Raw genomic sequence first — 288,358 nt, 5'->3', positions numbered from 1 at the left:
TACCTTTCTGAGTCTCCAACTCTTTATATATTAAGTGAGGACAATGATGCTGCCTTCACAGGGCTACTGTATGGGATACATGAGGTAAAATATGTACAGTGCTTGGCATAACCATGGCCCTTTTCTACTTCTGGGGGGTGGTGGTGAGGAAGAAGAGACCCTTATATATAATTGATTTTGAGATACCTCTCCAAGTCCTACTATGACCAGACTTTTTCTCTGAAATGTATCAACACCAGCTTCCTCTTTTATTTACTTGTTTGGTGTTGTGTTTCTTACATAAAAGGTCAAAAACATCTTCAAGGAAAAGGGAAGATGGCTGCCGACGGGAAGGCAGACTGCAAGATAGTGTGTGAGTGAGAGAACAAAGGGAGAGTGTGTGGTCACACGGGGAGTGTTTGTTGGTGAGTTGAGGGACAGCTATACTCCAGGAGACTGTGGGGGACGGCTGGACAGGGTTCCCCTGACCAGGCAGCCCCTACTGCTGCTGGGTTCCCTCCCAGAGTGACCAGCTCTGACACGGAGACCGCGCCATCTTGAAGGGGAAAGTGGATTTTATTGAAAGCCTGAAAACCTATAACTATGGCACCCAGCGAACAGCTGCGAACCCGAGAACACCAGTTCCCAAGTGGCATGAGTACGTGGATTCAGAGGAGCTCTGCACCCCCTCATGGAAAGGAGAGAGAGAACTACATAACAAGACACACGGAGAAGAGAGATCATGGGGAGACAAAGAAACAGCCCGCATATGAAAGAAAAGCAGGCATCACCAGAAAAGGAAGTAAATGAAATTGAGGCAAGCAACCTGTCAGAGAAAGAATTCAGAGAAATGGTTATTAGGTGGATGAAAAGAATGGAAGACAAATTCAACAATATGTGTAAGAACCAAGTGGAAATGAAGAAGAACCAAGAAGAAATGAAAAATGACATCGCTGCTATAAAGAACTCAATAGAAAGCATCAACAGTAGACTAGAAGAAGCAGAGGACCGCATCAGTGAGCTAGAAGACAAGGTAGGGAAAAATACCCAAGTAGAGCAGCTTCTAGAAAAAAAAAATTAAAAGGCAGGAGGAGAGCCTAAGGGGACTTAGGGACAACATGGAACAAAACAACATCCGCATAATAGGGGTGCCAGAAGGAGAGGAAACTGAGCAAGGAATAGAACACCTGTTTGAAGAAATAATGATAGAAAAGTTCCCTGATACAGGGAAGAACAAATCTACACAAATCCAAGAAGCTCTCAGAGTCCCAAACAAAATGAACCCCAAAAGACCGATGCCAAGGCACATTATAATTAAATTGGCAAACACCAACGACATAGTAAGAATCTTAAAAGGGGCCAGAGAGAGACAGAATGTTGCCTACAAAGGATCCCCCATCAGACTAGCGACTGATTTCTCAAAGGAAACACATCAGGCCAGAAGGGAATGGAATGAAATATACAAAGTCATGCAAAGGAAGGGTCTGAATCCAAGAATACTGTACCCAGCAAGGCTATCAATCAAAATTGAAGGTGAGCCGAAACCGGTCTGGCTCAGTGGATAGAGCGTCGGCCTGCGGACTGAAAGGTCCCAGGTTCGATTCCGGTCAAGGGCATGTACCTTGGTTGCGGGCACATCCCCAGTAGGGGGTGTGCAAGAGGCAGCTGATTGATGTCTCTCTATCATCGATGTTTCTAACTCTCTATCCCTCTCTCTTCCTCTCTGTAAAAAATCAATAAAATATATTAAAAAAAAATTGAAGGTGAAATCAGGAGCTTCACAGTCATAAAAGGACTAAGGGAGTTTATTACCACCAAACCAGCAATGCAAAAAATGCTAAAGGGTCTGCTGTAAAAAGAAGAAATAGGAAGCAAAGAAGGAACACAGGGGTAAAGAATAAAAATGGCGACAAACAAGTACCTATCAATAATCACTTTAAATGTAAATGTATTAAATGCCCCAATCAAAAGACATAGGGTAACTGATTGGATAAGAAAACATGACCCATATATCTGCTGTCTACAGGAAACCCACCTCAGAAATAAAGACACACAAAGACTGATGGTGAAGGGATGGATAAAGATTTTTCAGGCGAATGGAAATGAAAAAAAAAAAAAAAAGCTGGGGTAGTGGGTCGTGCCAGCACAGCCAAGGGTTCAGCGAGCCTGAGCGGGGGCAACGAAGGATGGAGAAATGATAGACAAAGAGAAAAAGCTGGGTCTAGGTGGATCTTATGTGCCTTGCTGAGGCCACAGAACAGATCCAGACTGCAAAGCTGAGGCTTTATTTATAATCAGGGACAAATAAGGTAATCTACAATATTGTAAGTTTCACTTGTTTTGGCAGCACTTGCTGCCCCTCCCACAGCCCACTAGCTACCCAGGAAAGATCTAGGGAGCAGTTACAAGATTAAGCTTAATTATGCTTAGAGGACTGTGCCCTCCAAGCTGGGACTTGTTTGTGACTTTGCCAGCAGGTCAGTCCGAGGCTTAACCCTATAACAGCTTCCTACATCTCACCCTTTCTTTTAAATTTAAGCTATTAATAATGGAAGTAAAATTTAAACATCAAGAACAAATTTCCGACTATTAAAACATTAACAAAACAATGCCAATGCAAAACCCAATAACAAAACAATGCCAATGCAAAATCTACACATGGCTATTAATAAAACAATGCCAATGCAATACAACAATAATTCCAATGCAACACAACAATAATGAATGCAACACAACAATAAAGAAATCAAACTACAGTAACATTTTCCTACTAAATGAAAGTTTCTTTTGCTGATTTACTCAAGAGTCCTCAGACTTGGCTTCGAAAGAATTTGCAGAAGACTGGCAGCTAACCAATGCTAGCATGGCCAGAAACATGGTTGAAGGAGTAGCTTCTACTTTCTGCTTTTCTGCCATCTGCTGGGCCTCAGTTGTTAACTTCTTCAGCTGACCCCATGTTGTCACCTCGGTCTCTTGCGTAGCCTTTGTCATCTTCCCTTTCCATTTTGCTGTCATCGGGGCAACTTTCAGTCTTTTGAACGATGGGACAAGGAGCTTCTTTGGGTCCATTGTGGTGACGCACGTAATAATCTGGCACCCAAATTGGGTGCACTGCTCCTTCTGGAAAGATATAAACACAACCTCTTCCCCACATCATTATTGAATCTGGTCCAAACCACTATCCAGTTTGTGCATCCTTCCATCAGGCTAACCCCGTGGAGGCTATTGTACAGGAGGCCTGATGCCTTTTGGCTGCTGTACGACCTTCTGCATCGCAATTCAAAAATTTAAATTATAAAGAACATGACTGAGTTTGTTTTGAGGTGACACATAACATCCATCTCCCCCTTTCTGTTTTAGTAATACCTTAGTTGGGGAATGAGCCAAATATAGCCATTCAACAACTCCAGGAGCTTGCCAAATGACCCCAGTGGGTGTATGTGTCGTAGGAAAAATTAAAACCTGTAAGGGAAGGGAGTAATCAATTCTAGTAAGTTGTGCTGAACTTAAAGCATCCTCAACTTTATGTAAGGCTGTCTTGGCTTCCTCTGTCAAGCAGCATGGGGATGATGGAGATGAATCTCCCCTTAGTATATGAAATAAAGGGCTTAAGTTAGCAGTGGTTAATTTTAAAGCAGGTCGAACCCAGTTAATATCTCCTAATAATTAAAGTGTCAGTCCGAATTTGAATTTTCTGAGGTTTTATTGTTTTTCCCTCAATAATGCTGCCAAGATAAGAAAAAGGAAATGTCCTTTGAACCTTTTCGGGTGCTATGCATAATCCAGCACAATGCAGAGAATCCTGCATTATAAGAGATATTTAGTTACTGCATTTTTCCCTTCTTAGAGGAAAAAACCTTCATAACATTTAAAATATATTTATTAATTTTTATTTGATAAGGCTTTCCATGCATTTTCAAGTATATTAAGAGTCTCATGCTCTACCGACTGAGCTAGCCGGGCATGGTCAATTTCAAGTATATTAGATCTGTTAAATTTAAAAGGATTTCCTTTAAGAAGAGAGAATAAATTTCTTGTATTACTCTGGGCCCTTGGAGCTTTCCAAGAATCATCTCTGTTAAAGCTTTGAAATTTTAACATGGGAAAAAACCATTGTTAACGAAAAAAACCATTGAAACCTGTAAAGAATTTTAGTGAGTTTATTTGAGGCAAACTGTCGACATATGCCGGGAAGCAGAATCTCAATGAACTGAGATAATGCTCCCAAGAATGGTGGGTTACATCTGTATTTATACATTGCCATCAAAGGAGGGACATAGGTGGGCTACATGAAATTCATTGGATAAAGTCAAACGGTGGGAAACCCCTGGGATTGGACAAAAAGTAAAATGATGGACACATACTTAGGTGGGTACAGGAACAATTAACATGATAATGAAGGAATTTGAGGCATCTGTCCTGGCGCCTACCACATTTGGTTGTGCCCCAGGGGCTCCAGCAAAAGAAGGAAGTTACAAGTTACCCAGACATCTCACAGATATGTTATCTTAGAGGCAAAAAGGCAAATGGGCTCAGTAAAGAAGATCCAAGTTGATCTTTGTCAGGGAAGATAGCAGCCTAGGAATGACTGCCCACCATAACCTGTTTGTAGTTAAATATTTAATTTTCAGACCATCTTTTGTGGTTATCCTAGGTCTCTGAGTTTTTAAGACCGCCACACAGGCCTCCCCTGAGCTTGTCAGGTTAGCAGGTGGCTTCTTTCGTTCACACCATCAAATATATATATCTATATATGATAATACCTTTTATAATTATCTTAAAATATCAATTAGATTTTATTTATTTATTTATTTATTTTTACATTTTTTTATTGAGGTATTATATGTGTACATATCTTACCATTACCCCCCCCACCCCACACCCACACATGCCCTCGCCCCCCAGAGTTTTGCGTCCATTGTTTATGCTTATATGCATGCATACAAGTCCTTCGTTTGATTTCTTATCTCCCCCCCTCTCCCTAACTTTCCCCCTGTAATTTGAAAGTCTGTTTGTTGCTTTACTGTCTCTGTATCTATCCTTTTGTTCATCAGTTTATAGTGTTCTTTATTATCCATAAATGAGTGAGATCATGTGGTATTTTTCTTTCATTGACTGGCTTATTTCACTTAGTATAATATTCTCCAATTCCATCCAGGTTGCTGCAAATGATGAGAATTCCTTCTTTTTTATGGCAGCATAGTATTCCATTGTGTAGATGTACCACAGTTTTCTGATCCAGTCATCTGCTGACGGGCACCTAGGCTGTTTCCAAATCTTAGCTATTGTAAATTGTGCTGCTATGAACATAGGGGTGCATATATCCTTTCTGATTGGTGTTTCTAGTTTCTTCGGATATATTCCCAGGAGTGGGATTACTGGGTCAAATGGGAGTTCCATTTTCAGTTTTTTGAGGAAACTCCATACTGTTCTCTACAGTGGCTGGACCAGTCTGCATTCCCACCAGCAGTGCACGAGGGTTCCTTTTTCTCCGCATCCTCGCCAACACTTGTCGTTTGTTGATTTGTTGATGATAGCCATTCTGACAGGTGTGAGATGGTACCTCATTGTTGTTTTGATTTGCATCTCTCAGATAATAAGTGACTTTGAGCATGTTTTCATGTGTCTCTTGGCCTTCCTTCTGTCTTCTTTTAAAAATATTCTGTTTAGGTCCGTTGCCTATTTTTTTATTGGATCATTTATCTTCCTTTTATTAAGTTGCATAAGCTGCCTGTAGATGTTGGAGATTAAACCTTTGTCAGTGCTAGCATTTGCAAATATGTTCTCCCATGCAGTGGGCTTTCTTGTTGTTTTGTTGATGGTTTCTTTTGCTGTAAAAAAGCTTTTTATTTTGATGTAGTCCCATTTGTTGGGACTGGGAGTGGTGAGAGTGGGCATCCTTGTCTTGTTCCTGTTCTTAGGGGAAATGGTTTTAGTTTTTGCCCATTGAGTATGATGTTTGCTGTGGGTTTATCATATATAGCTTTTATTATGTTGAGGTATGATCCTTCTATTCCCACCTTGTTGAGAGTTTTTATCAAGAAAGGGTGTTGGATTTTGTCAAATGCTTTTTCTGCATCTATTGATATGACTATGTGATTTTTATCTCTCAATTTGTTTATGTGATGTATCACATTTATTGATTTGTGGATATTGCACCATCCTTGCATTCCTGGGATAAATCCTACTTGGTCATGATGTATGATCTTTCTGATGTATTGCTGGAGCCGATTTGCTAGGATTTTGTTGAGGATTTTGGCATCTATGTTCATGAGGGATATTGGTCTGTAATTCTCTTTCATTGTGTTGTCTTTATCTGGTTTTTGTATTAGGGTGATGCTGGCTTCATAGAAGGAGCCTGGAAGTGTTCCTTCCTCATGAATTTTTTGGAATAGTCTGAGGAGGATAGGTTTTAGTTCTTCCTTGAAAGTTTGGTAAAACTCTCCTGTGAAGCCGTCTGGCCCCGGGCTTTTGTTTGCCGGAAGCTTTTTGATGACTGCTTCAATTTCTTCCATAGTTACTGGCCTGTTGAGCTGTTTAGATTCTTCCTGATTGAGTTTTGGAAGGTTGTATTTGTCTAGGAATATGTCCATTTCCTCCAGGTTGTCCAGTTTGTTGGAATAGAGTTGTTCGTAGTATTTTGTAACAATCCTTTGTATTTCATCAGGGTCTGTTGTTATTTCACCTCTTTCATTTCTGATTTTGTTTATTTGGGTCCTCTCTCTTTGCTTCTTGGTGAGCCTGGCTAGAGGTTCATCAATCTTGTTTATCCTTTCAAAGAACCAGCTCTTGGTTTTGTTGATCTTTTGTATTGTTTCTTTGGTCTCTATGTCGTTTATCTCCGCTCTGATCTTTATTATTTCTTTCCTTCTGCTTACACTGGGCTTTTCTTGTTGCTCTCTCTCTAACTCTTTGAGTTGTTTGGTTAGGTCATTTATTACCATTGTTTCTTGTTTTTTGCAGTAGGCTTGTAGAGCTATGAACTTCCCTCTCAGGACTGCTTTCGCTGTGTCCCATAGATTTTGGATTGTTGTGTTTTCATTGTCATTTGTTGCCATGATGTTTTTTATTTCTTCCTTGATGTCTTTGGTAACCCAGTCATGGTTTAATAGCATGCTATTTAGTCTCCATGTGTTTGATTTCTTTGGGTTGTTTTTATTGTAGTTGATTTCCAGTTTTATGCCACTGTGATCTGAGAAGAAACTTGATATGATTTCTATCTTCTTGAATTTGGAGAGACTTTGCCTATGTCCTAACATATGGTCTAAAAATATCAATTAGATTTTAAACTAGTTTTTGCATAGAAAAATTTTGGTTGGGATCACAGGATTAATCCTCTTTTTAATTAGACCAATAATAAGCAACTCATTTTGAATTCCTAATTATTAGAGAAAACACAACATTTTGTGTTCTCAAAAAAAAAATAAGTTCTTATACTTTAGGTATTTAATTACCACAACTATATAATTTCTCCTAATTTAATTTGCACTTTGAACTTTTAAAGCTGGCAAGTCAAGTATATTTAGCATTTCCTAGATGAATAACACTTTATATTTTTAAGAATAAAAAGTAGCAAGCCTGCAAGTATTTAAATGCAAAGATTGTCCTTAAAGAATGGCTACTGGTGGGAAACTGATTTCAAAGGTTCTTTAAAACCTTTTGCACTCGGATGTCGAGTGTGACTCGACACAGTTAGCATTAGAATAAAGGAATCGAGAAAAAAGCAAGCGAGCGCAAAGGGTTAAGAGTTTGCCACCACGGGGGAGAAAAAACTTTTAGGTTACTGAAACAGGTTTTTTGGCCCCAGCCGCTTGACTCTTCAAAACCAAGATTTTTCTGCTGGGGAAGTCAAGAAGCAAAACTGTAGCCATTCAAATGCAAATTAACACATTCTTCAAGGATAGCTGCTGGCAGGAAACTGGTTTACCTGTATGCTGGGGGAAGGGCAACTACCCTTCTTCCTCCATTAACAAAGGGTGTAGCCAGTTACCTGGGCTATTTAGAATTTTTATAATTAATACATTATTTATCTATATTTCAACAATTTTTTGAGATTCAAATCCAATTCCAATTATTTTAAGGCATTTACTTTGGATAAATTCTATAACAGAGAATTTACTGGTTTTCTTGAAGTTAACCTTTTAACAAGGTTCATTAGTAATTTGAAAACTACTCTTTATTATGGAAATGCAAATACTGTTGCTGGAATTAGCTTGGATTTCTTTGGAGAAGACTTTTTTTGCCGTTTTCCTTAGGAAAGAAAAAAAAAACCAGTTCTGGGTTTTTCATTTTCTATAGCTTTTAGCTTTTGCAGAGAGATTCCAGCTTAAGACAATCTAAATGTCCAAAATCAGACCATGTGCACATTCTGTCTTACAGCTAGGTTCTCTCCCCATAAGCACAGAAATTCCAGACACATTTCTAAATTTTTAAGACTTTTTCATGGCGAAAAAGGAAATTTTAAATTAGCCTACTGAGAGAGTGGGCTTCCATATTGGATCGCCCCATGTTTCCTTTCCCCCACATCCTGCTTACTTTGGGGGAAGTTTCAGCAACAGATATTAATTTTTTTCTTTCTTTTTTGCTTTCCAAAGTAATAACTAATCACCCAATTTGGCCAATATTTGCATTTCCCTGCCACATTTCTCCACTCCCCTTCTGGAGTGGGCTCTAGGCAGTTCCGAATCAGGGACCGCAGACTGAAAGCAGAGGCAGGTATTTCCTCTGGACCTTCAGCTATATAACGATTGCAAGTTGTTTTCCTACCTTCTCCCATGCCTCTATATTTAAAACCATGGGCAGGTTTTCCAAAAAATTGAAAAGCTGTTCATACCTCAAGAACAGCCCCTTGCTTGGAGCATAGCCTTAAGCATGGATATGCATACATTCTTTCCCTGCAATCCTGAATTTCCCATGTTTTTACACCTAGTCTAGTACAGTTACCCCTTCCTTACTTACTGCGTGTGCACGCCTTAAGGGGCTCCTTTCGCCTGACAATTGAAGTTCCCTCACACTCAGGTCCGCATTGAGTGCCACTTGGGCTGAACTCAGTCCCACGTTGGGCGCCACTTGGGCAGCGCCAGAACAGCCAAGGGTTCGGCAGGCCTGAGCGGGAGCGACGAAGGATGGAGAAATGATAGACAAAGAGAAAAAGCTGGGTCTAGGTGGATCTTATGTGCCTTGCTGAGGCCACAGAACAGATCCAGACTGCAAAGCTGAGGCTTTATTTATAATCAGGGACAAACAAGGTAATATACAATGTTGTTGTAAGTTTCACTTGTTTTGGCAGCACTTGCTGCCCCTCCCACAGCCCACTAGCTACCCAGGAAAGATCTAGGGAGCAGTTACAAGATTAAGCTTAATTATGCTTAGAGGACTGTGCCCTCCAAGCTGGGACTTGTTTGTGACTTTGCCAGCAGGTCAGTCCGAGGCTTAACCCTATAACCACTTCCTACAAGGTAGCAATACTTATATCTGACAAATTAGATCTCAGAGTGAAGGACATAAAAAGAGATAAGGAAGGCCACTTCATAATACTAAAGGGAGCAATCCAATAAGAAAAAATAACTCTGGTAAACCTATACACACCCAATACAGGAGCACCCAAATACATAAAAAAACTCCTGGAGGATATCAAGGGAGAGATTGACAGCAATACAATCATAGTAGGGGACTTTAATACCCCACTATCACCATTGGACAAATCCTCTAAACAAAAAATCAGCAAAGAAACATCAATCCTAAATGACTCACTAGACCAGATGGAATTAATTGACATCTTCAGAACATTTCACACCAAAGCCACAGAATATACATTCTTCTCAAGTGCACATGAGACATTTTCAAAGTTAGACCATATATTGGGTCACAGACAAAGTCTCTTCAAATTCAAGAAGATAGAAATCATATCAATCATCTTCTCAGATCACAATGGCATAAAACTGGAAATCAACTACAATAAAAACAATCCAAAAAAATCAAACACATGGAGACTAAATAGCATGCTATTAAACAATGACTGGGTTACCAGAGAGATCAAAGAAGAAATAAAAAACATCATGGCAACAAACGACAATGAAAACACAACAATCCAAAATCTATGGGACACAGCGAAAGCAGTCTTGAGAGGGAAGTTCATAGCTCTACAAGCCTACTGCAGAAAACTAGAAACAATGGTAATAAATTACCTAACCCTACAACTCAAAGAGTTAGAAAGAGAGCAACAAGAAAAGCCCAGTGTAAGCAGAAGGAAGGAAATAATAAAGATCAGAGTGGAGATAAATGACATAGAGATAAAAAAAAATCAAAAACAAAAATAATACAAAAGATCAACAAAACCAAGAGCTGGTTCTTTGAAAGCATAAACAAGACTGATGAACCTCTAACCAGGCTCACCAAGAAGCAAAGAGAGAGGACCCAAATAAACAAAATTAGAAATGAAAGAGGAGAAATAACAACAGACCCCACAGAAATACAAAGGATTGTTAAAACATAATATGAACAACTCTATTCCAACAAACTGGACAATCTAGAGGGAATGGACATATTCCTAGAAAAATACAACCTTCCCAACCTCAATCAGGAAGAATCTAAACATCTCTATAGGCCAATAACTATGGAAGAAATTGAAGCAGTCATCAAAAAGCTTCTAGCAAACAAAAGCCTGGGGCCAGACAGCTTCAAAGGGGAGTTTTACCAAACATTCAAGGAAGAACTAAAACCTATCCTCCTCAGACTATTCCAAAAAATTCAAGAGGAAGGAACACTTCCAAGTTCATTCTATGAAGCCAGCATCACCCTAATACAAAAACCAGATAAAGACAACACAATAAAAGAGAATTATAGGCCAATATCCCTCGTGAACATAGATGCCAAAATCCTCAACAAAATTCTAGCAAATCGGATCCAGTAGTACACAGGAAAGATCATACACCATACCTAAGTAGGATTTATCCCAGGAATGCAAGGATGGTACAATATCTGCAAATCAATAAACGTGATACATCACATAAACAAATTGAGAGATAAAAATCACATAGTCATATCAATTGATGCAGAAAAAGCATTTAACAAAATCCAACACCATTTCTTAATAAAAACTCTCAGCAGGGTTGGAATAGAAGGATCATACCTCAACATAATAAAAGCCATATATGACAAACCCACAGCCAACATCATACTTAATGGGCAAAAACTAAAACCATTTCCCCTAAGAACAGGAACAAGACAGGGATGCCCACTCTCACCACTCCTGTTCAACATAGTACTGGAAGTATTAGCCATTGCGTTTACACAAGAAGAAGAAATAAAAGGCATCCAAATTGGAAAAGAAGAAGTAAAACTTTCCTTATTTGCGGATGACATGATATTGTACATAGAAAACCCTAAAGACTCCATCAAAAAACTGTTAGACTTAATAAATTAATTTGGCAATGTATCAGGATACAAAATTAATGCCAAGAAATCTATGGCATTTCTATACACCAATAGTGAATTTACAGAAAGAGAGACTATAAAAGCAATACCATTTACCATCGCACCAAAAAAATTAAGATACTTAGGAATAAACTTGAGGAAGTAAAAGACCTATACGTGGAAATCTACAGGACACTGAAAAAAGAGGTAAAGGAAGACATAAACAGATGGAAGAACATACCATGTTCATGAATTGGTAGAATCAACATCATTAAAATGTCCATACTACCCAAAGCAATCTATAGATTCAATGCACTCCCCATTAAAATACCAACGGCATATTTCACAGGCCTACAAAGAACTCTCCAAAAATTCATCTGGAATAAAAAAAGACCCCAAATAGCCACAGCAATCCTGAGAAAGAAGAACAAAGTAGGTGGGATCTCAATACCAGATTTCAAGCTGTATTACAAAGCCACTGTTCTCAAAACAGCCTGGTACTGGCACAAGAACAGACATATAGACCAATGGAATAGAATAGAGAATCCAAATATCGACCCAAACCACTATGCTCAATTAATATTTGACAAAGGAGGCATGAACATACAATGGAGTCAAGACAGTCTCTTCAATAAATGGTGTTGGGAAAATTGGACAGATACATGCAAAGAAATGAATCTAGACCACCAACTTACACCATACACAAAAATAAACCCAAAATGGATAAAGGACTTAAACGTAAGACAGGAAACCATAAAAATACTAGAGGAATCCACAGGCAGCAAAATCTCAGACATATGCCGAAGCAATTCCTTCACCGATACCGCTCCTAGGGCAATAGAAACTAAAGACAAAATAAACAAATGGGACTACATCAAAATTAAAAGCTTTTGCACAGCAAAAGAAACCATCAACAAAACAAGAAAGCCCACCACTGTATGGGAGAACATATTTGTCAATTCATCACCGATAAGGGTTTAATCTCCTACATTTACAGGGAACAACATTTACAGGGAACTCATACAACTTAAAAATACTCAAAGTCACTAATTATCCAAGAGATGCAAATCACAACGACAATGCAGTACCATCTCACACCTGTCAGAATGGCTATCATCAACAAATCAACAAATGACAAGTGCTGGCGAGGATGCGGAGAAAAAGGAACCCTCGTGCACTGCTGGTGGGAATGCAGACTGGTGCAGCCACTGTGGAGAACAGTATGGAGTTTCCTCCAAAAACTAATATTGGAACTCCCATTTGACCCATTAATCTCACTTCTAGGAATATATCCCAAGTAACTAGAAACACCAATCAGAAAGGATATATGCACCCCTATGTTTATAGCAGCACAATTCACCATAGCTAAGATTTGGAAACAGCCTAAATGCCCATCAGCAGATGAGTGGATTAGAAAACTATGGTCCATCTACACAATGGAATACTACGCTGTTATAAAAAAGAAGGAATTCTTACCATTTGCAGTAGCATGGATGGACCTGGAGAGCATTATGTTAAGTGAAATAAGCCAGGCAATAAAAGAAAAATACCACAGGATCTCACTCATTTATGGAAAATAAAGAATATTATAACCTGATGATCAAAAAGATAGATACAGAGGCAGTAAAGCATCGACCAGACTGTCAAATTAATGCGGGAAGGCTGGAGAGTGTTGGGGAGCGGGGGAAAGAGATCAACCAAAGGACTTGTATGCATGCATATAAGCACAACCAATGGATACAAGACACTGAGGGGGTCGGATGAGGGAATGTAACAGGAGGTAGGGGAGGCTGGGGGAAGGTCAATGGGGGGAAAAAAGGAGATATATGTACTACTATATGTAATACTTTAGACCAGTGGTTCTCAACCTTTCTAATGCCGCGACCCTTTAATACAGTTCCTCATGTTGTCGTGAACCCCAACCATAAAATTATTTTCATTGCTACTTCATAACTGTAATTTTGCTACTGTTATGCATAGTATGTAAATATCTGTTTTCCCATTGTCTTAGGTTCTACAGCAGCGGTTCTCAACCTGTGGGTCGAGACCTACAGGTTAAGAACCGCTAGCAGGGTTGCGTAAGACCATCGGAAAACACAGATATTTACATTACGATGCATAACATTAGCAAAATTACAGTTATGAAGTAGCAACAAAAATAATTTAATGGTTGGGGGTCACCACAACATGAGGAACTGTATTAAAGGGTCGAGGCATTAGAAAGGTTGAGAACCACTCCTTAAACAATAAAAAAGAAATCCCCAAATGCCACTATGAATTGCCACAGAAGAGATGCAGTAATAATAGTTATTGGATACTCATCATTTATCAGGGAGGATTCCAAGGTGCTTTTAGTTAGTTAGTAAAAATTTTCTTAAAATGTATTTTTATTGATTTCAGAGAGGAAGGGAGAAGGAGGGAGAGATAGAAACATCAATGATGAGAGAGAATCATTGATCAGTTGCCTCCTGCACGCCCCCATTGGGGATCAAGCCCGCAACCCAGGCACGTGCCCCGACTGAAAATTGAACCACGACCACCTGGTTCTCAGGTCAATGCTCAACCACTGAGCCACACCGACCAGGGGCAAGGTACTTGTTATGTATAACCTCGTTTAACCCTCATAATAACTTAAGGAGGTGGGTAATGTGGTAGGCAACGAAATGGAGGCACAAAGAGTTTTGACTACTTGTCTGCTAGTAGTTCAGTAAATCCCTATCACAGTGATTCTTGACCTGGGTTCCTGGCTTTAGATGGTCTGTGAGCTCCCTGAAAAGTATATGCAAATCTTGTCTGCCAAGTCGTTTTTAAGGGGCTTAGAAAATTCCTTAGATTTTCAAAGAGGTCCATGGTGTCCAAATGGTTAAAATGACCGCCCTAGAAGAGCTTCCCAAGGACAGTGGCTAGGGTCAAAAAAAGGGGTAGGGCATACACCAGTGTGTGTGGGTGCATGGGGGTGGTGGGGGGGAGAGGGGACGGTGACGGGGGAAGGGGAGCGGGAGGGTGACTCAGCACTGGGAATTCTGGGAAGTTTCTTGAGTGAGGGGAAGTCCTCTTCATGAAGGCTGAGAGAAACATGGGATGATCAGGGATGGGGTTGAGAAAGAGAGGGTGAATTCTCTTTGCTTGCTAGCCCTCATCCTTCCACAAGGTGAAGGGTAACTGCTTCCTCTCTATGATTTCCTCGTGTGTGTGTGTGTGTGTGTGTGTGTGTGTGTGTGTGTGTGTGTGTAGGACATGTGCAACATTGGTCTAAGGAGAGGAAAGTTGGAAAGGTTGACAGAGATTGGAAAAGACCTGTGTACCATTTTTCCAGGGAAACTGACAGCCTCCCAGTATGCTTCAGCTCTTCCCCCTCCTTTGGTTTCCTATCCGTTTTGTTCTCTCAAATCCCCCACCCTCTGGTCCCCAGGATCTGCCCCCAGGTCTCTGCAGATGTGCTCAGTCCCTTGCTGACTCCGCATTTATTCAGTTTCGTCTAACTTTTGTTGAGCGCCTAATGGGTGCTGGACAGAAATTCCCCGTGAATGCTCCAGTGCGTCCCATGGCCTCCTGAGGTTTTCCGTTTTGATGACAGCATTTGGATTCTTAGACTTCCTGAGAGTTGGAGTCAGCAGGACTCACTGAACTCATCTTGATTCTCCTCCCTCGTTATAAAGTGAAGGGAATGGAGGCTTTGGGGAATCTCCTATTGTCAGACAATGTAAGAAATGCAGGTGAAAATGGAGAATGAAGCAGCACGTTGCAGTGTCATCTCCCTCAACATTCATGTGTCTGTTAGAAGCTAGGCATGGCCAGGTGCTAGAACTATAAACACGATGAGATTCAGTCCCTGCTTTCCGGAGGCTAAGAGTCAACAGCGTTCTAGTGTTTAGCCCATTCAGGCACAGGCCACGTTGCTTCACTAAAATGAAACTCTTGTGACAGGCTTAAGCTGGAGCTTCTGGTTTTGTCATTTATCTTCCCCCAAAACAATGATCACTGAGACACTTTGTAGCCCTTGGGGAAAGGTGTTCAAGAGGTTTGGGCCCAGCTCCCGGAATGCTCTCCAGCAGGCCAGGGGGCTGTGGACTGGTTAGGTCTATGATCTATGGCTGTACTTCCCGGAGGACACAGACCACTGATGCTTACTGCAGGGCTCCACCAGGCCTCAACGGGAGGGCGTTGCCAAAAGAGGTCCAATGTAACCCACCCTCAAAGCCCCTCAGAGCCTCTGCCAGGCCCACGGCCCTCTTTTCATGAGGGGGGTGGGTCTGGTCCATTCCTGTGGAGGTGAGCAGGGCCTAGGCTCAATCAGGGGGGCCATGAGGAAGCTGCCCCACTTCCAGCTTCTTCCCACTCTTCAGTCCAATCCCTAATCACTACTCCTGCTGCCCTGAGGTCTGTGGTTTAAAAACCTTTATGTCTTTGAATCTTGCGGAGAGATTTCCATGAAGCTGGATGAACTGTGAGCCCAGGGGAGACGGAGGAGAGGGCCTCCTGTGCAAGTGAGAGGGGAGGGTGGCATTGACTGGGGCTCAGGGTCAGTGCTGCAGTTGGGGAGGGACAGCCTTCGGCCCCCTCAAAGCCTGTACATGGAATTCTCAGAGCTCTTGCAGGATCATAGTTCCCTGTTGATGCAGATTGTGTCAAGGTCAGTGACCTGAGGTCAACCACAGACTTGTTCACCACGTTTCCGCACACCTGGTATTTCAGGTCTTTTTTACCCAACCTGTGTCTCCAAATATTAGCCACATTTATAGTTTTGTCTTTTGTTCAACGTGTGTGTGTGTTTTTCTCTCTCCTCTCTATTCTTCATTATCTCTCTGTGTCTCTCTCTTTCCCTCATTGATAGTTGTTGAGTGCAAACTGTGGAAGCTGTCCAGAAATCTGAAAATGTTGGTGAATATTTACAATGTCTGCGAGGAGAACATTGATGTGTGAAAACCCAGGCCTATTCTGCACTTCACCCACCTGAGATTTCAGGTCTGCTTTACCCACCAAAGTGTTCTTAGATGTTCACTGTTTCTAATATTTTTTTCATTTATACAAAGTGGTTTTGTTCCTCTCTTCCTCTTCACTCTACATTCTCTCTCTGTCTGTGTCTCTCTTTCCCTCATGGGGACAGCATTAATGTGTGAAAACTCAAACATGGCTCTCTGTGATCCACACTGTGGACTCACTAGATTTCCTCAACATCTGTCCTGTCTCATCAAATCTCCTCAACCAGGCAGGGGGCTGGGCACTAGGAATAAACCAGGAGGAAGGCTGACTCTGTCACCACAGTTTACAGGGTCTGCACTGCCCCAAACCCTGCAGACAGCATGTAGTTATCTGTTATGTGTTCTACCCGCTCCCATGTCGCCTCCTCCTACTGTCCTCACTCAGTTGGAAGGTGAATTGGAACCACAGCTGTGTCCTCACTGCACGGTCTCAGCACAGTCTTCCTCTCTCCCCTCTGTGTGCCCAGGACTCTGGGGCCTGGTGAATAATGCTGGCATCTCTGTGCCCACGGCACCCAATGAGTGGCTGACCAAACAAGACTCTGTGAAGATACTCGACATAAACATGTTGGGGGTGATCGAGGTGACCCTGAGTCCGCTGCCCCTGGTGAGGAAGGCACCGGACCATGTGGGTGTCTTGGGCACTGGAGTGTTTCGGGTGGGGGCTACCGCATCTCTAAGCACGGCGTCGAGGCCTTCTCGGACTCCCTCAGGTATTGGGCTGAGACAGAGGCCCTCCCTTGGTTCTTCTGCTTCTGTGCTTCCGGGGAGCCTTTTCCAAGGGGGTGATTTCACACAGCCTCAGAGGCTCTTCCTTCCAGATCCTTCTCTCTTGCTTTATGCCAGGCATTTTCATTGGGAAGCACCTTTTTTTTTTTTTTAATCATCACTTGAGGATATGTTTTTATTGATTTAGAGAGAGAAAGAAGGATTGAGAGAGAGAGAGAGAGAGGGGGGGGGGAGGGAGAGAGAAACATTGATTGGTTGCTTCTCATACACACCCTGACGGGGGATCGAACCCACAATCTTTTGGTGTATGGGGTGACACTCCAACCCACTCAGCCACCTGGCTAGGACTGGAAGCACCTTTTGTTGTTGCTGTTCGAGATATTAGTTTGGGCCCCACACAATTAGTTTGATTCAACCTGTCCCTGCCCACAGTCAGAAAGCATCTGAGGCAGAATTGGAACTGATCTGACCCCACTGCACAGCCCATGCGCGTACATAACTGCTATGGGAATTGGGTTCCAGGGGCCCTGTTGTCAGTGAAGCCCCAGGGAAGCACTTTATTCAGGGGTCTTCCTCATCACATCAGCAGTAGAGACTGCACTGGCTACAGGGCTGAGCATGGTGGTGGTGGGTGGGGCAGCGGGTGGAGGTGGAAGCTGAGACCACAGGCAGAGAGAACTTCTTACAGGTGAGATGGCCTGTCGGTTGACCTGGGTGGGAGACAAGAGGGAGGGCATTCAGGAATATGGAAAAGATAAAATGAGCACAGCCATGATCCAACAGCCTCGGGGGCCAACTCAGCTAGATCTTGGCTGGAAGGGTGTGTCTCAACAGGGATCCTGAGAAAAGACACCAAAACTAGTTATTGATTTGTCTTGAAAACATGGATTTCCACTGACTATATTTGCCTTAAAGTTGAAAACTTTATTGAGGCCCAGGTAGTGAAACTGTGGCCTTTGGGAGCAGTGAGGTGTGGGTAGATGAGAGGAAGAGTCAGGGGCTTTAAGGGTGGTTAATGAATGGATGGAATGACCTGGGTAGGGATTTGAAGAGGGAAGTGAAATCCCTTCCTTGCTTCCAGAGAGCTGAGGGGCTAATGTCTCCTCTCCAGGATTTGTCCCGAAATCTGGAGTCACAGGATGAGGTATAAGGATGGACAAACAAGTCCTGAGGCCCTGGCAGGACCCAACACTTCTCTGGATGCCTCAGGTCTCTTCTCCACCTCCCATCAGCCTCTGTGGACAGACAAAGGGTGAAAAGCACAGCCACCAGCCTGATCCATCGGCCGCAGGAGCCAGCTGTAGAGTATCTGTCCCCTCGTGTAGAGTCCTGTGATCCCCCATCTTCTGTCACTACACCATGTTCCCATGCCCAGATCCCATCCTGAACTTTTCTAGTGGAGGAGAGTAGAATCACCCCTGGATCCCAGACTTTTGATTTCTGAAACCTTTATTGAGCACCCACTGTGTTCTGGGCAGGAGTTCCCTTTATTCCGCAGTGCTTACTGGGGCCCCGACCCTTTGCCTCCAGGGTTCTGACAATGTTCTGAGAATGGACTAAACAGCGAGTGGGCATTTGCACATCGTGAAAGATATTTATAGGCTGAGTACACATTGGAGTTGGGGAGTACTTGCCAGGTGTCTTAGTTTTCTTCCTTTAGTTTAAAACCATGAATATGGTGCTTTCAGGGGAACCTCATGTTGTAGAACTATCTCTCTGTTCTTCGCGATACAGAGAGGGAGGTGGGATATTGCAGGGCTATTCAGTCTCCAACCTTAGTGAGAGCTTGGTGTGAGACGTGAGACTGCTGAGGACACAGAGATGACCGTGAGGATCCTCAAGGATCTCTACATTCTTCAAAGCTCTGGTGTCAGCTGACTCAAGATCAATGCATGTCTCCCACTCAAAGGCCAGGCAAGAACTTCATGCTTAATCTGAAGTCTCCGGATTTGCACAATATTCTTTACACACACACATAGCCAGGCATACCAAACAAACTGAAATGAAATAAAGAATCGTTGATTTACATAATACCTTGGCCTTACAAGTGTATGTTCACAAGGTTTGGATTCACCCCAAAGAGTGCTCTCCAGAGTGTCAGAGAACTGTGGGGTTATAAACCCATGGCCCTCCATGCTAGGCTCTACCTGGGGCAGAGCTGCATCCAGATGGGTCCAGCGGACTGTGTCTCAAGGGGGCCAACCCTGAAGGTGGAACAACAACAAAGAAATCCAATGCAAACCAGCCCACATCTTCACCCCAGACTCTCCAAAAAGTCCCATCCCTCCTCCTTCTAGGCTCTGTCGTTGGGGAGGGAGCCAGGTCCAGTGTGATGAACCCGTCAGGGGCTGGGACCCACGCTATGAGACAGCCCCAAGGACACTGCCCTCACTCCTTCCTTTTGCTGCCCTGGACCTTTATGAAGAGCGCGGGCTCAATGACTTTCCACCAGTAACTCCAATCCCCTCCAGTGCCAGACCTTCACACCTAAAGGCAGGGGTGCATCTCAAAATGTTTGGATCCACACTTCAGGCAGTGGGGCTGCATACCTATAAAATTGGAAGCCAGCTTGCACAACTAACCCTCACTCCATACCCTTTCCAGAGCCCCTTTTCATTTACCATGCAATCCCCTCTTTAGAAACCCATACAAGTAACAGAAGGAGGATGTTTTGCTTTTGACTGAAGTCTCTGCTAAGACCCTCTGGAGCCACCAGGGGGCGCGTGTCTCTCTTCCAGCTCTCAGGTTACAAAAGCAGTGCTGCCCTTGAGACTGGCCAAGCTGCCCTGCCCTTGCACTTCCTGTTAAGATCTACTGCAGACACTCACTGCCATGAGACTCAGTCTCTGGGACGCTTCTGAAGGATTGCTCGTTCTAGCCCCTGTAGCTCCCAGGTGAGTGAGTGTCATCCAGATTCCGTTTCTCTCTTATTGCTCTCTCCCGAACTTCCTGTGATTGTTCCCAACTGGATGGACTCTGAAGCTCCTGGCAATCCCCAAGCAGTTATATAACTTTTAGGATTCACAAAAGTGAAGCACCGCTCACGTGGGCTGGGAGATTTCTCTGCCTCTAGCCCTTGAGACTTTGTGGTTGAAGGAATGTGGTCACTAAGGAACGAAATCTCCAGTTGCTTCCAAGAAACAGCAAATTTTCCCCTTAGCAGGATTTGCATGCCCCTTGGCTCCCTGAGGGCTCCTTCCTCCCTCCTTGCTTTCCTCCTTCTCTATCTTGGGAAAGTTTTGTAGCCGGGTGCTGGCCGTCACCCCAGGAAGCAGGGACAGGCTGGTTTCTGCAGGGCCAGCAGGTGCCATTCTGCTGCCGCCTCCCAACATGAGGGACAAACACTCTCAGATCCACACAGTAGCTCTCTGCAGACAAGAGTTACAGCTGAAGGCTGAGTCTGCCCCTGTCTCTCTCTTCTGCTTGCTGCCATATGTCCAGGCATTTCTTTAAGGAAACCTCTCCCCTCTCCCAGTGCATCTACTCTTCCCTGCTTCCCAGTCAGAACTGAGAAACTGGACAGTGAGGGAGGCCCCAGAGCTTGAAACTGGCTTCTTCTGTCCCTGTCCCATACTTCAGTTCCATTCCACCTGCTGTTCCGCCAACTTTTATGAAATGGTTTCCTCATCTCACCCTGAAGCCCCTCGGGGACAGCTGGTCTGGGCTCCAGGGTCTAGTCCTTTTTTTAGTCTCCCGAGGGGGCAGATGTCTCCACCTCCCTATCATCCCCCTCATACAAAGTGGACGGAGGCCTTTGTGGTTACTGGGGTTACAGCCTCCCTGATGGTGAAGTTAAGGACCCAGACTTGGTCCCTGTTAAGCGGATCCTTTCTATCTTTGGAGTCTGGGTCTGGGTCTGGATTCTGCCCGTGTGGCCAGCAGGGGAGAGCCTCAGCATGGGGCAGAGGGCCAGGGATGGGGACAAGGCGTCTTCATGGAGTGAGGGGGTAGCTGTTAGGCCTTCTTCCCACAGGCCCTTCCTTTCCACCATCCCAGGTGCTGGGAGAAGTTTCCCTAGTGTGGCCGTCCCATTCCCTTCTTCTCCTGTTTGCCTCTGAGGTAGTCAGACACCCTCCTGTCTCCAGAGCACCTTTCTGTCCCTGAGAGTTTCTGCATCAGCAGGGAACACGATACCCCTTTCCCTCTCTTTCTAACCCAAAACTTAGTTTTCTAAGCAGAGCTTAGTTTTCTTAGGAGTGAATTCTGTGCTGAGCCAAGTGAGAACCTCAGGGGCTCTGCCCGCTGCCAAGGTCACACGGTAGGTGGAACTGAGCTGGATATTGAACTCACGTGTGTCTTGATTCAAAGTGCGTCCTCTTTGTGAAACTCTCCAGTTAACCGTGGTCGGCGAACTGTGGCTCACGAGCTACATGTGGCTCTTTGGCCCCTTGAGTGTGGCTCTTCCACAACATACCACGGCCTGGGCGAGTCTATTTTGAAGAAGTGGCGTTAGAAGAAGTTTACGTTTAAAAAAATTGGCTCTCAAAAGAAATTTCAGTTGTTGTACTGTTGGTTGATATTTGACTAGGTTGACTAATGTGTTTGCTGACCACTGTTCCAGTAGATCAGGGGGGCAAGGTTCCAGACATGAGCAGAAAAAAGGGAAGAAGACAGTTCTGGACCATGAGACCGTGATCATAGGGGGCTCCAATTTAGGGCAGGTTGATGGGGTAAAGAAGAGAGGAGGGAAAGAGGGAGGAGTGGGAGAACCCAGATCAGGTGGCTGGGAAAACTATCCTCAGGTCAAGGGATTTCCTGAGCAATGCAATGTCATCTATTAGAAATGGTGTAAGTGTACCAAAGATCTACAAAATGGGGCACGGATCAATCATTCGCACTAAACAAACAAACAAATACTCACTAAACCAGATGAACAGAAAAGACTTGAGGACTCCATGTCAGAGTGCCTGGAGACTGGTATGCTAACTTACACCCTGTGTTCTTAGATCCTCCTGACTGAACACTGGCCACCTTCTCATTTCACCCTTGCCTACCGCCTGTCCCTGCAAAGCCATGTGGCTGTACCTGGCAGTCCTCGTGGGCCTGTACTACCTTCTGCGCTGGTACCGGGAGAGGCAGGTGGTGAGCCACCTCCGGGACAAGTATGTCTTCATCACGGGCTGTGACTCGGGCTTCGGGAACCTGCTGGCCAGGCAGCTGGACCTCCGAGGCTTGAGGGTGCTGGCTGCATGTCTGACAGAAAAGGGGGCCGAGCAGCTGAGGGTCAAGACGTCAGACAGGCTAGAGACGGTGATCCTGGATGTCACCAGCACAGAGAGCATCGCTGCGGCCACCCAGTGGGTGAAGGAGCGCACGGGGGACAGAGGTATCACCCAGGTTTCTCAAATCTGTTCCTTCTCTCCTGTCAAGAGAAGACCCCTTGCTACCTGGGGAAGATTCCCAACGTGTTTTCTAGGACTTGAGATCCTACTAGCTTTCTTCACCTCACCCAGCATACCAGCTGAGCCTCTTCTCAGTCCACTGCCCTAGCCTCTGACTTTGGAGCTCTGTAGGTTGAGGAGAGGTTGTGCTGATGAAACTGGTCCCTGCAGAATTCCTGTCTCTGTCTCTGAATTTCTAGATGCTGAGTGCCCCGGGGAGATCAGGGCCCACTTTCTGGAGGAGGGATGGAGAAGGGGGCACTAGCCTGAAGCTTAAATGGGTGGCTGGGGGGCAGCGCTGGAGCTGGGCTCCTGTTCTCAGCACATTAACATGTTCTTGTTGGTGAGTCATAATCGTCCAATCAGGGAGTTGATGTCACCCATTTTCAGGTGACAACACTGAGATTTCAGGAGGGTCAGAAAGGGAAGTCAGAAATCTAATGAGTGTTCATGTCCTCTCTCTCTCTTTTACTGCAATTGTGCCTGTCATGTTAAGGGGGAAGAAAAAAGACAGTGATCTCATTTATCTAAGAAATGTAAAACACGAACAATGGAGAAAATATGGAAAGCACAGGGATAGAGAAAACTCACCATAATTTCACAACCTAGAAATAATGCTGTTAACATTTTGACATATGTTATATTTTGTCCATAGTTTGTATCATATTCTGTGCATTAATAGAAGATGAGGAATTATACAACATAATGAAATTTCTTCAAAAACATTAATTAAAAATTTTAAAAAATCAATTACAGTTGACATTATATTAGTTTCAGGCGTACAGCACAGTGGTCAGACATTTATCTGACTTATAAAGTGATCCCCCAATAAATCTAGTATCTACCTTGTACCACATGTAATTATTACAATAATATTGACTTATTCTCTATGCTGTACTTTACTCTCAGTGACTATTTCATAACTGCCCTTTGTACTTCTTTTTTTTTCTTTTAATCTTTATTGTTGACAGTATTACATAGGTCCTCCTCTGTCCCCCATGAATCTCTTCAGGCCTGCTCCTGGGCCCCCTTTACCCTAACCCCAGATCCTCACCACCCTATTGTCTGTGTCCACATGTTATGCATATATGCATACAAGTTCATTGGTTGATTACTTCCCATCCACCCTCCCTGCCTTTGTACTTCTTAATCCCTTCACGTTTTTCACCTAATCCCCCACTCCACTCCCACCTGGAAATCATCAATTTGTTTTCTGTATGTATGAGTTTGTTTCTGTCTTGCTTGTTCATTTAGATTCCACATATAAGTGAAATCATATGGTATTTGTTTTTCTCTGACTTATTTCACTTAGCTTATATAATACCCTCTAGTTCCATCCATGTTGTCAAAACTGGCAAGATTTCATTCTTGTTTTTATGGCTGAGTAATATTTGTACTACTCCTTTATCCAGTTGTCTATTGAAGGCCACTTACGTTGCTTCCATAACTTGGCTACTGTGAATAATGCTGCAATGAACATAGGGGTGCATATATCTTTTCCAATTAGTCATATGGATTTTTCTTTGTTTTACGAAATACCCATCGTGGGATTGCTGGGTTATATGGTAGTTCTATTTTTAATTTTTTGAGGAACCTCCATACTGATTTTCTTAGTTCGTACACCAATTTGCAGTTCCACCAACAGTGCACAATGTTTCCTTTTTCTTCACATCCTTGCCAACATTTGTTGTTTGTTGATTCTTAAAATATGTTTTTATTGATTTCAGAGATGAAGAGAGAGAGAGATAGAAACATCAATGATCAGAGAAAATAATTGATAAGCTGCCTCCTGCATGCCCCGCAATGGGGATCAAGCCCACAACCTGGGCATGTGCCATGACCGGGAATTGAACCATGACCTCCTGTTCATAGGTTGACGATCAACCTCTGAGCCCCCCTTCTTTCCTCCTGCTGGGCTGTTTGTTGATTTTTTGATGATAGCTATTCTGACTGATGTGAGGTGATATTTCACTTTGGTTTTAATTTGTATTTTTCTGATAATTAGTGATATTGATGATCTCTTCATATGTCTATTGGCCAGCTTTATGTTCTCTTTGGAGAAATATCTATCAGGTCCTCTGCCCATTTTTTAATCAGATTGTTTATCTTTTTGGTGTTAAGATGAATTTCTTATATGTTTTGGATATTAACCCCTTACAGGATATATCATTGGCAAATATCTTCTCCCATTCTGTAGGTTGTCTTTTCATTTCATTTATGCTGTGCAAAAACTTTTCAGTTTGATGTAGTCCCATTTTTTTTTCTTTTGTTTCCCTTCCCTGAGAAGACATATCCAAAAAATATTTTGAAGACCTGTGTCTAAGAGTTTACTGTCTATGTTTTTCTTCTAGGAGTTTTATGGTTTTGAGTCTGATATTTAAATCTTTAATTCATTTATTTTTTGTATTGGGTGTAAGAAAGTAGTCTAGTTTAATTTTTGAGTATGTCTTTGTTCAGATTTTCCAATACCATTTATTGAAGAGACCGTCTTTATCCTATTGTATATTCTTGCTTCTTTTGTCATAGATCGCTTGGCCGATGGGTGTGGGTTTATTTCATTGCTCTCTATTCTATTCCATTGATCTATATGTCTGTTTTTATATCAGTACCATGCTTTTAAAAAAATTGAATTTATTGGGGTGACATTGGTTAATAAAATTATGTAAGTTTCAGATGTACAATTCTATAGTACATCATCTGTAAATTGTATTGTGTGTTTACCACTCCAGTCAAGTCTTCTTCCATCACCAATTATCCCCTCTTTACTCTCTTCTACCTCCTGCATTTCCCCTTCCTCCTGGCAATCACCATGCTGTTGTCTGTGTCCATGAGTCTTTCTTCTTTTTTTTCTTTGCTTAATCCCATCCCCTTCTCACCCAGCTCTCAACCCCCTCCTCTCTGACACCTACTATGTTCTTTTGATTATTATAGTCTTGTAGTATTGTTTGTTATCAGATAGCGTGTTACTTCCAAAATTGTTCTTCTTTCTCACGATTGCTTTGGCTAGTCAGAGCCTTTTGTGGTTCCATATTAGTTTTAGTACTATTTTTAGTTCCGTAAAAAATGCCAATGGTATTTTGATAGGGATTGCATTGAATCTATAGATTGATTTCAATAGTATGGACATTTTGAAGGATTGCATTGAATTTATAGGTTGATTTTGGTAGTACAGACATTTTAACAAGGGTAATTATTACTATACACTAGAGGCCCAGTGCACGAAATTCGTGCACTGGGGGAGGGGGTGTCCTTCAGCCCAACCTGCACCCTCTCCAATCGGGGATCCCTCGGGGGATGTCTGACTGCCTGTTTAGGCCCGATGGGATCGGGCCTAAACAGGCAGTCAGACATCCCTTTCACAATCCGGAACTGCTGGCTCCCAACTGCTTGCCTGCCTGCCTAATTGCCCCTAACCGCTTCTGCCTGCAAACCTGATCACCTCCTAACCACTCCCCTGCAAGCCTGATTGATGCCTAACTGTTCCCCTGCCAGCTCGATCATCCCCAACTGCTCTCCCCTGACAACCCGGTCACCCCCAAATGCCCTCCCCTGCATATTCCCTCTTTATTAGATAGGGTTTTTTTCTTTATCATATTGGACAGCCCTAATTGGTTTGGCTCAGTGGATGGAGCATCGGCCTGCAGACTCAAGGGTCCCAGGTTCGATTCTGGTCAAGGACATGTACCTTGGTTAGGGGCACATACCCAGTTGGGAGTGTGCAGGAGGCAGCTGATCAATGTCTCTCTCTCATAGATGTTTCTAGCTCTCTAGCCCTTTCCCTTCCTCTCGTAAAAAATCAAGAAAATATATGTAACAAAAAAAGGAACATTTAAGACTTCTCCATATCTGCCTGGCTGGTGTGACTCAGTGGTTGAGACCACAGGCTACCGCCACTGGGAGGGGGATCGTGCCATGGGGGTGCGCGCCCCTCGCAGGCTTAGACTCAGCCCAGGCTATGGCCGCTAGGAGGGGGATCGCGTGGGGGTGCATGCCCCTCGCATGCTGAGACCCCAGCCCAGGCTAAGGCTGTTGGGGTGCATGCCCATCACTGGCTTAGACTCAGCCCAGGCTACAGCCTCTGGGAGGGGGATCGCTCCGTGGGGGTGCGCGCCCCTCGCACTCTGAGACCCCACCCCAGGCTAAGGACGTTGGGGTGCACGCCCCTCACTGGCTTAGACTCAGCCCAGGCTATGGCCGCTGGGAGGGGGATCACGCTGTTGGGATTTATGGCCTTCATAGGATTAGACTCAGCCCAGGCTAAGGCCGCTGGGAGGGAGATCGTGCCCCTTGCAGGCTGAGACCCCAGCCCAGGCTAAGGCCGCTGGGAGGGGGATCGCGCCATGGGGGTACGCACCTCTGCAGGCTTAGACTCAGCCCAGGCTATGGCCGCTGGGAGGGGGATCCTGCCATTGGGGTGCAGTGCCCCTCGCAGGCTGAGACCACAGCCCAGGCTGCCAAAGCTGGGCCGGAATCGTGGTGTGGGGGCACAGGCGCATCCGAGCTGGACAACCTGCGCTGCCAAGGCTGGGTGGACTGGGGGACTCTGGCAGGAATGAGAGGACTGGGTGCCGCCATCTTGTGGCCATGGGCGCCGCCATTTTGTTGCGGAGTGATGGTTAATTTGCATATTACTGTTTTATTATATAGGACTAGGGGCCCAGTGCACAAATTTGTGCACCTTTAAAGGAACTGTGGGCCACAAGGCTGCAGTGGGCACAGGGGTGGGTCTCGGCCCATCCTCTGTGCCCCTGCCTGGCCCCTCCCGCCATGGCCCCCAATTCTCTGTCTGCTGGCAGCCCCACTCCTGCTGGCAGCCCCATTCCCACTGCCGCTGCTCCCACTTGCTGACGGCGCAGGCCCTGCTCACACCCGCTGACGGTGCGGAGCAATTGGGGCCAGTGTCAGCAGCAGGTGTGAGTGGGCCGGCACTGTCAGCAGGTGTGAGTGGCGGCTGCTGCCCGATCACCCCTCAGGAGCAGGAGGAGGTGGAGAAGCTCTCAGGGGCGATCGGGGCTGGCAGCCACCACTTGCAACTGCTGACAGTGCAAGCGATCAGGACCAGCACCGGGTGCTGGCAGTAGGTGCGAGTGGCGGCTCTGGTGCTGGCTGCAGGTGCAAGCAGGGCCATCACCAGCAGCGGGTGCGAGTGGCAGCTGCCGGCCCCGATTGCCCCTCAGGAGCAGGGGGGGGGGTGGAGAAGCCCTGAGGAGCGACCCGGGGCTGGCAGCCACCGCTCGCACCCATTGATAGTGCTGAACGATCGGGGTTGGTGCCGGGCGCTGGCAGCATGTGTGAGCGCCTGGCAGGACTGCAGCGCATGGGAGCAAAGAATTTTCAGTAACTACCAGAGACTCGTCCCGATGATAGCGACCAGCATCCCACCTTGCTCTGGCGCCCCCACTCACCTGATCCACCATCCTGCCACGGCTGATGCCCACCATGTTCTGCGCTCTGCCACTTGCTGCCGACGCCTGCCATGTTCCACACGCACCCCCTGGTGGTCAGCGCATGTCATAGTGACCAGTTGTTCAGTTTTTCGGTTATTCCGCCATTCGGTCTATTTGCATATTAGGGTTTTATATATATAGATTAGCATGGTATATGCTTCTATTTATTTGTATCTTCCTCAATTTCTTTCTTCAATAGCTTATAATTTTCTGAGTAAAGGTCTTTTACTTCTTTGATTAAATTGATTCCTAGGTTTTGGGTGTGTTTCATAAAAATGAAATTTTAAATGAGATAGTTTTCTTAATTTCCTTTTCTGATGGTTCATTATTGGTATATAAAAATGCAACTGAACCCTGGCCTTGTGGCTCAGTTGAGTGAAGCATCATCCCATGAACAAGGTTTCAGGTTCAATTCCTAGTCCGGGCAGGTATGGAAGGCAACCAATCAATGTTCAACCAATCAATGTTCTCTCTCACATTTCTCTCTCTCCCTCTCTCTCTCTGTCTTTAAAATCAATAAGCAGCCCTGGCTGGTTTGGCTCAGTGGATAGAGCATTGGCCTGCAGACTGAAGGTTCTGGGTTCGACTCCAATCAAGGGCACAGGCCCGGGTTGCAGGCTCGATCCCCATTAAGGCGTGTGCAGGAGGCAGTTCATCAATGATTCTCTCTCATCATTGATGTTTCTATCTCTCTCTCTCCCTCTCCCTTCCTCTCTGAAACCAATAAAAATATATTTAAAATAAAATAAAATCAATAAGCATATACTCGGGTGAGGATTTTGAAAACATGCAACCAATTTCTGAATATTAGTTTTTTATCATGCTATTTTACTGAATTCATCTATCAGTTCTAATAGTTTCTTTGTGGACTCTTTAAAGTTCTCTCTATATAATATCATGTCATATGCACCCTTTCTAATTGGATGCCTTTTACTTCTTTTCTTGTCTGATTGCTGTGGCTAGGACTTCCAAAACTGTGTTGAATAGAAGTGGTGAAAGTGGACACTCTTGTTTTGTTCCTGATCTTAACACATTGCGGACCAGTAGTTTTATTGCTAGCTTTACCCAGTGGCCAGATAAATTTCTATTGAACGAGTAAAAACAAGTTTTATATAAATGTTAAAGGCATGCTTTAAAATTAAATACCCATTGCATTTTGAAGTTATTTATTACATGTTCTTACAAGCTAATATCTTTTTAAAGTATGATAGTTTGTAAAACACTGTGTAATATGCAAAGGAACTAAACAAAGCTGGCAAATGTAACGCGTTTCTCTTCTCTTACCATTACTTTTGTATACTTTGCAAACTTTGGTAGGATATTTCTTTTTATCAGAAGATGGAATTTGCACAGGGATGTGCTGCTTCATGTTGCCTGATAATCTTTGTGGATGATCTTTCTGAGGAGTTCTCCTACTTCTAACACTTGATGGATTAGTATTGCTAAATTCTGGATCTGCTCATTTATCTACTTGGGATGAGATCCACTCTGTTGCTACAGTTAAAAGAAAGTCTTTATATCTTACTTGGCTTTCTGGATTGAGCGCTTGATAAATCCTGAATGACTTGAATAGTCCACAATTAATCAGGGAAAGCACTACTTTCTTCACCCATTTTATTGTTTTTCTATGGATACTATATGTTGAAAGATATTGGTTAGCAAGATCAACACCTTGCATACAGTTATTATACTGCACAATGGAAACTGGCTTCTTTATTTCCTCTCCAGTATGCCGATTTGTCTTTTCTTTTTTACAAAAGGAAGCATCATGGATAGTTGAAATAATTCGAACTTCTCTTTTATCCTTCCAAATCAATAATAAAATGTCACCTTTTCTTCGGGAGGCTATTTCACCTCTTTTAAGCGTAGATGCTTCATCTTTCAAACATTTTGGCAAGCCTCTATTTGTTTGCATTGTTCCTCAAACTCTTGTTTTATGTAGTAATAAAGTTTCTGCAATTGAAATGCTATTCTAAGAGTTATCTTGATGTATGTGATGCCCCAATTCCAGATATGGCCGAAGTAGTGATAGAATAGAGTCATTCAATTTTTTTTCCTTCACCTGTGTAAATTTCCATATTGCAAATACACCCAGTCTTGCTCTCACATATCATTCTTACAGGTAAACCATGTTTAATAAATGTAGCTAAGTTGTAACTTTGAAATAGAAGACATCCCCTCCAGGGATCATGCCTTCGTGTAATGATAATTCTTGCTTAGGTTTATATATTGTTTGAAACTTACGAATAAAGTGGTCGAGTACAGGTTGAATTTTAAATAGCCTGGATGAAGATTTAGTCATGTTTGCATTGTCATTGAAATGCCAATAAGTCCAGATTTGTTGAAAACTGTTTTGACTCATCTTCTGAGGAAATATTAGAACAGCTAGAACTGGATTTGTAGACCAATATTCTTTCCAAGTATTCTTTCGAGTATGCCCCATTAGCACTATAAGTCCTAAAACATTTTTCATATCTGTTGGAGTAACAGGAGACCACTTTATTGTTTTCAAAATTTTGTGCTTTCCTAAATTTTGGTTATAATATATGCTTGATTGATACAAAAATATTTCAAACAGATAGTTGTCAAAAATCATGTTGGTGACTTCAATGATGTTCTTAGAATCAGACAGTATATCTGAAACCCCAGAATTACCTTCAAATTTTTCCAAATTACGTTGAAAGTCCTCTTTTGACCAATCATTATCTTGGCAACCAAGACGCAAATTACACTCAAAATCATGTGTGGAATTGTTCGAAATTTCAGGTTCAGAATCACTTGAAATTACTATTTTTTGCCTTTTTGAAAAAAATAACCATATCACTGCCACTGTCAAAGCTTTCATTACTTTCACTTGGAATATCTGATAAATTGTCAGCAAATATATCCAGAATTTTATCATGTTCTTCATCACTATCCATGGTTACTGAGCACTTTAAAAATATCAAATTGATATAAAAAAGTTATTTTTATTACTAACGACAACAGACTAATTATTTTAGTTCCTTTTGTAATTTTTAACTTCATCGAATGCATTTTCCATTACTGTCTTTCTCTAAATGACAACAATGAAAATCTGAGAATTCTTGTGATTGGCCATAAGGCTTAACAAAACAATCGAGAATTCTCGTGATCTGTCCGCAATGTGTTACGGAAAACAAAATGATGTAACATTTATAAAGAAGTATCTTATGATATGATATGGAATTGTTTCCTATATTTTATTCAACATAAATGATGTCTTGGGAAACTTTTTTTTTACCCAAATCTCTATAACTATGTGCATCGATTTGGTTCTTAGAAGGGAAATACATGGTAGAAAAATATGACCCCTATAGGGCAGAGTATGGCTGAGCAGACCAGGGACTCCACTCTGGGTCAATATTTACAGATTCCCATCACCAGCCCTTGCCTGTGTCCTACTGATCCCCGCTCCTGCTGTCGAGGTTGGTGGTTGGTAAATTTTAAATCCTCAGGACTATCTTTGCTCTTGCAGAGAGGTTTCCATGAAGCTGGGTAAATGATCAGCCAGGGGGCTGCGGTGGGGGTGGAGGAGAGTGGCCTATTGTGCAAGTGGGAGGAGCGGGTAGCATTGTGTGGGGCTGATGGTGAAGTCTGAGCCTGAGTGGGGGAGAGGCAGCCTTGGGCCCCCTCAAAGCCTGTCCTTGGAATTCTCAGAGCTCTTGCAGGATCATAGTTCACTGTTGATGCAGATTGTGTCAAGGTCAGTGACCTGAGGTCAACCACAGACTTGTTCACCACGTTTCCTCACACCTGGGATTTCAGGTATTTTTACCCAAGCTGTGTCCCCAAATATTAGCCATACTTAATACTTTTGTCTTTTGTTCAATGTGTGTGTGTTTTCTCTCTCCCTCCATTCTTCATTACCTCTTTGTGGTTGTCTCTCTCTTTCCCTCATTGATAGTTGTTGAGTGCTCACTATGAAAGCTGTCCAGAAATCTGAAAATGTGGGTGAATATTTACAATGTCTGCGAGGAGAACATTGATGTGTGAAAACCCAGGCCTATTCTCCACTTCACCCACCTGAGATTTCAGGTCTGCTTTACCCACCAAAGTGTTCTTAGGTGTTCACTGTCTCTAATATTTTTGTCATTTATACAAAGTGGTTTTGTTCCTCTCTTCCTCCTCATTTTTCATTCTCTCTCTGTCTGTGTCTCTCTCTTTCCCTCATGGGGACAGCATTGATGTGTGAAAACTCCAACATGGCTCTGTGTGATCCCCACTGTGGACTCACTAGATTTCCTCAGCATCTGTCCTGTCTCATCAAATCTCCTCTGCCAGGCAGGGGGCTGGGCACTAGGAATAAACCAGGAGGAAGGCTGACTCTGTCACCACAGCTTACAGGGTCTGCACTGCCCCAAACCCTGCAGACAGCATGTAGTTATCTGTTATGTGTTCTACCCGCTCCCCATGTCGCCTCCTCCTACTGTCCTCACTCAGTTGGAAGGTGAATTGGAACCACAGCTGTGTCCTCACTGCACGGTCTCAGCACAGTCTTCCTCTATCCCCTCTGTGTGCCCAGGACTCTGGGGCCTGGTGAATAATGCTGGCATCTCTGTGCCCACGGCACCCAATGAGTGGCTGACCAAACAAGACTTCGTAAAGATACTCAACGTGAACCTGTTGGGGGTGATCGAGGTGACCCTGAGTCTGCTGCCCCTGGTGAGGAAGGCAAAGGGCCGAGTGGTCAATGTCTCCAGCGTCTTCGGTCGTGTAGCCTTCATTGGTGGGGGCTACTGCATCTCTAAGTACGGCGTCGAGGCCTTCTCGGACTCCCTCAGGTATTGGACTGGGACAGAGGCCCTCCCTTGGGTCTTCTGCTTCTGTGCTTCTGGGGGAGCCTTTTCCAAGGGGTTGATTTCACACAGCCTCAGAGGCTCTTCCTTCCAGATCCTTCTCTCTTGCTTTTTGCCAGGCATTCATTGGAAACACTTTTTTATCTTCTGGAGATCTGGATGGGCCTCAGGGCAATGGAGTTGATTCAACCTGTCCCTGCCCACAGTCAGAAAGCATCTGAGGCAGAATTGGAAGTGATCTGACTCCACTGCACAGCCCATGCATGTACTTAACTGCTATGGGAATTGGGTTCCAGGGGCCCTGTTGTCAGTGAAGCCTCAGGGAAGCACTTTATTCAGGGAGCTTCCTCATCACATCAGCATTAGAGACTCCACTGGCTACAGGGTTGAGGATTGCTGTGATGTGGGGTAGTTGAGACCATTGGCAGAGAGAGCTCCTTAAGGACAGATGGCCTGGAGGTTGACCTGGGTGGGAAAGAAGAGGGAGGGGTTTGAGGAGCATGGGAAAGATAAAACAGGCACAGGCCAGGCTTTATTGCATGTGACAGAAATACAAGGGCATAGAATTTAAGTGGTGCCTTTCAGCAGAATGGGTAGGATTTAGAGTTATAAGCAAATGTATGTAAATACTTGTAAAAATACTCAAACTCTGTGGAGAGACAATACTATCATCATAAATTTTCTCCTCCTGTCTGCTGCACTTCACAACTCCTCACACTTTTGAGCTTAATCTACTGTAATCTTATGTTGGTGTTTTATTGGGTTGGGTTTTTTCCAGGTGTTGTTTTCTTTTATGAGACCTCTGAAGTCTTTGCCTCTCTGTCGGTTTGCCTTGCAGGAGGGATCTCTCCCACTTTGGGGTGAAAGTGGCTATCATTGAGCCCGGTTTCTTCAAGACTTTTGTGACCAGTACTCCGGTGATTTTTAGGAACTTCCAAGAGGCATGGCATAAGGCCAGCCCAGAGGTCAAGGAGGCCTATGGGGAGAGGTTTCTGGCATACAGTGAGTGAGCCTTGTGGTCCATGGGGATAGAAGCAGACCATTGTCCTGAAGTCTAGATTCATAGTTAGTCCCACCTTAGTCTCAGGTCCAACCTCTGTGCTCTGTCTCACCCACAAACAGGGGACCTTTAATTCTATCCCCGTGGCCCCATGTTGTCAACTAGTAACCCAAGGAAAGGATCCAGGCTTGTTAGACGTGGCACCACCATCTTATGTGAACTTCTCATGTTGTTGAGGAGGAAACTAAAGCCAGAGAGAAAAGACACCCGTAACCTCCTGGTTAACAAGTATAAGAGCAGCTGGCTTTCAGGCACTTAGATTTCTAGTGTCTGTGGAGACCTTCAGTTGTGTGTTGCACACATTCCTAGGAATAAAGCCAGAGGTGGATTAGAGCGAAACAGTTGTGCCTGGGGGAGGCGGGAGGCACCCACTAAGGAGTTTAGGTGGATTCAATGTAGGGGACCAGCAAGTCTAGAAACTCATTCTGTAAGTTGATCTTAATGGGTGGAGGTGGGAATACATCTGCATCCTTTCTCATTCTTAACAGGCCTGAAAGCAATTGGATTGTTGGATATAATATGCACACAGGATCTGTCCTTGGTGACAAATTGCATGGAACATGCTCTGACCTCCTGCCATCCCCGCACCCGATACGCACCTGGCTGGGATGCCAAGCTCATCTACCTTCCCATGAGCTACATGCCCACCTTCCTGGTGGATGCCGTGGTCAACTGGAGTAACCCAATACCTTCTAAGGCCATGTGACCCAAGATTGTCGTGCATAGTAGGGGGAATTCGGTACTGTGAGGAAGGGGATGCATCTGTAGAGAGAACTATGGTGCATTTTTGTTCACATTCTCAAATACTGTTATTAAAGTAAAATTAAGTAATTGATTCAAAGAATATACATTTCTTTAAAGCCAGGGAAGGTTTCTGTGCAGGACAGGGACTAATGTTGCAGAACCTTGTTCTTTCCAATATTCCTAATACTCTGCTAGCCCCTTCACCATTCACAATTAACAACTAGCTAATTATCTTCATAATTATCTAGTTATTAATATAAGAAAGGAAGCAAACAGGAATCAAATAATAAGCTTAGTAATCAAACATTAAGCTGAATAAACTGGGAAGCTGAAGCAGATATCAGGACAGCATTCCAATAAGTTTGCAGGGAAGCTATAGCATAAACAGACTCATTCACACACTTCAGGGGACTGCCAAGGAGGAGACTTAATCCCCAAAACTGACAGGAAAATCACCCCGAGGTGCTGCCCTGCCCGCCCACACTGGATTCCCAGAGGAAGGAGGAGGGGAAATTTCTCTGCTGGGCATGTGAGCAGTAGAAACCACATGATGTAACAGAACATTTGGACATGCGTAATAAAAGTTGTTAGCACAGGAGGGAGGTGTTTCCTTTTGGGCATGCTCAGTGAGAGCCAGGGTCATGCCAGAGGGGCAGAGCCTAGCCTGGGAAAAACTGGGAAGGTGATCAGATTGGATAGAGGGTGTGGAGCCCCAGTGAGTCCAGGAAAGGGCTTGGTTGGGAGGAGTGCTTCCCCCTCTCTACAACCCCCCCCCCCCACACACACACACGCAAGCCTGGAAGAATCAGAAAGTTGGTTGGATGGACTGAATGACACCTTGTTCTTTACTATGACCTAAGAAAATATGGAGAATTAACAGCCCTGTGACTGTTGCTTCTAGACCAGTAGTTCTCAACCTTTTTAATGCCATGACCCTTTAATACAGTTCCTCATGTTGTGGTGACCCCCAACCATAAAATTATTTTCGTTGCTACTTCATAACTATAATTTTGCTACTGTTATGAATTGTAATGTGAATATCTGATATGCAGGATGTCTTAGGCGACCCCTGTGAAAGGGTCGTTCGACCCCCAAAGGGGTTGCGACCCACAGGTTGAGAACCACTGTTCTAGACCCTGCCCGCCCTCTATGTCCCTGAGGGTGTACTTGTCTTAACCTTTTGCACTCGGATGTCGAGTGTGACTCGACACAGTTAGCATAGGTAGCAGCTCGTATGTTGAGCCACACTCGACATGTAGTTTCACCGCGGGGGGGGGGGGGGGAGGGGGAAAGGGGAATTTTTGTCTATTTTTCCAGTATCTTTTCTTGTTTTCATTAGCATGAAAGGACAAGTAAAATGTAAATGCCGTCTCAACTGATGCCAACACCTAAGCTTATCTTTTGCATAGGCAGCAATCTTTATTTTTTAAAGCGAAGTTCTTTATTAGAATGGAAATTAAATCCATGGTTACTGGGAAAGCTGTGAAAAACAGGACAGATTAAATGAGGTCATGAAGCAACTACACGTGACAGATATGGTCAGCATTATGAAACACTATACACTTAACACATGCAATTTTCTCATCACAGCTGTTAAAATAATGGTTCAATACAAATGTATGTTCACCTATTTCGGAACAACAGGTTTGGCAACTCTATATTCAATCTCCATACTTATGCCCTCTGGGCGAGAGTCTCACCTCAGTGACAGAAAATGCAACAATAAAGAACTTTCACCCAAACCCACTGGAACGCTGGCTGGGTCACAAAAGCCACAATCCTGGACTAAAGACAGCCTTTGTCTTCATCTTTTTTTGCTGCCAGAGCATCAGTGGCTCTGATGGGAACATCTGAGAAGCTACAGGAAGTCACAAACCTCTTCATTATAATCAATGACAATGACCGCTCCACAGAAGATAAACATGCCTGGAGTCCCTCAGATCTGTGCACACACCGCTCCTGTAGTCTTTTTTTTTTTTTAAATTTCTTTATTGATTAAGGTGTCACATATTTGTCCTCATCCCCCCATTCCCATCCCACACCCCTCCCCACGGATGCCCCCATCCCCCTGTTGTCCTTAACCATTGGTTAGGCTTGTATGCATGCACACAAGTCCTTTGGTTGATCTCTCCCCACTGCCCCCACCCTCCCCTACCCTCCCTCTGAGGCCCGACAGTCCGATCGATGCCTTCTTGTTTCTGGGTCTGTTCTTGTTCATCAGTCTATGTTGTTCATCATTTCCCCTAGATGAGTGAGATCATGTGTTACTAGAAATATACTTATAAGAACCGAATGTGAGATGAGCAATAATAGTTATGCTGACAGGCAAATGAATCAGTCTGTAGTGAGTTTCTTTCTGGACCAACAGATTTTTTGAGACCCAATATCAATGTCCACCAGTTCCTTATGTGTACATGTCGGCACTGACCCCTCAGTTCTGGATGGTGGACAAATGGTGGTAATGCAGGTCCGACTCCCTCTGGTTTGGTCTCGCCTGGACCCAGGGTCGCGGCCTGACCCGGACCCGGGACCCAGCATCACCTGGGCCCCAGGGCACATGGCCTCACCCGGACCCAGGGGCACGTGGCCTCAGCCGGACCCAGGTGCGCGCGGCCTCACCAGGACCCGGGATCCAGCCTCACCCGGACCCAGGGGTGCGCAGCCTCACCCGGACCCGGGGGCGCGCGGCCTCACCCGGACCTGGGAGCGTGCGGCCTCACCCAGGCCCAGGACCCAGCCTCACCCGGACCCAGGGGTGCGTGGCCTCTCCCAGACCCAGGGGCGCAGCAATCTTGAGTAGGAGGGTCCAAGGCATGAGTCGTGGCATCATGCCTTTTTGAGCTAGCATCATCTTTCCTTGGTAAAGAACCTTCCTTATCTTTTCATCTCCTAGGTTTGTTTAGGTTTCTATTAGCATATCACAGATGTTGTCATGACACAGGGTTTAGTTGGATGATTGGTTTGCCCCCTAGCAGTCACACGTTCTGAGTGAATTTCCCCTCCTCAGGATGGATAAGTTTTCCAAAGAGATAGAAAGCAGCGATGTTGAATTTTACTTCGAAAACGAAGAAAAAAGTGAAAAATGTAATAGTGACGAAAGTGAGTTCTCTGAGGATGCGATTGGAGATGATGAACAAATCCCTGGTCCTAGTGGAACTATAGAAAGGAAAAAGTCCCTTGCTTTGCCCAAAGATCTGGCTGAAAGTACTGACAGTGACAGTGACATTGAATTCATAAAAGCAAAACGAAGATGCACAATTGTTTATTCGAGTGAGAGTGATGGAGATATAGGTGATATCATTGAGAAATCGGGTATAAGATCCAGTGAAAGTTACGTTTCTAGGGGAAAACAGGAAAAAGAAAAGTGGACAACTACATCTGTGAATGACAAAGAGCCTAGCAGAATCCCTTTCTCCACTGGTCAGTTACATGTTGGACCTCAAGTTCCTTCTGGATGTGCCACACCAATAGACTTTTTTCAGTTGTTTTTTACTGAGACGTTGATAAAAAATATAACGGATGAGACAAATGAGTATGCTAGGCATAAAATTAGCCAGAAAGAACTATCCCAGCGATCCACTTGAAATAATTGGAAAGATGTGATGATAGAGGAAATGAAGGCTTTTCTTGGTGTAATACTAAATATGGGTGTATTGAATCACCCCAACTTGCAGAGTTATTGGTCCATGGATTTTGAGTCTCATATACCATTTTTTCGATCTGTTTTCAAAAGAGAAAGGCTCTTGCAAATATTTTGGATGTTACACTTGAAAAATGACCAAAAGTCAAGTAAAGATTTGAGAACAAGAACCGAGAAGGTAAACTGTTTCTTATCATACCTTGAAATGAAATTTAGGGAGAGATTCTGTCCTGGAAGAGAGATTGTTGTTGATGAGGCTGTTGTTGGTTTCAAGGGAAAGATACACTTCATCACATATAATCCTAAGAGCCAACAAAATGTGGTATTCGTTTATATGTCCTCTCAGATTCAAAATGTGGTTACGTACATTCATTTGTCCCTTATTATGGAGGAATAACATCTGAAACGTTGGTGAGACCTGATCTCCCTTTTACTAGCAGAATAGTTTTAGAGCTTCATGAAAGATTGAAGAACTCAGTACCTGGTTCTCAAGGTTATCATTTCTTCACTGACAGTTATTACACTAATGTCACTCTTGCAAAGGAATTGTTCAAGGAAAAAACACACTTGACAGGGACAATAATGCCCAATAGGAAAGATAATCCACCTGTTATCAAACATCCAAAGCTAATGAAAGGAGAGATAGTGGCTTTCAGGGATGAAAATGTAATGCTTCTTGCGTGGAAAGACAACAGGATAGTCACAATGCTCAGTACATGGGACACTTCAGAGACTGAGTCTATGGAAAGGAGAGTGCGTGGTGGTGGGAAGGAAATAGTTCTCAAACCCAAGGTCGTGACCAACTATACAAAGTTTATGGGGGGTGTTGATATAGCTGATCACTACACAGGCACATACTGTTTTATAAGGAAGACTCTAAAATGGTGGCGTAAATTGTTTTTCTGGGGGCTTGAGGTCAGTGTTGTAAATTCCTATATATTGTACAAAGAATGCCAAAAAAGAAAAAATGAAAAACTGATAACGCATGTGAAATTTATTAGGAAACTAGTACATGATCTTGTTGGAGAATTCAGAAATGGTACACTAACTTCCAGGGGTAGATTATTATCCACTAACTTAGCGCAACGTTTAGATGGAAAGCTCCATATAATCACACCTCACCCTAACAAAAAACACAAAGATTGTGTTGTTTGTTCTAACAGAAAAATCAAAGGAGGAAGAAGAGAGATGATTTATATTTGCGAAACATGTGAATGTAAACCAGGTCTTCATGTGGGTGAATGTTGCAAAAAATATCACACCATAAAAAATTATAGAGATTAAAATTACTATTTGAATGTATCAATAATTTGAAATATAAAAAATCCAAGTAAATAAGTTTGTATGAAAAGAAACTCCAGTTTTTTATTCTACTGCTGCGCTTTGTAAAATCTGGGGTATTTAAAAAATTAAATCCTGAGTAGAATAGAGGAATCGAGAAAAAAGCAAGCGAGTACAAAGGGTTAATGCTCTTAACCCCAAATAAAATCTTGCCATCACCTGCCAGGGCCAGCCTGCCAGGTTGAACTGGGCTGAGGTAGGGAGGTGGGATTTGAGAAAAGAAAGAAAGACAGGACAGCGGGATCGGGAGGTCTACGAGTCTTTGAGAGGCTGTAGCGTGTTTATTAACTCTGTAATGCCTTTATACACAAAACACTGAATAGGAGGTCTGTGAAGAGGAATGTACTCTTTGTTCCTCTTAATCTCTAAGGGAGAGATAGAGTAGAAGGACACATTCTCGGTACAGTAAATCAGGCAGATTCTCAGTAAATAGTTACAGACTTCTTGGCAAGCCATGAAAGGGTTGCTCTCATTCTACTGATAACCGCCATCCAAACAAGTCTGGGAAAACTGTGTGGGTAGGGGGCCAGCATTGCTAGCCCCTTCAGGTGCAAGGACCGTGCCAGCTTACACCCTGTCTCCAACAGATCCCCCTTTTTTGTTTTTAGGCTATTACTAATAAAAGTAAAATTTAAATATTAATAATAAAGCTCTAATATTAAAACAATTGCAAACAATGCCAATTCAAAATTAAATTATATACATGTTATCATTTTCAAAACTTGAATGTCAAGAGCAAAACTCTGGCTATTAAATAATAACAAAACAATAAGAAAGAATTCAAAACTATGGACATGTTAACATTTTTAGCTACTAAATGAAAGAAAGTCTCTTGTGCTGCTGGTGTATATTTACTTAGGGTCCTTGGACTTGGCTGTGCAAGACTTTGCAGAAGACTGGCAGCTAACAGATGCTAGCATGAGTAGGAACATGGTTGAAGAAGTAGCTTCAACTTCTTGTTTTTCTATAATCTGCTGCACTTGAGTCGTTAACTTCTTTAAATGACTCTATGTTGGCACCTCAGTCCCTTGCGTAGCTTTTAGTTTTCTTCTTCTTCCGCTTTGCTGTCATTAGGGTAGTACTTAGTCCTTTTTGAGTGAAGGGACACAGGAGCTTGTCTGAGTCCATTGTGGTGATACACGTAACGCTCTGGTACCTGAATTGGCTGCGTTGCTCCTTCTGAAAAGATATAAAACACAACCTCTTCCCCACATTATTACTGGATCTGATATAACTCTTTTCTGATTTATGTTTCCTTCCACCTAGCTGACTCGGTGGAGGCTATTGTACAGGAGGCCTGATACCTTTCACCTGCTGTATGATCCTCTGTATCACAATTCAAAAATTTTTAAAGTCTAAAAAGCTTGACTGAGCTTCTCTTGAGGTGACACATAACAACTGTCTCCCCTTTTTGTTTTTTAGTAAATGATTTTAAGAGTATGATTGGTTCTTTCTACAATTGAGTGACATTTATTTTGCCAGATTCGATTAGGTTTAAGTTTTCGGGGATTTACCCCTAAGGTTGGTATAGGAAGGTGGATAATATACTGAGGACATTGCTTTTAATAAAATGTGGAAATTGCCGTTCTTAAATAATATTTTAAAGGCTGAAAATTAAATGAAAAATTCTTCTAAATTAGTGTGCCCTATAGTAGCTGTTTTAATAATTTTTGTTATACTTACTATATAAGTACTATTACTATAGGTTGATGGGCTCCGTAGTAAAATCTGTTAAGGCTATCTGTAAAAATGGTTAATGCCTGAGGTATAATATTTCTTTTAATGTGGTAGTTAATACTATTCCCTGCATAAGAAATAAAGTAAGCCTTTAAGCTAGGGGTCCCGGTAGAACACAAATATTAAACATGTTGACTTTTATGTAGAAGGGTGTGTACACATGATCTGGAAGTACGTATACCAACCTTCCTTGCTCTTGGTCCTGGGCAACCTGTAGTAATGTACAGCTGCTGACTGCTAGCATGGCAAAGCGTCTTTACTATATTTATTTCTGGACTATGTTACCTTTGTTCTTGTGGGCCACTGCCCACTTTGTGGCTGGAACAGTTCTACTAGGTCCTCTCTGGGATCCGTTGTTATAGGAATCTACATGGTCTTGGAGTTTTCTGGAAATATAAATATATTCTTGACCAAAGGTTAATGAAGAAATATTTTCTGTAAATTAGAGTTAGGATCCTTTTGATTTTTGTCTAAATGATTTTCCTTTGGCTTATTTTGATACTATAAGATTTTATGGGTTTTGTGTTATTAGTATTATAAATGAAAATTAATATTTGAGTAAAAATTTTAAAGTAATTAAGGCTTGATATAATTTACTTATAGGATATTTCTTTTAAGATATTCATTGTATGTTAAGTAATTTTACTATGAGATGAACTATCAATAAAGTTTTGTTAATACTTTAGGAATAGTTTTTTGTTTAGTATAATTAAGTTTTATGAATACTTACTTATTTTAATTAGCTAATTTAAATTAATCTGAAATAAAGCTTAATTTATTTATTAACTTTACTTGTCCTAGATTATGGACAACAAATGACATTAAGTTTCTGCTATTAATCTTTAATTTTATATAAAACTTATTAGAGAGGAAAAATATAAATTATTTACCTTAGTTTAAAGGGCTAAATATATAGGCTTTTAATTATAATTCCTATAATATTTGAAGGAAACCTCCTTATTTCGTTCTAGAAATAATTTGTAGGCTATAGAGAGTTTTATTTAAGAATCTTTGTCTTTCTTTTTACAATAGGTAACCTGTAGGGCTGTAGTTTGAAGGTTAAACCTATATGCGACTAGTTAGCTACATTATAAGTACTTTTATAGTAAGGCTGACTACTAATTTACTTTTAAATGTAATATTTTAATAACAATGTTAGTTTATCCTGTAAATATTAATGGAAAGGATTATTTGTATCCCTGAGAAAGCCCTGAGCATTCCTGGTGTTAGGCTGGATTTAGATATAGGGCAGCTGTTGTTAGCCATGTCTCTGTTATCTGGGTCCCTATCTGAGCTGGGCCAAGTCTCTGTCTGTTACCTGGGTCCCAATCTGAGCTGGGCATGGGAAGCGCGAAGCAGCCATGGGGCAGGAGACCTCCCTCAGAAGGGGCGAGGGTTTAAGCCCCTCTAATGTTGGGGGGGGGGTGAGGATCTGTGCCCCACCTCTGTTGACCCCCAAGTTCTCTCCTGATGGCCCCTCTGTGACTGTGCCTGTCTTAGGTTGTTCCTTCCCTGAGGAATCTTACCCGTCTCTGGCTAACCAGCCATTCTCTGGGGCCAAGCAGGGTGATGTGAGGTTCAGTTCTGTCTCCTTGATAGCCTATGGCCCCGTGGCCTCCACACCTAGCACCTGCCTTGGGATCCCCTCGCCTGCTGGCGGGGCCCTGGCATTGATCACATATCTTGGGGAACCCAGGTTTCTTCTCCAGGGAGGGCCCAGCTCACACCATTGGACGAGAGACAGATCTATGGTACCAGCCACCATGAAGCTTCAACCTCAGCATGAATAGAGAGCTCAGGTAACAGCTGCGGGCAATTGGATTGTGAGAAGAGGTTCCCTCTTGGCAAAAAGGGTAAGAAGGGCCAATATAGAATGCTCAAGTGCCTTCCCAGTGCCTTAATTCCTTTCATGTCCTTTTTAAAATTGCTGCCAAACATTCAAAGAATTAGTTTGTAAGTTTGTTTGGGATAAATGTACAATATGCTGTTGTAAAATATAAAAAATGATAATGATATTGTAGAATAGTATTATGTAAGGATATTCTTTGCTCTAGGTATGGCAATTTAAACTGTCTGTTAATTTCTTTTTGTATAGACAAGGTCTTAGTAACTTTCTTAGGATACTTAATTAAATTGCTTACAAAGATATTGGCTTTTCTTTAAGCTGAAAACCTTGAATATAATTTAATAAGCTAATATATTTAAGTAATTAAAGTAGGTATCTTTATTTAAAATAAAGTAAATTTACGTCTGATTTTATAAACCACAAATGTTGCCCCGCCTCTAGCTTAATGTAGGAGGCTACATAAAGTTAGGTAGTAAATGGTGGCTTCTAATCTGTTCCTAGATTTTATTTGGATTTAATTATTTAAACATTAGTTTCTTATGTAACTTAATTTATATGAGATCTTGATTATATTTTAAAAGGCTAATTTATAAAGTAACTTAAGTAAGTATCTTTAATTAAAAAGTAAAGAAACTTATTTAGTAAAACTTATGGGTCTGATACTTTATTGGTCTGATTTAAAAGTATGGCTTTTGTCCTTTTAGAAATTCTACTGCTGTTGAACAATTTGGCTATATTTAAGAAATATATTGTTTTTGCCCTTCTCATAGGTGAAAACCTTTATAATATTTAATATATATGTATAAGTAAAATATATTAACTTTTATTTGATAAAGCTTTCTATGCGATTTCAAGTATTACTCGGTTTAATTAAAAATATATTTCTTTTAAGAGAGAACAGACCTTTGAAGATTTTGGGGCCCAATGAAATGTTCAAAAGTCACTCTCAGTCTTGAAATAACTTGGAAAGATTAAATATATATATATGTGTATATTTATATATATGCTTTAAAAATTATATACCTAAATTATCTTAAAGAATATCAATTATATTTAAACTGGATTATAGAATTAATCCTCTTTTTAAAATCAGACCAATAACTAATATATTTTGAATTCCTAATTATTAGAGAAAACGTAATATTTTATTTTCTTAAAAATACATTTTTATATTTTAGGTAATATAATTACTATATTGATATAATTTCTCTTAATTTAATCTGTACTTTGAACTTTTAAAGCTGGTAAGTCAAATATTTTTAGTAGGTTTTAGATTAATAACACTTTATATTTCTAAGAAAAATACAAGACATAATCAATTAATAGATTTAATTTTGTCTTCTAGATTTTTTATGAGGCAAATTTAGATTAATATTTTAGTATATATATATGTTTTTTATTTTAAAATATCTAGATAGTCAATAAACTTTTATTATGACATAATTAATGCAGACTTTTAAAATTTTAAGCTGCCAAATCTTTCTTTCTTAAAGATGGTAAAACAGGTTTGGTTTATTTAAATGTAAATTACTATATTCCTTAAGATGGCTACTGGCAGGAAACTATATTACCTGTCTGCTGTGGGGAGGGCATCTACCCCTTCCTCTATTAACAAAGGGCGTAGCCAGTTACTTGGGCTACTTAGATCTTTATAATTAATATATTTTAACAATTTCTGAGATTAAAACCAATTCTAATTATTTTAAAGCATTTATTTTGGATAAATTCTATAACAGAGACAAATTTACTTATATTCTTGAAGGCTTTAAAAGTTAACTTTTTAATAAGGTTTATTAGCATTTTAAAAACTACTCTTTATTATGGAAATATGAATCTTGTTGCTGGAACCAGCTTGAATTTCTTTCCTTTAGATTAAATTCGCTATTTTTTTTTCTTTCCTTTTTTCTTAGGAAAAAACTAGTCTTGGGTTTTTCATTTCTGTAGCCCTTGTAAAGAGTTAAGTCTAGTTCAAGACCTATCTAATATCCGAAATCGGACCGTGTGCACATTTGCCTTATACTAGCTTTCTCTTTACACGTGTACAGATATCCCAGACGCATTTCTAAATTTTTAAAACCTTTTCATGGCGAGAAAGAAAACTTTTAATTTGTATACTAGGAGAATGGGCGTCCATATTGGATCATCACGTGTCTCTCCCTTCCCCCACATCCTGCTTACTTCAGGGGAAGCATCAGCAACAGATCTGGCCGAATTTCTTTTCATGCTTAAAAGATAGACAGATCTCAAAATTTTTCTTTCTTTTTTGCTTTCTGAAGTAATAACTCACACCCAATTTGGCCAAGATTTGCATTTCCCTGCTAGTTCTCTTATAATTTTTAAACAAGGTATTAAGTAATCTTATTGCAAGTAATCTTATTGTGGGAGAGCAGATAGCCCTGCCCTCTTCTGCCACTCCTGAATCTCTCTGCATCAGAGGCGGCTTCAGCAGTGGAGTTTCAGTTATTACAGATTTTAAATTCCATACATACACTAAGATTCTAATTTGAACAAGAAACAACATTATGTTGTGATCACATAGACTTCAACATTTGCCTCTAAAGGGCATTTTCTCTGAACTCTACTTCTCCCATGCTTTACTCCCGACTATCAATAAATTGCTCCTCCCTTACCTTATCGAGTGCACTCTTTATCCGGAGGAGATCCTCACCGTCTGATTCCCAAGTCCTCAGGTCCCTGTTTGGGTGCCAATTTGCTAGGGCCAGCCTGACAGGTTGAACTGGGCTGAGGTAGGGAGGTGGGATTTGAGAAAAGAAAGACAGGACAGCGGGATCGGGAGGTCTACGAGTCTTCGAGAGGCTGTAGCGTGTTTATTAACTGCGTAATGCCTTTTATAACAAAACACTGAATAGGAGGTCTGTAAAGAGGAATGTACTCTTTGTTCCTCTTAATCTCTAAGGGAGAGATAGAGTAGAAGGACACATTCTCGGTACAGTAAATCAGGCAGATTCTCAGTAAATAGTTACAGACTTCTTGGCAAGCCATGAAAGGGTTGCTCTCATTCTACTGATAACCGCCATCCAAACAAGTCTGGGAAAACTGTGTGGGTAGGGGGCCAGCCTTGCTAGCCCCTTCAGGTGCAAGGACCGTGTCAGCTTACACCCTGTATCCAACAATCAACTTTATGTATTTACTAGAGGCCCGATGCACGACATTCATGCAGGGGCTCGGCCCTCACAGCCCCGGCTTTGTTCGGAAGGTCGTCTGGAAGGATGTCCGGTCTAATTAGCATATTACACTTTTATTATTATAGATTTTTTCTATCACATTTAACCTTCTCCACATGTATGCCTTTTGAAATTCTTTTCTCTCAACAGCACAAATGAACCTGTTTTCAGCAGTAACACCTGCACCTGCCAATGAGGTCTATGGGTCTGTTTTACAATCCTTGCAGTGTCTGCCCCTTGTCTCTTCCAGAGAAGTTTCCTGCAAGCTGAGTTGGCTTGGGACTTGGGAGGATGGGGCAAGGATGGCCTTTGGGAGGGTGAGAGGAGACAGTGAACCTTCCTGGAGCCAAGGGTGCAGTCTATACTAGGTGTGGCAGGAGGCCTCCTCACCTTTTCCCAGAGCCTGCCCTGAGCATTCACTCCAGGGTGGACTTTGGAATTTCTTGGCATAGAAGGTGAACTTGACTTTTTGTGCAGATATTGCCTTGGGATTGAAGCAGGGTGTTTCAAAGCTAGTCTCTTGATGTTCAATGCAGGCCTGTCTCTATTTAACCCTAGTCCCGGGATTTTAAGTGTATCTTTCCCAACCAGGGTGTGGAAAGTAATTAAATTATTCATGGTTTTTCTTTTTCTCATTCTCCGCCCCCCAACCCCTGGCACGGTTTCCTTTCTCTTCTCTAGTTTTCCCTTCATTACTGTCTCTTACCCATTTCTCTCTACCTGTCTATATGTCTCTCCTATAAGATAGTGTTGAATACTACTTTATCTCAGACTCTGTCCATGCACTTAACAAAGATGGGCTTATTGCCTATTGTGTGCCAGGCATGAGGAGCAGAAAAATGAGAAGGACCATCCGTGCCATTTAGGAGCTAAACACGTTTGCAAACTCTGACTCCCTGTAACCAGCACATTCCTGTTTGCTCTCATACACTCTTTTTCCTTATAGCATGCATCACACTGTTGTTGACTTAATAAAATTACCTTAATTGGAACCACACATGTGATCTCACTACAGGGTGACAGCACAGTGTTGCTCTCTTACTCCCACTGTGCCCAAGACTCTGGGGCCTGGTGAATAATGGGCATGTCTGTGCCCACGGCACCCAATGAATGACTGACCAAACAAGACTTCATAACAATGCTCAGTGTGAACCTGTTGGGGGTGATCCAGGTGACCCTGAGTCTGCTACCCCTGGTGACATCGGCAAGGGGCAGTGCGGTCAACGTCTCCAGCATCTTGGGTGTGTGTCCGTGTATGGTGGGCGTACTGCATCTCCAATACAGTGTTGAGGTCTTCTCTGATTCCTTCAGGTTTTGGGCTGGGACAGGGGCCCTCCCTCAGTCCTCCCGCTTCTGTGCTTCTGGGGAGGACTTTTCCAGGGAGTTCATTTCACACAGCTTCAGAGGCTTTTCCTTCCAGATTCCACTCTCTTGCTTTGTGCCAGACATTCATTAGGAAGCACTTTTTTATCTTTTGGAGATCAAGATGGGCCTCAGGTCTATAAAATTTGATTTAACCTAACCCTGTCCTGGAGGAGGGCCCACAGTGACTAAAGCAGAATTGGAACCTAAACAACTTGGCTGCAGAGTCCATGTCCTTAACCCCTAGGACAGTCAGTGCAGGGAGACTTGGAGCTGGGGGTAGAGCATTTGACTCAACTCTACAGATACTTCTGGGCACATCTGTGAGTGCACAATTAACGTCTGAGGATAACAAGGCTTGTCCCCTGGCCTAAAATGTCTGACAGCCGAGAAAGGGACAAGAGATACAGAAATGGTATGGCCATCACTTGTGATGGTTGTGACCATGTTAGCCATGGTGGCGTGGTAGCCAGTGGAATGGGGGAGGGTCCTGGAGAGGGGTCTGAGCTGAGGACTGAAGAATTGAACTTGGAAACCTGGCAACGTAGGGTGGAAGGCTTCCTGGATGTGGGAAGTAAGGGTGAATAATGATTGACTGCCTCTGCTGTGGGGTCCTCCAGGGATAAACATCTAGGCCTGGCCTGGCAGGAAAGATGCTGGAAAGATGGGCTCATGAGGGTGTGGCCCTGGACAGGCCATGGACTTTCATGCTGTTGGTGGCAGCACAACCCCATGGAAAATATTAAATCAGGGGAGCTACTTTGTCAGATCAGCCTCTAGAGAATCCACTGGCTGGAGGATAGAGATTGGCTCTGAATGTGGGGAAGCTGAGACCATAGGCAGAGAGACCACAGATTGCCATGGAGTTGACAAGAGCAGGAGATGACTGAGGAGTATGGAGGAGATTGATAGAATTTAAGGAGAAAGAGGAGGAGACAGCTTTTAAGCAGTGCTTTGCAAAGAATAGGTAGGATTTATATATTATTATTTTTAAAAAATATTTTTTTCTTGATTTCAGAGAGGAAGGGAGATGGAGAAAGAGAAAGAAACATCAATGATGAGAGAGAATCATTGATCAACTGCCTCCTGATGCCGCACACTGAGGATTGAGCTCTAAAGCCAGGCATGTTCCCTAACCAGGAATCCAATTGTGACTTCCTGGTTCATAGGTCAACTCTCAACCACTGAGCCAAGCTAGCTGGGCTCAGTCACATTACTGTGTAGCCATCACCACCAAACATTTCTGTGGGAAGGGATATTTTTAATTTTGCAGTTTTCTCTTCCTTTTTAAAATTGATTTTTGAGACAGGAAGGGAGGGAGAGAGAGATAGAAACATCAATCGGTTGCCTCCCAAACATACCTGACCTGGGATCAAACCCACAACCTAGGTATGTGTGCTGAGCAGGAATCGAACAGGCCACCTTTTGGTGCTGTGGATGTTGCTCCAACCAACTGAGCCACACTGGCTCGGGCAATTTTGCAGTTTTCTTAAAGCCTCCTTTAGAAAGACCTTTTCTCTTCTCACAACACTTTGACACTAAGTGTAGGGTTCCTTCCCCCCCCCCCCCCCCAATACCAACCAATTTTCCAACTCTCCAAACACCAACTGGGTATCCTATAATTTAATTCAATTCTGACACCAACCACCTGAAGCCATTGTCAGACCCCAAAGGTGCAAGGGCTCAGTCCCCAAGATTGTCCTCACTTTAGGGGCCAGTCGCAAGCAGTTGATCCCCAGGGTATCCATATTTCTGTCTAACATGGCTCCAAAGTCAGGGGTTCTTGAAAACCCCCCTCAGTTTCAATAATTTGCTGGAATGGCTCACAGAGCTCAGGAAAATGTTTACTTACCTTTACCAGTTTATAATGAAGGGCACAGATGAACAGCCAGATAAAGTCCTGGGGAGGGGGGAGGTCAGGAAGGTTCATGAGCCTCTGTCCCCATGGAACTGGAGTGTACCACACCCTAACTGTGGATGTGTTCACCAACCCAGAAGATCTCTGAACCTCAGAGTTTATGGAGCATTCCTCACAGAGGCATGATTGATTTTTAATTTAATCTCCAGCCCATTTCTCCCTGTAGGATGGGGAGTGAGGTTGAAAGATCCAGCTTCTAATCAAGGCTTGCTCTCTCTGCTGGCCAGCCCCATCCCGAAGCTGTCCAGGATCCCACAAGAGTCACCTCATTAAAAGAGGAGACGCTCCTATTACCCAGGAGCAGAGGGCAGAGATCAATGATTTGTCATGATGAGCTATGAGAATATAAAATGTGGTTTAGCCCTAGCTGGTTTGGTTAAGTGGATGGAGCATTGGCCTGTGGACCAAAGGTCCCGGATTTGATTCCTGCCAATGGCACGTAGTACCTCAGTTGTAGGATCCTACTTGGCCTGGGCCCTGGTTAGGGCACATGCAGGAGGCAACCAATTAATGTGTTTCTCTCACATCAACGTTTCTCTCTGTTTCTCCCTCTCTCTTCCAGTTTCTCTAAGAATCAATGAAAAAATATCCTTGAATAAGGATTAAAAATAAATAAGAAATAAATAAATAAAATGTGGTTTACCTCAACTTTTCAGGCAGTTCCCCCCCCCTTCTCTCTCTCTCTCTCTCTCTCTCTCTCTCTCTCTCTCTCTCTTACTCATCTCAGTTTCTAGCCTGGGGATATATCTTTTCAGTAAGGAGCCTTAAGAGAACCTTTGCTTCCTTCTCCATGCCTTTGAGACATACAGATGGAGACTCCACTGGACCAAGCCCCCTAGTTCTGGTCTCTGTTCTCTCCACATGGACCACACATTTTGACCCTTGGCCATTTCTATTCCTCTGCAGCCTGCATTTTAGTGGCTGGTGTCTCCTGTGCTCCTGAATCTTCCACTCGGTATGGCAATATCACCCACCCCCACCCCCCGCAGCCTCACCTCCACCTGCTCTCCAGCCCCCTCCCCTCACATGGCCCGGTGTGTATGTGCAGCCGCAGGAGGTGATGGTGGTCCCTCCTGGCAGGAGCACAGGGCAATCTGCTCTCTCACGAAGAAATAAGTGACAGCTCTGCAGTTTCATGTGGGTGTTTATTTTTGGAGGGAGGAGGTGGGCAGTTGAGAAGAGAGAGACTGGACGGAAGGATAACAGGGAGGGGCAGGATCCCAGGCTCCTTCCCAATCTCGGCAAAAGAAGTGAGGGGCAAACAGCTTTGCTGCAAGCAACAGGAGCGACAGCAGTGAAACAATTCCCGGAAACGTACTCTTTCTTCTTCCTTCTCACACCCTCCCTCTTTTGTTTTTCAAAAAATGTAACAAGACATTATAATCAACAATCTGAAGGAAGGAAGGTACCAGGGAGGAATTATTGTAAGTCACAGATAAAGGCAGGCAGCTTCCCAGGGTCAGAGGGGCCAAGGGCTTGAGGCTGGACTCTGGAGGAAGGGGCAAAGCAGGCTGTCCCAGGAACCACCCCCCAATGCTGTGGCCTTTGTGGCCTAGGACCCTACTTTGTGTGGCAAGGGCAGGTGGATAGTGAACAGGTCAAGGCTGAGGAGTTTGCCAACAATTGCACTCTCATGCCCAGCCTGAGCTTCCAGAAGGCCACCGACTGCAGAAGCAAAATCTGGCTACAGAAGTTGCTTTGCCCTCTGGCCTCAGCTTCCCCCTGTGAGGGAGGCATCTGTATCTGCCCAGCAGCACCAGATAAGGGGCTCCCCAGGCTCCCCAAAGAAGGATGTGGCCCAGGGACCCTGTCCTTGGCACGGCTCAGCCCTTTCCTGCTCACTCATACTTTTATGGAGACACGGTGGAGGGAGCACTTGTTTGGGGACTGGACTTGGCTCTGACACCTTGTTCCACCATGTAGTAGCTGTGTGATTTTAGGCAAGTCACTTTACCTTTCTGAGTCTCCAACTCTTTATATGTTAAGTGAGGACAATGATGCTGCCTTCACAGGGCTACTGTATGGGATAAATCAGGTAAAATATGTAAAGTGCTTGGCATAAGCATGGCCCTTTTCTACTTCTGGGGTGGTGGTGGTGAGGAAGAAGAGACCCTTATGTGGAATTGATTTTGAGATACCTCTCCCAAGTCCTACTATGACCAGACTTTTTCTTTGAAATGGATCAACACCAGCTTCCTCTTTTATTCAGTTGTTTGGTGTTGTGTTTCTTACATAGAAGGTCGAAAACACCCACAAGGAGAAGAGAAGATGGCTGCCGACGGGAAGGCAGACTGCAAGATAGTGTGTGAGTGAGAGAACAAAGGGACAGTGTGTGGTCGCATGGGGTGTGTTTGTTGGTGAGTTGAGGGACAATTATACTCCAGGAGACTGTAGGGGAAGGCCGGACAGGGTTCCCCTGACCGGGCAGCCCCCACTGATGCAGGGTTATCTTCCGGAGTGACCAGCTCTGACACGGAGAGGGCGCTATCTTGAATGGGAAAGTGGATGTTATTGGAAGCCTGAAAACCTATAACTATGGCACCCAGCGAACAGCTGCGAACCCGAGGACACTGGTTCCCAAGTGGCGCGAGCACACAGACTCAGAGGAGCTCTGCACCCCCTCACAGAAAGGAGAGAGAGAACTGTATAAACAGACACCTGGAGAAGACAGATCATGGGGAGACAAAGAAACAGCCCGCATATGAAAGAAAAGCAGGCATCACCAGAAAAGGAAGTAAACGAAATGGAGGCAAGCAACCTGTCAGAAAAAAAATTCAGAGAAATGGTCATAAGTGGATTAAGAGAATGGAAAACAAATTCAATAATATGTGTAAGAAGCAAGAGGAAATGAAGAAGAACCAAGAAGAAATGAAAAATGGCATTGCTGCTATAAAGAACTCAATAGAAAGCATCAACAGTAGACTAGAAGAAGCAGGGGACCGCTTCAGTGAGCTAGAAGACAAGGTAGGGAAAAATACCCAAGTAGAGCAGCTTCTAGAAAAAAAACACACATTAAAAATTAGGAGGAGAGCCTAAGGGAACTTTGGGACAACATGGAACAAAACAAGATCCGCATGATAGGGGTGCCAGAAGGAGAGGAAGCTGAGCAAGGAATAGAAAACCTGTTTGAAGAAATAATGACAGAAAACTTCCCTGATATAGGGAAGAAAAATCCCACACAAATCCAAGAAGGTCACAGAGTCCCAAACAAAATGAACCCCAAGAGACCGATGCCAAGGCACATTATAATTATACTGGCAAACAGCAACGACAAAGTAAGAATCTTAAAAGTGACCAGATAGAGACAGAATGTTACATACAAAGGATCCCCCATCAGACTAGAGACAGATTTCTCAACAGAAACACATAAGGCCAGAAGGGAATGAAATGAAATATACAAAGTCATGCAAAGGAAGGGTCTGAATCCAAGAATACTGTACCCAGCAAGGCTATCAATCAAAATTGAGGGTGAAATCAGGAGCTTCACAGACATAAAAGGACTAAGGGAGTTTATTACCACCAAACCAGCAATGCAAGAAATGCTAAAAGGTCTGCTGTAAAAAGAAGAAATAGGAAGCAAAGAAGGAACACAGGGGTAAAGAATAAAAATGGCGACAAACAAGTACCTATCAATAATAACTTTAAATGTAAATGGATTAAATGCCCCAATCAAAAGACATAGGGTAACTGATTGGATAAGAAAACATGATCCATATATCTGCTGTCTACAAGAAACCCACCTCAGAAATAAAGACGCACACAGACTGATGGTGAAGGGATGGAAAAAGTTTTTTCAGGCAAATGGAAATGAAAAAAAAAAAAAGCTGGGGTAGCAATACTTATATCTGACAAATTAGATCTCAAAGTGAAGGAGAGAACAAGAGATAAGGAAGGCCACTTCATAATACTAAAGGGAGCGATCCAACAAGAAGATATAACTCTGGTAAATATATACACACCCAATACAAGAGCACCCAAATACATAAAAACCTCTTGGAGGATATCAAGGGAGAGATTGACAGCAATACAATCATAGTAGGGGACTTTAATACCCCATTATCACCATTGGACAAATCCTCTAAACAAAAAAATCAGCAAAAAAAACATCAATCCTAAATGACTCACTAGACCAGATGGAATTAATTGACATCTTCAGAACATTTCACCCCAACGCCACAGAATATACAATTTCTCAAGTGCACATGGGTCATTTTCAAAGTTAGACCATATATTGGGTCACAGGCAAAGTCTCTTCAAATTCAAGAATATAAAAATCATATCAATCATCTTCTCAGATCACAATGGCATAAAACTGGAAATCAACTACAATAAAAACAATCCAAAAAAATCAAACACATGGAGACTAAATAGCATGCTATCAAACAATGACTGGGTTACCAGAGAGGTCAAAGAAGAAATAAAAATCATCATGGCAACAAACGACAATGAAAACACAACAATCCAAAATCTATGGGACACAGTGAAAGCAGTCTTGAGAGGGAAGTTCATAGCTCTACAAGCCGACTGCAAAAAACAAGAAACAATGGTAATAAATTACCTAGCCCTACAACTCAAAGAGTTAGAAAGAGAGTAACAAGAAAAGCCCAGTGTAAGCAGAAGGAAGGAAATAATAAAGATCAGAGCGGAGATAAACGACATAGAGACAAAACAACAACAACAACAACAAAAAAAATACAAAAGATCAACAAAACCAAGAGCTGGTTCTTTGAAAGGATAAACAAGATTGATGAACCTCTAGCCAGGCTCACTAAGAAGCAAAGAGAGAGGACCCAAATAAACAAAATCAGATATGAAAGAGGAGAAATAACAACAGACCCCACAGAAATACAAAGGATTGTAAAAAAAATACTATGAACAACTCTATTCCAACAAACTGGACAACCTAGAGGGAATGGACATATTCCTAGAAAAATATAACCTTCTAAAACTCAATCAGGAAGAATCTACACATCTCAATAGGCCAATAACTATGGAAGAATTTGAAGCAGTCATCAAAAAGCTTCCAGCAAACGAAAGCCCGGGCCAGATAGCTTCACAGGGGAGTTTTACCAAACATTCAAGGGAGAACTAAAACCTATCCTCCTCAGAGTATTCAAAAAAATTCAAGAGGAAGGAACACTTCCAAGCTCATTCTATGAAACCGTCATCACCCTAATACCAAAACCAGATAAAGACAACACAATGAAAGAGAATTATAGGCCAATATCCCTTGTGAACATAGATGCCAAAATCCTCAACAAAATTCTAGGAAATTGGATCCAGCAGTACATCAGAAAGATCATACACCATGACCAAGTAGGATTTATCCCAGGGATGCAAGGATGGTACATAAAACGCAAATCAATAAACCTGATACATCACATAAACAAATTGAGAGATAAAAACCACACACTCATATCAACCGATGCAGAAAAAACATTTGACAAAATCCAACACTGTTTCTTAATAAAAACTCTCAGCTAGGTTGGAATAGAAGGATCATACCTCAACATAATAAAAGCCATATATGACAAACCCACAGCCAACATCATACTCAATGGGCAACAACTAAAACCATTTCCGCTAAGAACAGGAACAAGATAGGGATGCCCACTCTCACCACTCCTGTTCAACATAGTACTGGAAGTATGAGCCATTGCGATCAGACAAGAAAAAGAAATAAAAGGCATCCAAATTGGAAAAGAAGAAGTAAAACTGTCCTCATTTGCAGATGACATGATACTGTACATGAAAAACCCTAAAGACTCCATCAAAAAACTATTAGACTTAATAAATGAATTCGGCAATGTATCAGGATACAAAATTAATGCCAAGAAATCTATGGCACTTCTATACACCAATAGTGAACTTACAGAAAGAGAGACTAAAAAAGCAATCCCATTTGCCATTGCACCAAAAAAAGTAAGATACTTAGGAATAAACTTAAGTAAGGAGGTAAAAGACCTATACGTGGAAATCTACAGGACACTGAAAAAAGAGGTAAAGGAAGACATAAACAGATGGAAGAACATACCATGTTCATGGATTGCTAGAATCAACATCATTAAAATGTCCATACTACCCAAAGCAATCTATAGATTCAATGCACTCCCCATTAAAATACCAACGGCATATTTCACAGTCCTAGAAAGAACTCTCCAAAAATTCATCTGGAATAAAAAAAGACCCCAAATAGCCACAGCAATCCTGAGAAAGAAGAACAAAGTAGGTGGGATCTCAATACCAGATTTCAAGCTGTATTACAAAGCCACTGTTCTCAAAACAGCCTGGTACTGGCACAAGAACAGACATATAGACCAATGGAATAGAATAGAGAATCCAAATATCGACCCAAACCACTATGCTCAATTAATATTTGACAAAGGAGGCATGAACATACAATGGAGTCAAGACAGTCTCTTCAATAAATGGTGTTGGGAAAATTGGACAGATACATGCAAAGAAATGAAACTAGACCACCAACTTACACCATACACAAAAATAAACTCAAAATGGATAAAGGACTTAAACGTAAGACAGGAAACCATAAAAATACTAGAGGAATCCACAGGCAGCAAAATCTCAGACATATGCCGAAGCAATTTCTTCACCGATACCGCTCCTAGGGCAATGGAAACTAAAGAGAAAATAAACAAATGGGACTACATCAAAATAAAAAGCCTTTGCACAGCAAAAGAATCCATCAACAAAACAACAAGAAAGCCCACTGTATGGGAGAACATATTTGCCAATGTCATCACCGATAAGCGTTTAATCTCCAACATTTACAGGGAAGTCATACAACTTAATGAAAGGAGGATAAATGATCCAATAAAAAAAAATGGGCAACAGACCTAAATAGAAACTTTTCGAAAGAAGATAGAAGGAAGGCCAAGAGACATATGAAAACATGATCAAAGTCACTAATTATTTGAGAGATGCAAATCAAAATGACAATGCGCTACCACCTCACACCTGTCAGAATGGCTATCATCAACAAATCAACAAATCACAAGTGCTGGCGAGGATGTGGAGAAAAAGGAACCCTCGTGCACTGCTGGTGGGAATGCAGACTGGTCCAGCCACTGTGGAGAACAGTATGGAGTTTCTTCAAAAAACTAAAAATGGACTCCCATTTGACCCAGTAATCCCACTTTTAGGAATATATCCCAAGAAACCAGAAACACCAATCAGAAAGGATATATGCACCCCTATGTTCATAGCAGCACAATTCATCATAGCTAAGATTTGGAAACAGCCTAAATGCCCATCAGCAGATGAGTGGATTAGAAAACTATGGTCCATCTACACAATGGAATACTACGCTGCTATAAAAAGAAGGAATTCTTACCATTCGCAGCAGCATGGATGGATCTGGAGAGCATTATGTTAAGTGAAATAAGCCAGGCAATGAAGGAAAAATACCACATGATCTCACTCATTTATGGAAAATAAAGAATATTATAACCTGATGATCAAAAAGATAGATACAGAGGCAGTAAAGCATCGACCAGACTGTCAAATTAATGCGGGAAGGCTGGAGAGTGTTGGGGAGCGGGGGAAAGAGATCAACCAAAGGACTTGTATGCATGCATATAAGCACAACCAATGGATACAAGACACTGAGGGGGTCGGATGAGGGAATGTAACAGGAGGTAGGGGAGGCTGGGGGAAGGTCAATGGGGGGAAAAAAGGAGATATATGTACTACTATATGTAATACTTTAGACCAGTGGTTCTCAACCTTTCTAATGCCGCGACCCTTTAATACAGTTCCTCATGTTGTGGTGACCCCCAACGATAAAATTATTTTCGTTGCTACTTCATAACTGTAATTTTGCTATTGTTATGAATCGTAATGTAAATATCTGTGTTTACTGATGGTCTTAGGCTCTACAGCAGCGGTTCTCAACCTGTGAGTCTGCTAGTAGGGTCGCCTAAGACCATCGGAAAACACAGATATTTACATTACGATTCATAACAGTAGCAAAATTACAGTTATGAAGTAGCAACGAAAATAATTTTATCGTTGGGGGTCACCACAACATGAGGAACTGTATTTAAGGGTGACATCATTAGAAAGGTTAAGAACCACTGCTTAAACAATAAAAAAGAAATCCCCAAATGCCACTATGAATTGCCACAGAGGAGATGCAATAATAATAGCTATTGGATACTCACCATTCACCAGGGAGGATTCCAATGTGCTTTTATTTAGTTAGTTAGTTAGTTAAAAAAATTTTAAAATATATTTTTACCAATTTCAGAGAGGAAGGGAGAAGGAGGGAGAGATAGAAACATCAATGATGAGAGAGAATCGTTGATCAGCTGCCTCCTGCATGCCCCACATTGGGGATCAAGCCCACAACCCAGGCAGGTGCTCCAACTGAAAATTGAACCACAACCACCTGGTTCCTAGGTCGATGCTCAACCACTGAGCCACACCGGCCAGGGGCAAGGTACTTGTTATGTATCACCTCGTTTAACCCTCATAATAATTTAAGGAGGTGGGTACTGTGGTAGGCAACGAAAAAGAGGCACAGAGAGTTTTAACTACTTGTCTGCTAGTAGTTCAGTAAATCCCTATCACAGTGATTCTTGACCTGGGTTCCTGGCTTTAGATGGTCTGTGAGCTCCCTGAAAAGTATATACAAATCTTGTCTGCCAAGTCTTTTTTATGGGGCTTAGAACCTTCCTTAGATTTTCAAAGAGGTCCATGGTGTCCAAAAGGTTAAAATGACCTCCCTAGAAGAGCTTCTCAAGGACAGTGGCTAGGATAAAAAAAAAAGGGGGGGGGGGTAGGGCATACACCCGTGTGTGTGTGGGGTGCGTGTGTGTGTGTGTCTGTGTGTGACTCAGCACTGGGAATTCTGGGAAGTTTCTTGAGTGAGGGGAAGTCCTCTTCACGAAGGCTGAGAGAAACATGGGATGATCCAGGGAGGGGGTTGAGAAAGAGAGGGTGAATTCTCTTTGCTTGCTAGCCCTCATCCTTCTACAAGATGAAGGGCAACTGCTTCCTCTCTATGACTTCCCCAAGTGTGTGTGTGTGTGTGTGTGTGTGTGTGTGTAGGACATGTGCAACATTGGTCTAAGGAGAGGAAAGTTGGAAAGATTGACAGAGACTGGGAAGGCCCTGGGTACCATTATCCCAAGGGAACTGACAGCCTCCCAGTATGCCTCAGCTCTTCCTCCTCCTTTGGTTTCCTATCCGTTTTGTTCTCTCAAATCCCCCACCCTCTGGTCCCCAGCACCTGCGCCCAGGTCTCTGTAGATGTGCTCAGTCCCTTGCTGACTCCGCATTTATTCAGTTTCGACTAACTTTTGTTGAGCGCCTAATGGGTGCTGGACAGAAATTCCCCTTGAATGGTCCAGTGCTTCACAAGGCCTCCTGAGGTTTTCCGTTTTGATGACAGCATTTGGATTCTTAGACTTCCTGAGAGTTGGAGTCAGCAGGACTCACTGAACTCATCTTGATTCTCCTTCCTCGTTATAAAGTGAAGGGAATGGAGGCTTTGGGGAATCTCCTATTGTCAGACAATGTAAGAAATGCAGGTGAAAATGGAGAATGAAGCAGCACGTTGCAGTGTCATCTCTCTCAACATTCATGTGTCTGTTAGATGCTAGGCATGGCCAGGTGCTGGAACTATAAACACGATGAGACTCAGTCCCTGCCTTCCAGAGGCTTAGAGTCAACAGCGTTCTAGTGTTTAGCCCATTCAGGCACAGGCCACGTTGCTTCTTTAAAATGAAACCATTGTGACAGGCTTAACCTGGAGCTTCTGGTTTTGTCATTTCTCTTCCCCCAAAACAATGATCACTGAGCCACTTTGTAGTCCTTGGGGAAAGGTGTTCAAGAGGTTTGGGCCCAGCTCCCGGAATCCTCTCCAGCAGGCCAGGGGGCTGTGGCCTGGTTAGGTCTATGATCTATGGCTGTACTTCCCGGAGGACACAGACCACTGATGCTTACTGCAGGGCTCCACCAGGCCTCAACGGGAGGGCGTTGCCAAAAGAGGTCCAATGTAACCCACCCTCAAAGCCCCTCAGAGCCTCTGCCAGCCCCACGGCCCTCTTTTCATGAGGGGGGTGGGTCTGGTCCATTCCTGTGGAGGTGAGCAGGGCCTAGGCTCAATCAGGGGGGCCATGAGGAAGCTGCCCCACTTCCAGCTTCTTCCCACTCTTCAGTCCACCCCCTAATCACTATTCCTGCTGCCCTGAGGTCTGTGGTTTAAAAACCTTTATGTCTTTGAATCTCGCGGAGAGATTTCCATGAAGCTGGATGAACTGTGAGCCCAGGGGAGATGGAGGAGAGGGCCTCCTGTGCAAGTGAGAGGGGAGGGTGGCATTGACTGGGGCTCAGGGTCAGTGCTGCAGTTGGGGAAGGACAGCCTTGGGCTCTCAAAGCCTGTCTATGGAATTCTCAGAGCTCTTGCAGGATCATAGTTCAATGTTGATGCAGATTGTGTCAAGGTCAGTGACCTGAGGTCAACCACAGACTTGTTCACCACGCTTCCTCACACCTGGGATTTCAGTTCTGCTTTACTCAACCTGTGTCCCCAAATATTAGCCACATTTATACTTTTGTCTTTTGTTCAATGTGTGTGTGTGTGTGTTTTTCTTTCTCCCCTCCATTCTTCAATACCTCTCTGTCTGTGTCTCTCTCTTTCCCTCATTGATAGTTGTTGTGTGCTCACTATGGAAGCTGTCCAGAAATCTGAAAATGTGGGTGAATATTTACAATTTCTGTGGGAAAAACATTGATCTGTGAAAACCCAGGCCTATTCTCCACTTAACCCACCTGAGATTTCAGGTCTGTTTTACTCAACCAAAGTTTTCTTAGGTGTTCACTGTCTCTTATCTTTTTCTCATTTATACAAAGTGGTTTTGTTCCTCTCTTCCTCCTCATTCTTCATTCTCTCTCAGTCTGTGTCTCTCTCTTTCCCTCATGGGGACAGCATTGATGTGTGAAAACTCCAACATGGCTCTGTTTAATCCACACTGTGGAATCACTAGATTTCCTCAGCCTTAGTCCTGTCTCATCAAATCTCCTCTACCAGGCAGAGAGGCTGGGCACTAGGAATAAACCAGGAGGAAGGCTGACTCTGTCACCACAGCTTACAGGGTCTGCACTGCCCCAAACCCTGCAGACAGCATGTAGTTATCTGTTATGTGTTCTACCCGCTCCCCATGTCGCCTCCTCCTACTGTCCTCACTCAGTTGGAAGGTGAATTGGAACCACAGCTGTGTCCTCACTGCACGGTCTCAGCACAGTCTTCCTCTCTCCCCTCTGTGTGCCCAGGACTCTGGGGCCTGGTGAATAATGCTGGCATCTCTGTGCCCACGGCACCCAATGAGTGGCTGACCAAACAAGACTTTGTAAAGATACTCAACGTGAACCTGTTGGGGGTGATCGAGGTGACCCTGAGTCCACTGCCCCTGGTGAGGAAGGCACCGGACCATGTGGGTGTCTTGGGCAGTGGAGAGTTTCGGGTGGGGGCTACCGCATCTCTAAGCACGGTGTCGAGGCCTTCTCAGCCTCCCTCAGGTATTGGACTGGGACAGAGGCTCTCCCTTGGGTCTTCTGCTTCTGTGCTTCCGGGAGAGCCTTTTCCAAGGGGTTAATTTCACACAGCCTCAGAGGCTTTCTCCTCCAGATCCTTCTCTCTTGCTTTATGCCAGGCATTTTCATTGGGAAGCACCTTTTTTTTTAATCATCACCTGAGGATATGTTTTTATTGATTTAGAGAGAGAAAGAAGGATTGAGAGAGAGAGAGAGAGAGAGAGAGAGAGAGAAACATTGATTGGTTGCTTCTCATACACACCCTGACGGGGGATGGAACCCACAATCTTTTGGTGTATGGGGTGACACTCCAACCCACTGAGCCACTTGGCTAGGACTGGAAGCACCTTTTTGTTGTTGCTGTTCTAGATATTAGTTTGGGCCCCACACAATTAGTTTGATTCACACTGTCCCTGCGCACAGTCAGAAAGCAACTGAGGCAGAATTGGAACAGATCTGACTCCACTGGACAGCCCATGCGCGTACATAACTGCTATGGGAATTGGGTTCCAGGGGCCCTGTTGTCAGTGAAGCCCCAGGGAAGCACTTTATTCGGGGAGCTTCCTCATCATATCAGCAGTTGAGACTGCACTGGCTACAGGGTTGAGCATGGTGGGGCGGGGGGGGGCGGGGGGGGCGGGGGGCGGGGGCGGGTGGAGGTGGAAGCTGAGACCACAGGTAGAGAAAGCTCCTTATACGTCAGATGGCCTGGAGGTTGACCTGGGTGGAAGACAAGAGGGACGGGATTCAGGAATACAGGAAAGATAAAACGGACACAGTGTGGACCCATCAGCCTCAGTGGTCAACTCAGCTAGATCTGGCTGGAAGGCTGTGTCTCAACAGGGATCCTGAGGAAGGACACCAAAACCAGTTATTGATTTGTCTTGAAAACATGGATTTCCACTGATTATATTTGCCTTAAACTTGAAAACTTTATTGAGGCCCAGGTAGTAAAACTGTGACCTTCAGGAGCAGTGGGGTGTGGGTAAATGAGAGGAAGAATCAGGGGCTTTAAGGGTGGTTAATGGATGGATGGAATGACCTGGGTAGGGATTTGAAGAGGGAAGTGAAATCCCTTCCTTGCTTCCAGAGAGCTGAGGGGCTAATGTCTCCTCTCCAGGATTTGTCATGAAATCTGGAGTCACAGGATGAGGTATAAGGATGGACAAACAAGTCCTGAGGCCCTGGCTTCTCTGGATGCCTCAGGTCTCTTCTCCACCTCCCATCAGCCTCTGTAGACAGACAAAGGGTGAAAAGCACAGCCACCAGCCTGATCCATCGGCCGCAGGAGCCAGCTGTATCTGTCCCCTCGTGTAGAGTCCTGTGACCCCCATCTTCTGTCACTACACCATGTTCCCATGCCCAGATCCCATCCTGAACTTTTCTAGTGGAGGAGAGTAGAATCACCTCTGGATCCCAGACTTTTGTTTTCTGAAACCTTTATTGAGCACCCACTGTGTTCTGGGCAGGAGTTCCCTTTATTCCGCAGTGCTTACTGGGGCCCCGACTCTTTGCCTCCATGCTTATGACAATGTTCTGAGAATGGACTAAACAGAGAGTGGGCATTTGCACATCGTGAAAAATAGTCATGGGCTGAGTACAAAGTGGAGATGGGGAGTACTTGCCAGGTGTCTTAGTTTTCTTCCTTTGCTTTAAAACCATGAATATGGTGCTTTCAGGGGAACCTCATGTTGTAGAACTATCTCTCTGTTCTTCCCGATACAGAGAGGGAGGTGGGATGTTGCAGGGCTATTCAGTCTCAAACCTTAGTGAGAGCTTGGTGTGAGACTGAGACTGTTGAGGACACAGAGATGACTGCGAGGATCCTCTAGGATCTCTACATTCTTCAAAGCTCTGGTGTCAGCTGACTCAAGATCAATGCATGTCTCCCACTCAAATGCCAGGCAAGAACTTCATGCTTAATCTGAAGTCTCCGGATTTGCACAATATTCTTTACACACACACATAGCCAGGCACACCAAACAAACTGAAATGAAATAAAGAATCGTTGATTTACATAATACCTTGGCCTTACAAGTGTATGTTCACAAGGTTTGGATTCACCCCAAAGAGTGCTCTCCAGAGTGTCAGAGAACTGTGGGGTTATAAACCCATGGCCCTCCATGCTAGGCTCTACCTGGGGCAGAGCTGCATCCAGATGGGTCCAGTGGACTGTGTCTCAAGGGGGCCATCCCTGAAGGTGGAACAACAACAAAGAAATCCAATGCAAACCAGCCCACATCTTCATCCCAGATTCTCCAAAAAGTCCCATCCCTCCTCCTTCTAGGCTCCATCGTTGGGGAGGGAGCCAGGTCCAGTGTGATGAACCCGTCAGGGGCTGGGACCCATGCAATGAGACAGCCCCAAGGACACTGCCCTCACTCCTTCCTTTTGCTGCCCTGGACCTTTATGAGGAGCGCGGGCTCAATGACTTTCCACAGGTAACTCTCATCCCCTCCAGTGCCAGACCTTCACACCTAAAGGCAGGGGTGCATCTCAAAATTTTTGGATCCACACTCCAGGCAGTGGGGCAGCATGCCTATAAAATTGGAAGCCAGCTTGCACAACTAACCCTCACTCCATACCCTTTCCAGAGCCCCTTTTCATTTACCATGCAATCCCCTCTTTAGAGACCCATACAAGTACTAGGAGGAGGATGTTTTGCTTTTGACAGAAGTCTCCGCTAAGACTCGGTGGAGCCACCAGGGGGCGCGTGTCTCTGTTCCAGCTCTCCCATTGCTCAAGTGGTGGTGCCCTGGAGCCTGGCCAAGCTGCTGGGCCCTTGCATTTCCTGTTAAAGGTCTACTGCAGACACTCACTGCCATGAGACTGTGTCTTAGAGATGATTCTGAAGAATTGCTTGTTCTAGCCCCTGTAGCTCCCAGGTGAGTGAGTGTCATCCAGATTCTGTTTCTCTCTTACTGCTCTCTCCCGAACTTCCTGAGATTGTTCCCAACTGGATGGACTCTGAAGCTCCTGGCAATCCCCAAGCAGTTATATAGCTTTTAGGATTCACAAAAGTGAAGTACCGCTCATGTGGGCTGGGAGATTTCTCTGCCTCTAGCCCTTGATACTTTGTGGTTGAAAGAATGTGATCACTAAGGAACCAAAATCTCCAGTTGCTTCCAAGAAACCAGAATTTCTCCTTAGGAGGATTTGCATGCCCGTTGGCTCCCTGAGGGCTCCTTCCTCCCTTCTTGCTTTCCTCCTTCTCTATCTTGGGAAAGTTTTGTAGCCAGGTGCTGGCCGTCACCCCAGGAAGCAGGGACAGGCTGGTTTCTGCAGGGCCAGCAGGTGCCATCCTGCTGCCGCCTCCCAACATGAGGGACAAACACTCTCAGATCCACACAAGAGTTACAGCTGAAGGCTGGGTCTGCCCCTGTCTGTCTCTTCTGCTTGCTGCCATATGTCCAGGCATTTCTTTAAGGAAACCTCTCCCCTCTCCCAGTGCCTCTACTCTTCCCTGCTTACCAGTCAGAACTGTGAAACTGTGGACAGTGAGGGAGGCCCCAGAGCTTGAAACTGGCGTCTTCTGTCCCTGTCCCACGCTGCAGCTCTGTTCCCCCCACTGGTTCGCCCCCTTTTATGAAATGGTTTCCTCATCTCACCCTGAAGCCCCTCGGGGACAGCTGGTCTGGGCTCCAGGGTCTAGTCCTTTCTTTAGTCTCCCGAGGGGGCAGATGTCTCCACCTCCCCATCTTCCCCCTCATACAAAGTGGACGGAGGCCTTTGTGGTTACTGGGGGTTACAGCCTCCCTGATGGTGAAGTTAAGGACCCAGACGTGGTCCCTGTTAAGCGGATCCTTTCTACCTTTAGAGTCTGGGTCTGGGTCTGGATTCTGCACGTGTGGCTGGCAGGGGAGAGCCTCAGCATGGGCCAGAGGGCCAGGGCTGAGGACAAGGCGTCTTCATGGAGTGAGGGGGTAGCTGTTAGGCCTTCTTCCCACAGGCTCTTCCTTTCCACCCTCCCAGGGGCCTGGAGAAGTTTCCCCGAGTATGGCCGCCCCAGTCCCTTCTTCTCCTGTTTTCCTCTGAGGTAGTCAGACACCCTCCTGTCTCCAGAGCACCTTTCTGTCCCTGAGAGTTTCTGCATCAGCAGGGGACAGGATACCCCTTTCCCTCTCTTTCTAACCCAAAACTTAGTTTTCTAAGCAGAGCTTAGTTTTCTTAGGAGTGAATTCTGTGCTGAGCCAAATGAGAACTTCAGGGGCTCCGCCCGCTGCCAAGGTCACAGGGTAGTTGGAGCAGAGCTGGATATTGAACTCAAGTTTGTCTTGATTCAAACTGCGTCCTCTTTGTTAAACTCTCCAGTTAACCGTGGTCGGCAAACTGTGGCTCGTGAGCTACATGCGGCAATTTGGCCCCTTTGGTGTGGCTCTTCCACAAAATACCAGGGCCTGGACGAGTCTATTTTGAGGAAGTGGCGTTAGCAGAAGTTTACGTTTAAAAAATTTGGCTCTCAAAAGAAATTTCAGTCGTTGTACTGTTGATTGTTATTTGACTAGGTTGACTAATGAGTTTGCTGACCACTGTTCCAGTAGATCAGGGGGGCAAGGTTCCAGACATGAGCAGAAAAAAGGGAAGAAGACAGGTCTGGACCATGAGACCGTGATCATAGGGGGCTCCAATTTAGGGAAGGTTGATGGGGAAAAGAAGAGAGGAGGGAAAGAGGGAGGAGTGAGAGAACCCAGATCAGGTGGCTGGGAAAACTATCCTCAGGTCAAGGGATTTCCTGAGCAATGCAATGTCATCTATTAGAAATGGTGTAAGTGTACCAAAGATCTACAAAATGGGGCACGAATCAATCATACGCACTAAACAAACAAACACTCACTAAACCAGATGAACAGAAAAGACTTGAGGACTCCATGTCATAGTGCCTGGAGGCTGGTATGCTAACTTACACCCTGTGTTCTTAGATCCTCCTGACTGAACACTGGCCACGTTCTCATTTCACCCTTGCCTACCGCCTGTCCCTGCAAAGCCATGTGGCTGTACCTGGCAGTCCTCGTGGGCCTGTACTACCTTCTGCGCTGGTACCGGGAGAGGCAGGTGGTGAGCCACCTCCGGGACAAGTATGTCTTCATCACGGGCTGTGACTCGGGCTTCGGGAACCTGCTGGCCAGGCATCTGGACCTCCGAGGCTTGAGGGTGCTGGCTGCATGTCTGACAGAAAAGGGGGCCGAGCAGCTGAGGGTCACGGCGTCAGACAGACTGGAGACGGTGATCCTGGATGTGACCAGCACAGAGAGCATTGCTGCGGCCACCCAGTGGGTGAAGGAGCGCACGGGGGACAGAGGTATCACCCAGGTTTCTCAAGTCTGTTCCTTCTCTCCCGTCAAGAGAAGACCCCCTGCTACCTGGGGAAGATTCCCAACGTGTTTTCTAGGACTTGAGATCCTACTAGCTTTCTTCACCTCACCCAGCATACCAGCTGAGCCTCTTCTCAGTCCACTGCCCTAGCCTCTGACTTTGGAGCTCTGTAGTTTGGGAGAGGTTGTGCTGATAACTGGTCCCTGCAGAATTCCTGTCTCTGTCTCTGAATTTCTAGATGCTGAGTGCCCCGGGGAGATCAGGGCCCACTTTCTGGAGGAGAGGTGGAGAAGGGGGCAGGAGCCTGAAGCTTTAAATGGGTGGCTGGGGGGCAGCTCTGGAGCTGGGCTCTTGTTCTCAGCACATTAACATGTTCTTGTTGGTGAGTCATAATCGTCCAGTCAGGGAGTTGATGTCACCCATTTTCAGGTGACAACACTGAGATTTCAGGAGGGTCAGAAAGGGAAGTCAGAAATCTAATGAGTGTTTGTGTCCTCTCTCTCTCTTTTACTGCAATTGTGCCTGTCATGTTAAGGGGGAAGAAAAAAGACAGTGATCTCATTTATCTAAGAAATGTAAAACACCATCAATGCAGAAAATATGGAAAGCACAGGGATAGAGAAAACTCACCATAATTTCACAACCTAGAAATAATGCTGTTAACATTTTGACATATATTATATTTTGTCCATAGTTTGTATCCTTTTCTGTGCATTAATAGAAGATGAGCAATTATACAACATAATGAAATTTCTTCAAAAACATTAATTAAAATATTTTAAAAAATCAATTACAGTTGACATTATATTAGTTTCAGGCGTACAGCACAGTGGTCAGTCATTTATCTGACTTATAAAGTGATCCCCCAATAAATCTAGTATCCACCTTGTACCACACGTAATTATTACAATAATACTGACCTATTCTCTATGCTGTACTTTACTCTCAGTGACTATTTCATAACTGCCCTTTGTACTTTTTTTTTCTTTTAATCATTATTGTTGAAAGTATTACATAGGTCCTCCTCTGTCCCCCAGGAATCTCTCCAGCCTGCTCCTGCCCCCCCCCCCTTTACCCTAACCCCAGATCCTCACCACCCCATTGTCTGTGTCCACGGGTTATGCATATATGCATACAAGTTCATTTGATTTCTTCCCACCCACCCTTCCCTGCCTTTGTACTTCTTAATCCCTTCACCATTTTCACCCCATCCCCCACGCCCCTCCCACCTAGCAATTTATCTATTTGTTTATCTGTAAGTTTGTTTCTGTCTTGATTGTTCATTTAGATTCCACATATAAGTGAAACCATATGGTATTTGTTTTTCTCTATTTGACTTATTTCACTTAGCTTATATAATACCTTCTAGGTCCATCCATGTTGTCAAAACTGGTAAGATTTCATTCTTTTTTTATAGCTGAGTAATATTTGTACTACTTCTTTATCCAGTTGTCTATTGAAGGCCACTTATGTTGCTTCCATAACTTGGCTACTGTAAATAATGCTGTAATGGACATAGGGGTGCATATATCTTTTCCAATTAGTGTTTTGGATTTTTTTTGAAGAAATACCCATCGTGGGATTGCTGGGTTACATGGTAGTTCTATGTTTAATTTTTGAGGAACCTCCATACTGTTTTTCATAGTGGGTACACCAATTTGCATTTCCACCAACAGTGCACAGTGTTTCCTTTTTCTTCACATCCTTGCCAACATTTGTTGTTTGTTGATTCTTAATATATATATATATATTTTTATTTCAGAGATGAAGGGAGAGGGAGAGATAGAAACATCAATGATCAGAGAAAATCATTGATAAGCTGCCTCCTGCATGCCCCCCAATGGGGATCAAGCCCACAACCTGCGCATGTGCCCTGAGTGGGAATCGAACTATGACCTCCTGTTCATAGGTTGACGATCAACCTCTGAGCTCCTTTCTTTCCTCCTGCTGGGCTGTTTGTTGATTTTTTGATGATAGCTATTCTGACAGATGTGAGGTGATATTTCACTTTGGTTTTAATTTGTATTTTTCTGATAATTAGTGATGTTGATGAAATTTTCATATGTCTATTGGCCAGCTTTATGTCCTCTTTGGAGAAATATCTATCAGGTCCTCTGCCCATTTTTTAATCAGATTGTTTGTCTTTTTGGTGTTAAGATGAATTTCTTATATGTTTTGGATATTAACCCCTTACAGGATATATCATTGGCGAATATCTTCTCCCATTCTGTAGGTTGTCTTTTCGTTTCATTTATGGTTTTCTTTGCTGTGCAAAAACTTTTTATTTTGATGTAGTCCCATTTGTTTACTCTTTTCTTTTGTTTCCCTTCCCCGAGAAGACATATCCAAAAAATATTTCGAAGACCAGTTTCTAAGAGTTTACTGTCTATGTTTTTCTTCTAGGAGTTTTATGGTTTGAGTCTGATTTAATTTAAATCCTTAATTCATTTATTCTTGTATTGGGTGTAAGAAAGTAGTCTATTTTAATTTTTGAGCATGTGTTTGTTCAGATTTTCCAGTACTATTTATTGTAGAGACCGACTTTATCCCATTGTATATTCTTTTTTTTAATAATAAATCTTTATTGTTCAGATTATTGCAGGTGTTCCTCTTTTTTTCCCTCTCATAGCTCCCCTCCACCTGATTCCCCACCCCACCCCATGCCCTTACCCCCCGCCACTGTCTTCATCCATAGGTGTAAGATTTTTGTCCAGTCTCTTCCTGCACCCTTCAGACCCTCTTCCCCCTGAGAATTGTCCATCCCCTCCCTTTCTATGTCCCTGATTCTATTATATTCACCAATCCATTCTGTTCTTCAGATTTTTTATTCACTTTATTTTTAGATTCACTTGTTGGTAGGTATGTATTTGATGTCTTTTTGTTGTTCATCATTTTTACCTTTACCTTTTTTTTCTTCTTCCTCTTCTTAAAGAATACCCTTCAGCATTTCATGTAATCCTGGTTTGGTGGTGATGAACTCCTTTAGCTTTTTCTTATCTGTGAAGCTCTTCGTCTGACCTTCAATTCTGAATGATAGCTTTGCTGGGTAGCGTAATCTTGGTTGTAGGTTCTTGCTGTTCATCACTTTGAATATTTCTTGCCACTCCCATCTGGCCTGCGTAGTTTCTGTTGAGAAATCAGCTGACAGTCGTATGGGTACTCCCTTGTAGGTAACTAACCGTTTTTCTCTTGCTGCTTTCAAGATTCTCTCTTTGTCTTTTGCCCTTGGCATTTTAATTATGATGTGTCTTGGTGTGGTCCTCTTTGGATTCCTCTTGTTTTGGGTTCTGTGTGCTTCCTGAACTTGTAAGTTTATTTCTTTCACCAGGTGGGGAAAGTTTTCTGTCATTATTTCTTCAAATAGGTTTTCAGTATCTTGCTCTCTCTCTTCTTCTGGCACCCCAAAAATTCGGATGTTGGTACGCTTAAAGCCATCCCAGAGGCTCCTTACGTTATCCTCACACTTTTGGATTCTTCTTTCTTTCCGCCTCTCTGGTTGGGTATTTTTTGCTTCCTCATATTCCAGGTCTTTGGTTTGACTCTTCGGGTATGGTGATCTACAGTTGAGTTTCTGTATATTCTTTATTTCAGACAGTGTATGCTTAATTTCTGACTGGTCCTTTTCCATTTTTTTTTTGGTATTCTCATTAAGGTCCTTGAAGTTCTCTTCAAGTTTCTCAGCGGTTTTTAGAAGATTCTTGAGTAACCTTATAAATGTGGTTCTGAAAACTGTGTTGTCCAGTAGTTTAATTTCCTCCATCTCTCCTATTCGTGACATGCTTCGGTGTTTTCACATTTTGGCTGCCTCCCTGTGTTGATGGAGTGGCTTTGTGTGGTCAGTGACCTATAGGGGCCGGTAGCTCAGCTTCCCCAATCACCCTAGGTGGTCACTTTTGGTACACCCCTTTGTGGGCTGAGTGGAAAGTCTTGGTGTAGTTAAGCCTTGATTGCTGTTGGTACCCTGGGAGGAATTGACCTCCAGGCCAATTGGCTGTGAGGACCCGCTGTGTCTATAATGGAAGCACTGCTGCGCTGGAGACACGCTTGTGGTACAGGGCTTGTTTCAGTGGGGCTTTGGTGCTCACTCAGTCTGCCTCCCGAATGTGTCACTTATGGATGTGAGGAGTTGAAATCTGGTGTCTCACACTGACCTCTAGGTATACTGGCTTCTGGCTCTCCAATGGGGTGCAGTTCAGCTGCTGTCTGAGGCCACCCTGCAGGAGCTACAGCGAGAACTGCTGTCCTCTCCTCCCTGCTTGTAGCTTGGAGGCTTTGGAGCTGTCTGTACCGGGTTGCAAGTTTACTAGTTTAAACTGCAATAGAGAAGTCCATTCATATGCAAAAGCCGCTGCTAGGAGCTTGGGTGTGTTTGTAGATTGTGCGGGGTGGAGTCTCAGGGCGTCACTAGGCTAGGGCGTGGCCAACAGCAATGGCTGGCAGTGAGCCGCCTCCAACCGCGTCCCCACAACTGCGTCCCCGCTCCGCAGCCAACAATTGTACCTCCACGCAGCTCTGCTAATAAGCCACCCTCACTCTCCAACCCGCTGGCAGACAGCTCAGTTTCTCCCCAGAAACTGGATTTCAGAGAGATTGGGGGCTTGTCTCTCTTCGGATTGAAGAAAGCAATGCCCGCCTCCAGCTGGGCTCCGCCGCCAGTTCGTATTGCGCGTGCACTCCCCTGTACCTCAGTTTTTCAGCGTTTGCTCCCTGATTGCGCCCGTCTATTTCGGTCTAGTTGTAGAGGTTCCGCTCAGCCAGCTTTCCGGTTGTTCTGGGTGATAGACGTTCTATCTTTTAGTTGTAGTTTTGGAAATTGTTGTGGTCTGCAGCAGCCCAGATGTTTATCTACGCCGCCATCTTGGATCTCTTTCCTCCCATTGTATATTCTTGCCTCCTTTGTCATAGATTGCTTGGCCGATGGGTGTGGGTTCATTTCATGGCTCTCTATTCTATTCCATTGATCTATGTGTCTGTTTTTATGTCAGCACCATGCTTTTTAAAAAATTGAATTTATTGGGGTGACATTGGTTAATAAAATTATGTAAGTTTCAGATATGCAATTCTACAGTACATCATCTGTATATTGTATTGTGTGTTTACCACTCCAAGTCAAGTCTTCTTCCATCACCAATTATCCCCTCCTTACTTCTTCTACCTCCTGCATTTCCCCTTCCTCCTGGCAATCACCACGCTGTTGTCTGTGTCCATGAGTCAGTGGGGCTTTGGTGCTCACTCAGTCTGCCTCCCGAATGTGTCACTTATGGATGTGAGGAGTTGTTTTCTTGTTTTTTTTTTCTTTGCTTAATCCCTTCACCATCTCACCCAGCTTCCAACCCCCGCCTCTCTGACACCTATTATGTTCTTTTGATTATTATAGTCCTGTAGTATGGTTTGTTATCAGATAACGTGTTACTTCCAAAATTGTTCTTCTTTCTCATGATTGCTTTGGCTAGTCAGGGCCTTTTGTGGTTCCATATAAGTTTTAGTACTATTTTTAGTTCTGTGAAAAATGCCAATAGTATTTTGATAGGGATTGCGTTGAATTTATAGATTGATTTTGGTAGTACGGACATTTTAACAAGGGTAATTATTACTATACATTAGCATGGTATATGCTTCTATTTATTTGTATCTTACTCAAATTCTTTCTTCAATAGCGTATAATTTTCTGAGTACAGGTCTTTTACTTCTTTGATTAAATTGATTCCTAGGTTTTTGGTGTGTTTTTAAAAAATGAAATTTTAAATGAGATTGTTTTCTTAATTTCCCTTTCTGATGTTTCATTATTGGTACATAAAAATGCAACCGAACCCTGGCCTTGTGGCTCAGTTGAGTGAAGCATCATCCCATGCACAAGAAGGTTTCAGGTTCAATCCCTACCTGGGCAGATATGGAAGGCAACCAATCAATGTTCAACCAATCAATGTTCTCTATCACATTTCTCTCTCTCTCTCTCTCTCTCTCTCTCTCTCTCTCTCTCTCTCCCTGTCTTTAAAATCCATAAGCAGCCCTGGCTGGTTTGGCTCAGTGGATAGAGCATTGGCATGCAGACTGAAGGTTTCTGGGTTCGATTCCAATCAAGGGCACATGCCGGGCTTTTGGGCTCGATCCCCAGTAAGGCGTGTGCAGAAGGCAGTCCATCAATGATTCTCTCTCATCATTGATGTTTCTAGCTCTCTCTCTCCCTCTCCATTCCTCTCTGAAACCAATGAAAATATATTTAAAATAAAATCAAATCAATAAGCACATACTCAGGTGAGGATTTTGAAAACATGCAACCAATTTCTGAATATTAGTTTTTTATCATGCTACTTTTACTGAATTCATTAATCAGTTCTAATAGTTTCTTTGTGGACTCTTTAAAGTTCTCTCTATATAATATCATGTCATATGCACCTTTTCTAATTGGATGCCTTTTACTTCTTTTCTTGTCTGATTGCTGTGGCTAGGACTTCCAAAACTGTGTTGAATAGAAGTGGTGAAAGTGGACACCCTTGTTTTGTTCCTGATCTTAACACATTGCGGACCAGTAGTTTTATTGCTAGCTTTACCCAGTGGCCAGATAAATTTCTATTGAACTAGTACAAAACAGTTTTACATAAATGTTAAAGGCACGCTTTAAAATTAAATACCCATTGCATTTTGAAGTTATTTATTACATGTTCTTACAAGCTAATATCTTTTTAAAGTATGATAGTTTGTAAAACACTGTGTAATATGAAAAGGAACTAAACAAACCTGGCAAATGTAACGCGTTTCTCTTCTCTTACCATTACTTTTGCATACTTTGCAAACTTTGGTAGGATATTTCTTATTATCTGAAGATGGAATTTGCACACGGATGTGCTGCTTCATGTTGCCTGACAATCTTTATGGGTGATCTTTCTGAGGAGCTCTCGTACTTCTAACATCTGATGGATTAGGATTGCTAAATTCTGGATCTGCACATTTATCTACTTGGGATGAGATCCACTCTGTTGCTACAGTTAAAAGAAAGTCTTTATATCTTACTTGGCTTTCTGGATTGAGCACTTGATAAATCCTGAATGACTTGAATAGTCCACAATTAACCAGGTAAAGCACTACTTTCTTCGTCCATTTTATTGTTTTTCTATGGATACTATATGTTGAAAGATATTGGTCAGCAAGATCAACACCTTGCATACAGTTATTATACTGCACAATAGAAACTGGCTTCTTTATTTCCTCTCCAGTATGCCGATTTGTCTTTTCTGTTTTACAAGAGGAAGCATCATGGATAGTTGAAATAATTCGAACTTCTCTTTTATCCTTCCAAATCAATAATACAATGTCACCTTTACTTTGGAAGGCTATTTCACCTCATTTAAGCGTAGATGCTTGTGCCCTGTTCATCTTTCAAACATTTTGGCAAGCCTCTATTTGTTCGAATTGTTCCACAAACTCTTGTTTTATGTAGTAACTAGTGGCCCAGTGCAAGAAATTTGTGCACGGGTGTGTGTGTCCCTCAGCCCAGCGTGCACCCTCTCCAATCTGGGACCCCTTGAGGGATGTCCGACTGCCCTCTCACAATTCAGGACTGCTGGCTCCCAACTGCTCACTTGCCTGCCTTCCTGATTGCCCATAACTGCTTCTGCCTGGTCACCTCCTAACCACTTCCCTGCTAGCCTGATTGATGCCTAACTACTCCCCTGCCAGCCTGTTTGCCCCTAACTGCCCTCCCCTGCAGGCCTGGCCCACCCAACTGCCCTTCCCTGCAGGCCCAGTCTCCCCCAACTTCCCTCCTCTCCAAGCCTGGTCATCACTAACTGCCCTCCCCTGCGGGCTTGATCACCCCCAACTGCCCTCCCTTGTAGGTCTGGTCCCTCACAACTGCCCTCCCCTGCTGGCCATCTTGTGGTGCCCATCTTGTGTCCACATTGGGGCAGTCATCTTTGACCACATGGAGGCAGCCACCTTGTGTGTTGGAGTGACAGTTAATTTGCATATCATTCTTTTATTAGATAGGTTTCTGCAATTGAAACGCTATTGTAACAGTTATCCTGATGTATGTGATGTCCCAGTTCCAGATACGGCTGAAGTAGTGACAGTATAGAGTCGTTCAATTTTTTTCCTTCACCTGTGTAAATTTCCATATTGCAAATATACCCAGTTTTGCTCTCACATAGCATTCTTACAGGTAAACCATGTTTAATAATTGTAGCTGGGTTGTAAGTTTGAAATAGAAGACATCCCCTCCAGGGATCATGCCTTCGTATAATGATAATTCTCGCATAGGTTTATATATTGTTTGAAACCTACGAATAAAATGGTGGAGAACAGATTGAATTTTAAATAGCCTGGATGAAGATTTAGTCATGTTTGCATTGTCGTTGAAATGCCAATAAGTCCAGATTTGTTGAAAACTATTTCGACTCATCATCTGAGGAAACATTGGAACAGCTAGAACTGGATTTGTAGTCCAATATTCTTTCCAAGTATTCTTTCGAGTATGCCCTATTAGCACTGTAAGTCCTAAAATTTTTTTCATATCTGTTGGAGTACAGGAGACCACTTTATTGCTTTCAAAATTTTGTGCTTTCCTAAATTTTGGTTTTAATATATTTTTGATTGATATCAAAATGGTTCAAACAGATCGTCATCAAAAATGAAGTTGGTGACTTCAATGATGTTCTTAGAAGCAGACAGCATAACTGTAACCCCAGAATTACCTTCAATATTTTCCAAATTAGGTTGAAAGTCCTCTTTTGACCAATCATTATCTCGGCAACCAAGATGCAAATTACACTCAAAATCATGTGTGGAATTGTTCAAATTTTCAGGTTCAGAATCACTTGAAATTTCTATTTTTCACCTTTTTGAAGGAATACCCATATCACTGCCACTGTCAAAGCTTTCATCACTTTCACTTGGACTATCTGATAAATTGTCAGCAAATATATCCAGAATTTTATCATGTTCTTCATCACTATCCATGGTTACTGAGCACTTTAAAAATATCAATTTGATATAAAAAGTTATTTTTATTACTAATGACAACAGACTAATTACTTTTAATTCCTTTTGTAATTTTTAACTTCAGCGAACACATTTTCCATTACAGTCTTTCTCTAAATGACAACAATGAAAATCTGAGAATTCTTGTGATTGGCCAAAAGCCTTAGAACAGAAAAATGAGAATTCTCCTGATCCGTCCACAATGTGTTATGGAAAACTGTCCCTTATTTTTTGGTCATTTATACAAAGTGGTTTTGTTCCTCTCTTCCTCTTCATTCTTCATTCTCTCTCTGTCTGTGTCTCTCTCTTTCCCTCATGGGAACAACACTGATATGTGAAAACTCAAACATGGCTCTCTGTGATCCACACTGTGGACTCACTAGATTTCCTCAGCATCAGTCCCGTCTCATCAAATCTCCTCTAACAGGCAGGGGGCTGGGCACTAGGAATAAACCAGGAGGAAGGCTGACTCTGTCACCACAGCTTACAGGGTCTGCACTGCCCCAAACCCTGCAGACAGCATGTAGTTATCTGTTATCTGTTCTACCCGCTCCCCATGTCGCCTCCTCCTCCTGTCCTCACTCAGTTGAAAGGTGAATTGGAACCACAGCTGTGTCCTCACTGCACGGTCTCAGCACAGTCTTCCTCTCTCCCCTCTGTGTGCCCAGGACTCTGGGGCCTGGTGAATAATGCTGGCATCTCTGTGCCCACGGCACCCAATGAGTGGCTGACCAAACAAGACTTCGTAAAGATACTCAACGTGAACCTGTTGGGGGTAATCGAGGTGACCCTGAGTCTGCTGCCCCTGGTGAGGAAGGCAAAGGGCCGAGTCGTCAATGTCTCCAGCGTCTTCGGACGTGTAGCCTTGATTAGTGGGGGCTACTGCATCTCTAAGTACGGCGTTGAGGCCTTCTCGGACTCCCTCAGGTATTGGACTGGGACAGAGGCCATCCCTTGGGTCTTCTGCTTCTGTGCTTCTGGGGGAGCCTTTTCCAAGGGGTTGATTTCACACAGCCTCAGAGGCTTTTCCTTCCAGATCCTTCTCTCTTGCTTTTTGCCAGGCATTCATTGGGAAACACTTTTTTATCTTCTGGAGGTCTGGATGGGCCTCAGGGCAATGGAGTTGATTCAACCTGTCCCTGCCCACAGTCAGAAAGCATCTGAGGCAGAACTGGAACTGATCTGACTCCACTGCACAGCCCATGCGTGTACATAACTGCTATGGGAATTGGGTTCCAGGGGCCCTGTTGGCAGTGAAGCCCCAGGGAAGGACTTTATTCAGGGATCTTCCTCATCACATCAGCAGTAGAGACTGCACTGGCTTCAGGGCTGAGGATGGCTGTGATGGAGGCAGGGAGGTGCAGCGGGGTGAGACAGCAGGCGAAGAGAGCTCCTTAGAGGACCTGTGACCTGAGGGTTGACCTGGGTGGGAAAGAAGAGGGAGGGGTTTGAGGAGCATGGGAAAGATAAAACAGGCACAGCCAATTTTTTATTGCATGTGACAGAAATACAAGGGCATAGAATTTAAGTGGTGCCTTTCAGCAGAATTGGTAGGATTTAGTTATAAGCAAATGTATGTAAATACTTGCAAAAGTACTCAAACTCTGTAGAGAGGCAATACTATCATCATAAATTTTCTCCTCCTGTCTGCTGCACTTCACAACTCCCCACACTTTTGAGCTTAATCTACTGTAATCTTATATTGGTGTTTTATTGGGTTGGGTTTTTTCCAGGTGTTGTTTTCTTTTATGAGACCTCTGAAGTCTTTGCCTCTCTGTCGGTTTGCCTTGCAGGAGGGAGCTCTCCCACTTTGGGGTGAAAGTGACTATCATTGAGCCCGGATACTTCAAGACTTTTGTGACCAGTACTCCGGTGCTTTCTAGGAACTTCCAAGAGGCATGGCATAAGGCCAACCCAGAGGTCAAGGAGGCCTATGGGGAGAGGTTTCTGGCATACCGTGAGTGAGCCTTGTGGTTCATGGGGATAGAAGCAGACCATTGTCCTGTAGTCTAGACTCATAGTTAGTACCACCTTAGTTTCAGGTCCAACCTCTGTGCTCTGTCTCACCAACAAACAGGAGACCTTTAATTCTATCTCCGTGGTCCCATGTTGTCAACTGGTAACCCAAAAAAAGGATCCAGGCTTGTTAGATGTGGCACCACTGTCTTATGTGAACTTCTCATGTTGTTGAGGATGAAACTAAAGCCAGAGAGAAAAGACACCCGTGACCTCCTGGTTAGCAAGTATAAGAGCAGCTGGCTTTCAGGCACTTAGATTTCTAGTGTCTGTGGAGACCTTCAGTTGTGTGTTGCACACATTCCTAGGAATAACGCCAGAGGTGGATTAGAGCGAAGCAGTTGTGCCTGGGGGAGGAGGGAGGCACCCACTAAGGAGTTTAGGTGGATTCAATGTAGGGGACCAGCAAGTCTAGAAACTCATTCTGTAAGCTGATCTTAATGGGTGGAGGTGGGAATACATCTGCATCCTTTCTCATTCTTAACAGGCCTGAAAACAACTCGATTGTTGCATAAAATATGCACACAGGATCTGTCCTTGGTGACGAACTGCATGGAACATGCTCTGACCTCCTGCCATCCCCGCACCAGATACTCACCTGGCTGGGATGCCAAGCTCATCTACCTTCCCATGAGCTACATGCCCACCTTCCTGGTGGATGCCGTGGTCAACTGGAGTAACCCAATACCTTCTAAGGCCATGTGACCCAAGATTGTCGTGCATAGTAGGGGGAATTGGGTACTGTGTGAGGGAGGGGATTCATCTGTAGAGAGAACTATGGTGCATTTTTGTTCACATTCTCAAATGCTGTTATTAAAGTAAAATTAAATAATTGATTCAAAGAATATATATTTCTTTAAAGCCAGGGAAGGTTTCTGTGCAGGACAGGGACTAATGTTGCAGAACCTTGTTCTTTCCAATATTCCTAATACTCTGCCAGCCCCTTCACCATCCACAATTCACCAAAAACCCTGTGTTATCCTCATAATTAGCTAGTTATTAATATAAGAAAGGAAGCAAACGGGAATCAAATAATAAGCTTAGTAATCAAACATTAAGCTGAATAAACTGGGAAGCTGAAGCAGATATCAGGACAGCATTCCAATGAGTTGGCAAGGAAGCTATAGCATAAACAGACTCATTCACACACTCCAGGGGACTGCCATGGAGGAGACTTAATCCCCAAAGCTCACAGGAAAATCACCCCGAGGTGCTGCCCTGCCCACCCACACTGGATTCCCAGAGGAAGGAGGAGGGGAAATTCCTCTGCTGGGCACATGAGCAGTAGAAACCAGATGATGTAACAGAACTTTTGGACATGCACAATAAAAGTTGTTCGCACAGGAGGGAGGTGTTTCCTTTTGGGCATGCTCAGTGAGAGCCAGGGTGATGCCAGATGGGCAGAGCCTAGCCTGGGAAAAACTGGGAAGGTGATCAGATTGGATAGAAGGTGTGGAACCCCAGTGGGTCCAGAAAAGGGCTTGGTTGGGAGGAGCGTCTCCCCCCCCCCCCCCCCCCACACACACACACAAACCAGGAAGAATCAGAAAGTTGGTTGGATGGACTGAATGACACCTTGTTCTTTACTATGACCCAAGAAAATATGGAGAATTAACAGCCCTGTCACTGTTGCTTCTAGACCAGTGGTTCTCAACCTTCTTAATGTCATCAGTCTTTATTACAGTTCCTCATGTTGTGGTGACCTCAACCATAAAATTATTTTCGTTGCTACTTCATAACTATAATTTTGCTACTGTTATGAATTGTAATGTGAATATCTGATATGCAGGATGTCTTAGGCGACCCCTGGGAAAGGGTCATTCGACCCCCAAAGGGATTGCGACTCCCAGGTTGAGAACCACTGTTCTAGGCCCTGCCCGCCCTCTATGTCCCTGAAGGCTTACTAGTCTTAATGCTCTTAACCTCAAATAAAATCTTGCCATCACATTTATGTATTTACTAGAGGCCCGATGCACGAAATTTGTGCAAGTGGCTTGACCCTCACAGCCCCGGCTTTGTCCAGAAGGTCTTCCAGAAGGATGTCCGGTCTAATTAGCATATTACACTTTTATTATTATAGATTTTTCCCATCACATTTAACCTTCTCCACATGTGTGCCTTTTGAAATTCTTTTCTCTCAACAGCACAAATGAACCTGTTTTCACCAGTAACACCTGCACCTGCCAATGAGGTCTATGGGTCTGTTTTACAATCCTTGCAGTGTCTGCCCCCTGTCTCTTCCAGAGAAGTTTCCTGCAAGCTGAGTGGACTTGGGACTTGGGAGGATGGGGCAAGGATGGCCTTTGGAGGGTGAGAGGAGACAGTGACACTTCCTGGAGCCAAGGGTGCAGTCTGCACTAGGTGTGGCAAGAGGCCTCCTCACCTGTTCCCAGAGTCTGCCCTGAGCATTCACTCCAGCGTGAACTTTGGAATTTCCTGGCATAGAAGGTGACCTTGACTTCCTGAGTAGCTATTGCCTTGGGATTGAGGCAGGGTGTTTCAAAGCTAGTCTCTTGATGTTCAATGCAGGCCTGTCTATTTAACCCTAGTCCTGGGATTTTAAGTGTATCTTTCCCAACCAGGGTGTGGAAAGTAATTATTCATGGTTTTTCTTTTTCTCATACCCCTCATCCACTGGGTTCCTTTCTCTTCTCTGGTTTTTCCTTCATTACTGTCTCTTACCCATTTCTCTATACCTGTCTATATGTCTCTCCTATAAGATAGTGTTGAATACTACTTTATCTCAGACTCTGTCCATGCATTTAACAAAGATGGGCTTATTGCCTATGTGTGCCAGGCACTGAGGAGCAGAAAAATGAGAAGGACCACCCCTGCCATTTAGTAGCTAAACTCGTTTGCAAACTCTGACTGCCTGTAACCAGCACATTCCTGTTTCCTCTCCTACACTCTTTTTCCTTATAGCATGCATCACACTGTTGTTGACTTAATAAAATTACCTTAATTGGAACCACACATGTGTTCTCACTACAGGGTCACAACACAGTGTTGCTCTCTTACTCCCACTGTGCCCAGGACTCTGGGGCCTGGTGAATAATTGGCATTGTCTGTGCCCACGGCACCCAACGAATGACTGACCAAACAAGACTTCATAACAATGCTCAGTGTGAACCTGTTGGGGGTGATCCAGGTGACCCTGAGTCTGCAACCCCTGGTGACATCGGCAAGGGGCAGTGCGGTCAACGTCTCCAGCATCTTGGGTGTGTGTCCGTGTATGATGGGCGTACTGCATCTCCAATACAGTGTTGAGGTCTTCTCTGATTCCTTCAGGTTTTGGGCTGGGACAGGGGCCCTCCCTCAGTCCTCCTGCTTCTGTGCTTCTGGGGAGGACTTTTCCAGGGAGTTCATTTCACACAGCTTCAGAGGTTTTTCCTTCCAGATTCCTCTCTCTTGCTTTGTGCCAGACATTCGTTAGGAAGCAATTTTTTATCTTTTGGGGATCAGGATGGGCCTCAGGTCTATAAAATTTGATTTAACCTAACCCTGTCCTGGAGGAGGGCCCACAGTGACTAAGGCAGAATTGGAACCTGAATAACTTGGCTGCAGAATCCATGTCCTTAACCCCTAGGATAGTCAGTTCAGGGAGTCTTGGAGCTGGGGGTAGAGCATTTGACTGAACTCTACAGATACTTCTGGGCACATCTGTGAGTCACAATTAACGTCTGAGGATAACAAGGCTTGTCCCCTGGCCTAAAATGTCTGACAGCCGAGAAAGGGACAAGAGATACAGAAATGGTATGGCCATCACTTGTGATGGTTGTGACCATGTTAGCCATGGTGGCGTGGTAGCCAGTGGAATGGGGGAGGGTCCTGGAGAGGGGTCTGAGCTGAGGAATGAAGAACTGAACTTGGAAACCTGGCAACGTAGGGTGGAAGGCTTCCTGGCTGTGGGAAGTAAGGGTGAGTAATGATTGACTGCCTCTGCTGTGGGGTTTTCCAGGGATAAACATCTAGGCCTGGCCTGGCAGGAAGGATGCTGGAAAGGTGGGCTCATGAGGGTGTGGCCCTGGACAGGCCATGGACTTTCATGCTGTTGGTGGCAACACAACCCCATGGAAAATATTAAATCAGGGGAGCTACTTTGTCAGATCAGCCTCTAGAGAACTCCCGGGCTGGAGGATAGAGAATGGCTCTGAATGTGGGGAAGCTGAGACCATAGGCAGAGAGAGATGCACCTTAGAGGACTGCTTGCTAGGGAGTTGACAAGAGCAGGAGATGACTGAGGAGTATGGAGGAGACTGATAGAATTTAAGGAGAAAGAGGAGGAGACAGCTTTTAAGCAGTGCTTTGCAACATAATAGGTAGGATTTATTTATTTATTTATTATTATTATTAATTTTATTTAATAAATCTTTATTGTTCAGATTATTACAATTGTTCCTCCCTCCCCCCCATAGCTCCCCTACACCCGGTTCCCATCCCACCCTCTGTCCCTACCCTCCCGACAGTCCTCATCCATAGTTGTACGATTTTTGTCCAGTCTCTTCCTGCACCCCCACACCTCTGTCCCTCCAAGAATTGTCAGTCCACTCCCTTTCTATCTCCTGATTCTATTATATTCACCAGTTTATTCTGTTCCTCAGATTTTTATTCACTTGATTTTTAGATTCACTTGTTGGTAGGTATGTATTTGTTGTTCATAATTTTTATCTTTACCTTTTTCTTCTTCCTCTTCTTAAAGAATACCTTTCAGCATTTCATATAATACTGGTTTGGTGGTGATGAACTCCTTTAGATTTTTCTCATCCGTGAAGCTCTTTATCTGACCTTCAATTCTGAATGATAGCTTTGCTATGTAGAGTAGTCTTGGTTGTAGGTTCTTGCTATTCATCACTTTGAATATTTCTTGCCACTCTTGTCTGGCCTGCATAGTTTCTGTTGAGAAATCAGCTGACAATTGTATGGCTGCTCCCTTGTAGGTAATTAACTGTTTTTCTCTTGCTGCTTTTAATATTCTCTCTTTGTCTTTTTCCCTTGGCATTTTAATTATGATGTGTCTTGGTGTGGTCCTCTTTGGATTCCTTTTTTTTGTGGGTTCTGTGCGTTTCCTGGACTTGTAAGTCTATTTCTTTCACCAGGTGGGGAAAGTTTTCTGTCATTATTTCTTCAAATAGGTTTTCAGTATCTTGCACTCTCTCTTCTTCTGGCACCCCCATAATTTGGATGTTTGTACACTTGAAGTTGTCCCAGAGGATCCTTACACTATCTTCATATTTTTGGATTCTTTTTTCTTTTTGCTTTTCCAGTTGAGAGTTTTTTGCTTCTTTGTATTTCAAATCTTTGACTTGATTCTTGTGATCCTCTAGTCTTCTGTTGGATCTCTGTATATTATTTTTTATTTCAGTAAGTGTATCCTTAATTTCTAGTTGGTCCTTTTTCATTTCCTCAAGGGTATTACTAAATTTATCGGCCTTTTTAGGAAATTCTTGAAAAACCTTATAACCGTGGTTTTGAACTCTATATCCAGTTGTTTGCTTTCCTCCATTTCTTTCATTTGTGACCTGTTTCTTTGTCTCTGCATTTTGGCTGCTTCTCTGAGTTGATAGAGTGGCTTTGTCTGCTAGGTGTCTTATAGGGCCCAGTAGCTCAGCCTCCCCAGTCACCTATGGTGGACACTCTTAGTGCACCCCTTTGTGGGCTGTGTGCACAGTCTTGTTGTAGTTAAGCCTTGATTGTTGTTATTATCACTGGGAGGAATTGATCTCCAGGCCAATTGGCTGTGAGGATCAGCAGTGTCTACGCTGGGAGAACTTCTGTGCTGGAGACACCCTTATGAGACAAGACTTGCAGAAGCCTCTGTGCTCAGCTTGGATGGGGTGGAGTCTCGGGGCAGAGCAGACAGCTATGGTTTTCTGTCAGCCCCACCCTAAAAGTCCCCTGGGTGTCAGTGTTTCACGGTAATTGCTGCAAGCACCTCTGAGAGAAAGCAGTACTCAAGTTTCGCCCACTGCCAGACAGTCCATTTTCTCCCCGAATGAGTCTGGGTCCCCTGGGTCTCGCCCGGAACTGGATTTCAGCACAGTCAGAAGCTTTTGTCTCCCGCCCGCTTGAGAAAGCCAGCTGCATACTCAGTTGCCCATCCTCTCTGCACGCCTCGGTTCCTCTGCCTTCGGCAGTTCCTCTGAGTCTCAGTGTGCTTTTCTCTTTCCTTCTAGTTGTAGAATTTCCACTCAGCCAGCCTTCCTGTAGTTCTGGATGATGTCCATTTTCTCTCTTAGTTGTAGTTTTGAAATTGTTGTGCAAGGCAGCAGTTTAGGTGTTTACCTATGCTGCCATCTTGGTTTCCTCTTCTATTATTATTTTTTAAAAATATTTTTTTATTGATTTCAGAGAGGAAGGGAGAGGGAGAGAGAGAAAGAAACATCAATGATGAGAAAGAATCATTGGTCCACTGCCTCCTGCATGCCTCACACTGGGGATTGAGGTCGCAACCCAGGCATGTGCCCTGAACAGGAATCCAACTGTGACCTCCTGGTTCATAGGTCAACTGTCAACCACTGAGCCATACTAGCTGGGCGCTATCACATTATTTGTAACCATCACCACCAACCATTTCTGTGGAAAGGGGTATTTTTAATTTTGCAGTTTTCTCTTCCTTTTTAAAATTGATTTTGAGACAGGAAGGGGGGGAGAGAGCGAGCGAGAGAGAGAGAGAGAGAGAGAGAGAGACATCAATCAGTTGCCTCCCAAACATGCCTGACCTGGGATCAAACCCACAACCTAGGTATGTGTGCTGACCAGGAATCGAACACGCCACCTTTTGTGTTGTGGATGTTGCTCCAACCAACTGAGCCACACTGGCTCGAGCAATTTTGCAGTTTTCTTAAAGCCTCCTTTAGAAAGACTGTTTCTCTTCTCACAACACTTAGACATTAAGTGCAGGGTTTTTCCCTGCCGGCGTTCTTTTCCCAGCCTTACTGAGGGTTCAGCATTCTGGAGAAAGGGGCTGCATGTAGATGGTTAAAGAGTCCGGAGACGAAAGATCATTTTGAAAGTCATTGGGGGTCAGAGGAGCTTCATCTGAAGGAAGCTAAAGACTCTTTCCTTGTCTAGGACCCTGTGCTTTTATTATAACACAATTTGTCCCAAGGCAAGGTGGAAATATACACTTCAAAGGGTAAGGTATAAAAGGGTACAGAAACATTGTCAGTTTGGAAAATTGCCTACAGCTGTTCAAGTGTTTGGCCAACAAAGGCAATAAAATGCGTTGAGCTGTGTGGCAGTAAACAATCCTATTCAGGTTTGAGGGAAATGCTGCTTAGCCCTTTCCAAACGGTAAACTACATATGTGGTGCACCCTTGTTGAGCCCCCCAAGTCCTATCAACCTTTGGACAGAACTCTAGTAATTATTACATGCTGGAATTGGTTTCCGGCATTTCCCCCCATACCAACCAATTTTCCAAATCTCCAAACACCAACTGGGTATCCTATAATTTAATTCAATGCTGACACCAAACACCTGGAGCGAGTGTCAGACTCCACAAGTGCAAGGGCTCAGTCCCGAAGATTGTCCTCACTTTAGGGGCCATTCGCAAGCAGTTGATCCCCAGGGTATCCATATTTCTGTCCAACATGGCTCCAAAGTCAGGGGTTCTTGAAAACCCCCCTCAGTTTCAATAATTTGCTGGAATGGCTCACAGAGCTCAGGGAAATGTTTACTTACCTTTACCAGTTTATAATGAAGGGCACAGATGAACAGCCAGATAAAGTCCACTGGGGGAGGGGAGGTCAGGAAGGAACCTGAGCCTCTGTACCCATGGAGCTGGGGTGGACAACACCCTAACTGTGGATGTGTTCACCAACCCAGTAGATATCTGAACCTCAGAGGTTATGGAGCCTTCCTCACAGAGGCATATTTGATTATTAATTTAATATCCAGCTCACTCTCTCCCTGTAGGATGGGGAGTGAGGCTGAAAGATCCAGCTTCTAATCAAGGCCTGCTCTTTCTGCTGGCCAGCCCCATCCTGAAGCTGTCCAGGATTCCACAAGAGTCACCTCATTACAAGAAGAGATGCTCCTATTACCCAGGGGCTGGGGGCAGAGATCAATAAATTTGTCATGATGAGCTATGAGAATATAAAATGTGGTTTAGCCCTAGCTGGTTTGGTTCAGTGGATAGCCTGTGGAGTGAAGGGTCCCGGATTTGATTCCTGCCAATGGCACGTAGTACCTCAGTTGTAGGATCCTCCTGGGCCCAGGCCCTGGTAAGGGCGTGTGCAAGAGGCAACCAATGGATGAGTTTCTCTCACATCAATGTTTCTCTCTGTTTCTCCCTCTCTCATCCAGTTTCTCTAAGAATCAATGGAAAAATATCCCCAGATAGGGATTAAAAAATAAATTAAAAATAAATAAATAAAATGTGGTTTACTTCAACTTTTTAGGCAGTTCCTTCTTCTTCTTCTTCTTCTTCTTCTTCTTCTTCTTCTTCTTCTTCTTCTTCTTCTTCTTCTCTTTCTCTCTCTCTCTCTCTCTCTCTCTCTCTCTCTCTCTCTCTCTCTTTGTCTCTCTCTTTGTCTCTCTCTCTCTCTTTCTCCTTTCTCTCTCATCTCAGTTTCTAGCCTGGGGATATATCTTTTCAGTAAGGAGCCTTATGAGAATCTTTGCTTCCTTCTCCATGCCTTCAAGACATACAGATGGAGACTCCACTGGACCAAGCCCCCTAGTTATGGTGTCTGTTCTCTCCATATGGACCACACATTTTGACCCATGGCCATTTCTGTTCCTCTACAGCATGCATTTTGTTTTTTTGTGTTTTTTTTTAAAATATATTTTATTGATTTTTTACAGAGAGGAAGAGAGAGGGATAGAGAGTTAGAAACATCGATGAGAGAGAAACATCGATCAGCTGCCTCTTGCACACCCCCTACTGGGGATGTGCCCTCAACCAAGGTATATGCCCTTGACCGGAATCGAACCTGGGACCCTTGAATCTGCAGGCCGACGCTCTACCCACTGAGCCAAATCGGTTTCGGCTACAGCATGCATTTTAGTGGCTGGTGTCTCCTGTGCTCCTGAATCTTCCACTCAGTATGGCGATAGCACCCAACCCGCCCTCCCGCAGCCTCACCTCCACCTGCTCTCCAGCCCCCACCCCTCACATGGCCCGGTGTGTATGTGCAGCCGCAGGAGGTGATGCTGGTCCCTCCTGGCAGGAGCACAGGACAATCTGCTCTCTCAGGAAGAAATAAGTGACAGCTCTGCAGTTTCATGTGGGTGTTTATTTTTAGAGGGAGGAGGTGGGCAGCTGAGAAGAGAGAGACTGGAAGGAAGGGTAAGAGGGCGGGGCAGGAGCCCAGGCTCCTTCCCAATCTGGGCAAAAGAAGTGGGGGGCAAACAGCTTTGCTGCAAGCAACAGGAGCGACAGCAGTGAAACAATTCCCGGAAACGTACTCTTTCTTCGTCCTTCTCACACCCTCCCTTTTTTGTTTTTCAAAAAATGTAACAAGACATTATCATCAACAATCTGAAGGAAGGAAGGTACCAGGGAGGAATTATTGTAAGTCACTGATAAAGGCAGGCAGCTTCCCAGGGACGGAGCGGCCAAGGGTTGTGTCTGGACCCTGGAGGAAGGGGCAAAGCGGGCTGTCCCAGGAACCCGCCCCCCAACTCTGTGGCCTTTGTGGCCTAGGACCCTACTTTGTGTGGCAAGAGCAGCTGGGTAGGGAACAGGTCAAGGCTGAGGCATTTGGAAACAATTGCACTCTCATGCCCAGCCTGAGCTTCCAGAAGGCCACCGAGTGCAGAGGCTAAATCTGACTACAGAAGTTTCTTTGCCCACTGGCCTAAGCTTCCCCCTACGAGGGAGGCAGCCATATCTGTTGAGCAGCACCAGATAAGGGGTTGCCCGGGCTCCCCAAAGAAGAATGTAGCCCAGGGACCCTGTCCGTGGCATGGCTCAGCCCATTCCTGCTCACTCATGCTTTTATGGAGACATGGTGGAGCTAACACTCGTTTGGGGACTGGACTTGGCTGTGACACCTTGTTCCACCACATATTAGCTGTGTGACGTCAGGCAAGTTAGTTTACCTTTCTGAGTCTCCAACTCTTTATATGTAAAGTGAAGACAATGATGCTGCCTTCACAGGGCTACTGTATGGGATACATGAGGTAAAATATGTAAAGTGCTTGGCATAAGCATGGCCCTTTTCTACTTCTGGGGTGGTGGTGGTGAGGAAGAAGAGACCCTTATGTGGAATTTATATTGAGATACCTCTCCCAAGTCCTACTATGACCAGCCTTTTCCTCTGAAATGGATCAACACCAGATTCCTCTTTTATCTAGTTGTTTGGTGTTGTGTTTCTTACATAGTAGGTCAAAAACATCCCAAGGAGAAGAGAAGATGGCTGCCGACAGGAAGGCAGACTGCAAGATAGTGTGTGAGTGAGAGAACAAAGGGAGAATATGTGGTCGCACAGGCAATGTTTGTTGGTGAGTTGAGGGCCAGCTATACTCCAGCAGACTGTTGGGGATGAACAGACAGTGTTCCCTGACTGGGCAGCCCCCACTGCTGCGGGGCTCCCTTCCGGAGTGACCAGCTCTGACATGGATACCACGCCATCTTGAAGGGGAAAGTGGATGTTATTGAAAGCCTGAAAACCTACAACTACGGCACCCAGCGAACAGCTGTGAACCTGAGGACAACGGTTCCCAAGTGGCGCGAGCACACGGATTCAGAGGAGCTCTGCACCCCCTCACAGAAAGGGGAGAGAGAACTACATGACCAGACACCCGGAGAAGACAGATCATGGGGAGACAAAGAAACAGCCCGCATATGAAAGAAAAGCAGGCATCACCAGAAAAGGAAGTAAACGAAATGGAGGCAAGCAACCTGTCAGAAAAAGAATTCAGAGAAATAGTCATAAGGTGCCTGAAAAGAATGGAAGACAAATTCAACAATATGTGTAAGAACCAAGAGGAAATGAAGAAGCACCAAGAAGAAATTAAAAATGACATCGCTGCAGTAAAGATCTCAATAGAAAGCATCAACAGTAGACGAGAAGAAGCAGAGGACCATATTAGTAAGCCAGAAGACAAGATGGAAAAAAATACCCAAGTAGAGAGACCATGGGGAGACAAAGAAACAGCCCGCATATGAACGAAAAGCAGGCATCACCAGAAAAGGAAGTAAACGAATTTCTAGAAAAAAATTAAAAATCAGGAAGAGAGCCTAAAGGAACTTTGGGACAACATGGAACAAAACAACATCCGCATAATAAGGGTGACAGAAAGAGAGGAAACTGAGCAAGGAATAGAAAACCTGTTTGAGGAAATAATGACAGAAAACTTTCCTGTTCTAGGGAAGAAAATACCCACACAAATCCAAGAAGGTCACAGAGTCCCAAACAAAATGAACCCAAAAAGACCGATGCCAAGGCACATTATAATTAAACGGGCAAACACCAAAGACAAAGCAAGAATCTTAAAAGCGGCCAAAGATAGACAGAAAGTTACCTACAAAGGAACCCCCATCAGACTAGCAACTGATTTCTCAGCAGAAACACATCAGGCCAGAAGGGAATGGAATGAAATATACAAAGTCATCCAAAGGAAGGGTCTGAATCCAAGAATACTGTACCCAGCAAGGCTATCAATCAAAATTGAGGGTGAAATCAGGAGCTTCGCAGACAAAAAAGGACTAAGGAAGTTTATTACCACCAAACAAGCAATGCAAGAAATGCTAAAGGGTCTGCTGTAAAAAGAAGAAATGGGAAGCGAAGAAGGAACACAGGAGTAAAGAATAAAAATGGCAACAAACAAGTACCTATCCATAATAACTTTAAATGTAAATGTATTAAATGCCCCAATCAAAAGACATAGGGTAACTGATTGGATAAGAAAACATGACCCATATATCTGCTGTCTACAGGAAACCCACCTCAGAAAAAAAGACGCACACAGACTGATGGTATAGGGATGGAAAAAGGTTTTTCACGTGAATGGAAATGAAAAAAACCTGCGGTAGCAATACTTATATCTGACAAATTAGATCTCAAAGTGAAGGACAGAACAAGAGATAAGGAAGGCCACTTCATAATACTAAAGGGAGCAATCTATCAAGAAGAAATAACTCTGCTAAACCTATATGCATCCAACACCGGAACACACAAATACATAAAACAATTCCTGGAGGATTTCAAGGGAGAGATTGACAGCAATACAATCATAGTAGGGGACTTTAATACCCCACTATCACCATTGGATAAATCCTCTAAACAAAAAATCAGCAAAGAAACATCAATCCTAAATGACTCATTAGACCAGATGGAATTAATTGACATATTCAGAACATTTCACCCCAAAGCCACAGAATATACATTCTTCTCAAGTGCACGTGGGTCATTTTCAAAGATAGACCATATGCTGGAACACAGGCAAAGTCTCTTCAAATTCAAGAAGATAGAACTCATATCAAGCATCTTCTCAGATCACAATGGCATAAAACTGGAAATCAACTACAATAAAAACAATCCCAAAAAATCAAACACATGGAGACTAAATAGCATCTATTAAACAAGGACTGGGTTACCAGAGAGATCAAAGAAGAAATAAAAAACATCATGGCAACAAACGACAATGAAAACACAACAATCCAAAATTTATGGGACACAGCGAAAGCAGTCTTGAGAGGGAAGTTCATAGTTCTATAAGCTTACTGCAAAAAACAAGAAACAATGGTAATAAATTACCTAACCCTATAACTCAAAGAGTTAGAAAGAGAGCAACAAGAAAAGCCCAGTGTAAGTATAAATACACAGGGGTATCCACCCAGCTTCCCTTTTGTATGACACAAAATCAAAACAATGCCCCTTGGTGTGTACAATTAAAGAGAGGTTTCTGGCTTGTGTGGGCACCAAGAAAGGGTATCACTACTATCACTACTTGCCCGCAGTAGAGGTGCAGAAAATGTAACTAAGACCTATACAAAAAGAAATAGATAGCCAGTTTGAAAGGGAATTGCCATGGACTAGAACAAAGAATATCCTTACATGATATTATTCTACACTGTCATTAAAATTTTTCCCAGATTTGGATTACCCCCATTACTTATAATAGTTCCTCGCACCCTTGGGGATAAAAAAAAAAAATCATCTGTTTGGTGCTTGGAGACAAACGTAACACATCTCTAGATATTTTAGAATTACAACAGCATATTATACAATTATCCCAAACAAACTTACAAACTAGTTCTTTGAATGTCTGGCAGCAATTTAAAAAGGACATGAAAGGTTTTAATCCCTTCCACTGTGTAGAGGGCCCCCTGGGAAGGCACCTGAGCATTCTAAATTGGCCCCTCTTGGCCTTTTGGCCAAGAGGGACCTGCTTCTTACAATCCAATTGTCCACAGCTGTTGCCTGAGCTTCTGTTCATGCCAAGATTGAAACCTTGTGATGGCTGGTACCATGGATCTGTCTCTCGCCCAGTGGGGTAAGCTGGGCCTCCTTGGAGAAGAAACCTGGGTTCCACAAGATATGTGATCAGTCCTGGGACCCTGCTAGCAGGCGAGGGGATCCCAAGGCAGGTGCTGGGCGTGGAGGCCATGGAGGCATAGGTGACCAAGGAGACAGAATTAAACCTCACATCACCCTGCTTGGCCGTGGAAGAGGGCTGGTTAGCCAGAGACGGGTAAAATTCCTCAGGGAAGGAACAACCTAAGACAGGCACAGTCGCATAGGAACCATCAGGAGAGAACTTGGGGGTCCACAGAGGTGGGGCACAGACTTCCCCCCCCCAAGTTTGCAGGGGCCTGAACCCTCACCCCTGCTGAAGGAGATCTCCTGCCCCATGGCTGCTCAGCTTCACATGCCCAGCTCAAATCAGGGCCCAGGTAACAGAGACTTGGCCGACAGCAGATGCCCTCTCACTGCAACAAGACTGGATGGAGATGTCTTGCACCCATGATCCGGGGAACTGGGGTCTATGATATCTAAATCTAGCCTAGTACCAGGAATGCGCAGGGCCTACTCAAGAAGGCAAATAATCCTCTCCACTAATATTTACAGGGTAAAACACGATGGTTGTTAGAGTATTAAATTTGACAGTAAAATAGTAGTCAAGTTTTCAGACTAATTTAAATTGGCCAATCAAAATAAGCGAATGCTCTAGAAAAATCAATTGTACTGGACAAAAAAGCTGTTCCTAAAGGGTTAACTAAAATTTTTATTGGTAGTTCATCTCATGGTAAAATTGCGTAACATATAATGAACCTAAAGCAGTCACATTTTAGTGCAGAAAAGTAAAATTTAAAAGCTATCAAGATTACAGCATAAAATTTCCAAAAGCCTCCCAATATTTAAACCAAAAAAGGGGGGATAGTAGAAGAATATCATGTAAGGAAAAATATCCTGTAAATAAATTACATCTAGAAAAAAATTTTTTAAAAAAATATTTTATTGATTTTTTACAGAGAGGAAGGGAGAGAGATAGACAGTTAGAAACATCGATGAGAGAGAAACATTGATCAGCTGCCTCCTGCACACCCCCTACTGGGGATGTGCCCACAACCAAGGTACATGCCTTTGACCGGAATCGAACCTAGGACCCTTCAGTCCGCAGGCCGATGCTCTATCCACTGAGCCAAACCAGTCAGGGCTACATCTAGAAAATTTTTACTTTAGAAAATTAACTTTCATTTGTAATTCTAGCAGCAAGACACCCAGGTAAAATATACATGGCATCATAACAAGCCAAAGGAAAATCGTTTGGGCAAAAAAATGAAAAAGGATTGCAAGTCAAATTTATAGAAAATATTCCTTTATTAACTTTTGATCGAGAATATGTTTGTATATTTTCAGAAAACAACTCCGAGACTATGTGGATTCCTGCAACAGAGAGGAATTGACAGGAGTGCTCCAGCCATGAAAACAGAAGAGAAACAGTCCAGAGATGGAAGATGCTGACGACGCCTTGCCATACTAGCAGTCAGCAGCTGTGCGTCACTGCAGGTTGCCCAGGACCAAACCAGAGAGGGTCGGACCTGCATTACCACCATTTGTCCACCATCCAGAACTGGAATATCATTGCTGTTATGTACACATAAACAACTGTTGGACATAGAAATCGGGACTCAAAAGAACTGTTGGCCCAGAAAGAAACTCACTATGCCTCTCAGCATAACCATTATTGCTTGTCTCATTTTTGGTTCCTATATGTGTATTCCTAGTATCACATGAGCTCACTCATCTAGGGGAAATGATGAACAACATAGACTGAAGAACAAGAACAGCATTTATCAGACTGTCAGACCTCAGAGGGAAAGTAGGGGAAGGTGGGGACAAGGGAGATAGATCAACCAAAGGACTTGTTTGCTTTCATATGAGCCTAACCAGTGATCACGGACAACAGGGGGATGGGGGCATGCGTGTGGGGGGGGTTTGGGACAGAGTTCCCTGGACCAGGCAGCCCCCACTGTGGCTGAGTTCCCTCTCAGAGCGACCGGCTCAGATGTGGAAACCGCGCCATATTGAAGGGGTATGTGGATCTTATGGGAAGCTTGAAAAGTTGCAACTGTGGCGACCACCAAACAGCTGCGAGCCCCAGAACACCGGTCGCCAATTGGCGCAAACACGCGGTTTCAGAGGAGGTCTACACTCCACCATGGAAAGGTCAGATTTCGCCTGGGATAAGGCGAGAGAGAACTACATAACCAGACACCTGGAGAAGAGAGACCATGGGGAGACAAAGAAACAGCCCTCATAGGAAAGAAAAGCAGGCATCATCAGAAAAGGAAGTAAACGAAATAGAGGTTAACAACATGTCAGAGAAAGAACTCAGAGAAATGGTCATAAGGTGGCTGAAAAGAATGGAAGACAAATTCGACAATATGAGTAAGAACCAAAAGGAAATGAAGAAGAACCAAGAAGAAATGAAAAATGACATCACTGCTGTAAAGAACTCAATAGAGAGCATCAAGAGTAGACTAGAAGAAGCAGAGGACAGCATCAGTGAGCTAGAAGACACGGTAGGAAAAAATACCCAATTAGAGCAGCTTCTAGAAAAAAATTAAAAAGCAGTAGAAGAGCATCAGGGAATTGTGGGACAACAAGAAACAAAACAACATCCACATAACAGAGGTTCCAGAAGGAGAGGGAACTGAGCAAGGAATAGAAAACCTGTTTGAAGAAATAATGACAGAAAAATTCCCAGGGATGCAAGGATGGTACAATATCTGCAAATCAATAAACGGGATACATCACATAAACAAACTGAGAGCCAAAAATCACATAGTCATATCAATTGATGCAGAAAAAACATTTGACAAAATCCAACACCCTTTCTTAATAAAAACTCCCTGCAAGGTGAAAAGGATCACACCTCAACATAATAAAAGCCATACATGATAAACCCACGGCCAACATCATACTTAATGGGCAAAAACTAAAACCATTTCCCCTAAGAACAAGAACAAGACAGGGGTGCCCACTCTCACCACTCCTGTTCAACATAGTACTGGAAGTATTAGCCATTGTGATTAGACAAGAAGAAGAAATAAAAGGCATCCAAATTGGAAAAGAAGAAGTAAAGCTGTCCTTATTTGCAGATGACATGATATTGTACATAAAAAAACCGAAAGACTCCATCAAAAAACTAATAGACTTAATAAATGAATTTGGCAATGTAGCAGGATACAAAATTAATGCCAAGAAATCTATGGCCTTTCTACACACCAATAGTGAACTTACAAAAAGAGAGAATAAAAAGCAATCCCATTTACCATCGCACCAAAAAATTAAGATACCTAGGAATAAACTTAACCAAGGAGGTAAAAGACCTATATGCAGAAAACTACAGGACACTGAAAAAATAGATAGAGGAAGATGTAAATAGATGGAAGAACATACCATGTTCATGGATGGGTAGAATCAACATCATTAAAATGTTCATACTACCCAAAGCAATCTATAGATTTAATGCACTCCCCATTAAAATACCAATAACATATTTCACATACCTAGAAAGAACTCTCCCAAAATTCATCTGGAATAAAAAAAGACCCCAAATAGCTGCAGCAATCCGGATAAAGAAGAATAACGTAGGAGGGATCTCAATACCAGATTTCAAGTTGTATTACAAAGCCACTGTTCTCAAAACAGCCTGGTACTGGCACAAGAACAGACATATAGACCAATGGAATAGAATAGAGAACCCAGATATCAACCCAAATCACTATGCTCAATTAATATTTGACAAAGAAGAAATGGACATACAATGGAGTCAAGACAGTCACTTCAATAAATGGTGTTGGGAAAATTGGACAGATACATGCAAAAAAATGAAACTAGATCACCAACGTACACCATACACAAAAATAAACTCAAAATGGATACAGGACTTAAACATAAGATGGGAAACCATAAAAATACTAGAGGAATACACAGGCAGCAAAATCTCAGACATATGCCAAAAGAACTTCACTGATACTGCCCCTAGGGTAATGGAAACTAAAGAGAAAATAAACAAATGGGACTACATCAAAATTAAAAGCTTTTTCACAGCAAAGGAAACTATCAACAAAACAACAAGAAATCCCACTGTATTGGAGAACATATTTGCAAATGTTATCAGTGATAAATGTTTAATCTCCAACATCTACAGGCAACTTATACAATTTAATGAAAGGAAGATAAATGATCCAATAAAAAAATGGGCAACGGACCTAAATAGAAACTTTTCGAAAGAAGACAGAAAGAAGGCCAAGAGTCACATAAAAACATGCTCAAAGTCACTAATTATCCAAGAGATGCAAATCAAAATGACAATGTGGTACAATCTCACACCTGTCAGAATGGCTATCATCAACAAATCAACAAATGACAGGTGCTGGCGAGGATGTGGAGAAAAAGGAACCCTTGTACCCTGCTGGTAGGAATGCAGACTGGTGCAGTCACTGTGGAGAACAGTATAGAGTTTCCTCAAAAAACTAAAAATGGACTCCCATTTGACCCAGTAATCCCACTTCTAGGAATATATCCCAAGAAACTAGAAACATCAAACAGAAAGGATATATGCACCCCTATGTTCATAGCAGCACAATTTATAATAGCTAAGATTTGGAAACAACCTAGGTGCCCGTCAGCAGATGACGGGATCAGAAAACTATGGTACATCTACACAATGGAATACTATGCTGCCATAAAAAAGAAGGAATTCTTACCAATTGCAGCAGCATGGATGGATCTGGAAAGCATTATGTTAAGTGAAATAAGCCAGGCAATGAAATGAAAATACCACATGATCTCACTCATTTATGGAAAATAAAGAACATTATAACCTGATGTACTAAAAGATAGATACAGAGGCAGTAAAGCATAGAACAGACTGTCAAATTAAAGCGGGAAGGCTGGGGAATGTTGGGGAGAGGGGGGAAAGAGATCAACCAAAGCACTTGTATGAATGCATATAAGCACAACCAATGGACACAAGACACTGAGGGGGGGTGGGATGAGGGCATGCAACAGGGGGTAGGGGAGGCTGGGGGACGGTAAATGGGGGAAAAAAGGAGATATATGTACTACTATATGTAATACTTTAAACAATAAAAAAGATCCCCAAATGCCACTATGAATTGCCACAGAAGAGATGCAGTAATAATAGCTATTGGATACTCACCATTCACCAGGGAGGATTCTAATGTGCTTTTATTTAGTTAGTTAGGTAAACACTTTTTTAGAATATATTTTTATTGATTTCAGAGAGGAAGGGAGAAGGAGGGAGAGATAGAAACATCAATGATGAGAGAGAATCATTGATCAGCTGCCTCCTGCACGCCACACATTGGGGATCAAGCCCACAACCAAGGCAGGGGCCCCGACTGGGAATTGAATTTGGACCACCTGGTTCCCAGGTCGATGCTCAACCACTGAGCCACGCCAACCAGGGGCAAGGTACTTGTTATGTATCACCTCGTTTAATCCTCATAATAACTTAACGAGGTGGGTACTGTGGTAGGCAATGAAACGGAGGCACAGAGAGGTTTGACTACTTGTCTGCTAGTAGATCAGTAAATCCCTATCACAGTGATTCTTGACCTGGATTCCTGGCTTTAGATGGTCTGTGAGCTCCCTGAAAAGTATATACAAATCTTGTCTGCCAAGTCGTTTTAATGGGGCTTAGAACCTTCCTTAGATTTTCAAATAGGTCCATGGTGTCCAAATGGTTAAATGACCGCCCTAGAAGAGCTTCTCAAGGACAGGGGCTAGGATCAAAAAAAGGGAGGTAGGGCATACGCCTGTGTGTGTGTGCGTGCCCAGGGTGAGGGGTGTGTGACTCAGCACTGGGAATTCTGGGAAATTTCTTGAGTGAGGGGAAGTCCTCTTCAGGAAGGCTGAGAGAAACATGGGATGATCCAGGGAGGGGGTTTAGAAAGAGAGGGTGAATTCTCTTTGCTTGCTAGCCCTCATCCTTCCACAAGGTGAAGGGCAACTTCTTCCTCTCTATGACTTCCCCAAGAGTGTGTGTGTGTGTGTGTGTGTGTGTGTGTGTGTGTGTGTGTACGACATGTTCAATATTTGTCTAAGGATAGGAAACTTGGAAAGATGGACACAGACTGGAGAGGCCATGGGCACCATTTTCCCAGGGAAACTGACAGCCTCCCAGTATGCCTAAGCTCTTCCTCCTCCTTTGGTTTCCTATCCGTTTTTGTTCTCTCAAATCCCCCACCCTCTGGTCCCCAGCACCTGCCCCCAGGTCTCTGCAGATGTGCTCAGTCCCTTGCTGACTCCGCATTTATTCAGTTTCGACTAACTTTTGTTGAGTGCCTAATGGGTGCTGAACAGAAATTCCCTGTGAATGCTCCAGTGCTTCCCAAGGCCTCCTGAGGTTTTCCGTTTTGATGACAGCATTTGGATTCTTAGACTTCCTGAGAGTTGGAGTCAGCAGGACTCACTGAACTCATCTTGATTCTCCTTCCTCGTTATAAAGTGAAGGGAATGGAGGCTTTGGGGAATCTCCTATTGTCAGACAATGTAAGAAATGCAGGTGAAAATGGAGAATGAAGCAGCACGTTGCAGTGTCATCTCCCTCAACATTCATGTGTCTGTTAGAAGCTAGGCATGGCCAGGTGCTGGAACTATAAACACAATGAGACTCAGTCCCTGGCTTCCAGAGGCTTAGAGTCAACAGCGTTCTAGTGTTTAGCCCATTCAGGCACAGGCCACGTTGCTTCTTTAAAATGAAACCATTGTGACAGGCTTAACCTGGAGCTTCTGGTTTTGTCATTTCTCTTCCTCCAAAACAATGATCATCGAGCCACTTTGTAGCCCTTGGGGAAAGGTGTTCAAGAGGTTTGGGCCCAGCTCCCGGAATCCTCTCCAGCAGGCCTGGGGGCTGTGGACTGGTTAGGTCTATGATCTATGGCTGTACTTCCCGGAGGACACAGACCACTGATGCTTACTGCAGGGCTCCACCACGCCTCAACGGGAGGGCGTTGCCAAAAGAGGTCCAATGTAACCCACCCTCAAAGCCCCTCAGAGCCTCTGCCAGCCCCACGGCCCTCTTTTCATGAGGGGGGTGGGTCTGGTCCATTCCTGTGGATGTGAGCAGGGCCTAGGCTCAACCAGGGGGGCCATGAGGAAGCTGCCCCACTTCCAGCTTCTTCCCACTCTTTAATCCACCCCCTAATCCCTACTCCTGCTGCCCTGAGGTCTGTGATTTAAAAACCTTTATGTCTTTGAATCTTGCGGAGAGAGTTCCATGAAACTGGATGAACTGTGAGCCCAGGGGAGTCAGGGGAGTTGGAGGAGAGGGCCTCCTGTGCAAGTGAGAGGGGAGGGTGGCACTGACTGGGGCTCAGGGTCAGTGCTGCAGTTAGGGAGGGACAGCCTTGGGCTCTCAAAGCCTGTCCATGGAATTCTCAGAGCTCTTGCAGGATCGTAGTTCACTTTTGCTGCAGATTGTGTCAAGGTCAGTGACATGAGGTCAACCACAGACTTATTCATCATGTTTCCTCAAACCTGGGATTTCAGGTCTGCTTTATCCAAGCTCTGTTCCCAAATATTAGCCATATTTTATACTTTTGTCTTTTGTTCAATGTGTGTGTGTTTCTCTCTCCCCTCCATTCTTCATTATCTCTTTGTGGTTGTTTCTCTCTTTCCTTCATTGATAGTTGTTGAGTGCTCACTATGGGAGCTGTCCAGAAAACTGAAAATGTGGGTGAATATTTACAATGTCTGCAAGGAGAACATTGATGTGTGACAACCCAGGCCTATTCTCCACTTCACCCACCTGAGATTTCAGGTCTGCTTTATCCACCAAAGTGTTCTTAGGTGTTCACTGTCTCTTATCTTTATGTCATTTATACAAAGTGGTTTTGTTCCTCTCTTCCTCCTCATTCTTCTTTTTCTCTCTGTCTGTGTGTCTCTCTCTTTCCTTCATGGGGACAGCATTGATGTGTGAAAAGTCAAACATGGCTCTCTGTGATCCACACTGTGGACTCACTAGATTTCCTCAACATCTGTCCTGTCTCATCAAATCTCCTCTACCAGGCAGGGGGCTGGGCACTAGGAATAAACCAGGAGGAAGGCTGACTCTGTCACCACAGCTTACAGGGTCTGCACTGCCCCAAACCCTGCAGAAAACATGTAGTTATCTGTTATGTGTTCTACCCGTTCCCCATGTCACCTCCTCCTCCTGTCCTCACTGAGTTGGAAGGTGAATTGGAACCACAGCTGTGTCCTCACTGCACGGTCTCAGCACAGTCTTCCTCTCTCCCCTCTGTGTGCCCAGGACTCTGGGGCCTGGTGAATAATGCTGGCATCTCTGTGCCCACGGCACCCAATGAGTGGCTAACCAAACAAGACTCTGTGAAGATACTCAACGTGAACCTGTTGGGGGTGATCGAGGTGACCCTGAGTCCGCTGCCCCGGGTGAGGAAGGCACCGGACCATGTGGGTGTCTTGGGCAGTGGAGAGTTTCGGGTGGGGGCTACCGCATCTCTAAGCACGGCGTCGAGGCCTTCTTAGACTCCCTCAGGTATTGGACTGGGACAGAGGCCCTCCCTTGGGTCTTCTGCTTCTGTGCTTCTGGGGGAGCCTTTGCCAAGGGGCTGATTTCACACAGCCTCAGAGGCTCTTCCTTCCAGATCCTTCTCTCTTGCTTTATGCCAGGCATTTTCATTGGGAAGCACTTTTTTTTTTAATCCTTGCCTGAGGATATGTTTTCATTGATTTAGAGAGAAAGAGAGAGGAAGAAGGAGGTAGGGAGAGAGAGAGAGAGAGAGAGAGAGAGAGAGAGAGAGAGAGAGAGAGAGAGAAACATTGATTGGTTGCATCTCATACACACCCTGACGGGGGATCGAACCCACAATCTTTTGGTGTATGGGATGACACTCCAACCCACTGAGCCGCCTGGCTGGGACTGGAAGCACCTTTTTGTTGTTGCTGTTCTAGATATTAGTTTGGGCCCCACACAATTAGTTTGATTCAACCTGTCTCTGCGCACAGTCAGAAAGCATCTGAGGCAGAATTGGAACTGATCTGACTCCACTGCACATCCCATGCGCGTACATAACTGCTATGGGAATTGGGTTCCAGGGGCCCTGTTGTCAGTGAAGCCCCAGGGAAGCACTTTATTCAGGGAGCTTCCTCATCACATCAGCAGTAGAGACTGCACTGGCTACAGGGCTGAGGATGGCTGTGATGGGGGTTGGGGGGTCGGGGGAAGCTGAGACTGCAGGCAGAGAGAACTCCTTACAGGACAGATGGCCTGGAGGTTGACCTGGGTGGGAGACAAGAGGGAGGGCATTCAGGAATACGGGAAAGATAAAATGGGCACAGCCATGATCCACCAGCCTCAGGGGCCAACTCAGCTAGATCTTGGCTGGAAGGCTGTGTCTCAACAGGGATCCTGAGAAAGGACACCAAAACCAGTTATTGATTTGTCTTGAAAACATGGATTTCCACTGATTATATTTGCCTTAAACTTGAAAACTTTATTGAGGCCCAGGTAGTGAAACTGTGGCCTTCAGGAGCAGTGGGGTGTGGGTAGATGAGAGGAAGAGTCAGGGGCTTTAAGGGCGGTTAATGGATGGATGGAATGACCTGGGTAGGGATTTGAAGAGGGAAGTGAAATCCCTTCCTTGCTTCCAGAGAGCTGAGGGGTTAATGTCTCCTCTCCAGGATTTGTCCTGAAATCTGGAGTCACAGGATGAGGTATAAGGATGGACAAACAAGTCCTGAGGCCCTGGCAGGACCCAACACTTCTCTGGATGCCTCAGGTCTCTTCTCCACCTCCCATCAGCCTCTGTGGACAGACAAAGGGTGAAAAGCACAGCCACCAGCCTGCTCCATCGGCCGCAAGAGCCAGCTGTGTCTGTCCCCTCGTGTAGAGTCCTGTGATCCCCCATCTTCTGTCACTACACCATGTTCCCATGCCCAGATCCCATCCTGAACTTTTCTAGTGGAGGAGAGTAGAATCACCTCTGGATCCCAGACTTTCATTTTCTGAAATCTTTATTGAGCACCCGCTGTGTTCTGGGCAGGAGTGCCCTTAATTCCGCAGTGCCTACTGAGGGCCCCGACTCTTTGCCTCCAGGATTCTGACAATGTTCTGAGAATGGACTAAACAGAGAGCAGGCATTTGCACATCGTGAAAGGTTTTTATGGGCTGAGTACAAATGGGAGTTAGGTAATACTTGCCAGGTGTCTTAGTTTTCTTCCTTTGCTTTAAAACCATGAATATGGTGCTTTCAGGGGAACCTCATGCTGTAGAACTATCTCTCTGTTCTTCGCGATACAGAGAGGGAGGTGGGATGTTGCAGGGCTATTCAGTCTCCAACCTTAGTGAGAGCTTGGTATGAGACGTGAGACTGCTGGGGACACAGAGATGACTGCGAGGATCCTCTAGGATCTCTGCATTCTTCAAACCTCTGGTGTCAGCTGACTCAAGGTCAATGCATGTCTCCCACTCAAAGGCCAAGCAAGAACTTCATGCTTAATCTGAAGTCTCCGGATTTGCACAATATTCTTTACACACACACATAGCCAGGCACACCAAACAAACTGAAATGAAATAAAGAATCGTTGATTTACATAATACCTTGGCCTTACAAGTGTATGTTCACAAGGTTTGGATTCACCCCAAAGAGTGCTCTCCAGAGTGTCAGAGAATTGTAGGGTTATAAACCCATGGCCCTCCATTCTAGGCTCTACCTGGGGCAGAGCTGCATCCAGATGGGTCCAGTGGCCCCAAATGTGGACTGTGACTCAAGGGGGCCAACCCTGAAGGTGGAACAACAACAAAGAAATCCAATGCAAACCAGCCCACATCTTCACCCCAGACTCTCCAAAAAGTCCCATCCCTCCTCCTTCTAGGCTCCATCGTTGGGGAGGGAGCCAGGTCCAGTGTGATGAACCCGTCAGGGGTGGGACCCATGCAATGAGACAGCCCCAAGGACACTGCCCTCACTCCTTCCTTTTGCTGCCCTGGACCTTTATGAGGAGCGCGGGCTCAATGACTTTCCACCAGTAACTCCCATCCCCTCCAGTGCCAGACCTTCACACCTAAAGGCAGGGGTGCATCTCAAAATGTTTGGATCCACACTTCAGGCAGTGGGGCTGCATACCTATAAAATTGGAAGCCAGCTTGCACAACTGACCCTCACTCCATACCCTTTCCAGAGCCCCTTTTCATTTACCATGCAATCCCCTCTTTAGAGACCCATACAAGTAACAGAAGGAGCATGTTTTTTTTCTTTGGACAGAAGTCTCTGCTAAGACTCGGTGGAGCCACCAGGAGGCGCGTGTCTCTGTTCCAGCTCTCAGGTTGCAAAAGCAGTGCTGCCCTGGAGACTGGCCAAGCTGCCGTGCCCTTGCACTTCCTGTTAAGATCTACTGCAAAGACTCACTGCCATGAGACTCAGTCTCTGGGACGCTTCTGAAGGATTGCTCGTTCTAGCCCCTGTAGCTCCCAGGTGAGTGAGTGTCATCCAGATTCCGTTTCTCTCTTACTGCTCTCTCCCGAACTTCCTGTGATTGTTCCCAACTGGATGGACTCTGAAGCTCCTGGCAATCCCCAAGCAGTTATATAGCTTTTAGGATTCACCCGAGTGAAGCACCGATCAGGTGGGCTGGGAGATTTCTCTGCCTCTAGCCCTTGAGACTTTGTGGTTGAAGGAATGTGGTCACTAAGGAACGAAATCTCCAGTTGCTTCCAAGAAACACCAAATTTTCCCCTTAGCAGGATTTGCATGCCCCTTGGCTCCCTGAGGGCTCCTTCCTCCCTCCTTGCTCTCCTCCTTCTCTATCTTGGGAAAGTTTTGTAGCGGGTGCTGGCCGTCACCCCGGGAAGCAGGGACAGGCTGGTTTCTGCAGGGCCAGCAGGTGCCATCCTGCTGCCGCCTCCCAACATGAGGGACAAACACTCTCAGATCCACACAGTAGCTCTCTGCAGACAAGAGTTACAGCTGAAGGCTGGGTCTGCCCCTGTCTGTCTCTTCTGCTTGCTGCCATATGTCCAGGCATTTCTTTAAGGAAACCTCTCCCCTCTCCCAGTGCCTCTACTCTTGCCTGCTTACCAGTCAGAACTGTGAAACTGTGGACAGTGAGGGAGGCCCCAGAGCTTGAAAGTGGCATCTTCTGTCCTTGTCCACCCGCTGGTCTGCCCCCTTTTATGAAATGGTTTCCTCATCTCACCCTGAAGCCCCTCGGGGACAGCTGGTCTGGGCTCCAGGGTCTAGTCCTTTCTTTAGTCTCCCGAGGGGGCAGATGTCTCCACCTCCCTATCATCCCCCTCATACAAAGTGGACGGAGGCCTTTGTGGTTACTGGGGGTTACAGCCTCCCTGATGGTGAAGTTAAGGATCCAGACGTGGTCCCTGTTAAGCGGATCCTTTCTACCTTTAGAGTCTGGGTCTGGGTCTGGATTCTGCCCGTGTGGCTGGCAGGGGAGAGCCTCAGCATGGCCCAGAGGGCCAGGGATGGGGACAAGGCGTCTTCATGGAGTGAGGGGGTAGCTGTTAGGCCTTCTTCCCACAGGCCCTTCCTTTCCACCCTCCAAGGTGCCGGGAGAAATGTCACTGAGTGTGGCTGCCCCATTCCCTTATTGTCCTGTTTGCCTCTGAGGTAGTCAGACACCCTCCCATCTCCAGAGCACCTTTCTGCCCCTGAGAGTTTTGCATCAGCAGGGAACAGGATACCCCTTTCCCTCTCTTTCTAGCCCAAAACTTAGTTTTCTAAGCAGAGCTTAGTTTTCTTAGGAGTGAATTCTGTGCTGAGCCAAGTGAGAACCTCAGGGGCTCCGCCCGCTGCCAAGGTCACACGGTAGGTGGAGCTGAGCTGGATATTGAACTCAAGTTTGTCTTGATTCAAAGTGTGTCCTCTTTGTGAAACGCTCCAGTAGATCAGGGCAGAAAGGTTCCAGACTTCAGCAGGAAAAGGGGAAGAAGACAGGTCTGGACCATGAGACCGTGATCATAGGGGGCTCCAATTTAGGGCAGGTTGATGGGGAAAAGAAGAGAGGAGGGAAGGAGGGAGGAGTGGGAAAACCCAGATCAGGTGGCTGGGAAAACTATCCTCAGGTCAAGGGATTTCCTGAGCAATGCAATGTCATCTATTAGAAATGCTGTAAGTGTACCAAAGATCTACAAAATGGGGCACGAATCAATCATATGCACTAAACAAACAAACACTCACTAAACCAGATGAACAGAAAAGAATTGAGGACTCCATGTCATAGTGCCTGGAGGCTGGTATGCTAACTTACACCCTGTGTTCGTAGATCCTCCTGACTGAACACTGGCCACGTTCTCATTTCACCCTTGCCTACCGCCTGTCCCTGCAAAGCCATGTGGCTGTACCTGGCAGTCCTCGTGGGCCTGTACTACCTTCTGCGCTGGTACCGGGAGAGGCAGGTGGTGAGCCACCTCCGGGACAAGTATGTCTTCATCACGGGCTGTGACTCGGGCTTCGGGAACCTGCTGGCCAGGCATCTGGACCTCCGAGGCTTGAGGGTGCTGGCTGCATGTCTGACAGAAAAGGGGGCCGAGCAGCTGAGGGTCACGGCGTCAGACAGGCTGGAGACGGTTATCCTGGATGTCACCAGCACAGAGAGCATTGCTGCGGCCACCCAGTGGGTGAAGGAGCGCACGGGGGACAGAGGTATCACCCAGGTTTCTCAAGTCTGTTCCTTCTCTCCCGTCAAGAGAAGACCCCCTGCTACCTGGGGAAGATTCCCAACGCGTTTTCTAGGACTTGAGATCCTACTAGCTTTCTTCACCTCACCCAGCATACCAGCTGAGCCTCTTCTCAGTCCACTGCCCTAGCCTCTGACTTTGGAGCTCTGTAGTTTGGGAGAGGTTGTGTTGATGAGAACTGGTCCCTGCAGAATTCCTGTCTCTGTCTCTGAATTTCTAGATGCTGAGTGCCCCGGGGAGATCAGGGCCCACTTTCTGGAAGAGGGGTGGAGAAGGGGGCACTAGCCTGAAGCTTAAATGGGTGGCTGGGGGGCAGCGCTGGAACTGGGCTCCTGTTCTCAGCACATTAACATGTTCTTGTTGGTGAGTCATAATCGTCCAATCAGGGAGTTGATGTCACCCATTTTCAGGTGACAACACTGAGATTTCAGGAGGGTCAGAAAGGGAAGTCAGAAATCTAATGAGTGTTCGTGTCCTCTCTCTCTCTTTTACTACAATTGTGCCTGTCATGTTAAGGGGGAAGAAAAAAGACAGTGATCTCATTTATCTAAGAAATGTAAAACACCATCAATGTAGAAAATATGGAAAGCACAGGGATAGAGAAAACTCACCATAATTTCACAACCTAGAAATAATGCTGTTAACATTTTGACATATATTATATTTTGTCCATAGTTTGTATCCTTTTCTGTGCATTAATAGAAGATGAGCAATTATACAACATAATGAAATTTCTTCAAAAACATTAATTAAAAATTTTTTTAAGTCAATTACAGTTGACATTATATTAGTTTCAGGCGTACAGCACAGTGGTCAGACATTTATCTGACTTATAAAGTGATCCCCCAATAAATCTAGTATCCACCTTGTACCACACGTAATTATTACAATAATACTGACCTATTCTCTATGCTGTACTTTACTCTCAGTGACTATTTCATAACTGCCCTTTGTACTTTTTTTTTCTTTTAATAATTATTGTTGAAAGTATTACATAGGTCCTCCTCTGTCCCCCAGGAATCTCTCCAGCCTGCTCCTGGCCCCCCCTTTACCCTAACCCCAGATCCTCACCACCCCATTGTCTGTGTCCACGGGTTATGCATATATGCATACAAGTTCATTGGTTGATTTCTTCCCATCCACCCTCCCCTGCCTTTGTACTTCTTAATCCCTTCACCATTTTCACCCCATCTCTTACTCCCCTCCCACCTGGCAATTATCTATTTGTTTTTTGTATCTATGAGTTTGTTTCTGTCTTGCTTGTTCATTTAGATTCCACATATAAGTGAAATCATATGGTATTTGTTTTTCTCTGACTTATTTCACTTAGCTTATATAATACCCTCTAGTTCCATCCATGTTGTCAAAACTGGCAAGATTTCATTCTTTTTTTATGGCTGAGTAATATTTGTACTACTTCTTTATCCAGTTGTCTATTCAAGGCTACTTATGTTGCTTCCATAACTTGGCTACTGTAAATAATGCTGCAATGAACATAGGGGTGCATATATCTTCTCCAATTAGTGATATGGATTTTTCTTTTTTTTACGAAATACCCATTGGGGGATTGCTGGGTTACATGGTATTTCTATTTTTAATTTTTTGAGGAACCTCCATACTGTTTTTCATAGTCGGTACAGCAATTTGCAATTCCACCAACAGTGCACAATATTTCCTTTTTCTTCACATCCTTGCCAACATTTGTTGTTTATTGATTCTTAAAATATATTTTTATTGATTTCAGAGATGAAGAGAGAGAGAGATAGAAACATCAATCATCAGAGAAAATCATTGATAAGCTGCCTCCTGCACGAGCCCCAATGGGGATCAAGCCCACAACCTGCCCATGTGCCCTGACTGAGAATTGAACCATGACCTCCTGGTTCATAGGTCGACGATCAACCTCTGAGCCCCCCTTCTTTCCTCCTGCTGGGCTGTTTGTTGATTTTTTGATGATAGCTATTCTGACAGATGTGAGGTGATATTTCACTTTGGTTTTCATTTGTATTTTTCTGATAATTAGTGATGTTGATGATCTTTTCATATGTCTATTGGCCAGCTTTATGTCCTCTTTGGAGAAATATCTATCAGGTCCTCTGCCCATTTTTTAATCAGATTGTTTGTCTTTTTGGTGTTAAGATGAATTTCTTATATGTTTTGGATATTAACCCCTTACAGGATATATCATTGGCAAACATCTTCTCCCATTCTGTAGGTTGTTTTTTCCTTTCATTTATGCTGTGCAAAAATTTTTTAGTTTGATGTGGTCCCATTTGTTTATTTTTTTCTTTGTTTCCCTTCCCTGAGAAGACATATCCAAAAAATATTTCGAAGACCAGTGTCTAAGAGTTTACTGTCTATGTTTTTCTTCTAGGAGTTTTATGGTTTTGAGTCTGATATTTAAATCTTTAATTCATTTATTTTTGAATTGGGTGTAAGAAAGAAGTCTATTTTAATTTTTGAGCATGTGTTTGTTCAGATTTTCCAATATCATTTATTGAAGAGACCATCTTTATCCCATTGTATATTCTTGCTTCCTTTGTCATAGATTGCTTGGCCGATGGGTGTGCGTTTATTTCATTGCTCTCTATTCTATTCCATTGATCTATGTGTCTGTTTTTATGTCAGTACCATGCTTTTTAAAAAAATGAATTTATTGGGGTGACATTGGTTAATAAAATTATGTAAGTTTCAGATATACAATTCTACAGTACATCATCTGTATATTGTATTGTATGTTTACCACTCCAAGTCAAGTCTTCTTCCATCACCAATTAACCCCTCTTTACTCTCTTCTACCTCCTGCATTTCCCCTTCCTCCGGGCAATCACCATGCTGTTGTCTGTGTCCATGAGTCTTTCTTCTTTTTTTTCTTTGCTTAATCCCTTCACCTTCTCACCCAGCTCCCAACCCCCTCCACTCTGACACCTACTATGTTCTTTTGATTATTATAGTCCTGTGTTATTGTTTGTTATCAGATAGCGTGACACTTCCAAAATTGTTCTTCTTTCTCACGATTGCTTTGGCTAGTCAGGGCCTTTTGTGGTTCCATATAAGTTTTGGTACTATTTTTAGTTCTGTGAAAAATGCCAATGGTATTTTGATAGGGACTGCATTGAATCTATAGATTGATTTCAATAGTATGGACATGTTGAAAGATTGCATTGAATTTATAGGTTGATTTTGGTTGTACAGACATTTTAACAAGGGTAATTATTACTATACATTAGCATGGTATATGCTTCTATTTATTTGTATCTTCCTCAATTTCTTTCTTCAATAGCTTATAATTTCTGAGTACAGGTCTTTTACTTCTTTGATTAAATTGATTTCTATGTTTTTGGTTTGTTTTTTAAAGATGAAATTTTAAATGAGATTGTTTTCTTAATTTCCCTTTCTGATGGTTCATTATTGGTATATAAAAATGCAACCAAACCCTGGCCTTGTGGTTCAGTTGAGTGGTGCATCGTCCCATGAACAAGAAGATTTCAGGTTCAATCCCTAGTCCAGGGCAGGTATGGAAACCAATCAATGTTCTCTCTCACATTTCTCCCTCTCCCTCTCCCTCTCCCTCTCCCTCTCCCTCTCCCTCTCCCTCTCCCTCTCCCTCTCCCTCTCCCTCTCCCTCTCCCTCTCCCTCTCCCTCTCCCTCTCCCTCTCCCTCTCCCTCTCCCTCTCCTTAAAATCAATAAGCAGCCCCGGCTGGTTTCGCTCAGTGGATAGAGCATTGGCCTTGAGACTGAAGGGTCCCAGGTTTGATTCTGGTCAAGGGCACATGAACGGGTTGCAGGCTCGATCCCCAGTAAGGGGCGTGCAGGAGGCAGTCCAGCAATGATTCTCTCTCATCACTGATGTTTCTATCTCTCTCTCTCTCCCTCTCCCTTCCTCTCGGAAACCAATAAAAATATATTTAAAATAAAATACAATCATTAAGCATATACTCGGGTGAGGATTTTGAAAACATGCAACCAATTTCTGAATATAAGTTTTTTATCATGCTACTTTTATTGAATTCATTTATCAGTTCTAATAGTTTCTTTGTGGACTCTTTAAAGTTCTGTCTATGTAATATCATGTCATATGCATCCTTTCTAATTGGATGCCTTTTACTTCTTTTCTTGTCTGATTGCTGTGGCTAGGACTTCCAAAACTGTGTTGAACAGAAGTGGTGAAAGTGGACACCCTTGTTTTGTTCCTGATCTTAACACATTGCGGACCAGTAGTTTTATTGCTAGCTTTACCCAGTGGCCAGATAAATTTCTATTGAACTAGTACAAAACAGTTTTACATAAATGTTGAAGGCACGCTTTACAATTAAATACCCATTGCATTTTGAAGTTATTTATTACATGTTCTTGCAAGCTAATATCTTTTTAAAGTATGATAGTTTGTAAAACACTGTGTAATATGAAAAGGAACTAAACAAACCTGGCAAATGTAACGCGTTTCTCTTCTCTTACCATTACTTTTGTATACTTTGCAAACTTTGGTAGGATATTTCTTTTTATCTGAAGATGGAATTTGCACAGGGATGTGCTGCTTCATGTTGCCTGATCATCTTTGTGGATGATCTTTCTGAGCAGCTCTCCTACTTCTAACACCTGATGGATCAGGATTGCTAAATTCTGGATCTGCTCATTTTTCTACTTTGGATGAGATCCACTCTGTTGCTATAGTTAAAAGAAAGTCTTTGTATCTTACTTGGCTTTCTGGATTGAGCGCTTGATAAATCCTGAATGACTTGAATAGTCCACAATTAACCAGGGAAAGCACTACTTTCTTCACCCATTTTATTGTTTTTCTATGGATACTATATGTTGAAAGATATTGGTCAGCAAGATCAACACCTTGCATATAGTTATTATACTGCACAATGGAAACTGGCTTCTTTATTTCCTCTCCAGTATGCCGATTTGTCTTTTCTGTTTTACAAGAGGAAGCATCATGGATAGTTGAAATAATTTGAACTTCTCTTTTATCCTTCCAAATCAATAATAAAATGTCACCTTTTCTTGAGAAAGCTAATTCACCTCTTTTAAGCATAGATGCTTCATCTTTCAAACATTCTGGCAAGCCTCTATTTGTTCAAATTGTTTCTCAAACTCTTGTTTTATGTAGTAATAAAGTTTCTACAATTGAAATGCTATTGTAAGAGTTATCTTGATGTATGTGATGTCCCAATTCCAGATACGGCCGAAGTAGTGACAGAATAGAGTCATTCAATTTTTTTCCTTCACCTGTGTAAATTTCCACATTGCAAATATGCCCAGTCTTGCTCTCACATAGCATTCTTACAGGTAAACCATGTTTAATAATTGTAGCTGGGTTGTAAGTTCGAAATAGAAGATGTCCCCTCCAGGGATCATGCCTTCGTGTAATGATAATTCTTGCTTAGGTTTATATATTGTTTGAAACTTACGAATAAAGTGGTTGAGTACAGGTTGAATTTTAAATAGCCTGGCTGAAGATTCAGTCATGTTTGCATTGTCATTGAAATGCCAATAAGTCCAGATTTGTTGAAAACTGTTTCGACTCATCGTCTGAGGAAACATTGGAACAGCTAGAACTGGATTTGTAGTCCAATATTCTTTCCAAGTATTCTTTCGAGTATGCCCTATTAGCACTGTAAGTCCTAAAATTTTTTTCATATCTGTTGGAGTACAGGAGACCACTTTATTGCTTTCAAAATTTTGTGCTTTCCTAAATTTTGGTTATAATATATTTTTGATTGATATCAAAATGGTTCAAACAGATCGTCATCAAAAATGAAGTTGGTGACTTCAATGATGTTCTTAGAAGCAGACAGCATAACTGTAACCCCAGAATTACCTTCAATATTTTCCAAATTAGGTTGAAAGTCCTCTTTTGACCAATCATTATCTCGGCAACCAAGACGCAAATTACACTCAAAATCATGTGTGGAATTGTTCAAATTTTCAGGTTCAGAATCACTTGAAATTTCTATTTTTCACCTTTTTGAAGGAATACCCATATCACTGCCACTGTCAAAGCTTTCACCACTTTCACTTGGACTATCTGATAAATTGTCAGCAAATATATCCAGAATTTTATCATGTTCTTCATCACTATCCATGGTTACTGAGCACTTTAAAAATATCAATCCTATCTAATAAAAGAGTAATATACAGATTGATCATCACTGCAACACACAATATAGCTGCCCCCATGTGGTCAAAAATCTTGCCCCCATGTGGACACAAGATGGCCACTGCAAGATGGCCAGCAGGAGAGGGCAGTTGGGAGACACCCGGCCTGCAAGGGAGGGCAGTTGTGAGGGACCAGGCTTGCAAGGGAGGGCAGTTGGAGGTGATCAACCCTGCAGGAGAGGGCAGTTAGGGGTGACCAGGCTGGCAGAGGAGGGAAGTTGGGGGCAAACAGGCTGGCAGGGGAGCAGTTAAGCATCAACCAGGCTGGCAGCGGAGTGGTTAGGGGGTGATCAGGCTGGCAGGCAGAAGCGGTTAGGGGCAATCAGGAAGGCAGGCAGGCAAGCAGTTGGGAGCCAGCAGTCCGGGATTGTGAGAGGGATGTCCGACTGCCCGTTTAGGCCCGATCCCACCAGGATCGGGCCTAAACGGGCAGTCGGACATCCCTCCAGGAATCCCAGATTGAAGAGGGTACAGGCTGGGCTGAGGGACAACCCCCCACCGTGCACGAATTTCATGCACCGGGCTTCTAGTTTGATATAAAAAGTTATTTTTATTACTAACGACAACAGACTAATTACTTTTAATTCCTTTCGTAATTTTTAACTTCAGCGAATGCATTTTCCATTACAGTCTTTCTCTAAATGACAACAATGAAAATCTGAGAATTCTTGTGATTGGCCATGAGCCTTAGAACAAAAAAAATGAGAATTCTCCTGATCCGTCCGCAATGTGTTATGGAAAACTGTCCCTTATTTTTTGGTCATTTATACAAAGTGGTTTTGTTCCTCTCTTCCTCTTTATTCTTCATTCTCTCTCAGTCTGTGTCTCTCTCTTTCCCTCATGGGGACAGCCTTGATGTGTGAAAACTCAAACATGGCTCTCTGTGATCCACACTGTGGATTCACTAGATTTCCTCAGCATCAGTCCCGTCTCATCAAATCTCCTCTGCCAGGCAGGGGTCTGGGCCCTAGGAATAAACCAGGAGGAAGGCTGACTCTGTCACCACAGCTTACAGGGTCTGCACTGCCCCAAACCCTGCAGACAGCATGTAGTTATCTGTTATGTGTTCTACCTGCTCCCCATGTCGCCTCCTCCTACTGTCCTCACTGAGTTGGAAGGTGAATTGGAACCACAGCTGTGTCCTCACTGCACGGTCTCAGCACAGTCTTCCTCTCTCCCCTCTGTGTGCCCAGGACTCTGGGGCCTGGTGAATAATGCTGGCATCTCTGTGCCCACGGCACCCAATGAGTGGCTGACCAAACAAGACTTCGTAAAGATACTCAACGTGAACCTGTTGGGCGTGATCGAGGTGACCCTGAGTCTGCTGCCCCTGGTGAGGAAGGCAAAGGGCCGAGTGGTCAATGTCTCCAGCGTCTTCGGTCGTGTAGCCTTCATTGGTGGGGGCTACTGCATCTCTAAGTTCGGTGTAGAGGCCTTCTCGGATTCCCTCAGGTATTGGGCTGGGACAGAGGCCCTCCCTTGGGTCTTCTGCTTCTGTGCTTCTGGGGAGTCTTTTCCAAGGGGTTGATTTCACACAGCCTCAGAGGCTCTTCCTTCCAGATCCTTCTCTCTTGCTTTTTGCCAGACATTCATTGGGAAACACTTTTTTATCTTCTGGAGGTCTGGATGGGCCTCAGGGCAATGGAGTTGATTCAACCTGTCCCTGCCCACAGTCAGAAAGCATCTGAGGCAGAATTGGAACTTATCTTGCTCCACTGCACAGCCCATGCGTGTACATAACTACTATGGGAATTGGGTTCCAGGGGCCCTGTTGGCAGTGAAGCTCCAGGGAAACACTTTATTCAGGGAGCTTCCTCATCACATCAGAAGTAGAGACTGCACTGGCTACAGGGCTGAGGATGGCTGTGATGAAGGCGGGCGGGGGGGGGGGGGGGGGCGGTGAGACCGCAGGCAGAGACAGCTCCTTAAAGGACAGGGGTTGACCTTGGTGGGAAAGAAGAGGGAGGGGTTTGAGGAGCATGGGAAATATAAAACAGGCACAGCCAATTTTTTATTGCATGTGACAGAAATATAAGGGGATAGAATTTAAGTGGTGCCTTTCGGCAGAATTGGTAGGATTTAGAGTTCTAAGCAAATGTATGTAAATACTTGCAAAAATACTCAAACTCTGTAGACAGGCAATACTATCATAAATTTTCTCCTCCTGTCTGCTGCACTTCACAACTCCCCACACTTTTGAGCTTAATCTACTGTAATCTTATGTTGGTGTTTTATTGGGTTGGGTTTTTCCAGGTGTTGTTTTCTTTTATGAGACCTCTGAAGTCTTTGCCTCTCTGTCGGTTTGCCTTGCAGGAGGGAGCTCTCCCACTTTGGGGTGAAAGTGGCTATCATTGAGCCCGGTTTCTTCAAGACTTTTGTGACCAGTACTCCGGTGATTTCTAGGAACTTCCAAGAGGCCTGGGATAAGGCCAGCCCAGAGGTCAAGGAAGCCTATGGGGAGAGGTTTCTGGCATACCGTGAGTGAGCCTTGTGGTTCATGAGGATACAAGCAGACCATTGTCCTGTAGTCTAGACTCATAGTTAGTCCCACCTTAGTCTCAGGTCCAACCTCTGTGCTCTGTCTCACCCACAAACAGGGGACCTTTAATTCTATCTCCATGGTCCCATGTTGTCAACTGGTAACCCAAAAAAAGGATCCAGGCTTGTTAGACGTGGCACCACCATCTTATGTGAACTTCTCATGTTGTTGAGGATGAAACTAAAGCCAGAGAGAAAAGACACCCGTGACCTCCTGGTGAACAAGTATAAGAGCAGCTGGCTTTCAGGCGCTTAGATTCTGGTGTCTGTGGAGACCTTCAGTTGTGTGTTGCACACATTCCTAGGAATAAAGCCAGAGGTAGATTAGAGCGAAACAGTTGTACCTGGGGGAGGAGGGAGGCACCCACTAAGGAGTTTAGGTGGATTCAATGTAGGGGACCAGGAAGTCTAGAAACTCATTCTGTAAGTTGATCTTAATGGTTGGAGTTGGGAATACATCTGCATCCTTTCTCATTCTGGACAGGCCTGAAAGCAATCGGGTCGTTGGATAAAATGTGCACACAGGATCTGTCCTTGGTGACGAACTGCATGGAACATGCTCTGACCTCCTGCCATCCCCGCACCCGATACGCACCTGGCTGGGATGCCAAGCTCATCTACCTTCCCATGAGCTACATGCCCACCTTCCTGGTGGATGCCGTGGTCAACTGGAGTAACCCAAGACCTACTAAGGCCATGTGACCCAAGATTGTGGTGCATAGTAGGGGGAATTGGGTACTGTGTGAGGGAGGGGATACATCTGTAGAGAGAACTATGGTGCATTTTTGTTCACATTCTCAAATACTGTTATTAAAGTAAAATTAAATAATTGATTCAAAGAATATACATTTCTTTAAAGCCAGGGAAGGTTTCTGTGCAGGACAGGGACTAATGTTGCAGAACCTTGTTCTTTCCAATATTCCTAAGGTCAACCTCTGCCAGCCTCTTCACCATCCACAATTCACTGAAAATCCTGTGTTAGCCTCATAATTAGCTAGTTATTAATATAAGAAAGGAAGCAAACGGGAATCAAATAATAAGCTTAGTGATCAAACATTAAGCTGAATAAACTGGGAAGCTGAAGCAGATATCAGGACAGCATTCCAATGAGTTTGCAGGGAAGCTATAGCATAAACAGACTCATTCACACACTCCAGGGGACTGCCATGGAGGAGACTTAATCCCCAAACTGACAGGAAAATCACCCTGAGGTGCTGCCCTGCCCGCCCACACTGGATTCCCAGAGGAAGGAGGAGGGGAAATTCCTCTGCTGAGCAGTAGAAACCAGATGATGTAACAGAACATTTGGACATGCACAATAAAAGTTGTTCGCACAGGAGGGAGGTGTTTCCTTTTGGGCATGCTCAGTGAGAGCCAGGGTGATGCCAGAGGGGCAGAACCTAGCCTGGGAAAAACTGGGAAGGTGATCAGATTGGATAGAGGGCATAGAGCCCCAGTGGGTCCAGGAAAGGGCTTGATTGGGAGGAGCGCCTCCCCTCCTACCCCACACACACACAAGCCAGGAAGAATCAGAAAGTTGGTTGGATGGACTGAATGACACCTTGTTCTTTACTATGAACCAAGAAAATATGGAGAATTAACAGCCCTGTGACTGTTGCTTCTAGACCAGTGGTTCTCAACCTTCCTAATGCTGTGACCCTTTAATACAGTTCCTCATGTTGTGGTGACCTCAACCATAAAATTATTTTCGTTGCTACTTCATAACTATTATTTCCTACTGTTATGAATCGTAATGTAAATATCTGATATGCAGGATGTCTTAGGCGACCTCTGTGAAAGGGTCGTTTGACTCCCAAAGGGGTTGCGACCCACAGGTTGAGAACCACTGTTCTAGACCCTGCCCGCCCTCTATGTCCCTGAGGGTGTACTAGTCTTAATGCTCTTAACCTCAAATAAAATCTTGCCATCACATTTATGTAATTACTAGAGGCCCAATGCACGACATTCATGCAAGGGGCCTGGCCCTCTCAGCCCCGGCTTTGTCCAGAAGGATTTCTGGAAGGATGTCCGGTCTAATTAGCATATTACACTTTTATTATTATAGATTTTTTCCATCACATTTAACCTTCTCCACATGTGTGCCTTTTGAAATTCTTTTCTCTCAACAGCACAAATGAACCTGTTTTCACCAGTAACACCTGCACCTGCCAATGAGGTCTATGGGTCTGTTTTACAATCCTTGCAATGTCTGCCCCCTGTCTCTTCCAGAGAAGTTTTCTGCAAGCTGAGTTGGCTTGGGACTTGGGAGGATGGGGCAAGGATGGCCTTTGGAGGGTGAGAGGAGACAGTGAACCTTCCTGGAGCCAAGGGTGCAGTCTGCACTAGGTGTGGCAGGAGGCCTCCTCACCTGTTCCCAGAGTCTGCCCTGAGCATTCACTCCAGGGTGAACTTTGGAATTTTCTGGCATAGAAAGTGAACTTGACTTTTTGAGCAGATAATGCCTTGGGATTGAGGCAGGGTGTTTCAATGCTAGTCTCTTGATGTTCAATGCAGGCCTATCTCTATTTAACCCTAGTCCTGGGATTTTAAGTGTATCTTTCCCAACCAGGGTGTGGAAAGTAATTAAATTATTCATGGTTTTTCTTTTTCTCACTCTCAGCCCCACCCCACCCCCACCCCCACCCCCACCTGGTTTCCTTTCTCTTCTCTAGTTTTCCCTTCATTGCTGTCTCTTACCCATTTCTCTCTACCTGTCTATATGTCTCTCCTATAAGATAGTGTTGAATACTACTTTATCTCAGACTCTGTCCATGCACTTAACAAAGATGGGCTTATTGCCTATGTGTGCCAGGCACTGAGGAGCAGAAAAATGAGAAGGACCATCCCTGCCATTTAGGAGCTAAACACAATTGCAAACTCTGACTCCCTGTAACCAGCACATTCCTGTTTCCTCTCCTACACTCTTTTTTCTTATAGCAACAACACTGTTGTTGACTTAATAAAATAAACATAATTGGAACCACACATGTGTTCTCACTACAGGATCACAACACAGTGTTGCTCTCTTACTCCCACTGTGCCCAGGACTCTGGGGCCTGGTGAATAATTGGCATGTCTGTGCCCACGGCACCCAATGAATGAATAACCAAACAAGACTTCATAACAATGCTCAGTGTGAACCTGTTGGGGGTGATCCAGGTGACCCTGAGTCTGCTACCCCTGGTGACATAGGCAAGGGGCAGTGCGGTCAACGTCTCCAGCATCTTGGGTGTGTGTCCGTGTATGGTCGGGGTACTGCATCTCCAATACAGTGTTGAGGTCTTCTCTGATTCCTTCAGGTTTTGGGCTGGGACAGGGGCCCTCCCTCAGTCCTCCTGCTTCTGTGCTTCTGGGGAGGACTTTTCCAGGGAATTCATTTCACACAGCTTCAGAGGTTTTCCTTCCAGATTCCTCTCTCTTGCTTTGTGCCAGATATTCATTAGGAAGCAATTTTTTATCTTTTGGGGATCAGGATGGGCCTCAGGTCTATAAAATTTGATTTAACCTAACCCTGTCCTGGAGGAGGGCCCACAGTGACTAAGGCAGAATTGGAACCTGAATAACTTGGCTGCAGAATCCATGTCCTTAACCCCTAGGATAGTCAGTTCAGGGTGTCTTGGAGCTGGGGTAGAGCATTTGACTCAACTCTACAGATACTTCTGGGCACATCTGTCAGTGCACAGTTAACGTCTGAGGATAACAAGGCTTGTCCCCTGGCCTAAAATGTCTGACAGCCGAGAAAGGGACAAGAGATACAGAAATGGTATGGCCATCGCTTGTGATGGTTGTGACCATGTTAGCCATGGTGGCGTGGTAGCCAGTGGAATAGGGGAGGGTCCTGGAGAGGGGTCTGAGCTGAGGAATGAAGAGCTGAACTTGGAAACCTGGCAACGTAGGATGGAAGGCTTCCTGGCTGTGGGAAGTAAGGTGAGTAATGATTGACTGCCTCTGCTGTGGGGTCCTCCAGGGATAATCATCTAGGCCTGGCCTGGCAGGAAGGATGCTGGAAAGGTGGGCTCATGAGGGTGTTGCCCTGGACAGGCCATGGACTTTCATGCTGTTGGTGGCAACACAACCCCATGGAAAATATTAAATCAGGGGAGCTACTTTGTCAGATCAGCCTCTAGAGAACCCACTGGCTGGAGGATAGAGATTGGCTCTGAATGTGGGGAAGCTGAGGCCATAGGCAGAGAGAGATGCACCTTAGAGGACAGCTTGGCATGGAGTTGACAAGAGCAGGAGATGACTGAGGAGTATGGAGGAGATTGATAGAGTTTAAGGAGAACGAGGAGGAGACAGTGTTTAAGCAGTGCTTTGCAACAGAATAGGTAGGATTTATATATTATTTTTTAAAAAATATTTTTTATTGATTTCAGAGAGGGAGACGTAGAGAGAGAAAGAAACAGCAATGATGAGAGAGAATCATTGATCAACTGCCTCCTGATGCCCCACACTGGGGATTGAGCTCAAAACCCAGGCATGTGCCCTGACCAGGAATCCAATTGTGACTTCCTGGTTCATAGGTCAACTCTCAACCACTGTGCCACGCTAGCTGGGCTCAGTCACATTATTGTGTAACCATCACCACCAACCATTTCTGTGTGAAGGGATATTTTTAATTTTGCAGTTTTCTCTTCCTTTTTAAAATTGATTTTTGAGACAGGAAGGGAGGGAGAGAGAGAAACATCAATCGGTTGCCTCCCAAACATGCCTGACCTGGATTAAACCCACAACCTAGGTATGTGTGCTGACCAGGAATCGAACAGGCCACTTTTTGTGTTGTGGATGTTGCTCCAACCAAATGAGCCACACTGGCTCGGGCAATTTTGCAGTTTTCTTAAAGCCTCCTTAAGAAAGACCATTTCTCTTCTCACAACACTTTGACACTAAGTGTAGGGTTCCTCCCCCCCCCCCCCCCCCCCCCCCGCATACCAACCAATTTTCCAACTCTCCAAACACCAACTGGGTATCCTATAATTTAATTCAATTCTGACACCAAACACCTGGAGCCAGTGTCAGACCCCACAGGTGCAAGGGCTCAGTCCCGAAGATTGTCCTCACTTTAGGGGCCAGTCGCAAGCAGTTGATCCCCAGGGTATCCATATTTCTGTCCAACATGGCTCCAAAGTCAGGGGTTCTTGAAAAACCCCCTCAGTTTCAATAATTTGCTGGAATGGCTCACAGAGCTCAGGGAAATGTTTACTTACCTTTACCAGTTTATAATGAAGGGCACAGATGAACAGCCAGATAAATTCCGGGGGGGGGGGGGGGGAGGTGAGGTCAGGAAGGTTCATGAGCCTCTGTCCCCATGGAGCTGGGGTGCACCACACCCCAACTGTGGATGTGTTCACCAACCCAGAAGATCTCTGAACCTCAGAGTTTATTCAGCCTTCCTCACAGAGGCATGTTGATTATTAATGTAATCTCCAGCCAACTCTCTCCCTGTAGGATGGGGAGTGAGGCTGAAAGATCCAGCTTCTAATCAAAGCCTGCTCTTTCTGCTGGCCAGCTCCATCCCGAAGCTTTCCAGGATCCCAGAAGAGTCACCTCATTACAAGAGGAGATACTCCTATTACCCAGGAGCTGAGTGTAGAGATCAATAAATTTGTCATGATCAGCTATGAGAATATAAAATGTGGTTTAGTCCTAGCTGGTTTGGTTCAGTGGAGTGACCAGCTCTGACACAGAGACCGCGCTATCTTGAAGGGGAAAGTGGATGTTATCGGAAGCCTGAACATCTACAACTACGGTACCCAGCGAACAGCTGCAAACCCGAGGACACTGTTTCCCAAGTGATGTGAGTACGCGTATTCAGAGGAGCTCTGCACCACCTCACGGAAAGGAGAGAGAGAACTACATAACAAGACACTTGGAGAACACAGATCATGGGGAGACAAAGAAACAGCCCGCATATGAAAGAAAAGCAGGCATCACCAGAAAAGGAAGTAAACGAAATGGAGGCAAGCAACCTGTCAGAAAAAGAATTCAGAGAAATGGTCATAAAGTGGATGAAGAGAATGGAAAACAAATTCAATAATATGTGTAAGAACCAAGAGGAAATGAAGAACCAAGAAGAAATGAAAAATGGCATCGCTGCTATAAAGAACTCAATAGAAAGCATCAACAGTAGACTAGAAGAAGCAGAGGGCCGCATCAGTGAGCTAGAAGACAAGGTAGGGAAAAATACCCAAGTAGAGTAGCTTCTAGAAAAAAAATTAAAAATCAGGAGGAGAGCCTAAGGGAACTTTGGGACAACACGGAACAAAACAAGATCCGCATGATAGGGGTGCCAGAAGGAAAGGAAACTGAGCAAGGAATAGAAAACCTGTTTGAGGAAATAATGACAGAAAACTTTCCTGTTCTAGGGAAGAAAATACCCACACAAATCCAAGAAGGTCACAGAGTCCCAAACAAAATGAACCCAAAAAGATCGATGCCAAGGCATATTATAATTAAATTGGCAAACACCAACGACAAAGTAAGAATCTTAAAAGCAGCCAGAGAGAGACAGAAAGTTAACTACAAAGGATCTCCCATCTGACTAGCGACTGATTTCTCAACAGAAACACATCAGGTCAGAAGGGAATAGAATGAAATATACAAAGTCATCCAAAGGAAGGGTCTGAATCTAAGAATACTGTACCCAGCAAGGCTATCATTCAAAATTGAAGGTGGAATCAGGAGCTTCACAGACATAAAAGGACTAAGGGAGTTTATTACCACCAAACCAGCAATGCAAGAAATGCTAAAGGGTCTGCTGTAAAAAGAAGAAATAGGAAGCAAAGAAGGAACACAGGGGTAAAGAATAAAAGTGGCAACAAACAAGTACCTATCAATAATAACTTTAACCCTTAGCACTCGGATGTCGAGTGTGACTCGACACAGTTAGCAGTAGAATAAAAGAATCGAAAAAAGCAAGCGAGTGCAAAGGGTTAATGTAAATGGATTAAATGCCCCAACCAAAAGACATAGGGTAACTGATTGGATAAGAAAACATGACCCGTATATCTGCTGTTACAAGAAACCCACCTCAGAAATAAAGACGCACACAGACTGGTGGTGAAGGGATAAAAAAAGGTTTTTCAGGCAAATGGAAATGAAAAAAAAAAAAAAAAGCTGGGGTAGCAATACTTATATCTGACAAATTAGATCTCAAAGTGAAGGACATAACAAGAGATAAGGAAGGCCACTTCATAATACTAAAGGGAGCAATCCAACAAGAAGAAATAACTCTGGTAAACATATACACACCCAATACAGGAGCACCCAAATACATAAAAACCTCTTGGAGGATATCAAGGGAGAGATTGACAGCAATACAATCATAGTAGGGGACTTTAATACCCCACTATCACCATTGGACAAATCCTCTAAACAAAAAATCAGCAAAGAAACATTAATCCTAAATGATTCACTAGACTAGATGGAATTAATTGATATCTTCAGAACATTTCACCCCAAAGCCACAGAATATACATTCTTCTCAAGTGCACATGAGACATTTTCAAAGTTAGACCATATATTGGATCACAGGCAATATCTCTTCAAATTCAAGAAGATAGAAATCATATCAAGAATCTTCTCAGATCACAGTGGCATAAAACTGGAAATCAACTACAATAAAAACAATCAAAAAATATCAAACACATGGAGACTAAATAGCATGCTATTAAACAATGACTGGGTTACCAGAGAGATCAAAGAAGAAATAAAAAACATCATGGCAACAAACGACAATGAAAACACAACAATCCAAAATCTATGGGACACAATGAAAGCAGTCTTGAGAGGGAAGTTCATAGCTCTACAAGCCTACTGCAAAAAAAACAAGAAAAATGGTAATAAATTACCTAGCCCTACAACTCAAAGAGTTAGAAAGAGAGCAACAAGAAAAGCCCAGTGTAAGCAGAAGGAAGAAAATAATAAAGATCAGAGTGGAGATAAATGACATAGAGACAAAAAAACAACAACACAGAACAAAAGATCAACAAAACCAAGAGCTGGTTCTTTGAAACAATAAACAAGATTGAGGAACATCCCGGCCGAGACCAAACCAGAGGGAGTCGGACCTGCATTACCACCATTTGTCCACCATCCAGAGCTGAGGGGTCAGTGCCGACATGTACTCATAAGGAACTGGTGGACATTGATATTGGGTCTCAAAAGAACTGTTGGACCAGAAAGAAACTCACTACAGACTGATTCATTTGCCTGTCAGCATAACTATTATTGCTCGTCGCACATTCAATTCTTATAAGTATATCTCTAGTGACACATGATTTCGCTCATCTAGGGGAAATGATGAACAACATAGACTGATGAACAAGAACAGAACCAGAAACAAGGAGGCATCGATCGGACTATTGAGCCTCAGAGGGAGGATAGGGGAGGGTGAGGGGAGGGGGGAGAGATCAACCAAAGGTCTTGTGTGCATGCATATGAGCCTAACCAATGCTTAAGTTCAACAGAGGGTTGGGGCATCCATGGGGAGGGGTGTGGGATGGGAATGGGGGGATGAGGACAAATATGTGACACCTTAATCAATAAAGAAATTTAAAAAAAAAGATAGATACAGAGGCAGTAAAGCATCAAACAGTCTGTCAAATTACAGCAGGAAGGTTAGGGAGAGGTGGGGAAGATAAGAGATCAATCAAAGGACTTGTATGCATGCATATAAACATAACCAATGGACGCAAAACTCTGGGGGGTGAGGGCATATATGGGAGTGGGGTGGGGGGGGGGCAATGGTAAGATATGTACACATATAATACCTTAATAAAAAAAATTGAAAAAAAAAAGATTGAGGAACATCTAGCCAGGCTCACTAAGAAGCAAAGAGAGAGGACCCAAATAAACAAAATCAGATATGAAAAAGGAGAAATAACAATAGACCCCAGAAATACAAAGGATTGTTAAAAAATACTATGAACAACTCTATTCCAACAAACTGGACAACCTAGAGGGAATGGACATATTCCTAGAAAAATATAACCTTCCAAAACTCAATCAGGAAGAATCTAAACATCTCAATAGGCCGATAACTATGGAAGAAATTGAAGTAGTCATCAAAAAGCTTCCAGCAAACTAAAGCCCGGGGCCAGACAGCTTCACAGGGGCGTTTTACCAAACATTCAAGGAAGAACTAAAACCTATCCTCCTCAAACTATTCCAAAAAATTTAAGAGAAAGGAACACTTCCAAGCTCATTGTATGAAGCCAGCATCACACTAATACCAAAACCAGATAAACACAACACAATGAAAGAGAATTACAGGCCAATATCCCTCATGAACATAGATGCCAAAATCCTCAACAAAATTCTAGCAAATCGGATCTAGCAGTACATCACAAAGATCATACACCATGACAAGTAGGATTTATCCCAGGGATGCAAGGATGGTACAATATCCGCAAATCAATAAACCTGATACATCACATAAACAAATTGAGAGATAAAAATCACATAGTCATATCAATTGATGCAGAAAAAGCATTTGACAAAATCCAACACCGTTTCTTAATAAAAACTCTCAGCAAGGTTGGAATAGAAGGATCATACCTCAACATAATAAAAGCCATATATGATAAACCCACAGCCAACATCATACTCAATGGGCAAAACTAAAACCATTTCCCCAAAGAACAGGAGTAAGACAGGGATGCCAACTCTCACCACTCCTGTTTAACATAGTACTGGAAGTATTAGCCATTGCGATCAGACAAGAAGAAGAAATAAAAGGCATCCAAATTGGAAAAGAAGAAGTAAAACTGTCCTTATTTGCAGATGACATGATACTGTACATAAAAAACCCTAATGACTCCACAAAAAAACTACTAGACTTAATAAATGAATTTGGCAATGTAGCAGGATACAAAATTAATGCCAAGAAATCTATGGCATTTCTATACACCAATAGTGAACTTACAGAAAGAGAGACTAAAAAGCAATCCCATTTGCCATTGCACCAAAAAAAGTAAGATACCTAGGAATAAACTTAAGTAAGGAGGTAAAAGACCTATACGCGGAAAAGTACAGGACACTGAAAAAAGAGATAGAGGCAGAAATAAATAGATGGAAGCACATACCATGTTCATGGATGGGTAGAATCAACATCATTAAAATGTCCATACTACCCAAAGCAATCTATAGATTCAATGCACTCCCCATTAAAATACCAATGGCATATTTCACAGTCCTAGAAAGAACTCTCCAAAAATTCATCTGGAATAAAAAAGACCCCAAATAGCCACAGCAATCCTGAGAAAGAAGAACAAAGTAGGTAGGATCTCAATACCAGAATTCAAGCTGTATTACAAAGCCACTGATCTCAAAACAGCCTGGTACTGGCACAAGAACAGACATATAGACCAATGGAATAGAATAGCGAACCCAGATATCGACCCAAACCACTATGCTCAATTAATATTTGACAAAGGAGGCATGAACATACAATGGAGTCAAGACAGTCTCTTCAATAAATGGTGTTGGGAAAATTGGACAGATACATGCAAGAAAATGAAACTAGATCACCAACTTACACCATACACAAAAATAAACTCAAAATGGATACAGGACTTAAACATAAGATGGGAAACCATAAAAATACTAGAGGAATCCACAGGCAGCAAAATCTCAGACATATGCCGAAGCAAATTCTTCACTGATACCGCTCCTAGGGCAATGGAAACTAAAGAGAAAATAAACAAATGGGACTACATCAACATAAAAAGCTTTTGCACAGCAAAAGAAACCATCAACAAAATAACAAGAAAGCCCACTGTATGGGAGAACATATTTGCCAATGTCATCACTGATAAGCGTTTAATCTCCAACATTTACAGGGAACTCATACAACTTAATAAAAGGAAGACAAATGATGCAATAAAAAAATGGGCAACAGACCTAAATAGAAACTTTTCGAAAGAAGACAGAAGGAAGGCCAAGAGACATATGAAAACATGCTCAAAGTCACTAATTATTTGAGAGATGCAAATCAAAATGACAATGCGGTACCATCTCACACCTGTCAGAATGGCTATCATCAACAAATCAACAAATGACAAGTGCTGGCGAGGATGTGGAGAAAAAGGATCCCTCGTGCACTGCTGGTGGGAATGCAGACTGGTGCAGCCACTGTGGAGAACAGTATGGAGTTTCTTCAAAAAACTAAAAATGGACTCCCATTTGACCCAGTAATCCCACTTCTAGGAATATATCCCAAGAAACTAGAAACACCAATCAGAAAGGATATATACACCCCTATGTTCATAGCAGCACAATTCACCATAGCTAAGATTTGGAAACAGCCTAAATGCCCACCAGCAGATGAGTGGATTCGAAAATATGGTCCATCTACACAATGGAATACTACGCTGCTATAAAAACAACAACAACCAGGAATTCTTACCCTTTGCAGCAGCATGGATGGATCTGGAGAGCATTATGTTGAGTGAAATAAGCCAGGCAATGAAAGAAAAATACCACATGATCTCACTCATTTATGGAAAATAAAGAACATTATAACCTGATGTACAAAAAGATAGATACAGAGGCAGTAAAGCACCGAACAGACTGTCAAATTAAAGGTGGAAGTCTGGGGAGTGTTGGGGAGAGGGGGAAAGAGATCAAACAAAGCACTTGTATACATGCATATAAGCACAACCAATGGACACAAGACACTGGGGGGGGTGGGATGAGGGCATGCGACAGGGGGTAGGGGAGGCTGGGGGAAAGTCAATGGGGGGAAAAAAGGAGATATATGTACTACTATATGTAATACTTTAAACCAGTGGTTCTCAACCTTTCTAATGCCGCGACCCTTTAATACAGTTCCTCATGTTTTGGTGACCCCCAACCATAAAATTATTTTCATTGCTACTTCATAACTGTAATTTTACTGTTGTTATGAATCGTAATGTAAATATCTGTATTTTCCGATGGTCTTAGGCTCTACAGCAGCGGTTCTCAACCTGTGAGTCCGCTAGCAGGGTCGTCTAAGACCATCAGAAAACACAGATATTTACATTACAATTCATAGCAGTAGCAAAATTACAGTCATGAAGTAGCAACGAAAATAATTTTATGGTTGGGGGTCACCACAACATGAGGAACTGTATTAAAGGGTCGCGGCATTAGAAAGGTTGACAACCACTGCTTTAAACAATGAAAAAGAAATTCGCAAATGCAACTATGAATTGCCACAGAAGAGATGCAGTAATAATAGCTATTGGATACTCACCATTCACCAGGGAGGATTCCAATGTGCTTTTATTTAGCTAGTTAGTTAAAAAAATTTTATATATTTTTTTATTGATTTCAGAGAGGAAGGGAGGATGGAGAGATAGAAACATTAATGATGAGAGAGAATCATTGATCAGCTGCCTCATGCACGCCCCACATTGAGGATCAAACCTGCAACCCAGGCAGGTGCCCCGACTGGGAATTGAACCACAACCACCTGGTTGCAGGTCGATACTCAACCACTGAGCCACACCGGCCAGAGGCAAGGTACTTGTTATGTATCACCTCATTTAACCCTCATAATAACTTAACGAGGTGTGTACTGTGGTAGGCGACGAAATAGAGGCACAGAGAGGTTTGACTACTTGTCTGCTAGTAGATCTGTAAATCCTTATCACAGTGATTCTTGACCTGGGTTCCTGGCTTTAGATGGTCTGTGAGCTCCCTGAAAAGTATATACAAATCTTATCTGCCAAGTCGTTTTTATGGGGCTTAGAACCCTCCTTAGATTTTCAAAGAGGTCCATGGTGTCCAAAAGGTTAAAATGACCTCCCTAGAAGAGCGTCTCAAGGACAGTGGCTAGGATTAAAAAAAAAAAAAAAGGTGGTAGGGCATACACCTGTGTGTGTGGGGCGGGGTGTGTGTGTGTGTCTGTGTGACTCAGCACTGGGAATTCTGGGATGTTTCTTGAGTGAGGGGAAGTCCTCTTCACGAAGGCTGAGAGAAACATGGGATGATCCAGGGAGGGGGTTGAGAAAGAGAGGGTGAATTCTCTTTGCTTGCTAGCCCTCATCCTTCCACAAGGTGAAGGGCAACTGCTTCCTCTCTATGACTTCCCCAAGTGTGTGTGTGTGTGTGTGTGTGTGTGTGTGTGTGTGTGTGTGTAGGACATATGCAACATTTGTCTAAGGAGAGGAAACTTGAAAAGATGGACAGAGACTGGAAAGGCCCTGGGTACCATTTTCCCAGGGAAACAGACAGCCTCCCAGTATGCTTCAGCTCTTCCCCCTCCTTTGGTTTCCTATCCGTTTTGTTCTCTCAAATCCCCCACCCTCTGGTCCCCAGCACCTGCCCCCAGGTCTCTGCAGATGTGCTCAGTCCCTTGCTGACTCCGCATTTATTCAGTTTCGACTAACTTTTGTAGAGCGCCTAATGGGTGCTGGACAGAAATTCCCCGTGAATGCTCCAGTGCGTCCCAAGGCCTCCTGGGGTTTTCCGTTTTGATGACAGCATTTGGATTCTTAGACTTCCTGAGAGTTGGAGTCAGCAGGACTCACTGAACTCATCTTGATTCTCCTCCCTCGTTATAAAGTGAAGGGAACGGAGGCTTTGGGGAATCTCCTATTGTCAGACAATGTAAGAAATGCAGGTGAAAATGGAGAATGAAGCAGGATGTTGCAGTGTCATCTCCCTCAACATTCATGTGTCTGTTAGATACTAGGCATGGCCAGGTGCTAGAACTATAAACACGATGAGATTCAGTCCCTGCCTTCCGGAGGCTTAGAGTCAATGTTCTAGTGTTTAGCCCATTCAGGCACAGGCCACGTTGCTTCACTAAAATGAAACCATTGTGACAGGCTTAACCTGGAGCTTCTGGTTTTGTCATTTCTCTTCCCCCAAAACAATGATCACTGAGACACTTTGTAGCCCTTGGGGAAAGGTGTTCAAGAGGTTTGGGCCCAGCTCCCGGAATGCTCTCCAGCAGGCCAGGGGGCTGTGGCCTGGTTAGGTCTATGATCTATGGCTGTACTTCCCGGAGGACACGAACCACTGATGCTTACTGCAGGGCTCCACCAGGCCTCAACGGGAGGGCGTTGCCAAAAGAGGTCCAGTGTAACCCACCCTCAAAGCCCCTCAGAGCCTCTGCCAGCCCCACTGCCCTCTTTTCATGAGGGGGGTGGGTCTGGTCCATTCCTGTGGAGGTGAGCAGGGCCTAGGCTCAATCAGGGGGGCCATGAGCAAGCTGCCCCACTTCCAGCTTCATCCCACTCTTCAATCCACCTCCTAATCCCTACTCCTGCTGCCCTGAGGTCTGTTGTTTAAAAACCTTTATGTCTTTGAATCTTGCGGAGAGATTTCCATGAAACTGGATGAACTGTGAGCCCAGGAGAGCCGGAGGAGAGGGCCTCCTGTGCAAGGGAGAGGGGAGGGTGGCATTGACTGGGGCTCAGGGTCTGTGCTGCAGTTGGGGAAGGACAGCCTTGGGCCCCCTCATTGCCTGTCCATGGTTTTCTCAGAGCTCTTGCAGGATCGTAGTTCCCTGTTGCTGCAGATTGTGTCAAGGTCAGTGACCTGAGGTCAACCACAGACTTGTTCACCACGTTTCCTCACACCTGGGATTTCAGGTCTCCTTTACCCAACCTGTGTCCCCAAATATTAGCCATATTTATACTTTTGTCTTATGTTCAATGTGTGTGTGTGTGTTTTTCTTTCTCCCCTCCATTCTTCATTATCTCTCTGTCTGTGTCTCTCTCTTTCCCTCATTGATAGTTGTTGAGTGCTCACTATGGGAGCTGTCCAGAAAACTGAAAATGTGGGTGAATATTTACAATTTCTGTGGGAAGAACATTGATCTGTGCAAACCCAGGCCTATTCTCCACTTCACCCACCTGAGATTTCAGGTCTGTTTTACTCAACCAAAGTTTTCTTAGGTGTTCACTGTCTCTTATCTTTTTCTCATTTATACAAAGTGGTTTTGTTCCTCTCTTCCTCCTCATTCTTCATTCTCTCTCAGTCTGTGTCTCTCTCTTTCCCTAATGGGGACAGCATTGATGTGTGAAAACTCAAACATGGCTCTGTGTGATCCACACTGTGGACTCACTAGATTTCCTCAGCATCTGTCCTGTCTCATCAAATCTCCTCTGCCAGGCAGGGGGCTGGGCACTAGGAATAAACCAGGAGGAAGGCTGACTCTGTCACCACAGTTTACAGGGTCTGCACTGCCCCAAACCCTGCAGACAGCATGTAGTTATCTGTTATGTGTTCTACCTGCTCCCCATGTCACCTCCTCCTCCTGTCCTCACTCAGTTGGAAGGTGAATTGGAACCACAGCTGTGTCCTCACTGCACGGTCTCAGCACAGTCTTCCTCTCTCCCCTCTGTGTGCCCAGGACTCTGGGGCCTGGTGAATAATGCTGGCATCTCTGTGCCCACGGCACCCAATGAGTGGCTGACCAAACATGACTCTGTGAAGATACTCAACGTGAACCTGTTGGGGGTGATCGAGGTGACCCTGAGTCTGCTGCCCCGGGTAAGGAAGGCTCTGGACCATGTGGGTGTCTTGGGCAGTGGAGTGTTTCGGGTGGGGGCTACCGCATCTCTAAGCACGGTGTCGAGGCCTTCTCGGACTCCCTCAGGTATTGGACTGGGACAGAGGCCCTCCCTTGGTTCTTCTGCTTCTGTGCTTCCGGGGAGCCTTTTCCAAGGGGGTGATTTCACACAGCCTCAGAGGCTTTCTCCTCCAGATCCTTCTCTCTTGCTTTATGCCAGGCATTTTCATTGGGAAGCACCTTTTTTTTTTTTTTAATCATCACCTGAGGATATGTTTTTATTGATTTAGAGGGAGAAAGAAGGATTGAGATAGAGAGAGAGGGTGGGGGGGAGAGAGAAACATTGATTGGTTGCTTCTCATACACACCCTGACGGGGGATCGAACCCACAATCTTTTGGTGTATGGGGTGACACTCCAACCCACTGAGCCACCTGGCTAGGACTGGAAGCACCTTTTTGTTGTTGCTGTTCTAGATATTAGTTTGGGCCCCACACAATTAGTTTGATTCAACCTGTCCCTGTGCACAGTCCGAAAGCAACTGAGGCAGAATTGGAACTGATCTGACCCCACTGCACAGCTGATGCGCATACATAACTGCTATGGAAATTGGGTTCCAGGGGCCTGCAACGGGAGGGCGTTGCCAAAAGAGGAAGCCCCAGGGAAGCACTTTATTCAGGGAGCTTCCTCATCACATCAGCAGTAGAGACTGCACTGGCTACAGGGCTGAGCATGGGGGTGGGGAGCGGGCTGGGAGCTGAGACCACAGGCAGAGAGAGCACCTTACAGGTGAGATGGCCTGTCGGTTGACCTGGGTGGGAGAGAAGAGGGAGGGGTTCAGGAATACAGGAAAGATAAAACGGACACAGCCTGGACCCATCAGCCTCAGTGGCCAACTCAGCTAGATCTTGGCTGGAAGGCTGTGTCTCAACAGGGATCCTGAGAAAGGACACCAAAACCAGTTATTGATTTGTCTTGAAAACATGGATTTCCACTGATTATATTTGCCTTAAACTTGAAAACTTTATTGAGGCCCAGGTAGTGAAACTGTGACCTTCGGGAGCAGTGGGGTGTGGGTAGATGAGAGGAAGAATCAGGGGCTTTAAGGATGGTTAATAGATGGATGGAATGACCTGGGTAGGGATTTGAAGAGGAAAGTGAGATCCCTTCCTTCCTTCCAGAGAGCTGAGGGGCTAATGTCTCCTCTCCAGGATTTGTCATGAAATCTGGAGTCACAGGATGAGGTATAAGGATGGACAAACAAGTCCTGAGGCCCTGGCAGGACCCAGCACTTCTCTGGATGCCTCAGGTCTCTTCTCCACCTCCCATCAGCCTCTGTGGACAGACAAAGGGTGAAAAGCACAGCCACCAGCCTGATCCATCGGCCGCAGGAGCCAGCTGTAGAGTATCTGTCCCCTCGTGTAGAGTCCTGTGACCCCCATCTTCTGTCACTACACCATGTTCCCATGCCCAGATCCCATCCTGAACTTTTCTAGTGGAGGAGAGTAGAATCACCTCTGGATCCCAGACTTTCGTTTTCTGAAACCTTTATTGAGCACCCGCTGTGTTCTGGGCAGGAGTTCCCTTAATTCCGTAGTGCTTACTGGGGCCCCGACTCTTTGCCTCCAGGGTTCTGACAATGTTCTGAGAATGGACTAAACAGAGAGTGGGCATTTGCACATCGTGAAAGATATTTATAGGCTGAGTACAAATGGGAGTTGGGGAGTACTTGCCAGGTGTCTTAGCTTTCTTCCTTTGGTTTAAAATCATGAATATGGTGCTTTCAGGGGAACCTCATGCTGTAGAACTATCTCTCTGTTCTTCGCGATACAGAGAGGGAGGTGGGATGTTGCAGGGCTATTCAGTCTCCAACCTTAGTGAGAGCTTGGTGTGAGACGTGAGACTGCTGAGGACACAGAGATGACTGCGAGGATCCTCAAGGATCTCTGCATTCTTTGAAGCTCTGGTGTCAGCTGACTCAAGGTTAATGCATGTCTCCCACTCAAATGCCAGGCAAGAACTTCATGCTTAATCTGAAGTCTCTGGATTTGCACAATATTCTTTACACACAAACATAGCCAGGCATACCAAACAAACTGAAATGAAATAAGAATAGTTGATTTACATAATACCTTGGCCTTACAAGTGTATGTTCACAAGCTTTGGATTCACCCCAAAGAGTGCTCTCCAGAGTGTCAGAGAACTGTGGGGTTATAAACCCATGGCCCTCCATTCTAGGCTCTACCTGGGGCAGAGCTGCATCCAGATGGGTCCAGTGGCCCCAAATGTGGACTGTGACTTAAGGGGGCCAAACCTGAAGATGGAACAACAACAAAGAAATCCAATGCAAACCAGCCCACATCTTCACCCCTACTCTCCAAGAAGTCCCATCCCTCCTCCTTCTAGACTCCATTGTTGGGGAGGGAGCCAGGTCCAGTGCGATGAACCCGTCAGGGGTTGGGACCCATGCAATGAGACAGCCCCAAGGACACTGCCCTCACTCCTTCCTTTTGCTGCCCTGGACCTTTATGAGGAGCGCGGGCTCAATGACTTTCCACCAGTAACTCTCATCCCCTCCAGTGCCAGACCTTCACACCTAAAGGCAGGGGTGCATCTCAAAATGTTTGGATCCACACTCCAGGCAGTGGGGCAGCATACCTATAAAATTGGAAGCCAGCTTGCACAACTGACCCTCACTCCATACCCTTTCCAGAGCCCCTTTTCATTTACCATGCAATCCCCTCTTTAGAGACCCATACAAGTAATAGGAGGAGGATGTTTTTCTTTGGACAGAAGTCTCCGCTAAGACTCGGTGGAGCCACCAGGGGGCGCGTGTCTCTGTTCCAGCTCTCCCATTGCTCAAGTGGTGGTGCCCTGGAGCCTGACCAAGCTTTGAGGGGCCCTTGCACTTCCTGTTAAAGGTCTACTGCAGACACTCACTGCCATGAGACTCAGTCTCTGGGACGCTTCTGAAGGATTGCTCATTCTAGCCCCTGTAGCTCCCAGGTGAGTAGATGTCATCCAGATTCCGTTTCTCTCTTACTGCTCTCTCCTGAACTTCCTGTGATTGTTCCCAACTGGATGGACTCTGAAGCTCCTGGCAATACCCAAGCAGTTATATAGCTTTTAGGATTCACCAGAATGAAGCACCGATCAGGTGGGCTGGGAGATTTCTCTGCCTCTAGCCCTTGAGACTTTGTGGTTGAAGGAATGTGGTCACAAAGGAACGAAATCTCCAGTTGCTTCCAAGAAACAGCAAATTTTCCCCTTAGGAGGGTTTGCATGCCCCTTGGCTCCCTGAGGGCTCCTTCCTCCCTCCTTGCTTTCCTCCTTCTCTATCCTGGGAAAGTTTTGTAGCGGGTGCTGGCCGTCACCCCAGGAAGCAGGACCAGGCTGGTTTCTGCAGGGCCAGCAGGTGCCATCCTGCTGCCGCCTCCCAACATGAGGGACAAACACTCTCAGATCCACACAGTACCTCTCTGCAGACAAGAGTTACAGCTGAAGGCTGAGTCTGCCCCTGTCTGTCTCTTCTGCTTGCTGCCATATGTCCAGGCATTTCTTTAAGGAAACCTCTCTCCTCTCCCAGTGCCTCTACTCTTCCCTGCTTACCAGTCAGAACTGTGAAACTGGACAGTGAGGGAGGCCCCAGAGCTTGAAACTGGCGTCTTCTGTTCCTGTCCCACGCTGCAGATCCGTTCCCCCCACTGGCTCACCCCCTTTTATGAAATGGTTTCCTCATCTCACCCTGAAGCCCCTCGGGGACAGCCTGTCTGGGCTCCAGGGTCTAGTCCTTTCTTTAGTCTCCCGAGGGGGCAGATGTCTCCACCTCCCCATCTTCCCCCTCATACAAAGTGGACGGAGGCCTTTGTGGTTACTGGGGTTACAGCATCCCTGATGGTGAAGTTAAGGATCCAGACGTGGTCCCTGTTAAGCGGATCCTTTCTACCTTTGGAGTCTGGGTCTGGGTCTGGATTCTGCACGTGTGGCCAGCAGGGGAGAGTCTCAGCATGGGGCAGAGGGCCAGGGATGGGGACAAGGCGTCTTCATGGGGTGAGGGGGTAGCTGTTAGGCCTTCTTCCCACAGGCCCTTCCTTTCCACCATCCCAGGTGCCGGGAGAAGTTTCCCTGAGTGTGGCCGTCCCATTCCCTTCTTCTCCTGTTTGCCTCTGAGGTAAGTCAGACACCCTCCCGTCTCCAGAGAACCTTTGTGCCCCTGATAGTTTCTGCATCAGCAGGGGACAGGATACCCCTTTCCCTCTCTTTCTAATCCAAAACTTAGTTTTCTAAGCAGAGCTTAGTTTTCTTAGGAGTGAATTCTGTGCTGAGCCAAGTGAGAACCTCAGGGGCTCCGCCCGCTGCCAAGGTCACACGGTAGGTGGAGCTGAGCTGGATATTGAACTCACGTGTGTCTTGATTCAAAGTGCGTCCTCTTTGTGAAACTCTCCAGTTAACCGTGGTCGGCGAACTGTGGCTCGTGAGCTACATGCGGCAATTTGGCCCTTGGGTGTGGCTCTTTCACAAAATACCAGGGCCTGGATGAGTCTATTTTGAGGAAGTGGCGTTAGCAGAAGTTTACGTTTAAAAAATTTGGCTCTCAAAAGAAATTTCAGTCGTTGTACTGTTGATTGTTATTTGACTAGGTTGACTAATGAGTTTGCTGACCACTGTTCCAGTAGATCAGGGGGGCAAGGTTCCAGACATGAGCAGAAAAAAGGGAAGAAGACAGTTCTGGACCATGAGACCATGACCATAGGGGGCTCCTATTTAGGGCAGGTTGATGGGGAAAAGAAGAGAGGAGGGAAGGAGGGAGGAGTGGGAGAACTCAGATCAGGTGGCTGGGAAAACTATCCTCAGGTCAAGGGATTTCCTGAGCAATGCAATGTCATCTATTAGAAATGGTGTAAGTGTACCAAAGATCTACAAAATGGGGCACGGATCAATCATTCGCACTAAACAAACAAACAAATACTCACTAAACCAGATGAACAGAAAAGACTTGAGGACTCCATGTCAGAGTGCCTGGAGACTGGTATGCTAACTTACACCCTGTGTTCTTAGATCCTCCGGACTGAACACGGGCCACGTTCTCATTTCTCCCTTGCCTACCGCCTGTCCCTCAAAGCCATGTGGCTGTACCTGACAGTCCTCGTGGGCCTGTACTACCTTCTGCGCTGGTACCGGGAGAGGCAGGTGGTGAGCCACCTCCGGGACAAGTATGTCTTCATCACGGGCTGTGACTCGGGCTTCGGGAACCTGCTGGCCAGGCAGCTGGACCTCCGAGGCTTGAGGGTGCTGGCTGCATGTCTGACAGAAAAGGGGGCCGAGCAGCTGAGGGTCAAGGCGTCAGACAGGCTGGAGACAGTGATCCTGGATGTGACCAGCACAGAGAGCATCGCTGCGGCCACCCAGTGGGTGAAGGAGCGCACGGGGGACAGAGGTATCACCCAGGTTTCTCAAGTCTGTTCCTTCTCTCCTGTCAAGAGAAGACCCCTTGCTACCTGGGGAAGATTCCCAACGTGTTTTCTAGGACTTGAGATCCTACTAGCTTTCTTCACCTCACCCAGCATACCAGCTGAGCCTCTTCTCAGTCCACTGCCCTAGCCTCTGACTTTGGAGCTCTGTAGTTTGGGAGAGGTTGTGTTGATGAGAATTGGTCCCTGCAGAATTCCTGTCTCTGTCTCTGAATTTCTAGATGCTGAGTGCCCCGGGGAGATCAGGGCCCACTTTCTGGAGGAGGGGTGGAGAAGGGGGCAGGAGCCTGAAGCTTAAATGGGTGGCTGGGGGGCAGCGCTGGAACTGGGCTCCTGTTCTCAGCACATTAACATGTTCTTGTTGGTGAGTCATAATCGTCCAATCAGGGAGTTGATGTCACCCATTTTCAGGTGACAACACTGAGATTTCAGGAGGGTCAGAAAGGGAAGTCAGAAATCTAATGAGTGTTCGTGTCCTCTCTCTCTTTTACTGCAATTGTGCCTATCATGTTAAGGGGGAAGAAAAAAGACAGTGATCTCATTTATCTAAGAAATGTAAAATACCATCAATGTAGGAAATTTGGAAAGCACAGGGATAGAGAAAACTCACCATAATTTCACAACCTAGAAATAATGCTGTTAACATTTTGACAAATATTATATTTTGTCCATAGTTTGTATCCTATTCTATGCATTAATAGAAGATGAGCAATTATACAACATAATGAAATTTCTTCAAAAACATTAATTAAAAATTTTTAAAAATCAATTACAGTTGACATTATATTAGTTTCAGGCGTACAGCACAGTGGTCAGACATTTATCTGACTTATAAAGTGATTCCCCAATAAATCTAGTATCCACCTTGTACCACACGTAATTATTACAATAATACTGACCTATTTTCTATGCTGTACTTTACTCTCAGTGACTATTTCATAACTGCCCTTTGTACTTCTTTTTTTTTCTTTTAATCTTTATTGTTGAAAGTATTACATAGGTCCTCCTCTGTCCCCCAGGAATCTCTCCAGCCTGCTCTTGGCCCCCCCTTTACCCTAACCCCAGATCCTCACCACCCCATTGTCTGTGTCCATAGGTTATGCATATATGCATACAAGTTCATTGGTTGATTTCTTCCCATCCACCCTCCCCTGCCTTTGTACTTCTTAATCTCTTCACCTTTTTCACCCAATCCCCCATGCCCCTCCCACCTGGCAATCATCAATTTGTTGTCTGTATGTATGAGTTTGTTTCTGTCTTCCTTGTTCATTTAGATTCCACATATAAGTGAAATCATATGGTATTTGTTTTTCTCTGACTTATTTCACTTAGCTTATATAATACCCTCTAGGTCCATCCATGTTGTCAAAACTGGTAAGATTTCATTCTTTTTTTATGGCTGAGTAATATTTGTACTACTCCTTTATCCAGTTGTCTATTGATGGCCACTTACGTTGCTTCCATAAATTGGCTAATGTAAATAATGCTGCAATGAACATAGGGGTGCATATATCTTTTCCAATAAGTGTTTTGGATTTCTTTCTTTTGGAAGAAATACCCATCGGGTGATTGCTGGGTTACATGGTAGTTCTATTTTTATTTTTTTGAGGAACCTCCATACTGGTTTTTGGTGTTTTTTTTAATATAGAATGAGGACTAGGAAATGCCTCCATCTTTTTTTTTTTTTAATATATTTTATTGATTTTTTTTTACAGAGAGGAAGGGAGAAGGATAGAGAGTTAGAAACATCGATGAGAGAGAAACATCGATCAGCTGCCTCCTGCACACCCCCTACTGGGAATGTGCCTGCAACCAAGGTACACACCCTTGACCGGAATCAAACCTGGGACCTTTCAGTCCGCAGGCCGACGCTCTATCCACTGAGCCAAACCGGTTTCGGCCTCCATACTGTTTTTCATAGTGGGTACACCAATTTGCAATTCCACCAACAGTGCACAATGTTTCCTTTTTCTTCACATCCTTGCCAACATTTGTTGTTTATTGATTCTTAAAATATATTTTTATTGATTTCAGAGATAAAGGGAGAGGGAGAGATAGAAACATCAATGATCAGAGAAAATCTTTGATAAGCTGCCTCCTGCATGCCCCCCAATGGGGATCAAGCCCACAACCTGGGCATGTTCCATGACAGGGAATCGAACCATGACCTCCTGGTTCATAGGTCAATGATCAACCTCTGAGCTCCCCTTCTTTCCTCCTGCTGGGCTGTTTGTTGATTTTTTGATGATAGCTATTCTGACCGATGTGAGGTGATATTTCACTTTGGTTTTCATTTGTATTTTTCTGATAATTAGTGATGTTGATGATCTTTTCATATGTCTATTGGCCAGCTTTATGCCCCCTTTGGAGAAATATCTATCAGGTCCTCTGCCCATTTTTTAATCAGATTGTTTGTCTTTTTGGTGTTAAGATGAATTTCTTATATGTTTTGGATATTAACCCCTTACAGGATATATCATTGGCAAATATCTTCTCCCATTCTGTAGGTTGTCTTTTCGTTTCATTTATGGTTTTCTTTGCTGTGCAAAAACTTTTTATTTTGATGTAGTCCCATTTGTTTATTTTTTTTCTTTTGTTTCCTTCCCCGAGAAGACATATCCAAAAATATTCCAAGACCAGTGTCAAAGAGTTTACTGTCTATGTTTTTCTTCTAGGAGTTTATGGTTTTGAGTCTGACATTTAAATCTTTAATTCATTTATTCTTGTATTGGGTGTAAGAAAGTAGTCTAGTTTAATTTTTGAGCATGTGTTTGTTCAGATTTTCCAATACCATTTATTGAAGAGACCGTGTTTATCCCATTGTATATTCTTGCCTCCTTTGTCATAGATTGCTTGGCCGATGGGTGTGCGTTTATTTCATTGCTCTCTATTCTATTCCATTGATCTATGTGTCTGTTTTTATGTCAGTACCATGCTTTTTAAAAAATTGAATTTATTGGGGTGACATTGGTTAATAAAATTATGTAAGTTTCAGATATACAATTCTACAGTACATCATCTGTATATTGTATTGTGTGTTTACCACTCCAAGTCAAGTCTTCTTCCATCACCAATTATCCCCTCTTTACTCTCTTCTACCTCCTGCATTTCCCCTTCCTCCTGGCAATCACCATACTGTTGTCTGTGTCCATGAGTCTTTCTTCTTTTTTTTTCTTTGCTTAATCCCATCACCTTCTCAGCCAGCTCCCAACCCCCTCCTCTCTGACACCTACTATGTTCTTTTGATTATTATAGTCCTGTAGTATGGTTTGTTATCAAATAGCGTGACACTTCCAAAATTGTTCTTCTTTCTCACGATTGCTTTGGCTAGTCAGGGCCTTTTGTGGTTCCATATAAGTTTTGGTACTATTTTTAGTTCTGTGAAAAATGCCAATGGTATTTTGATAGGGTCTGCATTGATTCTATAGATTGATTTCAATAGTATGGACATGTTGAAAGATTGCATTGAATTTATAGGTTGATTTTGGTTGTACAGACATTTTAACAAGGGTAATTATTACTATACATTAGCATGGTATATGCTTCTATTTATTTGTATCTTCCTGAATTTCTTTCTTCAATAGCTAATAATTTTCTGAGTACAGGTCTTTTGCTTCTTTGATTAAATTGATTCCTATGTTTTTGGTGTGTTTTTTAAAGATGAAATTTTAAATGAGATTGTTTTCTTAATTTCCCTTTCTGATGGTTCATTATTGGTATATAAAAATGCAACCAACCCCTGGCCTTGTGGCTCAGTCGAGTGGAGCATCGTCCCATGAACAAGAAGATTTCAGGTTCATTCCCTAGTCCGAGCAGGTATGGAAGGCAACCAATCAATGTTCTCTCTCACGTTTCTCCCTCTCCCTCTCCCTCTCCCTCTCCCTCTCTTTAAAATCAATAAGCAGCCCCCGCTGGTTTCGCTCAGTGGATAGAGCATTGGCCTTGAGACTGAAGGGTCCCAGGTTTGATTCTGGTCAAGGACACATGCCCGGGTTGCGGGCTCGATCCCCAATAAGGGGTGTGCAGGAGGCAGTCCAGCAATGATTCTCTCTTATCACTGATGTTTCTATCTCTCTCCCTCTCCCTTCCTCTCGGAAACCAATAAAAATATATTTAAAATAAAATATAATCAATAAGCATATACTCGGGTGAGGATTTTAAAAACATGCAACCAATTTCTGAATATTTGTTTTTTATCATGCTACTTTTACTGAATTCATTTATCAGTTCTAATAGTTTCTTTGTGGACTCTTTAAAGTTCTCTCTATATAATATCATGTCATGTGCACCCTTTCTAATTGGATGCTTTTTATTTCTTTTCTTGTCTGATTGCTGTGGCTAGGACTTCCAAAACTGTGTTGAATAGAAGTGGTGAAAGTGGACACCCTTGTTTTGTTCCTGATCTTAACACATTGCGGACCAGTAGTTTTATTGCTAGCTTTACGCAGTGGCCAGATAAATTTCTATTGAACTAGTACAAAACAGTTTTGCATAAATGTTAAAGCACGCTTTAAAATTAAATACCCATTGCATTTTGAAGTTATTTATTACAAGTTCTTACAAGCTAATATCTTTTAAAAGTATGATAGTTTGTAAAACACTGTAATATGAAAATGAACTAAACAAAGCTGGCAAATGTAACGGTTTCTCTTCTCTTACCATTACTTTTGCAAACTTTGGTAGGATATTTCTTTTTATCTGAAGATGGAATTTGCACAGGGATGTGCTGCTTCATGTTGCCTGATCATCTTTGTGGGTGATCTTTCTGAGGAGCTCTCCTACTTCTAACACCTGATGGATTAGGATTGCTAAATTCTGGATTTGCTCATTTATCTACTTGGGATGAGATCCACTCTGTTGCTACAGTTAAAAGAAAGTCTTTGTATCTTACTTGACTTTCTGGATTGAGTGCTTGATAAATCCTGAATGAATTGAAGAGTACACAATTAATCAGGTAAAGCACTACTTTCTTCTTTTTTTTTTAAATATACCTTTATTGATTTCAGAGAGGAAGGGAGAGGGAAAGAGAGATAGAAACATCAATGATGAGAGAGAATCATTGATTGGTTGCCTCCTGCATGTCCCCTAATGGGGATCAAGCCTGCAACCCAGGCACATGCCCTTGACTGGAATCGAACCTGGGACCCTTCAGTCCGCAGGCTGACGCTCTATCCACTGAGCCAAACCAGCCAGGGCTAAAGCACTACTTTCTTCGTCCATTTTATTGGTTTTCAAAGGATATTATATGTTGAAAGATATTGGTCAGCAAGATCAACACCTTGCATATAGTTATTATACTGCACAATGGAAACTGGCTTCTTTATTTCCTCTCCAGTATGCCGATTTGTCTTTTCTGTTTTACAAGAGGAAGCATCATGGATAGTTGAAATAATTCGAACTTCTTTTTTATCCTTCCAAATCTATAATAAAATGTCACCTTTTCTTCGGGAGGCTATTTCACCTCTTTTAAGCATAGATGCTTCATCTTTCAAACATTTTGGCAAGCCTCTATTTGTTCGCATTGTTCCTCAAACTCTGGTTTTATGTACTAATAAAGTTTCTGCAATTGAAACGCTATTGTAAGAGTTTTCTTGATGTATGTGATGCCCCAATTCCAGATACAGCTGAAGTAGTGACAGAATAGAGTCATTCAAGTTTTTTCCTTCATCTGTGTAAATTTCCACATTGCAAATATACCCAGTCTTGCTCTCACATATCACTCTTACAGGTAAACCATGTTTAATAATTGTAGCTGGGTTGTAAGTTCGAAATAGAAGATGTCCCCTCCAGGGATCATACCTTCGTGTAATGATAATTCTCGCATAAGTTTATATATTGTTTGAAACTTACGAATAAAGTGGTCGAGTACAGGTTAAATTTTAAATAGCCTGGATAAAGATTTAGTCATGTTTGCATTGTCATTGAAATGCCAGTAAATCCAGATTTGTTGAAAACTGTTTCGACTCATCGTCTGAGGAAATATTGGAACAGCTAGAACTGGATTTGTAGACCAATATTCTTTCCAAGTATCCTTTCGAGTATGCCCCATTAGCACTATAAATCCAAAAATTTTTTTTCATATCTGTTGGAGTAACAGGAGACCACTTTATTGCTTTCAAAATTTTGTGCTTTCCTAAATTTTGGTTATAATATATGTTCGATTGATATCAAAATAGTTCAAACAGATCGTTGTCAAAAATCAACTTGGTGACTTCAATGATGTTCTTAGAATCAGACGGTATAACCGTAACCCCAGAATTACCTTCAATTTTTTCCAAATTAGGTTGAAAGTCCTCTTTTGACCAATCATTATCTCAGCAACCAAGATGCAAATTACACTCAAAATCATGTGTGGAATTGTTCAAATTTTCAGGTTCGGAATCACTTGAAATCACTATTTTTCGCCTTTTTGAAGGAATAACCAAGGACCCACTGTCAAAGCTTTCATCACTTTCACTTGGACTATCTGATAAATTGTCAGCAAATATATCCAGAATTTTATCATGTTCTTCATCACTATCCATGGTTACTGAGCACTTTAAAAATATCAAATTGATATAAAAAAGTTATTTTTATTACTAACTACAACAGGCTAATTACTTTTAATTCCTTTTGTAATTTTTAACTTCAGAGAATTCATTTTCCATTACTGTCTTTCTCTAAATGACAATAATGAAAATCAGAGGAATCTCGTGATTGGCCATAAGGCTTAAGAACAGAAATCCGAGAATTCTCATGATCCGTCCTCAATGCATTAAGGAAAACAAAAATATTTTTGTATTAATAATAGAGACTATTCTATCTTTCTGAGTAACATTCACTGAAGTAGTATCTTATGATATGATATGGAATTGTTTCCTATATTTTATTCAACATAAATGATGTCTTGGGAAACTTTTTTTTTACCCAAATCTCTATAACTATGTGCATCGATTTGGTTCTTAGAAGGGAAATACATGGTAGAAAAATATGACCCCTATAGGGCAGAGTATGGCTGAGCAGACCAGGGACTCCACTCTGGGTCAATATTTACAGATTCCCATCACCAGCCCTTGCCTGTGTCCTACTGATCCCCGCTCCTGCTGTCGAGGTTGGTGGTTGGTAAATTTTAAATCCTCAGGACTATCTTTGCTCTTGCAGAGAGGTTTCCATGAAGCTGGGTAAATGATCAGCCCGGGGGCTGCGGTGGGGGTGGAGGAGAGTGGCCTATTGTGCAAGTGGGAGAAGCGGGTAGCATTGTGTGGGGCTGATGGTGAAGTCTGAGCCTGAGTGGGGGAGAGGCAGCCTTGGGCCCCCTCAAAGCCTGTCCTTGGAATTCTCAGAGCTCTTGCAGGATCATAGTTCACTGTTGATGCAGATTGTGTCAAGGTCAGTGACCTGAGGTCAACCACAGACTTGTTCACCACGTTTCCTCACACCTGGGATTTCAGGTCTTTTTTACCCAAGCTATGTCCCCAAATATTAGCCATACTTAATACTTTTGTCTTTTGTTCAATGTGTGTGTGTTTTCTCTCTCCCTCCATTCTTCATTACCTCTTTGTGGTTGTCTCTCTCTTTCCCTCATTGATAGTTGTTGAGTGCTCACTATGGGAGCTGTCCAGAAAACTGAAAATGTGGGTGAATATTTACAATGTCTGCGAGAACATTGATGTGTGAAAACCCAGGCCTATTCTCCACTTCACCCACCTGAGATTTCAGGTCTGCTTTATCCACCAAAGTGTTCTTAGGTGTTCACTGTCTCTTATCATTTTGTCATTTATACAAAGTGGTTTTGTTCCTCTCTTCCTCCTCATTCTTCATTCTCTCTCAGTCTGTGTCTCTCTCTTTCCCTCATGGGGAACAGCATTGATGTGTGAAAACTCAAACATGGCTCCACACTGTGGACTCACTAGATTTCCTCAGCATCAGTCCTATCTCATCAAATCTCCTCTGCCAGGCAGGGGGCTGGGCACTAGGAATAAACCAGGAGGAAGGCTGACTCTGTCACCACAGCTTACAGGGTCTGCACTGCCCCAAACCCTGCAGACAGCATGTAGTTATCTGTTATCTGTTCTACCCGCTCCCCAAGTCGCCTCCTCCTCCTGTCTTCACTCATTTGGAAGGTGAATTGGAACCACAGCTGTGTCCTCACTGCACGGTCTCAGCACAGTCTTCCTCTCTCCCCTCTGTGTGCCCAGGACTCTGGGGCCTGGTGAATAATGCTGGCATCTCTGTGCCCACGGCACCCAATGAGTGGCTGACCAAACAAGACTTCGTAAAGATACTCAACGTGAACCTGTTGGGCCTGATCGAGGTGACCCTGAGTCTGCTGCCCCTGGTGAGGAAGGCAAAGGGCCGAGTGGTCAATGTCTCCAGCGTCTTCGGTCGTGTAACCTTGATTAGTGGGGGCTACTGCATCTCTAAGTACGGCGTTGAGGCCTTCTCGGACTCCCTCAGGTATTGGACTGGGACAGAGGCCCTCCCTTGGGTCTTCTGCTTCTGTGCTTCTCGGGGAGCCTTTTCCAAGGGGTTGATTTCACACAGCCTCAGAGGCTCTTCCTTCCAGATCCTTCTCTCTTGCTTTTTGACAGGCATTCATTGGGAGACACTTTTTTTTATCTTCTGGAGGTCTGGATGGGCCTCAGGGCAATGGAGTTGATTCAACCTGTCCCTGCCCATAGTCAGAAAGCATCTGAGGCAGAATTGGAACTTATCTTGCTCCACTGCACAGCCCATGCGCGTACATAACTGCTATGGGAATTGGGTTCCAGGGGCCCTGTTGGCAGTGAAGCCCCAGGGAAGCACTTTATTCAGGGATCTTCCTCATCACATCAGCAGTAGAGACTCCACTGGCTACAGGGCTGAGGATGGCTGTGATGGAGGCAGGGGCGGGGGGTGGTGAGACCACAGGCAGTGAGAGCTCCTTACAGGACAGATGGCCTGGAGGTTAACCTGGGAGGGAAAGAAGAGGGAGGGGTTTGAGGAGCATGGGAAATATAAAACAGGCACAGCCCAATTTTTTATTGCATGTGACAGAAATACAAGGGCATAGAATTTAAGTGGTGCCTTTCAGCAGAATTGGTAGGATTTAGAGTTATAAGCAAATGTATGTAAATACTTGTAAAAATACTCAAACTCTGTACACAGGCAATACTATCATCATAAATTTTCTCCTCCTGTCTGCTGCACTTCATAACTCCCCACACTTTTGAGCTTAATCTACTGCAATCATATATATATTGGTGTTTTATTCGGTTGGTGTTTTTTTCCAGGTGTTGTTTTCTTTTATGAGACCTCTGAAGTCTTTGTCTCTCTGTCGTTTTGCCTTGCAGGAGGGAGCTCTCCCACTTTGGGGTGAAAGTGGCTATCATTGAGCCCGGTTTCTTCAAGACTTTTGTGACCAGTACTCCGGTGATTTCTAGGAGCTTACAAGAGGCCTGGGATAAGGCCAGCCCAGAGGTCAAGGAGGCCTATGGGGAGAGGTTTCTGGCATACCGTGAGTGAGCCTTGTGGTCCATGGGGGTAGAAGCAGACCATTGTCCTGAAGTCTAGATTCATAGTTAGTACCACCTTAGTCTCAGGTCCAACCTCTGTGCTCTGTCTCACCCACAAACAGGGACCTTTAATTCTATCTCCATGGTCCCATGTTGTCAACTGGTAACCCAAGGAAAGTATCCAGGCTTGTTAGACGTGGCACCACCGTCTTATGTGAACTTCTCATGTTGTTGAGGATGAAACTAAAGCCAGAGAGAAAAGACACCCGTGACCTCCTGGTGAACAAGTATAAGAGCAGCTGGCTTTCAGGCACTTAGATTTCTAGTGTCTGTGGAGACCTTCAGTTGTGTGTTGCACATATTCCTAGGAATAAAGCCAGAGGTGGATTAGAGTGAAACAGTTGTGCCTGGGGGAGGAGGGAGGCACCCACTAAGGAGTTTAGGTGGATTCAATGTAGGGGACCAGGAAGTCTAGAAACTCATTCTGTAAGCTGATCTTAATGGGTGGAGGTGGGCATACATCTGGATTTTTTCTCATTCTGGACAGGCCTGAAAGCATTTGGATTGTTGGATATAATATGCACAAAGGATCTGTCCTTGGTGACGAACTGCATGGAACATGCTCTGACCTCCTGCCATCCCCGCACCCGATACTCACCTGGCTGGGATGCCAAGCTCATCTACCTTCCCATGAGCTACATGCCCACCTTCCTGGTGGATGCCGTGGTCAACTTGGGTAACCCAAGACCTACTAAGGCCATGTGACCCAAGATTGTGGTGCATAGTAGGGGGAATTGGGTACTGTGTGAGGGAGGGGATACATCTGTAGAGAGAACTATGGTGCATTTTTGTTCACATTCTCAAATACTGTTATTAAAGTAAAATTAAATAATTGATTCAAAGAATATACATTTCTTTAAAGCCAGGGAAGGTTTCTGTGCAGGACAGGGACTAATGTTGCAGAACCTTGTTCTTTCCAATATTCCTAATACTCTGCCAGCCCCTTCACCATCCACAATTCACCAAAAACCCTGTGTTATCCTCATAATTAGCTAGTTATTAATATAAGAAAGGAAGCAAACGGGAATCAAATAATAAGCTTAGTAATCAAACATTAAGCTGAATAAACTGGGAAGCTGAAGCAGATATCAGGACAGCATTCCAATGAGTTGGCAAGGAAGCTATAGCATAAACAGACTCATTCACACACTCCAGGGGACTGCCATGGAGGAGACTTAATCCCCAAAAGTGACTGGAAAATCACCCCGAGGTGCTGCCCTGCCCACCCACACTGGATTCCCAGAGGAAGGAGGAGGGGAAATTCCTCTGCTGGGCACATGAGCAGTAGAAACCAGATGATGTAACAGAACTTTTGCACATGCACAATAAAAGTTGTTAGCACAGGAAGGAGGTGTTTCCTTTTGGGCATGCTCAGTGAGAGCCAGGGTCATACCAGAGGGGCAGTGCCTAGCCTGGGAAAAACTGGGAAAGTGATCAGATTGGATAGAGGGTGTGGAGCCCCAGTGGGTCCAGGAAAGGGCTTGGTTGGGAGGAGCGCCTACCCCCCACCCCACCCCCCGACACACACAGGCAAGCCTGGAAGAATCAGAAAGTTGGTTGGATGGACTGAATGACACCTTGTTCTTTACTATGAACCAAGAAAATATGGAGAATTAACAGCCCTGTCACTGTTGCTTCTAGACCAGTGGTTCTCAACCTTCCTAATGCTGTGACCCTTTAATACACTTCATCATGTTGTGGTGACCCCCAACCATAAAATTATTTTCGTTGCTACTTCATAACTGTAATTTTGCTACTGTTATGAATTGTAATGTGAATATCTGATATGCAGGATGTCTTAGGCGACCCCTGGGAAAGGGTCGTTTGACTCCCAAAGGGGTTGCGACCCACAGGTTGAGAACCACTGTTCTAGACCCTGCCCTCCCTCTATGTCCCTGAGGGTGTACTAGTCTTAATGCTCTTAACCCCAAATAAAATCTTGCCATCACATTTATGTATTTACTAGAGGCCCGATGCACGAAATTTGTGCAAGTGGCTTGACCCTCACAGCCCCGGCTTTGTCCAGAAGGTCTTCCAGAAGGATGTCCGGTCTAATTAGCATATTACACTTTTATTATTATAGATTTTTCCCATCACATTTAATCTTCTCCACATGTGTGCCTTTTGAAATTCTTTTCTCTCAACAGCACAAATGAACCTGTTTTCACCAGTAACACCTGCCCCTGCCAATGAGGTCTATGGGTCTGTTTTACAATCCTTGCAGTGTCTGCCCCCTGTCTCTTCCAGAGAAGTTTCCTGCAAGCTGAGTGGGCTTGGGACTTGGGAGGATGGGGCAAGGATGGCCTTTGGAGGGTGAGAGGAGACAGTGACACTTCCTGGAGCCAAGGGTGCAGTCTGCACTAGGTGTGGCAGGAGGCCTCCTCACCTGTTCCCAGAGTCTGCCCTGAGCATTCACTCCAGGGTGGACTTTGGAATTTTCTGGCATAGAAAGTGAACTTGACTTTTTGAGCAGATATTGCCTTGGGATTGAGGCAGGGTGTTTCAATGCTAGTCTCTTGATGTTCAATGCAGGCCTGTCTCTATTTAACCCTAGTCCTGGGATTTCAAGTGTATCTTTCCCAACCATGGTGTGGAAAGTAATTAAATTATTCATGGTTTTTCTTTTTCTCACTCTCAGCCCCACCCCACCCCCACCCCCACCCCCGCCCGGTTTCCTTACTCTTCTCTAGTTTTCCCTTCATTACTATCTCTTACCCATTTCTCTCTACCTGTCTACATGTCTCTCCTATAAGATAGTGTTGAATACTACTTTATCTCAGACTCTGTCCATGCATTTAACAAAGATGGGCTTATTGCCTATTGTGTGCCAGGCACTGAGGAGCAGAAAAATGAGAAGGACTATCCCTGCCATTTAGGAGCTAAACACGTTTCCAAACTCTGACTCGCTGTAATCACCACGTTTCTGTTTCCTCTCCTACACTCTTTTTCCTTATAGCATGCATCACACTGTTGTTGACTTAATAAAATAACTTTAATTGGAACCACACATGTGTTCTCACTACAGGGTCACAGCACAGTGTTGCTCTCTTACTCCCACTGTGCCCAGGACTCTGGGCCTGGTGAATAATGGGCATGTCTGTGCCCACGGCACCCAATGAATGGCTGACCAAACAAGACTTCATAACAATGCTCAGTGTGAACCTGTTGGGGGTGATCCAGGTGACCCTGAGTCTGCTACCCCTGGTGACATAGGCAAGGGGCAGTGCGGTCATCGTCTCCAGCATCTTGGGTGTGTGTCCATGTATGGTGGGGGTACTGCATCTCCAATACAGTGTTGAGGTCTTCTCTGATTCCTTCAGGTTTTGGGCTGGGACAGGGGCCCTCCCTCAGTCCTCCCGCTTCTGTGCTTCTGGGGAGGACTTTTCCAGGGAGTTCATTTCACACAGCTTCAGAGGCTTTTCCTTCCAGATTCCTCTCTCTTGCTTTGTGCCAGACATTCATTAGGAAGCAATTTTTTATCTTTTGGGGATCAGGATGGGCCTCAGGTCTATAAAATTTGATTTAACCTAACCCTGTCCTGGAGGAGGGCCCACAGTGACTAAGGCAGAATTGGAACCTGAATAACTTGGCTGCAGAATCCATGTCCTTAACCCCTAGGATAGTCAGTTCAGGGAGTCTTGGAGCTGGGGGTAGAGCATTTGACTGAACTCTACAGATACTTCTGGGCACATCTGTCAGTGCACAATTAACATCTGAGGATAACAAGGCTTGTCCCCTGGCCTAAAATGTCTGACAGCCGAGAAAGGGACAAGAGATACAGAAATGGTATGGCCATCACTTGTGATGGTTGTGACCATGTTAGCCATGGTGGCGTGGTAGCCAGTGGAATGGGGGAGGGTCCTGGAGAGGGGTCTGAGCTGAGGAATGAAGAACTGAACTTGGAAACCTGGCAACGTAGGGTGGAAGGCTTCCTGGCTGTGGGAAGTAAGGTGAGTAATGATTGACTGCCTCTGCTGTGGGGTCCTCCAGGGATAATCATCTAGGCCTGGCCTGGCAGGAAGGATGCTGGAAAGGTGGGCTCATGAGGGTGTGGCCCTGGACAGGCCATGGACTTTCATGCTGTTGGTGGCAGCACAACCCCATGGAAAACATTAAATCAGGGGAGCTACTTTGTCAGATCAGCCTCTAGAGAACCCACTGGCTAGAGGATAGAGAATAGCTCTGAATGTGGGGAAGCTGAGACCACAGGCAGAGAGAGATGCACCTTAGAGGACAGCTTGCTAGGGAGTTGACAAGAGCAGGAGATGACTGAGGAGTATGGAGGAGATTGATAGAATTTAAGGAGAAAGAAGAGGAGACAGTGTTTAAGCAGTGCTTTGCAACAGAATAGGTAGGATTTATTTATTATTTTTTAAAATATATATATTTTTTATTGATTTCAGAGAGGAAGGGAGAGGGGGAGAGAGAAAGAAACATCAGTGATGAGAGAGAATCATTGGCTGCCTCCTGCACGCCCCCACAACCCGGGCATGTGCCCTTAAGTGGAATGGAACCTGGGACACTTCAGTCCACAGGCTGATGCTCTACCCACTGAGCCAAACCAGCTAGGGCTAGAATAGGTAGGATTTAGAGCTAATAAGTTTGTGTATGTAAAATATATGGGTAAATATTTCAACTCTACAGGGAGCCTATTTTATCTTTATATTTTTCTCTTGTTGGCTGCTTTACTTCACAACAACCCCAGCTTTCAAGCTTACTTACTCCAGTCTGCTTTGGAATTGTGTTGTTTGTTGTGTCTCCCAATACCTTTGAAGTCCTTGCCCCTCTACCAGTGTGCCTTATAGAGGGAAGCTCTCCCATTTTCGGTGAAGATAGCTCTCATGAAGCCTCATTACTTTGGGCTTACAATGAGCAACCCTAAAATGTTTTCTTATGGCTGCAAGGAGGCATGGGATTGGGCCAGTCCAAAGGTTAAGGAGATCTATGGAGAGAAACACCTGGCATCTAGTGAGTGAGCTGTGGACCATGGGGAGAGGAGCAAACCATTTTCTGGAGCCTGATTTCATCATTAAAGCCTCATACAGTCTCAGGTTCATCCTCCTGGCTGACTCTCCCACTCAGTGGAACATTTAGCTTTATACCCGTGATTTTGTGTGGTCAACTAGTAACTTAAAGAGAGGGTTTAGGTTTGTTAGAGCTGGAGACCACCATGTCATGTAAAGCCTCATTATGTTGAAGAGCAATCTGAAGCCAGAGAGGGAGTTCTTTAAAACTTTCTTCCCAAATTAGAGCCAATAATTGGAGTGGAAGGGTGGAGAAGTATGTAAGGATCCTTTCTCATTTTGAACAGACATCAAAATAAATAAAAATATTTTGAAAAAATGTAAGTTGAATTTATCGTTGGTGAGAACTGCATGAACTGCACCTGATACTCACCTGGCTGGGAGGCCAAGCTCACCTACCTCTCCATGAATTACATGCTTAACTTCCTGGTGGGTGCTATGGTCCACTGGAGCTCCCCAAATCCTGCCAATGCCCTGTGAAACCAAGACTGGGGTACGTGGAGGGTCTAGTTGGGGTGCGATGTGAGGATTAATGCTTTATGGGGAGGAAAATAGGGTGGAGGGAGTGAACACTCCAGTCTCTAGGATCACCCTCCACCTTACCTCTGCCCCAGGCTTCTCCTAGGACTCTGAGGGAATTAGGAGGAAAGAACCATGTTTTGAGGCTGAGGAACAGGGATCCAAAAGCACACAATACGTGCCCTGTTCCTTAAGCAGCTTCTCAAGATTCTGAGCCTCATGGCCCTGGATTTACACTTTGGGGAAGGAATGAACACTGGAAGGGGGCTCAGCCCCATCTTCTCTGCCTCTGTTTACCTCCTCAGAGTGTGCCCTGGCCCTGGCCAGTCTCCCCCTCCCACAGGATGGAAAAGGCCTGGTGAAGGTGAAGGCCCCTCTCCACTGAATATACCTGTAGAGAGAGGTAGAGGTGTGGAGGGCAACTACCAGGCTGACGCATCAGCCGCAGGTGCCAACTTAGCAGGGAGTCCTGCTGAGAGCGGGTGGCCTTCCCAACTTTAAGAAAAGAGCCTTCTGTGTGGTCCTGCAGCACTCCAAGCCTCCATCCATGGCCTGGATTTTGTGATGTTAGGAGTCTGAGCCCAGGAGAGCACTGTCTTAGCCAGCAGTCAACAGAGAGACCCATGAAGTGGTGAGCCAGGCGCTGGCCTGTGTTGGGGCAGTCTCAAGATTCAAGCCAACCCCTGGGTCTCACCTGTCTTCTCAAGGACTGGGTTACTCCTGAGCCTGCTCAGCCCTCAAGTGACATTATCTGACATCTCCCAACCAAGACTTCCCTGTTCACTCACCCATAAAGCAGAGTTGGGAAATGCCTCCTAGATCCAGTGTAGGAGGTGTTGTGCCTTGGAGTGGTTATGAAGGAGGTGAGGTTTGCTTCTATCACTTCCCATACAGGCTTTGGGTTTGTTCCCCAAAGATGGGTCCATGAGCTGACCCCCCCTCCCCCCACCCGTGGTATAGAGCCGCCAAGCTCATTGGCCTTTTCCACCTGCTTTATCTGATTCTGGAGCTGACCAACCTTGATAGATCGTGGAGCACAGAGATGCATCCTTGACCCTTCACTCTAGTGATCTTTGTGTCAGACCTTCTAGACGGAGAAGGTATGGGCAGTTGGCCCTGTGTCTCTGGGAATGAGCTGGTGACCCTAGAGGTTTAGCCAAAGACTCCAGCACTATAAACTCTAGCATCATTCTGTCCCTTCATCTTATGTAACCCTGGGTGTGACCCCTCACTACTCACACCTCTGTCTCATATCCTTACTTCCTTATTTTTACCAGCTTCCCTCCAACCTTTCTGTGCGTTCTTTGCCCCATTGCTTAAAATCTCTCCCTTCCTTCCAAGTCCTGACCCTGAGAATTTTCCAAGCATCTGGCCCCAGTCCTCTGCTTTTCCCAGATGTCATTTCCTATTAGAGTCAAGGACTCATGCCCTGACCGGTTTGGCTCAGTGGATAGAGCGTCAGCCTGTGAACTGAAGGGTCCCAGGTTCGATTCCAGTCAAGGGCATGTACCTTGGTTGCGGGCACATTCCCAGTGGGAGGTGTGCAGAAGGCAGCTGATGGGTGTTTCTCTCTCATCGATGTTTCTAGCTCTCTGTCTCTCTCCCTTTCTCTCTGTAAAAAATCAAATATATATATATATATATATATATATATATATATATATATATATATATGGACTCAGCCCCAGGGCCTTTCTGCAGCTGCCCAGGGAACTCATGACCCATCCTCATCATCTGGCTAGACCTCATCTCATTGATATTCATATCAGAACTCTCTCTTCTCTGGCCTTCCTTCCCTATGCCCAACTTGTCCCCGCTCCTTATTACTCTTGCCACCTATGATTCTACCTGTTATCAGCCCCATACCTTAAAATTACTTCAACTCCTGGCCTCCCTTCCCTCTGCACATCCAACTAGTCACTGTGCCAATTGACTTCATAATCCCTTCCTTCTACCATCACCACCCCACCTGCCAGGCTCCCCAGGTCACCAGATCAATCACCTTGTGTGTGTCTGGTCCTGGGGGTAGAAGAAAGATGCCCAGAAAAATGCCCAGTGGGGCCCTAGTTGGTTTAGCTCAGTGGATAGAGCATCGGCCTGCATATTGAAGGGTCCCGGGTTTGATTCCAGTCAAGGGCACGTACCTTAGTTGCAGGCTCGATCCCCAGCCCTGGTTAGGGAGCGCACGGGAGGCAATCAATTGATGTGTCTCTCTTACATCGGTGTTTTCTCTCTGTCTCTCCCCCTCCCTTCCACTCTCTCTAAAAGTCAATAGAAAAATATCCTCAGGTGAGGATTAAGAACGAAAAAATATCCGGTGGGGGCCCTGTGTCCTCAGTCCTTGATTCCCTTCATTTGCCTGATGTTTAGAGCTGGGCCTGCTTGGAGTGCAGCGAGAGTCCTCATTGGCAACTTGAGCACCACCTCCCAAGAACCCAGGCCCTGAGGCTCCCGATCTTTCTGCTTTCTGGGAGTTGGGGCTTCCCATCCCCAGCCTCCTTCACAGGAGGGGCCTGCTGCCTCTGGCTTCAGAAGACATATCTATCCTGAGAGAACCTTTTTTTCATCATCTCTCATAATGGAGACTCACCTAAGGGCAGAGAATTCCAAAGAGCTAATAACCTGGAATTAATTTCTCTTTGGGTTTGGAAGGCACAAAACCAATTTTGTTTGTTTTACATTAATGAATGTCTTAATTTTTTCCTCTAAAAATAGAAATTAAGTTTATTTACATGCCTATACTCCTAACAAATGATTTTGATCCCTAGACCAGAAGTGGAGGATTTCCAAGGGGGCTTTCTGGGCCAAGTCCTCCTTTCTCATTTATCCTGCTCAGACCACCCAGGTGAGCCACCTCTCAGCATCAACATCAACACTGAGGTCTTCCCATCCTTGGCACCTTCACCCATCAGGGCTGGGGGAGAGAGAAGGGCAGCCACCAGGGCTATCTGACGTGACAAGGCTTCAGGTTAGACTTGAATTTCTTGCATCCAGGCTAATTGGTGTGGTGATGCATCCATCCACCTATAAAAATTATAGAGTGGCTCCCTCAGAGGCCCTGTGTGTGTTGCCAGGCGTGGAAGGGAGGAGAGCTCTTCTCCGCAGGCTCTGCAGACTGCCAGCTCGGGGTCAGAGGAGCAGCCTCTCCTGCCGTCTCCTGAGCCCGATCCTTCTTGGCCATCACCTCCTCCCTGCCCTATGGCGGCTCTCACGGACCTCTCCTTTATGTACCGCTGGTTCAAGAACTGCAACCTTGTCCGCAACCTCTCAGACAAGTATGTCTTCATCACAGGCTGTGACTCGGGCTTCGGGAACCAACTGGCCAAGCAGTTGGATGATCGAGGCATGCGGGTGCTGGCTGCTTGTCTCACTGAGGAGGGGGCCCAGAAGCTTCGACAAGACACCTCCTATCGGCTGCAGACCACCCTCTTGGATGTCACCAAGAGTGAGAGCGTTCAGGAGGCGGCCCAGTGGGTGAGGGGCCAAGTGGGCGAGCAAGGTGGGGCCAATTGTATTCTTTAGCTTTCTCAGTTTATCCTTTGTCTCTCTTTTCCTACAGGCATCTGACAGTTAGCAGGGACCCTGTTGTTCAGATGGGGTGGGAGAGGTGATGTAGAGAAAGGGGCTGAGGCTCTGGCCAAGTGGGACTGGAAACTGTTGCATGATTTGGTCTGTCCACATGAAGGGCTGATTTCCCAAGGAAGTTTCTCCCCCAGATACTCAGAGGGCTGGAGGGAGGTGGTCATAGGAGGTAGGAAGAGAAGGTATGTACTATATGTCCAGACTTCTAAAGATGGAGTTGCTTCTCTGGGCCTTTGGCAGTCCTGACCATCAGCTCTTGTCGGGATCAGGCTGGGGGAAGGCAGACGAGAATGTGAGGTCAGATTCCTTGAGTGGAGGCATTTGCTCTCCTGGACTGTGTCAGGCTAGATCCTCACATCATGGTGGAATTGGGATGAACTCAGAGTAAGTGCTGACGTCAGAGTGGCTCGTCCTATTGGGAAAGGAGGCTGTAGGCTGGGGCTGGGGCTGGACCAGGATTGCTAGGCACCTGCCCAGGGCGCTTCCTGCATGAAGGGTGTGACAGAAGGAACAGGTTGGCTCTGTTGTAGAAGCAGCAGCCCAGGGGTGTAGTCCTGACCCCTAAGGGAACTGGGGTCCACGCAGGTGGGGGCAGGAGAGCCTTGGGACCCAGGAGGAGCCAGGCAATAATTTTTTTTTCCTCCTTAGCACTAACCAGTATCCATTATCCAATATTGTTTGTTTGTTTATTTAATTGTCTGTTTCCCCTGCTAAGATAAAGCTTCAGAGGGAGGGAGGGGCATGGCTTTTTGTTTCTTTTATTTACTATATATCCCTAGTACTTAGAATAGTGTCTGGCATCTAGTAAGGTGCCAAATATTTGTTGGGTGAACTAAGTAATAAATAACTCAGCAAGAGTGAGTCTTTTTTTTTTTTTCAACTGGCTGCCTCGCCCTGGGCCACTTGTGTTAATGATTCACTGGGTATATTAATTTCCTGTTGCTGATGTAATAAATGAGCACAAATGTAGTGGCTTAAGACAGCAGAAATTTATTATCTTGTAGTTCTGGAGATCAGAAGTCCACAATGGGTCTCACTGGGCTAACATCCAGGGGTCAGCAGAGCTGTGATCCTTCAGGAGGCTCCAGGGGAGAGTCCATTTCGTTGCCTTTTCCTGCCTCTAGAGGCTGCCTGCGTTCCTTGGCTCCCGACGCTCTTCTATCTGCAAAGCCAGTGAGGTCAGGCCGGCTCCTTTTCACGCCGCCACGTCTCTGGTTCTCTGACTTCCGCCTCCCTCTTCCACTTAGGAGGGCCTTGTGATTATATTGGGCTCACCTGGCTAATTCAGGAAACTCTTCCCATTTTAAGGTCAGTCCATTAGCAATTTGAATTTCATCTGCTACCTTAATCCTCTTTCCCATGTAATTTACCATATTCATAGGTTCCAGGGATTAATATGGGCACATCTTTGGGGAGCAACATCCTTGGTCTAAGGAGCATTGGGAAATGGGGGGAGGGGATTCTGGCATACTTGCTTATTTTCCCTGAGAGTCTGTGGACATGACAGGTTGACCTTGAAGCTATTCTCACTGATCTGACAGTTCTCTAGCTGCTCTTTGCAGGGGAAAAAAAAAAATAAAAAAAAAATATATATATATATATATTGTCCTGATTCCCCAGCAGGCTGAGTTGTTTACCAGGGATGATTAGAGGTAGTTTTGAGTGAGGATTTTTTTCCTCCACAGGCAGAGACCACTTGGGTTTTATAGTCTTTGGGTCTCGGGAGCCTCATTTCCTCCTCTGTAAAACAAGAGTCCCCTTTGAGAAGGTTCTGACTCTGGCTCAGTTGGTCTCCTGGGGTCTCTCTAGTTAGAGGAAGGCAGGAAGCTAGGGTGAGGGCATGGCTTTTGTATGGAGCCCAGGCCCAGGGGAAGGGGTGGCCCACAAGTGGTGTTTACATTCAGACCTGCCCCCCAGGAAAGAGTGGAAACTGTGCCCAGAGGAGTACTTGAGGCTGCAGAGGCCAAGGTGGGGTGGTGATATGGAGGAGGGGAAGGGAAGGAGCCAGGGCAGTGGGTAGGGCTCATGGAATCCCTGAATGAAAGGCCTGGAAGTCCTCCTTCGGGATCATTTAGAGGTTTTTCCAACATGTTTTTAGCACCAAACACCTTCCTCCAAGTAGACTTTTACTTGGAAGTTCAATATGTAAAACAAATAAAAGTTGAGCTTCTGTATCTCCTTCCCTTAGTAGGTCCTGAGGTTCAGCCTGGGAAGCTCCGGGATTGCAAACCACAGGATGGAAACAACTAATCTAGCCCAGTCAACACAGACTCTGAGGCCCAGAGAGGGCAAGTGACTTGTCCAAGGCTGGGGGTAGAACCAGGACTTGAACGTGAGCTCTTCAAGCCTGGGTCCCTGCAGAGATGAATGACAATACTTAGCATTATTTCTCTCCATATATACCAACTCAATTTAATGATCTCAGAGAGCCCTTTTCACACTTTTCCCATCATTATTTAAATGCTTCATATATTTATTTATAGCTGTTATTTATTACTTCTCTGGTTTGTGAGCTCTTTGAGGGATAAGACCCTTGTCTTGTTCACTTTGGCTTTAACACCTTCTTCTGTAACTGACAGAATAGGTGCATGAATGAAAAAATGAATGTGTGATTGGATGAATGAATGAAGTGATTTTGGTTATGTGTGTAATGGAGTTGGTTTCTTATACTCAGGGGAACACAGAGGGGGAAGCATAATGGGGGAAGGAATTAAAACGTTTACTCATTGGTATGAAAATGATGTCTCTTTTCCCAGAGCTAATGGCTTAGATGCCATTAGCTAAAGCCTGGATTGTTAGCTGGTACAGGGTCCAACTAGCTGGCAGACAGTGTGAATCAGAAAAAATTCCCCTTTAGGGAAAACTAATTAGTAAAAGCACACCTTTTGGGCTTTCGTAACTCCCCACCCCAGGCCTCAGCCTGGCTGTCTTGTGCTTTGTGCACCTGCTCAACCATCCTCTCAACTCCCTGAGCTGCTGGGTGGTAGACCCTGGTACTTTTCCAGAGACACTGCTGATTTCTGTGTGGTTCTCTCTCTCCCTGTCTTGCCCCTAGGCCTCTGGGCCCTGGTGAACAATGCTGGTGTGGGCCTGCCCAGTGGTCCCAATGAATGGCTGACCAAAGAGGACTTTGTGAAGGTGATCAATGTGAACCTGGTGGGACTGATTGATGTGACCCTCCACATGCTGCCCATGGTCAAGAAAGCCCGGGGCAGGGTCGTCAACATGTCCAGCTCTGGTGGTCGTGTAGCTGCCATTGGCGGTGGCTACTGTGTCTCCAAGTTTGGTGTTGAGGCCTTCTCTGACAGCATCAGGTGACTGGGTGCCAAACCACTCTGGGTGGGAGTCCTGGGGTTTCACCTCAGGAAGAGAGGGCTGGGGTTGGGAGAACAACAGCATGTGGGCAGGGGAGCTCTGAAGAGAGGAAAATAAAGTAGTAGTAGGAAGAAGGCTAGCCCTCAGGGGGCCTTCCCCAAGGACCAAGAGAATAAAGGATGAGGGGAGAGGTGGAGTGGTGATAGGAGGCTACATTCCTGCCTTCCCTTGAGCTGTTCCACAATAAGTGAAACCCTCTTTGGGCCTGTGGGAGCAGGAGGGATTGTCTCTCAAACAGACAGAGAGGCCTGGGGACAGATATGCTCATGGGAGACCTTCAGAGGAGGAGGCAAGCTTTGCATTGACCTCTCATTCCCTTTGCCATGTTGAGTGTTGGGTGTGGGGCTGAGTGGGAGGGACCTGGTGGGAGGTCAGGCTTTAGTCTAGATTCTTTAACTTCCTCCTGCTGGGTTTGCCTAATGTGAATTTCCCAGAGACCAGGCTTGGGACAGGGCTGAGGCCCTATGACAGGGCTTACTTGCAGGAAAGCAAAGCCTGGCCTGGTGCAAGGGTAGGGAGGGCACCTCCAGTTTCCTGGGGAGATCAGCACCTATAGAGGTGTCAGAAGCGACTCCCTCTGAAGACCTTGTGTCATCTTGGGGTCTCAGACTGAATCAAACTCTTCTTCCCCAGGCGTGAGCTCCACTACTTTGGGGTGAAAGTCAGCATCATTGAGCCGGGGAACTATCGGACATCTATTCTGGGACAGCAAAGCATGGAGTTGCACTTGCGGAAGCTGTGGGATCGGCTGCCTCAGGAGACCCGGGATAGCTACGGAGAGGAGTACTTCCAAATCTGTGAGTTTCCCTCACAGGGAGAGGACAGGGAGAGGGGTCTCTGAGAGGGACAGGGAGCTCTTGGGGGTCACTTTCATTTTTCCTGATGATGGGATGGAGGCTCAGAGGGGTTAAGGGCTGGGATTTTGAGAACAGAGACCAAGTGGGCAACTGCTGGGAGTGACAGAACTATAGCTGTTGGGGAGATGGGGGCATGAGGACGGCTTCCATGAACAACCTCTGAAAGACAATTTATTATTGTGGCTAAGCTGTCCAAGGATGCTGCCCACTCCTGGCACCTGCCCACCCAACCCCAAACGCCATTATGCCGTCGAATCAGCTGAAGATGCACTGACATAAGTACAGAGAAGTTATTAAGAGCACAGCTGCTTGAGCCAGACTGCCTGGAACTGCATCCTGCCTCTACCCCTTACCAGCTAAGGAGACTTTGAGCATAATACCTAGCCGTGCTATGCCGCGGTTATCTCATCTATAAAATGGAGCTAATGATAGGCCTGCCTCACAGGGCTGCTATGAGGATGAATATCTGTGAAATGTCCTGCACACACTAAATGCTTGTGAAATGAATACAGAGGAAAAGGAGCACCCGAGTATTTAAGGCAGCTCTCTTCCTCTCTGAGCTAAGAGTCTCCTGTGAACCTCAGAAGAGTAGAGGAGGGTCATTATAGCTGTTTTCTATACCGCCCCCAAACTTTGTGCATTTCTTCCAGATTGAGGGATGAACGGAGCTCCGGCCATTGGGGCTCAAGAGGAGGGGGTGGCCTGTGGGTGCAGTAGAGGAGGAATTGGCCAAAAGACCTGTTAGGGCACCTCATGGTAGGAGAGAGAAGTCCCAGCATTCTCTCAGATCATCTAATCTCAAAGCTGAGGTTTGATTGCAGGAGAGGATAATCCAGAAGACTTCCTACTTCTCTCCATTTCTCTGGCTCCAAGCACCTGAGCCACCTCTGGAGTTGCTTTGTGAGGGGCAGACTCTGGCCTGCCAACAGAAATTGGTTCTGGCACAAGCAGCTGCCACCTCCTTGGCAGGCATCTCACTTCTCCAGTTGCTGCTCTGTGACCTGGCTGCCAGCCAAGGAGGTGGGGCTGGCGCTTGGCTGGTTCAGAAGGTTCTCTTGGGCCCGAGTGAAGCAGCCAGGCTCTCAGCCCTGTTCCCACTCCCTTTGGACCTCAACAGTGTAGTTATGCATTGCACCAGCCCAGATTTCCCCCTCTCTTTACTTGGCTTCCGCGGACAACCTCTGAAAGACAATTTACTATGGTGGCTAAGCTAAGCCTCTGGAACTGGGCTGCCTGAGTGCAAATTTCAGCTCTTAGGAAATCTGTCTTGGGCAAGTTACTCAGTTTTCTCATCTGTAATGAGTTATGAGAATTCAATGAGTTAATATATAGGGTGTCCCCAAAAATGTACACATACACATTGAATACTTATAAAGGCAGTATTTATTAAAATACATTTCATTTTCAAAATTGAGCTATCAGCTGTTAAAGTATGTACCGTATTTTCCGGCGTATAAGACGACTGGGCGTATAAGAATGGAGTGCGGCCGTTTTGCAGATTCTCCAGTCCTGCTCGGAAGTTTCAGAGTGGGTGCTGAAACTTCTGAGCCGGACTGGAGAATCTGCGGCCGCCGCATACGGTGAGGGGAGCTCAAAAATGGCCACACTCCATTCTTATACGCCCAGTCGTCTTATACGCCGGAAAATACGGTATACATTTTGGGGGGTGACATCCTATATATAAGATGTTTAGATTGCCTGATCCCTGGTAGGAACAATTTGATTTAAAAGTGGTTTTTATCCTCCCTTAGACTGAGTATAGCCTCTTCTCCATTACACTGATACCTACAAGCTATAAGTTCTGTATGGCAAAGAGAGAGTCTTAGTTAGTAATTGTCCAAAATCCAAAGTGATGCATTTTTTGAAATATACCCAGAAAGTCTGGATGGGTTCGATGTAATCACTCAATCAAATGCATGGTAGGTACCTAACGGCCTGGCATGGTCTCCTGAGCAGCATACATCAACAGAGTAAAAAGGCAAGTTGCCAAAACTATGACAACCATTTATTCCCTTATTACACTTTTGATTGAGAGCCCACCCCATGCCAGGCACTGTGCGAGGCTGGGCGTGGGAGCAGGACAAGCAGCAGGGCTCTGTTCTGGCTCAATGCAGGCAGAAATTGTAGTCTTTTGCGGGCCTTAAAAGAATATGGAGAAAGACAAACTTCCTCTGAAAACCACTTGTCAAAAAACTGCTATCATTCCTCTGGAGAGAGTGTGGACTCAGAGTTTAGATTGTTCAGCTGTTCTTCCAACTACGCTACACAACTGTCTAAACTTCAGTTTCTTCATTATAAAGTATAATCATTCCTCTCTCCTGGATTGTTCGGAGAATTAAACCTTAGCCATCATTGTTAGTACTGAGGGGAGTTGGACTAGGGGAAGTGTGACAGGGTTGTGGTGGGGGCTGGGGCTGGGAGAGATTTAGAGTCAGATCATGGGAGGTTTTGAAAGCTCCACTAAGGAGAGAGACTCTTATCCTGAAGGCATTGGAGAGCCTTTCAAATGGCTCTGACCTGACCTGATCAGATTTGCGTGTGGGAAGGACGAGGTTGGAGACATGAGACCAGCTGGGAGGCTATTGCAGAAATCCAGTGAAGGAATGACAAAGGCATGAGTTACAAGTCTTGGTGCTTATGGGAACTGCGTGTGGTGGGGGTGGGGGTAGTGTTTCAGGAGGCAGGTGCTGTGGAGACAGACTAAAGAAATACTGAGGAGTGCTCATGCAGCACCAGTGGGCGGAAAGTCCAGCAAGTTACGGCCAATCAGGCAGGCTCGTGGCCTGTGAACCCTGGACCAGGCTAGGTATCTCAGAGTGATGTTTAACTAAACCCAAAACAGAACTATATTGGAAATGGCTAGTTAATAGCAACCTAATGTGGGAACAGTCCCTAAGAAGCAGCACACGCAATCACCAGGGCAGGAATGTGAACAGAGCACAGGATTCTCGCCCTAATAAGCCCAGAGATGAGCCACAGCCAACAAGCAACACTGTCACCTGCCAAGTTTCTTTCTTCATCTCAACCCTGCCAAGGAGGCCACCAAAAATTCCTCTTCTGGTCTCCTTTTTTCCCCCGGGAAGGGACTAGATCAGAAGCCCAGGACCTGTCCCTGGCAAAAGAGAAGAGGACAGAAACTCAACTATTGGGTCCATAAGTGCCAAAACCTGGTCTCTGATATTTAATTCTCACAATAACACAAATGTTTCCCAGTTGCCTGAATCCAAAGCCCATGCTCTCCTTTACGGTCTAGGAGAGTGACAGGTTAAATGGGTACCTCTGTCCCCCTTCCCACTCTGTGTCTAACAGGGTGCCCACCACAAAATAGGACCTCAATTCATATTTGAAATAATGATGAAAGAATGTGCCTTATACTACTTCTGTGTCTCGGGTCACTTCTCCCATCCCACTGGCTAGGTGGGTCCTTCCCATCTCTCAGAGCCTAGTTCCAAAGCCGCCTTATCACATCAGCTTGCCTTGCCTTCTTCATCAGCCCACACAGCCTTCCTGGCTCTGAGTTAGCGCCTGCAGCCCTGAGCATCTTGAATGAGTCCTCTGACATTCGCCTCCCTGCCTGGGACCTTTTGGTAGTGGATTCTGCGTCAGGGCCAAGGATGGAGGACAGAGTGTTGGCTTCCTAAGACATTATCACTTTACAGACAGCGTGGCTCTTTTGTAGTTTGCCCTTTTTCACTGCTGTAGCGTCCTTTCTAGGAAACAGAAAGGGAAGTTCCTTGAAGTAGGGGTAAGGATACTCAAATGATATTGTCCTGCTTTCATTAACTGCATACCAGTGTTCTGCCCAGAGTGGGTGAATTCCTTGCCTTCCTGACCAACTCCATAGTCAGGCCTGCTTTTGCTCCCTCATTGTTTTCAAGTTTTAATGCCTTATCTCTAAGTCTGACTCTCAGACACCACTTCCTCCAGAGTGCTTGGGCTGCCATTGAAGTATGAGCGCTAGAGCACCAGTGAGATCACAGCCTGTAGGTATATCTTGTGCCTTGTCTCCTATTTGTGTAGTGAGCTTTGCCAGGCTTGGACCACTTGGGTGCCTTGTACTCATCTCCACACGCATGTGCATAATGCTAATAGAATACCCCCCACATCTGTTAGAGCCTTATAAGGCGCCTGCCTGTGTCTGAGACCATCTGAGCCCCACAATGGCCTTATGACCAAGGCAAGGGCAGTGTTACTATTTTCTAATAACATTTTTTCCCTGAATGCTTTTTTAGAAAATTCAGGAACTCCAGGGAGTAAACAGTTGAGAAAAATACTCCAGTAACTGGGAATCTCACTAGCCAGACAATATTTTTACTTCCTTCCTTCCAATTTTTCTATGCACTTACATACATTTGTTTTCTATTCTGTCATCTCCCACTGTCTACCCTGCTATTATTCATATTCTCTAGTACAGGTATTATTATTCCCATTTCACAGATGATGACAGTTTAAGCTCAAGGTCACACAATGAATAAGCGGCACAGTTTTTCTGTTGCTAGTCTAACACAATAATGGGAATTCAGTACACTTTTTTTTCAATTACAGTTTACATTAAATATTATTTTATATTAGTTTCACGTGTACAGTATAGTGGGTAGACAATCATATACTCTACAAAATGACACCTCCCCCTATATTTCAAGTAACTACTTGGCACTGTACATACTTAGTACAATATTATTGACTATATTCCCTATGCTGTACTTTACATCCTTGTGACTATTTTGTGACTACCAATTTGTATTTCTTAATCCCTTCACCTTTTTCATCTCACTCCCCACACTGCCTCCCTCTGCCAACCAACAGTCTGATCTTTGTATCTATGAGTCTGTTTCTATTTTCTTTGTACATTTATTTTATTCTTTAGATTCCACATATAAATGAAATCATATGGCATTTGTCTTTCTCTGTCTGACTTATTTCACTTAACATAATGGCCTCTACACCCATTCCTGTTGTCCTAAATGGTAAGATTTCACTCTTTTTTATGGCCAAGTAATATTCCATTGTATATATTCTACCACTTTTTTATCCACTTGTATATTGATGGGCACTTGGGTTGCTCCCACATCTTGGAAGCATAATGAATTAGTGCAATACACAATTCTTGAATTCAAGAAGAGAAATAAGATTATTTACAGGGTATTTGTATAAGGGATAACCTGGAAGGTGTGGTTCCTCTGCCTGAAATGGTGTGATGGAAAGAGAGCTTGGATGGAATTCAGAAGGAACCATCTTTAATGAAGAATAATAGAGCCTTTTATTCCCCCCCTCCCTCCCTCCAACAGATTCTGACAATCTAACAAACATGATGAGGTTGGCAGAGCCAAGAATCGGAGATGTCGTCAACAGCATGGAACACGCCATTGTTTCCCGGAGCCCCCGCATCCGCTACAACCCTGGCCTGGATGCCAAGCTCCTCTACCTCCCCTTGGCTAAGTTGCCCACCCCTGTGACAGATTTCATCCTGAGCCGGTACCTTCCAAGGCCAGCAGACAGTGTCTGAGCCGGGAAAGCCCAAGGAGCGGTCACTGGAGTGCAGAGGAGGGGCCTGGGAGAAGGGGCTATGGGTCACAAGAGGTGGCATCAGATATTCTGGGGACACTTTGCTTGTCTGACACCCATTGCTGGTGAATTTATGAGTAATTTCTAACAGAAGATGAATCCTCTTCCCACTCCCTGGGGCAACACAGAAACCTGAGACGCCTTTGTAAGTTCAAAGACCCGCAGCATGGTCCCAAGAACCTCTGTCACCTGGTCAGTGTATAGCTTTTTCTGGACCTGGAAAAATCAAGGCGAGGATAACTAGTTCCTGCTGCATCACACACCTCCCTCAGTTGTCACTGCCACTGGGAAATATTGTGGCATAATCCAGCCCACAGGAGAATCTCAACCACTTTCTTACTGGGTTTTTAAATATGCATTAACTTCTTTCACATAACCCATTATTTAAAGTATGTAGTAAGGCAGACAAGATTAATAATAGGGAGTACAAGATTAACCAGGCAAAAGTTTATAATATTTTCTCTCTTTTAAGTTCCTCTATCCATAGGTGATTGGGATCCACATGAAATAATATTCATTTATTTAATCAGCATTAATTAATTCTTCAAATATTTATTGAGTGCCTACTACATACCAGGCACTGTGTAGTTGCTGGAAGGTTATACGATGATTAAATCATGGTCTTGATTTGTTTTGTGGTTTTGTTTTTGTTTTTTTACCACAGTGTCTAATAGCAAAGATGGGACAAATGGTGATAAAAGAAAACATAAATAAGAAAATCACCTAATTCAGTGGTTCCCAAACTTGGCTGTATGTCATAATCTCATGGTTAATTAAAAATAAAGATTTCTAGGCCTCAACATTAGAAAATATTATTCCATAGACTTGGAATGGGGCCCAGAAATCTGCATTTGTAATACAAACCTAGACGGTTCTGATGCACCTAGGCACTTGGAAACTGTTGGTAGCCCAGAGAAGTCATAATGTTCAGAGGAGGATATGCCCTATTCAAAGTCCCCCCGCCCCCCGCCGCAGCACAGTGACCAAGACAGAACTCAGGTGTTCAGATCCCCAGGTTACGGTTTCAGTTATAGGAGAATACATGTCTGAAATTAGTAACATTGTGAAATAAGTCATGGAACTGATTTTTTAAAAAGTATATCTTAAATTTCTGAGCCATATGACATTCTATTGAAAAAGACTTTTTTATCTTGAGGAATGGTCATGTAATAAAGGTAAATGTGAAAATTTTTTATTAAAATGTCTTTGTGTCTCTTCAACATCGGCTGAACTTGAAAATAATAAAACTTAATAACATCTGCAAATAACTTATATTCTAAATAAGTTAACATTCATGGATCCCAGGGGTTGGAATGTGGGCATGTCTTTTTGGGAGCCACCACACAACCCATTGAGTCTGTTATTTGCATCACTTCTATTCTTGGCACCAAATTCTGTATCGGGAAGGATGCATTGGCAGCAAGTAACTGAAAAGCCAACTCACCACTGGTTTAAACAATAGAGTTAGGGCAGGATCCCATAATCGAATGATAACATCAAGATACAGGTTCTTCTGTCTCATTGCTCTGCCATCCACAGTTTTGACTTTAACCTAAATCCAATTATCTTTATGGGTGTGGTGTGACTGCCAGCAGCAATGGGAACTCTGTGCTTCCTCATTCACAACTAAAGGAGAAGAAAGAGCCTGTCTTTCCATGGCATTTAAGACGAAGGGAGGCCGAAACCGGTTTGGCTCAGTGGATAGAGCATCGGCCTGCAGACTGAGGGGTCCCAGGTTCGATTCCGGTCAAGGGCACATATGTTGGTTGCGGGCACATCCCCAGTGGGGGGCGTGCAGGAGGCAGCTGATTGATGTTTCTGACTCTCTATCTCTCTCCCTTCCTCTCTGTAAAAAATCAATAAAATATATTTTTTTAAAAAAAGATGAAGGGAGTTTCTTTCCCATTGCCCTTACCAAGGATCTCCTTGAATCTCCTTAACCCAAAATAGCTTGTTTGCCCATCCCTGAACCAATCACTGAGAACCAATCACTGACAAAGAGTTAAGTTGCCCTGAATTGTTTAGATTAATCATGGAACAGAATGGGAATATTGGGGAGTCAGTGACAGTGCCTACTGCCTTGGAAAATTAAAAACTCAGCCCGAGCCGGTTTGGCTCAGTGGATAGAGCACCAAAGGGTCCTGGGTTGGATTCAGGTCAAGAGCATGTACCTTGGTTGCAGGCTTCTCCCAGGCCTGGGCCTGGTCAGGGCGTATGTAGGAGACAACCAATCGATGTGTTTCTCTCACATCTATGTTTCTCTCTGTCTTTTCCTCTCTCTTCTATTCTCTCTAAAAGGTCAATGGAAAAATATCCTTGGGTGAGGAATAAAAGAAAGAAAGGAAGGAAGGAAGGAAGGAAGGAAGGAAGGAAGGAAGGAAGGAAGGAAGGAAGGAAGGAAGGAAGGAAGGAAAGAGAGAGAGAGAAAGAAAGAAAGAAAGAAAGAAAGAAAGAAAGAAAGGAAGGAAGGAAGGAAGGAAGGAAGGAAGGAAGGAAGGAAGGAAGGAAGGAAGGAAGGAAGGAAGGAAGGAAGGAGAGAGAAAGAAAATTAAAAATTCAGACTCTAGGCTATTCAGAGAGTTTAATATAGATCAAAAATAAATTTTCTTTGTTGAAGACACAAAAATTTACAACTGGGAGACTATGGCTAGTTAATACTTTGAGATATTAATTTACACATTTTCATTGCTTCTTGGTTTCCTATTTCCCCTTTCTGCACTCAAGTGGGGGGCCAGTTTGGTACTCCTTTACCTAGGGTGAGATATTGACAGAGTAGAACAAGTACATTTCCTGCACTTTCTCCAGCTTTCATTTTCCTAACCCTAATATCTTTGGAGAAATTACAGAATTTGGGGGAAGAAGCAAAAAAGAATGTGACTTGTGGGTGCACATACTGTTTCAGAGAAGCAGAGCCTCCCCCCTAAGGCAAGGAGATTTGCTTTGGCTGGTGAAAAAAAGAGGGTGAAGTTTGGAGCTTCCAGAGCAGGAGGGACCAGGGGTCACTTTCTGGAAGTACCTTGGGAAGGTGGCTAGACTTGAGAGTTACAGCTGTGTTGTGTGTTCAGGCAGATGAGACCTTGGTGACCTCAGAAGACTCATCTGTCCCACCATGGCAAGAATGCAGTAGAGATTCACCAGATATAAAAGGCATGCAGATTGGGACATTTAAGAGATAATTTATGCAGTAGAAGACAGCATTTCATGCTCATTGAGGTTGTGGGCCTCTCCAAGTCTGTGGCTCCTCAAATTATTGGAGGCAGTGACTGTTTTCTACAGAATCTAATTTTATAGTGGTTGCATGTCCTTCCACCAAGCAAGAGTAGAGGTTTCTTCCCTTTTGCTACTGGCAGCATTTTGAGGAGGTATATTTAATCAGGTCTTAATTCATCTACGATTTATGATACTTTTGGTGGCTTAGTTGGAGATCTTTGTCTTAGAATATTGATGGATCCTTGTTCCTGGTGAAAAGTGTCTTTCTGCCTGTTTGGTTCTTGCAGGTGGCCCTTCTTGCAAGCCTGAGGGAATGGCTGGTTCCTTATCTTCTGGGGCAGAGGTTTGTCTGAGAACCAGGGGCCACTCACCACAATCGCTGTTTCTGTTCATGTGATTCCCCTCTTCTCCCCCTGCCCCCTCCATCTCTGTTTATGCCCTTCCTTCTCCAGCACTGGCATAGTTTGGGGCAGAATAATTTCCTGCCTTTTGCAATCTTCCTTCCCTAAAAAAACGTCTTCCTCTTCTCCTCCCAGCCAACCTCATAGGGCTGTCCTTGGACAACCTTGCCTGTAATTGTCCACAGCCTCTTCAGGGAGCTTTTCGTGAGCTCTGGCTCAGACCTAAACCAGGAGCCTGAAAGAGCCTCCCCTTCCCAGGGCTGAATGGCTTCGGTCGCTCCTAGCATTTCTCATATTGGCTTCTGTTCTCCTTTACATGAAGAAAGAGAGATTTGCTAATTTCTTCTTGTTGTTGAATTCTACTTTAATTCCTCTGTGGATGCAGAAAAATCTTTGTATGATTTTGATCTTTTACATTTTATTGAAATTTATTATGACCTAGCATACCATTTATTCTAGAAAATGTTTCTTGTGTGCTTGAAAACAAGTGTATTCTGCTATTGTTAAGCAGAGTGTTCTATAACTATCCATTAGGTCAAGTTAGTTGATAATGTTGTTCAGGCCTCCTTTTCTTACTAAGTTTCTGTCTAAATATTTTTAATACTCAAGAGAGGAACATTAAAATCTCCAACTGTAATTGTTGAGTTTCCTTTCAATTCTGTTCATTTTTGCTTCATGTTATTTTGAGGTTCTATTGTTAAGTGCATATCCATTGTAAATTTTATAATGGCAGAGCTGGGGTCCGGCCGATCGGGGCTGGGTGAGATGGGCTGGACATGCCCTGGAGCCCTCCCACAGTCCCTCCCTGGCCCTGACCATGCACCAGTGGGGTCCCTCAGCCTGGCCTGCACCCTCTCGCAATCCGGGACCCTTTGGGGGATGTCAGAGAGCTGCTTTCAGCCTGATCCCCACAGGCAAGGCTGAGGGACCCCACCGATGCACAAATTCGTGCACTGGGCTTCTAGTAATAAATATGATTCAGAAGACTTGGCTAAATATGAAGGTCTTGAGTATGCTTGAAGAAACAACCCAATATTTTCGGTTTCCAATGTCCAGTCTTAGAATAAATGACTTCCCTTTTAACACTCCTGCTGGAAGTAGAAAATGGTAGACAACCTTTCATTCAATGTAAGCCCAAGATTCTTGTTGAGGTGGCCTAAGGGTGTGAGACACCCACAGCCAATAGTGTGGGCAGAGGCAATGTCAGGTTGGTTTTCATAGCATGTGTAGAAAATTAAATGTGAATGATTGAGCTGTTCATATGAGACAAAGGTATAAGGGAAATGCTTACTGCAGAGCCATTCTAATGTGCAAATGGTAGTGTCTTTTTGAGTCTCCAGTAGAAGAGGACATCTTAAGTAACTGTCAGGTCACTAGCTCTTTCAAAGTAGGAGTTTCCCTCTGTTCTAGGTTTGAAAACCTGCAGATAAGATAAGAGAAAAAAAAAAAATAATACCAGCAACCAACATTTATTGAGTCCTTTCTATATGCCCAGCCCTGGGCTAAGCATTGACACACATATGTTAATGCCTTTAAATTTTTAAAGTGTTATTTCTCTTGTTTTGTAAAAGAAGAAACAGACTCAGAGAGGTTAAACAACTTGTCCAAAGTCACACAGCCAATAGCCCGGATCTAAGCCAAATCTGCCTCAAGCATGTTATTGAATTTTTGTCTCTGAATGACATTCTGCACTTTGATCATGAACAAATAAATGTGAGGGAGTCACTGCCCTCAGTCTAGGAGGGCTGGTCCCTCCACATGGGAACACTCCACTGCTCATGCTGCAACTAAGCCGCCACTTGTACCATTTCATGAGGGCTCATGATACCTCCTCCTCCCAAACTGCCACCCAGATATCACTGTGTGAAATGATAAGACGAGGATAATTATATCTTGCCTTTCAGAGTCATTTTGACAATTAAGAGAGATAATATCGGTGAAGAGCAGGGTATTATGATAAGCTAGGGACAAATGGCAGTTTTAAACATGTTCCATCCTATTATTGATTTCTTGTGTCCTCTACTATTTATATTTCTATCTCTACTTCTTTTCTCTAAGCCAATTCCCCATCAAAGTTGTAATCCCATACATTTTTTAAATTGGCATTTAGAGTACACTAAAAAATCCAGGTAATTTTATCTACTTGATTATTACCTATGTGCATTGTCTAACCACTGTGCACTCCTCTCATTCCAGTTAAACCAGGATGGTTTACAAATCCATAATCATGATTTGATCTTCCCTTGTATTACTCATTTGTGTTTTTAAAAGGTTGTAGATGAGAACCTGGGAAGACTAGAGAATTTTATTTTCATCACAGGGATCTGCAGCTCAGGTTAAAATCAACCTCACCTTTCAGTCTCTATTATAGAGATCAACACCTATCCTAGAAATTGCTAGAAGGAAAAGCACATCCTGTAATATCCTCCCCATCTTCTCCCACAAGCAATTCCTCCTCCTATTCAAGGCTCTCTTTAAGCATCATCTCCTCCAGGAAGCCTTCCCTGAGTCCCTCCCATGTGAGGTGACTGTCCTCTCAACTCCCACAGCCTGCATGCTTCCCATCCTTGAATATCACTGTGCCTGGTGATCTTTCTCCATAGACTATGCTCCTTGAAGGCAGGGACACTATTTGCATTTCTGTACCCCACCCATAGCACCATGTCCTGCTCATAGGAAGTGTTCAATGATGCTTGTGGGATGAATGTCACATAGTTATTTGCCGCCTGAAGAAAAGGTGCATTTGTCATGCATATTTGGCCCTTATAGCAAGTTGTTTATGTTGTTCCTGCGTGGATGTCAAAGGGAGTGCTCCATTATACATTCAGAAAACCTTACCTGCTAGATGAGAGCATGAGGTCTGTATTTTTTTCCTAGTTTACTTTAAGGTTTGCTCATGACTTAAATGAACAAAGAAGCAAAACACACACATACACACACATGCGCACATGCATACATGAGCATGCCCTTTTACTGTTTTTCATTATTATATAAGCAAAATATACTCATTGTAAGACATTAGAACACATAAATAACAATAAATGAGGAAATTATAATAAGCAAAATTTTATCACTCAAAGATAAAATATTAATATTTTTCTGACGGTACATGCAGACTTTTCTTTATGCATGTATGTGCTTTAAAATGGATCACAACTTCTGGTCAAGATGGCAGCATAGGTAAACACAGTACTCGCCTCCTCCCACAACCACATCAAAATTACAACTAAACTACAGAACCACCATCATTCAAAATTGCCTGAAATCTGGCTGAATGGAAGTCCTCCAACTAAGGAACTAAAGAAGAAGCCACATCAAGACTGGTAGGAGGAGCAGAGACACAAAATGGGCTGATCCCACACCCACATGTGACAGATAAAAATTGGGAGGGATATCTAGGCTGTGGAGGTCCCCTCCCCACCGAGGAGCGAGGGGTCTCAGCCCCACACCAGGCCCCCAGCCCAAGATTCCAGTGCCAGGAAGAGAAGTCTCCATAACTTCTAGCTGTAAAAAACCAGTGAGAGTGAGGCTGAATGAGAAGAAGGCTGCTGGGGTCCCAGGCACTTTCTCTTAAAGGGCCCACCCACTCTTGAGCTGCAGCGCTGAGGCGGCAGCTCAAAAAGGTACCAGAGACATATGGAGTGAGAGCTAAGGGGCAGCTTTCTCCCAGATAGAAGTGCTGGCAGAGGCCATTGTTCCTCTGATAAGTCCTGATCCCAACAGAGCAGGCATGTAGGTGCTATATTTTAGACTCCAATAACCTGGCTCACACTATTTGCCCCACCTGGTGATCCCTGAGACCTTGCCTCATCCAACTTTCAGGCCCACCCAAGCTGTATCCAGTGGCTTTTCCATAGAGAAATGTTCTGTCTTGGCTCATGCTTCAGATTTTTCTAAAATCTCTCAAACAAGCAGCATCTGTCCTCAGTGAGCCATGTACCTCTTACTATGTGACCATAGGCCTGGCACTAGTAGCAGCTGGCCTTGGTTCACAGTTTGGCCTTGCCTGGGCACTTCCAAGCTCAGCACAAGTAGCAGTCATATTCAACAAAGAGGAAATATAAAAGTGGTACTAGAAAACATTAAAAAAAAAAAACAGTGATAAGTGAAGAATATATGAACTGAAATGAAGACTACATTACAGGGAATTAACAGTGGAGTAGATGAAGCAGAGGATCAAAATCAGAGACTGAGAAGATAAGGAAGCAGAAAAAAACTTAATCAACAGGAGGTGGCAGGATGGTGAAGCTGATGGGGGAGCTGATCAAGCAGGCAACACAATACACCAACCCCGTGGGACCACAAGCTTGACCTCCAGGGATATAAAGTTCCTTTCTTGGTGCAAACTTGGACCAGTTTGATGTTACTGATTTTTCTGACAATGAAATCAGGAAACTGGATGGTTTTCTTTTGTTGAGAGGACTGAAAACATTATTGGTGAACAAAACGAGAATATGCCATACAGGTGAAGGATATGATCTGGACCCTTTGGCATCTCTCAAATCACTGACTTAGTGAAGTATTCTAAGAAATCCTGTAACAAATAAGCATTATAGACTATATGTAATTTATAAAGTTTCACAAGTCAGAATACTGGATTTCCAGAAAGTGAAACTAAAAGAGTATCAGGAAGCAAAGAAAATGTTCAAGGGCAAACAGGGTGCACAATCTGCAAAGGATATTGCCAGAAGAAGCAAAAATTTCAACCCAGGTGCTGGTTTGCCAATTGACAGAAATAAAGGTGGCCCATCTCCAGGGGAGGTAGACGCGATCAAGAACACCATAGCAAATGCATCAACTCTGGCTGAAGTAAAGCCTCTGAAGGGCTTGCTGCAGCAAACACAAAACAGACCCCACCAATGATGGTAATGAGGAAATGGAAGAATACACAGTCACAAATCGGTCCTGAGCACCATGGCCTGAGTATCCACAGTATGTACAACATGTTCACTTGGGACAAGTCCTACTCTCTGAACATGGAATAATAGCCTTATTTATGTCAGCAAAGAGGAATTCATAAGTATTGTTGAAATGCTCCAACAGCTGCTAATCATTTTTTAACATAAATTTGGAAATCTAAAGGACTGTTTTCTACAAATAGTAAAAATAAAGGATACTCACTGTGGGGGAAAAAAGAAAGAAAGAAAGAACCCAATCAGAACAGCAAAAAGAATAAAAAATATGAAGATAGTGTAAGGAGCCTCTGGGACAACTTCAAGCATATCAACATTCTCATCATGGGAGAGCTAGAAGGAGAAGAGAGAGAGCAAGAAATTGAAACGCTATTTGAAAAAATAATAACAAAAACTTCCCTAACCTGGTGAAGGAAATAGACATACAAGTCCAGGAAGCACAGAGAGTCCCAAACAAGATGAACCCAAAGAGGTCCACACCAAGACACATCATAATGAAAATGCAAAAGGTTAAGACAAAGAGAGAATCTTAAAAGTAGCAAGAGAAATGCAGTTAGTTAGCTACAAGGAAGTTCTCATAAGATTGTCAGCTGATTTTCTCAACAGAAACTTTGCAGGCCAGAAGAAACTGGTAAGGAATATTCAAAGTGATGAAAAGCAAGGACTTACAACCAAGATTGCTCTACCCAGCAAAGCTATCATTTAGAATCAAAGGATAGATAAAGAGCTTCACAGACACACAAAAAAAAGCTAAAAGAGTTCATCACTACCAAACCAGTATTATATGAAACTAGAGGCCCAGTGCATGACATTCGTGCACTGGGGGAAGGGGGGTGTCTCTCAACGTGGCCTGAGCCCTTTCACAGTCCTGGAGCCCTCAGGGGATGTTCAACTGACGGATTAGGCGGGGAGTGGGCTTAAGCCACAGTCAGGCATCCTTAGTGCTGCTGTGGAAGCAGGCCGCTGTGCTCACCAGCCATCAGCCTTATGGGAGTGCTCTGACCACCAGGGGCAGCTCTTGTGTTGAGCATCTGCCTCCTGGTGGTCAGTGCGTGTCATCGCAACTGGTCGTTCTGATGTTTGGTCGATTTGCATATTACCCTTTTATTATATAGGATGTTAAAGGCTCTTCTTGGAGGAGGAGGAGGAGGAGGAGGAGGAGGAGGAGGAGATCAAATATATGAACAACAAAATGGCAATAAGTACATATCTATCAATAATTGAATCTAAAAAACAAAATGAACAAGCAGAACAGAAACAGACTCATAAATACAGAGAACATTTTGCCTGTGGCCAGATGGGAGAGGGGTTGGGAAAATGGTGAAAAGGGGGAAGGGATTAAGAAGTACAAATTGGTTGTTACAGAATAGTCAGGGGGATGTAAGGTACAGCATAGGGAATATAGTCAATAATCTACACTAATAAAAGAGAAATATGCAAATTGACCATACCTCCATGATACCCACCAGCCGATCAGGAGTGAGTATGAAAATTAACCCAACAAAGATGGCGGGTTAATTTGCATACACAGGCACAGAGCGAAGACTGAAGACTGAAGACCGAAGACTGAAGACTGAAGACTACTGAAGACTGAAGACTGAAGACTGAAGAGGCTTGGCTTCTCCACTGAGGCTGGAGCAGAGAAGCCTCAAGGCTTGGTTTCTATGCTGTGGCCGGAGCAGAGAAGCCTTGAGGCTTGGCTGCTCAGATGCAGCTGGAGTGGAGAAGTCAAGCCTCGCTGCAGCCGTAGTGCAGAAGCCTAGCCTCGAGGCTTGGCTTCTCCACTGCGACCAGAGCGAAGGCCTGAGTCCCGGGTGTCAGAGGAAAACCGGTGCCGGCAGCCAGGGGAAGGAAGGCCTATTGCACGAATCTTTGTGCAATGGGCCTCTAGTCTTATATAATAAAAGGCTAATATGCAAATTGACAGAATAGCAGAACGACCAATTACTATTATGTGCACTGACCATCAGGGGGCAGACGCTCAACACAGGAGCTGACCCCTGGTGGTCAGTGCACTCCCACAGGGGCAGCGCCGCTCAGCCAGAAGCCGGGCTCATGGCTGGCAAGCGCAGCAGCAGGGAGCGGGCCTAAGCTGGCAGTCAGACATCCCCCGAGCGCTCCCAGACTATGAGAGGGTGCAGGCCGGGCTGAGGGACCCCCCTCTGAGTGCATGAATTTCATGCACCAAGCCTCTAGTATTCTAATAACTATGTATGGTGTCAGATGGGTGGGAGATCACTTAGCAAGTTATGTAATGTCTAATTACTGGGAGGTATTCCTGAAACTAATATAATAATGTATGTCAACTATAATTGAAAAATAAAAATTAAAATGGGTCACAGTGTTTATCTGATACTTTTTTCTCTTTATACATATTTAACTACTAAATATCTTTCATATTATATTTAGATCACATAGTTATTATATTAATACTAGAGGCCCGGTGCATGAAATTTGTGCACAGGAGTGGGGTGTCCCTCAGCCCAGCCTGCACCCTCTCCAATCTGGGACCCCTCAAGGCATGTCCGACTGCCCTCTCACAACCCAGAACTGCTGGCTCCCAACCACTCACCTGCCTGCCTGATTGCCCCTAACTGCTTCTGCCAGCCTAATTGACACCTAACTGCTCCCTGCCAGCCCGATTGCCCCTAACTGCCCTCCCCTGCTGGCCCAGTCACCCCTAACTGCCCTCCCTTGCCAGTCTGGTCACCCATAACTGCCCTCTCCTGCCTGCCTGGTTGCCCCCTACTGCCCTCCCCTGCAGGCCTGGTCCCCCCCAACTGCCCTCCCCTACAGGCCTGGGTCCCCCCCAACTGTCCTTCCTTGCAGGCCTGGTCCCTCCCAACTGCCCTCCCCTGCAGGCCTGATGGCCCACAACTGCCCTCCCCTGTTGGCCATCTTGTGGCAGCCATCTTGTGTCCACATGGGGGCAGCCATCTTGTATGTTGAGTGATGGTCAATTTGCATATTACCTCTTTATTATATGGGATGCCACATTTTATTTATTCTTGGCTGCCTGCATTCTTTCCAATTTTTAGCAATTATCCACAGCATTGCAAGGCAGTTAAGTACTTAAGTTGTTATTTTATTATTACCTTAGAATAAATTTTCAAGAATAAAAATACTAATCCAATGGATATGCATAAATTATGTGGATTTTTAATATATTTTATAAACTACCAAATTACTCTTATTCCCCACTGTCTGAGTACCCAGGTCTTTGCTCTTGCTAACCTTAGACACGTGCATTAAAACAAAATCAAGTAAGTCCTGTGGCTCAGTTGGTTAGAGAGATGTCCCATACACCAAAAGGTGGTGGATTCAATTCTTGGTCAGAGCACATACCCAGATTGCAATTTGATCCCTAGTTGGGCACATACGGGAGGTGGCTGATCAATGTTTCTTTCTCTCTCTCTCTCTCTCTCTCTCTCTCTCTCTCTCTCTCTCATATGGGAGGTGGCTGATCAATGTTTCTCTCTCTCTCTCTCTCTCTCTCTCTCTCTCTCTCTCTCTCTCTCTCTCATCAATAAAAGGCATGATTAAGGAAATAAATGGAAAGTCCAGAGTTGGCCTATTGTTTGGGGATTGGCTGGCTGGATACACTGCGTTTCTGGTCAAGCAGAGCATTTACAAGAATCCCAAAATTCAGTTTGCTGGCATGGCACCCTGGAGAGCAGCGGGCTTCATCTTGAGACTAGAAGTTTATCTCAGCAACATCTAGAATGAATTTTCTCATAATGATGGAGGACAAGGAATGCTAGAAGGCTCTTTTAATGTCCCTACCTCTTTCTCACAGTTCCCTGACCCTGCATTTGATTGTGTGTCCTCTAATTTTCATGTCTGGTTTAAGTCTGCAAACCCCCATCCACATTGCCTGATTAGATCCAAAAGATCATTTCCAGTTCTATTCCAGGCTGAATTATTTTCATATTCTCCCTATTTATTGCTGCAAGTTTTATAGATCTTTAAATGACATCTGTTTGGATACTATCAAATCTATGTCTGTCTGATTCAAGGGTCACAGTTCTAAGGTAACTATTGTGACAACAGATTACACGTCTTTTTCTTTGCCAAATTAAATAAAACAAGATAATTACTAAATTTTAAAATTATCCCAGAGATTCCTTTTGCCTTTTTCCTGTGTTGGATCCACTGTTGCCTGGATCCTCATGTCTTCCTCTTTCTTGGTTAATTCACTCATTTTGGTGAAGTTCCCTGACAAAGGGCGCATGGGAGATAATATTTTTGAGAATTTCCACATCTGAAAATGTCTTTATTTTATGTTCATATTTAACTGGTAGTGACTGGATGAAGAACTCCAGGACGAAAAGTACTTTTTGTTGTGAAATTGTAAGGCATATCTCCTTTCTCTTCTAGCTTCCATCATTGCTGAGAAATCTGACACCATTTGCAAGAATCTTGACCAATTGCAAGAATCATGTTTTCCTCTCTGGAAGCCTATAGAATCTTCTCTTTATCCCCACTGCTCTCTACTTTCGCTCTGATATGCCCCAGTACCACAGAGAGGGTCGGCTTTCATCCATTGTGCTGGGTGCTCCAGGGATCCATCAATCTGGAAATTCATGTCCTTTGTTTCTAGAAAAACTTACTGAATTAAAAAAATAATCATATCCCCCACCACCACCACCACTATTTTTGTGCCCTCTTTCTAGAATTATTATTTGGAGGTTATACTTCTTATATTATTCTTTTCTGCATTCCGTGTATTTGCTTTGTTTTAAGAGAGATTTCGTCTCACTTAATATTCTAGTCCTCGCATTGAGTTTTCACTGATGCTATTCGGATTTCCAAGAGCTCCTTTTTGTTCTTTGAATGTTCTTTTTGTAATAGCATACTCTTCTTGTTCCATGTGTGCAATCTTTTCTCTTATTTTTCTGAAGATATTGAGAGTACTTGGGTATGTTGTGTTGTCTACTTCCTGTAGGTAGCTTTATTTTGCCAGTCATTTTGGTCTCTGAATTCCACACTTGCGGTTTTCTTCTAATGTCTGTTGATCCTTAGCATTTTTCACACTTAACATTGAGGAACTAAAGAACTACAAATTGCTGGTGCTCGTCAATTATGATCTTCACTATTTTGCTCTGACTGGACTGTTTCAGTGGATCCCTGGTATCGGTAACCTAGGCTTTCTTTTTTTTTTCTCTCTCTCTCTCTTGGATTTGTCAGCTTCCCCAGAGAAGCTTTCCAGTCTCCCACCTGGAGGGTATCTGGTTGCCACCATCCTGGTTGCCAAATACAGTAAGAAGGCAGAAACCAAGGTTTCAGCTCTCATTATTGTCATTCCATCCCATTTTCAGTATAATATCCATGCTCTCAATTCTGTCAAGTGCCTTCCCCCATCCCCATCTAAATATTCAGTTTTACACACACCCCCCATCCCAGGTGTGAGGGACAGTTGCTGTATATGTTTGGGAGGGGTCTGATGGTCTGTTTCTTAAGAGGCTTTCAAATAATTCTCCTTTTCTCAGTCTTTCCTTTACCCCAATTTCCAGAGATATCTTTGGGAGTTCCCCCAATTAAATGAGTTGCTTCTTAGGTTCCCCATTGCTGGCTTGTTATTCAATATTTTCAATTCTGCTAAATCATTTACCACTTGTCCATTTGCTTTCTAGCTCCTAAAATTTCATTACTGCAAGTCTTCTCTTTTTCCTTGAGATTTATTATCTTATTTTTAAAGCATTTACTATCATTTTAGTGGACTTTCAGTAGAGAGCAGACACAAACTATGTGCTAAAGCTGCCATTACTTATTACTTTTCTTATTAGCCAATCTCAAAAGTCACAACCTGTGCACAGTCAGGTTCTGGGAATCTGCCTTTGAAAGGGTTCATGACACCTACCCTGAGCATGCTGAAAAGCATGGAGATGCTACTTATACAACCTAGAATCTTGCTATTCAAATTATGTTCTATAGACTAGTATCTGGCATTACCTAGGAATTTATTCTAAAACTAGAGGCCCAGCACACAAAATCGCGCATGGCAGCCCGCTGCTGTTTGCCACGCGAGCCGCCCCGCCCCACCACGCCACGAAAGCCACCCTGCCCCGCCCTGTCACGCCACGAGAGCCACTGCTTGTGGGCCAGGAAGAGGGACCGAGAGGTGTTCAATGCACCTCATGGTGACCGGTTGTTTGGTTGTCCTGGTCGTCACAGACACTGGCTTTTTATATATATAAATGCAGAACCTCAAACTCTGCACCACGCTTACTGAATCAGAATCCACATTTTAACAAGATACTCAGCTAATTCATAGCCAAATGCAAAATTAAGAAGTACTGGTTCATAACAACAGCCCTAAGGTTCTATTCAATATTATCAAATTACGTTTGTAAATCAATTGGGCAGGATCTTTCATCCTAAATTCACGAAACTGCCTATAGGGATATGACCTAAGGGAAATAATGGTTAGTCACAGAAGTTGAGTGATGATCCAGAACAGGTCCTGGGACTTCAAATTCTGTACATAATTATGCCAATTATCAGAGTAAAGACTGTCTAAGTGATTCAATAGACTGCCAGATACAGATGCAGTTTTATTTTAGTGGGAAGAGTGTAAGTGATGTATGTATTACCCTTCTTAATGGAACCAAATTTTTAAAAGCAAGAATTTGTTCTTGTAGAAGAACCTGGTAAGTAAGTGATATTGACAAAGATTAGAACAGTCAATTCACCCTTACCTTTGTCAATGCTTTGACTTCAAAGAATTAGAAAAAAGCACCTGCTACCTTGAAAATAAGGACATCTACATATTCTATCAAATCCAGGTTCCTTATAGATCTAAGGTATTAAACCTCAGAAGAAAAGCTCACAGATTGAAATTTGGTCATTCAGTAACAGGGAGTATGCTCTGGAAAATCTTCTAGACCTGGAAAGAAGCAGCTATTAGCTTTATGACATTTAGGATTAAGGGATTATAGCTACCAATTCAATGAATTGACCTTACCTGAACAAGCCCAGCACTAGTGGGCCAAAGGCTATTAAGAGTAGCCGATTGGGCCAGCTGGCGTGGCTCAATGGTTGAGTGTTGACCCGTGCACTAGGAGGTCTCAGTTCAATTCCAGGTCAGGCCAGATGCCCAGCTTGCGGGCTCGGTCAACCAATATGGGATGTGCAGGAGGCAGCCGATCAATGATTCTCTCTCATCATTGATGTTTCTATCTCTCTCTCCTTCTCCCTTCCTCTCTAGAATCAATAAAAAATAAAATAAAAATAAAGAGTAGCAAATTGGCCTTGCCAGTGTGGCTCCTAGGATTTAACATTGTTCTGTGCACCAAGAGATCACCAGTTCAATTCCCGGTCAGGGCACATGCCTGGGTTTGGGGCTCAATTCCAGAAGGGGGTGTGCAGGAAGCAGCTGATCAATGTTTCTCTCTCTCTCTCTCTCTCTCTCTCTCTCTCTCTCTCTCTCTCTCTCCCTTCCTCTTTCTAATATCATAAAAACATCCCTAGAGCGTCAGCCTGCAGACCAAAGGGTCCCGGGCTTGAATCCAGTCAAGGGCACATACCTTGCTTGCAGGCTCCTCCTCGGACCGTGCCCTGGTCGGGCATATGCAGGAGGCAACCAGTCGATGTGTTTCTTTCACATCAGTGTTTCTCTCTGTCTTCTCTCTTCCACTCTTTCTAAAAATCAATGGAAAAATATCCTTGGGTGAGGATTAACAAAACAAAACAAAACAAAACAAAACAAAACAAAACAAAACAAAAATAGAGACCCTGTCTAAGAAATCAATTCCTTCTTCAGGGCCTGGGCTGGGGAGGACCCTGCAACCAAGGTACATGCCCTTGACTGGAATCGAACCCAGGTCCCATTGGCCCACAGGATGACGCTCTATCCACTGAGCCAAACCATCTAGGGCAGACAGGGTTTCTATTTGGAATAAACAGAAGTCTGGTAAACATAGTGTAATGGGCTGTATAGCTTTATACTGCTATAGTAATCAATAATACTAACCCAGATAGCAGAAGAAATTGGCAGCCCTGTCATTATAGAAATAATGAGAACTAACAATTCAATTGCTAACAGCATGTATTCAGAACGTTATAGGGAACTAGCAGTTTTTAGTTCTTATCCCAGCTAAGAACAGACTAGCCACAAGAAGTCAGCTGACAGAGATCAACCTCTGCTTGCTGACTCTGACTACAATGTAACTTATAGAAAAATGGCATATTCCAGGAACTAACTTCAAAAGAAGCAGACTCTAACCTTCAGACACTCCAGCTTCAGGAAATTTGCTAACCTTCAACTACAAAACCAGAATGACATGAAATCAGGATAACATAAAACCAGGATAATGCGCGCCAGACCATTGCTTGACCTTAAATTGAAGCCTGAAAAGTCTAAGACAAAAACATAGGGAAAAAGCTCCTTGACATCGGTCTCAATAACAATTTTTTGGATATGACACCAAAAGAAACAAAAACAAAAATAAACAAACTAAAACATCAAACTGAAAAGCTTCTACACAGCAAAAGAAATCATTAACAAAATGAAAAGGCAACCTGCAAAATGGGAGAAAATCTTTGCAAACCATATATCTATCTAATAAGAGGTTAATATCCAAAATATATAAGGAACTCATACAACTCAGTAGCAAAAAACAAAATTCAATTTAAAAATAAGCAGAGGGCCGAAACCGGTTTGGCTCAGTGGATAGAGCGTCGGCCTGCGGACTCAAGGGTCCCAGGTTCGATTCCGGTCAAGGGCATGTACCTTGGTTGCGGGCACATCCCCAGTAGGCGGTGTGCAAGAGGCAGCTGATCGATGTTTCTCTCTCATTGATGTTTCTAACTCTCTATCCCTCTCTCTTCCTCTCTGTAAAAAATCAATAAAATATATATTTTTAAAAAATAAAAATAAAAATAAGCAGAGGACCTGAATAGGCATTTTTCCAAAGAGGCTATACAAATGGCCAGCAGGTACATGAAAAGGTGCTCAACATCACTAATCATCAGGGAGATACAAATCAAAACCACAATGAGATAGCACCCCACACCTGTTAAAATGGCTATGATAAAGAAGACAAGAAACAAGTGTTAGTGAAATGTGGAGAAAATGGGACCCTTGTGCACTGTTGGTAAGAATGCAAATTGGTGCAGCACTATGGAAAACAGTATGGAGTTTCTTCGAGAAATTAAAAATAAAACTATCAGATGATTCAGCAAGACAACTTCTGGGCATATAGCTGAAGAAAATTAAATCACTATCATGTAGAGATATATTTACCCCATTATACATTGCAGCATTTTTCATAGTGGCCAATACATGGGAACAACCTAAGTGTCCATCAGTGAATGAATGGATAAAGAAAATGTGAGAATATATATATATATATATATATATATATATATATATATATACACACACATATGTATAGATAGAGAGAGATACATATACAAATGGAATATTACTTAGCTGTAAAAAAGGGAAGGAAATCTTGTCATTCATGAAAACATGGATGGACCTTCAGGGCATGATGCTAAGTGAAATAAGTCAGACAAAGACAAATACTGAATTCTCTCATTTATATGTGGAATCTAAAAAAGCCAAACTCATAGAAATAGAAAGTAGAACAAACAGTGGTTGCCAGGGGATGGAGAATGGGGGAAATGGGGAGATGTCGGTCAAAGGACACAAACTTACCTAATTTACCTTACTTTCACATTATCCACGAATATCACATTATACACCTTAAACATACACAATGTTATATGGCAATTATATCTCAATAAAGCTGGAAAATATTTTAAAAACAGAACTACTGCTTAACAATAAAAAATACAATTAATTAAAAATAAAAGATTGCTCAATACCAACAACTAAAAGATTAAGAAATTATAAAATTTATAAAGTAAATCAAGAAGTCAAAAATTAAAATAGCAAATACCCTGAAAAATAAAGATCCAAGAAAGTGAAATTAAAAGATAAATTAAAATGAAAAAGTTATTTTCAAAATTAGAGGGAAAATAAAACATAAAAGACTATATAAAAGTTTAGCAGGTGGTACCGTTTTAATAAATAAAATAAAAAGACAAACCTAATATTATTAAATTTAGAGAAAAACATACCATTACCCAGAATTTAATCATAAGGCCACATATTGATTGAGGGAGCCTAGAAAATGATTCTTCTAACTGAGCAGCAATATGCCTAATGCTGAAAAATAATTTAACTATACAAAAAGGAGAAACTTAATATTAATTTCTACCCCTTGTTCACAATGATTGGTTCAGGGATAGGCTTCTGATCCAAGCCAAACCAATGAGAGTCGATCCTGGGACTTACGTTGAAACTATTAGGAAACTTGCAATGCTAATAAAATTTGGGCCTAACCAGTGCCCATCCTGACCATCTCACGTGGAGAGCTTGACTGAGAATGACACCACAGAAAGAGTGGAACCAAGAAATGGAGTGACAGTGTCTGGATACACAGGTTAAGGTCCTAAACCTATCTGGGCATTTTCTTCCTTAAATGTTTTATCTTTGAACAAAATATTATCTTTTAGAGTTTCACCCATAGTTTCTCCATTCTATTTGCACAGGAATGCTTCTGGGCAAAGCTGGGAACCCAACCCTTCGATCTGCTACCTAGAATTGCACAATGCTAGGAAGCCTTACTCAGCAGACCAAAAACTAGTTCTGTGGGATATTGCAAAATCTCTTCTTGGTAGATGTTTATCACATCCTCCTTTCATGTGGCTGTATATTGCCGATCTGTGGGTATCTTGCTACTGCTGCTATTTTTACTCCCACTGCTCTGGGTGGGGCTGCACTGAGGGCTGGCCTAGATGCTTACCTGTTTTGTGTCCTTGCTGTGTGCCCAATGCCCCTTTACCTTGCATTTCCCAATTATATGAGCCAATACATTTTCCTTTTGCCTAAGCCACTTGGAGTTGGATTTCCGTCACTGGTAAACAAGAGTTCTGACTAATGTTCCCATTAAACCAGGTTCAAGGAAGAGGAGACTTTCCATCAAGCTGTAGGTGTTCTTGTCACAGTAGCTTTTCTTTCTTTTTTATTTTAATATATTTTATTGATTTTTTACAGAGAAGAAGGGAGAGGGATAGAGAGTTAGAAACATCAATGAGAGAGAAACATCGATCAGCTGCCTCCTGCACACTCCCTACTGGGTATGTGTCCGCAACCAAGGTACATGCCCTTGACCGGAATCGAACCTGGGACCCTTCACACCACAGGCCGATGATCTATCCACTGAGCCAAACCGGTTAGGGCACAGTAGCTTTTCTTAAAATAGAGAGTACAGTTTAAAAGATTAATGTATATATTTTGGGGAGAGGAACGTATGTATAAATGTAAAATTATTTTTTAAGATAAATTTTAAAAATAAAATTATTTTTTAAGTTAGAATACATATCAAATAACAGTTGATTATTTTTCATGTTCCAATTTTAAAAATAAAAATGCATACATAATTGTGATTTTAAAAATAACTTTTTTTAAAAATATATTTTTGTATTGATTTCAGAGAAGAAGGGAGAGGGACAGAGATAGAAACATCAATGATGAGAGAGAATCATTGATCAGCTGCCTTCTGCACGACCCCCACTGAGGATCAAGCGGCAACCTGGGCATGTGTCTGACTGGAAATCAAACTGTGACCTCCTAGTTCATAGGTTGACGCTCAACCCCTGAGCCTCACTGGCCGGGCACAAAATAATAATTTTTAAAGCAAGGTTCATCTTTCCTCTTTTCTACCAGCCCATTTCTGAATAATTCAGTCTTAAAGCCAGGTAAGCCTGCATGCTGGGTAGAGGTGGTGGTGTGTGGCAGGAGACACAATGGCCAGAAAGAAATGTCAGAACCTAAGAAGGTTGAAGAGGGAGTCCATGCAAGCTGCCTGGTGTGGAATGTTAGAGCCCAAGTGAGATGGGGATATGCACAGAAAAAGAGGCAGTGGGAAATTTGTTATATCCAGGGGTTTTGCTCAAATAAGTAAATCTACTAAGGAAAGTGGAAATCAGAGTTCTCAACTGAGAAGGAAGTAAGAAATATGAGATATTGGATTGGAACGGAAGATATCTGTGTGAAATCAAGGTTTTCAACAGATAGAGGATAGATAAATATGTGCGTAACCAATGGACAAAGACACTGGGGCAGTGGGTGCTTGCCCTGGGGGTGGGAGTGGCGGGGTGGGGGGTCAATCAGGAAAAAAGGAGACATGTAATACTTTAAACAATAAAAAAAAGAAATATTAATGTTAATAGAAAATAACCAATTGAATAAAATAGGAAACCATGAGTTTATATTGATATTAATGAACTAGTTAATGGGTAATAGAATATTTACATAGTTTCATAGTTACCTTCCCCACAAAATGCTGACTAATTACTGAGGGAAATAAAGTAACTTTACAGTGAAGAAGCTTGGAAAACACGACCTGAATCAGGTGATGAAGGTGAACCTTGGCAGTGATGGGACAAATTGAAATTATGCACCACCTGAGAGGATGCAATGAGAACACAGCTTCACCTGCGTGATAGTCCTACCAAAGAGAGCCTGAGTCCAACCTTGAGGAAACAGCAAATACATCCAAATTGAGGGACATGCTACCACATAACTGGTCTGTATTCTTCAAAAGTATCTGGGTCATGAAAGTCAAGGAAAGACTGAGGAACTGTTCCAGATCGAAGGAGATTAAAAGACACGACAACTAGTCCTAGCTGGTTTTGCTCAGTGGATAGAGCGTCAGCCTGCAGACTGAAGAGTCCTGAGTTCAATTCCAGTGAAGGGCACATTCCAGGGTTGTGGGCTCGATCCCTAGTGTGGGGCGTACAGGAGGCAGCCGATCAATGATTCTCTCTCATCATTGATGTTTCTATCTCTCTCTCCTTCTCCCTTTCTCTCTGAAGTCAATAAAAATATATTTAAAAAATATATAAAGACATGACAACTAAATACAACATGTGCTTCTGAATTTGGATCTTTTCTTACAAAGAACATTATAGGGACAATTGTCAAATTTTAAGTATAATCTCAGATTAGATAGTAGTAATATAACAATGTTAATATCCTAATATTGATGGCTGTCTTGTGGTTATGTAGGATGATCTTGCTGGTAGGAAATGCAACTAAAATATTCAAGGATGATGTGGCATCATGTTAGCAACTTTATCTCAAATAATTCAGAAAAAAAAGCTTTTATACTATATTTGCAGCTTTTCTTGATGTTTGAGATTGTTTTCATATAAAAAAACAAGGTACAGCCCAGCGTGGCTCAGGGGTTGAGTGTCAACTTTTTTCCATGGAGAAGCCAATAAGCATGAGGAGCTGACAAGCTGGTAGGACACAGGGAAAGAAACAGAGAGATCAGACTGATGGCTCTGGTTTTTCAGTGAATTAGAAGGCAAGATATTCTGAAAGAGAAGGGAAATGGGGGAGAAGAATTGAGAAAAAGGGAGGAGAGCAAACATGTGAAACAGGTGTTTGGGAATATGGTAGGAACCTGTGTGGGGACAGAGAGTAGTAGTATTGGATAGATGAGATGCCCAACTGTGAACTTTTAAAAAAATTATTTATAAACTATAGTGGACATACAATATTATTTTAGTTTCGGATGTACAACATAGTAATTAGACATTTATACCAGTATACCACATGAAATGAGCACCCCAGGATGTGCTAACCACCAACTGTGAACTTTTAGTGACATTGACCCCCCAGATGTAATTATCCTCTGGCAGAGCTCAGCAGTGGGATTTAGCAAAGAGCCAATGGTTTAAACCAGAATTGAGGTTTTGATTGGCAAGTAGCCTTTGGGTGTGGACTTTGACTGGTCAGGGAAGGGCTAGGAGGAAACAAAGGGCCATCACAGGTTAATATCTTTTATTTGTAAAAAAAGCTCATAACTTTAAGTAAGATAATGTCAATAATCTATCTCTTAGAAGAATAGACAGAAAAGAACATAAATCATGAACAAAAGGTAAAAATAACAAACTTTTGGAGACTGTTCAGAATATGTGAATTTAAACACTGAGGTATCATTTTTCACCTATGATAGTAGTAAAAAAAATTTTTAATGCAAATACTCCATACCAGTGAATTAGATATAAACTAGTGTAATCAAACTCAACAGGCAGTGTAAATTAGGACAATCCTTTAAAAAGTATTTTGAGAAACTCATCAGGGTCCCTTATGTTTTACTATTTGCATTAGCATTTTCACTTCCTGTAATCCATACTTTCAAAATATATAAGTGGAGGTCTTAAGATGCCTTTTGAACAAAAATGTTCACTGAACCATTTTGCATGTAGTGAAACGTTGACAAACACCTAAATGTCCCACAGTAGTTAAAAATTATTTTACTTAATAACATATTACACAGCCATTCATGGCATTAAAAAATCATGGCATAAATAAAGGTATTAAAATAGAAAATTGCTTATGTTAAGTGAAAAAAAAGCAGAATGTAAAACTCAACTATGTAAACATACAGCATGAACTCAACTATCCTATATAATAAAAGGCTAATATGCAAATTGTCCCCTCAACTGGGAGTTCAACCGGGAGTTCCACCAGGGGACAGGGCTGGCCCGCCAACTGCCTGTGGCCCCTCCCCCTGGCTGGCCTGGCCCAATTGCCCTGATAGGGGCAGGCCGGCCAGACCCCGCCCGTGCACAAATTCATGCACCGGTCCTCTAGTGTAAACATAAGCATTATCAAGAAACCTGGAAGGAGCCCTAGCTGGTTTGGCTCAGTGGATAAAGCATCGGCCTATGGACTAAAAGGTCCCAGGTTTGATTCTGGTTAAGGGCACATGCCCCGGTTGTGGGCTTGACCCCCCAGTGGGGGCGTGCAGAAGGCAGCCGATCAATGGTTCTTTCTCATCATTGATGTTTTATCTCTCTTTCCCTCTCCGTTCCTCTCTGAAATCAATTTTAAAAAACCTGGAAGGAAATATACCAAATATTTCATAATTATCTCTTGCTAATGGGATTGTAGATTATTTTTCTTCATAACTATTCTGTATTTTGTATTTTTTGTAATGAACATACAAATTTCATACATATTTTGTAATTAATATAAAATACACTTCATCTTAAAATAAAACAATTTCACTTTTTAAAAAATAACAATTTTGCTGTAACACTTGGTTTGAAAATGTAAATTTATTCCAACGTGGTTGATACATCATAATGAAGCATCCATCTTATATAAAAACTGCTGTTTGAAATTTTAACCCTGCTATTTGGCTTCTGTAAATGCTTGCTTGCTTAAATAATAAGGAAAATAAGACTACTCCCACTTCAGAGAGGCCATTAAACCTTCCCAGGACGAAATTATCAGTGCTGGCACCAGGCCAGGCCTTTGGTTGAGGTCTCAAGGCCCCAGCACATAGGGGCTCTTTAAGAACTTGCAAAGGGGGCCGGAAACACCCCATATTTGGGAGACAAAGGAGGTAAAAGCATATAAGTAGGGAAAATTCCTCCATGTTGGGGCCCAGAATTTGAAATACAGTTTTCTCCCAGCCCGCGCGTAATAATAATAAAGTGTAACTCTATCTCTCTAAGTGTTGCTTGGTTCTTCTCCGGTCTTCTGTAACAATAGGATTCTTAGAATAAAGTTTGAATTTCCAATTTGCTAATGCATGAGCTCCTCCACCAGAAACACTGTCCCAGCTGAACCCAGCTGTGTAGGAACACGCATGCACACATGCATACAAACAACAATCATGAACACCTTTCCAACAACCAAAGAGAAAAAATCTATAAAGAACATAATGGGAAATCACCAAATCCTACAGAAGTGGCTCCTTTTAGTGGCTGGTTTAGTGAGTTCAGATATCGCTACAACTTCCATTCAACTGTCTGGCAAAGCAACGAGTACAGATGAGAAAGCCACAAAAGAATGCCCAGCAGTGACACAGAAGTTAATTGAAGAAAAAAGCTTTGCATTGGATTAAAGTTCAATTTCTAAGAAACAACTATCAATGTAAAACAAAACAAAATATTGAAACCTGTAAAGAATTTTTGTGAGTTTATTTGAGCCAAACTATTGACATATGCCGGGAAGCAGAACCTCAACGAATTGAGATAATGCTCCGGAGAATGGTAGGTTACATCTGTATTTATACATTGCAATCAAAGGAAGAGACGTAGGTGTGTTACATGAAATTCATTGGTGATAGATTAGAGAGGCAGGAGAAAGCAAAGCGGGGGGCGGGGGGGTTAACCTTGGGATTGGATAAAAAATAAAATGATGGACACATACTTAGGTGGGTGCAGGAACAACTAACATGATAATGAAGGAATTTGTGGTATCTGTCCTGGCGCCCAGCACATTTGGTTGTGCCCCTGAGGATCCAGAAAAAGGAAAGTTACAAGTTACCTAGACACTTCAAGAGTATGTTATCATAGAAGCAAAAAGACAGATAGGCTCAGTTAAGGTAAAGGTTGGCCTTGTCAGTGAAGATACTGGCCTAGGAGGTGACTGCCCACCATAACTGCTTTTAGTTAAAGTTTAATTTCAGACCATCCTTTGTGGTTACTTTAGGTCTCTCAGTTTGCAAGACCACCATGCAGGCCTCCCCTGAGCTTGTCAGGTTAGCATGTGGCCCCTTTCGTCCACACAGCTATCTATATATGGCAGAGCGTGGAACATGGCGGGCGTGGGCCGCAGCAGGATGGTGGAGCAGGTGAGCGGGGTTGCCAGACCAAGGCAGGGTGCCAGTCACTGTCATCACTGTCACGGGGCGAGCCTCTGGTGGTTACTGAAAATTCTTTGCTCCCGCGCGCACCGTGGTCCCACCCGGCGCTCGCACCTGCTGCTGGCGCAGCCCCCCACCACACACACACCCCCTGCGGATGCCGACGGCACCAGTCCCCATCACTCAGCGCCTTCAGTGGTGTGAACGGCAGTTGCCACCCCGATCGCCCCTGAGGGTTTCTCCACCTCCCCCTGCTCCTGAGGGGCAATGGGGCAGCAGCTGCCACTCGCACCCACTGCTGGCTCTGGCGGTCAGTGGGTGCGAGCAGGGCCAGCGCCATCAGCATGTAGGAGCTGCCGGCAGAGAGCGGTTGCAGTGGGAGGGGCCGGGCGGGGGCACAGAGGATGGGCCGAGACCCACCCCTGTGCCCAACACAGCCTCATGGCCCACAGTTTCTTTCAAAGTGCACAAATTCGTGCACTGGGCCCCTAGTTTACTATAAATGCATGCCTCCAAGAACTTTTAAAGTCAGAAGATCTTGTCCCAGGATTTAAGGCAAAGAAAGATGGCTTAACTAGTTTGTTTAGCCTGTGTCAAACTGGGCAATGAGCCACACCCATTCACATGTGATGTTATCACATTCCATTTGATTTCAGACAATCCTCCTTCCACTTTATAATAATTCACAAGCTACAATCCTTCTGGCACTCACTTCTATAGGTAAATTTCAGGCCTTTCTCAGGTGAAATGCCATATTTACCATAGTATTTATGTATTTCTTAACCATTTGACATGTACAAAACTGTTAAAATTTTCATTAGATTCTCCTAACTACTTTAAAAATGTGCTTTGGAAAAGGTTTTTAGTGTTGCCCCTAAACCTACTTCCCAATAAACCCTGTGGGTTGTACTGAGTACTTCTGCACAATATAGTGATTTTTAAGGAGACATTCATTGGTATTGCAGAACTGAATAGCCCTGGGTGGGAAGACACACTATTATTATTCTACCAAAGTGAACATACAAAGTTAATAGACAAAAAGTTAATATTCCTTACACACAACAAAATGCACATGACAAATAACACATGGAAATTTCCCCACTCTCAGTACAATTCACAGAAAGAGAAACATCATTAGTAAGTAAATGTGAAAAATATTTAACCATTTTTGTTAGTAAAGAAATGCATCTTAAACAACAGTGTGATAGTATCGCTTATGTTCATCCAGGTAAAAATTATGGTTTACGCATGTAATGGAATCATATGTGATCATCAACATTATCAGAGAAAAACGTTATTGGCATAGAAATGATATGAGTGTTAAATGAAAAAAAATGGTCATAAAATTCTTATGTACAATATGATCACATTTTGATTTTTTAAGTGTTTACAGAGGGATGAAGAAACAAAAAGGATGTACACTAAAACGCTAACAGTAGTTGTCATTAGGAGGTGGGTTTCTTTTGATTTTATTTCCTTCATCGTCTTTACCTATAGTTTTCACAATTATCACAATGGATCACATCCCCTCTGGAGGAGGCAAACCAGACAGCAGCACAATTCTCAGCAGCTGTGACCCCAAGACCTTGAGGGGAAACATTTGCAGCAGGAATGAGGCCAGCCCTCTGGACTCTCCTCTGTCTGCACAGTTAGTCCTTGGTAGCTATCGTCTGGTGTCTTATAGCTGTTTCCCAAACAAGTTTCCCTTTATCTTATGTACAGGACTCTCTCATGGCTTTCCGAGTTCAAATGCAGGCTGAAGAATCCCTATTGCTTCCCCAACTCCTGAGCTGCCATACCTTGAGGCTCAGCCTCCGCCCTTACCACAAATTCTGCCCCAAGCTAAGCCCAAAACTCTGGCTCAGGTCCACCTCAGGCCCACCTTGAATCCTCTCTCCCATTGCTGCTCCTTCTTCACCCCACATAGGGCTGGTTGTGTGTCTTTCCCCATAAACCAGAATGAGGTATGGTCTCACCCAAACTGAAACCTAACACGTGGGATGGCACTGCTGCAGAAGCAACTGGACAGTGTGTGGGGCTTACCCTCTGAGGCCCAAAGATCTCAGGAAGTCTTTGGTCTTTTACCTACAGCCCTTCTGATTACAGCCTGGCCTCCTATGGACCAGCCTCCATCCTTTCTGGAGCAGTGGTTTCAGGAAGCAGCTGCCTGGTGGGGACTGGCCCACAGGATCTAATCGTCTCTGGCACAAATGCAGTATCAGAGGAAATTTCCAGAGATATTTCTTCCTTTCTGCTTCAACAAGATGTTCCAAGCTCATCTTGTACATTCCCGGCACTTGTCCTGGAATCAACCATTTCTCCAAGTAGCCCTGTTTCCTTTTAGTGGAGGCTGGTATTTAGAAGTCAAGATCTGACTGCTAGGTGTCCTGGTTGCTATTTCTATTGTGTCACTTTCTTCCCAGACCCTTTCAGTGAACAGGCTAGGGAACATATGCATATATTTTATATGTGTGTCTATGTATAAATGTGCACTTGTGTGTGCCTGTGTATATATGTCTGTAGACACATTTGAATCCATTATTATTTATCTACTAGTGGCCCGGTGCACAAAATTCGTGCACAGAGGGGGAGGGTTCCCTCAGCCCAGCCTGCACCTTCTCCAATCGGGGACCCCTTGAGGGATGTCCAACTGCCAGTTAGGCCCGATCCCACAGGGACCGCTGGCTCCTAACCGCTCACCTGCCTGCCTGATTGCCCCTAACTGCCTCTGCCTGCCTGCCTGATTGCCCCTAACTGCCCTCCCCTGCCAACCTGATCTCGCCCCCAACTGCCCTCCCCTGCCGGCCTGATCTTGCCCCCAACTGCCCTCCCCTGCCGGCCTGATCTCACCCCCAACGGCCCTCCCCTGCCAGCCTGATCTCACCCCCAACTGCCCTCCTCTGCTGGCCAATTTGGTTCTGATTGGTCAGTTTCTATACCAGTCAGCATCAAAAGCTCTGCCTCCTAGGCAGCCATTGGCTCCTCACAGTTGACCCAGATTTGGTTCTTTTTTTTTTTTTTTTTTTTTGGGGGGGAGGGCTGTTTATTAAGTGGTTATTATAGGGGTCAGACCACATAAGTGGTGTCAGCCCTGGGAATGTGACCTCTCAATGTTGATTACAAAGCCCCCAAGGCTGGTCCTGGTGAGCCCCAAGGTCAGAAATGAAATGAAAGGCCTCGGTTACATGCTGCTTCCACGCATGTGACCAGGCTGGGCAGCAGGGAGGAGATGCCCATGAGGTGCCGGGTCTCCCCATCGGACACCACCAAGGTCTGGTAGTACAGCAGCTGCACGCCTGCCTCTGCCAGGAGCCCAATCATGGTAGGCAGCATGGCAGGGTTAGAGGGCTGAGCCCGGAACAGGAGCAGGGGCAGACCCCTGCAGAGAGGCACTTCTGGTCTGAAGGCAGCTCTGTTGAGTGCCTGCAGCACAGGTGTGGTGGCCTGGACAAAGCCCACAGTCTGGTAGGGGGCACCTGCCAGGGCCACACTTAGGAGGCCTTCCCCGCATGGGAGGTTATGGGAGGTTGTTACATTGAGGCCAGCCTCCTTCACCAGCACGTTGGCGTTCACCAAGTTCACATATGCATGATTAGAAGCGTCTTTGAGGAGGCCAAAAATGACTGCAGCGCTCAGGCAGTTCCCGGCATTCTTCAGGGATAACCCCTGCGTTACCACCTGGATGGTCCCTTTGGGGGACCCTGCCCAGGCTTGCATCAGAGTCCCCAGAGCTTCTGCCAAACCGATCCAAGTTTGGCGTGCGGAGAGAAGGCGCTGGAAAGGGTCTGGGCATTCACAACCCCCGCGAGGGCTCTCCCTTTCACCATGTCCACAAACTGGACAGCGATCTCCTCCCCGCAGCGGCTCTGGGCCTTCTTGGTGCTGGCGCCCAGGTGGGGGCAGCTGATGACATTCTCGTGGTCCACCAAGGTGCGGTCCCGAGGCAACTCTTCCGTGAACACGTCCAGCGCTGCGCCTGTACACTGCCCCAACTGCAGGGCCTGGAGCAGGACACCCTCGTCCACGACCCCTCCACGAGCACAGTTCACCACGCCCACGCCCTTCTTGCTCCCAACTGCAAGGCGAAGGTGCTGTCGTTCAGCAGTCCTGTCATGGAGGGCAGGAGAGGGGTGTGCACAGTGATGAAGTCACAGAGGGGCCAGATCTCCTCCAGGGGCAGCTGCTGAATGCTGAAGAAGGCCAAGACCTCTGGTGAGATGATGGAGTTGTACCCTACAGTCTTCATCCCGAAAAACTGCATCCGATCCTCCCCAGGCCAAGAATTCCCAGGGTCTTTCCATTTAACTTGGTTCCCATGAACTTCTTTTAGTCCCATTTGCCATCCTTCATCGAAGCCGTGGCCTGGGGAATCTGCCTGGCCAGACACATGATCATCCCACAGGTGAGCTCCGCAGCACTAAGACTGTTCCCATTGGGAGTGTTCATGACCAGGATGCCCTTCCATGTGGCGGCCTCCAGATCCACGTTGTCTACGCCGGTGCCGGCCCTGCCCACCACCTGGAGCTTCTCTGCTGTGTTGATGACATCCACGGTCACCTTGGTGGCTGAGCAGACTATAAGGCCTTCGCAGTCCTGCAGCTCGGCTATCAGCTCCTCTTTGCTCAGGTTCTGCTTCTCCACCACCTGCAGCCCTCCATCTTGCAGGATCTTCCTGTAGCAAGGGTCCAAGCTGTCACTGATGAGCACTTTCTGTAGATTTGCGAAGGCCATTGCTGGAGCCGGCCTCATGATTGACTGCTCTCCCTGGACCAAAACACCTCTAAGCCCCCAGATTTGGTTCTGATTGGTCAGTTTCTATGCCAGTCAGAGTCAAAAGCTCTGCCTCCTAGGCAGCCATTGGTTCCTCACACTTCACCCATATTTGGTTCTGATTGGTCAGTTTCTATGCCAGTCAGTGTCTCTGGGCCTATCAACGGGGCCTGATCAGAAAGGCAGGGCTGATCAGCAGCCCTGGTGGAGTCCTGGAGAGAAATGGAGTCGTAGTTGCTGGCCACACTGGGAGAGAAAGATAGAGGCAAGTGCTGGTCAAAAGCTGCCACAGAGGCAACGGATCAGACCCTGCTTCTCTCTTCAGGCCTCTCTCTGGCCCTGATTCGCAGTCCCCTCAGCAGTCAGTCAGTGCTGGGGTACCGTGCCTGCAGTGGAAGCAGTGAGCCCTGGGTTGCCATGGCAATGCAGCACTGACTTCCGGTCTGGTCAAGCTTCGGTCATAATCGTGTTACACCCTGGCTCTTTATTATAGAGATTTATATTGAAAACCATGATTTCATACCAATGCCTCCAATTCCAATCCAAAATCACAGAGTTCATCAGAGTTTCTGCCTTTCCATATTTGTAGTTCCCTTCTCTGTAGTGAGAAAACTTGCTCCCACCATCCTCAATATATTTACTTATTCAGTCTTTCCTCCTTTAAGTAACCAATTTCCCATCACTGCTGCAATTCCCTTCCATGTACAAACACCCTCCTTACTTCCACTGATCCATGCTGGGCAGCTCTCCTATGTGGCCACAATACTCACCCATGTGGGTTTACACAACTACACTAGACAACCCTCCTGCACATATGGTCCCCTCCTCCAGCACATGCTCCTACTCTCCATGACTCTGGGACACATCCCCTCTCTCCATGCCTGCAATGCCAGTGCCTGCCTTACCAGTGCCACCCAACATTATTGCTTTAGGACTAAATTTTCAGAATGAAATGGGAAGGGGATGAGAGAGTGCACCTTGATTTTTAAATGTTGTTACCACATATTAAATCATAATACATATCTATATCCTATTTTTTAAATTAGAACATTACAGATATTAAAGCCGCCTTTGACAATCAACTTCAATATTGACCTGTTTTTCTTTTTTTCTAGTGATAATCCCTGCCATTTGTTTAATGGATATCCTTCTGAACTGTTTTGAAGTAAGTTTACATTCATATTTATGTTTCCAAAGAAAGCATAATTTACATTTTACATGGCCTTCCTCACTCTCTTCCTCCTTCTTTTTCTAGGAATTGCTATAGATGTTTAGAATACTAAATGCTCTGTCCGCTGCCATCTTTTTTAAAAAATATATTTTTATTGATTTTTTACAGAGAAGAAGGGAGAGGGATAGAGAGTTAGAAACATCGATGAGAGAGAAACATCGATCAGCTGCCTCTTGCACACCCCCTACTGGGGATGTACCTGCAACCAAGGTACATGCCCTTGACCAGAATCGAACCTGGGACCCTTGAGTCCGCAGGCTGACGCTCTATCCACTGAGCCTAACCGGCCAGGGCTCCACTGCCATCTTGAAATCAAGAGTTGTATTTTACTTTTCCTTGTACCTTCAGCACCTGGACAGTACCTAGGACATAGCAGTTAATAAAAAAATGTTACTGTCATTATGTTTCTTAGTCAGATTTCCAAAGGTGAAATTATTTATTCAAAGAGTTGTTTATGTCTGCCAAATTATTGGAAGAAAGGAGAAGTTGTGTTTATTCTGTCAGTAGATCTCTGAGGATAAATGCCCTAAAATCACTATACTTATCATACACTCACTTATTTGATTCTTTTTTTGCACACCATTTGTATGCCAGTGATATTCATGTGCATAGGAAATCTCCAACTTATTAGGACCCGACATATGACCATCTATTTATAATGGCTTGATTTTAGGACCATTGGAAATAAAGGTACCACAGTGGTGACAAAAGTTTCATTTGTAACTGTCCAGTTGATTAGGCCCAGGCCAGCTGCAATCAAAGACAGCAAGAAATCATGATGCTCTAACTTGTAAAGTGGAATATTTCTGATAGGATTAATGTATTTTCGAAAACAGCAAATTCCCAGATCTCCAAACATAGCAATAATTCCAGCACAGGCATTATTTTCTCTCAGAAATATCTAAGATCAGTCCTGAGTGAGACATCAAATGAACAAGTTTTCAATGTGAGAAACCTGTTCTTATTTACCCACTTAGACAACCATGGAATTGGGGTCAGGAGACCTGTCCTGCCCTTGGCCAGGGATTCTCAGAATTCTGAAAAGTGAGCCTCTCTCAGTTTCAGTTTTCACACCAGGAACTAGGAATAATAAGGGACACCTATCTCAAGGCATTATCACATGAGCTAAGTATTTTTTAAAATTGGACATGGTGTGACAAGTACAACAATTAAAAATTGCTGAGAAAGACACAGGGACAAAAGGTTCATTTTGGAATATGTGAAGCACAACTTAACTAAACATCCTCCAGAGAGAGAAGGAAGGACCCATTTCTGAGCACCTTTGTTTATCTTCTCTTTGAACGCTTGAAACAAACGTACGGGGCAATATTACCCTTAAAGAGATAAGAGGACAGGCTCAGAGTGGCGCCCTTGCCCGTGGTTACACAGCAGAGGCGGCAGAGCTGGCGTCTGATCTAAGCCCTTTTTGATTCCCAAGGCCAGGCTTCCTACACTCAACCTACTTTCCCCAAAGCCAGGGGGAAGAGTCAGGGAGGTGAGGTTGATCATGGGCAGAGCAGGGGTCAGGAAACCAGGCAAATACTAGGAAAGGACTTCCATGCAGGTGCTATGGCCAGAGAACCTGGGCAGAGGTAAGTCTGGGTATTTCAATAGTTTAGAGGAAGCCAACTCAATCATTTAATTAACTAGTTTATTTGCTAAACTAATTTAATGATTAGCTTATTTAATTTTAGAAAACTAAGATATAAAAGCGGCTGGAAAGAAGAGAATTTATGTCTAAAATAGACCACTTGATAAGGTGTGATGTTCAAGTTTGTAACCATGACCTTACACATATCTTTCACACTAGGTTATTAAGAGACCTGATAGCCCTTTCAATTTTAATAATAATTCTCTCAGCAGTCATCCTGCACTGGTATGATCCAGCTGCAATGAGAGTTCCATGAGGCAAGGATCTTTGCTTTATGTGTGAATGATTCCTAAGCACCCAGAACTGTGCCTGGGACACGGGAGGTGCTCACCAAGCGTTTTTGAGAGAATGAATCTGAGAATCTGTGAACTAAAATATGGCATGGTCTCTGAGAACCTACTGAAGCAGAGAGCTCCGTCTTCCCTGGTTCTTCCTCCTGCCCAGAGAGCAGCAGAGTAGCATGTATGACGGTGGACAGCAGTGAGGCTGTGCTGCATGCAGATTCTTCTGTCCTTGAGCTACAACTGGCAATCCATTATGGAGAAAAATGGTTAGACTGGTAGTAATACATTAATATGAGCAGAAGCACATTAATGAGCAGGAGAATATAAAAGGTACAAACAGTATTGGCAGGTGGGAGAGTGCAGGGCAAGAGGATGGTCTTGTATTCCAAGTGGTGGCCACTGTGGGAGAGGAGACAGGCTGTAGGGCTCAGAGCCAGGCTGTGCAGCTGTGCTGTCCAGTACTTACTGCAGCTGTGAGCCACATGCCGCAATTAAGCACAAGAAATGTGACCAGGCCAATTGAGTCATGCAATCAATGTAATATTCGCATTGGGTTTCAAAGGCTTAGTATGAAGAAAGAATATAAAATCTCTCAATCACTATTTTTGTATTAATTACTTGTTGAAATGATAGTATTCTCTACAAGTGTCTCCTCCCTTCTCTATTCCTTCTTCCATCCCCTCCCATTCAGGGCTGTCATTATTCTCTAGATCAACTTATGGTTTCCCATTGAAGCTTTCCTACCTTATTCCCTCTTCTCTGCTCTCATCCTCTGCCCGTTGTTCAATAATTATGCTTTGTTGATGCAATACATTTACTTGTAATTTCTGTAAAGTAATCTAGTAACATACAACCAAACTCTAAAAACTATTCATCCCTTTGACACAGCAGTTTTGTGGTGGTGAATTTTTATTCTTTTAGTCAACAATTTTTAGAGACAAAATAGATTCTACTCTTGCTCTCATGGAGCTTACAGTCTTGCAGGGGAGACACACATTAAATAATTAAAGGCACAGATATAGAATTACAAACTATAAAAACTACTATAGAGATAAAAGGACAGAGGCCTCTACAAAAATGAACAAAATTCAAGTAATGGGACACACAGCAGGGTAGAAATTCAGTAGGAGCTTCACAAAGAGAGAAGTCAGAGAGCTTCGTGTGCTAAAAAGGAGGAGTTCACTGTGGTTATGCATCAAGGATTGAAGCCTATGCCAATATATGATTGTTTCAATCAAGTTCCATTATCCTTTGGTCAGTAGAGAGTCTTCATTTAGATCCATTGAGGATCTAACATAACATAGCTCATTTGCTCAAAGTTGACAGTCCTTTAACAGCTTTGGTAGGTTGGAAGTAGTTATGGTGAAACACAATATCCAGTTTTTGTTTTTGTTATTTTAAAATGTTTTTATTGATTTTTAGAGAGAGAGGAAGGGGGAGGGAGAAGGGAGAGATAGAAACATTGATAAGAGAGAAACATTCATTGGCTGCCTCCTGAATGCCCCCACCAATGGGGAACCAAGCCTGCAACTCGGGCATGTGCCCCGACCGGGAATCGAACCAGCCACCTTTTGGTGCATTGGTCAATACTCAACCACTAAGGGACTGAGCCACACCGGCTGGGCCACAGTGTCCAGTTTTGATATCACTTTGGTGAATGTTGTTGCTTGTGGAACATTCTTTATCAGCTAGAAATATAAATAAAGAGAATGATGAGCCCAGCTGGTGGCTCAGTGGTTATGTATCAACCCATGAACCAGGAGGACACTGGTTTGATTTTAATTAAGGGCACATACCTGGGTTGCAGGTTCAATTCCAGCCAGGTCAGGGCATGTGCAGAAGTCAACTAATCTATGTGTCTCCCTCACATCAATGTTTCTCTCTCTCTCTCTCTCTCTCTCTCTCTCCTTTCCCCCTCCCTCCCTTCCACTCTTTCTCCAAAAAAGAATGGAAAAAATATCCTCAGGTGAGGATTAATTAAAAAAAAGAATCAGTGAACATTCCCTGTGTGACGTCACAGCCAAACCACCAATCCCTGGCTCTCTTCCTTTCGAGAATAAGGCTCCCTGTAGTGGGAAGCAGCTTCTGTTGGGGTTTTGAGCCAAGGGCATAAATTATGGTAGATGTCACCGTTTTGTCCTAGTCAAACATACACACATACACCAAAGCTCTAAAAAGTGAAAAAATGGGGAGCAGTAATTATAAAAGAAAAGGTAATGCTGATATTAGGAGTGGTTACTTAAGGACTGTTAAGTAACAAAAATTCAACTAAGTACATTTTAAAGATCACGTTGGCTTTATTGAAAGAGTTACGAATCAGAAGCAAACAGAAAGGAGCTCCCTGGAGCTGCAGAAAAGGAAAGGTTTTTAAAGGCAGAGACAGAGAGAAAGTCAAGTTAATTATTAGCAAAGGATGCATTGTTTTAGGCAAGGTTGCCTTCCTAAGGGGAAGAGAAGGGATCTATCAGCAGAATACCTCCTAGAGTTGACCAGGAAACTAGGTTGGCTCACATTCCTGGGGACATTGAAACTGTAATTAAATTAGGTAATAAGTCTTGGTTTGGCCCTAACCGGTTGGCTCAGTGGATAGAGCGTCGGCCTGCGGACTGAAAGGTCCCAGGTTCGATTCCGGTCAAGGGCATGTACCTTGGTTGCGGGCACATCCCCAGTAGGAGGTGTGCAGCAGGCAGCTGATCAATGTTTCTCTCTCATTGATGTTTCTAACTCTCTATTCCTCTCCCTTCCTCTCTGTAAAAAAAAATCAATAAAGTATATTAAAAAATAATAAGTCTTGGTTTGCTGCCATGAAACCTACCACAAGTGACTCCATTTGTACCCTGTTGCCTCCTTTTTAACAGGGACATCCTCACTAAGTAACTCTCTCTCTTTCTCTCTCTTCCAGTTTTTTGGGTAATAAGGGTGGTGATAAGCATTGTGAGATGATGAATATATATGAATTGTAAGGCCCTTCCCCTTTGCTTATTTTGGTAAATTTCAATCTGTTTTCCCAGACACATTTTCCATGAGCCACTGTCCGGTGCCAGGATCCTATCACCCGGGCCAGTTTACCTTGCATTTTGCCCTACATCAGCAATTTTCATTCAAGAGGCAACTGATGGATATTGACAAAAGTCATGGGAAGAATACAGCAAGTTATTAGTTAAAGTAATGTTTGAGTTGCAAAGGTTATACAGGGTTTCCTTCCAGTAAAGCATTGCAAGGAGTCAAGATCACCTATGAGCTCCCTCTCAGTGGGTCACTTACATTCCAATACAGTTTTTAAATGGAAATGAAGGAAAAGGGTGGCAGTTAACACTTCCAGGAATTGCACATTTATAATATCACCTACCATCATCTGCACCAGCACAGCCTGCTCTGCTTCCCCCTGAAAAATGCCTGTGCAACAGAGCATATCTCCTTTGGCCTATTCAGCATACCCCTCCAATAGTTCTACCCTCTTTCTCCTCTCCTAAATCATTACGTTTTTACTCTCCACTCCTTATTTCTCCCATCTTTCCATCCCCTCGCCACCATGACCATCACCACTACCACATCTTATTCTGCTTGCCACAAAATTCCTCCGTGTACTTATCTATACTCACTGTTTTCAATACCTCTTGCCATTTTCTAAGAAAGCATCTCCAATCATGCACCCATACCCACCATTCTTCCCAAGCTTATTTTATCAAGGTGTGCAATCACTCCACTTCTACATCCAAGGGTTGCTTCTCAGGCCTCACTCTACTGCACATGGAAGCACTTAGCCACTTCTCTCTCCCTCCTTCTTGATACACCTGCTTCCCTTGACTTCCAGGACAACACTCTGGGAATTTATTTCGTCTAATCTCAATGTTTTCTTTCCGTTTCTTTTGCTGGTCCCTTTTTTGTTAGCAACTGGGGTTCCTGGCTGGGACCTCAGTTCTTCTCGTCGGCACAGAAAAGAATTTAAGGCCAACGAAAACGAAAGTAAAGCAAAGTGGGATTTATTGAAAATACCACTCCAAGCGAGGAGCGGGATAGTCAAGAGAGACCATGGCCCCGAACTCCATGAGTTATTTGGTTTAAATGGAATAACAACCTGGGCATATGCCCTGACCAGTAGTCGAACCCGCGACCTTTCAGTGTATGGAACAACACTCCAACCAACTGAGCCACACAGGCCAGGGCCTGATATAATTTTAAACAGCAACTTTTAATAGTCTATGCTTTTAGAGAACACAGTTCCTCAATAAATGAAAATGCAGAAGTTACTCAAGTCTCTTGGTAGAGACTTTCATTTGCATCCAAGGATGACTGACAGAAAAGGGTTACATAACTATACGTCTTCTGTGTGTGGCCTTACCCATAATGCATACTGAAAAACCTACAGGGGAGGTGGGGGAAGGGACAAAGTCAAAACTGCAATGCAATTTTTATTATAATTGGGCTGGGGCCCAAGTAAGGTTGCATTGAGGTCATGTCATTTTCCTCTGCACTTGTGCTTGTGCCAAGAACGGGCTCCTTTGTCAGGAACTGCTGACAGCAGGGCTGCCCTTAGGGAGGCAGTCTGAAGGCAATGTTGGCCGGGCCCCTGTCAGAACCCAGGGCAGGCCACACCAAGCCGCTCAGGTCTAATTGCCTACCTAACACCTTCACTTTTCCCAGATCCTTAATGTAGAGTATCCTCAGGGCTCAATTGTTGGAGACACTTATACCTCCAAACCATACCTCTCTCCTGAGCTGCAGACTCAAATTTCCAATAGCCTCCTCTACATTTCCACTTGAATATCAGGGAGAATCTCAAATGTAACCTTAGTGAACTGAACTGATCATCGCCTGTCTCCTTCTCCATCTTTCAGTCTTTCACCATGGAGTATAATAGTTGTGGGCTTGTTTTATGTGACCTTTATTATGTTCAAGTTTGATCCATCTATACCCATTTTGTTGAGTGTTATTTGTCATAAAAGGATGTTGAATTTTGTCAAATGTTTTTTTCCTGCATCTATTGAGATGATTGTACAAATTTATCTTTCATTCTCAATGTACAGTATCACATTTATTGGTTTGCATATATTGAACCATCTTTGCATCTCAGGGATAAATCCAATTTGCCTGAGGCGTATCATCCTTTCAATGTGCTACTGATTTCAGTTTGCTAACATTTTGTTGAAAATTTTTGCATGTATATTCATTCATCAGGGATATTGGCCTATAGTTTTCTTTTCTTGTAGTGTCCTCATCTGGCTTCATATCAGGGTAATGCTGGCCTCATAGAATAATTTTGGGAATATTCCCTCCTCTTCGATCTTTGGAAGAATTTGAGGATTGTCATTAATTCCTTTTTAATTGTTGGGTACAATTTACTAGGGAAACCAAATAGTCCTTGCCTTTTCTTTGGAGTTTTTTATTACTGACTATCTCTTTACTCATTACTGGTCTGTTTTAGATTTTTTATTGATTCATGATTCAATCTTCATAGGTTGTATGTTTTTAGTAATTTATCCATTTCTTCTAGGTTATCCAATTTGTTGGCATATAGTTGTTCACAGTAATCTCTTATCATTCATTGTATTCCTGTGGTATCAATTATAATTTATCTTCCTTCATTTCTGATTTATGTCTTCTTTTTTTCTTAGTCTATCTAATGGTTTGTCAATTTTGTTTTATCTTTTCAGTAAATCATTATTTTTTAAATATTATTTTTTTATCTTTTCTTTGTTTGTCTGATCTCTATTTTACTTATCTGCTCTGATCTTTGTTATTTATGTCCTTCTGCCAACTTTGGGTTTTGTTCTTTTTTTCTCATGAACTCTTTTTTCTTAATATATTTGTTTAACTCTATAAACTTCCCACTGAATCCAGGAAAATTCTTAAGAAGTTTTATTATTCAAAAAGTGTCCCTAGGTGAGACTTAAAATCAGGCAATCAAATCACATCTATATTCTGATCACTAAGGCATGATATGTGTTATTCTAGGTGTTATTTCCTACCTATTAGCTGTCAGGAGAATTTGGGGGGCAACCCAAGGAATTAGCAGAGACCTTATAAACCTAACCAAGGATGGACTCTAAGGAGAGAGCCAAATATTACTTTTTTTCTGGAAGAAACTCCAAAGCAGGCCATTTGAGGCCCCCTGGGAGGGAGGGAGTAAACCAGCAGGACCAGCTGCAGTCGAGTCCCACATATAAGTTTTATACATTCCCTTCATTTATCTTTGCAGGTCTTTACTCTTTCATCTTTGCTTCAACCTGGCATCCTGGACAAATGCTCTGAGGGGTGAAGGACAAAGACCCCACCAGAGAGTCTTGAAGCTAATCAGCCGGAGACCTAAAACAACCTATCGTCCAACCAAGTCAGGTCTTTTGACCTATTGCCATGAGGAAGACTGTACCCCTGGGTCATCTCATCAAATAGAGGAAAAAGGTTTGCATCGAACATAGGAGTGAAGTGATATTTTGATAGCTCCAAGCAGATACGATGTGTGAAAAGGCTCTACCTCAGGTTTGGACTACATAATTGACCCTGTTTCCTTAGGAAATTCAATGTTGTGACCAACAACCCCTTATTTGAAGCTTTGCATCTGAGTCATATATTGAAGCTGCTTCCCTTCTGTGTCATAGTGACTCAGAGATAAGAATGGTATATGCATTCTTACTGATACAATTTTAATGTGTGTGTCTTTTACTTCTCAGCTGAGGATATGTTTTTTTCTACTTTAAAAGAGAGAAAGAGAGCAGGAGGTAGGGGGAGAGAGAGAGAGAGAGAGAAACATCAATGTGAGAGAGAAACCTCGATTGGTTGCCTTCCATATGCACCCCGACAAGGAATCAAATCCACAACCTGGGCATATGGCCTGATCAGGAGTCGAACCCGCGACCTTTCAGTGTATGGAACAACACTCCAACCAACTGAGCCACACAGGCCAGGGCCTGATATAATTTTAAACAGCAACTTTTTAAATAGTTTATGCTTTTAGAGAACACAGTTTCTCAATAAATGAAAATGCAGAAGTTACTCAAAGGAAGTGATTGTTAAGACAATTTACAGTTGCAGCATATCCTTTGGAGAAACATTTGGCCAAAAATTTGACAGAAATTTACTTTCTCAAGTCAAGTTAATTTTTACTTTCTCAATAACCAGGGGCAGGACATGGTGGGAGGGCACTTGGCAAGAGGCACAAACCCTTGGCTAAACTTTTGCTTTCTTTGTAATTCACTCTGTAGTTACCTTGCATTTTCCTTCTATGCAGATTCCTCCCACAACAACCCAGTGGTGTAGATGCTATAATTATTTTGTAAATGGGAAAACTGAGATAAGGAATGTCGAGTTGCTTGCATAATATCACCCAGCAAATCAATGGCAAAGTCGAGAATGGAAGGCGAGCATTGCTGGAGAGCCTGTGCTCATAACCAGCCACCACCCAGCCATCAACCCTGAAACACAGCTAGGCCTCCTTTCCGCCCCTGCTGCCGAGGATACATTTACTTTTTTTTTTTAATATATTTTATTGATTTTTCACAGAGAGGAAAGGAGAGGGATAGAGAGCTAGAAACATCGATGAGAGAGAAACATCAACCAGCTGCCTCCTGCACAACCCCTACTGGGGATGTGCCCGCAACCAAGGTACATGCCCTTGACCGGAATCGAACCTAGGACTCCTCAGTCCGCAGGCCGACGCTCTATCCACCCAGCCAAACCGGTTTCGGCTACATTTACTATTTTGTTCTTAGTGGTTTTCCTTACTTGCTTTCATATTAATGCCCTAACACATCTCTGCTAACATTTTCTTTACATAATAGCTTGTCAGGTCCAGCCTGACGATTGAACCAGGCTGAGGTAGGGAGGTGGGATTTGAGAAGAGAAAGAAAGACAGCACAGCGGGATTCGGGAGGTCCACAGCTCTCGAGAAGCTCTGGCAACTTTTATTAGTAATACAGTGCTTTTTATACATAAGACACTAAGCAGGGAATCACTCACAAGGAAAACATTCTTTGTTTCTCTAAAATCACTACTGGAGGGATAAGTTGAAGGACAGGTTTCTTGTTACAATAAATCTCACTAGTTGGATACATATTTCTTGGTAAGCCATGAAAGTAGCTCTTATCCTACTGATAGCAGTCATATAAACAAACCCTGGGAAAGCTCTGTAGGCAGGGGCTGCTCTCGTTATACTGATTAGTTGCCATCCAAACAGGCCTGAGAAATCTGTGGGGGTAGGTGCCAGCCTTGCTAGCCCCTACAGGTGCAAGGACCGTGTCAGCTTACAGCCCGTTCCCCACAATAGCTTACTAAGGTCTTAGCAAGTTTATCTCTCAAATCTCACCTCTATAAAAGAGTTGTTAATTTGGTCCTTTTCTTGAGTTAAAAAGTAAAGATGTTCCACAAATAGTTAAGTTTTTAAAGAGTCTTCCTGTTGGTTCTTGCAAAAAAAGAGTCATCCTTTCCAAGAAGCTAATTCATATGCATCAGTGTTGCTGGCTTTAAACTTCTTTTGATAATCCTGGGTTAAATGCTTGTAAGTTGGGAGATCAGAGCTGTCCATATATATAAGCAGGCCTGGCTTATCATAGGGAGAAGTTGCACTTTACTTGGGTGGAACCTACTCTGTCCAGGACAGCTCTTAGCATATTAGGCATATATATATATATATATATATATATATATATATATATATATATGCCTAATATGCTAAGTGTCCAACCCATCAGTCGACCATTTGGTAGACAGCTCAACCAGTCGCTATGATGTGCACTGACCACCAGAAGGCAGACACTCCGACCAGTAGGTTAGCTTGATGCTGGGGTCTGGCCCATCGGGACTGGGTGAGATGAGCCTGACATGCCATGCCGTGGAGCCCTCCTGTGGTACCTCCCTGGCCGGCCAACCTCCCGTGGTCCCTCCCCAGCCGGCCCCCATCGACCCCGATCGGGACTGGGTGAGGCAGCTCCAATCAGCCCCGATCACTGGCCAGGCAGAGGGACCCCACCATGCACAAATTCATGCACCAGGCCTCTAGTAAAGTTACAAAGTAAAATAACTAAACAGCTATGAGCCCTCCACCAATGTGAGAACTAGAATATTACCAATATTATTGATGTTTCGCATGAGTCCTTCCCCTCACAAGCTCTTACCAACTGCCCCCCCAGAGGTAACCACTATTCTGAACTTTATCTTTTTACTTTCTTCTATATTTATTATTTATTTATTTATTTTATATGATTTATTGCACATCTGTATGCATCCCTAAACAACATATTGCTTAGTTTTCATTGTTTTTGAACTTTATAAAAATCCTTTCATACTAAGTCTTCTAAACATGCTATTGTCACTTAACCTTATATTTCTAAGATTGACCCATACTAATGATAATGTAGTTCATTAATTTTCACTACTAAATAGCTTTCCATTATATGACTATACCACTATTTATTTATCCATTCTTCTAAAAAAGGACAATTTTTGTCTTTTAACAATTTATTGTGGGATTCTTTTTTTAATACAAAAGTAAGAATTTGGCCTCCTCCCTTCTCTCTATCATCTATTATTCATCATATTCTATTCTTTCAAATGAAAATAGAAATTTCTCTCCCCACTGTGTGGAGACTCGATTCTTGCTAATTTTCTCCTGACCCTCTCAGAAAAAGACCAGCCTGAGGGAGGCCCTCTGCCCCGGGGAGAGTGAGTCAGCATAGCTCTCACCTGATTTAACACCGTCAGTTTTGTTCAAAGTCAGTTAGAAATCTTTATTCAATATTCAACAAATGGAACACCATGTTGAAGCTTTTAGCAAACTGCAATTAATGAAAGCAAACATTGTGAACAGCAAGACATTTAAATTCATCCCTACAATCTAAGAAGCAGAACAAATAAACAATGCGAACTCAAAAAGTGTATCAGGTTTAATGTTGAAATTCTATATTCCAAATTACATTTTGGATTCATAGAATTTCTATTTAATTTTTATAATCATTTATATTATTATTAACATGATTTAACATTTTTATTTTCTAGTAGACTAATGCAACTAAATAACAATGGTGTGTAAATATATATATATAATTTTTTAAATGTTTTTATTGATTTCACAGAGAGAGGAAGGGAGAGGGAAGAGAAAGAGTGAGTGAGAGAGATACATCAATCACCCTGGCCAAGAATTGAATGTTGGATCTTTTGCTGCATTGGGCAACACTAAATCAATTGAGCCACACCAGTGAGGGCTGTATACACATATTTTTATTTTTAATACACTTTTTTGTTTTGCTTTGTTAATCCTCACTGAAGGATTTTTTTTCCCATTGATTTTAGAGAGAGTGAAAGGGAGGAGAGAGATGGAAAGAAAAAGATCGATGTGAGAAAGACTCATCAATTGGTTGCCACTGAGAAAACCAGCTAGGGCTGTGTGGGGAAGCACGGGACTTGGTTAGAATGTCTGTAGGAGGATCCTCGGAAAGGTCGGGGGCCTCTAGGGGGACCTTGCTGAAGGCGGCAGCCCCGACCTTGACTTTTCCAAACAAGTCCCATCCCCTGGTGTTTTGCTAGAATCTCTATGTTTAGTCTTTAAAGACCCGACCTTGTAGAAGCATGTGCTTTCTCAAGGATACTTACCCTGCTGGTTGTATCTAGAGGTTAATTTTAGTTCAAGCTGTTGTGATAATAAAAGCCTAAGAAGGCAGGCAAACAGGACTGCTTTTTACTTCTAAAGCAAAACAGTCCCTTAGCCCTCTCTTTCACAGAAATGTGTATCAGAGCAATCTGTTCATCTGTCGCTCAAGGGAAACAGTTAATTACCTACAAGGGAGCACCCATACAATTGTCAGCTGATTTCTCAACAGAAACTATGCAGGCCAGACAGGAATGGCAAGAAATATTCAAAGTGATGAATAGCAAGAACCTACAACCAAGACTACTCTACCCAGCAAAGTTATCATTCAGAATTGAAGGTCAGATAAAGAGCTTCACAGATAAGAAAAAGCTAAAGGAGTTCATCACCACCAAACCAGTATTATATGAAATGCTGAAAGGTATTCTTTAAGAAGAGGAAGAAGAAGAAAAAGGTAAAGATAAAAATTATGAACAACAAATACATATCTATCAACAAGTGAATCTAAAAATCAAGTGAATTAAAAATCTGAGGAACAGAATAAACTGGTGAATATAATAGAATCAGTGGCATAGAAAGGGAGTGGACTGACAACTCTCAGGGGAAAAGGGGTGTGGGGGGTGCGGGAAGAGACTGGACAAAAAGCGTGCACACCTATGGATGAGGACAGTGGGGGGGAGGTAAGGGCAGAGGGTGGGGTGGAAACCGGGTGGAGGGGAGCTATGGGGGGAAAAAGAGAAACAATTTTCATAATCTGAACAATAAAGATTTATTAAATTTAAAAAAAAAGAAAGAAAAAGAAAAAGCAAAGACCATTTAGCACAGAGGAGATGTGCACCAAATGTCAAGCCTGCATTATCCCTAGCCTGACTATAGGGGTTTATGCTATGAAAGTCCTGATGGCAGGCCCTTATGTCAAAGGTTAACTTCCTAGGTTCTGCCTACAACAGGTAGGGAGGGGTGGCAAGCTGTGTCCCTAGCTACCTCTGTTAGGCCTCTCCTGCCTCTAGGATGCGTTGGGTGTTCCACTGCATGTTCATCCCTGAGGCTTGCTCCAGGGACAAGAGCTGGAGGCCCGCATGACCCCACCCTTCATTCCCAATGCCATTTTCAAGGTGGGGCATTTTCTGCTGAGCCAATATTCTCCATGGGAAAGACTTTAAAGAGCCATCCACCCTGGCCGGTTGGCTCAGTGGATAGAATGTTGGCCTGTGGACTGAAGGGTCCCGGGTTCGATTCTGGTCAAGGGCACATACCTCGGTGGCAGGCTAGATCCCTAGCCCTGGTTTGGCACATGTGGGAGGCAACCAACCGATATCTCTCTCTCTCTCTCTCTCTCTCTCTCTCTCTCTCTCTCACCCACACACACACACACAATTGTCTCACAAGATACTATGAGAGTTAAAAATTTATAGAAAGCCAGTGGTGACAACAGGCAGCCATTCCATAAATAGCTCCCTTCCTCTTGGCAACTCCTCTTCCTAAAGGGGGCACCTGAGAGAGCAGGGAGTGAAAGGCTCCAAATGATTCCCCAAAATGCCAGTTCATCAAGGCTGAAATGGTATTATGAAGAATTTTCCAGAAATGAAAGCCACCTTTTTTCCAATAGATTACCTGTGAGCAACTGAAATGGGGAGAGTGGTCAATAGCACTGAGCTCAGACTCAGGAAAGATGTGATTCAGGTTTCAGTAGACGTGTTCTTTGGAGTAGCACCAAGGTTGTGCACTGGACAGGCACTGCGCCAGCTCCCCTGCCTGTCTGTCCAATCCTGGCTTCTTGGAGCTGAGGTGGAAGAATTTTCCCTGAAGGAAAGCAGCCAACACCCTGTCCCACCCTTCTCCTTGGGCAATTCTCTGCCAGGCAGGAATCTCTCTCACCGGTTTTCTTCTGGCTGTCTGAGGAACCAGCCACATCACCTGTTTGGACTCAACCCCCACTCACCACACCCCTCCCTGAACTTGCCCTAGCCCTGCAGCTGGAGTCTGGAAGACTACTTTCCTGTCAGCAAGAAATACTGTGGAAAACCCCAGAGCTTCTCCTGTCAGTGGAGCTTAGGAAAGCCAGCTCCTGCCTTTTCCCTGGGGGCGAGGGTCCCCGTCCAGGTCCTACTGGAAGGAGCTGGCTGGGCACCCTGGAATTAGGCTTGGGGACATGCTTGGGACAGGTTGCCAGTTAAAATACAGGCCGCCCAGTTTTTGAATTTCAAATGCCCAAATAAATTTTAAAGTATAAGTTTGTCCCAAATATTGCATGGAATATACGTCTGTTTAAAGTTTTTATTGTCGCCTTTTAAACTATAATTCAAATTTAAAAAAAAAAAAAATATTGTGGCCGTAACCGGTTTGGCTCAGTGGATAGAGCGTCGGCCTGCAGACTGAAAGGTCCCGGGTTCAATTCCGGTCAAGGGCATGTACCTTGGTTGCGGGCACATCCCCAGTAGGAGGTGTGCAGGAGGCAGTTGATCGATGTTTCTCTTTCATCGATGTTTCCAACTCTCTATCCCTCTCCCTTCCTCTCTGTAAAAAATCAATAAAATATATTTAAAAAATATATATATATTGTGAACCACAGAAAAAAGTAAATTAATGTTTTAAACAATTTCAAATTTATTAGTCAACTAGTGGCCTGGTGCATGGATTCATGAACATCGAAAGGAAATTAATTAGAAATATTTTAATATTGCTATTCGTCCTTTCTCTATAATAGAAATGTCAACAAAAACAACCAAATTCACAATCAACAATGATAGATGGAAACACACTCGTGCGATTGGCACCAGCAAGAGCTTTATATGTATCGTGCATGCGCGAGTCAACATTTATTTTTAAATCGCCAGTGTGCGACGGACGTATGGCCGGTCACTTAGCCTTTTATATATATAGATAGATAGGGGTCCTGGAGTGTGAGAGGGCACTCTGCAAAGCTACTTGTCATACAGGGTGTGGAATGCAAGCACAAGTGTACAGTAAACCAGATTCGGGACCGAGAGTGCCCCAGCAGCAACATAACCCATGGCCGAAGATGGAAGCGCGCGGCCCTGCAAGGAATCGGGCTCCCTCCTCTCTGGTTTTAGGGTGCATCACCTGAGAACTGCCACTGCCAAGTCACTGCAGCCCAGCAGCTCCTGTGTTGAGTGTCTGCCCCCTGATGGTCAGTGCACGTCATAGGTACCGGCTGGTCAGACGGTCGGCCAGTCAGACAGTCAGACAGTCAGATGGTCACTCAGCATTTTATATATATAGATTATATGCAACTTTATAAAAAGTTAAAAATAATAAGACCATATTGAAAAATACATTCATCATAGGTAGTCTGATAGAGAGCAGAGTGACAGCTGTCGGGGAGCGGGGGGTGTTAGAGGGATTGAGCAAAAAAGAAAAAAGTATTCATGGACAACGACAACTGTGTGCTGATTGCCAGGTAGGGGTGGGGGGAAGTGGAGGAGGGTATAGACAGATATATGGTGATGGATATAGACCTGACTTGGGGTGGTGAACAGCAATACAGTGCACAGATGATGTATTGTAGAATTGTGTACCTAAAATCAATATAGTTTTGTTAACCAGTGTCAATCAATAAATTCAATAAAAGGGGGCAAAGATTATAGTGATTAAAATCAATACTATTACTCATATTTTGTTAACTGTGTAAAAAAATTTTAAATCGTCAAAATTATGTAACAGCCCTGGCTGGTTTGGCTCAGTGGATAGAGTGTTGGTCTGTGGACTGAAGGGTCCCACAAAGGCACATGCCTGGGTTACGGGCTCAATCCCCAGTAAGGGGCATGCAAAAGGTAGCCAATCAATGATTCTCTCTCATCATTGATGTTTCTATCTCTCTCTCCCTCACTCCCTCTCTGCAATCAATAAAAATATATTTTTAAAAAATTATTTAACAAATTTAATAGATGTTCATTGATATACGGATCAAAAAAACAACTGTACTGCCCTGGCAGGCGTAGCTCAGTGGTTGAGCATCGACCTATGAACCAGGTGATCCTGGTTCAATTTCCAGTCAGGGCACATGCCCAGGATGTAGACTAGATGGCAGCTGATCAATGATTCTCTCTCATCATTGATGTTTCTATCTCTCCCTTCCTCTCCAAAATTAATAAAAATATATATTTTTAAAAAACAACTGTACTATTGATTGAAAAAAAATTTTAATGACTTAGTAGCGACAGATACAGCTGAATGCTAATTAAAGGACATAAATAAGTATGAAAAATAAGAATTCTGGTTAGGCTAGTTTAATGTTGAAATAATCAATATAAAAAAGATTTTATGATTTAATAGTCAGATCTGTGAATTTGTGTGTGTGTGTGTGTGTGTGTGTGCGCGCGCGCCTCGCACGCGAGCGCGCACGTGTGTCTTTTTTAAAAATCAAAATTAGATCACACTATTTGGACTGTTTTGTGTGTTTTTTTACTTCTGAATTATATCATGAATATATTTATTAAATTATTATATAACACTAAAAATAAAATTTAGTTAATTTTATTTAATAATGCTAATGTTTACATTTATATTATATAAATTATTAAATATTCTTAAATCTGTGTGAACGATTTTAAATATAGGGTGAATATACAGTATATGAAATATTCTTCTATGACATAGCTGCTTAGTTTTTCTTATACCACTTTCCCTGTTTTTGAAAATTCAAGTTATTTCTCATCTGTTCTTTATTATATCTTTTTTAACTGCAGCTGTAAACATACCTTATACTGTAGTCAAGTCTTTGCTTGGCCTATACTTTATTTCCATAGAATAAAGACTTAATTAAATCACTGGATATGAGTATTCATGACATTATAATTTCTAACGATGTATAATCAAACCGGCCCCAAAAGGGCCAAATCAATTTACATTCCCACAAGCAGTGGGTGGAAGTGCCCTGAGGCAGGACTTTATAGACTTCCTTGCAGACTTGCTGCCTCCATTTGGAGGGTGGCAATTGCTCCTGGCCCTGAGGTGAACGGTACCAGTTTAGATACTAAACCCTGAAAACCATCCCAGGGCTTAGCTTCCTTCAACTGGAAGTGAAAGTACTGTCAACAGTGTCAAGAGCTGCTTACTTGCTCCTCTTGCAATAAGAAACTATTCTGGCCTGAGCTGGTTTGGCTCAGTGGATAGAGCGTCAGCCTGAGGACTGGAGGGTCCTGGGTTTGATTCCGGTCAAGGGCACTTGCCCTGAGTTGCCGGCTCAATCCCCAGTGGGGGGCGTGCAGGAGGCAGCCAATCAACGATTCTCTCTCATCATTGATATTTTTATCTCTCTCTCCTCCCTTCCTCTCTAAAATCAATAAAAATATATTTTTTTAAAAAGAAAGAAACTGCCGAAACCGGTTTGGCTCAGTGGATAGAGCGTCGGCCTTCGGACTCAAGGGTCCCAGGTTCGATTCCGGTCAAGGGCATGTACCTTGGTTGCGGGCACATCCCCAGTAGGGGGTGTGCAAGAGGCAGCTGATCGATGTTTCTCTCTCATCGATGTTTCTAACTCTCTATCCCTCTCTCTTCCTCTCTGTAAAAAATCAATAAAATATATTTTAAAAAAATAAAAAAAAAAGAAAGAAAGAAACTATTCTGGTGGGAAGGGTCAACTTGGCCCTTAAATTATTACAGAGGCTTTGGGTAATACTCTCTCCAACTCCCATCCCATCATCTACCCAAGTGTCTTCCCTTTACTGCCTAAGAACAAGAACTCCACACACTGATTAACAAACTGGTTTTCTGACCTGCCACAAAGAAGTTAAACATAAATATCCCCCATCATAAACATATATGTTATAGAAAAACTCAAAGACAAAAATGCACAATGCAGAAAGTGTAGTTCCAACCCCCTATCCCACCTCTGAGACAAACATCAACAATTGGAATATTTCACACACACACACTGTACATGCATGCATGTATGTATATGTACATGTACAAATTTATTTTTACAAAGGTTTGATACTATTTATGCTACTCTATTTTTTACTTAATAATATATCTTAGACACAGCTTTCCGTGTAGATAAGAAGTTGATGACTTAGAGACTTTGCTGAAGTAATTCATTAACAGGAAGATCAATGTTTTGTTTATCCTGTCCAGAAGATGTAAGTGGCTTCCACCTTTACACAATAGTGAAGTCAGTAGGGAAAACTCCTAAATATTTATTGAGAATTCTCACACTTTTGAGTTCCAGTTGGCAATTTAAATCAGTTCTCATTCCTACTACGATTGTTAACTTATCAAAAAAAACCTTTCCTCCTAATGAATCAGTAAAACAGCCTTTACGCTTCACCTCATTTTATTTTATTTTTTTCTTTATTTTATTTTTTTCTATCACCATTTATCCTCTCTATATCCTCCTCTATAACAACTAAATCAAGCTTGATCCTTGCAATGTGAAAAATAAGAATTCTGGTTAGGCTATTCTAATGTTGAAATAATCAATATAAAGAAGATTAGTTGTACTGGATCTGTTGAAATGGAATGGAAAATGCTATGATCTATTTATCTAGAGAATATTACTGATAAGTGTTCTGACATTTGAGAACAACTGAAAAAAAATTAAAGTAAATAAAAACTATGCAAGTAAAAAAACAGGCAATAATTAACTCCAAGAAAAAATATTGGTACTATAAAGGAAAATGTTGAGAAAGTCTAAAATTAATAAATCAAGAAATAACATGCCCCTAGCTGGTTTGACTCAGTGGATAGAGCGTCAGCCTGTGGACTGAAGGGTCCTGGGTTCAATTTCAGGTTGAGGGCTCAATCCTCAGTAGGGGTATGCAGAAGGCAGCCGATCAATGATTCCCTCTCATCATTGATGTTTCTATCTCTCTCTCCCTTTCCCTTCCTCCCTAAAATAAATTAAAATATATTTAAAAGAAATAACAGTATATTATTTAGAAATATAAAGGTAAATTCAAGAAGAAATAGCTAAAAGTTGAAAGCATTTGCTTCTAAGTAGCAGTAATGAAGGATAGGGAACTGTTTTTCATTATTAAGTTTTGGGTACTAATTGAATTTTGAACTATATATGTATATTGCTTTGATTTTTTTAATTAAAATAATTTATTTTTAAGTAAGGAGGAACATGTATTTTTATTTTAAGATTCTGTGGCATGCAACCTCGGCTGGGTGGCTCGGTTGGTTGGAGTGCCATCCAGTGCACCAAAAGGTTGCGGGTTTAATTCCCAGTCCAGGCACATGCCTAAGTTGCAGGTTTGATCCCCGCTCAGGGCGCCTTTGGGAGATTACCGACCAGTGTTTCTTTCTCTCTGTCTCTGCCTCACCCTTCCACTCTCTCTAAAAATCAATGGAAAAAATATCCTCAGGTGAGGATTAACAAAAAAGAAAGAAGAGAGAAGAAAGTAGGATTTGAGAGGAAGGTCCTTAAACTGCAGATCAGCCCCAAGAAAGTCTCAGCCTAGCTGATGTGTGGAGACTGCCCAGGATAGTCCCACATTGGCAGAACTGGTTGTAACTTTCAGTCCATCCCCAGACTTTGCGGGAGGGGAGAGGAGTTAGAAGTTGAGTTCAATCACCAATGGCCAATAATTTAAATCAATCATGCCTATGTAATGAAGCCTCCATAAAACCCAAAAGGACAGGGTTCAGAGAGTTTCTGGTTGGTGAACACTTGGAGATTCTGAGAGAGTGTGGCATGCCTGGAGAGGGCATGGGAGCTCCACACCCATTCCCCATACCTTGCCCTATGGATCTCTTCCATCCGGCTGTTCCTGAATTACATCCTTTTATAATAAACCCGTAATCTAGTAAGTAAAATGTTTCTGTGAGCTCTGTGAGCTACTCTAGCAAATTAATAGAACCCAAGTAGGGTGTGGTTGGAACCTCTGATCTGTAGCCAATCAGTCAGAAGCATAAGTGATAACCTGAGCTTGCAACTGGTATCTGACGTGGGTGGGGAGGGTTGGCTTGGAGGAGTGAGCCCTTGGCCTGTGGAATTTGTTGCGATCTCCTGGTAGACAGTGTTAGAGTTGAGTTGAATTGTAGCACACCCAGCTGGTGTCACGAAGAACTGCTTGTTGGTGGAGGAGAACCGTATTCCCCACAATGTTGTAATTGGATCCAGAACCATTAATGGTGTAGAGGAGTAAAACTGGAGGAACCGGTGAAAGGGAAAAAGACACTTGTTGCTCCCTCCCTTCCCCTCATTTCTGTCTCTCCTTTGCCCCTCTCCCTCCACCTCCCCATTCTCCCCTGTAAGCTTCTGCCTCTCTCCTATCTGAGGGGACTGTGTTCTCTGTTCTGCCCAAATGGCATCCTCTGGTGCACTGTAGTAACAGACAGGGCTTCGGCCTGCCTATTTATTGACTAAAAGGGTAATTTCCTGATGCCAGTCAAAGATGAAGATCCATTTCCCCCATTAGGGAGAAGCTTGGACCCCACAGTCTCCCTGGATATTACTATTCAACTATCACACCTGGCAGCAAGAAGATACACTTGCAGAAGAGATATGCCAGGCCAGGCAGAATCCCCAAACAGAGGTCAAACCTGAACATGAATCAAATAACTGAAGATGCCTTGACTATTTCAAATATCAAACCCAAAGTGGCCTGCTTTACTTTTATAACCATTCATCTGTAAAAGCTGTGCAATCATGTATGTTTATTTCTTTGATCCAGGAGATTTGTCTACTTAGACTACTATTTCTTAATTTATCAATTCTAGACATTCTCAATTAACTTCCAGTTAGAATAAATGAAAATTTAGCTTTCTTATACTATGTTGTCAATCTCTTTCCTTCTCATCCACATAGTACTGCCTGGTTAATTTATTTCGATGACCTAGAAATCACCTCCATAATCACAACGCATGAGTTATGATCTTCTATTGTTTACGTCAGCCCCATCCTCTGATTTAAGCTGGAATACTAGTGTGCAAAACCCCTGCTGGCTGCAGGCAGGGGAAGGCGGGCTAATTTTAGCAGAGCCTTCTCAAACCGCCAACCTTAGATCAGCTGCTGCAAACTGAGGTTCTCAGCCGTAATGCTGGCACACCTTTCCAAAAACCCTGCAGCCAGACTTAAGGATGTTACTAACAGCTTTATTGAGATATAATTTATACCCCAGACCATACAACTGTGGACCTTCAACAAATAGCCAGGTATTTCTCAAGCAAAATGGGTTTATTTCAGAACAACAAAGAATTGCTATTAGGGACATGCAGGTTAATAGTGAAAGATGTGTTAAGTCCAGAAAAACAAAGGATAGGAATGCTCTTTTATGGACTTCGGAGGGACTGTTGTAACTGAAAGTTCAAAGTATAGTGACTTTTCATCGGCTGAATTATGACAGTCTCCCATTAGCAGAGCTGTTACTGAGCAAGGCATAAGCTTCCTTCTGCGAGGTAGTAATGTAGTATTACTTCCTGTGGAAGAGGCAAGGAAATTTTCTTCCTGTTGAGGTCAGTAGTTCATTGGTGACAGGTGTGTGAGTTCTCTGTTCTAGCCTCCTGACCCCATTTTTTAAAATTTATTTATTTTTATTGATTTTAAGAGAGAGAGAGAAACATAGATGTGAGAGAAACATCCATGAGTTGCCTTCTGCATGAGCCCCAATGGGGACTAGGGATCAAATCCACAATCCGAGAATGTGTCCTGACGGGGAACTGAACCCAAAACCTTTTGTTGTACGGGACGTGACTCCAACCAACTGAGCCACACAGGCCAGAGCAAATCTGCCATCCTTTATTTTAAACAGACTGCAAGGAAAAAGCTAGACCCAAAGAGTATGTCACTTTATGACTAACAAGAGAATCTATACAACATGTATATTGGCAGGTAACTTAGCAAAAATCTGGTGGGTTCATTAATAGCTTAGGTGAAAAAATTTTAATTTCATATGTCAAATTCATTAGATAGATTGAAGAACAATTGCATGTACTATAATACATGTTTTATCAACTTTGAGGTGGTCATTTGCTCTGCAGTTAAAAGAAACATTCCTATGAGATCAAACTAAAACTTTGACATACACAAATATGATGGTGCTCTTTATTGCTTTTCAGTAATTTATGATAATCAGAAACAGAACCTAATATAATTAAACTTAAATATGGCATGGGCCCCACCTAGATAGTCTCCCTGTTAATTATGCTCTTGTGTCAACAGAACTTATTCTCTAATCTTCTTCTTCCTCTCTTATTGGGGAGGGAAATAACTAGCACAGGAGTACTGCAAATTTTCAATTTACTTGTTTCAACAAGATTATTTACTCCCAAGGCTTTTATCAAATATTAATATTATCAATATTTTATTTTAATTTTAACCAAACCTGAATAAAAATGGAAGGTGAATAATTTTTATTTCCACACTTCTTGGAAATGAAATGTTTTGGCCATGGCTTGCCTCTTAGCCCACCTCTCAGCTAAGTCATCCCTTGAAGTCTGAGCTCTGTCCATAGGAAACTATTGGCGGTGTCCTGAAAGCACCATGCCATTTACACTTTTGTGACTATGTTCCCTGTACCTATTTTATCCAAGTCTCAAGAAAAATGCTGATGCTAATAGATAGTTGGGTTATGAATGAATCCATAACACTTCATCACACTTTTTTATTTGTGTCTATTGCCTCTACTAGACTATAACTTTCTTGGAAGCAGAAATCATGCCATGAATTTTTTCTCCCCAGAAATAAATGGAATAAATGCTTCAGTTAAAGGATGACGGAATGGGCCCTGACTGTATAGCTCAGTTGGTTAGAGTGTTGTCCCAATATGCCAAGGTTGCAGGTCAGGGCACATACAAGAAGCAACCAATGAATACATAAATAATTGGAACAACAATCAGCATCTCTCTCTCTCTCTCTCTCTCTCTTTCTCTCTCTCTCTCTCTCTCTCCCTTTTCCCCTTCCTTTCTCTAATCAATAATAAAAATTAAAAATAAAGAATGACCAAATGAACTATCTATTTAGAGAAGAGATCATCTTTTTACATGATAAAAACATCCAGAATAGCAATAGGAGTTGAACTGGAAGGGAAGTCAATAAGGAGGGGTCCAAGTCTGCAAAGAACTAGGCGAGAGAGACCTAGGCTGATAGATTACCCAAAGAGGATACTAGTAGACATAAAGAGTAAATGTAAAGAGAATGGTAGAAAATGGAAGAAGGCTCAGACAAAGGGGTTTTGCACCTATGTGGAGGAAGCACAAAGAGAACTAAATGAATGGCAATACTGCCTCTCAGTGGCACTTGGGATAAAAGCCTCCATACCAGAGAACTTTTACAAAAGAATAGCTTTCTTACATTGAGTGGTTCTGGACTATGAACTGTGCCAGGCACCTGTATCCCATTTAACCCTCACAACAACCCCTCGTAGAGGAGACATAGCATGTAGCTTAAGAGGTAAACGCACAGACTCTGGAGCCAGGCTGTCTGACTCCCACTTACTAGCTGTGTGACCTCAGACATATTACTTTAAGTTCTCTACATATTTCCCTATCTGTAAAATAGGGATATTTGTCCATATTCTTATGGGGAATAAGTTCTTAAAATGGTACTTCTTGGCATAGCAAATGCTAAATGAATTTAGCCTTTATTTTTCCTTTTCCTAATGAGAACTGATGTTGAATAAAGTGAGCATACAATAGGAACTCAATAAATATAACTTCCTTTGTTTTCTTCCCTTATGTCTTAGCTCCTTAAGATGTTGCACTCCTTAGTATTCCTGAAATGTAAATAGGGAACTCCCAAATAGCCCAAAGAAGTCAGTTCCTAAAGGCAGCAATGAGAAAGCTCAGATACCTCCATTTAAAAGTCCAGGGTATAGCCCTAACCGGTTTGGCTCAGTGGATAGAGCACCAGCCTGCGGACTGAAAGGTCCCAGGTTCGATTCCAGTCAAGGGCATGTACCTTGGTTGGGGGCACATCCCCAGTGGGAGGTGTGCAGGAGGCAACTGATCGATGTTTCTCTCTCATTGATGTTTCTAACTCCCTATCCCTCTCTCTTCCTCTCTATAAAAAATCAATAAAATATATATATTTTTAAAAGTCCGGGGTATAAAAACAATGAAAAAAAAAATCAAATACCTGGAGGCTAAATAGCATGCTATTAACCCTTTACACTCGCTTGTTTTTTTTTTCTCGATTCCTGCTACCGATGCTAATCGTGTCGAGTCACACTCGACATCCGAGTGCAAAAGGTTAAACAATGATTGGGTTTCCAAAGAGATCAAAGAAGAAATAAAAAGCATCGTGGCAACAAACAACAATGAAAACACAACAATCCAAAATCTATGGGACACAGTGAGAGCAGTCTTGAGAGGGAAGTTCATAGCTCTACAGGCCTACCTCAAAAAACAAGAAAAAATGGTAATAAATTTCTAACCCTACAACTCAAAGAGTTGGAAAGAGAGCAACAAGAAAAGCCCAGCGTAAGCAGAAGGAAGGAGATAATAAAGACCAGAGCAGAAATAAACGACATAGAGACAAAAAAGAAAAAAAACAATACAAAAGATCAACAAAACCAAGAGCTGGTTCTTTGAAAGGATAAACAAGATTGATGAACCTCTAGCCAGGCTCACCAAGAAGTAAAGAGAGAGGACTCAAATAAAATCAGAAATGAAAGAGGTGAAGTAACAACTGATCCCACAGAAATACAAAGGATTATGAAAAAATACTATGAACAACTCTATTCCAACAAAATGGACAACCTAGATGAAATGGACATATTCTTAGAAAAATACAAGCTCCCAAAACTCAATCAGGAAGAATCAAAAAAACTGAATATGCCAATAACTACCAAAGAAATTGAAGCAGTGATCAAAAATCTTCCAGCAGCTGAAACCGGTTTGGCTCAGTGGATAGAGCATCAGCCTGCGGACTGAAAGGTCCCGGGTTCGATTCCGGTCAAGGGCATGTACCTTGGTTGCGGGCACATCCCCAGTAGGGGGTGTGCAAGAGGCAGCTAATCGATGTTTCTCTCTCATCGGTGTTTCTAACTCTCTATCCCTCTCCCTTCCTCTCTGTAAAAAATCAATAAAATATATTTTAAAAAAAAAATCTTCCAGCAAACAAAAGCCCTGGTCCAGACAGCTTTACAGGGGAGTTCTACCAAGCATTCAAAGAAGAACTAAAACCTATCCTCCTCAGACTATTCCAAAAAATTCAAGAGGAAGGCACACTTCCAAGTTCTTTCTATGAAGCCAGCATTACCCTAATTCAAAAACCAAATAAAGACACCACAAAAAAAGAGAACTATAGGCCAATATCCTTGATAAACATAGATGCTAAAATCCTCAACAAAATTCTAGCAAATCGGACTCAGCATTACATGAGAAAGATCATACACCATGACCAAGTGGGATGTATTCTGGGAATGCAAGGATGGTACAATATCTGCAAATCAGTAAATGTGATATATCACATAAACAAATTGAGAGACAAAAATCACATAATCATATCAATCAATGCAGAATAAGAATTTGACAAAATCCAACATCCTTTCTTAATAAAAACTCCCAGCAAAGTGGGAATAAAGGGATCATACCTCAACATAATAAAAGCCTTATATGACAAACCTACAGCCTACATCATACTCAATGGGCAAAAACTAAACTCATTTCCCCTGAGAACGGGAACAAGACAGGGATGCCCACTCTCACCACTCCTGTTCAATATAGTACTGGAAGTGCTAGCCATAGCGATCAGACAAGAAGAAGAAATAAAAGGCATCCAAATTGGAAAAGAAGAAGTAAAACTGTCCTTATCTGCAGATGGCATGATACTATATGTACAAAACCCCAAAGACTCCATCAAAAAACTACTAGACCTAATAAATGAATTCAGCAATGTAGCAGGATACAAAATTAACATCCAGAAATCTATGGCCTTTTTATACACCAATAATGAACTCACAGAAAAAAAAAAAAAAAACAAAAAAAACACAATCCCATTTACCATTGCACCAAAAAATAAAAAAAATTAAGATACCTAGGAATAAACTTAACTAAGGAGGTAAAAGACCTGTACATTGGAAAAAGAGATAGAGGAAGACATAAACAAATGGAAGAACATATCATGTTCATGGATTGGTAGAATCAACATCATTAAAATGTCCATACTACCCAAAGCAATCTACAGATTCAATACAATCCCCATTAAAATACCAACGGCATATTTCACAGACCTAGAAAGAACTCTCCAAAAATTCATCTGGAATAAAAAAAGACCCCAAATAGCCACAGCAATCCTGAGAAAGAAGAACAAAGTTGGAGGGATCACAATACCAGATGTCAAGCTATATTACCAAGCCATGGTTCTCAAAACTGCCTGGTACTGGCACAAGAACAGACTTCTAGACCAATGGAACAGAACAGAGAACCCAGAAATCGACCCAAGCCATTATGTTCAATTGATATTTGACAAAGGAGGCAAGAGTATACAATGGAGTCAAGTCAGGCTCTTCAATAAATGGTGCTGAGAAATTTGGTCAGATACATGCAAAAAAAAAAAAAAAAAGAAAGAAACTAGATCACCAACTTATACCATAAACAAAAACAAACTCAAAATGGCAAAAGGACTTAAATGTAAGACGGGAAACCATAAAAATCCTACAAGACTCCATAGGCAGCAAAATAGCAGACATATGTTGTAGCAATATTTTTACTGACACAGCTCCTAGGGCAATGGAAACTAAGGAGAAAATAAACAAATGGGTCTACATCAAAATAAAAAGCTTCTGCACAGCAAAAGAAACCATCAACAAAACAACAAGAAAGCCCAGTACATGGGAGAACATATTTGTCAATGATATTTCAGATAAGGGCTTAATCTCCAAAATTTACAGAGAACTCATGCAACTTAACAAAAGGAAGATAAACAATCCAATCAAAAAATGGGCCAAGGACCTAAATGACACTTTTTGAAAGAGGACATACAGAAGGCCGAGAGACATATGAAAACATGGTCAAAGTTATTAATCATCCAAGAGATGCAAATCAAAACAATAATGAGATACCATCTCACACCTATCAGAATAGCTATTATCAACAAACTGACAAGTGCTGGCAAGGATGTGGAGAAAAGGGAACCCTCGTGCACTGCTGGTGGGAATGCAGACTGGTGCAGCCACTGTGCAAGACAGTATGGAGTTTCCTCAAAAAGTTAAAATGGAACTCCCATTTGACCCAGTAATCCCACTTCTAGGAATATATCCCAAGAAATTAGAAACACCAATCAGAAAGGATATATGCACCCCTATGTTCATAGCAGCACAATTTACAATAGCTAAGATTTGGAAACAGCCTAAGTGCCCATCAGAAGATGAGAGGATTAAAAAACTGTGGAACATCTGCACAATGGAATACTATGCCACTATAAAAAAAGAAGGAATGTTTACCATTTGCAACAGCATGGATGGAACTGGAGAGCATTATGCTAAGTGAAATAAGCCAGTCGGAGAAAGATAAATATTACATGATCTCACTCATATGTGGGATATAATGATCAACATAATTTGATGAACAAGAATAGATCCAGAGACAAATGGCAGGGGAGGGAGGTTAGAAAGCAACCAAAGGACTTGTATGCATGCATATTGGCGTAACCAATGGACACAGACACTGGGGCAGTGGGGGGCGGGGTGGGAATGGCTTGGGGGGGGGGGAGTCCAAGCGGGGTAAAAGGAGACATATGTAAAACTTTAGACAATAGATCTATTTAAAGTTTAAAAAAAAAAGCCCAGGGTAATGTGGTTCTGGAGACACTCTCCAGGGAGTGCATTCTTGTTACTTTTGTTATAGTGAAAACCTTCCCAGCAATGAAATTCACCCTACCCAAAACAGAATGCATAGGGATTGTGAAAATCAAATAAGATTTGTGCAGGAAGCCAGATTTCTAGGAATATTCAAATAAGTATGATCTTCCCAGAGCCCATTTTTTACCACACTGCCCACAGGAGCTGAGAGACCATAATCATTTTCAAGATTAGGCTAATAATAACTTACTACAGACTATTCCCTCCTTGCTCTCCTACTATTATTATAAAAATAAAATTCATGCCCAGCTGGCATGGCTCAGTGGTTGAGTGTCGACCTATGAACCAGGAGGTCAGAGTTCGATTCCCTGTCAGGCACATGCCCTGGTTGTGAGCTCCATCCCCAGTGTGGGGGTACGGGAGACAGCCAATCAATGATTCTCTCTCATCATTGATGTTTCTCTCTCTCTCTCCCTCTCCCTTCCTCCCCGAAATCACTACAAGTATTTTTTTTAATAAAATAAAATTCATGAAAATGATGGTTTTAAAGTAACACGATAGTGATTACTATCAGACTGCCCATCCACAGTCCACATTTGCAAGGAGAAGACCAGGTAAGACTGACTGACTGATCTGCATATCTATAGCACACAGGCTCCTTTCATCTTGCCAAGCTCTCCATGATTCTGCAAGCTTCCTCTAAATCCAGTTTTAGTATTCCTGGGTGTTCTATTTGAGAGACTGGATATACAAAAAAACAATAGCCAGACCATATTTAAAAACAGAACTCTGACCCACGACTTGCAGAAGCGTACCCAGGAAACCGACCCTCTTTTCTATAATAAATAGCCCAGGAAGCCAGCTTGCTATAAATCAGACCTCTGTCTCTAGTGATAGTCCAGGAAGCCAAACAAAAATCCCTGTAACAATTGGCCCAAATTGGCCAGAAGCTGGCAACTTCCCTAATTTTTTTCTCCACTTCTAACTTAGGACCAGCCAGGGAAAAAAAGCCAATAGGCACCTGTAACCAAATCACATAGGATGCCCCACTCCTAGTTAGCCCACCTACATCTTCCCCATACAAATAGCCTTGAATCAGTGCACACCTGAAACCTTTCTCCACCATATAGCTCTCCCTCTCCTCTGCTTGCCTTTTAAAGTCTGCCAACATGCAAGTGACAGTAGCTGACTCCCTGGCGATATAGCAAGCTCTGAATAAATAGCCTTTGCTTTTCCCATTTGGTTGAGACATATTTCCACATGTTGGGCCCCGTAATCCGATGAAGAACTAATTCCCAAACCCTCTGAAAGATATTGGTTCACACTGTTTAAATGTATTATTTCTATAATATTCATAAATTAGCGAACATCTTTCTTACTCCTTCATTATAACCTAAGTCAATATGCTCAAGGGCTCACCTTTCCGCCAATGACCTCCTTGGAACGGGCGCGGCCTTCCTCTGTGCACCTGAGCAGAGGACCCTTTGTGGAAGCGGGTGGGCGGGGACACCAGGAGCTCCTCCCACGCCACAAGCCAACCTCCCAAGTGGCTACTACAATTCCCAGCGACCCCTGCAAACGGCGGGCCGCGGCCACGATGCGCCTGCGCAATGGGGGACCCGGCGCTTGTGTGGTTCCCGCCAATTCTTGCAGAATCCTGCCGGGGCTGAGTGCCGCGCTCCATGGAGGCGTTTGACCCAGCCGAGCTTCCCGAGCTGCTTAAGCTTTACTACCGGAGGCTCTTTCCCTACGCCCAGTACTACCGCTGGCTCAACTATGGCGGAGGTGATGGCGGCGGGGAGCGGGCGGGTAGTCGGTCGGAAAGGGGATGTGAAGGGGTTCTGGGAGGGTACTTTCGCCTGTCAAGAGGTGATGCGCAGGCATCTCGAGCCCTCCCCACCACTACCTCCGAAATGTAAATGGCCGAGAGAGCATTTACTGACCAGCCTGCGGCCACTCTGGAAGGCAGAGCCGCCGCTCCTCCCACTGCGTGGCCGGACTCACCTTCGGTGCCTGAGCCCAGCCAGGGGCTGTTGGGTCGGAGGATGAAGTCGCCCAGGCATGATCTGCCTCAGGGTGAGAGGGGCATCTCCCGGAAGAGGAGAGGTCCTTCACTCGTCGCCGCTGAATGTGTTAGTACCCACCGAGGAGACTGAGGCGGCGTTATACATTTAAAATGTTTCTGCAGCCCTGATTGGTTGGCTCAGTGGATAGAGCGTGGCCTGCGGACTCAAGGGTCCCGGGTTCGATTCCGGCCAAGGGCATGTACCTTGGTTGCGGGCACATCCCCAGTAGGGGGTGTGCAGGAGGCAGCTGATCGATGTTTCTAACTCTCTATCCCTCTCCCTTCCTCTCTGTAAAAAATCAATAAAATATATTTTTAAATAAATAAAATATTTCTGCATCCTTTTTTCTCGTTTTTACTTTCCCCTATGAGATGCCGTGTGGTAATAAGCCCCTTCAAATTAGAGACTTGGCCTTGGCTTATTTGTTTTACTTGTAGCACAGTGTTGGGCACAAAGGGCTTATTAAAATGACCAAATTAACATTAAAATGTACATTTATTTGCAGTGATAAAGAATTACTTTCAACACCGTGAATTTTCATTCACATTGAAAGATGATATTTACATCCGCTACCAATCCTTCAACAACCAGAGTGATTTGGAAAAGGAGATGCAGAAAATGAATCCATACAAGATTGATATAGGAGCGGTATATTCCCACAGGGTAAGGAATTCGGTTTTTATGTATTTTGTTGGTTTTGTAAAAGCACCAAGAACCCCCAGCGTTTTGTGATTATATTTTTATAATTTATTCTATTAGAAGAGGAACACTTATTTAACTGTTTTTGCAAGTTGATTGTAATTTCTTTTGTTGTTCTTTGATACTGTACATTACTGAACGGAAATACTTTGTATGAGAATTGGTTGTATTCTCACTAGGACAAAAAATAAATAAAAAATTGAGTATCTGGCCGAAAGACTAAATGTGGAAATCAGCATGATTTAAGGAAGGGTATTAAAAGAGAATTACATTCTCTCCCAGCATTGGAGTTATTCTTCATTCCCCTCCCACTCCTGCATCCTTTCTTTGTATTAGGAAATCTCTACCATAATACCTAAAATCCAACTAGTGCTACCAGTGCTACCACCATCATCATCATCTCTCATCTGAATGACTGTAAAAACTTCCTAACAATTTGCTCCTGTAGACTCTAGAGCAGTGGTTCCCAGCATGGGGCACATGCCCCACAAGGGGGCAGTTTGATTTTTAGGGGGGCAATTCGAGAATGAGTTATTAACAGTGAATTTTTTGCATTTCTTATGGTTCGAGGGGCCTCATATACAGTATATAAATATATATTGTGACATATTTATGCATTTCAATTCTTAAAACTTTGCTATTTTTTCATGTCACTTCATTTTTTTTTAACAATTTCTTAGTGATTTCTTCCTCAGTACTTCAACTGTCCTTTTGTTCTTTTATGTTTCTCTTTCATGGATGCCATGTTCTTTGGAAGCTTGTTTAATGGCCTTTTAGGCTTCCTCCACATGAATAGGAGTTCACTTTTTGAATAATAAGAATTACATGTCATCAGGATTTTAGAGGTGCTTAGGTGGGGCATGGCCACTGCTCTAGAGTCTAGTCTTAATTCAGCAGTCAGAGTGATCCTTTAGGAAGCCAGATCCTGTGATTCCTCCGCTCAGAACCATTCTCCAGTTGCTACCCATTTCACTCAGAGTAAAAGCCCCTCTCTCCCGCTCACTCACCCCACCCCTGCCACACTGCCCTTGCTCGAGAAGTTTCACTTTCTAGAACCTATTTCCCCAAATATCTTGGTTCATTCCCTCACTTCCTTCAAGTCCTTACTCAGTAAGGCCTACTGCAGCCTGCCATCTCTCCTGTCCCCCTGCCTCTGCTATATTTTAAGTATCTGGAATAGTGCCTGGTGGAGAGAGTACACCATACATATATTTTTTTAAATATATTTTTATTGATTTCAGAGAGGAAGGGAGAGGGAGAGAGACAAACATCAATGATGAGAGAATTCCCGATCGGCTTGCCCCCCACTGGGGATCAAGCCCATAACTCAGGCACATGCCCTTGGCCAGAATTGAACCTGGGACTCTTCAGTCCGCAGGCAGACACTTAATCCACTGAGCCAAACCAGCTAGGGCTACACTGTACACATTTGTTCAATGAATGAACATACTAAAATTGCCCTTCCTCTCCTTAAAAATGCACACATAGAGGAAAAATACACACATGGGATAATGGATTTTGTGGAACTTTTTCAGATGTTGTGTAATTTGTTTTTCATAGAAATTCTCACTGTTCTTTTTACAAAGGAGAAAACAGGCCTGGAGAACTCAATTTTTTTCCTAGGTCACACAATTTCTAAATGATAGAGCTGGGACCTGAACCCAGGTTTTCTGACTATAAATCCCAGAGGAAGGAGAGAAGACATGTAAGAAAAGGCCAGCAAGCGTGCCCTAGCCGGTTTGGCTCAGTGGATAGAGCATCCACCTGTGGACTGAAGGGTCCCGGGTTCAATTCCCGTCAAGGGCACATGCCTGGGTTGCATGCTCCATCCCCAGTAGGGGGCATGCAGGAGGCAGCCCATCAATGATTCTCATCATTGATGTTTCTATCTCTCCCTCTCCCTTCCTCTCTAAAATCAATAAAAATACATTAAAAAAAAAAAAGAAGAAGAAGAAAAAGAAAAGGCAGGCAGGAAAAATGCTTTGGGGCAGTTTATTCCTCTTCAGAAGTGGAGATCAATGTCTTTCTAGAAGGACCAAAGTGTCACTACTCCTCCCTGACACAGAACAGAGGAAATGCCTCATTATTTTACTAGGCCAAGAGCGACCCTTTTCTTTTTATATTTTGTTTGTGAGTTTTATCAATTAAATATGAACACAGTTTACAAAGTCAAGTAAACTATGGGCCTTTTATTTTAAAAAAATAAAAGGTCTCTTACTCCTTTGCCTGTTCTATGCTCCGCAGACACAACCACTCTTTTAGCTGATTCCTAAGGTATTTGTCTCCTTGTCTCTAAATAACATGTTTATGTTTCTTCCCATTTTTTCATTTTAAATTTTATCTATTGACTTTCCACCCTGGCAGATGAGGATTTAGCTTTTTTTTTTTTTTTTGCTTTTTTTTTTATCGTACCTGTACCCTCACTACTCGTACAACCTTCCCATTCCCACATGTTCCTAATATGTTTGTTAGATTACAAATTAGGGTTAGGCCCTGGCTAGATGGCTCAATTGGTGGAGTTTTGGGTTTGATTCCCAGTCAGGACACATACCTAGGTTGTGGGTTCGATCCCCGACCAGGGTGCATACAGAAGGCAACCTATCGATGTTCCTTTCTTAAATCAGTGTTTCTCTCTCCCTCTCTCTAAAATGAATAAAAACATATCTTCAGGTGAGGATTAATACTAATAATGATAAAAATAGAGAAACGTAAAAGACATGAGATAGACCAAGATCAAAGGACAGAGTTACTTACCTTTCCTTACTGAGAGCTTAAGATTCAGTTTTTATGGGTCTCCTTATAAAACCCATGGTGGTATTGCCCGGCTGGAGTGGCTCCACAGTTGAGCATTGACCTATGAAGCTGGAGGTCATGGTTCAATTCCTGGTCAGGGTCCATCCCAGTAGGGGGGCGTGTAGGAGGCAGCCAGTCAATGATTCTCGCTCATCATTGATGTTTCTATCTCCCCCTCTCCCTCTCCCTTCCGCTCTGATATATATATATTTTTTTTTTAATCATTTTAAAAAATCATGGTGGTGTTATTCCCTCTCTGTTTTTTTTAAAGGCTTATTGTGACTTTCTTAAAAAAAAACTTTCACTATCATTTTCATGCAGGTTTGGATGGAGCAAAATAAGTATCTATATTGTCGGTCTTCTTTATCTGGTAACCCATAACCTCAAAGGAGACTACTGTACAGCCTGAGCCAAAGACTCAGTTCAAACTAATTGGGGCAATTTTTTTGAATTAATGAAAAATTTAAAATACATTTTTGTTACTTATATGTCCAGCAACAAATAAAGATCCTTAAAAACACCTTGCGTCCTAGCCAGTTTCGCTCGGTGGATAGAGCGCCGACCTACGGACTGAAGGTTCCTGGGTTCGATTCCGATCAAGGGCACATGCCCTGATTACAGGCTTGATCCCCAGTAGGAGGTGTGCAGGAGGCAGCTGATCAATGATTCTCTCTCATCACTGATGTTTCTTTCTCCCTCTTCCTTCCTCTCTGAAATCAATAAAAATATATTAAAAATAAGTAAGTAAATAAAATAAAAGGATAAAATCTCAATTTTAAAAAAAGAACACCTTGCAATAGGGCATTAATTATAGGTACTTTTCCTTATCAAAAAACTAGAAATTTTTTATTAATATTTCTATTGGTGAAATATTTATTATACAACATCAAATATTAATTATATCTCAGTAGAACTGGGGGGAAAAATTTGATGATAATATGTATTTACCAAACCCTGCTTTAAGTAGATGAAAGTTACACTGTCATCAATTCTGGATGTATAGGATCTGAATGAACTGACATCAGCTTGGCATTATATGGTTTCTTCACTTTTCTTTGGTCACTTTTTCAAGCATATTTGGCAGCATGACAGCTTTTATAGAAAGTGATTGATATTTTACCCTTTTAGCCCAATCAACATAATACAGTGAAGCTGGGAGCTTTCCAGGCTCAGGAAAAAGAACTGGTGTTTGACATTGACATGACAGACTATGATGATGTGAGGAGATGTTGTAGGTAAGCACCGCAGGCTTTGTTGGTAGAGTGGGTGATGTTGACCGTGAGTAACCACGACTCTCCTCCAGTTCTGCAGACATTTGTTCTAAGTGCTGGACCCTCATGACAATGGCCATACGCATCATCGACCGAGCATTGAAGGGCAAGTATCAGCAGTGTCTGAGTGGGGTCAAATGTAAGAATCTCTTTTCCTCTAAATATTACTCTATCTATACCATGTTATAATCAAATCCCATAAATTCCTAACATGTTTCCTTAAAACATGTAATAGGAAAATAAAAGAGTACAATAAAGTTATAGTTGAAACTCTAATAAAGCTGTGATCAAACCAGTGAGTTTTTTCCCAATTCAATCATCTGTTGAGCAACTCTTATGTGCTAGGTGCTGTCCTACATGAGGGAAATACGAAAGAACAATTCTTTCCTCAAGTAGGTTACACAGTCTAAGAAGGGTACAAATAAGAAAACTGAAGATTGCATTTGTGTTAAGTAATATGCACAGGGTGCCATGGGAATATAGGACAGCAGGAGTGGATATACGAATGGGAAGAGATTGGGTCAGAAAAGGCTTCCCAGAAGAGGTGATGATAAGAAGGATAACAAAGCTCTGGCCAATGTTCCTCAGAGGTTAGAGTGTTGGACTGCACACCAAAGGGTCTCGGGTTCAATTCCCGGTCAAGGGCACATACCTCGGTTGCATATTTCGATCCCCGGCCCTGGTCAGGGCCCTTGTGGGAGGCAACCAATTGATGTGTCTCTCACATTGATGTCTCCCTCCCCTCGCTTCCTTCTCTCCAACCTTGCCCCCTTTCACGCTCTAAAAAAAAAAATCAGTGGCGCCCTAGCCAGTTTGGCTCATTGGTTGGAGCATCAGCTTGCACACTAAAGGGTTCCGGGTTTGATTCTGGACCCAGTCAGGGCGCATGCAGGAGGCAACCAACTGATGTGTCTCTTTTACATCAATGTTTCTCCGTATCTATCTCTTCCCTTCCTTTCCACTCTATCTAAAAATCGATGGAAAAAATATCCTCGGATAAGGATTAAAAATTTAAAAAAGAATGATAATAAAATAGGGTCTTATTATGTGCCAGGCCTTGTTCTAAGCCCTTTAAATTTATTAACTCCTTTAATATCCCTTGACTGGGTCTTTAAGGGAGAGAAATGGAAGTGCTGGGGCAGAAGGAAATTCTTGTCCAAGACCAGGATAGATAAAGTCCTAAAAGCAAGAGCATGGGGGAGAAAGGGATGGGAAACTACAAATAGTTTAGTATATTTAAAGTGAGTACATGGAAGTAAGAAAGAACCAGTAGTTTATACATTTGTTTTAAAACCTGTTGTCTCCCCTCCTCAGAGGACTTTGGATTTAAGCATCGCCTCTGGGTGTATTCTGGAAGAAGAGGTGTTCATTGTTGGGTCTGTGATGACTCAGTTAGAAAACTGTCCTCCGCAGTACGGTCTGGGATAGTTGAGTATTTGAGTCTTGTAAAGGTAAGCTCTTAATGATGATTTGCATTTATTTTTTTTGCTGGATGTTACCAAGCATAGTATGTTTAGTTGACAAAATTAAACTATCTTTTATAGCATCCACTTTCCAGAGTAGGTGATCTTACTAGCAGATCAATTAAAATCATAGTGCTATGTTTTTTGAAAGATATTTCATATTTTGTTTAAGTATCCTCCTTTGTTGCAAAAGGAAGATTAATAGTTTACTTTTCTTGTTCAGTTAAGTCAAGTAAAGTTAACCCAGAAAGTTATAGGTATTGAAACTATATAAAATAGCATATAAGCTTATCTATTTTACAAAAATTAATATCTTTAGAACACATTATAGAAATGTTTTAATTATTTCATTTATGTTATATAATATACATAAAGGTCTTTTTTGATGGTTTATTTTTCAGGGTGGTCAAGATGTTAAAAAGAAAGTTCACCTAAGTGAAAGAATTCACCCTTTTGTCAGGTCTGTTGGAAAAGACTCCATGCAGTTTAAGTTATGTCTGCTTTACCTGCACATGCTTGTAGTACATGTGTCCTGAGCAAGGAAGCACCCCCAAAAGGAGTCACTCACACATGTTTGGCTTTCCACAGTGCCAGGTTTATTAGGGGAGACCTCCCAATAAGGCAGTAGAGTCCCATGCAGGTTCACATAGAGAGGAAGAGCTTACCTGACAGAAACCAACAGAGTGAGTATTCCTCAGGGAAGTCCCAGCCACTGGCAGCATCCGCACGTGGAGAGATGGGTGTCGGTCTCAAGCCAGGCACCTAGAATGGCAGCACGCAGCTGGTGGAGTGGGCTCTGAGTGTTACCCGGGGTACAGCCAGGCTCCAGCATTGGGTGGTTGGAGCTCTGAGTTCTTATAGCCCACCACTGTGATGTGCAATAGCAGTGTCCATATGGAGTCCTTATCCGTCCAGACTGGTGGTTTTGGGCATTCCAGTCCCCTCAGAAAGGTGTTCCCATTACACCCATTACCTCAGTCTTGCCTTAGCACTTGACATCACTGTCATGGCTGACAGTGACTCCATGTTGGATTGTCAAAGCTGTCCAAAAAGTTGTCTCTGTTCTTGCTCTATACACCTTATTATCAATTTTCTCTGCTGGGTAGCATCCTATATAATAAAGAGCTAATATGCTAATGGTTATCACACTATCATGCCGTAATGACCAATCATCAGGAGGCTGCATGTGTGGCAGGTGCAGGTGGGTGGGGACTTGACATTGCATCCTTCCGGACAAAGCCCCAGCAGCTTCCTGAGGCTCAGGCAAGCTGCAGATGGTGGCTGCAGCTGCCCAGGGCCAGACCGAGGCTCAGGCAAGCCACCGATGGTGGCTGTCACTGCCCAGGACCCGAGGCTCAGGCAGCCACATGGCTGGCAGTGGCAGCAGCAGAGGCATGATGGGGGTGTCGCCTTCCTCTGATCACCAGGTCACCTCCCACAGAGGGAGGCCAGAGGCAGCAGCAGCAAGGGGTGATGGGGGCGGTGCCTTCCCCTGATCAGCCACAGGGAGCAGGCCTAAGCTGTCAGTAGGACATCCCCTGAGGGCTCCCAGACTTGTGAGATGGGGCAGGCCGGGCTGAGGGATACCCCACCCATTGCACGAATTTTCGTGCACCGGGCCTCTAGTTTTACAATAATAGCTAGAATTAATTCAGTGTCTCTTGTGTGCTACATATTCATGATAGGTAGGTGCTTTACAAATGTTCTCATTGGTTTTCCCAACCACCCCATGAGGGATATGATGGTATCTTCACTTAACAGATTAACAAAGTGAGATTTGGAGGGATTATATAATTTGCTTGATACCATAACCCATACTTCTTCCATTGAATTCACTACTTCTCTAGGATAGTGGAGGGAGCATTGCATTAGGAGTAAGGTCTGTATTCTCCCAATTACTCTGACCTTAACAAAATACTAGAGCTTCCACTTCCTTATCTGTATAATGGGGAGAATAATATCTGCTCCATCTGTCTTAGAGTTGTGGCAAAAATTAAATGAAACAGTAGATGTGAACTCTATTTGCAGATTGCCAAGCACTATATATAATTGTTGAGGTGTTAAAACAAGCAATTCAGAGTAGAAACTGTAGACTATCCCACATTCTACTACTGGTGTATTATGTTGTCCTGAATTGGTTGCTTTCTATCCTTGTTATATACAAGGGTGGGCAAAAGTAAGTATACAGTTGTTCATATGAAAAATATGTAATACAAGAATAAACTTTTTCTTGTACATATAACTGTAAACTTACCTTTGCCCACCCCTGTATTTATGATGTTAACCTGCTAAGTTGTGGAGTTTCAGAAGTAAACATTTCTTAAATATTTCTTCTAAGCCGGGCACTATGCTAGGTTCTTTCCCCTTAGACTTAACTCTCATAGTTCTGAGAAGGATATTAGTCCCATTTTACCTAGTTAAGTTCTAGAAATTCAGTCAAAATAGCAACAAAAGCTATGTGGGGTATGTGTTGCTAATAGTATTGGGACTTTGTTATTGTTATTCCTACAGAAAATCTATAAACATAATAAGTAAATACTTTGAAGAATATGCCTTGGTTGATCAAGATATTCTTGGAAGTAAAGAAAGCTGCGATAAGATTTTAGCTCTTATTCCTGAAAATATCCTTTCCCAAGACCATTTCTATGTGAGCTACTTGTATTGATATTATATATGTGTTCTGCCTGCATATTCTCATATACTTAATTTTTTTTTTTACAATCTTTTCTAATATTTTTCTCATATACTTATAAGTTTAATCTTTTTTATACAAAACATCTCCTATATTTCTACATTTTTGTATCTCTACTCTGGAATACAATAAGACATGAGGCCATTTCATAAACAAATTTCCTCTTTATGGAAGTTGGTAATCCTAGGATTAATGGTTATTTAAAGAATGCTGAATCATTTAGTCAAAATATGTACAGACCAGGGAAAGATTTTAGTTAAACTATATAGTTATTTTGACATTCTGTCATATCACCACTTTATTTTTACAAGGTTATTTTCTAGTGTTTAATATTTGCATTTTAGAAAACAATAATTATTTTCTATCTAAACTAGATATTCTTGTGGTAATACACGCAGAAAATAAGTTGTTTGTTGATGTGCCCTAAATGAGTATGTTCCTTAATGACCCATTACCAATGCATGATGACCTTCAACCAATCTTCCAAAAGCATCACAGTTCACTTCAGCGTTGGGAGCATTTGAAGAAAGTGGCCATATATCCGGTATATAACATGGAAATCTGTATTATAAATATAATAATATAATTCTTAAACTCTGATTGTTTTGCCATTTAAGTTAAAGATGATTGGAGATCACTTTTTAACCACTTTGAAAGAAATCCTCAGAAGTTCCTACTGATCCTCATGCTGGACTTGCATCTCCTTTTAGAATGACAGACATGGATACTTGCTTGAGTGGGAGATCATGCTCCAGTACTGTTTTCCACGGCTGGATATCAATGTTAGCAAAGGAATCAATCATTTGCTGAAGAGCCCTTTTAGTGTTCATCCTAAAACAGGTACTATAAAAAGAAAATAAGGGGAACTAAAAAAAGAAATGAAAGTTATTTGTTTTAGCAAGCATGCCACTAGGTGTAAATACATATGATGCCTGACATATTAAAGATTGAGGCCTTGTTCTATCAGTTAATACCTAAATTAACTTTTTTTTTTTTAATATCAGAGAGAAAGGGAGAGGGAAAGAAACATCAATGATGAGAGAGAACCATTGATCGGCTGCCTCCTGCACACCCCCTACTGGGGATTGAGGCTGCAACATGAGCATGTGTCCTGACCAAGAATCCAACCGTTACCTACTGGTTCATAGGTCAATGCTCAGCCACTGACCCACACCAGCTGAGCTAACTTATTTTTTTAATTGTTGATCAGTAGCTACTGGATGAGTTTACATATTCAGTTGCATTTCTGTGGTTCAATGTGAGAATTAGAGTTGCAGAAGAACTTAGCAATTACAGGACAATAGCTCTCATTATACAGATGAGGAAACAGTGGCCTAAGAAGTTAAAGTGACTTGTCCACAGTCTAAAAACAAATTGTTTTAGAGCTAGGAACAGAGTTCTATGCTTTTTCTCCTATGCTGCCTCCCTCAGTAGTTTTTCAATAGTTCTAGCTTTTCTCCTTCACATAGATAAGATTTCTCTTAGATAATATTTGATGGACTGAAACTGACTTTACCAGTAAAGTATAAAGTGTCTATATTGGCATAACTTTACTGCATCCATTAGAAAAGTATATAGTTGTCCTTTTTGGTGTCAACTCGCCACTGGGTGTGGGATGTTAGGGAAATTGTTCTGTGTACCTTGGTTTTCTCGTCTGTAAAATGGAGATAATGATAGTACCTACCTCAGTGGGTTATTACAGTGGTCAGCAAACTCATTAGTCAACAGAGCCAAATATCAACAGTACAACGATTGAAATTTCTTTTGAGAGCCAAATTTTTTAAACTTAAACTTCTAACGCCACTTCTTCAAAATAGACTCGCCCAGGCCATGGTATTTTGTGGAAGAGCCACACTCAAGGGGCCAAAGAGCCACATGTGGCTCGCGAGGCGCAGTTTGCTGACCACGGGGTTATTGTGACCATCTAAAATATAAAGCACTTAGAAAACTGTCACATAGTTCTCCCAAATTGCCTAGTTTCCCTTAATCTACACTAATAAAAGAGTAAGATGCAAATTGACCGTACCTTCACGATGCCCACCAGCCAATGAGGAGTGGGTATGCAAATTAGCCCAACAAAGATGGTGGGTTAATTTGCATACAACAGGCGCCGAGCAGCCAGGGGTGGGGTGGGATGCTTGCGTCGTTGCCATGGCGACAACACAGACGTTCCACACCACCCCAGCCACTCCAGGCCTCTGGGCAGCATGGGAAGGAGGCTCCGGGTCGGAGTGAAAAGGCGGCTCCATCTGGAGCGAAGGCGTTGCCAGCAGCCAGGGGAAGGAAGGCCCATTCTTGCATGAATCTTCGTGCATCGGGCCTCTAGTAATCTATAATGACTGTAGTCCATACATTTATGTAGCTCTTTTTCAAACCGGTCAGCTATGTTTTTAGCTTCTTTTAGTAATAAGCTTAATATTTTAAGTTTAATTCTAAAGCTTCAGCCCTAACCGGTTTGGCTCAGTGGATAGAGCGTCAGCCTGCGGACTCAAGGGTCCCAGGTTCGATTCCAGTCAAGGGCATGTACCTTGGTTGCGAGCACATCCCCAGTAGGGGGTGTGCAGGAAGCAGCTGATTGATGTTTCTAACTCTCCCTCTCCCTTCCTCTCTGTTAAAAAATCAATAAAATATATTTTAAAAATAATAATAAATAAAGCTTGAGTGGATATCCCCTTAATCTAATATTCAAGGTTTGGGTAAATAATTGTGTCCATTAATAAGTGAATACATTTTGATTATATCCTTTTCCCATTAATTAGCTGCAGTCTTTTTACTCTGTCTTTAACATCAACTCTCAATTCCCTTAATTATTTTGTTACTCACCTGGCATTCTTTATATTCATTATCTCATTTTTGGGTGTGACAAATTTTATGTAGAGTCCCAGGTATGAATATTATAAAAAGGTAGTTTAATGTCTATTTTATTTCCAAAATGCTTTCTCAAGATGCCTAACATATAGGTGTCTGTTTTGATCTCAGCACATAAACCAAGGTAATGAAATGAACTTTTTCCATCTATTTCATTCAATTTTCAAGACTTACTCAATTTGAGATCATTCTGTACTTAAATATAGGAGGATATTAGGAAGAGGGAGATAGAAATAAAAGTAGAGATGAGAGCAACTAGGTCAATGATGGCGAACCTCTGACACGCATGTCAGTGCCATTTCTGATGACACGCGGCCGCCTCAGCGGCCGCATGCCGAGGATGAAACATTTATGTTATTTAAACTATAAATATCGCAAAATAATGTTTTTTCCTCAAAGTGACACACTACCCGAGATATACTCAGTTTTTTGGCGAAGTTCAACACACCAAGCTCAAAAGGTTGCCCATCACTGAACTAGGTAATAGTTTAACAGTCTTTCACACCTATGTTTTGGTGGTGTTTTTAACAAAATAAAAGACACAGCTAATATGAAAGTACTTTTAATTTATATTTCTATTGTACTTAACAGATAAGTCTAATCCTTTTTCTAAATTTTAATTTTCTAATTAAAATTTTAGCCAAAACAGCCTATAGTGATTTGTATTCACAGTCATTCATTTATAACTTTTGGTTCTTACAGGTCGAATTTCAGTGCCTATTGATTTACAGAAAGTGGACCAGTTTGATCCGTTTACTGTTCCAACCATAAGGTATGTTCCAGTTCATTGATCACTTTTCTGTTTGTGATTGTTGTTCTGAATTTGAAGTAGATTGGATTAGATCCCTGCCAGAGAGGCAGCCGCTCTGAGGCTATATGATGCCCTGGTAGAGAAACATTTCCTAGTGAGTTCCTCAGAGCACTAGTTTTCCAGCTGCTGTTATGCAAGAAAAAGTGTGCTCTCCCTCTCAGGAGCACACTGGCACCTTTCCCTTCCCCTCATCTTCCCCCAGGTATGTTACTGCTAAGCTCTAAGGGCCCTTCTTCCGTCTCTGTAACTTGTTTCCTAAGCCTACACAGCCCAGCTAGCTCACTTTTACTATCTCTGTAACTTTCTAAATAGACTTTCTCTTATAATTTGGAGGGAAAAAAAGAAAAAGATTTTTAAGTTCAAATAAGTTTGAGAAATACTAACTTAACCCTTTGCACTCGCTTGCTTTTTTCTCGATTCCTTTATTCTACTCGGGATTTAATTTTTTAAATACCCCAGATTTTACAAAGCGCGGCAGTAGAATAAAAAACTGGAGTTTCTTTTCATACAAACTTATTTATTTGGATTTTTTTATATTTCAAATTATTGATACATTCAAAGAGTAATTTTAATCTCAACATCCGAGTGCAAAAGGTTAAACAGATTAAAAGTTCTTTACTGCAAGATTTCCCAGTCTTGGGCATACCCGTAGACCTTGCCTGACTGTGCTCATGGCCAGGCAGGGGGGACAGTGTATGCAAGAGTAATTTGGAGTTTGTGCCAGTTCTAGCCAGCCTATTCAGTGGCTGGATAAATTGCATTACTTCAACATTTTCCTGCCTCTCAACCTATGAAGTTATTCATGATAGAGAATGAGTGACATTGAGTCTCTGCTCTTTTAATTATTAAAATTTTTTTTTCCAGTCTTTAATATGCATGGAAAACTCCAAGAAGAGATTATGGCTTTTAGAATATCCCAAATTAGTTGGCCACATAATTTTTTTCACAGAAAATCTTGAGAGATTCATGTGCTATGATACACTGGGTAATATTGAGCAAGAACCAACTTTAAAATTCTCTTATCCTATTATTTGTAGCTCCATCTGCCATGAATTAGATGCCATTTCCACTAATGAAGAAGAAAAAGAGGAGAACAAAACTGAATCCGATAACAAACATAGAACCAGAGGTAGATTAATATGTTGAAGTCTCATTTTAACATAAGCTTTTTATATAGACACTAGAGGCCCGGTGCATGGATTCATGCACTGGTGTGGTCCCTCGGCCTGGCCTGTGCTCTCTTGCAATCCGGGACCCCTCGGAGGATGTCGGACTGCTGGTTTCAGCCCAATCTCTACAGGCCAGGCCGAGGGACCCCACCAGTGCACGAATCCATGCACTGGGCCTCTAGTATGCATATAAGATCTTTGGTTAATCTCTTCCTGTCCTCCCCCCTTTCCTCTGAGATTAATCAGTCTGTTCCATGTTTCCATGCCTGTGCGTTGAGCATCTGCCCCCTGGTGGTCAGTGTGCATCATAGCTACCAGTCAAACGGTCGATTAGGCTTTTATATATATAGATCCTTCTGCCACTCCAGTAATTAATTCTCCTTGGATTCAGCCCAGAATGGATCAGTGTTAGTCCTGAAACCAAGTCAATAGCAAATAATGTAATAATAGTGTTTCTCTCCTTTCTTCAGCAATTGCCCATCCCAATGGTGCTGTTAAATCCAATTTGAGTCATCAATTATTTACTAAGCAATATCTAAATGCCAGCATCTACATTGCAAGATTAGGTTGTCATCTGGTATTGATAATTGTTTAAATGTCACTCTTAGATTCAACAGCTATTCATTTATTTATTTATTTTTAAATATCTTTTCATTGATTTTTTTTTTTTTTAGAGAGAGGAAGGAAGAGGGATAGAGAGATAGAAACATCTAGGGGGATGAGAGAGAATCTTTGATGGGCTGCCTCCTGCACGCCCCCTACTGGGTAACGAGACTGCAACCTGGGAATGTGCCCTGACCGGGAATCAAACCATTCATGGGTTGTTGCTCAACCACTGAGCCACACCAACTGAGCAACAGCTATTTATTAAACAACTATGTATGGTATGCAGTACTTTTGTCCTTTACTTTGTTTTTGATGTATCCAGATGAGTGGTATGGTAAATATATGTCTCAACTGTGATTAAATTGTATATTCCAGAATTTACAATTTGTAAATTCAAGAATTTACAAGTCTCCCCGCTAATGGAAGTCAAATCTCATACCAACAGCCAAGAGACACTCTGTAATAGAGTCCAATAGCACTTTCTATGATAATGGAAATGTTATGCACTGCCCAGTATGGTAGTCACTAGCCACATGTGGCTTTTGAGCACTTGAAATGTAAGAAACTGGAATTTTAATTTCATTTTATTCAGTTAAATAGCCACATGTGGCTAGTGACTACTATAATGGGCAGAGCAGATCTGTGATCTCTGTTTAACCTTTTTTAGTCAAATGTTGCTACCCTTTCAAAGCCCAAGCTCAAATATCACTTTATCTATTCCAGCTCTAACATAATACCTAAACATAGTACATTCCACTATTAAAGTTTATGGAGTAATTACAAAAGTATTCTGTTCAAAATATTTGAAAAATCAGAATACCAGTAAACTGGAAAAAGAAACTCAGAGAGCCCTAGCTGGTTTGGCTCAGTGAGTAGAGCGCCAGCCTGCAGATTGAAAGGTCCCAGGTTCAGTTCCAGTCAAGGGCACATACTGGTTGCAGGCTTGATCCCGGTCCTGGTCAGGGCACATGTGGGAGGCAACCAATCGATGTGTCTCTCTCACATCGATGTTTCTCTCTGTCTCTTTCCCTCCTTTCTACTCTCTCTAAAATACAATGGAAAAATATCAAGTGAGGATTAACAAAGAAAAGAAGAGAGAAGGGGAGGGGAGGGGAGGGAAGGGAAAGGAAGGGAAGGGAAGGGGGAAGGGGGAAGGGGAAGGGGAAGGGAAAAGAAAGGAAAAAAGAAATCAGAGAAAAGAGACAATGAAAGGAACAAAGGAAACCTTTTTTTAAAACACTAATATCTCAGCACAGCTGGGTGTGGCTCAGTGGTTGAGCATCAACCTATGAACCAGGAGATCATAGTTCAATTCCTGATCAGGGCACATGCCCAGGTTGCGGGCTCGATCCCCAGTGTGGGGCATGCAGGAGGCAGCCGCTTAAATGATTTTTCTCTCATCATTGATGTTTCTATCTCTCCCTCTCCCTTTCTCTCTGAAATCAATAAAAATTTTTAAAATAATATCTCAGAGAATAAGAAGATAATACATCCATCAGGTAAGATCAGAATACTATAAAAAAGAAACACTCATAAAACAAGAAAGAGCCCTGGCTCAGTTGGTTAAGAGTGTTGTCCCTAGCCAAGGTGTGGGTTCAATCCCCCGGTCAGGGCACATACTAGAACCAAGCAATGAATGCATAAATAAGTGGAACACCAAATCAATGTGTGTGTCTCTCTCCCTTCCTCTTTCTCTAATGTCAATAAAATTTAAAAATTTAAAAATAAAACAAGAAAGAGGTCTTAGAAATAAAAAATCTTTAGAATAAAAAGTTCAGTGTAAGACCAACCAAAGGACTTGCGTGCAGGCATATGAGCCTAACCAGCGGTTAAGGACAACAGGGGGGTGGGGGCATGTGTGGGGAGGGGTGTGGGATGGGAATGGGGGGACGAGGACAAATATGTGATACCTTCATCAATAAAGAAATTAAAAAAAAAAAAAAAAGTTCAGTGTAAGGGTTGGAAAAGAATAACTGAGATTTCCCAGAAAGTAATACAAAAATGGTGGCAGTGGCGGTGATGGTTATTGTTTTACGGAGTTAAAACTAGAAGACTATTTCAGGAGGTCTGTTATCTGACTATGGGAGTTTCAAAAAAAGAAATAAAACAAGGAAGAAATAATGGTCAAAATTACATAGGAAAACACCCCTGTAATGAGTACTATCTTAAAAGGGCTCAGCATAATAAGAAAAAGACCTATACCAAAGCACATCATTTGAAATTTCAGAACACTGAGAATTAAGAAAAGATCTTAAGAGCTTTCAGACCCCAGCCCACCCCCCCACCCCCCAAAAAAAAAGCAGACCTAGAGAATGGCCTCAGATGTCTAAATAACAATGAAAGTGTTCATTTGTTAGAAATGGGTGCTAGAAAAGAAAAATCGGTTGCCATTCAAGAAGATGGTCAGAAGTAGGCAGGGAGCTGATATTTACATTATAAACCTGTTAGTACACCTACTGTGGCTCTGTTGGTTGGGCATGATCCCGTGTACAAAAAGGTTGCTGATTCGATTTGTGGTCAGGTCAGGGCACATGCCTGGGTTGCAGGTTTGATCCCCAGTAGGGGGTGTGCAGGAGGCAGCCAATCAATGTTCCGCCCTCAGCCCCCCAGCCACCCAGGGCCAGCCCGAGGCACAGGCAAGCCTCAGATGGCGGGTGCCCAGCCGCCCAGGGCTGGCCCATTGACGTTTCTCTTTTTGTTTATTTTTAATCCTTACTCAAGGATATGCTTTTATTGATTTGAGAAAGAGAGGAACAGGGAGGGAGGGAGAGAGAGAAACATCGATTGGCTGCCTCTCACACATGCCCAACTGGGGATCGAACCTGCAACCTTGGTATGTGCCCCAACCAGGAATTGAACCCATGACCCTTCAGTGCATGGGAGGATGCTCCAACCAACTGAGCCACACCAGCCAGGGCCTAACAGTTTTCTTAATTTAATATTATATCTTTGTGGATATCTTTTTCTTTTGTTCAGGGGTTTTAAGGAAGCATGTTTTAAGTCTTTGCCTTATTTCATACTAGAGGTCCGGTTTATGAAAATTCATGCATTGGATGGGGGGGTCCCTCAGCCCATCCTGCCCCCTCTCACAGTCCGGGAGCCCTCAGGGGCGGGAGTCAACCCGGCGATCAGGGGAAGGCGACGCCCCATCACACCTCTGCTGCTGCCACTGCCGGCAGCACAAGCCTCAGCTGGCCCTGGTTACCTGAGCCTCGGGCAGCCCTGGGCAGCTGGGCAGCCGCCATCTGAGGCTTGCCTGTGCCTCGGGCCGGCCCTGGGCAACTGGGAAGCCGCCATCTGGGGTTTGCCTGCGCCTTGGGCCAACCCTGGTAGCTGTGGGACTGAGGGGACTGGGGGACTCCGGAGACAAGCACACGGCCATCTTGTGGCTGTGTGCACCGCCATCTTTGAGGGCGGGGCAGTCAATTAGCATATTCCCTCCTTATTGGCTGTGGGCGCTGCCATCTTTGCAACAACGTGAGAGTCAATTAGCATATTCCCTCTTTATTAGATAGGATTAGTACAATATGCTCCTTCCCTTCTACCTCCCAAATCCTAGAATGTCCTCCACTCTCCTCCCTGACTATCTAATTATATCTTTTATCTAAGACCCAGTTCATAGCCACTTTAGTCAATATTGATTGGTCAATTCTTTGGGCTCATAATTATCCATAGGCCTGTTTGGTCTTTATTTATAAACTAGAGTCCTGGTGCATGAAAATTCATGCACTGGAGCAGGGGCGTCCCTCAGCCCGGCCTGCCCCCTCTCACAGTCCGGGAGCCCTCAGGGGCAGGAGGCAACCCGGCAATGAGGGGAAGGCAACACCCCCATCACACCTCTGCTGCTGCCACTGCTGGCAGTGCAAGCCTCGGGCGGCCCTGGTTACCTGAGCCTCAGGCAGCCGGGCGGCCACCATCCATGGCTTGCCTGCGCCTCGGGCCAGCCCTGGGAGGCTGAGGGGACTGGGGGACTCCGGAGGCAGGCGCCCCAGTGGGCCTGGAGACTGGGAGCCGCCATCTTTGAGGGTGTGGCAGTCAATTAGCATATTCCCTCTTTATTAGATAGGACTAGTAGCCCTTTGCACAAATCCATGCACCAGTAGCTCACCAGTATCTCGCTGCCGCCCTCCAGTAGCTCTTCACTCATGGCCCTGCCCCCTCCTATAGCTCTCCACCACCCGCTTGTAGCTTGCTGCCCCACCCTCCTGCTAATCCGTGATCCGGTCATTACACGGTCAGTCGTTACACTTCACGGCGTAACAACCATTTGCATATTACATCTTTATTATATAGGTTTTCTGTTATTACATATAGAATTTGTTTTTCCAATTTATTTAAAAACTTCTTGAGCCCTAGCTGGTTTGGCTCAGTGGATAGAGCATCAGCCTGTGGACTGAAGGGTCCCAGGTTCTATTCTGGTCAAGGGCACATGCCCGGATTGCAGGCTCAATTCCCAGTAGGGGGCGTGCAGGAGGCAGCTGATCAATGATTTTCATCATTGATATTTCTATCTCTCCCTTTCCCCTCCTCTCTGAAATAAATAAAAATATATTTTATAAAAACAAGAAACTTCTTAAGACCAGGTAGTATGTCTTATACTCTGTTGTTGTGAATCCTCACCCCTGAGAATATTTTTTCCATTGATTTTTAGAGAGAGTGGAAGGGAGCAGGGGAAGGGGGAGGGGGAGAGAGAGACATTGATCCACTGGTTGCCTCCCACACACACCCTGACGGGGGCTGGGATTGAACTTGCAACCCAGGGACGTGCCCTTGACTGGAAATCAAACCCTTGACTGTCTGGTGACCAGGCTGACACTCTAACCACTGAGTCATGAGCTGGCTTATACTTTTAGACTCTAGCATCATACTTATTACATAATAGGCAGCTAGTAAATATTTGTTTAAATAAATTAGCTATACTAATAAAAGGGTAATATGCTAATTAGATCAGGAGACCTTCCGGACAAAGCCATGGTGGCGGGGCCGAAGCAGAGGCGGTTAGGGGCGATCAGGCCAGCAGGGAGGGGGCAGTTGGGGGCAAGCAGGCCAGTGAGGGGGGGGGCATTTGGGGGCGAGCAGGCTGGCAGGCAGGTGAGTGATTACAAGCCAGTGGTCCCAGATTGCAAGAGGGATGTCCGACTGCCGGTTTGTCCCGGATTGCGAGAGGAATGTCCCAGACTGGAGAGGGTGTAGGCGGGGTTGAGGGACACGCCTCCCCCCATGCATGAATTTTGTGCACCAGGCCACTAGTGTAGTATACATTACACAGTGTTGAAAAAATATATTGACCTACATTCAAGGAGCTTAAAATCTTGAATTAAAGATTCTAAGTTCTATGTAGTTGATCCCAAACTAAATCATTTCTTTGGTATAAGCTTATTTATTATAAGAAAATTCATATGTAAAGATTTACAATAAAATTATAATGTATTTTCCTAATTGCCACAGATCAGATACTCATCCTTTTTTTAAAAAATATATTTTTATTAATTTCAGAGAGGAAGGGAAAGGGAGAGAGATAGAAACAACAATGATGAGAGAGTCATTGATCAGCCGCCTCCTGCACGCCCCCTACTGGGGATGGAACCTGCTACCCAGGCATGTGCCCTTGACCGGAATTGAACCCAGGACCTTTCAGTCCGCAGGCTGCCGCTCTATCCACTGAGCTAAACAAGCCAGGGCCAGATATTCATCCTTAATACCCACATCAGGATTCCATTTCCAGTCCCAAGTAAATTAAATCACATTTAATAAAAATTTTTTAAGTATAACTTCCTTCTGTACTGTTTTCAGTGAACTATTGTGAGGACTTTTAATTCCATGCAGACATTATACACTACCAAAATCTAAATCTCATTTTGTTTCAAATTTTACTCCCCCCTATTGGGTATTAATTATAGATTGTGTAATTAAATGGATAGTTGAGGTTCTGTATTCAAAATTTTGTACAGGCTACTTATATATCAAAGAATACTTGTACTTAATGCATTGTGTCCACAAACTTTTGATCATCTCCAGAAGGCATGGCCCTGACTTCACATTTTTAATGTTTTGCTCTGTTGGTAAAACCATTATTGAAGCCACATTTTATAAAGAAAGAAATGTTGGCTGGAACTTGCCACATAACAATAGATTATATTGGTCGAATACTAGAAAGCCTGACTACTGGAGTAGATGTGTCCATGAGGTTTAGAGGTGCTCGAGCAGTGCTGTTTGATACAGTAGCCACCTGTGGCTATTGGCACTTGAAATGTGGCTGGTATTAACTAAGGAGCTAATTTTTAATTTTAATTGATTTAAATTTAAAAACTGGTAGTTGATTTAATTATTAGAAAACTTTTATGTATGTTTGGAAATTTGGGGTATATGAGCCTACTTTTTTAATTGCATGTTTCATAATTTAAATATAGATCAAGTATTTCTGATGATAACATAGTATTTAAATTGAGATGTAAAAGTACAAAATACTAGATTTCAAAGACTTAGTATGAAAGCGAATATGAGATATTTCCATTTTTATTATACTTTGAAATAATGTTTTAGATATTTAATATTGGGATGAGTTAAAATATTAAAATCAATTTCACCTTTTTAATGTGCTACTAGACTGTTTAAAATTATATGTTTCTCATATTTCTATTAGACAACATTGTTATAGAATTCTTATAAGAAACTTAAAATTATAGTTTCATGTTATTCTTGCTGCCAAAATGCTAATTTTAATGCATGGTCTTTATAATTTAGACTATAAGAAGACCAGTCTAGGTCCTTACGTAAAAGTTTTTGAAAAGTTTCTTGAAAACCTGGATAAATCCCGAAAAGGAGAACTTCTCAAGAAGAGTGGTAAGACTATGCCTTTCCCTTTTAGCTATTTAGATCTTAGTATAGTAGTTTAAAACATCCAACAAGTGAGCAATTTTAGAGCTCTAGTCCTTGCCCTCCCAAAAATGTTATTGATTTATCTTACTGTCCTTAGTGTTTTTGAAAATTAAGGTCCCTTAATTCAGTTCAACACATATTTATTAAACACCTTCCAAGTGTAAGGTACTATGTGGGAAACAAAGATGAATTATACAAAGATGAATTCCACACCATGCCTTCCTGCCCTGAGGAAGTACTAACTGGTACAAAATACTAAGAAAAATATAACATCTAATTAAAGTAACTTGAGAAGATTTCATATTTAAAGAGTGGTATTAGAACTCTTCAGTACGCTGCTATAAGAAGTCTAATCCCCCAGTGTGCCAATATATCATGCCTTAAAGTATGAGTAGTATTTCCACAAGCAGAGATTTGATAAGATCGGGGTATGGGAGTGGAAAAAGACAGGTTATTCATTGTTGAAGCAAAGGCATAGAGACAAAAAAGCATTGGGTCACTGTGAAGGCCATCAAGTAGTATGGCTAATCTGGAAAAAGATGTGTCAGGAAGTGATGAGATAGAAATCTGAAGAAGCAGACTAAGGAAAGGAGTCTCGTGATTTGTAGTTTTGTCTAGAAAGATAAATCTAACAACAGTATATCTGGAGAGAGGTAGGGGATAGAAAGAGCCCAAGAGGCCAATTGGGCTATTACCATTAGGACAGTAGCATTGGAGATCTCCAAAAGCTGCAATCCTTGAGACTTGGTAACGATTTACAAGTGGAGAGATGAAAGATGGAGGTAAAAGTGCCACAGAAGCCAGGAGAAAGGAAAGTTTCAAGAGTATCGAGTTTCAAATGCAGTAGGTAACTGATAAAATCCTGTTGAATAGAGGAACTAGAGGGAGGTGCTACGTGTATAGCAGTGTCCAAGGAAGCATTGTTTGGATAGGAGAGACCAGAGCATATATGTATGCCAAAAGAAAAAATCAGTCGTAAATATTATTTAAGAGATTGATGAATACCATGGAAAACTGTGCCAACATTATAGAAATATAAACTCCCTTTCTGCTTCACAATAAAATGTGTGATGGCTAAACAGTAGTGCCTAAAATAATGCTCTATTCATAGTAGATACTCAAATATGTGCCTGTTGAATGAACAATGATGACTCTGAACTTGGAAAGCCTTGTTAAAGCTGCCATTCCAACTGGCGACATTTGTATTCTTGTTCTGTACTAGCCCAGCCTATAATGTGGGCTTCAGTAAATGTGAAAGTAAATCTTTATGCCACATAGCCTTTTTTTTTTTTTTAATTTAGTGGAAGCATTAAGCAAATCAGAATGGGCTTTGTTTTGTTTTCCTTTACTATCCTCTGATAAAAATCTATTCTATTTCAGATTTACAAAAAGACTTCTGAAGATAACAACTCCCCTCCAACTAATGTGGATAACTTCTATCTTCAACCAAGAATCAAATACTTCAAGAGTCATTAAATAAATATGGCAGAACCTTGTATGCATTTTAATGCTCAAAGCAAAATTTCCTTTTCTTGAGGAATAATTATGTTGAAAAGATTCCTAAGACCACCAAAGCAGTGTCCATGCTGCTGGAAGGAACAATAATGGGAAGAATAAGTTGATTGCAGATAAATTTGTAAAAATTTAATATTATATAAAGACTAGAGGCCCAGTGCACAAAATTCATGCAGGCACGGGTAGGGTCCCTAGTGGCTGCCGCTGGCCGGGGCCTCCCTTCCCTCGGTTGGCCGGCTGGCCCCGCCTCCTGGTTGAACTCCCGGTCGAACCCCCAGTTGAGGGGACAATTTGCATATTAGGCTTTTATCATATAGGATAATTCTAAGATTTCTGTTATAAATACTCACTTTTACCAGTTGATATATATAGAGGTAACTGAGCAATAATATGCCCAAGACTTTAATCTCAGCTTGCTGGATACAGCATCCATATTTCAGGAATGAATATTCTAGGTGAATTAAGGCTTTATCCTTAAATCTTAGACACTTAATTATACCTGCAGTGTGTATTCAGTCACTTCTTTGCTTACTAATATTTTTATAGATCAGGCCATACCCCACTGCCCATCTTTTAAAAACCATTTTAAACTAAGCATCTAAACCAACCAAAACTTTAATTCAAAAGACATGAGATACTAGATTATAATATGGCCTAGTATTGTTGACAACTGTTGTAATCGTAGCTCTTAGATTACAGAACAATTGGAACAATTAAATTAGTCTACATCGTAAAGAAGCAGCTTAGAAAAAAATATCCAACTTCACCAACATAAAACCTGTTATACTTGTCAAAACACTTGGACTTTCTGTTTATCCAGATAACTTTAAAGTTTTTATTTCTCCTGTATTTGATTTTGTGTGATAGATTCTAAAGTGTCAGGTTTCTTTTTTATGGTTTAACAACCAGTCTAAGCAAGACATCCCTTTTGCCCTAGCCCGTATGGCTCAGTGGATAGAGTGCTGGCCTGCAGACCAAAGGGTTCTGGGTTTGATTCTGGTCAAGGGCACTATGTCAGTTGCAGGCTCCTCCCCAGCCTGGGCCTGGTCAGGGCACGTGCAGGAGGCAACCAATCGATGTGTTTCATCGGTGTTTCTCTCTTTCCCTCTCTCTTCCACTCTATAAAATCAATGGAAAAATATCCTCAGGTGAGGATTCAAAACAAAAAAACATCCCTTTTGGTTTGCATTCTTTTTTATTTTTATAGTTTAATGTATTTTAATAGCAAACTTACAGGAACAGCACAGAAGACAGACAACATTAAAAACATGTACTTGCATGTAGGACAACTAAGTTAGAAAAGTATAGTGAATGATGGAATCTACTGTATGATAAAAATGCTACAAACACCATTTAGTTGCCATCAATAACAAGTAAATTTCTTATTGATGGTTTGCATTCTGTCTTCTGAGAAATACTGGGAAGCAGGCTATCAGACGGGTACTTTCTGTGACTTATGAAAATATTCCTTCATTTGCATTTCCTTTAACATTTTTTTCTCTATAGCCACACAGCCTTTTTTATATAATCTTTTGGTTTATATCAAACCCTAAAATACAGTCAACATACTGAAATGCCTTGCATTTCCTTCTCCTAATTTTTTAAGAAAAAATATTAAAATTATGGTTCAAAATTCTGCATTACTTGAGCTTCTGTATACTATGTATTATTCAGTCCTCAAGTTTGGGAAAAAGTGGATCAATTGAAATTCCTAAATACAAAATTAATAAAGACTCATTGGTCCACTTTTTTTTTTTTTTTTTTTTTTTACAGAGAGGAAGAGAGAGGGATAGAGAGTTAGAAACATCGATGAGAGAGAAACATCGATCAGCTGCCTCTTGCACACCCCCTACTGGGGATGTGCCCGCAACCAAGGTACATGCCCTTGACCGGAATCGAACCTGGGACCCTTGAGTCCGCAGGCCGACGCTCTATCCACTGAGCCAAACCGGTTTCGGCTCATTGGTCCACCTTAAGAACTCAGAATGAGAATAGGATTGTTGTTACACTTTCAATGAGATCTTTTAAGCTTCCAATATGTCTAGCATTGAAGTATTTAGTGCTTTAATATAGTCCTTGGATAAAAGTTGATATACTAGCCCATAAAATTAATTATAAAACATCATGCACAAGTAAGAATAAATGTTTGATTCCCGACAGCAGAAAAATACTCAGACTACTGACTTCCCTACACTGGCTGGTGTGCGCAGTGGTTAGAGCATCTGCCCATGCACTGACGGGTCTCGTGTTCAATTCCCAGTCAAGGCCACATACCTGGGTTTCAGGAGGCAACCTGTGGATCAGTGTTTCTCTCTTCTCACTCTCTCTGAAAAGCAATGGGAAAAATATCCTCAGGCAAGTATTAAAAAAAAAAAAGACTATTGACTTGCTTATTTGATTTGCCAACTCCTATATATGTAAGAATTATAGAAACAAAGGGCATAGAACTGGTTTCCATTTCCAAACTTGCCCAATTTATAAAGAAACCCAAAGAAAGAAAATAGACCCTTCCTTAGTGAGTTATTAACAGCAGAGTTAGAAAAGTTAGTGGGCTTTTTGGGAAAGAAAGGGGGATGGTAAAAATGTAGGTAGTTTTATTTGTCTAAAGAGAGAATTGGCAATTGCTGGACTTTTCTTCTCAAGGTAAATAGACTGCATTGACTAATCTTCCAGATCACTTATTTACTTAGGTAGAAATTCTACCTATAAGTTTAATCCTATATCAGTGATGGCGAACCTATGACACGCATGTCAGCACTGACACGCGTAGCCATTTCTGATGACACGCGGCCGCATGCCGAGGATGAAACGTTTGCTGCTCCTGAGGATGAAACATTTGCGACTAGAGTCTTGGAGTTAGTTTTTTCCTCAAAGTGACACACTACCGGAGTTATGCTCAGTTTTTTGGCGAAGTTTGACACACCAAGCTCAAAAGGTTGCCCATCACTATCCTATATAATAAAGAGGTAATATGCAAATTGACCCTTGTGCCCTCACAAGATGTCTGCCTACAACCAGGCCGGCAGGGGGGTTAGTGAGGGACGACCAAACGACTGAACAAGCAGGCTGCGTGGGGCAACCAGGCCAGTGGGGGGAAGGGGTAGGGATGACCAGGCTGAGAGGAGGGGCAGTTAGGGGCGATCAGGCCAGCGGGGGGGAAGGGGGGCAGTTAGGGGCAACCAGGCAGGCAGGCAAGTGAGTGATTAGGAGCCAGCGGCCCAGGATTAGAGAGGGTGCAGGCTGGGCTAAGGAGATACCTCCCCCCCTCGTGCACGAATTTCATGCACTGGGCCTCTAGTAGTAACAATAAATACATTTTAAGTAATGTACATATTTTACCTAATTTAATCTTCCCAACAATCCTATTAAGTAACTGCCATTATCAGCAGGTGAGGAAATTAGGCACAAATTGGTTAATTGCCTAAGGTCAATATTAGGTAACCAAGCTGAGATTCAAAGTAATCTGGTTTCAGAGTCCATGTTCTTTTTTTATTTTTTTATTTTAGAGAGAAACATCGATTTGTTGTTCCATTTATTTATGCATTCATTGGTTGCTTCTTGTATGTGATCTGACCAGGGGTCAAACCCAAAACCTTGGTTTAAACAGGTCCATGCTCTAACCCAGTGGTTGGCAAACTCATTAGTCAACAGAGCCAAATATCAACAGTACAACGACTGAAATTTCTTTGGAGAGCCAAATTTTTTAAACTTAAACTTCTTCTAACACCACTTCTTCAAAATAGACTCGCCCAGGCCGTGGTATTTTGTTGAAGAGCCACACTCAAGGGGCCAAAGAGCCGCATGTGGCTCGCGAGCCGCAGTTTGCTGACCACAGCTCTAACCAACTGAGTTACCTGTCCAGGGCCCATAGTCTGTGTTCTTAATCGCTCCACAATATTGCCTCTCTTATCTGAAGAGAATTTCAGAATTTCTCATTCCTGGTAAACTCCACTACCTCATTTAATCCTAATTCACTAATCCTAATTCTCACTTCATTATGGTAAAGATTTTGAAAATTTTAAAGTAGCTTTCAGAGCATTTTAAATGTTCACTGCTTCCTTAAAAGGCAGCCACAACTGTCTTAAAGCCATAGGTCAAACAAATAGTGTTAACCGGTTCAGGTTATATACTGTATTTGTTGAGTCCTTTGTAGGGCTGACAGAGTATGGGAGTCAGAGCCTTTTCATTAACAAAACACTGATTTTACATTCTACTTTTCAAGAATATTACTGGGGCCCTAACCGGTTTGGCTCAGTGGATAGAGCATCGGCCTGCAGACTGAAGGGTCCCAGGTTCGATTCCAGTCAAGGGCATGTACCTTGGTTTCGGGCACATCCCCAGTGAGGAGTGTGCAGGAAGCAGCTGAATCGATGTTTCTCTCTCATCGATGTTTCTGACTCTCTATGCCTTTCCCTTCCTCTCTGTAAAAAATCAATAAAATATATTTAATTTCAAAAAAAATATTACTGGGCCCTGTAGTATTCTACCAGGTCTGTTAGTTAGAGCATCATCCTGATATGCCAGGGTTGCAGGCTCCATTCCTGATCAGGGCACATACAAGAATCAAACAGTGAATGCATAAATAAGTGTAACAACAAGTCAATGTTTCTTGATAATATTCTAATAACTATGTGTGGTGTCATATGGGTGCTAAATTTATCAAGATGATCACTTAGTAAGCCATGTAATGTCTAATCACTGGGGTGTACACCTGAAACTAATATAATGTATGTCAACTGTAATTGGAAATAAAAAAATTATTTTTAAAAAGCAATGTTTTTCAATCCCTCTCTAAAAAAATAAAAATACTACTACTATATGGGTACTTAATGTGGGGTGCTGGACCCAAATGGATGAGTTTCAGGATACCTAATAAGCGCCTAAAATGTCAGACAAAAAGAATTGTATATGACTTCAAGATCAGTCAAAATTGTGTATTCCAAAATAAGGGTTAACCTGTAGGTCACTGCTACCTTACAATGGTGCGAATACAATCTCTGTAGCATTCCATATTATTTAAAACCTCATATTTTCCTGCATTATTTGAGAAAGGAAAAGCAAAAGTCGAAATAATGAAGGACTATTTGCAGAGGTAGGTTGCTTCTCGGGTTGCATTTACCCTTCCTTCACGTATCAATATGCTTCCACCTGGGGGGCGGGAAGGGGTCGGCTCTCTCAGAACCACGTGGCTCGGAGCAGAAAGTTCCGGGCAGGCCAGCGCGTCCCGTTCGGAATCCTCATCCTTATTTAGACCGTCCACACCCCCGTTCGGGAAAAGACTGGCGGACGCGGACGGGTCCCTAGTTAGAGGAAGTGACAGGCTGCCGCTCCTGACCCGGAAGCGATTTCTAGTCCCTCCCCCTCCGCCCGGCTTCCTTCTGCAACAGGCGTGGGTCACGCAGTCGCTCGCTCTCTCTCTGCCGCCATCTTGGTTCCGCGCTCCCCGCACAGTAAGTTGTGTCTTCGCTGTTACTCTATCCGCAACCATCCGCCTTTCTTGCGGCTGAAGCCACCCCGGGGGACTGAGACCTAAAGAGAGTTAGAGGCTTTACGTGGCCGCCCGCTTCCTACTCGACCCTGGGCCTTGTGGCTTTGGTGTCTCCGGACAAAATGGGGTCTGCGATTGGCGTCCTGGCAAGAGCGGGGCAGAAGGGCCGCAGGCCGGGCTGTGAGTCCGGGGCTGGCGTGATGGGAGCCTTTGCGGTGTTGGGGGCTGGAGCGAAGTGTCTGCTGTGGGAAACGGCTTCAGGATGACCCGTAGGAGGTTAAGGGGTCACGGCCTTGGGAATCCGCCCCCCCCCCCCCCACACACACACACACACACGGCGTTCTTATGGTGACGAGTGTTTGGGGCTTAAGGCACCCTCTTTTCCCTCATGATTCCCGGAAGTCGGCAAACGGGAGCCCTGGAGGTGCAGCCCGGGCGGCGTGAACGGTGGAGGGAGGCGGTTAAAGGAGCGTCTCCCGCGGTCGGAGCCAGCCCGGGGTCCCCTCTCGGGGGGCGAACGCAGTGCCGATTGCTGCCCGGGTGGGATTGGGAGCGTGGACGCAGACGAACCCCTGGGGACCGGGAGGTCCGCGCTCTGCGGAGGGAAGAGCGTGAAGGAAGGTGCGATTCGCCTGATTAGCGATGTGACGGTCACGGCACGTTTCTCACCTCCTGCCTGCCAGCTCCTTTGGGGAGGGCAGTCCCCAAACACCCTCAGGATTTTCTTGCGCCACAGTTTTCTGCAGTTTTTAAAAATACCTGACTCTGGGTTGGGCCGCAAAACGGTCCCAGTCCATTCCGGCCTCCCTTTTTATTTCCTTCAGAAATGCCCGGTGAAGCCACAGAAACCGTCCCTGCCACAGAGCAAGAGTTGCCACAGCCCCAGGCTGAGACAGGTAGGACCCCCTCGTCCCCGTGCCCATCATTGAAATTGTGAGATTGGCCCTAAAACCATTCGGTGGGTAAAGTGACAGAATACACTTGGGTCTTCCAGAGTTGTCTCTTATTAAAGACGGTGAGCCTGTCGCTCTTACCAGGGATGAGAGTCCGTAATCTTAACAGCTGTCCTTGGAAGGGGCTTCATTTGGGAGTGGGATAAAAACCGTATATTTAAGGTTCAAGAACATAAAAAGCTCCCTGGCCGGTTTTGTAGGTGGGGCAATGAGAAAAACTGAGCTGGGCAGGGGCTCGGTGATTCTTACCTCTTGGAACTGGCTGACACCCTGGCAGGCCAAGGAGACCTGAGCTTTTATGAAGTTCCAGCCAGCAAGTTGCATCGAGGTTTTAGATGGCAGAGCTTGGCATTGTGCCCACGTCACATGTCTGAATGCGATGTGTGCTGTGGTGAATGTGTCCTGGGACCACGGACCCTCGTGGGTCGGTTTTTACTTGTTTTATGGATTGGTGATGAGATGTTCAACAGCTTGTCTGGAACCCAGAATTGAAATAAAGCTTCCCTTTGAGGATTACTCAGCTTTGAAACTAATGAGTGTAGAACATAGTGTAAAGGCAAGTTTTGAATTCTGGTTAAAGTGCATCTCTATAATACTTGAGAAAGGGAGTAGTGAAAATACTTTTTTAATGAAGATCTTGCCGAGTTGTGTAAAACTAAATGAAGGGAATCTTCAGGGTGTCATTTTTTTTTTCTTACAGTAAATTAATTTTTTTTAACTGCACCTGTCACTTAAGAACAATTCCCGTCTTCTGGAATTAAAATAGAGTTGTTTATAGTTGAAAGTGTTAAAGTTCTCCCTCTCCACCTGTCTGATTTCAGCAGCTGAAGAGATTAATACAGCTGCTGGTAAAGAAAAGGGAGGGCGTCCCTGAGTTTGGGAATGAGCTATGTGAAATCTTTGAACCACAAGGGACTAAAGGACTGCTCTCTGAAGATCCTGTAATTTGGTGCTAAATAAAAAATGTAGTGTCCTGTTAAACAACTTGATTTTACAAATGTGGAGAGTGAAATTCAGATGAATTTCGAATAATTTGGTTTCAGGCTTCAAAAGGAATGCCATTACATAATTAAGAGTGCCTGAGAAAACTATCTCAGGAAATAGGTTAAGGTGTCTAAACCAAGTAATTTGGTCCTTATCCCATCAGAGGAAAACATTCTAAGTTTCAAATTCTGATTATGTTTGAAAGCACTGCATTTTAAACATAAGACTTTTACCTACCAACCCTTCAAGAAAAACTGGTTGAGCTGCCTGTCTTTTCTGTGCTACAATACTTTAAGAAAATTGTGAATTTGCATGCTACAGGCTTTTTTGTTTTGTTTTATTTTAAATACTCCCTTCAAAGTGTTGAGCATTTGTTATTCTACACCTGTGTTATCTCCTGAATAGTAAGCATGGATTTTTCTGTCATTCAGAATATCTTGCTTAGCTTTACTCTAATGCCAGATACTGGTCTATTTTGACAGAATGACATACTTATCCACATTAAGAGGTGGGGATCCAATGTATTCTCTCCACTGCAATTCCCTACTTCCAAAATAGAACCACAGTCTGGCTTAACAAGTTGGGTTACAGTATTATAATGCAGTCCCTACCCTTGTGACTAAGCTCTCTCGATGGCAGTCTAATTCATCTGAGATTGATGTTTGGAGGTAACATTACCTGGGAAGGTCTGTAGACTATGGAGTACAACTCACTTGTTCTTTTTGTTTGTTTTGGGTAAGCAAGCCGAAGCACAGGGAGGCTGAGTGACTAATTTAATAGTTTAGTATTAAATTCTGAAGCGTTTCAACTTTATGAGAATTGATTTCTGCCAGACACCCACTTCTTTAAGCTTTATTCAAAGAGTCAGTTTTTCCTGACCTAGTGGGAACCTGAGCATATAAAGACCTGGTTTTTTCTCATTTAGCTCTGATTCCTCATCATCACCAGCACTCACCACCTTCCTTATTCTGGTTGTCAGTATCTGTTTTAATTAGTTCGCGGACCCTGGTGGACAGGGTGGAACAGCTGTTTTTGTGGTGTGATTCTGTGGCCTGTGAGAAAGGCTTGGAGTTCATTTGAGGAAGGAAGGGAGGGTGTATTCTTACTTGACTCCTGAAGTATGTTTCTGAAGGGTTGCTATTGCCTGTCACCTTTGTCTAATCCTGTGTGGTGACTTTCCTCAGAATAAAAATTCTGGTGTTTCTTATGCAACATGTTGTACCAAGTTGGGCTGCATAACTCACCTTTATTTTTTTCCTTCCCTTGCCTTTATTCCCTTTTTGCTTTTCTCCTCCAGCTGTGCTTCCTGTGTCTTCAGCCTTGAGTGTCACTGCTGCCTTAGGGCAGCCTGTGCCAACCCTTCCCCCTTCTTGCTCCCTGCCCCCACAACAGTACCCTCTGGCAACCCCTAACCAGCCTGCCCCATTCCGTCCTCCCTCTACTATTGCCTCTACCCCTTTTGAAGCTCCTTTTCCACAGGCATCCTCTGGGACAGCCCTGCCCTTGGGAGCTGCCCCTACGCTCCCTGACACCCCAGCTTTCCTACCAAACCTAATAGGGCCTCCCATCTCCCCAGCTGCCTTAGCTCTGGCCTCTCCCATGATAACTCCAACTCTGAAAGGTGCCCATCCCTCTTCAGCTCCCTTAACTCTGGTGGCCTTGCCTCCCCACTCAGTTCAGAAGAGTTCTGCTGACCCACCTAACCCTATTAGTCCACCTCCTTCAGCTGCTGTGGCTAAGTCAGGGTCAGTGACACCCTTGTCAGCTCCCGTTGCTTCCTCAGAACCAAAGACCTCTCCTCTTCAAGCTCCCTCTCAAGTAGTCCCTAATCCAAAAGTTACCCCCATTCCTCCATATACGGCCAGTGCTGTTCCTTCCCAGCTTATAACTCCCTTGGCCTCTTCTGTTCCATCTGGAGTAGCCTCATGTGCTCAGACACCACCCACTCCTCCCCTAGCCATCACTTCCCCTCAGGTCAAAGGCATACCTGTTTCCTCAGCTCTGACTTCACAAAACTCTGTAAGCCTCAGCCTGCAGGGACCCCTTAGTCCACCTGCTGCCTTACCTCTTAAAACCCAGTCTGTTCCTGTGACTCCCAACGTCCCCCCAGTTTTCCTCACTTCTATGGGCTCTCACTTTGTACCTTCACATCAGAGTTGTCTTGGTTCTCCGGTCCAATCTGTAGGTCAAACAGGCCCTAATATTCTGTCAGATTCTGTAGTGGATACCATTTCTGTAGACCATTCTCCCATAGGGGCCTCTTATCCTACTCAGCAATCTATAATTTCTCCCCTTCCTTCCAGAAATGAGGTGGTTCCCGCTGCTGTAGCTGCCTTTCCAGTGGGGGCTCCAGCTTCCTCTCTGGCTCTGTCTGTTGACAAGGGACTCTCTACCATCTCTAGTGTATCCTCCTACAGCTCTTCTGGTTCCTCAAGTGCACCTGTCTCTTCTCCCTTAGCTCCTACAGCTTCTCTCACTCCCAAAGGCTCTCCTAATGCCACTCATCAGCAGCCCTTAGTGGCCCAGATGCCTCCTGCTTCTCCAGGAAGTCCAGGCTTGAAAAAAGCTCCTGTTTCTTCTGTTGGAATTACCTCACTTGTGATGACTAACCCCTCCACAATTTCTGCCACACCTACCACCTTTGAGGTTGTAAGTGCTACTTGTGTGTCTCCTCCAATTTCATCAGGTCTCCTAAGTAATAAGAGCTCAGCTTCCCATACTGCCTTGGCTATGGCACCTGTGGCTCCCAAAGAGCTTCCTTCTCCTTGGGTAACAACTGCTCTGGAGATACCAGGCTCTCCTCCTCTGCCAGCACCTGAGGCACTCAAAAGTCTCCCTGCTTCACAATTGGTCAAGTTCCCAACACAGAAAGATCACCAAACTGTACCTGCCTCTCCTGTAGGAACCCCTATTTCACCACCCCTGGCAGGACTTCCTACCAAGAAAGACCCTATTGTACTACCATTGACGCTGGCAGCCCCTCAGAATCCTCCCTCTCCCCAAAGTACATCATCTTCTCTGGAAGTATCTCTTTGTCCTGAAGTCACCTTAGCTAACAAAAGCCGAGTAGAGCCTCTGCCTGTAGGTAAGCCAGCTGCTACTTCTCCCTCTCCTCTGGGTGCTATTTCCCCAGCCTCTCTACTCAAGACAGATCCTTCTGCAAGTCCAGACCCCACCAGTCCGCTTCTCAGAGGTTCTCTTACTGCTCCGAGTGCAGCTACATTTCCTTTGGAAAGTGCTGCCACTTCTGGGGGGACTCCTACAACTACCAAAGGAACCTCCACTCCTACAAGTACAGCCAGCCCTTTTCCAGAAGGAACTGTCTCTTTAGCACCTAAAAGCCACCCAGCCAAGAAGGGTACCTCTGCTCTTACTACTTTACCTTTGGTTCCTCCCACCTCTGAAAGTTGTTCTGTGGCTCCAGCCGTGACGTTATGCCCACAGAATGTTTCTGTTTCTCCAGCTACTGTGGCACTGTCTTCTGAAATTCCCAAATCGGAACCCTTTCCCTCTCTTCCCCCAGCTGGTAATCCTCAAGTTACAGAGGCAGGTCATGGTATTTCTCATACCTCAGCATTGGCATTTGTGGCCTCCTCTCCTGAAAGATGCCCAACTGAGGATGTTGGCGATTCTGTTGCTGCATCTTCCAAAGGAGCTTACCTAGCTGAATCCCCATCTTCTTTAGGGACTAGTGTGTCTCCTCAGACTGGAAGACCTCCAACCAAGAAGGGTTCGGCTACTTCTACTACCTTAACTCTTGCTCCCGTTTCTAAAAGTGTGCCTGCTAGCTCTGATACTCCTGCTGGAAATCTCTCAGCTCCTGTTTCTCTGATTGAAGCTTCCTTTCTTCCAGAGGCCAGTTTTTCTTTTCAAGTCCCTAAGGGATCACTAACCAAGAAGCATTCCCCCACCCCTCCATCCCCCAAAGGGGCCCCTACTTCCCCAGCTGCTGTCCCTCCATCCCCCAAAGGGGGGCCAGCAAAATCATCCCCTAAAGAGACTCCTCCTCCTCCAGCTATGACTCCTTCCTCTCCCAACGGAGCCCCAGCTACCCCACCTCCCAAAGGGGCCTCCACTCCCTCAGCTATGGTTCTCTCTTCACCCAAAGGGGCCCCCTCTTCCCCAGTTATGACCCTTCCTTCCCCTAAAGGAACCTCAGCAACTTCATCCCCCAGAGAGTCCCCAGCTGCCCCACTCACCAAAGGGACCTCAGCAACTCCATCTCCCACAGGGCCTCCAGCTACGCCACCCCCCAAAGAGTCTCCAACAACCCCAGCCCCCAGCGGGGCCCCAGCAATTTCATCCCCCAAAAGAGCCCCAGGAACCCCATCCTCCAAAGGGGCTCCTACTCCCTCAGCTGTGGTTTCTCCAACCCCCAAAGAGCCCTCAGGTGCCCCAGTCACCAAAGGGGCCCCAGCAACTCCATCCCCCAAAGGGGCACCAACAACTTCATCTCCCAAAAGAACCCCAACCTCCAAAGGGTCCCCAACAACTCCATCCTCCAAAGAGCCCTCAGATACCCTAGCCCCCAAAGAAGCCCCAGCAGCTTCATCTCCCAAAGAACTCTCAGATACCCCAGCACCTCCAGCCCCCAAAAAACTCTCAGATATCCCCACAACTCCATCACCCAAAGAGCCCTCAGCTGCCCCAGGTAATAAGAGCTCAGCAGCTCCATCTCCCAAAAAACTCTCAGATACCCCAGCAACTCCATCACCCAAAGAGCCCTCAGCTGCCCCAGCCCCCAAAGAAGCCCCAGCAGCTCCATCTCCCAAAAAACTCTCAGATACCCCAGCAACTCCATCACCCAAAGAGCCCTCAGCTGCCCCAGCCCCCAAAGAAGCCCCAGCAACTCCATCTCCCAAAAAACTCTCAGATACCCCAGCACCTCCAGCCCCCAAAGGGGGCCCAGCAGCTCCATCTCCCAAAGAGCCCTCAGCTGCCCCAGCCCCCAAAGGGGGCCCAGCAGCTCCAGCTCCCAAAGAGCCCTCAGCTGCCCCAGCCCCCAAAGGGGGCCCAGCAGCTCCATCTCCCAAAAAACCCTCAGATACCCCAGCACCTCCAGCCCCCAAAGGGGGCCCAGCAGCTCCAGCTCCCAAAAAACTCTCAGATACCCCAGCAACTCCAGCCCCCAAAGGGGCCCCAGCAACTTCAGCCCCCAAAAGAACCCCAGCCCCCAAAGGGGCCCCAGCAGCTCCAGCCCCCAAAGAGCCCTCCACTGCCCCAGCCCCCAAAGAGCCCTCAGATACCCCAGCAACTCCAGCCCCCAAAGGGGCCCCAACAACTCCATCTCCCAAAGAGCCCTCAGCTGCCGCTGCACCAACCCCTAAAGGGGCCCCAGCAACTTCAGCCCCCAAACGAACCCCAGCCCCCAAAGGGGCCCCAGCAGCTCCAGCCCCCAAAGAGCCCTCCACTGCCCCAGCCCCCAAAGAGCCCTCAGATACCCCAGCAACTCCAGCCCCCAAAGGGGCCCCAACAACTCCATCTCCCAAAGAGCCCTCAGCTGCCGCTGCACCAACCCCTAAAGGGGCCCCAGCAACTTCAGCCCCCAAACGAACCCCAGCCCCCAAAGGGGCCCCAGCAGCTCCAGCCCCAAAAGAGCCCTCCACTGCCCCAGCCCCCAAAGAGCCCTCAGATACCCCAGCAACTACAGCCCCCAAAGGGGCCCCAGCAACTCCAGCCCCCAAAGGGGCCCCAACAACTCCATCTCCCAAAGAGCCCTCAGCTGCCGCTGCACCAACCCCTAAAGGGGCCCCAGCAACTTCAGCCCCAAAACGAACCCCAGCCCCCAAAGGGGCCCCAGCAGCTCCATCTCCCAAAGAGCTCTCAGATACCCCAGCAACTCCAGCCCCCAAAGAGCCCTCAGCTGCTGCTGCCCCAGCCCCCAAAGGGGCCCCAGCAACTCTATCCCCCAAAGAGCCCTCAGATACCCCAGCTCCCAAAGGGGTTCCAGCAGCTCCAGCCCCCAAAGGGGTCCCAGCAACACCAACCCCCAAAGGGGCCCCAGCAACTCCATCTCCTAAAAGAACCCCAGCTAAAACTCCATCCCCCAAAGAGGTCTCAGCTACACCAGGCCCCAAAGCGGCTCCTACTCCTTCAGCTGTGACTCCTCAAGCTCCCAAAGACCCCTCAGCGACCCCAGCCCCCAAAGGGACCCCATCAACTTCATCTCCCAAAGAGCTCTCAGCTGCCCCAGCCCCCAAAGGGGCCCCAACAACTTCATCCCCAAAGAAAACCCCAGCCCCCAAAGGGGCCTCAGCAACTCCACCCCCCAAAGAGCCCTCAGCTACGCCAGCTCCCAAAGGGGCTCCTACTCCTTCAGCTGTGACTCCTCCAGCCCCCAAAGGGGCCCCAGCAACTCCATCTCCTAAAAGAACCCCAGCTAAAACTCCATCCTCCAAAGAGCCCTCAGCTACCCTAGCCCCCATAGGTGGCCCAGCTATCCCATCCTCCAAAGAGTCCGCTGCTTTACCAGTCCCGGTCACATGTCCCTCGGTATCCACTGCCCCTCAGGCATCTAAAGGGCTCGCAATAAAAGAAGGCTCCACAGCTCTCAAAGCAGCACTTGCTGCCCCAGCTTCAGAAAGTGCACCAGTCATCCTAGCTCCCACTCAGAAAGGTCCACCAGCCAAGAAGAGTTCACCTCCTGTGTGCCCAGATCCCTCAGCTAAGAATGGTACTAAAGGACCCCTTTCTACAGTGGCTCCTCCAACCCCTCTACTGACAGTCTCCACTCAGAAAGGCACTTCTCCAAAGACTCCAGAAGTCCTCCCTATTTCTCCCTTGAAGGGCAAAGATTCTTCTCATTCTCCAAAGGGTCCCTTGGCTCCTCATCCAAAGTCTGAGACATCTACACCTCTAGCAACAGCGGCTTCTGAGAAGGCCCTTCCTAAAGCTGGATCAGCATCTGCCTCTCCAGCACCCACCCCATCAGTCTCTCTGCCTCTTGCTCCCTCCCCAGTTCCCCCTCTGCTTCCTAAACAGCAACCTCTGCCGTCCTCACCTGGGCTGATGCTGGAATCATCCTGTAAGCCCTCAGCCCCCGCTGATGAGGATGAGCTGCCGCCTCTGATTCCCCCGGAACCAATCTCGGGGGGAGTGCCTTTCCAGTCGGTCCTCGTCAACATGCCCACCCCCAAACCTGCTGGGATCCCTGCCCCAACCCCCTCTGCCAAGCAACCTGTTCTGAAGAACAACAAGGGTATTTGCCTTGGTTTGCTGTGTGCATGGTGTGTCGCCCACACTCCTCCTGGGGGCTACCCACCATTACTAACCCTAGGATGCGCCACTTTGTCCAGAATATCTGCTTGTGTTTGAACATAGAACATAGAATTAGAATGATCATTTTAAGTGCAAAAGCTCTAGGAATGTGGAACAATCTTGGTTTTCATCATTTCAGATAATCCATTGTGTATCATCTTGTATAATGGGGATCCAGACTAACCCTGAGTTTCCATCATTTTATCTAACTGATGTGATGTTGAAAACCAAAGACCTACTAGACCTTAATTTGCTCTAATTTCTACCACATCACTAACCTTGTCCCTGGGCCTGGGATTTGCTAAAATATTGGGAAGCTATTGAATATTGAAACTATTTGAATTTCTGTTCCCTTCTTAGAATTAGTAAGGACCAGTGCCCAGAGACTTCCTTTGTTTAAAAGACCTATTTTTCCTAGCCTGAGAATGGTGCAGGTGTATGCTTTTTTCCCTTAGTAGTCTATTGTGCTTGGCCTTTCAAATTGAGGAAAACTTAAAATATGTGAATTATGTTTGAAAGAAATGGGAGAGGTCACAGGACAATAACTAGTAAAGGTGACTATTGGAACTGTAGGTTGGCATCATTGAGAATCTTTAAGTAATATTTATTAGATCAAATTGCTGGGGTCAGTAGTTTGAAAATAAGGCTAAATGTGTGTGCATAACTGCTTCTGGCCTCCCCAAACCTAGTTTAAAGGATGAGGGGAAAGTTCCCTTCCTCACCTGCTGCCACAATGTGAAAGTTTTTCACTTCAGTATATCTGCAGACACCTTGTCGCCAGAACCTTTCTGGGATGGTTGGGCTATTGGGTAGTTGTTGGAGTTACATAGGTCATTGGTGTTTGCCTATGCCAAGAAGTGAAGACCTTGAGGGAAAGGAAGCAGTTATAGCATATAAACTGTTCAGCTGAATCTAGTAATTACCTCTCATTTCTGGGGCTGGGTCTTTAATGGATGTATACACACTAGTTTGTGACTAAGTGGGGGGACTATCAAGCTGACTTTATACAAGTCAGTTGATTTACATTTAACTTTACAAGGTTTAAAATAAGCCAGTGACCTCTAGTCTAAGCAAGCCATGGTGACAAGCCTCCTTTTAATCTCCACTATAAATTAGTAAAACTTATTTTGCCTCCTAGGGTCTGGAACAGAATCTGACAGTGATGAATCAGTACCAGAGCTCGAAGAACAAGATTCCACACAGGCAACCACACAACAAGCCCAGGTGGATATTCTCTTACTCATTGGTATAAGTACTTGGAATAAGGAAGCACTGCAGAACCAGGGTTGACAGAGAAGATGACTTGCATCTTTGGAGCTGTACACTTTCATAAAGGGAAAACCACAGGGAGATTGTGGAATCCAAGTCTTAACATTTCAGCTTACTGTTTTATTTTAGCTGGCTGCGGCGGCTGAAATTGATGAAGAACCAGTCAGTAAAGCAAAACAGAGCCGGAGTGAAAAGAAGGCACGGAAGGTAATACTTTAAGTTATAAACAAGGACCAGTGTCCAGTGACTTCCTTTTTGTTTGTTTGTTTGTTTGCTTGTTTGTTTGTTTGTTTGTTTGTTTGTTTGTTTGTTTGTTTGTTTTGAAAGACCATTTCTGATGAAGCAACTTTAAAGGGGAGAAACTCTTGGTGGTAGTAGAATCATGTTTAATTAAAATAACAGAATCTATTGTGGCAGAAGTTCTAGGAATCAATTCTGTATTCTTATATAAACTTTTCTCAGCCCAGAAAAAGGCTTTCTTTTGGATGTGGTATTACTATGGTCCTTACTTCCTGAAGCTGCTTCTAAAAAAAAATTGAAAACCTGATGTTCTTTTGTTCCTTAGGCTATGTCCAAGCTGGGTCTTCGACAGGTTACAGGGGTTACTAGGGTCACTATACGGAAATCTAAGAATATCCTCTTTGTCATCACAAAACCAGATGTGTACAAGAGCCCTGCTTCAGATACCTACATAGTTTTTGGGGAAGCCAAGGTAAGGAAAGTTTTCGTGGGACTTGCTCTAGACTAGGGTTTCTCGAGCTCAGCACCATTGATATTTTGGGTCAGTAATTCTTTGTTGTGGAAGGGGGCTGCCCTGTACATTATAGATGTTTTATTTAGCAGGATCACATCCAGTTGTAATAAAAAAATAAAAAACCTCCAGATATTGGATATCCCCTCCAGTTGAAAATCACTGCTTTAAACATAAGCTACTTCTACATAAGCTACTAGAATCTGAGTGAGGGCAAACTATTTAAAGCTACATAACTATAGTACGTTATACAGTAAGTTAACCTGAAGTGAGTTTAGAGTGCAAGTTTGGGAAATATGTACATAATTTCTTTCACTTAATACAGACAGATCTATTCACACGAATCTCATATTTTCTGCTCTACAGATTGAGGATTTATCTCAGCAAGCACAGCTAGCAGCTGCTGAGAAATTCAAAGTTCAAGGTGAAGCTGTCTCAAACATTCAAGAAAACACACAGACTCCAACTGTACAAGAGGAGAGTGAAGAGGAAGAGGTATATAAGGAAATCTTTTATACTTTTAATTCTCTCCAGGTCGTATTATGTTTGTATTGATGGGTGGGTTCTATATTGTTTTAGTCTCTTAAATCCCATTGAGTGAAATAGTTTTTGAGTTAAGAGACTGCTGACTCCAACAAACTATACTGAAGTTGTTCTTGCCTTTAGTTTATTACGTTTATTTTTCCCTCTCTCTTAGGTTGATGAAACAGGTGTGGAAGTTAAGGACATAGAATTGGTCATGTCACAAGCAAATGTGTCAAGAGCAAAGGCAGTCCGAGCCCTGAAGAACAACAGTAATGATATTGTAAATGCTATTATGGTAAGTGTCCAAGCCTTTATTCCTGACTCCCTGGAGTGACCTGACCAATTATGGGTGACTTGATTTTCTTATGTTGATTATCAGCCAATTAGGAAACCTCATTCCAAAGCCTGTCTTGAGATGCCTTAAGTTTTAGTGACCTGAATTCTGTCAGTTTGCCTATTATAACTCTGATTATCTCTTTTCTCTTAACAGGAATTAACAATGTAACCATCTAAAAAGGAGGACACTTTTTGTGTGTGTTTCAAAAGAGTTACTGCAGCTTGGTTTGAAATTTGTACTGTTTCTATCATTAATAAAGTTATGGCTTCTTGTGGGATGAACTCAGTGGGTGCTTGATCTCTTCCCCCCAGAAAGCATGAAGACTCTAGAAATGAAAGCACATTTATTACTCTTAAGACCTCAGCTTCAGCTGAAAAGATTTAGTGCCACAGATTACCCCTTAAAAATCTCAGCCTTTTCACTTCTTGTAAGAAGGAAAGTATTGTATGTACCAGGCTATATGTTAAGACCCTTTTTTTGAACTTTATTGTTGAAAGTATTACATATGTCCTTTTTTATCTCCCATTGACCCCTTATAGCTCACCGCAGGCCTTTGCCACCCTATTGTCAAGACCAGTGGTCGGCAAACTGCAGTTTGCCGCTCTGTTGACTAATGAGTTTGCCGACCACTGGGATAGGGGTTTAATCACAAGGAACAACAACAGCCTGTAATTATTGGAATTGAGAGTCTAGGTCAGTGGTCAGCAAACTCATTAGTCAACAGAGCGGCAAACCACTGGTCTAGACCTTGTCTTCAGAGACCAACTTGTTGACTTTCTTGTTTTCAGTTTCTTTCCCAGGTGTTAACCGTTATCACATGCTGATTCTTCTTTATTTAATAATCAGGCTCCTCTAACCTACAGTCTTTCTGAACATTTTGGACCTTATCTTTCCTTTGTGAGAGGCAATGCACATTGATTACATTTTGACATGTAAGAGCTTGATAGAGGATTGGAGAGATTGCATAATGGATGTGATGAAAAGACCACACTTTATATAACATCAGAAGCTACCTTATGAAGGGAAAGATTTTTACTGTTACATACAATGCAAACACTCTGTTCTCACACATTGTAATCTACAGAGTAAATTATGATTAGGGTAGCCTTAATCATGCTAAAACAATGAGTGAAAACCAGAACTGTACCAAGCAAACGTACATGTGATTACCCCGTTTATATAAATAGTGCTGTAGAAGTCCTAAGAAGAGTAAAGTTAAAGTTTCTTGATTTAGGTTGTTAATATGGTCTGGGGTAAAGCAAGGAACTAAAATTTGGGAATAGGAAGGCTACAAGTAACTTACAAGCAAGAATCTAAAATGAATAAGTGATATACCTAGAAGGAATGTTAGGAAGGAAGATTAACATCATGGAAGACTTTTGGATCTAAAATTTATAGACATTTTATTGAATCTAGTTTTCTTAGTTCCTATGAGAGCATTATTTTAGTGATGTGAAAGCTAAGGACCAAAGAGGTTAAATGACTTCCCCAAAGTCAGTCACTTAAAGTATTGTATGTACCTTTTCTTTGTGGCAGGCTATCCTTGAGAAGCACAAATTGACTTCTGACTGAGAAACATGTCCTGCTTCCATTTCACTGGGATAGAACAGATTAGTTTCATTAGCTAACAATAGGCCCCTTGGCTGCAAATCTGAGACAGCCAGTAATTCTCACTTCAGGGAGAAATTTAAGGATACTAACTCAAAATTTCCTCATCCTTCTGTACAGTTGAAATGCCAATTCTTGGTTACTTTTTTAGAGAATTGTCTTGTTCAAGGCTGTTAGAGCCACCAGTGCTGTAGTTCTGTTCCCACCTCAAGGACCTTGCTATTGCTAACCCTTTCTACCATTGATTCCTTTCCCTTAACCATTTTTCCCACCATCCTTGAAATGTACAACTAACTTCCTTTGTCACAAAATGATTATGGGATGTATAGTTTAAACCAGGCGTCCTCAAACTACGGCCCGCGGGCCACATGCGGGTGTTTTTGCTGTTTTTGGTTTTTTACTTCAAAATAAGATATGTGCAGTGTGCATAGGAATTTGTTCATAGTTCTTTTTTAAACTATAGTCTGGCCCTCCAACGGTCTGAGGGACAGTGAACTGGCCCCCTGTTTAAAAAGTTTGAGGACCCCTGGTTTAAACAAACCTTTTAAAGAGGAATTACTCCTTCCTGGTTCTCAAACTGATTAAATACCTGTGTTCAAATATTTGGTAAACCATTTAACAATGATACCTTAACGTCTGGCTTCATCTATAAAAATAGACCTACTACAAAACAAAGGATTGTTGAAAGTATTTGCTAAGAATCTGAAACTGGCACAGGTTTACTAAATGACCCTTATTTTTTAGGGGGTGGGAAATGTAGTGGACCAGTTTAGTTCCTTAGCTATATTCTCACCATGTTTCTACCATTCACTTAAAAATTGATTTTTAAATTATTAAATAATTGAAAGCATGTAGATAAAAGGCTGTGTGTACACCTGTTTTTTAAGAAAATAAGCATTATCCCCCCCCAAAAAAAAAAAGTTGAGGCCCCCCGTATACTCTTTCTCAGTTCTATTTCCCCCCTCACAGGTAACCACTATCATAAATTGGTTGGTCAATTTCTGTACATGAGTTGATGCTCTTAGTACCTATTTTATATACCCAAAAAAAAGGTAGCCTTCTGCAAATTTGGAAACTTTAAATAAAATTGTGTATTATATATTACACATCTTCCTGCACATTGCTTTTCACTTCAACTTTATTTCTAAGAATTATCAACGGAGATAGATGTATTTCTTTTCATTACCTATCCAATCCACTGTAGTCTGGCTTTTGACCTTTACCTCTCCAACAAATAAATGTTCTCATCAGGGTCACCTAGTTGCTAATTCCAGGGGACACTGCATGCATGGCTGCATTTGTCTTTCCTTCCTCAAATTAGTTTCCTTAACATCATTCTTGGTTTCTCTCAAATCTGATTAATTTGAGATCCACAAAATTAGTTCCATTATCTACCCCATCAAAATTTTTCCATATGTATTTCCTGCTAACATGAATGCCACAGCTATCCATTTGGTCATACAAAAAGGAAACCTAGTCTTTGGAACTAATAATGTTGAGGAAATGATATCCAGGTGCAAAAGAATGAACTGAAGTGGATCAAAGACCTGAAACCATAAAACTCAAGAAAATGGGAAAAGCTTAATGTCATTAACACCAAACATAGGCAACAACAACAAAAGTTTGGTAAATTGGATTTCACCAAAATTTCTCTAAAGAACTCGAGTCAACAGTAATAAGGCAACCCACAGATTGAAGAAAATACTTGGCAATAAGGGATTAATATCCAGAAAATAAGAGATCAACCAAAGGACTTGTGTGCATGCATACAAGCCTAACCAATGGTTAAGGACGACGGGGGGTGGGGTGGGGGATGGGAATGGGGGGATGAGGACAAATATGTGACACCTTAATAAATAAAAAAAAACATCAACAGTGGTAAGTCACACTGACAGCACCTACTGGTAATAAAATGTGATGAAAATGGCAAAAAACAAAATATAAAGAACAAAACATTTAAAAATGGGTCAAGGACTTAGACATATTTACAAATGGCCAATAAGCACATGAAAAGATTTCAACATCACTAATCAGGAAAGTGAAAATCCAAATTATAATGAAATACCACTCATGCAGAGTTGCCCAGCCAATGTGGTTCAGTGGATTGAGCACCGTCCTGTGCACCAGGATGTCATGGTTTAGTTCTAGTCAGGACACATGCCAAGGTCGTGGGCTTGATCCCCAGTAGGAGGGTGCAGGAGGCAGCCAATCTGTTTCTAAAAGTCAAAAACTTAATGAGTGTTGGTAAGGATGTGAAGAAATTAGTACCCCTGACTGTTGATGGGAATGTAAAGTGGTGCCGCTGCTATGGGAAGCAGTATGGGTGTTCTCAACAATTATGTGATCTAGCGATTCCATTTCTGGGTGTGTTTTTTTTTAATTATGTTTTACTGATTTCCTAGAGCAGTGGTCGGCAAACTCATTAGTCAACAGAGCCAAATATCAACAGTACAACGATTGAAATTTCTTTTGAGAGCCAAATTTTTTTAAACTTAAAACTATATAGGTAGGTACATTGTTATTAACTCAATTAGGGTACTCCTAAGCTGGCCTTTGCTAAAAACATCAAGGGGCCAAAGAGCCGCATGTGGCTCACGAGCTGCAGTTTGCTGACCACTGTCCTAGAGGAAGGGAAAGGGAGAGAGAGAGAAACATAAATGATGAGAGATAATTGATTGGCTGCCTCCTGCACACCCCACACAGGATTGACCCCGCAACCCAGGCATGTGCCCTAACCCAGAATCGAACCATAACCTCCTGGTTCATAGGTTGATGCTCAACCACTGAACCACACCAGCCAAACCACTTATGGATATTTAATTGAAAGCCTCAGAGACATGTGTACACCCAATCAGCATTATTCACAATAGCCAAAAAGTAGAAGCAACCTAAGTGTTCCTCACAGAGGAATGAATAAACAAAATGTGTGTATCTCCTATATAATAAAAGGCTAATAATGCAAATAGATTGAATGGCAGAACAACCAAACAACCGGTTGCTATGATGTGCACTGACCACCAGAGGGTGCACATGGAACATGGCGGGTGTCGCTGCAGTGGGATGTTGGACCAGGTGAGCAGGGGCACCAGACCAAAGCAGAGCGCAGGTCGATGTCATCGGGCAAGCCTCTGATGGTTACTGAAAATTCTTTGCTCCTGCATGCTGCAGTCCCGCCCAGCACTCACACCCGCTGCTGGCACTGGCCCCAATTCGCCCCTCAGGGCTTCTCTCCCCCCCCCCCCCCCCCCGTTCCAAAGGGGTGATTGGGGCAGCAGCCACCGCTCGCACCTGCTGCTGGCGCTGGCCCAAATCACTACTGAGTAGTGGCGGTGGGAGCGGGGCTGCCGGCAGACGGGACCAGGGAGGGGCCACGGCGGTAGCAGCTGTGCAGGGGCACAGAGGATGGACCTAGACCCAGCCCTGTGCCCACTGCAGCCTCATGGCCCATAGTTCCTTTCAAGGTGCACAAATTCGTGCACTGGACCCCTAGTCCTACCTAATAAAAGAGTAATATGCTAATTGACCGTACCTTCACTATGCCCACAGCCAATCAGGGTGCTATGCAAATTAGCCCAGCAATGCCGAGGCCGGTTTGGCTCAGTGGATAGAGCGTCGGTCTGCAGACTGAAAGGTCCCAGGTTCGATTCCGGTCAAGGGCATGTACATTGGTTGCGGGCACATCCCCGGTAGGGGGTGTGCAGGAGGCAGCTGGTCGATGTTTCTCTCTCATCGATGTTTCTGGCTCTCTATCCCTCTCCCTTCCTCTCTGTAAAAAATCAATAAAATATATTTTTAAAAAAATTAACCCAGCAAAGATGGTGGCCCCCACGTACTGCCCCACCCCCCATCGCGCATGTCCCGCCGCCTGCGCCTCCCACCACCCGATCGGCCGCCACTGAGAGGGGACCGATCGGGCTGGCAGGAGGTGCAGGCGGCGGGACTCATGAGTCCCGCCCCCCACGCCTCCCGCCGCTCCAATCGGCGGGTGGCTAGAACCAAGGTCTGGGTCCCCAGTGCCGGAGGAAAACTGGTGCTGGCGGAAAACTGGTGCCGGCAGCCAGGTGAAGGAAGGTCTATTGCACGAATCTTCGTGCAACGGGCTTCCAGTTATATTTATAATGGGATATTACTCAGCCTTAAAAAAAAGAAGGAAATTCTGGTGCATGCTACAACATGGATGAACCTGAGGACATTAAGCTAAGTGAAATAAGCCAATCATTAAAAAAAAAAGATTCCACTTAGATCAGTCAAATTCAGAGACAAAGTAGAATGCTGGATGCTGGGTGAGGAAAATTGTTTAATGGTGCAGAATTCCAGTTGCAGAAGATGAAGTTCTGGGGATGGATAGTGGTGATGGTTGGAAAACAATGTGAACATACTTAAGTAATCCCACTGAACTGTACATTTTATGTTGAGTGTATATTTTTTTAATTAAATCTTTATTGTTGAAAGTATTACATATGTCCCCTTTTTTCCCCCATTGCCCCCTTCTAGCCTGCTCCTGTCCCCTGCCCCAGGCCCTCACTACCCTATGGTCTGTGTCCATGGGTTATGCATATGTGCATACAAGTTCTTTGGTTGATCTCTTCCCACTCACCCACCCAGTTTTAAAGGAAAGAAACCTCAGTGTCATCCTAATCCTGTCACAGGCCCCTTTTTCATAGACATTCCCTACCAGATTTTCATCATATTTCTGTTTATCCCCCTCTTCATTCTTAATGCCGTTTTCTTAATTAGAAGTGCCTGGGTAGGCTATTGCTATAGTCTTTTGTTCTACCCTCCACTCAGAATCTGTCTACGAACTTGCCTCCATAAGGTGGGATGGTTCTAAAATCCTCTCCCACTAAAAGCCCATTGAATAAAGCAGCAACTTTCAAACTTTAAATCATTTAAGTCATTAAATCTTTTTTTATATATATTTTATTGATTTTTTACAGAGAGGAAGGGAGAGGAATAGAAAGCTAGAAACATCGATGAGAGAGAAACATCAATCAGCTGCCTCCTGCACACTCCCTACTGAGGATGTGCCCACAACCAAGGTACATGCCCTTGACCGGAATCGAACCTGGGACCTTTCAGTCTGCAGGCCGACGCTCTATCCACTGAGCCAAACCGGTTTTGGTGTCATTAAATCTTTTGTTCAAAATAAGTCAAATCAAAATTCTAGCCCTGGCCAATGTGGCTCAGTTGGTTGAGTGTCATCCTGTGCACCAGAAAGTCACTGGTTTGATTCTCAGTCAGGGTACTGCCCAGGGTACTTCCCAGGCAGGGATGTGCAGGAGGCAACCAATTGATGTTTCCCTCTCACATCAATGTTTCTCTATCCCTCTCCCTCTGTCTCTAAAATCAATAAAAACTTTTTTAAAAATTCTGACAAACTGGTTGAAGAACTAGGTCTGAAGCCTTGCATACTCAGTCGATCTTACATCTCCCATTGGAATAAAGAATGAAAACAAGTGGGAATCCATATTCATTCATTTCATAAATTCCTCAGTTCCTACTATTTGCTAAGCACTGAGGTTCCAACAGAGAATAAGACACATATCTGCCCTCATGGAAATTAGTCTAATGAGAAATGCAAATATGACAATTTCATAGATTGGCCTCCATGTATCTGGCTCTACATATTTCTGAACCATTCATACGAGGAACATTTAACCTGTGTTCCAGGCAATGGAATAGGCCCCAAGATCCCTTCTTTACCATTATAAGTCTAGGCAAATACACAAATAGTTGAAAATGTCAATGTATGTTATAAAGGAACACTGAACTCTCAAACCTTATGCTCCAGGCCTGGTCAGGTAGTTCAGTTGATAAGCATCAATCATCCCCATATGCCAAGGTTGTGGGTTCGATCCCCAGTCAGGGTACGTGCAAAAAGCAAGCAACCAACAAATGCATGAATAAGTGGAACAACAACTCTCTCTCTCTCTCTCTCTCTCTCTCTCTCTCTCTCTCTCTCTCTCTCTCTCTCTCTCTCTCCCCTCCCCCCCTCCTCTAAAAATCCATAATTTTTTTTCACCTGCTTACGATGGCTCAGTGGTTGAGTGTCATCCTATGAACCAGGAGGTCATGGTTCAATTCCAGTCAGGGCACATGCTCGAGTTGCAGGCTTGATCCCCAGTAAGGGGTATGCAGGAGGAAGCCAGTCAGTCAATTATTCTCTCTCATCATTGATGTTTCTATCTCTCTCTTCCTCTCCCTTCCTCTCTGAAATTAATAAAAAATACTTTTTTTAAAATCCCAAAAATTTTAAAAATCAATATTTTAAAAAACCTTATACTCCAGCCTTCACAAATACATAAAACTACTTGAATAAAGCAAGCTGTTTTGTTTTGCAATCCTTTGCCTATGTTCTTGCCTTATATATCAGCATAACTTATACCTGCCTTTCTTTTTGCCCTTATCTATCTACAACAGGAGTGATAAAATGGTGAGCCAAATTTAGCCCTCAGAATTGTTCAATTAGTATGGAAATGTTTAAATACAGAACTTGGATTTTATTGCTTTCACACTTGGCCTCTTTAGTGTGTTTTAATGCCTATTTTTTTGCCTGGTAGCTCCTGAAGATTGGGTTTGGTATTCCTGGATAAGGTCTTGGGGAAATGGAATTTATTGGTCTTTACATTCCTGATACATGTCCTATAATAAATCTCTAATATTTTAAAGAATGAATACAATCTTGGCATTGCATCAATATTGGGCTTAGTCAGACAAGTTTTATTTTTATTTTTTTTATTTCAGAGAGGAAGGGAGAGGGAGAGAGAAATAGAAACATCAATGATGAGAGAGTATCATTGATCTGCTGCCTCCAGCACATTCGAGCCTGCAACCCAGGCATGTGCCCTTGACCGGAATCAAACCTAGGACCCTTCAGTCCACAGGCTGATGTTTTATCCACTGAGCCACACCAGCCGGGCTAGTCAGGCAAGTTTTACAAAAGCTAAAACTAAGTGGAAACTTAATCCTCACATGTACAGTTTAGTATTTAATCGAAGATTCAAGAACTCTGAAGATTTCTGGACTCTATTTTTTTCATTTAATTTTAAACAGTTTATTGAGGTATAATTGACACACAATAAATGGCCCACATTTAAAGTGTACAATTCGGTAAGTTTTGACATTTACATACCCATTAACCATCACCAAAATAAAAATAATAATCATCCCAAAACGTTTCCTTTCTAATCGCTTCCTTTTCCCCCACCCAAACCTTTTGCCACTAGCCCTAACCCGTTTGGCTCAGTGGATAGAGTGTCGGCCTGCGGACTCAAGGGTCCCAGGTTCCATTCCAGTCAAGGGCATGTACCTTGGTTGTGGACACATCCCCAGTAAGAGGTGTGCAGGAGGCAGCTGATAGATGTTTCTCTCTCATCGGTGTTTCTAACTCTCTATCCCTCTCCCTTCCTCTCTGTAAAAAAATCAATAAAATTATATTTAAAAAAAAAAAAAAAACACCTTTTGCCACTAAATATGTTTGCATTTTCTAGAATTTTTAAAAATTGAAACTGGCCCTGACTGGTTTGGCTCAGTGGATAGAGCGTCGGCCTGCGGACTCCAGGCTCCCGCTCCCAAAGGTGCCCAGGCTCCCCAGTAGAGGCCTCTGTCTGCTGGTGGGGCCCCTGGGCTGCTGTCTGCATGGCACTGGTGCCCTCCTGTGCTGTTTGTACAAATAAACCTGCGGCATGAAGAAAAAAAAAAAGGAAGAAAGGGACCTTGCAAGGAATTTACTCTCCCAGATCCCTGCCTTTGAGCCCCTCTGGCTCTGAGTCTGAGTCTGCAAACCCGGGTGATGTGGTGCTGTCTGAGTCTTCTGAGCCACGTGCCTCAAAACTGGAGGATGGTGTCCGCCGCCCGCAGGCTGAACCAGCTGGAGGAGTGCTGCCACCTCCAGCTCTTCCACCTCTAACCCCAGCGGGGCCTCCATCGGGGGTGCTTCTCTGAAGGCTTTTGGAAGAGCTGCCAACGTTTTGGACTTGGCTTTCTGAATCCACACACAGTTGTCTGAGGTCGTTTAGAATGTAAGCTGGGTCGCTGTCCTGAAAAATTTTGTGAATATCCAGTAGCCATTTTAAAACTTACTTGTACCTAGTTGCAGTAACTTTATAGTCTCTCTGCAGGCTTTCATCACCAGCTTGAAATGGTGGTCAAGTGGGGAGCACAAAACTCTTCTTCCAAAAGACACCAGGACTTCATGAACATTAGTCCAAATCTCAAACCAACACAGTGTTGGTTGGATTCAGTTTTCTGATATTCCGTGCAGATTCAACATTCTTCTCTCCTTCATTGACATGAGTCTTACAGCAAAATGCCAGAAGGATATCAATCAGATTGTAGTATACAATAATGAGCTCTTTTGTTCAGCAGGTAAGACTTATGGACAAATTTTCATAGCTGATATTTCTCTTCTTCAGAAGAGAAAAATGATCAGGATCAAATGTGGCCAGTTTAGCAGCTAGGTGTTTCTGCCTGCCTTCAGCTGCAGGAGTAAAATCTGGGTCCTTAATATCGATGACATTACTGAGTTCATCCTGTAATTGCTGAAATACTCCTGATCGCAGGCCTCCCAATCTATAGTAGCCCTGCAGGCTCAGAGCACTTTCTGGTACCTCTTCATAGGGGCACTGTTCAGTTTCCCAATCAAACTCTTCATCATCATCTTCTACTCCTTCCTCAGAAGCCTCAGAAGCACCTATTTCCCCCACAAGTGGTTTTTCAGTCCTGGATTTTCTTGGTGCCAGAAGTGGTTAACATATTCAGTCTGTAGGAAATGGACCTCTGTGATCCATCCCCAGCATGGTTGGCTTTTGATGGAATTTGCTGAATTTCCCCAGCGCAAACAGAATGAAGGGAGGAGGGAAAAGGAGCAAAGAACTGTACACATGGGCCAGCATCGTGGTGGAAACACCCAAGGTGCCTGCCTTGGCTACACACGGGGAGGTGGAGGCAACTAGAGAAGGCCTCAGGCCAGTTTTTTTAAATGACCCAATGGGAGACAGCAAGACCTAGGCCACACAGGTGATCCCATAGTACTCAGCAAAAGAGAAACCAGAGGAGGGACTAAATAGGTTATATTCCCTGCCACAGGGTGCCTGTACAATGGAACAAACTACTGCTCTTGAGAGCATATTAAAAGTCTCCTTTTCACCATACTTCTGTCTCCAAGTCTGTTATTTAAATTCAGACAGGTGAGCATTTTCTCACAAGCTGGCCAGGCGTTTCTTTGGGCAACTGAATGGCAAAAATCCCTTTATCTGCATCATAGAACCCTTGTTCACTTCAATTTTCTACAATTCTTCCAGGAAGAGTTAATCTGAGGATGACAACCACAATTAAGGGGCAAAACCAGAGAAGTAGCAGATGAGGAGGAGGTAGGGGACTGAGGCTCCTTTGGTGTGAAGCAGGCACAGGAGACCTTCAGATAAGAGGTCCATGGTCAGGGTGGGGCTGAAAAAGTGAAATAAACCTATGGTTGTTTGGGCAAGGACAAACGCAGAGGGAAATAAAAGAACAGAAACAGGAAAGGTGACATGGTCCCAAATGCCACACTTCACAGTGGCTACAAAATCCCTTTAACATGGGGCCCAGGATGGCTGAGGGAGGTGGGGGCAGAATAGAAGGGAGGTGGTGGCGGGCGGGGCGGGGGTGGGGTGGGGTAGGGGGGGAGGGGAGCAGCAGCAGTTGAGGAGAAGGGAGGGGGAGGGGAGGAAAGGGGGAGAGGCAGCAGAGTGATAGAGGGGAGAGGAGAGGAAGAGGAGGGGAGGGGAAGAGCTCCTGCTCTTTCTTGACAGAAATCCAATTCTTCCCTGCCCCCAGCATCCCATAGAAGAGGCCCCATGCTCACAGCTGCCTGGATGGGCTTAATCTACTCCTCCTTCTCCTCCTCTGTGGAGGCAGATATCCAGTACACCACATGGCTCTCCTCAATCACCTGGCCATCTGCCTCTGTTTTGCAGGCTTCGATGAGCTGCTGCTTGCTATTGTGGATGTAAAGCTCAAAGTAGTTCCGTTTCCAGCAGTCTTCACCTCTCAGATGCTCAGATTGTCCAGGGAGATGATTCCTCCAGGCTCATTCTCTGTCTGTTATGTACTCAAATCAGAGGCAGTTGTCTGTGAGGAGCCAGCCCCTCCCCATTTGGCTTGAAGGTATGGGTCAGATCATTCCCATGGTCCTCAGGAGTCCTGAAGGGCTCATGTTCCTGAGCAGCTCTTCAGCAGGTCTTGTCCTAGATGATGCCACAAAGTCTCCAGGCCTGGCTAGTCCCAGATGTTGGGATTATAAAGGCTGGTATTCAGCATAATTGCTATGAAAGGCAGCAGGTAGCATGTGTCCGTGGACTAGAAAACTCTGCGATTGCACTGGCAGTGAAGCATAGTAACCTCCATCTTGGGTAAAAACTGTTTAAAACTTAACCCTGCTATTCTGGCTTCTGTAAACGTTTCCTTGCTTAAACAATAGGGAAAAATAAGACTACTCCCCCTTCCAGAGAGGCCATAAACTATGCCCCAGACAGAGCTGTCAGTGCTGGCGCCAGGCCAGGCCTTGAGGTGTGGTCTCACGGCCCCTTCCCAGCACGCAGGACCTCTTTCTCAGAAGGTCCGGAAGTCTCATTCCAAATTTGGAAGACAAAGAGCTAAAAAACGTATAAATAAGAAAGACTTCCACCATATTGGGCCCCAGAATTTGAGAAGCAAGATTTCCTCTGGGCCCGCTAACACTAGCGAAATGAAAAGGACTCCAAATAAATGTGGCTTATTGATTAAGGCGTCTTCTGATTTACAACATAACAGCATTAGTATCACGGGGAGAATGCTTTCATCATCTGGTCAATCTTGTGAGCCTCTCGAGGGAGGCAGGAAGCTCCACAGAAATTGCCTGAGAGCCTGCACCAGATTGATGTGGGTGAGCTCTTGCAGCTCTACAATGATGTGGAGCACTGCCAGGCTCAACTCTTCCCTCTCTCTGGGGTAGTCCCTATGGTTGTCTTGTTCAGGTTCTTGCCCTTATACAGGAAACGGGTGATCCCGGGTGTGTACTGGAGGAGTTCATTCTCCACCAAGAACTAGATCCTTTTCTTGGGGTCCATGTTGAAGTCCTTCCTCCCCATTGTCATTTTCCGGTTCCCTTAGAAGTCTCACTGCCCTCCTTGGCCTCCAGACCCTTCTCGCTCATGGCTTTGCTGAACTTCTCCCACAGGCTTTGGATCTCCACCAGCAGCTCCTGCTTGCACAGTGGGAAATTCTCCAGCTCCATCCACTCCTCCAGAATCAGGTCTGGGGGCTCATAGACACCATCCTCTGTGGCGTCTAGAAAAGCCTGTGGGAAGTCCTGGGCGGTCCTACGGATGCAGGCTGGATCACTGGGCCAGCGGGTGTGTGTGAGTCTGTTTTTTGTTTGTTTGTTTGTTTGTTTTTTAGAGAGAAAGGAAGGGAGTGCAGTACTATTTCAGAAAAGACTCTCCCACCCTAGCCAGTTTGGCTCAGTGAATAGAGCATAAGCCTGTGGATTGAAGGGTCCTGGGTTTGATTCCGGTCAAGGGCACTTGCCCAGCTTGCGGGCTCAATTCCCAGTAGGAGGAATGCAGGAAGCAGCCGATCAATGATACTCTCAATCATCATTGATGTTTCTATCTTTCTTTCCCTCTCCCTTCCTCTCTGAAATCAATATATATAAGTATCAATATATACATATACTCAGTGGCCAGATTATTATGATCTCTGAACACATAATAATCTGGCCACTCAGTGTATATCCTATATAATAAAAGGCTAATATGCAAATTGTCCCCTCCACCAGGAGTTCCACCAGCAGGCAGGCCGGCCAACCGCTAATGTCCCCTCCCCCTAGCCAGGCTGGCTGGACCCCACCCATGCACGAATTCATGCACCAGGCCTCTAATCCTACCTAATAACAGAGTAATATGCAAATTGACCGTACATTCGCTACACCCACCAGCCACGCCCACCAGGAAACCGTTGCAGGGACGCTGGGGTTCGGCCGAGCCCAAGGCCGGGAAAGCCTCGGGCGGAGGCTTTCCCGGCCTTGGGCACCAGCGGGGAGCCTGCACGGATCGCAGGCAACCACCAGGGTCGGCTCCTGCGATCCTTAGCAGGGAGGCTGGGTGCAGCGGAGCCCAAGGCTGCCGCCCGGGGCCAAGCCCCGACCCTGAAAGAAGGCAGAAGGCGGTGGCCACAGCCAAGGCCTGGGTCCCCGGTGCCGGCAGAAAACTGGTGCAGGCAGCCAGGTGAATGAAGGTCTATTGCACGAATCTTCGTGCAAACGGGCTGCTAGCATATATATATATATATATATATATATATATATATATATATATATTGAATGGCCAGATTATTATTCTTTCAGAGATCATAATAATTTGGCCACTCAGTATATATATATTTAAAAGAAAGAAAAAAAGACTCTCTCTTCGCCTCCCAATCGCCCTGCCAGTAGGGCGTTTTGCTTTTATATAAGTGAGATTTGTTTATAGTTTTCTTATACAAGGAAAAAGAAAACTACAGTAAGCTATAATAGAGAAGCCAAAATAGCTAGTGATATAATAAGTCAGAAGATGACATTTTGACATATTTACTAGCAAGCAGATAAAACAATTTTTAAAATCTAAGTACTGTGTTCTATAATTCCACCACAGTTGGCATGAAACTTCAATCAAGATAGATACAATAATACTACAAAAATCAGGATTTTATTACCCTTAGAGTTGGCATAGGCAACCACAGAACTTCCCTAGTAATGCCAAAATATTGAATTTTTTAGATATTGAGGGTCAGGTTCCATCACTAAAGAAATAAGCTTTGTGGAGGAAAAAAATGGCGGCAGAATAGACAGATGTGTCCCGAGCCTTGTCCCGGAACAGATAGAAAGAACAGCTGAGGGTCGCATGAGTTAAGGGACAGCTATACTCCAGGAGAAGTTAGGGGACTGCTGGATGGGACTCCCCTGACTAGGCAGCCCCCACTGCTGCTGGGTTCCCACACAGAGCCAATGGCTCAGACGTGGAGACCATGCCATCTTGAACGGGAAAGTGAATGTTATCGGAAGCCTGAAAATCTACAACTGCAGCACCCACCAAACAGCTGTGAATGCCAGAAAACCAGTCCCCAATTGGTGCAAACATGCAGATTCAGAGGAGCTCTACACTCCATCACGGAAAGGTCTGATTTCGCCTGGGATAAGGAGAGAGAGAACTACATAACCAGACACCCGGAGAAGAGAGACCATGGGGAGACAAAGAAACAGCCTGCATATGAAAGAAAAGCAGGCATCACCAGAAAAGGAAAGTAAACGAAATGGAGGCAAGCAACCTATCAGAGAAAGAATTCAGAGAAATAGTCATAAGGTGGCTGAAAAGAATAGAAGACAAATTCGACAATATGAGTAAGAACCAAGAGGAAATGAAGAAGAACCAAGAAGAAATGGAAAATGACATCGCTGTTGTAAAGAATTCAATAGAAAGCATCAAGAGTAGACTAGAAGCTGAAACTGGTTTGGCTCAGTGGCTAGAGCGTCTGCCTGCGGACTGAAGGGTCTCAGGTTCGATGCTGGTCAAGGGCATGTACCTTGGTTGCGGGCACATCCCCAGTGGGGGGGGGGGTGGGTAGGAGGCAGCTGATCGATGTTTCTCTCTCATCGATGTTTCTAACTCTCTATCCCTTTCCCTTCCTCTCTGTAAAAAATCAATAAAAATATGTTAAAAATTAAAAAAAGAGAGTAGACTAGAAGCAGAGGACCACATTAGTGAGCTAGAAGATAAGGTAGGAAAAAATACCCAAGTAGAGCAGCTTCTAGAAAAAAATAAATTAAAAAGCAGGAGGAGAGCCTAAACCAGTTTGGCTCAGTGGATAGAGCGTCGGCTTGCAGACTGAAGGGTCCCAGGTTCAATTCCGGTGAAGGGCATGTACCTTGGTTGCGGGCACATCCCCAGTAGGGGATGTGCAGGAGGCAACTGATCAATATTTCTCTCTCATCGATATTTCTAACTCTCTATCCCTCTCCCTTCCTCTCTGTAAAAAATCAATAAAATATTTTTTTTTTAAAAAAAGCAGGAGAGCCAAAGGGAACTTTGGGACAACATGAAACAAAACAACATCCACATGATAGGGCTTCCAGAAGGAGAAGAAACTGAGCAAGGAATAGAAAACCTGTTGGAAGAAATAATGACAGAAAACTTCCCTGATATAGGAAAGAAAAACCCCACACAAATCCAAGAAGCTCACAGAGTCCCAAGCAAAATGAACCCAAAAAGACCGATGCCAAGGCACATTATAATTAAATTGGCAAACACATACAACAAAGTAAGAATCTTAAAAGCGGCCAGAGAGAGACAGAAAGTTACCTACAAAGGAACCCCCATCAGATTAGCAACTGATTTCTCAACAGAAACTCATCAGGCCAGAAGGTAATGGAATTAAATATACAAACTCATGCAAAGGAAGGGTCTGAATCCAAGAATACTGCACCCAGCAAGGCTATCAATGAAAATTGAAGGTGAAATCAGGAACTTCACAGACAAAAAAGGACTAAGGGAGTTTATTACCACCAAACCAGCAATGCAAGAAATGCTAAAGGGTTTGCTGTAAAAAGAAGAAATAGGAAACGAAGAAGGAACACAGGGGAAAAGAATAAAAATGGCGACAAACATGTACCTATCAATAATAACTTCAAAGGTAAATGGATTAAATGCCCCAATCAAAAGACATAGGGTAACGGATTGGATAAGAAAACATGACCCATATATCTGCTGTCTACAAGAAACCCACCTCAGAAAAAATGATGCACAAAGACTGAGGGTGAAGGGATGGAAAAGGTTTTTCAGGTGAATGGAAATGGAAAAAAAGCGGAGGTAGCAATACTTATATCTGACAAATTAGATCTCAAAGTGAAGGGCATAACAAGAGATAAGGAAGGCCACTTCATAATACTAAAGGGAACAATCCAACAAGAAGAAATAACTCTGGTAAACATATACACACCCAATACAGGAGCACCCAAATACATTAAAAAAAAAAACTCCTGGAAGATATCAAGGGAGAGATTGACAAAAAAAAAAATCATAGTAGGAGACTTTAATACCCCACTATCACCACTGGACAAATCCTCTAAATAAAAAATCAGCAAAGAAACATCAATCCTAAATGACTCACTAGACCAGATGGAATTAATTGACATCTTCAGAACATTTCACCCCAAAGCCACAGAATATATTCTTCTCAAGTGAACATGGGTCATTTTCAAAGATAGACCATATATTGAGTCACAGGCAAAGTCTCTTCAAATTCAAGAAGATAGAAATCATATCAAGCATCTTCTCAGATCACAGTGGCATAAAACTGGAAATCAACTACAATAAAAACAATCCAAAAAAATCAAACACATGGAGACTAAATAGCATGCTATTAAACAATGACTTACCAGAGAGATCAAAGAAGAAATAAAAAACATCATGGCAACAAATGACAATGAAAACACAACCATCCAAAATCTATGGGACACAGCGAAAGCAGTCTTGAGAGGGAAGTTCATAGTTTTAGAAGCCTACTGCAAAAAACAAGAAACAATGGTAATAAATTACCTAACCCTACAACTCAAAGAGTTAGAAAGAGAGCAACAAGAAAAAACCAGTGTAAGCAGAAGGAAGGAAAAAATAAAGATCAGAGCGGAGATAAATGACATAGAGACCAAAAAAACAATACAAAAGATCAACAAAACCAAGAGCTGGTTCTTTGAAAGCATAAACAAGATTGATGAACCTCTAGCCAGGCTCACCAAGAAGCAAAGAGAGAGGACTCAAACAAAATCAGAAATGAAAGAGGCAAAATAACAACAGACCCCACAGAAATACAAAGGTTTGTTAAAAAATACTATGAACAACTCTATTCCAACAAACATAACAACCTGGAGGAAATGGACATATTCCTAAAAAAATATAACCTTCCAAAACTCAATCAGGAAGAATCTAAACATCTCAATAGGCCAATAACTATGGAAGAAATTGAAGCAGTCATCAAAAACCTTCCAGCAAACAAAAGCCCCGGACCAGATGGCTTCACAGGGGAGTTTTACCAAACATTCAAAGAAAAACTAAAACCTATCCTCCTAAGACTATTCCAAAAAATTCAAGAGGAAGGAACGCTTCTAAGCTCATTCTATGAAACCAGCATCATCCTAATGCCAAAACCAGATAAAGAGCCCTGACCGGTTTGGCTCAGTGGATAGAGCATCAGCCTGCAGACTGAAAGGTCCTGGGTTTGATTCCTGTCAAGGGCATGTACCTTGATTGTGGGCACATCCCCAGTAGGGGGTGTGCAGGAGGCAGCTGATCGATGTTTCTAACTTTCTATCCCTCTCCCTTCATCTCTGTAAAAAAGCAATAAAATATATATTTTTTTAAAAAAAGAAAAAAACAGATAAAGACAACACAATGAAATAGAATTACAGGCCAATATCCCTCATGAACATAGATGCCAAAATCCTCAACAAAATTCTAGCAAATCGGATGCAGCAGTACATCAGAAAGATCATACACCATGACCAAGTAGGATTTATCCCAGGAATGCAAGGATGGTACAATAAATGCAAATCAATAAACCTGATACACCACATAAACAAATTGAGAGATAAAAATCACATAGTCATATCAATTGATGCAGAAAAAGCATTTGACAAAATCCAACACCCTTTCTTGATAAATCTCTCAGCAAGGTGGGAATAGAAGGATCATACCTCAACATAATAAAAGCCATATATGATAAACCCACAGCCAACATCATACTCAATGGTCAAAAACTAAAACCATTTCCCCTAAGAACAGGAACAAGACAGGGATGCCCACTCTCAACACTCCTGTTCGACCTAGAACTGGAAGTATTAGCCATTGAAATTAGACAAGAAGAAGAAATAAAAGGCATCCAAATTGGAAAGAAGAAGTAAAGCTGTCCTTATTTGCGGATGACATGATATTGTACATAAAAAACCTGAAAGACTCCATCAAAAAACTATTAGACTTAATAAATGTAGCAGGATACAAAATTAACGCCAAGAAATCTATGGCCTTTCTATACACCAATAGTGAACTTACAGAAAGAGAGACTAAAAAAGCAATCCCATTTACCATCGCACCAAAAAATTAAGATACCTAGGAATAAACTTAACTAAGAAAGTAAAAGACCTATACGCGGAAAACTACAGGACACTGAAAAAAGAGATAGAGGAAGACATAAACAGGTGGAAGAACATACCGTGTTCATGGATTGGTACAATCAACATCATTATAATGTCCATACTACCCAAAGCAATCTATAGATTCAACGCACTCCCCATTAAAATACCAACGGCATATTTCACAAACCTAGAAAGAACTCACCAAAAATTCATCTGGAATAAAAAAGACCCCGAATAGCCACAGCAATCCTGAGAAAGAACAACAAAGTAGGTGGGATCTCAATACCAGATTTCAAGCTGTATTACAAAGCCACAGTTCTCAAAACAGCCTGGTACTGGCACAAGAACAGACATATAGACCAATGGAATGGAATAGAGAATCCAGATATCGACCCAAACCACTATGCTCAATTAATATTTGACAAAGGAGGCATGAACATACAATGGAGTCAAGACAGTCTCTTCAATAAATGGTGTTGGGAAAATTGGACAGATACATGAAAAAAAATGAAACTAGACCATCAACTTACACCATACACAAAAATAAACTCAAAATGGATAAAGGACTAAACATAAAACAGGAAACCATAAAAATACTAGAGGAATCCACAGGCAGAGAAATCTCAGACATATGCCGAAGCAATTTCTTCACCGATACAGCTCTTAGGGCAATGGAAACTAAAGAGAAAATAAACAAATGGGACTACATACAAATAAAAAGCTTTTGCACAGCAAAAGAAACCATCAACAAAACAACAAGAAAGACCACTGTATGGGAGAACATATCTGCAAATGTTATCACTGATAAAGGTTTAATCTCCAACATTTACAGGGACTCATACAACTTAATAAAAGGAAGATAAATGATCCAATAAAAAAAAATGGGCAACGGACCTAAATAGAATATTTTTGAAAGAAGACAGAAGGAAGGCCAAGAGACATATGAAAACATGCTCAAAGTCACTAATTATCTGAGAGATGCAAATCAAAACAACAATGCAGTACCACCTCACACCTGTCAGAATGGCAATCATCAACAAATCAACAAACAAGTGCTGGCGAGGATGCGGAAAAAAGGAACCCTTGTGCACTGCTGGTGGGAATGCAGACTGGTACAGCCACTGTGGAGAATGGTATGGAGTTTCCTCAAAAAACTAAAAATGGAACTCCCGTTTGACCCAGTAATCCCACTTCTAGGAATATATCCCAAGAAACTAGAAACACCAATCAGAAAGGATATATGCTCCCCTATGTTCATAGCAGCACAATTCACCATAGCTAAGATTTGGAAACAGCCTAAATGCCCATCAGCAGATGAGTGGATTAGGAAACTATGGTACATCTACACAATGGGATACTACGCTGCTATAAAAAAGAAGGAATTCTTACCATTTGCAGCAGCATGGATGGACCTGGAGAGCATTATGTTAAGTGAAATAAGCCAGGCAATGAAAGAAAAATACCACATGATCTCATTTATTTATGGAAAATAAAGAACATTATAACCTGATGAACAAAAAGATAAGATACAGAGGCAGTAAAGCACCGAACAGACTGTCAAATTACAGTGGGAAGGCAGGGGAGTGTTGGGGGGTGGGGGGTGGGAAGGGATCAACCAAAGGACTTGTATGCATGCATATAAGCACAACCAATAGACACAAGACACTGGGGGTGGGGTCGGATGAGGCTGGGGGAAGGCCAATGGGGGGAAAAAAGGAGATATATGTACTACTATATGTAATACTTTAAACAATAAAAAAATAATAATAAATAAAAAGCTTCTGTACAGCAAAAGAAACCACCAACAAAACTAAAAGGGAACCACTGTATGGGAGAACACATTTGGCAATGATACATCTAATAAAGGGTTAAAATCCAAAGTATATAAGGAACTCATACAACTTAACAAAAGGAAGATAAACAACCCAATTTAAATAGATACTTCTCCAAAATGAACACATGGATGGCCAAGTGATGATTGCCATATGAAAAAATGCTCAAAGTCACTGATCATCAGAGAGATGCAAATTAAAACAACAATAAGTTATCACCTCACATCAACAAATCAACAAATGGTAAATGCTGGTAAGGATGTGGAGAAAAGGAAACCCTAATACACTGCTGGTAGGAATGCAGACTGAAGCAGCCATTATGGAAAACAATATGGAGCCCTAGCCAGTTTAGCTCAGTGGATAGAGCGTCAGCCTGCAGACTGAAAGGTCCCAGGTTCGATTCCGGTCAAGGGCATGTACCTTGGTTGTGGGCACATCCCCAGTAGGAGGTGTGCAGGAGGAAGCTGATTGATGTTTCTCTCTCATTGATCTTTCTATCTCTCTATCCCTCTCCCTTCCTCTCTGTAAAAAATCAATAAAATCTATTTTTTTTTAAAGAAAACAATATTGAGTTTCCTCAAAAAGTTAAATATGTAACTTCCGTTTAACCTAGTGATCCCACTTCTAGGAATATAATCCTAAGAAAACTGAAACACCAATCAGAAAGAAGGTATGCACCCCTATGTTAATAGCAGCACAATCTATAATAGCTAAGATCCGGAAACAGCCCAACTGCCTATCAGTAGATGAGTAGATAAAAAAAAAGCTGTGGTACATTTATACCATAGAATACTGTACAGCAGTAAAAAGAAGGATCTCTTACCCTTTGAAACAGCATGGAGGGACCTGAAGAGTATTATACTTAGCAAAATAACCCAGTCAGAGAAAGACAAGTATCACATGATCTCACTCCATATGTAGAATCTAATGATCAAAATATACTGATGAAAAAAATAGATCCATAGACATAGAAGTATAGAACAAACTGTGGAATCTCAGAGGGAAAGGGGAAAGCGTGGGTGGGTGGGAAGTGATCAACCAAAGATCTTGTATGCATAAATATATATAAAATCCATGGGCACAAGACAATATGGTGATGAAGACCTGGGGCAGGGGAGGCAGGCTAGAAGGGGTCAATGCGGAGGGGAGGGGGAAGAGACATATGTAATACTTTTTTTTTTTTTTAATTTCAGAGAGGAAGGGAGAGGGAGAGAGAGATAGAAACATCCTATATAATAAAAGGGCAATGTGCAAATTGACCTTAACGGCAGAATGACCAGAACAACCGCTGGACCAGTCACTGTGAGGTGCACTGACCACCTCTTGGTCCCTTTCCCGGGCCGGCAGGTTCTGATCACCTGATGGCCACCTGCTGTGGGGGCAGAGCCCGTGAGTGGGCAGGAACAGCCGACCTCTCGGTCCCTTCCCCCGGCTGTCAGGCACCAATCACCTGATGGCGAATGGGGAACAGGGGGTGGGTGGCGGTGGGGGGCAGGGCCAGCTGCAGGCAGCTGGAGAAGATGGCCCCAATCGCAGGTCAGGCCTAGGGACCGTACTGGCACACGAATTTCCCAGGCCTCTAGTCAATGATAAGAGGAAATAATTGATTGGCTGCCTCCTGCACACACCCCACTGGGGATCAAGCCCGCAACCCAGGCTTGTGCCCTTGACTGGAATCGAACTCTGGACCCTACAGTCCACAGGCTGATGCTGTATCCACGGAGCCAAACCAGCTAGGGCTGTAATACTTTCAACAATAAAGACTTTTTTTAAAGGCAGACAATAGGCCTGGCTGGTATTGCTCAGTGGTTGAGCGTTGACCCATGAACCAGCAGTTCAGGGTTCGATTCCTGGTCAGGGCACATGGCTGGGTTTTGGGTTTGATCCCCAGTGTTGGGTTTGCAGGAGACAGCTGTTCAATGTTTCTCTCTCATCACTGATGTTCTCTCTCTCTCCCTCTCCCTTCCTCCCTCTAAAATCTATAAAAACATATTTTGCCCTAGCCAGTTTGGCTCAGTGGATAGAGTGTCAGCCCAGTCAAGGGCACGTACCTTGGCTGTAGGCTTGATTCCTGGACCATTGATATTTCTTCCTCTCTGTCTCTCTATTTCCCTCCCTTGCACTCTCTCTAAAAATCAATGGAAAAATACCCTCGAGTGAGAATTAACAAAAATAATAATAAATTTAAAAAGACAATAGTGCAAATATCCAAAATGTGCCCTAAGCACCCCATTGAATGCTGTGAAAGAGGAGAGAGGTTTCAAATATCTCAAGAAGGTAAAACCAACACCAGTAACTGACACCTGGGACGTAAAATTAAAGATGTAAATTCATGATAAAACACACAACAAGAAAATGTCACCATGCTTATATCTGTTTCTTATCTGGGGCCAACACCACCATCTACAAAATGACGTCTTTACATAATAAACAACATAACTAATTTGTTTAGTGTCACTCTGTACTAACCAAATTTGTTTTGCATTTTGGTCAATGCCTCAGGAGGGAAGAAATATATACAAGTTTTATAGATAAACTTGGGGTGAAGGTCACCAGTTTGATCCCCAGTAGGGGTGTGCGGGACGCAGCCAGTCAATGATGTTTCTCTCTCAGTCACTATGGAAACTGTGAAGTTTCCTCAAAAAAATAAAAAAATGGAACTGCCATCTGATGCCATGATCCCACTTCTTAGGAATATATCCCAAGAAACTAGAAACACCAATCAGAAAGGATATATGCTCCCCTATGTTCATAGCAGCACAATTCACCATAGCTAAGATTTGGAAACAGCCTAAATGCCCATCAGCAGATGAGTGGATTAGAAAACTGTGGTACATCTACACAATGGAATACTACGCTGCTATAAAAAAGAAGGAATTCTTACCATTTGCAGCAGCATGGATGGACCTGGAGAGCATTATGTTAAGTGAAATAAGCCAGGCAATGAAAGAAAAATACCACATGATCTCACTCATTTATGGAAAATAAAGAACATTATAACCTGATGAACAAAAAGATAATACAGAGGCAGTAAAGCACCGAACATACTGTCAAATTACAGCGGGAAGGCTGGGGAGTGTTGGGGAGGGGGAGAAAGAGATCAACCAAAGGACTTGTATGCATGCATATAAGCACAACCAATGGACACAAGACACTGGGGTGGGTGGGATGAGGGCATGCGACAGGG

At 43.5% G+C, this 288,358-nt stretch overlaps 7 protein-coding genes, 1 long non-coding RNA gene and 3 pseudogenes across 13 annotated transcripts; 8 read left to right on the top strand and 3 right to left on the bottom strand.

The window, feature by feature from the left end:
• Nucleotides 1–19,911: 19,911 nt before the first annotated feature.
• Nucleotides 19,912–34,537, top strand: LOC307102245 (retinol dehydrogenase 16-like). Its single transcript, XM_079775743.1, has 5 exons — nucleotides 19,912–19,999; nucleotides 22,052–22,431; nucleotides 32,477–32,735; nucleotides 33,589–33,752; nucleotides 34,299–34,537. Exons 2-5 carry the CDS (start codon nucleotides 22,119–22,121, stop codon nucleotides 34,514–34,516), a joined length of 954 nt encoding a protein of 317 aa, XP_079631869.1. The 5' UTR covers nucleotides 19,912–19,999; nucleotides 22,052–22,118; the 3' UTR covers nucleotides 34,517–34,537.
• On the top strand, nucleotides 21,932–78,149 carry LOC307102247 (retinol dehydrogenase 16-like; the record flags this gene model as incomplete). Its single annotated transcript, XM_079775744.1, has 5 exons — nucleotides 21,932–22,008; nucleotides 66,017–66,438; nucleotides 76,097–76,355; nucleotides 77,222–77,385; nucleotides 77,932–78,149. The coding sequence occupies exons 2-5, from the start codon at nucleotides 66,126–66,128 to the stop codon at nucleotides 78,147–78,149; spliced, it is 954 nt and encodes a 317-aa protein (XP_079631870.1). The 5' UTR covers nucleotides 21,932–22,008; nucleotides 66,017–66,125.
• Nucleotides 78,150–102,281: 24,132 nt separating this feature from the next.
• LOC307102194 (retinol dehydrogenase 16-like) lies at nucleotides 102,282–115,456 on the top strand. Its single transcript, XM_079775692.1, has 5 exons — nucleotides 102,282–102,368; nucleotides 104,173–104,552; nucleotides 111,948–112,206; nucleotides 113,068–113,231; nucleotides 113,777–115,456. Exons 2-5 carry the CDS (start codon nucleotides 104,240–104,242, stop codon nucleotides 113,992–113,994), a joined length of 954 nt encoding a protein of 317 aa, XP_079631818.1. The 5' UTR covers nucleotides 102,282–102,368; nucleotides 104,173–104,239; the 3' UTR covers nucleotides 113,995–115,456.
• Nucleotides 115,457–133,923: 18,467 nt separating this feature from the next.
• Nucleotides 133,924–144,518, top strand: LOC307100833 (retinol dehydrogenase 16-like; the record flags this gene model as incomplete). The annotated part of the gene is made up of 4 exons (XM_079773448.1): nucleotides 133,924–134,236; nucleotides 142,448–142,706; nucleotides 143,582–143,745; nucleotides 144,291–144,518. 4 exons carry the CDS (start codon nucleotides 133,924–133,926, stop codon nucleotides 144,506–144,508), a joined length of 954 nt encoding a protein of 317 aa, XP_079629574.1. The 3' UTR covers nucleotides 144,509–144,518.
• Nucleotides 144,519–152,529: 8,011 nt separating this feature from the next.
• SDR9C7 (short chain dehydrogenase/reductase family 9C member 7) lies at nucleotides 152,530–164,517 on the top strand. Its single transcript, XM_079773449.1, has 4 exons — nucleotides 152,530–152,845; nucleotides 155,984–156,242; nucleotides 156,937–157,100; nucleotides 162,449–164,517. Exons 1-4 carry the CDS (start codon nucleotides 152,545–152,547, stop codon nucleotides 162,664–162,666), a joined length of 942 nt encoding a protein of 313 aa, XP_079629575.1. The 5' UTR covers nucleotides 152,530–152,544; the 3' UTR covers nucleotides 162,667–164,517.
• On the bottom strand, nucleotides 152,954–223,664 carry LOC307100835. The gene is made up of 3 exons (XR_013813619.1): nucleotides 223,573–223,664; nucleotides 167,628–167,756; nucleotides 152,954–155,283 (listed from the first exon to the last, which is right to left on the bottom strand). It is a non-coding gene; the product is annotated as an uncharacterized lncRNA (long non-coding RNA).
• Nucleotides 170,363–171,199, top strand: LOC307101982 (U2 small nuclear ribonucleoprotein A'-like; annotated as a pseudogene). Its single transcript has one exon. The product of its transcript is annotated as a U2 small nuclear ribonucleoprotein A'-like (transcript).
• Nucleotides 191,039–192,840, bottom strand: LOC307101981 (D-3-phosphoglycerate dehydrogenase-like; annotated as a pseudogene). Its single transcript has one exon. The product of its transcript is annotated as a D-3-phosphoglycerate dehydrogenase-like (transcript).
• Nucleotides 223,665–223,733: 69 nt separating the features above from the next.
• PRIM1 (DNA primase subunit 1) lies at nucleotides 223,734–248,735 on the top strand. The gene is made up of 13 exons (XM_079773444.1): nucleotides 223,734–223,938; nucleotides 224,725–224,882; nucleotides 228,840–228,946; nucleotides 229,015–229,088; nucleotides 230,297–230,433; nucleotides 230,847–230,905; nucleotides 232,957–233,066; nucleotides 233,593–233,681; nucleotides 233,848–233,977; nucleotides 236,708–236,777; nucleotides 237,854–237,945; nucleotides 245,336–245,434; nucleotides 246,851–248,735. The coding sequence occupies exons 1-13, from the start codon at nucleotides 223,836–223,838 to the stop codon at nucleotides 246,868–246,870; spliced, it is 1,248 nt and encodes a 415-aa protein (XP_079629570.1). The 5' UTR covers nucleotides 223,734–223,835; the 3' UTR covers nucleotides 246,871–248,735.
• A 3,559-nt stretch (nucleotides 248,736–252,294) lies between these two features.
• Nucleotides 252,295–264,830, top strand: NACA (nascent polypeptide associated complex subunit alpha). Of its 3 annotated transcripts, XM_079775907.1 has the most exons (9): nucleotides 252,295–252,435; nucleotides 253,298–253,369; nucleotides 255,708–261,608; nucleotides 262,806–262,891; nucleotides 263,066–263,143; nucleotides 263,502–263,648; nucleotides 264,054–264,182; nucleotides 264,385–264,507; nucleotides 264,703–264,830. In XM_079775907.1, the coding sequence occupies exons 2-9, from the start codon at nucleotides 253,300–253,302 to the stop codon at nucleotides 264,715–264,717; spliced, it is 6,549 nt and encodes a 2,182-aa protein (XP_079632033.1). In that variant the 5' UTR covers nucleotides 252,295–252,435; nucleotides 253,298–253,299; the 3' UTR covers nucleotides 264,718–264,830. The 3 variants fall into 3 exon arrangements, with proteins under 3 accessions (XP_079632033.1, XP_079632032.1, XP_079632031.1); XM_079775906.1 differs by lacking the exon at nucleotides 255,708–261,608 and having other exon boundaries at nucleotides 252,349–252,435; XM_079775905.1 differs by lacking the exons at nucleotides 252,295–252,435; nucleotides 253,298–253,369; nucleotides 262,806–262,891; ... (3 more) ...; nucleotides 264,385–264,507; nucleotides 264,703–264,830 and having other exon boundaries at nucleotides 255,863–259,960; nucleotides 260,297–262,798.
• A 2,866-nt stretch (nucleotides 264,831–267,696) lies between these two features.
• LOC307101063 (protein SHQ1 homolog) lies at nucleotides 267,697–277,411 on the bottom strand (annotated as a pseudogene). The gene is made up of 5 exons: nucleotides 277,297–277,411; nucleotides 277,034–277,160; nucleotides 275,362–275,470; nucleotides 273,943–274,935; nucleotides 267,697–267,704 (listed from the first exon to the last, which is right to left on the bottom strand). The product of its transcript is annotated as a protein SHQ1 homolog (transcript).
• Nucleotides 277,412–288,358: the final 10,947 nt, after the last annotated feature.

The sequence above is a fragment of the Cnephaeus nilssonii genome (assembly GCF_951640355.1).
Source record: "Cnephaeus nilssonii genome assembly, chromosome: 6".
Lineage (NCBI taxonomy): Eukaryota > Metazoa > Chordata > Mammalia > Chiroptera > Vespertilionidae > Cnephaeus > Cnephaeus nilssonii.
The sequence above is the reverse complement of the archived record's forward strand: the minus strand, read 5'-3'. Positions and strand labels throughout refer to the sequence as shown.

Coding starts and splice junctions, on each gene's coding strand:
- LOC307102194 (XM_079775692.1), top strand. CDS start 104,240: ATGTGGCTGTACCTGGCAGTCCTCGTGGGCCTGTACTACCTTCTGCGC. Junction 104,553..111,947: donor GGAGCGCACGGGGGACAGAG/GTATCACCCAGG, acceptor CTGTGTGCCCAG/GACTCTGGGGCCTGGTGAAT. Junction 113,232..113,776: donor GGAGAGGTTTCTGGCATACC/GTGAGTGAGCCT, acceptor CATTCTGGACAG/GCCTGAAAGCAATCGGGTCG.
- SDR9C7 (XM_079773449.1), top strand. CDS start 152,545: ATGGCGGCTCTCACGGACCTCTCCTTTATGTACCGCTGGTTCAAGAAC. Junction 156,243..156,936: donor GCCTTCTCTGACAGCATCAG/GTGACTGGGTGC, acceptor CTTCTTCCCCAG/GCGTGAGCTCCACTACTTTG. Junction 157,101..162,448: donor AGAGGAGTACTTCCAAATCT/GTGAGTTTCCCT, acceptor TCCCTCCAACAG/ATTCTGACAATCTAACAAAC.
- PRIM1 (XM_079773444.1), top strand. CDS start 223,836: ATGGAGGCGTTTGACCCAGCCGAGCTTCCCGAGCTGCTTAAGCTTTAC. Junction 229,089..230,296: donor CATCGACCGAGCATTGAAGG/GCAAGTATCAGC, acceptor TCCCCTCCTCAG/AGGACTTTGGATTTAAGCAT. Junction 236,778..237,853: donor TTTACTGTTCCAACCATAAG/GTATGTTCCAGT, acceptor TATTATTTGTAG/CTCCATCTGCCATGAATTAG.
- NACA (XM_079775907.1), top strand. CDS start 253,300: ATGCCCGGTGAAGCCACAGAAACCGTCCCTGCCACAGAGCAAGAGTTG. Junction 261,609..262,805: donor TGTTCTGAAGAACAACAAGG/GTATTTGCCTTG, acceptor TTTGCCTCCTAG/GGTCTGGAACAGAATCTGAC. Junction 263,649..264,053: donor TAGTTTTTGGGGAAGCCAAG/GTAAGGAAAGTT, acceptor TCTGCTCTACAG/ATTGAGGATTTATCTCAGCA.
- LOC307102245 (XM_079775743.1), top strand. CDS start 22,119: ATGTGGCTGTACCTGGCAGTCCTCGTGGGCCTGTACTACCTTCTGCGC. Junction 32,736..33,588: donor GCCTTCTCGGACTCCCTCAG/GTATTGGACTGG, acceptor TTTGCCTTGCAG/GAGGGATCTCTCCCACTTTG. Junction 33,753..34,298: donor GGAGAGGTTTCTGGCATACA/GTGAGTGAGCCT, acceptor CATTCTTAACAG/GCCTGAAAGCAATTGGATTG.